We start from the raw sequence: 230,338 nt of genomic DNA on the forward strand, positions 1-230,338 counted from the left end.
AGGTGAAAATACAAGAGCCTTTTGCTACTGATGCCCCCGTCTTGTGTGTATCTTACAGAGTATTTTCATTATATCCCCATCACCTGACAGGGTGCTGGACACAGGGCAGATGCTTACTAGTTTTTGTTGAATAGATAAAATTCCATGTAATTATATCATTGGAAGGGTCAGCAACATTGTCAGGTGTTTTCGGGCAGTGGTCCTCAAACTTTTGTACTTCTGCACTTCACAGATCAGTTTTAAAAAAGTTATCATCAGGAAGAGTGTAACGAAATTTTTTAATTTTTATCCCAACTTTTAATTTTATCCCACAAGAATATTTTTTTTGCAAATAAAACAAATCCCTCCCATCATCCCCAAGGCTAGTGAAGGTCTTTGGGGGATGTTGCACAAGAGGGGCGGGTGTCTATCCCACCCCTGCTTCAGCATCACCCCAGGCCTGTTCCCTGGGACAGCTGAATGCACTTGGAAGTCCCTTTCTTTAGTTTACCCTTCATCTTGTAAACAGCTCCAGACCTCTTCCTTTCCCACCCACAGAATTACCTGCTGGCCTGCCCTCAGTATGATTACTGTCCTGGATCCTTCATTTCCTTTCCTGATCCCAAGTCCCTTCTCTTCAACTGGGTTTCCCTGCTCTCCATGTAGGAAACTTTGCCCTCACCCAGGGCACTTTTGTATTATGGTCTCATGTGATCCTGGCATCAACCTTTTCAGGTAAATAGGATGGGTGATGTCACCTCCATTTTTGAGGGAAGGAAATTGAAAGACTGAAGTGGAAGAATTTACTGAGAGGCTCATGCTTGGGCTTCCCAATGTCCAATTGCTCTTTGCCCTCCTGTGCACTCCATGGCCAAGCTGTCCACATCAGAAGACCTGGGCTTGATTCCATGCTTGTGGTTCACCAGCTCTTTGACCTTAGGTCCCCACGAGACCATTTTCTCATGTATAAAAATAGAAATGATTGTGTCTGCTCTATGGGGTTATGGTTGTTAAATGAAATTAACTTCTTAAATGTAATGATAATTCTTTAACATTGTAATTTAGAATGTGTTGGACCATTAGGAGGGATATTCACACACTGTTTCACTGGATCCTTACAATACTGCCTGAGTTCCTGAGTTTATGAAACTGAGATTCTCCCCTGGTACTAGATGAACAGGGCAAGCTGTTGCTTGCAGAGTCACCCAGGTGGTCAGAAGCAGAATGAGTTCAGAATTCTCTCTCTGGACTTCTGGTCCCGTGTGCATTCTCTTAGACTTCTGCTTCCCAGAATCCAATGAACTTGGGTCCTGTACAATTTAAATAAAGGATTTTCAAATATCATCAAAACAAACATCAAAATCCCTCTTGGCTAAAAATGTCTCTGAGCAGGGGTGGCAAGAGTGAGAAACCCCGAGATTCATGCCCGTCTGACCAGGGAACCCGTACAGCACATCATTCATTCCTTGGTGCTGACTTCTGGTTCTCAGACTGTTGGGTTCTAACAATTTGTGGTTCTTTTAGAGGGAGCATGACTCCCTGAGCGGCTTTTAAAACACTCTCCCTGGGTGGGAGGATGGGTTAGCCTGGTGATGGGTATTGAGGAGGGCACATTCTGCGTGGAGCACTGGGTGTTATGCACAAACAATGAATCATGGAACACTACATTTAAACTAATGATGCAATGTATGGGGATAATATAAGAATAAAAAAAAAAAAAAAAAAACCCACTCTCCCTGCCCTATCAACTAGAAACGTGTGGTCCACCTTCCCTGGGCCTGAACCAAGTGTTTCGCCAAAAGGCCAAGGCAGGTGAGTATTACAGTGAAAGATAGCAAGGGCTTCCTGGCTCCACGCTTTTACCTCTGATTTTAGAGTCTTCCTGTTCAGGTGTTGCCTGCTCTTGTAAAGGGCTCAGATTTCTATCCTGCCGATTGAGAGGAGGCTGCCAAGGGCTCATCTAATTAATATTTGGGCTTGGCATTGCATTTTGTAAGGAGGTAGAAGGGGTTTCCTTTTTCACCTCGAACTTCTTTCTGATCATAGAGGAGAAGGCAGGCATTGTCCTGCAAAATTGCCTTCAGCTCTTGCCAGTCCGGCCCTTTTTTTTTTCCAAAAGTAGCCTTGTTTTGGCCTCCGCTTCTTCATGAGTCCTGAAGCCAACCTCCCTCACCTGCTGTCCCTGGTGCGGTGGGTGCTGTGTGGCACCAGAAGAAGGGGGGGGTGGGGGGTGAAAAGCAGCTGAGTCCATGTGTGAGCGCCCCAGGAGCCAGGAATAATGTGGGATTAGCATGGGTAATGGAACAGAAAGGAACAAATGAGGTGTTTGCAATGGAAAAAGCTTGACAAGGCTTACCTGGGAAGGATAGATCTGTTTCTGCCCCAGGATGCAGACCACTCCTGACTACTTTGCACAAGAATGCAGAAAGTTCTGGAAATCTCACATTATGTGCTGAGTGTGGGAGTTGCTGGCAGGTATTAGCTTGTGAAAAACTGCCAGAGGGCGGATTCAGGTGGCAGATTTTTAATTATGCTTCTGTTCCTCTACCTTAATCCCCCAGAATCGGGAGGGGGTGGGTTGAACAGATCACTGGGAGACTAGAGGGAGTCCGATCCACTGATTAGCTGTGTAACCTGGGGCAACACAACTTTTCAGTGCTTCAGTTTTCTTTTCTGTAAAATGGGGATAACACACTCGCTGGCTGGCTGCGAGGATTAAGAGGAAGAAGATGCAGAAGTACAGACCCCGGTGGCAGGCACACGGTATATTTACTGCTCACTAGATGGTGGTAGCTGTTGGATTTTTACTATGCAGTTCATCCTTTTTTTAAAAAAAGTTTTTAGACGCAGGGTTGTATTTAGAATGTGGAATTAGTATTGCAAGCAGGTTTTTGGTATAGGGGTGGCATGTTTGAGATAACGGGTGGGAACAGATAGCAAGGAGTGCTATTAATACTTCACCGGCACCAAAGTAGCGTTCGTTCCTTTATCTTGGCATAAAAAAGAATGCAGGGAGTGTAGTGAGCACAACGATTCGTCTGGAAGTCGGCATGGTGGTGCTTAGTGTAGTCAGCAAGTTCGCATCTCCCTACTGTGTGCCAGACAAGCGCAGGCGGCTGGGGCCCCAGCAGAGACTAAGACTCCGTCCCTGAGGCTTTTGCCACCTGGCAGGCGAGATACACGCATCAGCAAGCAGTTTTGGTGTGGGCTGCGTGACAGGAAGGGCCGTGCTGTGGGCACAGGGTTGGGAAGCACCGCTGAGGTCCCAGAGCCAGCCCCGTCTGGTCTGCACACTTATCAGGAGGCATCTGATTTCTTGCGTTGATTTGCAGATTGCCAACATCAATTTTGTTTTAATGAGCAGAAACTTAGAAGACTCTGGAAAACATTCACCTGGGCATGCAGAGGCACATACGAGAGCGAGATGGAGTGGCTTTGGTTTGTCTCCTAGCAGAGGGAGGGGACCCCATGTTTCCTGAGTGCCTTCCTATGTGGTAGGAACCTTCTATACTTCTTCCACTGTGTCCTCCTGCTTTTCTAAAAAAAAAAAAAATTGATAAGCCTCAGAGTCCTGCACGTGCCCAGGGTCAGAAGCTGTGACCCCAGAAAATCATCCTGAGTCTAACCAAGGACGAGATGGCATTGCACTGCCCCTTGTCCCCATGCCTTACCCTTACCTGGCTCACGGGTGGCAGGTGGGAACTCGTCCTTCATCGGTTGTATGGAGTGAGAGGAAAGAAAAGGTGTCTTTGGGGGAAGGGAAGGTCTGTCTTGCTGGCATGTGCTGGCCTGGAAGCTAACAGGAGCTGTGTCGGCCCCACCGTCCCGTATCCTCTCTGTCCATCTTCCCCTCTGCGAAAGCTCCTGACTTTCTCGCTCTTGTAATAGTCACTCGCCACTGGCCACTTAGGTTAGGTGAAGATGTGAGCCTCACGGTCATTTGAGGCACAGAGACTTTTATTTTAAACTTTACTGCAAAAGCATCTGTATTTCTTGGGGAACTCCAGATTTCCAATGCGGCCCTTGCTCCCCAGCCTGCTCAGAATCCTCTGAATGAGGAATCAAGTTCTGTTTTGTTGCTGCAGCTGGGAGATGTGTTCTTAATGTCCTGGCAGAGAGTGGAGGGTGTTTGACAACAGAATTCATTTTAGTGCTGGTTACCTTAAAGGCATTTGGTGAGCTGCTGAGGATGAGCAGGAAACTCCCACCCCGCGTTTTGGAGAAATGACATCCGCCAGTGGAGATGGAGGGGGTGGGGGTGATCCAAAGACCCAAGATACATAAATGAAAACTCGGCCCTTCCTCCACGTTCTTAGATGCAGGAATGCAGGAGAGCGTTGTTTACTTAAGACGTTACAGGGACTTTCTGATTTGGGTGCATCAGGCGGAATTGAGTTTCTCTGGGCTGCACCCCTGGGTACCCCATGCCGTACCCAGCACCTTGCCCTCTGCTCTCTTCTCTGGAACCTGGGGGGGGGGGGGCGGGTTCCCTGCAGTGTTTCCCTATCAATGTCTCTGTCTGGGATTTTCTCTTTGAAATTGTCCCCTGAGTGACTGTCAACATTATGTGTTTAACAGAAGGAAACTTCAGTTAAGACCTACCTGTGGCTGTCTTTTTTTTTCTAATGGGCAAATGTAATGTGGAGGGTAAGACCTTGAATAAGTACTGGATCCCAAAAGGCAAAAAATAAAATTTCTAGAACCTATTGTTCAGATATTTTTAGATTTCTCCCTGCTAACTTATACTGGGGGGGAAAAGTCTATAAATTTCATTCTGTATGATCCCTTTCAGCTCTTATATTACTTGCGAGTACACTTGCTAAAGTGTAACCGTCTGAATTGTACATCATATCTTTGTGGTTGAAAAGATAATGAATGATCTATTTCCTGGGCCTCACAGCTAAAATTAGAAGTATATCTCATGTATGTGCTCTTATAGAATCAAATTACAGTCTATCGTTCTTACTAAAAGCTCTTACTTTCCACCCTTATCTCCCTCAAAAATTGTTATCAGGCCCCATGTAACTGAATATTATCTATACTATAAACATGATTAGGCAATAATAATTTAAAAAAAACACTTGTTGCACATTACTTTTTTTTTTTTTTTAAGATTTTATTTATTTATTTGAGAGAGAGAGCGAGCACATGAGACGGGGGGAGGGTCAGAGGGAGAAGCAGACTCCCTGCTGAGCAGGGAGCCTGATGCGGGACTTGATCCCGGGACTCCAGGATCATGACCTGAGCCGAAGGCAGTCGCTTAACCAACTGAGCCACCCAGGCGCCCGCACATTACTTTTTATAAATAATTTGGAAAGTGTAGGCTTCCAGACCTTGCTAGAAGGTTTCAGAAAATGAGGATATTAGAAATCAAATCTTCAATCTCTCTGATTCTAACTCCTCATAAGAAATGGAGGCACTGAGAAGGAGGGACTTTACTCAAGGTCATGTGGCTTGTCAGGGCCTGGCCAAACTAGGACCCAGGACTCTTAACCTCGGGCAGAGCATACCTTCCTGGAGTCTGTGAAGGAGCTGTGGGGGTGGGGGGATGGGTGTCCGGGAAAGATGTTAGACCATCCTTTGAAACAAAGTCATTGGAGCAAAGTCTCCCATGACTTTTAGGGAGTTTGGGTGTTTTTCTGGCTAATAAGCTTATTATGGCAAGGAGGAGCCTCTAGGGTCATCTTTGTGCCCTCAAAAAGGCTGAGTAGTTTTCTTCTCATTTGGGGGTGACTTGGGGTACACAGGGTTAATTGCTGATGCTTTTTTTCCTGTCCTGCCCTATAGTTATATCAACATGCCCTCTTTCCTGTTGCTGGAAGTCCTCTTCATTTTCCTGTTTTCTGGAGGTAAGCATTTTTGGTCAGGGGTAAGGTGTTGAGGGGTTTGGTTTGCTTCACATCATGTCAATTTTAACTTCTAACGGTCTCTCAAATACATCTGCAACTCTCTACTCCATGGCCACCTGCCTAGTGTGAGCCCTATCATCTCATGCTTGGACCACTGCAGTAGTCTCCCGATTGGTCTCCCTGGGTCCACCTGGTTCTGCTCCAGCCCATTGTGCACAGAACAGTCATTTCAAAATGCAAATCTGGGGTGCTGGGCAGCTCAGTTGGCTAGGTGTCTGATTCTTGATTTTGCCTGAGGTCATTTCAGTTTTGTGAGATTGAGCCCCACATTGGGCTCCGCACTCAGTGGGAAATCTGCTGGAGATTCTCTCTCTCCCTCTCCCTCTGCCCTCTGCCCACCCCCAAGCTCTCTCTGAAATAAAAAAATAAATCTTTAAAAAAAAAACCAATGCAAATCTGATCATGCCGGGACCCCTCTCCACCCCTACCCCCTGCCTAGATTTTTTTTTAATTTACTTGAGAGAGAGAGCGTTCGAGAGTGAGCAGCCGGGAGGCTCAGAGGGAGAGGGAGAAGCAGGCTCCCTGCTGAGCAGGGAGCCCAATGTGGGGCTCCATCTCAGGACCTGAGATCATGACCTGAACAGAAGGCAGCTGCTTAACTGCCTGAGCCACCCAGGCGCCCCTTGCCTAAAATTTTTTTTTTTTAAAGATTTTATTTATTTATTTGAGAGAGAGAGAATGAGAGAGCACATGAGAGGGGGGAGGGTCAGAGGGAGAAGCAGGCTCCCCGCTGAGCAGGGAGCCTGATGCGGGACTCGATCCCGGGACTCCAGGATCATGACCCTAGCCGAAGGCAGTCGCTTAACCAACTGAGCCACCCAGGCGCCCTGCCTAAAATTTTTAAATGATACCTCATTGCTCTTAAGAGACCTTGCTTATCAGACCTCAGGCCTCAAAGTGCCCTCTTGGTACTCTCTCTCTCTGCGCCAAAGACGACATTCCTCCAAATCCCGCCCAGCCCCCTTGCTCCCTCCCTGCCTAGGGGTTCTCACAGGTGACCCCTCTGCCTAGATCACCCCCTCACACAATACTGCCACCCCGGTAAACTCCTACTCATCCGTCAGCAGCCAGCACAGCTCCTCCAGGTCCCCCAGGTGAGGTCAGTGCCCTTAATACCTGTAGCCCCAGGCACCTCTGCTATGTAGTACTTGTGTGTGAATTTTTAAAAACTTAGCGTCCATCTTCTGTACCAGATAGAAGCTCCACAAGAAAGAGATCCTACATATTGTGTATTCACCACTGTATAATCTTGGCGCCCAGCACCAGGCCTGGCACACAGAAGTGTTCCAGAAGTGTATAGATGAACGAATAACGGAGAAAATCAACTCTGTTTTTACTCCTCTCCCAAATTCTAGCCTTGTTAAAATGAGGTGGTAGAAAGGAAACAGAGTGTCTTGCAGGTTGCTGTCCCACAAGTAAGAACAAGTGGACAGGGTGTCCGGCCGCCCAAGTCTAGCTCAGGATCCTCTTGTGGTCTGTGAGCCTCCGCTGTGTTGAATCCTGCCGCCACCTGCCTGTTCCCTGGCGCCTGGGGAGATAAGAGAGGCTGGAAGAAGGTGGGTGGTTGCCCCTAGCCCCCCTCTCTAAGCCATGTGGGTAGATGGTGTAACATAGTAGCTTCGTGGTCAGGGGACTGAGGAGCAATGAGATATGTTTGGGGACAAGACCTGAGGGAGGTCCCCGGAGGCTTGGGCACAGCCCAGGTTCTGCTCTAGCTCATTGCAGAACTTCGCCTTCTGTAGCCCTGTCCAGTTTACAGAGCACTTGACCTGACCATTCCTGGGTTGGACGGATGAGGCAGGGGAGGCCCGGTGAGGCTTGTGACTTGCCCAGGGTCGCACAGCTGTTGTCTTCTGACTTCTGGGCTGGCCTCACCACTGGGGGCTCCTCTGAGGGAGGAGAAAGTACAGGAATCATCTGACTAGGCCTCTGCTCTTTTATCTGTAAAGTGAAAGGGTTTGACTAGATTAGTGATTCTCACCCTGCCCACTCCTTAGCCCCACCCAGAGGAGGAACCAACAGTCACACATTCATCAGCTCTCTGTTCTGTAGGGGAAGCTCTGCACCATCCTGAGGTGACCTTGTAGGGGAGCAGAGGGGACGTCACCTAAGGCACAAGGAGGGCTCATCTGAAGCCTGGCACCTGCCGTTAACAGCTGAGCACACGGTATAGAAAGACACATTCGCAGAGTGACATCTTTAGTGAGTGGTTTCTGGTCCCAGCCTTCCCCTCAGGGGGAGGCTGCTGGCCTGTCTCCAGCTGGGGAATTTGCTGGTGAGACTTGTAAAAAGGACCAGTGTTTTTCTGGGGTTTTTTTGTAGGGCTTTGGAGATTCCTTGGCTCCTGGGCCCTTCTTAGTCCTCCATGGGCTTACTCAGGAAACCTTAGTGCTTACGTGCGGTGCACAGAGGGCTGTACTAGGCTTTGAGAGGCTGGCTGGAGATGTTCCTGCCCCGGGAGCTTCTAGAGCAGCTGGGCCGATGGGAGCAGCTCAGCATGATGGGCGGGGGCAGCCGGCCGCACGGGTAGGCAAGACCTTGCTCTGGGAACGCAGTGAAGCAGAGAGCCTCTGTGTTCTGGAAGACCAATTTGCTGAATTATTGAGTGAATTTTTGGGTTTTGAACCATTGCCCAGCCTCTGTCCCAACATGCCATTTTTTATGCGAGTGGAAGGGTCTTTTTCTCCCTGCAAACCCAGTCTGCGGTCTTTATTTGTAGTTTGTCTTGTTTCTACCTCTGGTGGCAAAACCGCAGTGGCAGACGGTCAGATTTTTGTCCCATACTCTTGTCTGCGGGGCTAATGGCTGGTTCAGCATTTTGGCCAAGAACCATCCTCTGTGAGTCGAGATTGAGGGAAGGGCCTATCCGGTGAGCAGAAACCGTCCGCTGGAAGGTTAGGTGGGGAGAACTGGGAGCTACGTTAGTTTGCAGTGGCGAGTAGTGAGTGGAGAGGAGCCAGAGAAGATGGGGCTGGGGCGAGCCCAGGGGTGGCTGACTAAGGGGGTGTGTGTCGCAAGCAAGAGGCATCCCCACCCCAGACCCTGACTTTTTCCTTTGGTTTCTCCCTCCTAATGACTTTCCTGGCAGTCACAGATCCCCTTGGGCCCAACGTACCTGCCTGGCGTGATTCCCCGCCCCCACTCCCCGTTACCCCCTTTCCCAACAGCCCCCCCCCACCTTCCTTCATCTGCCCCCTGCCTGGCCTGCTCCCCTGCTCTGCCCACCTCACTGTATTTCCTCCGTGCTTACCCACCGCCCGTGGATATTTATAAAGCTTCTGCGCATGGACTTCTGCCAGTAGCCATCAATCGAGTGCACTTGGCTTTTCAGAATAGCCTTCCAGGAGGCACCCTCATGGCCTTTAGGACTTCCATCACGATTGGCTCGTGTTCAGCAGTCTGGGGCTTCCTTGGCATGTTACCCCTGCTCTCAAGAGTTTACTTTTTAAACGTACCATCATTACCATTTTACTGGACATCATATAAGAGAATGAAAGATATATTCACGAACTTCCTATCCGAAAACTTCTTAGCCCTTGTTCATATTAATTGCAATGAACAAATTTATCAGCGTTTACTCCTAGCCCTGTCTTTCTGGATATTTGTTATCTCCACCATTCCTCCATCACAAGTAACCCTGAAAGGAGAGTCCTGATGTACCTTTTCCCTTCTCTAAAATTGTTCTTCCTTCGAATCCCTTCCCCAGGTGCCACACCACAGGGGCAAAGGCTGTAAGCTGCTTTATGACTCTTCATTCATTTGGCCAAATTGTTTTCTAAAAGGGCTCTACCAGTTTTCAGGGCCACCACTGGGAAGGTTTTTCTGCTTTGATCTTTCCCCATTTACATTTAAATGAAGAAGCTGGTCATTTAATTTCGCAGTTAAAAGGGTATCTTATTGTTTGGGTTAAAAACATTTTGTCACCTGTTCAGACATTTTCCCTTGTGCTTGTCTGTGAATTGTATGTTTATATCCAAGGTTAATTTTTATGGCAAGGTGCTGCACTCCGGAGGGGCACCCAGTTGTTATGCCTAACCAGGGGCAAAACTCATCAGAATCCCAGGCTCTCTGAATCCGCCTCTATGTATATTTTTAATTTTTTGCTTCAAAATACCCAAATTTAAATACAAAGATACCTGATGAAGCAATTGGAGGGGTTTCTGGTGATTTTTGAGATGCAACGTCCTTAAATTCCTCCACATTCCAGTTTTCCCTTTCACTACCTACTGGTTCTGGTCACATAATGTGGACAAAGACTCCTCCCCTCTCTGCTTTGTGATGACTGCTTTTGGTGTCTTCTCTCCTAGTACGCCAGTCTCATCCTCTTCAGGAAGTCCACGTAAGCAGGGAGACCATTGGGAAGATTTCAGCGGCTAACAAAAGTAAGCCTATGTGTCAGTCAACCTTCTAGACCCCCATGTTGGCCTCTGCCTGACTCCAGAATGTTCCTGCCCCACTCCCATCTTCCTTTCACACTGTGGCCAGGTCATTTTTCCCCAACAGGCCTGACCTAGGTCTCCATCCTGGGTGAAAACCTTGGGTAAATCCTTGTTGCTGAATTTCTGGGTGTTGCTCGGGAGTCCTCTGCTATGTGACCACCATCTCCCCAACCAGCCTCATCTCCCTCCATGTTCCTTCGTCTTCCACCCTTTTCAGCATCCACTCCACCTGCTCAAGCCACCCCAGCCTGTTCCCAGAGACCCTGCGTGTCCCTCCCTCCCTCTCCCGTGAAATCCCCCTCAGTCACTGCCTTCTGGGTGGTGCCTTCTCGCTGGTGCTTCTCTGACTTCCACTCTCCTACATCCTGACGGTGAGGTGGTGGGATGCGGATTCTGTAGCTAGACAGCCTGAGTTTGCTTCCCAGCTTCACCGCTTACTCGTACTTTGGCCTTAGGAAGGTTACTGAATTGCCCTGTGTCCTTCTTCCTCATCTCCCCACTGGGAGTAAAAACCATACATCTATTTAGGGGTGGGGTGGGGAGCTAGGGAGCTGATCGCTAAAGGGTCTAGGGTTTCTTTTTGAGGTGATGGAAAATGTCCTAATATGACTGTGGCAAGGATGGAATGTATCTGTGAATATACTAAAAGCCACTGAATTATATATTTTACTCTATTATTTTTTTTATTTTTTTATTTTATTTTTTTTTTTTGGAGAGAATGCGTGCATGAGTTGGGGAGGGGCAGAGGGAGAGGAAGAGAGAGCATCCCAAGCAGGCTCCACACTCAGAGCAGAGCCCAGCACGGGGCCCGGTCTCAACAGCCCTGAGATCATGACTGGAGCTGAAATCAAGATGTTTAACCGAGCCACCCAGTGCCCCCTGAATTGTATACTTTAAATGGATGAATTCTTTCGTATGTGAATTGTATCTCAATAAACCGGTTAAAAAATTTAAAAATAGCTGTCTATCTTAGGGTGGTTATAAGAATTAGCACATACAAAGTGTCGGAGACAGTGCATGGCATGTAGGGAAGGCACAGTCAGTGCTATCCTCGCTTGAACTCTGGGGTCATGCAGCCTCATGCACCAGGGTATCTGGCTGGATCCTGGACTAGATCGTGGCCCCCAAGGGCTGGGACCAAGGCTCTTCGGTATCCCTCACTGGCCCAGTAGCCTGTCCTCTTAGGGCTCCATTCGCGTTGTTGAGTTAGACTCCTCCAGTATTACAAAGACTTCCACACAAGGGCCTGTTGGTGAGCTTTGTGCCCACTGGGGGGGGGCGGGCGGGGGAGTGTACTTCCTGCTGCAGAGGAGAGCGCCTCTGGCTGGGACCTTCTCCCGTGGTGTTTTCACCCATGTGCTAAGAAGAGCAGCAACCTGATCCACCCCAGGGTTGTTTCTGCCTCCACTCTGCTTCAGGAGGGAGACCCTCTGGGGACCAGAGGGCAGGGAAGCGGGCTGTCACCCACTGTGTTCCGCTCTCCCCTAGTGATGCAGTGCTCGGCAGCAGTGGACGTCCTGTTTCTGATAGACGGATCGCACAGTGTCGGGAAGGGGAGCTTTGAAAGGTCTAAGCACTTTGCCATCATGGTCTGTGACGCTCTGGACATCAACCCTGAGAGGGTGAGTGCAAGTCTTGTCATCTTTGTATTAGGGCATCTTTGGTTGCAAGTGACAGAAATCCAGTTCTAAGCAGAAGAGGACATTTACGGGGCGCCTGGGTGGCCCAGTGGGTTGGGCATCTGCTTGAGTCGCGGTCTCAGGGTCAGAGACTGAGCCCGCCTCGGGGGCTGGGGATTCTCCCTCTCCCTCTGCCCCTTCCCCGGCTCGCGAGTGCCCACACTCTCTCTTTCTCTCTCTCTAAAAAAATAAATAACTCTTTAAAAAAAAAGAAGAGGACATTCACTGGCTCGTGGAACAGGAAGACCAAGGGGGTGGGTCCTGGTTCTAGGCATGGCAGGATCTAAGGGCTCATTCCATCAGTTTTGTGTTCCTTGGTTGGCTTCCTTCCCACGCAGGCTTTCCTTACATGGAAAATTTGCCCCGCACTGCCCCTCAAGCCAGTGATCCCAGTTAAAAGAAAGTGGGTTTCTCTCCCTGAACACGCGGCAGAAGGTCTCAGGGAGGGCTCCCACTGGGCAGGTGTAGGTCACATGACAATCCCTTGACCAATCCCCGTAGTCAGAGGGGAAAGAGGATCTGGCCAAGTGTGAGTCATGGGCTGATCCACGTTCTCGGTTCCCCACTAGGGAGAGGTGTTCATGGAACAGTGGAAAAGGGAAAGCATACTGACAGACAAAAACTCTACCTCGCAAGACCAGAGTCTCAATATGAAGTGCAGCTCCCACCCCGTATGTTCACTTGAGAGGAGCTCCTCCTGCCTGAGTGAATCCAGCCAGTTTCTTCATTTCTTGCTCTTCCTGGCTCTGGAGAGCCGCTCTTAAATAGCAGCAGATTGTGACTCTCGCTGCTGACTGTGGCTCTCGCTGCTAAAAGGGGCTTCTTGGGACAACCCAGTAGAAAAATGGGCAAGGAACACAGTTCCCAGAAATTGAAACACAAATGGCCCTTAGACAGCCTCACCCACTGTAACAGCACAACTCCCACCGAAATACCATTTTCACCTACTGGATTAGCAAAAATCCGGTTTGGTGACTTGCCCCGGTGGCAGATCTGTAGAAATGGGTTTGCACTGATGGTGGGAGTATAACCTGGTGCAACCTCTAGGAAGGGAATCTGGCAGCGTCTGTCCAAATTACAAAGGCCTGGACCCTGTGACTCAAGAATTCCACCCCAAGGAATTTATTCTGCAGATACTCCCACAGATACAAAATACCACACAGTTACTCCTTGCAGAGTTGTTTACGATCGTAAAAGATTTCAGGTAATCCAAACACCCATTCACAGGGGACAGGCGAATTCATTAGGGTGCATTCATAAGGGAAACACGGGGCAGCTGTAGAAAGTGAATGGGGAAGCGCTCTTGGATGGAGGGGCCTCAACCCAGATGAGAATGAAAAGGTGTATGGTAAATGGTATATGTAATGTGTTACTTTTTATGAAAAAGGGCGGTAAAAAGTCTATGTTTGTACTTGGAGAGATCTGTAAAGAGGCTAAGAGCAGTGATCTGCTGTCGAGAGCGAGGCCAGGAACTGAGCAGATGGGGTGCAAATCCAGGAGGAGACTCATCCGTTTTACTTTTTTTTATACTTGATGGATTTTGAACCATGTGAACCTACTCAAAAATCAAAATCTAAGAAGGGTGTTTTGGTCTGAGAAGCCATACTTAACTTGAATTAGAGACTACTTGCAAACAGGTTGCAGAAGGAAGTGGTTTTCTAAGATGACATTCCTGGGTTAATCCCAGAAAAACCTCTAGGACTGAAGAGCAAAAGTGGCTTTTAATGAAAGCCAGATTTTCTCCAGAATGGCAGGTAATTTGAGGAGAGTGAGCACATCGCCCTGGACCGCAGGCCGTCCGGCACGGCCATCCAAAGACACCGTAGCAGAAACCATTCCACCTGGGCTTGAGCCGCCTGGACGTTCCACCTGTGAAGCCATCGCAGGTCCTCCGAGGGCCGGGGCCAAGGACTGCTGAGTCCCCACCTTCTGCACAGGGTCCTGCTTTTCAAGGGAGGTGTTTCCCCCATGAAGTTTCATGAGTTATTTATGGAGAAAGAGCCATAAAGATCGAACGTTTGATGTTGGCACTGAGGTAGTGCGTGTCCTGAAATGGGTGGCCTGGAGGCCCCAGAGGATGGTAGGCTGGGAGAGAAGAGCTGTGTGGATTATTGGTGAACATTTTACAGATGAAGAAACAGGCTCAGAGAGGCTAAGTAACTGCCTGGGGTCACACAGTAAGCGGAGGACACAGCTAAGTGTGGAAGGATTGGGGCTCTAGCCGCTCAGCTCAGGACCTGTTCCATTAGGACCCTTGTCCCTCCCTGTGGGTGGTTCCTGGGTCAGAATGAGGTGACCCTCAGAAGTCACACCCTGTCACATGGCAAATGGATAGCTGGCATGGTGGCACTGTGTGTGTGTGTGTGTGTAAGGGGTGGGTGCTGATGGAACTCAGCGTCTGCCGAGAGGGTAAGAAAACTTCAGGGCTGGTGCAAGTCAACCACAGGTCCCCAGAGTTCAGGGAATTAAAACCCGGTGTTGCCAGACCACATCTAAAATATGGCATTATGTTCCAGAGGCTGATTTTTAGGTTAGAAATTGGCAAACCAGGCGGTACCCACCCCAAGGAGCCAGAACAGTGAGAGCCCTGGAAACTTCCATAGATGAGGGAAGCTGATTATCACGTTCAGGTGAAAGAAGGTGCAGAGTGGCTGTATTTCATTCAGACAGAATCTGGGCATTCAGAGGGCGCTGTTTGGGCTGGACCTGAGAAAAACTTTCTCGCAGCAAGACTCTTTGAGCAAGGGGGTTGGCGGTGCGGTCTGTTTCAGTGAGCGAGTGAGCATGTGGATCTCGAGCCGCTCAGACTTGCTGGGATGCTAGCAAAGGGTGTTTGCAGGAGGGCCGTTGAAGAGGGTTCGATCTGATTTGTGCTTCAGGCTTTCTGCTTTTGCTGCTGCGTTTCTCTGACTCCTTATTCCTCCATGTGCAAGGGATCTGCGCCTTATTTTACTTTCTAAAACTTTAGCTTTCAGGTCGCTGTAAGTTAAGGCTTGTCATGGATGCTTCGTTGTGGAGGTGGATGGAAGGTGTTTGAAGCCTTCCTCCCAGCAATTAAAAGCCGAGAAGTTCGCTTCCTGGCTCTAATGCAGTGATTGCAGCGGAGACCAGAGCGATTATAGAGCGGCGAGCAATCTGGGCAGGCTCGCTCCTGAGCATACAGTAAACCGAAGATAAAAGGCAACTGCTTTGCTCCCAAACCACCAATTACATTAAATGCCTTAACCACTGACTCAAGCTATTTCCATCTTGTTTTGTTTTGATGTTGTAGCCTTCCTGTTTGATTCGAGTAAATACACCCAGCTGCTGCTGGTCTCAAGGGAGTTGTTTTTTAACCAGGTAATCATTCACATGGTTCAATTAAAACACATTCAATGCCGAGTGTCCCTACTCACATTTTCCATCTGCCCAGTTTTCCTATCTGCTTGCTTTTTTAAAAAAGATCTATTATTTATTTATTTGCGAGAGAGAGCGTGCGCACACGCTTGGTAGGGAGAGGCAGAGGGAGAGGAAGAGCGAGTCTCAAGTGTACTCCATGCTGAGCATGTGGCCCGATGCCGGGCTCAATCCCATGACCCTGAGATCACATCCAGAGCCGAAACCCAGGAGTCGGACATGTAACCGACTGCACCACCCAGGCGCCCCCATCCCTACCTGCTTCCATGAGCATCCTTCCAGAATCGCTTCATGCAAACAAAGCAATATGAGGTATATCATGCTATATGCACTGTTCCATCCCTCGCCTTTTCCTCTTCATGTTATCTTGGAAGTCTTTCTTTTTTTTTTTTTTTAAAGATTTTATTTATTTATTTGAGACAGAGAGAATGAGAGACAGAGAGCACGAGAGGGAGGAGGGTCAGAGGGAGAAGCAGACTCCCCGCCGAGCAGGGAGCCCGAAGCGGGACTCGATCCAGGGACTCCAGGATCATGACCTGAGCCGAAGGCAGTCGCTTAACCAACTGAGCCACCCAGGCGCCCTTGGAAGTCTTTCCATATCTAGGTATATAGGTAACCTGGCCTTAATATAGATCTATATTATTTTTTACTAACGTTCCATCATAAGGATTTCCTGAGGATTAATTAACCAATCCCTTACTGACAGACATTTGATATTACAAATACACTGTAGGCTCATAAATCCATTATCTCACACATATGGAAGTATATCTGTAGGATAAATTCCCTATGTAATTGTTACTTTTTATTTTAAGATTATTTATTTATTTGAGAGAGAGAGTGAGAGAGCACGAGCCGGGGGTGGGGGAGAAGAGGGAGAAGCAGACTCCCCACTTAGCAGGGAGCCCGATGCGGGACTCTATCCCAGGACCCCGGAATCATGACCTGAGATGAAGGCAGATGCTGAGCCACCCAGGTGCCCCTGCAATTGTAACTTTCAATAATATCTGACAAAGTGCTCTCCGTGGATGCAGTAACATTTATGTTCTTACCAGAAATGTTTGAGAACTTGCTAGTTTCCCTTGCAAACATTGTATTTAGCTTTTTGCTACATCTCTGTGTGGTACAGTTAAGCATCTTTTCTCATACTAAAGAGACATTTGTATTTCCTGTGTGATCACTTTGCCCATTTTTCTATTGTGTTGTTGGTCTTTTACATGTGAATTCCTAGACACTCTTTACATATTGGGAAAACTAACCCTGTGCCTCTGACTTGAGCTGCAAACAACGTTTCTGTTTGTCTTCATTTTTTTTTTTTAAGATTTTATTTATTTATTTGACAGACACACAGCGAGAGAGGGAACATAAGCAGGGGGGGAGTGGGAGAGGGAGAAGCAGGCTCCCCGCTGAGCAGAGAGCCCGATGTGGGGCTCGATCCCAGGACCCTGGGATCATGACCTGAGCTGAAGGCAGACACTTAACCAACTGAGCCACCCAGGCATCCCAGAACTTTTCTTTATGTAGTCACATTTATCAACCTTTTCCTTTATGGCTTCTGGATTTCAAGGCACAGTAAGGTCTTTTTCCACTTTGAAGTTATGAAGACATTCAAGTTTTCTTCTAGAACTTTCATGGTTACATTCTTACACGTGTAAATCTTGAATCCATTTGTGATTGATCCTCTATTTTGTAGGGGGCTGTTCAGTTGTCCCAGTATCACTTACTGACTGACCATCTTTCCCCCACTAATTGGAGATGCCACCTTGATCACAAGCTGACTTCAAAGGAGATTTCCAAAGGGTTGTTCCTCAGAATCTCCTGAGCTTCTCTACTGCTGTTTTCCAGTGTCCATCTTCCACACACGCACACCTAAGACTTAAATTTCTTTCTACTGAAGATGCTCACCAGCTCCTCCTTAGAACTTCCTGTTAAAGCAAGATCTGCTGGGCTGTTCTCATTGGGAGCAGACGCAGCTGGCCCGGTGGGGCTGAGCGCTTTGATGGTCTCCAAAGCACCAAGCCTGTTCAGGGATCAGCAGTGAAGGAGTTCAAGTAGTAGGTAAAAGGCAGCCTCATTGCTGAAATATGAATCACTTGGCCTATTTGCAATCTTGGCCAGAATTGGGGTTAGTTAAGAGCATAGTAGCAAGAATGCAGTTTCTCCAGGGGTTTTGGAGAGCCAATGATTGGGTACAGGGCGTGGGCCCTCGAGAGGAGGCCTAAATGTGTATAGCCTTTTCTGCTCGAGACAGGCTAGTGTCCTAAGGGCCCAGAAAGTGACTTTATTCAGTTTCCCTTCTCCGGTTTTGGAAGGCGTTGGAGTTTTTCAAATGGCCTCCTGAATGAGGAGGCCAAGTCTGTTTGGAATCACCCGTGGCTCTGACTCCTTCCCCTGCGGAGGCCCTTCAGCTCCAGTGTTGCATGTCCTCCAGTGGGACTCCGGTCAGGAGAGCTGGCCTTTCCCCAGCGTGGCAGGAGCAGGCCTGGAAGGACCGCCCATTCACTTCTGCGGCGCCCTGGGGCTGGGTCGGCAGCATGCTGCTGCAGGCCCGCGCTGGCTAAGAAGGCAAGCCATGTAACTGAGGCTTAGTGAGCGCCGGAGGCACCAAGTCCAACGGCCCGGTTCCCCTTCTCACTAGCCCTGGGCCAGATCCGTGTCCTCTCTGCGTTTTAGTTTCTCCAGCAGCTGCGTGAGAATTGATGGCGCTCTGTGGGTTAAATGAAATAATGAGATTGCTGAAAACAGTGCCTGCACCTGGGAGGCCTTTGGAAGTGTGACCAGAGACCCTGCCCTAGAGATGCTCACAGCCCAGCCGGGAGAGCTGCCAGAATGTGGGCTGAGAAGTTTGAACTGGTGGTTGTCAGTACGGCACATTGGCAGATTCACTGTTTCCTTCCAGATGCTCCTCCTGGCCTTTGGAACCTTCTTTCAGGGACACTGGAGAAAGCCTTGGTACTGGTATTTGTTGAGTGGGCAGGAGGCAGGGTCATTCACCTTTCTCGTCCTTTCTTGTCCCTTAGGAATGTTTGTGACTTGACCTCGCTCTCAGACCCCTGGGCCCTCTGTCTCCTACTGCAGGTCAGAGTGGGAGCACTCCAGTTCAGTTCCGCTCCTCGTCTGGAATTCCGCTTGGATTCGTTTTCATCCCAACAGGAAGTGAAGGCAAAAATCAAGAGGATGGTCTTCAAGTATGTATGATCAGATGCTGCCATGGTTAGGATGAGGCCAGGGGCTCTTAAGATCGCTCCCTAGAAGGGTGTGATTGGCCCGAGGGAGGGCTGTGGTTTGGCTTCCGGAACCCCAGCTGTGCACAGTCTGTAATGAGAATTCCCTTCTCAAGACTGCTCCTTATTATTACATAACAGTGTCCCAGGTGGGAACTTACATGCAAGTTAAGAAAGAAAGTCTGTTTGCTGCTATTGTGTGGAGTTGCCAGTTAACCTGGGACCAAGTGGCTAGTGAAGGTTGAGACCCGTCAAGAGCATGGGGTGGTGGGAAGAACTCTGGCTCTTTCTCCCAGTTCTTTCCCTGGTCACCACTGTGGCTGGGACGGCTCGCCATACTTCTTGTAGCCTCGTTTTTGTCTTCTAGAAAGAGTCCGTGTTCCTCTGTTATTAAGAATGCGTTAAAATTTTCTGAATAGCTATTCATGTTGATTGTCCTCCAGTGTGACTCTGTTCTGGAGAGCTCATGCACATACATGCCCTATAAATTATGTATGTAGTAGGGTCGTAACATTATTCACATCACGAGTCAGCTGATGTGTGTGTATATGCAAATATGCATATGTAAATGTACAAATATTTTGTGTATGTTTTATATACATGTCTATTATATACACACATATCTTTATGTATATGAAAGCGTGTTATATATGCATGCTACACACACGCGTTCACAAACCCACACAGAAGAAGCCTTTCCTTCCACTCTGATCTCTGGATCCTCTGTGGTGTCTGCGGCCCTTTTTGTGCGTGTGCCCAGTGAAGTCCCACTGATGTCCCACTGATGTCCGTGGTCCCAGCCCTTTATAGCCAGCCACCAACTTCAGTTGCAAAGGCCCTAGACTCTGCGGCCCTTTTCCCAGTCACGGGCCTCTGTATGTCTGCCAGTGCCCTCAAGAAGCCCGCACCCCCACACTGGGCACAGCAGGAACTTTGGGGGCCCTATAGGTACCCTATACGTACCCCCAGTGGCTTCATCTCAGGCTATTTATCCCAGCCCAGGGGTGCCCTGAGCAGAATGAGAGGCGAGTCGAATGCAAGAAAGTACAAGGGAGGGCACCTGGGTGGCTCAGTTGGTTAGGTGTCTGCCTTCGGCTCAGGTCATGATCCTGGAGTCCCGGGATCGAATCCCGCATCGGGCTCCCTGCTCGGCGGGGAGTCTGCTTCTCCCCCTGACCCTCCTGCCTCTCATGCTCTCTGTCTCTCATTCTCTCTCTCTCAAATAAATAAATAAAATCTTTAAAAAAAAAAAAGAAAGTACAAGGGAAAAGAGCACATGGAAATGTGTGTTAAAAATGACGTTAGTGTGCACTGGTCTTTCCTAGGTCTTTGGAGCCTTCTACCCTTCCAAGAATGGTTTCCTATCGAGAAACAGTCTTGGGCTCCGATACCCAGAGCAGCCCTTGTTAAAGTGAGATCTTTGGTCAGAAGGTCTGGGTCGGAGTTGCCTAGGGTGTGTGTCAAAAATGCAGGTGCTGTGGTTCCCTCCCAGACCTAATGAATCCCTCTCTGGGCTTAGGATACTTAGATACTAGATACTTAGGATCTGTACTTTTGAAAGGTCTCTGCCACTGCCTCCCTGCCCTATGATTATTATGCACATTAGCCTTTTATTTATTTATTTATTTTTTTAAAAGATTTTTTATTTTATTTATTTGACAGAGAGAGACACAGCAAGAGAGGGAACACAAGCAGGGGGAGTGGGAGAGGGAGAAGCAGGCTTCCCGCCGAGCAGGGAGCCCGATGCGGGACTCGATCCCAGGACCCCGGGATCATGACCTGAGCTGAAGGCAGTCGCTTAACCAACTGAGCCACCCAGGCGCCCTGCACATTAGCCTTTTAAAAGCACCTTATTGACATAATTTAAATACCATAAAGATCACACACTTAATAGGGACAGTTCAGGGATTTTGAGTGTTTTCCAGAGTTATGCAACATTACTGTAATCTAATTTTAGAACATTTTCATCATCCCAACGAGAAACCTTGTAAACAGACATTTCTCCAGAAAAGATACTTAAATGGTCAATAAGCACTTGAAACGATGTTCAGTGTCCTTAGTCATTAAGGAAATGCACATCAAAACTGTAGTGAGCTCCCACTTCACACCCATCAGCAAGGCTAAGATAAATGACAGACAGTAGCAAGTGTCAGCAGGGACATGGAGAAATTGGAACCCTCATGCACCAAATGGTGCAGCAGCTTTGGAAACAGTCTGGCTGGTAAACACACTTACCATATGACCCAACGACTCTATTCCGAATGAAGTGAAAATGTATGCCCCTAGAAAAGCTTGTATACTGATGTTCAGAGTAGCATTGTTTATAAGTGCCAAAAAATGAAAACAACACAAATGGCTAGTGAGTGAATAGATAAACCAAATGTGGTATATCCAAACAATGGAATATTATTCAGCCATAAAAAGGAAGGATGACGTGATTCATGCCCCAACGTGGATCAACCTTGAAAATAGGATGCTCAGTGAAAGAAGCCAGACACAGAAGACCACATGTTGTATGATTTCATTTATATGAAATGTCTGGAATAGGCAAATCTGTGGAGACAGAAGCAGATTAGTCACTCCCAGGGGTGGTGAGGAGGGGGAATAGGGAGTGATTGCTAATGGGTGTAGGGCTTCTTTTGGGGGCAATGAAAATGTTTTGGACTTAGTGGGGATGGTTGCACAACTCTGTGAATATACTAAAAAACCAGGGATGGGTGTCTGGGTGGCTCAGTTGGTTAAGCAACTGCCTTCAGCTCAGGTCATGATCCTGGAGTCCCAGGATTGAGTCCCGCATCGGGCTCCCTGCTCAGCAGGGAGTCTGCTTCTCCCTCTGACCCTCCCCCCTCTCATGCTCTATCTCATTCTCTCTCTCAAATAAATAAATAAAAATCTAAAAAAATAAATAATCAGGGAAAGGGTGAATTTTATGGTATATGAAGTGTATATCATTATTGATATAACATTTTATTACAGAAACATCTTTGTACCCATTATATGCATGTTAACACTGGCAGAAGAAAAAGTAACCTGTTGGTTTAAGTTTAGGACTGAAAGTGAAAAATTGGGTGACTTTGATTCCATCATCTGGCCCCGCTGTCTTCTGAAAACTAAGCAAATTGCAGCAAATTGGTTCAAAAAGGCACTTTATAGATCATCAGTATCTGTTCCAGCCCGTTATTTTATGGAAGAGACTACTGAGGCTGAGAAGGAACAGGTGACTTGGCCAGGACCACAGAGGCGAGGGGCTCATCCAGTAGACCCCACCCAGCTGTCCTTTTCCACCTCTTTCCACCCTCCCCTCCCCTCTCACCCCTTAAAGAGTTGGTTGACCCTCCTCTCAGCTGTGTTGAAAGTCCTAATGAAGGGCTTGAGAGTATTATTCACAACATAGGAAGTCCAGAGACTCAGTAAGAAGGTGCCAGATGAGGACACGGTGGGTGGAGAAAGAAGCCTCTTCATGTGTCTGAACAAGGTCAGCTCTTCTTACCGGGCTGTGCGTGGTTAATGCTCGTGTGTCCTAGGATGACTATAAGAGGTAGCAAACAAGGCAGGGAGGCAGTAACTAATTTTTTGGCCACAGTTGCAGGGTCGCTGAGGACACTAAATATTAAGATGTTGTTATTAATCAGTACAGAGGAATGTTGGCTGAGTGGGAGTGATGACCTCTCCAGGACTCTACCCTTTTTCTGCAGTGAAATTTTAAAGGCTGGACTGATTGGGACAGCTCTACCCAAACCCCCCAATACTTGCCTTTTTAGACCACAGTGATCCCCTGAAAGTGTGTTTTGAGATGGCTAAGGAACCGTCCTGCCAACCCCTTGTCTCTGCTTTGCAAAAAGAAGTTTAAAAAATACTGCAATCAAGTATTGCACCCCGTGATAGCATAAAATCAGATAGAGCATGGCCAGCCAAATCTCTGAAAGACCAGAGCTCCTGGCCAACTGGCTCTGCAGTCTCCCTCAGTCATTTCCCTAATCTCCCAAGAACGCAACTCTGATTTTCTGTGATTGCATTTTTTTTGGACCCCATGCATAGCTTTATCAGAGTTTTACTGTATTTAGATAGCTCTCCAGAAATAGCACCACTTCACCTTAGCACAGAGCCTTTTTCAAGCCACAGGTAACATTCAAAGATAGCTTTTAGAGGAGTTATAATTACAAAGCATTTGTTTTTTAACTTATTATTTCGTGTGGGTTTTTTTTTTTTTTTTGCATAAAGCTGCATTATTTTTCATGTTGATCCTTTTTAATGGTTATATAATAACCCAATGAATTGAACTATCATAGTATATTAAATCATTCTTCTAAAAGGATACATTTACACTGATTCTAAGATTTTTGTCTATTGATTAAAAAAAGAGAGGGAAAAAAACACCTGTAATCAAACCCCTCTACCTACAGTGAGTTTTCTGATGAATTATTTTTCAGAATCTGTTCCGTAGATTACCTGCATCAGACTCCCTGGGGCAGAGGAAGCTGATTTGAAATGTAGACTCTCAGCCTGGTCACACACCCACCACCAATTTGGAGTCTCTGGTGATGGGATCTGAGAATCTCCATTATTCTGCCTCCCAAGAGATTTTTAAACTCATTGGAATTTGAGACTAACTCAAAAGATAAACTTCTTGGAATAGGACCGTTAGTTTATCATGGTAACTATCACTGATGGAGTCCTTACTAGGTACTAGGAGGCACTGGGTGCAGCACTTAATCCTCACTACTGTTACTTTCCCTACTTAACAGGGAAGGAAACTGAGTTTCAGGTTAAGTAACTTCTTTAGTTTACTTGGCTAATAAATTTCAGATCTAATATTTGAGCCCCAATGGCTCTGGAGCCCGTGTTCTTTTTTTTTTTTTTTTAAAGATTTTATTTATTTATCTGAGAGAGAGAATGAGAGAGAGAGAGCATGAGAGGGGGGAGGGGCAGAGGGAGAAGCAGACTCCCCGCTGAGCAGGGAGCCCGATGCGGGACTCGATCCCGGGCCTCCAGGATCATGACCTGAGCCGAAGGCAGTCGCTCAACCAACTGAGCCACCCAGGAGCCCCGAGCCCGTGTTCTTAACCCACTTGAGTGGCAAAATGTTTAGATTCTGGAACCCCACCCCACCCCTGCCAAAAAAGGTCCATGCATTGCAATCACAACTCCCCGAGACAGTAGTCAGTCTGTGAGCCTTTACTTTCAATCTGGTTTAGTCCCGTTCGAGAGGAATTGGAAAAATTTCGGAGAGACTCTGGCCTCAGACCTTCGTTGTCTGGAGTCAGACTGTGAGTTAGAAATGCTCTACAGAGTAAGGACCACAGAGGTGGCAGGGTTTTTCCTCATTTCCCAGAGTTCAGAAGTCTTTAGGGATCTCACCTCGCCTGCAGAGAGTTCCAGTGGGAAAGGCGGGTTAAGGAGCAGAAGTGGAGAAGACAGATAGCACAGGCATTTGTGTGCTGAGTAGTAGGAAGGGCAGACTCCCCACAGGCCAGTACAGTTGGGAGCCTGGGCTTCCATGTCTTTGACATTTGATTTCTCTCTACCCACATCCAGGAGGCTCATAGGGCACACTGCCAGGGGCATGAAGGCCCAGGGAGCTCCATGGTCACTCCTTGGCTTTTGATGAACAGAGAGTGTTGTGACCATTCGGGTAGAATAGTCTGGAGCAGGAGTCAGCAAACTTTTTCAGTGAAGAGCCATCAAGGAAATACTTCAGGCTTTGCCGGCCATGTGGTCTCTGCATAGACAGTACATAATTGAATGGGCATGGCTGTTTCCCAGTGAAATTTTATCTATAACAACTGGCAGTAGACCAGATTTGGCCCACAGGTTGTAATTTGCCAACCCCTGGAGAGAGAAAGACCACTGGCTTTGGAATCGGCCTGTTTAAACTCCAGTTCTGACCTCCACTAGCTGGGTGAGAGGCAGGTGACTTGAATGGCTGTATAATGTTATGGTTAAGAACCTGGGTTCTGGAGGTGGAGGACCCAGGGTTCAAGTCCTGCCTCCACATTCATGAGCTGTGTGACCTTCGATAAGGCCTTTCCCTGAACTCCCCGTATCTCAGAGAGCTATGGTGAGAATTATTGGAGCTTAGCACCTGCACACACACACACCAAAACAAAACAAAAAAAACATGGTCGTGCCTGTCACATGAGAAGTGCTCTGGAAATACTAGCATTTAGTATTACTGTCCCTTGGGCTGGAGTTTCCTCATCTGTTAAATGAGGATATTATTAGCACCTTTTACCATAGTTGGAAGGATTACATTAAGTTACAGGAGTAGGTGAAATATTTGGCATGAAGTGGAAACTCAGTGTGAGTATTATCCTTTAGAAACGGGAAACAGTTTGCCTTTCCAGGAACCTTAGAGGAAGATTTCACACACACACGAGCTTTGGTAAAGGTGGCAGTCTTCTCGGAAGTCAAAATCCTCTTGGTTGTCCTCAGTATCTCATGTGCGACCCAGCAGAGCATGAAGAAGGTTGGGGGTACTTGGTGTGCTCTGTTCCCCTTGGATAAGCCCCTTGCCCAAGCCAGGCTCTGCTCACTAGACCCAGGACTTGGCTGATGGTGTTCCCCAGTGTCTTTGTTCACACCCTTTCCCCTGATTGGGGTGGCCTCTTCCTCTCCTAATCCATGGACCCACCAAGACCCCATGAGACACTTTCCCTGCTGAGGAGCCTGTTCCTTACAGCTCTTCCCCACAGTGAAGCCCTCCTCAGAACTCTCATTCATTGTCATCCTTTGATTGATAATTATTATTTGCTGGTAGGTCTGTTTCTTCAGCTAGACCAATAGTTTGTTGAGGGCTGGGGTCATGTTATGCTTCCTGGTCTCCCTCTCACTATCTTCCCTTTAGAGAGTCCACAGTAAACACCAGTGGGCTGAAAACTGGCTTTCTAATTGATGCAGAAGCTGATATATAGTAGACAAAGAGTCTTTATTCTGGGAGCTATCCACTCTTGTGACGTTTATTAACTTAATGGAGCTCCACAAAGAGAATTGCCCTTAAAGAGCTCACTTAGGACAGAAAGCAGTAAAAGTGAAGAATATTCTGGGCCTGGTCCATAAATCCTTCCAAGCACACTCCTCCTCGCTCTTCCGTCACCTCTCTGCTGAATGGAGAGGTCTTTGAGGACCGAGAGAAAGAGGGAACCACTAAATGAAAGGAGCCTAGAGGGATCTCTGAGGAGCCTCTTGGAGGAGAACAGAGCAGGAGAGATGCCCGGGCAGGAGGGCCACGTCGGGCTTGCATGAGAACGGAGCGTTTTCAGCGTTGCGTTTCAAAACTGTACACACATTCACACGTGAACACACACAGGCATTCACACACATACACAGATTGGCCGTGCCTCCCGTCCCTTGGATGTTTGCACATTAGAAGAATCACCGTAGGGCCCTCTGGGAGGCAGGCATTGCCTTCACTGACGCTCAGTGTGATCTGAGAATAATTGTGCACCCCCAAATCTACAGTCTGTGATTAGCACTTCAGAACGACGATCTAACAGTTTTCTCCGTGTGTATAGTTAATATCCGCCGGGATTCCATCAGCCTCAACGCTGTTTTTCATGTCGGTGTTGCCTCCCACTGAAAGGTTTGGCCTAAAACCCATTGTAGGGAATCGCCATTTTCTGCCCACTTGACTCTCAGAGCCGGCAGTTCTCCCCCACCCACCGCCCCAGGATGTGAGCGTCCTACTGTAAGATTTCATTCCAAGCTCAGCGGACCGTCCCTCTAACGAGGCTGTGGTGAGGTGGGACCGCTGTAACGTCCCCTGATCTGGAAGTCGTCCATCAGTTCAGCCTTGCAGCACCCAACCTGAGCTGGAAAGCGGGCCAGGAAGGCCTGATCGCAGACGTGACCCCCCTCAGGCCCTCCGATCACTCTTACGGATGCACACGGTGTTCTTTAGCTCAGTGACCTGCTCCCCCCGACCCCGCGCCCCCCCCACCCCCCGCCGTAACAAGAAGGGAATGATACAGATAGGGGGAGGCGGGAGGTGGGTGTTAGAGATGCACACAATGAGGGTTGTCAGCCCTGAGCGGTCACCGGAGGCGGGGGTGGGGGGTGGGGGGGTGGGCACGGGAAGACAGTCAAAAGACGTGCCCAGAGAATGACTCTATCACGTAACACAACAGAAGTGTGCGGGGTGAGCCTTCAGTCCACGGGAAAAGTGCATTTCTACTCTCCAGTGTGGTTCAGGGGGTGAGAAAGTGCACGTCCCGTGCTGCAATTGTCACTTGGGGCCCCTGCTGGGAGAGCGCGGCTGTCACGTCTGTGGGTGACTGACGCCCAGCCTTGTTTCCTCCTCCCCTGTGAGCTCAGAGGAGGGCGCACAGACACAGGCCTCGCCCTGGAATACCTTCTGCGCAAGGGGTTCCCCGGGGGCAGAAACGCCTCCGTGCCCCAGATCCTGGTCGTCGCCACTGACGGGCGGTCCCAAGGGCAGGTGGCGCTGCCCGCCGAGCAGCTGAAGGAAAGAGGCGTCACCATATTTGCCGTCGGGGTCCGGTTTCCGAGGTAAGAGCCCGGGTGGCGCTGGGTCGCCCTGCGGACTGTGGAGACTCTTCACAGCCACGGGGCGGGAGGGGATCCGGCCCAACCACCCTGGTGCTTCCCGGGCTCTGTCTTTTCCTCACTCTCTACGTCGGGCCGGAGCGCAGGGAGCTCGAGTCTGAGAGTGCGCGTTGTCTCTAGTCCGAGTACCGGCTTGTCAGCGCCAGAAACCTGACTCAGATTCTCTGGGGCGGAAATGGAAAGCCACGGACTCCTCGGGTGGGGGGTCCCCTGGGGCGAGCAGGAGCCAGGGCCTTGAACGCCGTGAAGACCCTTTCTGTCCTCCGCACGCATCTGCCGTTCCCTCAGCCTGGCCCTCAGAGCGACCTGGAACGTGGCTGCGGGCAGTGCCCAGCTCCACCCCGGAGAGAAAAGACTCCCGTTTGCCGATTCCAGTTGAATAATCCAAGAAAGGCTTCTCATTAGCTTGAGTCACAGACCTGCTCCCGAGGCCAGGAGGCCAGGAGAGCTCCTGTGACGGGCTGCTCTTCTCTCCAGACGCTGGGAGGTGCTCTCCACGGGTCCTCACTGCTCCCAACCTTAAAATTGGAGGTGCCTCTGTGGGCCCCTCGTTGTCGTGGGTATTGAGTGAAATGACTCTGGTCCTGGTACTGTGCCCGCACATAGAAGTCTCTTTATTAACTTGAGTACATTTTCGATTCTCTCAGTCAATAGATATGCCAGATGCTATTCTAAGTTCTCGGGATGCAGAGACAGTACCAGGTGCCTGCCCTTCACGGAGTTTCCATTCTAGGAAAGGAACTAGATGATAGATGAGTGAATAAACAAGTAATGTCCTTTCAGGTGGAAATAAAGTGCAAAAGAGAAAAAGTAAGGAAGGAGGTTAACAGAGTGGTGGGCATTAGCGAGCCCCGCTATTTTAGAGGAGTTGACTTCTGAGCAGAAACTTGAGTGAAAGGAGTAGCAAGCCTTCCAGACAGCAGGGAAAAGAACAGGCTAGGCAGGCGGGTGGCAAGCACAAAGGCCCTGAGGCAGTAGCTAGCTTAGTGTGTCCGCCAGGGAGTGTCTGGAAGGCGCAAACAAGGGGTGGATTACAAGAAATGGGGCAGAAGAGGTAGGTGGGAGTCAGGTCTAGAGACTGTGGGTCAGAGTCAAGACTTGAGAGTTTATTGCGAGTAGATTGGGAAGTCTTTCGATGACTTCGAGCTGGGAAATGACACGTATCAGCTTACTGTTTTACAAGATGACACTGCCTGCCAGGTAGAGAATAGAGGTGGAAGGAGAAGCAATTTTGGGGGACGTGGGGCATCGAGTCAGGCAGTCTTTGGAGCTGCTCACACAAGAGGTAACGGTGGCGTGTAGTGGGGAAGCACTGGGAGCCACTGAGGAATGGTCGGACCAAGGGTCTGTTCTGAAGGCAGAGCCTCAGAGTGGCCTCTGAATGGAATGTGGAAGGAAGAGTCAAGGATTTGGGGTTGAGCCCCACAGGGAAAGGGGGTGTTGTTTCCTGAGATGGGGAGGACTGGGGAAGAATCAGGGAAGCAGAGTTCTGTTTCAGACCCAAGTTTGAGGTGCAGATGGGTCAAAAGCTGAGTCAGCAGCTGGATGTTGGAGTCCGGGGCACAAGAGAGAGGATAGACAGAGACCTTGTACTTGAGGGTGGCATTTATTGCCTGAGGATCGCCTAGGGGGTGAGTGCAGAGAGGGAAGACCCCCACGGACCAGCATGTGCAGTACCAAGGGGACATTCCGGGCCACGTCCTGGTGGTGCTGACGGTCGTCACCACTGTCACCGTGCTGTTGTCTGTTACTGGTGGCGAGACCGCCTTACCATGGGCTCTTTGTGTGTCCTCACACGTGAGGAGATAAACCCGGTGAGAGAGGAGACGAGGGTGTTGCTTCCTGGCTCACCAACCCCCCCCCCCCCGCCACGGTGCTGAATAGACTACCGTGCACATCACAGCTGCCCAGTTTGTTGGTGAGGCTGGAGCCTCCCAGATGGTGGAAATCCGTGGCCAGTTCTGGGCTTTCTTCTCTAGCTGCTATAGGAGCAGTGCTTCTCAGACCGTCTGTGGCGGGGGTCCAGTTTGCCTTGCTTTGTGTGTTAATCCATTGTGGCCTGAGACTTTAGAGAAATACAGTACAAATGAACTACTAGGAAAGTAAAATAAAAAACAAAGACCGGGACGCCTGGGTGGCTCAGTCGGTTAAGCGGCTGCCTTCGGCCCAGGTCATGATCCCAGGGTCCTGGGATCGAGTCCCATATCGGGCTCCTTGCTCAGTAGGGAACCTGCTTCTCCCTCTCTCTCCCTCTGCTTGTGCTCTGTCAAATAAATAAAATCTTAAAAAAAAAAAAAAAAAAAAAACAAAGACCCTGAGCTCAAATGTTGACTATCTGATTCAAGCAAACCGAAAAGGACTCCATCAAGTTGCTGTACAGCTAGGTTCTGAGTGTTCACTCAGTGTCTGTGCTTGTCTGGTTCTGGACGAGGGTGAAACAATATGGCGGCCTACACCAGCCCACACACCACACTTTGAGTGCCCCTCACGTAGAGGACTCGAGAAGCCCTGGGTCAGGAGAGGGGACACTGCTCAGCCACAGGAACCGTCTGAGGAAGCCCATTGGGTTTCCAGGCCCTCCTGACTCCTCTCACCCAACTGCTGGTCAAAGGCCGGGTCACTGTTGACCAGTGGTTCTCAAAGTGTGTTTCCTGGACCAGCGGCATCAGCAAGTGAGAACATGTTGGGAACATACACGATCGGGCCCTACCCCGTTGAATCCAGAACTCTGGGGCGAGGTGCCTCCATCGGCAGTTTTATCTGGCCCTCAGTGATTCTGATGCCCCCCAAAGTTTGACAGCCATTGCTGTGGGCAGGGTGAGGCTCTGTATGGGATCAAACACCTGCCTCTTTCCTCCTGGTCGTATTCATGGAGCCCCTTCCCTGATGGTTCTCAGCTCTGGCTTTTGTGAAAATGTGCTGCTGGGCTGGGAGAGTGGCCCTCTGAACGCGCGCCCCCCCCCCCCCCCCCCCCCGTGCGTGCCAGGTCCTGTCCTCATCCTGGAGGGAAGGTCTGGCTTCCATGGCTTCAGAGGGGAATGGGGAGTTTTACATAAGTGAATTTTAGAGATAAATGAAGTTTCGGCCACAATGCCAAACCTTGGTTGGTTTGGATGAATTTCTGATGGGCAGGATTCCAAACGCATTACTGACTACCCTGTCTTCTCAGAAAGCTTTCTCAGCATCATTTAACGCTTTCTTCACGGCCCAGGTTATCATGCCCCTCGCCATTTCTGTCTTGGGCCCTAAGAGCAGTGCCCTCTGGCTCTCAAAGTGTGCTGGCTCCTTCCTCCACACAGCCTCACGTTGCTGGCCTTTGAGTTCGTACGTCCCCTGTCTCTCATTCTTCAGGATTTTTCTCTGTCACAAGCTGGCCTTGTTTGTTCTTGTCTTGCCACCACGCACAACCACCTTCCTTCATTTCCTTTCTGCTTATACTCTTCTCATCGGCTCTGGGTGACGCGGCCAGACCACTGCATCCGTGAGGACCGTGTCTCCAGTAAAAGCTGCTGGATCTGAGGGGGAGGCTTTCCTCCGAGGGAGTTGGTGAATCTGGCAGGCACATGTTAGGACCCATGCTTGAGCATCCTCGGGGTCTTGCTCTGCTTCACTTCTGGACCATATCTGCAGCCTGGCTGGACTCTGGAGCGGTGGGGTCGTGTTGCTGTCTGCAAGGAGCCCATGGTGCAGGGTGTATGGTGTAGGGTGGGCGGGAGGGCGGGGGGTGGGCACGGAGCGGCTCTCACTTCTCCGCTGGGGCCTGGGGACAGGTGGGAGGAGCTGCACACGCTGGCCAGCGAGCCGAGGGAGCAGCACGTGCTCACGGCCGAGCAGGCAGAGGATGCCACCAACGGTCTGTTAAGTACCCTCAGCAAGGCTGCTGTCTGCACCTTTGCCTCTCCAGGTAAGGCCTTCCAGGCTGGGAAGGAGGGGTCTTGCCCTTGGTGCAAGTGGGGTGGGGACGGTTCCCCGAGGCTGGAGGTCAAGAGGCTCCCCAGGCAGGTGGAAGGCAAGAGGAATGGGGTCTAGCAGCTTGGGCGCCGGGGTGCTCTGCTCTCCCGACCTCTCTGTGTCGGGCCCTGTGGGCTTTCTCAGCTGGGAACCCTGAGCTTGTGTCTGGGGGATAGAGGGGCCCAGGTTTGGGGCCCAGATCTAGGGGTCCCCTGTGCCTCTCCCCTTCTCAGGGGGAAGAGGCATTCAGCTCCCCAACATGGTCAGCTTCAGCTGGGGTGAGGTCTCTGCATTCCTGGTTGTCATCGTCAGGGTCTACCCAGGAGCATGTTATGTAAAAAGAACACACATGTGCAAGGATGTAAAAGCTGTGTGCGGAGGAAATGCTCAGAGCCCGGCCGCCTGGCCAGTGCTGAGCAGGGGCCCTGCCCCGGTGTGCTCTGCCCTGCAAGAGGCAGAGGGTGGCCAGGGTCGAGGGTGATGGAACCATGGCTGGGGGGAGGAGGCATAACCCTGTCTTCTCCATCGGTGTGCCCTGCGGACACAGACTGCAAGGTCCAGCCTCACCCCTGTGAGCGCAAGACGCTAGAGACGGTCAGGGAGCTTGTCGGCAGTGCCCCGTGCTGGAGAGGATCACGGGGGACCGAAGCCGTGCTGGCGGCGCTCTGTCCCTTCTCCAGGTTTGTCCTCGTGGTCTGGGGTCAGAGCCGGGGGGCATGTCTGGGTGGAGATGGAGGCTCACGTGCTGCAGGGAGAACAGCTGTTTGGGGTCTTGGCCACGGAGTGTGACAGGGATCAGACCTGGGAGGGAGACAGGGACAGAGTTGAGGGGTCACAGGGAGGGTCACAGCGACACAGTGGCAGAGTTTTGTAGACACACTGCCCAGGTGCCCGTAGTGAGCGAGGGTGACAGGGTCACAGCTGTTCTGGAAGGCTCATAGATGAGGCAAAGCCAGTCTCTATAGGGCTGTGGTCTGGACTTGGGATGGTGGTCTGGTAATTTGGTTCCTCTGAATAGTAGTTTCCATATTTACGGGGCTGAGCGAGGCAGAAGGCTTAAGGTGTTGGTTGAATTCCAGCTGGGGAGGCCATGGGGGAATGCAGTGCTCATCAGAGCTGAGCTCAGGCATTCTAGAGCACCTGCTGCTCAGTGGTCAGCCATTTTTTCAAAAATTCCTGGACTGTCCCTTGGCCCTTTATCCAGACTTCCTGCAGGACAGCAGGTCAGCAACTGGTGATCCCATCCTCTTGCCTTTCCTGGAGAGCCAGGGGTAACGTTTGAGCCAGCTGCATCTTTGCCCCTTGGCCTGCTCTCGGTGATGAGCTCAGGAGACACAGCAAAGAAATGGATTGGCTGAGAAGCCACGAGCCATCGTGCTGGGCTGATGGGGAGTCCAAAGACTGTCTTGGCAGGGAAGGGCCGTGCCCTGCACATGGGGCAGAGGAAATAGGGCTGTGGCAGAGGCCGCTAGAGGCCCTCTTCAGAACCCAAGCTTCCGAGTGAAAGGAGGCAGTTTGTTTCCGACTGAACGTGTTCCGAGTGCCCGCTCTGAGTCAAGCAGCGTGCAGTGAGGAGACAGGTACAGATGCTTCCCCCAAGAAGCTCAGGGTCCAGAAGGGGCGTTGGACAAGAAGACCAGTGACCACCGTCAGGTGTCTCAGGTGCCAGGATGGGGCCTGTCCTCCCTGGGACATCATGGAGAAGGGGCTGCTTGAACCGTCTTGAAAGATGGGGGAACCCAGTGGCACCAGGCAGAGGCGTTTAGAGTTGGGAGCCCCAGGAGAGGCTGATGGGTAAGGTATACTTCATGGCTTTGTGCTCAGATTCTGGAGTCAGGCTGCTGAACTTCTAATTCCAACAGGGCCACCAATGAGCTGGGACCCTCCCACCACCTCCTTCTACATTTGAAAGGGAGGGCTGTGGAGAGCAAGCAGAGAATTAATAGGTAGTGTGCACTAATAGTCAGGCTTCTGGAATGATGCCTACTTATACTAAGCTCTTCATCAATTCCCTCATTCAAGAAACACTCACTGAGGGCCTCCTCCGTGCCCAGCACGGTCCCAGGTCCTGGGGAATTGGCCTGAATTCCTCAGAAACAAATCTGCCCTCATGAGCTGATACTCCAGGGGCAGGAGGCAGCAGTAAACACAATGAATGCCTAAAACAAACTGTGGGGTAGTGCTAAGGGCAAAAGAGAAGAAGGGAATGAGGGGGGGGGCCGGGGGGGGGGGGGGGGGGTGGTGGTTGGGAGCAGGGTTGCAGTTTTAAATAGAGTGGGCAAGGAAGGCCTTGCACAGAGTCCAGACCTGAGGGAGCCCAGGAGGGAGCCATGTGCACATCCAGGCAAAGTCCTGTGGCCAGTCTCTGCTCCAACAACGCCGATTCCCCGTGCAGGACTGGGAGGGGTCCACAGAGCTTTCTGGGCTAGGACTTGCCGTTTTATGAAGTCACTAGGAGTAGATGTGGAGAGGGAGAAGATTTCTCTTTAATGAGCTGGCAGCTTGGCAAACTCCTGATTGCAGCAACTCCTTGAGTTTTGTAATTGACTTGGCTTTTATCCCCAGTGGATGTTTTGCTCCAGGGAAGACTCTGCCCTAGAGGTGAGCCTCATTAGCCTGCCCCAGTGGTGGGCAGCCTGGGGGAGTCACACAGCCAGAATCCACTTGCCTAATTCCCACTATTTCCTGCCCCCCGCCCCCACCCCTGCATGGTGCTAGCCCTGGAAAGTAACTCAGAATAGAAAGCTCTTCTCACAGTTTATAGAATTTTGAGCACAGATTATTTCCAAATTCTGACATGATAGCCAACTTACATTTTTTAAAACTGTTCCTGGGTAGTTTGAAACATTCCCCGCTCTGTGTGCAGCTAAAAGCTGGGGTAGAAGCAAAGAAAACAAGGTGGTCTTTCTTGACCCCTATCTGCATAGGAATCTTATATTAGCTTTTAGCGTCTCAAATAACCTTCCAGGTTTCCGCATTCCTGTTAAACTTTTGATCTCTACCATTTGCTCCCTTGGGTTATAGCTGGAAGAGAGTGTTCCTAACCCACCCTGCCACCTGCTACAGGACCACCTGCCCAGGTACAGTCTGCCTCTTGGATTCTCTAGCTCTTTCTGGGCCCTGGGACTCAGCTGGCTTCTAAAGGGGCGTTTGCACTCCTGGGGCAGAGGGCGGAGTGGGAACCAGCTCTGGGGCGGAGAGACAGGCATTTCAGGGGCAGAGAAGCATGCCCCTACTGCACTCATTCCTCCTTTGCTCAGTGGTATTTTTCACTAAGAACAGAGTGAAGACTTTGGAATCGCCTTCCCTAACCATTGCCCCTTGCACTGACGAGAGGCAGAGAAGAGCGCGCGCATTGAGCACCAGCTTTGCAGATAGAAAGCCTCACATCCAGCACCAAACTCTGGGCCACTTAAGCCTCAGTTTCCTCCTCTATAAAACAGGGATAATGGTTGTCCCATGCCTGGAATCCCCATTTCCCTGCTCTGTATGATAGGTGGTATCATAAATGGGATCCTAGTGGGAGATTCAGTAGGTAATGCCCACAGAAGTGCTTCATCAGCTACGAAGTCCCAAGCAAACAGGTGGACTTACGAATACCATTAGGCATCATTCAGCCTGTTCCCCAGTGGGCCTCCCTGCTCCTCACCTGGGGGTCCAGTGCATCCCACTGACCCGGGAGCAGAGAAATTACACTCAAGTGTGTTGGCATCAGCCCTTTATGGATTTGCTTCTCCTGATGAGGCAAGGAGCACATCTCCTGGGAGCAGAGCCAGTGGTCCTTCCTACCGTGGGCCTGTGATCTCCTTGGCATCCTGTTTTAAAGTTCCCACATTGCTGGCTTCTGAAACACAGGAGACACTGAAAGTTGGGTTGTTTCTGCTCAGCAGTTCAAGTTTGAGCACCTAAGGCTTTGGAACCACAGTGACCTGGGTCTGAGTCCCAGCTCTACCCCTTCCCGGCTGTACGATCTTCATGTGACTTCTCGTCCTTGAGCTTCAGTTGCCCCGTCCAAAATGCGGGGGCCTGTAGAGGACGCACCTCATCGGGCAGTGAAATGAGATCATGCGTGTGTGGTGCTTAGCACAGTCCCTAGCACAGAAGAGCTGCTCAGTTAAAGGCCGGTGTTGGTGCTGTTATCGAGCCCCCCGGTTGTTTCCATGATACACCAGCGGACAGAACAGCAGGCCTGGGTGCTCAGTGAGCCTCAATAATTTCTGCCTTCAAAAACTTTAATTTCAGTGATGTGACCACCAAGTAGTAGTATATCAACATTTTTATGTACGAAGGACAGAAAATTGCCACTTCCAGTGGTAACCACACTCAGCTACTTAGTAAGCCCTTTGAATGTAAGACACATGAGTTCATGAAGATCCCATCTGTTCTCTGTAACTCTGGGAGGGAGGTCATGTGGTATTATCTGCATCTTAGAGTAACTGATACAGAGCTCAGAGATTGACCAGAAGGGATCACAGATAGGTCACTTCCGATGTGGGCTGTGGTTCCCTGGGTAAAATAGCTCCTTTGAAAGAGACATTGCCCAAGATTTGGACCTCACATCCAAAAACAAATGCTGTCCTCACCTGTTATGGAGTGTTGGCTTCATGCCAGGCTTTGTGCTGAGACTTTCTGTGGATTAGCTCATGCAATCCACCGTGGAACAAGTTCTCATCATCCCTTTTTAGTGGAGGATACTGGGGCTTGCTGCAGCTAATTAAGGTGCCCAAGTGAGTGGAGAAGGCCACATTTGTTGGCTCCAGGAGCCAAAGGCTCCCTCTTTGGCTGTGTTGGCCTGCAGAGGCCATTAAAAACCACCACGGAGAACTTGAGGAATGGCACCTTGCACACCGTTGTGTTCCCGGAGTCTCATGACATCTGTGCGGTCACCGTGATGCTACTGAGATCCTCATCCTTAGCGAGCCCGGGTCCGACACCAGTTCAGTGTCACGGCCACCTCCAGGGCTCCTTGGCAGGCAGGGGTGGTGATGAAGTCATGTCATGCAGTTTCCCGGGGCTGCCATAACAAAGTACTACAGACTGGGGGCTTAAACAACAGAAATTTACTTTCTCACGGTTGTGGGGGCTGAGAGTCCAAGATCAAGGTGTCAGCAGGTTCTGTTTCTTCTGAACCTCTCTGCTCAGCTTGTCGAAGGTCGTCCGCTCCTTGCATCCTCACGTGGCCTGCCTTCTGTGCACCTCACTGGGGTCTCTTGCTCTTCTTACAAGTCAGACTGGATTAGGGCCCCACCTATGACCTCGTTTAGCCTTAATGAACTCTTTAAAGTCCTTCTCTCCAAATGCGGTCACATTCCAAGGTGCTGAGGGTTAGGACTGATACATATGGATTTGGAGGGATGCAGTTCAGATCCTAACAGCCCAGGGGCCATTGGCACATCCCCTGTGAGCCTGTAGTTCACGCAGGGCCTGATAGAGCCCACCACGGCGTGTCCTTTGCACCCACACCCAGGCCCTCCTTTGTGCACCTCACTCGCTTTCCGTCCCCTTTGCCACAGTTGTGTGGCTAGGTCCCTAGTGGTCCTGGGGGAAAGAGGGAGCTGGGCCCTGGTGGGGCGGGGGGGCCTGCCGGACTCAGACCTCTGGCCAAACCCCTTCCTGAGTCTGAGCTGATGTGCTAGGCTGTTAATGGGCATCTCTCTGATAGGCGCTTGTGACTCGCAGCCCTGCCAGAATGGAGGCACGTGTGTTCCAGAAGGACGGGACAGGTACCACTGCCTCTGCCCGCCGGCCTTTGGAGGGGAGGCTAACTGCGGTACGTATGCACGGGACTTCTAAGATGGACCGTTGGGGAGCAGTGGAGCCTGGGCTCCCCCATCCACTTCCCGCCCCGCTAGCTACTAGGTAGAAATGGGCCCTTGAGGTTCAGAGCCACCTACCTCGCCAGCACACCACTGATCTGATGTTGCATGTGAAATAGCCTCTGAGAGTGCCCCGAGAGTAAGTAACTGCAGTGGGTTGGGGTGCCCTGGGTAGGACAGTGGCTCTTGGCTTACTGGCTTTAGAGTGGGTCACTGCTCCACCTCGGAGTGCTGCTGGGCCCAGTTATAGGCTGACCCCAGTCCGACTCTGAGACCTGGTTCTGGGCAGAGTCTCGTCTCCCCTCTCATAGGAAAAGGAGCAAGGGGCCTAAACCCTTTTTTGTTTTAAAGGTATGAGATGAAGCACTGGGTGTTATATGCAAACAATGGATCATGGAACACTACATCAAAAAAATTTTTTTAAAAATTAAAAAAGGTATGAGATGGAGATTATAATAGGGTTTACCCTGTAGGGTTGAGGAGAGTTTTAAGTAAGGTAGATGTAAAGCACTTTGTAACAATGCTTGACACATAGGAGCTTGTTAAACAGTAACTTTTTAATACATATATATATATATATATATATTATAAAAAATTTTTAAGTAATCACCTAAAAAAATCTAGTGCTGGGTCAACTGGAGATGTATATGGGAGAACCAAAACTTGACCCCCTACCTCACAAGCTACACACAAACCCATTTCAGTTGGATCATAGATCTAAATATAAAAGGCAAAGCAGTGAAGCTTCTGGAAGGAAACAAAGGAGCGTATCTTCATGATTTGAGGTAGACACAGATTTCTCCAACAGGACACAAGAAGCGTAAGGGAAGAAAGTTCTAGGTTACATTTTAGTTTTTAAAAAGTGGTCAGATGGAGACCCGGAGGGAGAGCCGGGTCTGGTCCCGTCTAACTCCGTGAGGTGCTCCCCAGCCCCTGCTGCCTCAGTGTCTCTGGCCTGTCTCCCTCCTGGGAGGGAGGTTTCTCCTGCCCGGTAGGGTGGCTGGGCGTCTCGGGTGGGACGGTGACCTGCACGCTCCCGGTGGCCATAGCGTGACCAAGGGCCGCTGTGATCCTGGCAGCCCCCAAGCTGAGCCTGGAGTGCAGGGTCGACGTCCTCTTCCTGCTGGCCAGCTCAGCGGGCACCACCCCGGAGGGCTTCCTGCGGGCCAAGGCCTTCGTGAAGCGGTTTCTGCAGGCGTCGCTGAGCGAGGACTCCCGGGCCCGCGTGGGGGTGGCCTGGTACAGCGGGGAGCTGGCCCTGGCGGTGCCCGTGGGCGAGTACCGGGACGTGCCGGCCCTGCTCGGGAGCCTCGACGGCCTTCCCTTCGGCGGTGGCGCCACCCTGACGGGCCATGCCCTGCGGCAGGCGGCGGACCACGGCTTTGGGAGCGCCGCCAGGACGGGCCGGGACCGTCTGCGCAGAGTGCTGGTCCTGCTCACCGAGTCCCCGTCCCAGGACGAGGTGGCCAGCCCCGCACGTCACGCGAGGGCCCGAGAGCTGCTCCTGCTGGGAGTGGGCACCGAGGCCGTGCGGGCGGAGCTGGAGGAGATCACCGGCAGCCCGAAGCGCGTCCTGGTCCACGCCGGCCCGCAGGACCTGTTCCACCGAATCCCTGAGCTGCGGCGGAAGCTGTGCAGCCGGCCGCGGCCAGGTGAGGTCCCGGCGCTCCGCCGTAGTGGGGTTCCTCTTGTAAGGGGTTAACGGGGTGCATTTGTCAGAATGAATGAGCCCATACTGACACATCATTATTTACTAAGGTCCATATGCCTAGTTCAGAGTTCCTTAGTTTTACTTAGAGACCAAGGATTTTTGGTTTTGTTCCAAGGATTCTCTCTGGGACCCTACATTACAGGTAGTCATCATGTCTTCTTAGGCTCCTCTCGGTTGCCAGATGCTCAGAGATTCCTTGGGCTGGAGTGGCTTTTTATTTATTTTTTCTTTAAGATTTTATTTGACAGCACAAGCAAGGGGAGTGGCAGGCAGAGGGGGAGCAGGGAGGCCGATGCGAGGCTCCATCCCAGGACCCTGGGATCCTGACCTGAGCCAAAGGCAGACACTTAACCGACTGAGCCACCCAGGCGCCCTGGAGCGGCTTTTAAAAACCAGTGAATCCGATCCACTTACTCCATGCCTAAACCTTCTCCCTGGCTCCCCTCTGCCGTGGAATAAAACCCGAACTCCTTCCACTGGCTTCTGAGAGCTCCCTGTGGCTGGTGCCTCAGACTTCTCTACAGCCCCTGCGCAGGGTGGAGGCGGGGGGAGCAGCCACTCAGGCCCCCTCCCTGCCTTCGACGTGCCGCCCAGCCCCCAGCTTACACTTACTCCTCAGAGACCCTGACCCCTTCTCCCGGTCTACTTCGTTGTTGCTCCTGCTGGTCCGTCTCCTGGTACCCTGCTCCCCCCACCCCCACGCCTGCTCACGGTATTTGTGACTCTGTGCTGGTTTCATGGCTGTCTCCCCACAGACCGTCAGCCCAGTGAGGGGAGGCAGGGCCCCACTTTGTCCACTTGGTGTAATTAGCACCTGGATTATAGTGCATGGCGCATGGAAGGTGCTCAGTAATGGGATGGATGAGGGTACAGGCGAAGTTCTGTCACAAAGGGTCCCCAGAGCTCAGTGGCTTACACATGGTAGGCGTTCATTTTTCTCACAGTTCAGAGGCGAGTGGCCTCAGCCCACAGGGTGTCTTGGCTACCTTGTGGTTCCACCTCTAGGTCCGAGGTCACAGTTTCTCAGCCAGCAGGAAGTGGGGAGAAGGGAAGTAGAAGGCAGGTAGCGTCCTTTTGAGGACAGGTTTTGAAACTATACAGTTTCCAACCACATCCCATCAGAACTTAGACACATGGCCACACCTATCTGCCAGGGAGTCTGGGAATGTGGTCTGGCCTGGCATTCACGTGTCCTAATATTTTAGGAGAGGGTGGAGGGTGGCTATTGCAGGGGACAGCCTGGCTGGCCCAACCCAGAGTGGTCCCTCTTGCTGGCCTGGTCCAGAGGAGGGGCTCTGCTGGGCAGAGCCTGCCCCGAGGCTCAGCTGCGGGTGCCCACAGGCTGCCAGGCACAGTCACTGGACCTGCTCTTCGTGTTGGATGCCTCGGCCTCGGTGGGGCCTGAGAACTTCGCCCAGATGCAGAGCTTCGTGAGAAGCCTCACGCTGCAGTTTGACGTGAACCCGGACGTGACACAGGTCGGCCTCGTGGTGTACGGCAGCCAGGTCCAGACGACCTTCGGGCTGGACACCCATCTCACCCATGCCGCGGTGCTGCGGGCCACAAGCCAGGCCCCCTACCTGGGCGGGGTGGGCTCGGCGGGCACAGCCTTGCTGCACGTCTATGACAAAGTGATGACTGTCCAGAGGGGCGCCCGGCCTGGTGTTCCCAAGGCCGTGGTGCTGCTCACAGGCGGGATGGGGGTGGAGGACGCAGCTGTCCCTATCCGGAAGCTGAGGAACAACGGCGTCTCCGCGTTGGTGGTGGGCGTGGGGCCTGTCCTGAGGGAGGCGCTGCGGAGGCTCGCGGGTCCCCGGGACTCCCTGATCCACGTGGCAAGCTACGCAGACCTGAGGTACCAGCAGGATGAGCTCCTCGAGTGGATATGTGCAGGTGAGTGGGGGAGTCCCCGCCCTTCAGTGTCCCCTTCCGGGGGGGGCCGGGGGGGGAGACTCAGCCTGAACCCTCAGGTACAAGTACAGGTACGTTGCAAGGATGGCCAAACTTGAGAATTTTTGCTCCTCGTTTGAACAGAAGGCCTCATTCAGATACTTACAGATTCCCCCAGGAACCTAAGGACCCGGGTTAACACTGACCTGTGTAGTGAACGACAGGGCCAGGAACACCCGCAGCCAGGCCAGCCTGACCCCAAGGCATCCTTTTGCCAGCGACCTCCTTTCTGCCTTTTTAAAAGGGCCTTCGTCACAGTAAACACTGCTGTGTGCACAGCACATTAGAGAGGGAGAGAGTCTCTGTAAGCAGTAGGAGAGCTGGGTGGACGTTGGGTCTCTGGCCTAGCCAAGCAGTGTGGGCCCCCAACCGTGTGCTGACCTCCAACCTGCTGAAGGGCCCACGGAAACACGGACATGTGTGGCCTCACCCCTGTCCTGGGCTTCCTGAGAGGAGGGGGCCTTGGGGCTGACCCCGGCTGGGCCTGCTGGGCACGTTCTCCCCTGTAGAAGCCAAGCGGCCGGTCAGCCTGTGCCAGCCCAGCCCGTGCCTGCACGAGGGTACCTGCGTCCTGCAGAACGGGAGCTACCGCTGCGAGTGCCGGGGCGGCTGGCAGGGCCCCCACTGTGGGAACCGTAAGTGGGGCGCTGGCTCTGCCTGGGGGAGCTGGGGGTGCGGGGCGGAGCCCCAGGGACTCCGCTGAACGCAGGGTCGAGGGCGCGTGCTCAGCGGAAGGCCTCCTTGATGGTTGGGCGGTTCCAGCGCGAGACGTGGTGGGCGCCGCCTGCATCCCGGGCGCCCTTCTAGGTGCAGGGAACATAGCGGTGAACAGACGAGGAGAAGGTCCGCCCTCCCGGAGCTCCCATGCGGGTGCGGGAGACGGGCGGCGAACGAGTACAGCTCGTGGCCTGCCGGCGCTAGGCATCGTGGAGGAAAGTAGCAGCAGCTGGGAGAGGAGGGTCTCCAGGAAGGCCTGGGTTGGGAGCGCGGTGGAGGCGGAGGGCTGGAAGGCAGGACGCGGGCGGGGAGGCGGGGAGGTGGGTAGAGGCTGCTGGAGGCTGGTAGGAGTTCGTCTTTGAGCGTTCCTCTGTGCTCCGTGAAATGGGGGGGACGGCCATCAGCCGAGGGAGGACGGGAGGAGGTGCTGGTGGTTGGAGCAGAGAGGAGTCATGGCCCTGGAGAGACGGGGTCCGAACGGGACAGTCGTGCCGGGCAGCATTAGGGGCCCACTGTGGCTCCTGCTCGTGACGCTCCAGTTAGAGGAGCTGGAGGCCGGGTGCCGCTCGCAGCCTCGGGTCTTCAGCCGCCGGCAGAGCGTGGCTTCCCGAGGCCGGGTGGCGGGCGGGAAGGGCAGGCAGCCAGGGCCTCTGGGCTGGCACTTCTGCTGGGCTGGCGAGCAAGGGAGAGGGGCGCGGGGGCCCACGGGCTGCCCCCTGGTGACAAGAGGGCTCAGCCACTCCTCCTGTCCTCAAGGCCGCTTCTCTCCCAGGGTCCTTGCGAGGAGACGGCCCCGCAGGAGGGCAGCAGCCCGACCCCTCCCAGCGCCCACCCAGGAGGCCTGGGCGCCCCGGGCGCTGAGGGCACGCCTGCCCCCTCCGGTCTCCCGGGGTCCTCCGAGCGGCCACCTCCGGCTCCTGCCGGCCCCGCCCGCGTCCCTCAGCCCCAGAGAGGGGCTGCCCCGACTGCGACCGTCCCGCTTGGGGACAGCCACTACGGCCGCTGCAGAAAAGCCTTGATGTGTAAGGAAATGCTGACTTTGTGTGCCTGGGCGTGCCCCGGTGTCCTCGGTCAGCGCCCCCCGAGGACGGACAAAGGAGCTTGGAGACTTTCGATGGCCCGCTGGAAGCTCACTTTGCCCACAGCAAACGCGAAACAGAACGTCGCCGGGACGGCAGTGCTCAGGAGGCGGCGAGCACTAGTGTCCTTCCGGCCCGCGGAGCCACGGCACTTCGAGACTGAAAAGCCGTGGGCCTTTTCACACGTCTTTTCCCAAAGATGTGCAAGTGCATTTGCTTTCAGCTTGGGAAGGGGCTTGAATGGCATTTGTGACCGGATCTGTGGGTGGCAAAGACTTAGAGTCCAGACTGGAATGTGACCACGAACCAGCCTATGTGGGAGGGGCCGAGCGCGCAGACCGCTCCGGTCTCCAGGGGCCCAGTGACGTTGGCCCGGCTCCTGAGCTACAGTCCCTTGGAGGGGCTTCCTTGAGAGCTTACTTAGGGGGGGCTGGTGGTGGGGTGTTTATTGCTTGCTTTTTCAGTAGGACAAGGAGGAGTGGAATTCTTAACAAAATAACGGCATAGAGACACTTAGAGGGTATTTGGCTTTCTGAAGCATCGATCTTATGCTGTCTAGGTGCTTTTGCTTTTCATGTCTAGTTTTGAAAGGAATGTTTCCAGAAATGATGTTGGTTACTTAACAGGACCCGTGTGGCAGGAAGGCTCAGCTGGGATATATTTCTGGCAAACTAGGTACTCACCCCTGCGGTCTTCAGGAAACACTTCTTCCCCTTGGTTATGTGGTTTGGATTTGGGTTTTCAGTGAAACCTTTGCGAAAGAGCTGTGACCTAAACTTAATGTAAATAACGTAAATGTTTTACCTGCAAATGTTCAAGGCTACTTTGATTTAAAGTCCTGGCAGAGGTCCTCCGAAGGTGGCGTTACACATCACAAAGGAAAGGTCATTTTCACTCCCTTACTACCTTTGCTGTGGTAGGAGGTGATGTCAAAGAACTTGAACCTTCCCGTCTTTAAATTGACAGCAGTTTCATCATTGTATAGTGTAAGCTCTTTGGGTCAGGGCTGATGTTTGGACATCCCATTTGAATTGCTCTGACTATAGAAAAAACACAGAAATGTGGGCTCTGGACTTACACACTGAAGGCTGTTTCTATTTTTAGGCCCCAGCCCTCGAGCCTTTTTTTTTTTTTTTTTAACCTTTTCTATGGAAGGTCCCACTGAATAGTTCAAACCTCTCCGCACCCCAGTAGCAGCAGAGGGAATTCCTTTCTTTTAAAAGAAACTGGCCTTTAATTACACAAGCAATGTATAAATACATTCTCCTTGGAAAAACTAAAACACTGCAGCTAGGTCATCAATCTTTTATTTTCTGAATGATCCTGATTCCAGCCAACTTGCTGGATGCTATAACCCTAATTCTCTTTTCTAGAAAGATACTTATAAGTAATCAGACTCATCTCTTCCTTTTGATGTTTATACAAGTGCTTTTTCTTGTCAGTTTGCATTTCTTGGACCTCCAGGATAATGTTCTAAAAAGTAGTGGTATCTGTTTCTGGACCTGAAAGGATCTTCCATCATCCTATGTTATTTTCTGTGGATTACTTTATCAGGTTAGGAATACTTTATTAGAAGTGTGGAGATGATGTTCACATTTAATCTGTTCATATCATAAATGGCCCATTAGCATATTTTCAGTTGTTGAATCACCTTTGCTTTTTGGATAAACATGATCTGGTCATGATGCACGATTCTTTAAACACTATTGAATTTCACTTGCCAATATTAAGGTTTTTTCATCTTTGTCCAAAAAATGAGATTTGGTTTTTCTTCTGTGATTTGTGTTGGATATTTGGTACCAGAACTACGCTAACTTTATAAAATGGAAAATATATATTCTTCAAACTAAAGGCCTTTTTTTTTCAGTTCTCCTATTTAATTTTGCCTTAGGTTGTCTCTTTATCGTATTAGTCATTTCAATGAGCCAGATTTTGTCCTTTTTTAAATAAAGACATTCACGCATGGAACTTGCTTAGTTACTCCTTAGGCAACCTTCCAAGTATTGGTACGTTTCTTTTCCCCAAGAATTATTTAGGAGTGTGTTTGTTTCACTTCTAGGAGTACGGGTTTCCAGCCACTTATCTGCAGAAACCGATCACAGGTGTTCCTTTGTGTTATCCTGGGAAAATCCTCTTCCAGCCTTACCTCCGCTGCTTGAGTTGAGGGGGCTTAAAGTCTGCTAGGATCGCACCTTGCAGTTCTACTAGTTTTTACTACACATATTTTGAACTTCAGTGTGTAAATAACCAAGATGTTTCCCCCTTAAGGTAGACGTCTACAGGCACCGCCCCAAGCCACTCCATGAACTACAAGAAAACCCCAAAATACAAGTAACGTTTTATTAAAAAAAAAAAAAAAGTCTAATTCACTTGATAAAGGACACCAAGTGTATATGACAAAAGAAATAAATGCCCTGGGATTAGGAAGACAACAGAAATCAAAAGACCTTTAGTTCTCAGGAACCAGTGTTAGAGAATGCTGATTGACTGACAATCCCCAGAAACGAGGCAGGAACGACAGATGAAATGTTTCAATCGGTATTAAAAAAACAAAACAAAACACTGTATCAGAAGAGAAGACACAAAGAACAGCACTGCCAATTTTAGGAGGAGGAGAGCATCAACCCGAACCAGAATTCACCATGTTTTTCTTGGAAGGGGCCTGGACATTAAGCAGAACTTGAACTTTTCCCCTAAAAATGGCCTGGCCACAGGACTGCATCTGTAAACACTTGGTATATCTTTCCTCCTACGGTAATGTAAAAAGTCGGACCTCAAAAAGATACTTTTAAATCTGAAAAAGACACTTTTCGCTGTTCTAAATTACAGGATTTTAAACATTTTTTTTCTATATAATACAGCATCATTTAAAATTTTATTTAAAAGCAATGGATTCAAGCCTGCTTTAGGCTGAAAAGAAGTCCTTAACTTAGTGGGGACAGCACCTCAGCTTGGTCCCAAATATTCTCCCCTGTTACCTGTTTCTCAAAAAGCATGTCATGATGGCTTCACACAGGTGGAAACCACGGAAGACTGATTCGGACCTGCTAATGTTAGAGGGAAGTCGACACGTGGGTGAGAGATGACAGTCAGGAGTTGAGGTCTCCTTGCTCACCAAAGCCACACGACCAGAAGAACAGGGTCCTGCTACCTTGATTTCTTTTCCACCAAAGTCCCACCATCAGATGCTTTTCACTACTTAAAAAGCTTGATAAAGCAGTTGATGAAAACTTCAAAGAAGAAACACAGAATACCCCTAAATACAGCAATGTCTTGTTTCCATCCAGTAGCAATTAGGTCTCCAGAGAAGCCTTCCCTTTGTTGTTATTATTTCCTTTGGCTCTGAAAACAGACCGAGCCTCCTCTTTGCCTGCGCTCTCCACCCAGAGTACCAGAGTCCTTCCTTCTGCTTCTGAGCAGACTCACCTTTTCACAGAGTTGCTGCTTTAACGAAGACTTTAATGAAGCAGGATTGTCACCAAGGTCCGTGATGGCAGGAGAGTCTTTAGATGAAGCTTGTTTCCTAACTTGTTCCTTTCTTCTCCCATTCCTAGAGTGCCATTCAAATACCAGCACCGCCCCCCACCCCCCAAGAAGAGAGTTAGTTATCCTCTGTAGCAACCTCCATCTACACAGAACAAGGTCAGGAGAAATAGTTTTCTGAAGCATAGAAGCATTTCGGAATAGAGATGGCGGTTACGTTTCCACCCGTGGCTATTTACGATGTGGGGCACCTGCCAAGAGGGTTTTGAGGATGTGGCAGAGCAGAGCTCACTGGGGTGATGTGCAGTGTCGGCCACGGAAGTGAGGGAGCAGTAGCTCAGGCTCGTGTGGACTGAGCGGTCAGTCACTCAGAATCTGTCCAGCAGGGCGGGCAGGACAGGAATCGGGAGCAGAGTTTGCCACAAGCAAAGGCTGCCCTAGGCACGTTCTTTACTATGCAGACGAGTAAAAGATTAAGAGCACTTTTCATCTAGCCTCAGGGAGGAGCCCAGTAACGGCCTCTGTCCTCGTTTACACCTTGCCAGGCCTTGACCACCAGTTGGCTGGGGGGCTTTAGGCCAATCCTATCACCTCTCTGAATCGGTTTCTTTCAGAAGGCCTTTAGAATCACTGACTTTTTGACTGGAAAACTGGCCAGCCTGTCTCTGAACTGAGGCGATCGCCCTGGAACCTACGCATAATCGAGTGGCGGACAGTTGCAGGATCAAGTGTCCTCAGGCTGACTGGTCAGAACGCTTGAACCCAGCGCTCGCGCCTTTCTGGTTGGTCAGGGCCAGAGACTGAGCCAAAGGCGGAGCGCAGCCCGAGCCCCTGCGTGAGGGCAGAGCCCCCTCGGAGCCGGTGCCTGAAGCCGGGGAGTGCTACCCCGGGGCAGAGGAGGGGCCCCCCCTTCGCCGTCCCCTGGTGGCCCTGAAGGAGGCTGGGCGTGACCGCTTACCTTCGCTTTCTGGAGGACGGTCCCTTTGCCCGTGACCATGACCGAAAGAGGCCTGTTCTTGAGCGCTGTGGCGGAGTTGACCGGCGTACAGTCTGGGGCAGGGGTGGGGGCGGCAGCTCTGGGCTGAGCGGTAAGAGGAGAGCGAGGCCTGAGCCAAGGGCAGGACGTGTGACCCGCTCCCCCCAGCCCCGCCCCGGGCGGCCCTGCAGGCGACTCCCGCCACTCACCCGGGGGCTCACGTTCTCCAGGTGGGTGGTGTCCACCGTGGTGCCCAGCGTCACGGGCCCGGCCTCCGCCTTCTTCAGGTTGTCCTTCACCTCCACGATGTTGAGCTCGAGGTCCACACGCCTTCTCTCCCCCACCCTGCACTCCTCGTCGATCTCCTTCAGCCTCTGCTCCAGGCTGGCCAGGACTCCCTTGTCTGCAAAGGGAATTAAGCTGGCTGCAGGGAACGGCACCCCCGGCGGGTGTGGACCCCAACTCCGGCTCCCCACACTCAGAGCAGGCTCCGACGTCTGCATCCTGCAAAGGCTGGAGGGCGCTCTGGGGGAAGAGAGCTCTGCCTTCACCAGATGGCATGGTCTGAGGTATTGAACCTTCTGGGAGGTTCTTCGGGGCTCTCGGTTGTTTTGATACCTGCTATTGCTGCAGCAGACCCCCAGGGAGAGAGCAGCTTTATTAATGACCCCTGGAGGATGGCTGTGCTGTTTCTAGCTGCCCCACACAGTCCCCTCAATCCTTCTGGCACTCCGGGCTCCCCTAAGCCGATGGGGAGCGGTGGTCCTCAGCCCTGGCACTTCCTCAGTCCTGTTTCATTCTCCCCCTGGAGTGCTCAGGTTGGTACTCGAGCACCAGAAGAGGATGGCTCAGGACTCTCCAGCGAAGCCACATGGCACCATGGTTTCCCCTGGCAGTGAGTTCTGGGCCAACAGCCACTAAGATGATGTATGCCTTCTTTCCAAACCAAGGGTGAGCAGTCACCTGTCACCCCTGAGGACAAGCAGGCACAGGGGCCGGTGTTTAAGAAAAATTTATGGAGAACAAGCTGAGAAGATGTTATTGATGGTTTTGGAAGTGGAGTCCTAGATCAGTGGTCAGTATCTGTGCTTTGAGAATTACTTTCTTTTGCTCTGTGGCCTTATTAGCTTAGGATCTTCAGGCCTTTTTGCCAGGAGAATAAACTGTAGTGGATGTTTTCTCTTCTCCTGCCCAGAGAATCCACATGGGAGAGAAAGGGCCGGGGCTCCCTGCCCTGCCTCTCTGCCCAGCTCACGCTCCAGGTTTGCAAGGACTGTCGGGGATGAGCCTCTGGTCATGCTCGTGAGCACACGTCCCAGCTCTGCAGTCTGGGCTGGGCCGAAAGGAAACTGAGCCCCCGTCAGGAAGCAGATTAGCGGTTGCCCAGGGATCCGAGGGTGGGGGGAATGGGGAGTGACCGCGAACAAGGATGGGCGGCGAGATGTTCTGAGGGTGACTGGTGCTGATGGCACAGACCGGGGAAGACCCTAAGAACCACGGCGTTGTACACCGTAAATGGGGTGGTTGTACGGGCTGTGACCTGTAGCTCACTAAAGCTGTTCTAGGACAAAGAAAGTGGGTGACTCTGGCGGAGGAAGGTCAGGGGAGCACAATCATGCTCGAAGCTTCCAAGGAATCAACTGGGGTTGTCCCCAAACCTGCTTCCACCACTTGCACTTGTGGGTGCAACTCTGTAATTTACATATTAAATAAGCACTGAGATGGACTCTATGAAAATGAGGTTAAGTGCTTCAGAGGGTCCCCTAAAAGGCAAGTTTCTTCTAGGAGATGGCTGCTGAGTGATGGGGGAAGCATCTGGAAAATCAGCTACATGGACTCTGATTTCTTTGCAAGTGTCTTAAATTTTTGTTCACTTTAACGAAATGAAGACTGGGGATGCTGGACAGGGCGGGGGAGCACCCACCTGCACCACAGATGGACGGGGCGAAGGCTAATGGGCCGCAGGCAGGTGCACAGATCCGGATTCTTCCTGCGGAGAGCCCAAGCCCCCTGCCTGCCCCTCTCTACCTGGGAGGCCCCTCACCTGTGCATTTTAACACGGTCTCTCTGAGCTCCCGTTTCTCTTTCCGGAGTTGAGCCAGGTGCCCCCGGATTTCTTCCTTCTTCTTCTCCAGCCTCTCTTTCTCCTCTGTGTACCGCTTTACCTCGGCTTCTGTCCTATTCTTGCCAAGTTTGATCTCTATGGACCCAGAGAGGAGAAGCCCCAGGTCAGCCAGGCTGGGACACAAGGGCCGTCCCAACGTCCCCGCCAAGGCTCAGACACAACCCGAGGCTCTGGCAGTGGGTTGAGGTGAACACCAGGCCAGCCTGGCAGGGACAGACAAGGAAACTGGGCCCACGCTTTCTCTGCTGTGTGACCTTGGGCAAGTCTCTTCACCTCTCTTCACCTCTATTCCTGCGTCTGAAAGGGAGGGAGCTGGACTAACTTCTCAAAGCCATTTCCAAACCATCAACTCTTATCTAACATAGGCACCTGCTGTGGTCACCCTCAACCTGTCCTTCACAGGTGGGCTGGCCCCAGCCGGGGTGACGGCCGCAGTGTCGGGGCAGCTCGACGGGAAGGAGACTTTCTGCTGTTCAGTCTGGACTTTGACTGTTGTGGTTCTTGGGGAAGGCTCCTGGGGCTCTGGACTCTCCTGCCGCGGCATCTGCTTTGGGAGAAAGCAAACACGGCTCAGCCGGCCCAGGGGCTGCGAAGGCGGGGCCAGCCTACCTGCTGGGGGACGACCTTACCTGCAACTCGGGGTTCTCTGGAGACTCCGCCAGGGGCTCATCTGGGGCAGGGCCCGGGTCTGCAGGGAGAGTCTCGGCTGGGGGGTCCGGGTGGGATGGCGGCGGGGACTGGGCCCGAGCCTGTGCACCACCGGAGCTGAGCAGAAAGGACTTGACAGGTGTGAGGTCCAGGTACACTCGGTCGGGCTGGGACTCGCCTGGGGCCTCTGTCACAGGGGCAGCTTCCTCGGGAGTTTCCACCTGCAGAGAAGAGACAGTCAGGTGGCTTTCACCTTCGCCTCTGCCCGCTGGGCTGTGGAGGGGGCACCAGACCTGCCTCCTGTCCGTGCCCCGCACTGGAGTTCACAGGGACCCCCCCTCCTGGGGAAGCTTCCAGTGGACTGGACTTAAAAGGCCAGGGTTCAAGTCCTGGCTTTTCCATTCAGGAGGTGGGAGACCCAGGACATAATATTTACTCTTCCTGAATCTCATGTCTTGATCTGTAGAGAAGAGACTAGTGCACATCCCTGGGGGACGGTGAGGATTAAATGAGACAATGCACAGAAGCCCTCAGCACGGCACACAGTTCCGTGCCCAGTAAGTGGAACCTGCCGTCACTATGATTGTTCACTATCAGTTTGGGCCTCAAAGGTTAATGGTGTTGCTGTTCCTGATCGCGACTCCTCCCACCCCTCACCCTGCCCGGGGTGGTTCACCAGCTATTTGAGCTAGACAAGTCCCCAAGCCAGGTGCACTGCACACAAGATGGCCTTGTTGCACTAGGTTCCTGCACCCTGCAGGCGACTTGGAATCCACCCGTCTTAGGGACCATCTGCCGATCTCTGGCATCGAGGTTTGGTGAGGGGAGGACGGGACAGCCCAGGTCGCTGCCCAGCCTGGGTCCTCACCACAGCCGTCAGCTCCGATGTCTCCACGTCGTCATACAGCATCTCCTGGTGGTCCTGTCTGGGCAGGCCGTCAATGTAAGTGTTCGGCTCCGAGAACTTTCTCTGCATCAGTCTGGAAGACCCGGCAAGACACAGCGAGAGGCGGATGAGGAACAGGGCGGTGAAAGCCACCAGTCTCCAGGGATTCATGACAATAAGAGGTGCGGCAGGAGCTGCAGGCTGTGCGGGAGACCTGGGCACTGGCATCGACCTCATTTTCAACTTTGTTTAGGGTTATCTCCTCCCTCTCTTCCCAGGCCCTTCTTACTGGAACTCCCAGTCCTGAATTTCTCTTCCAGGAAAACAAACTTCCCTTGCCCCATACCCCTCCTCTCCGGATCCTACTGCCTTCTCGCCCGGATTCCTCCCTTTTAAGACCTCCTTCCAACCACGAAATCCTTTCTTATGTCATCACGATGCACTTGGGCAGCCCAGCCCAGGCACCTCCCTGGTTCTGCACACAGGAAAACGGATCCCACCGCGGCGGCTAGGCCAGCTTCCACGAGAGCTCCCCCCACCACCACCCTAACCCAGGAGCGCTTCTCCCTGAGCCCAGTCCGCTTGCCTGGAAAGCAGAAGTATGGACCCTGCATATTCCAGAGTGGGCTAGGACTCCACGGGGGAGCAGTAAGGAAAGCGGATGGTCAGGAAAGGCACCAACTCTGCCGTAAGGAGTTGGAGAGCGTCCACCAGGACGAAGGTGCTATGCGCCCCCACCACCAGGTCTGGCTCAGCTCCTCGCTGCTCCTGGGCCCGGGGCCTCCCGCTGCCAGGTAGAACTGGGCTGACCCTGGGTTCTCAGCTGCCGCCTGCATGACGGAACAGGCCACGGGAGGCCAGCCTGGGCCCACATCTTGAAGCGTGGCTGGGAATCGGAGGGTGCAATGCAGCAGAGCCCCTTAGCACTCACAGCAGAGAGGTTCTGGCCGCACTGACGATGCAGGAGACCCTGTCGGCATCCACGTAGTCGTAGGTGAATTCTTCCGGGTCTGTCTTGGAGCCTGACTCAGAGAGCAGGAGGCCTAGCCAGTGGCCCATTTCCTCAGAAGACTTGGCCTGGAGGAGGCCGAGAGGGACATGAGCAGAGCTGGAGTGTGCCGTCTGGTGCCCAGCCCTCCTGGCCAGGCCAGCAGCACCCCCACCCCGATGCCCAGGCCTCAGAGAGAGGCGGGGGCCACGCGCCCTCACTGTCACTAGCTTATCTCATCCCTGGGCCTCCAAACATCTCCTGCCCCTGGGGATACCTTGCTGCCCCCTCGCTGATGCTGTGAACGTCTGTCCCAAGTACCAAATGTAATTCACGGACACGTATTTCTAGAAGGCTAATGAGCCCGGAGAGCATGCGTTTGAGGTTGACGCCTCTATTTTATAAACTATCACGTGGCAGTCTATCACCCTAATCCATATATACAAGACCAGATCCCTAGTTCAAATTTATTTTTGTCTACAGTTTCAATAAAGCCAGTCTTAGGATAAAGGGTATCTTAAGTACCTGACACCGAGTCAGCTGGCTCTGATAAATAAGGAAGTAAATCCCGGTGAAGCTGGAGCTGGGACAACGCAGTCTAATCCAGTACATACACTGGGTATCTATTAAAATGCCAACTCTTTCTTGCCTTTTTAATGAGAAAACATTGGGAATTCTATGAAGACTCCAGGTTTACTTTCACGAGGAGAGCTTCTCACTGGCCTGACACCACTCAGCTGTCCTGCCTCATCATTACTCTGTGATCTTCATCAGAGAGGCATCTGACAAAGAGCTGTGAGCGGAGCTCGACACCGAGCTGCTCTCCGTCTCCTGTTCCTTTTCCAGCGGGCGTTTCCATCAGCTTTACGTGGGCACCCTTAGCTCCAGCCACCACCCTCTCTGCCCTGGGCAACTGTGACCGCCTCCTTACTGGTCTCAGCGTGGCCCTTCTTGTGGCCCTCCCATCCCTTCCCCTGCCCAGCAGCTGGAGGAAGCATCTCGCAATCCCAAGCTGAGCAAGCCGCCGTCCCCTGAAACCCTCCAGGGCGCCCCCTCGCTCTGAGGATCAACCCTCCCAGCCTCATCGCACAGCACCCCCAGCCCGTGGGGCTTTTCCACAGTTCACAGCACCCACCCCATGGCTTTCCAGCAGCTGTAACTAAGTCATCCACTGGGTAATTCGTTGAATAACATCTCAGTCTCACACTAGAATCCAAGTTCCATGACTGCGTATCTGTCTTGTTCACCACATTACTGTACTGAGTAGGTATCTGGCACCAGGACAGCTGGGTGGATGAACACAAGCTTGTCCCCGGGCTCCCCTCCGGGAAGCAACTGGAATGCGGAGCTTTGAGCCACCAGAGGGCAGTATTGGAGCACAATTTGGAGGAAGACCCCCAGCGGGGAAAGGACCAGGTGAACGGGGTGAACCAGGGACGGTGCTTCCCTGCGCATGTCAGGAACTCTGGCTCAGGCCTGCCCCTGCTCAGTGCAACGCATTAGGTCACCTCTTATTTTTGTAAATGTAACATCACATCAAACAGAGGGTGGGGAGTGGGAGAAACATCATTGTATCACAAACCTCATTCTTCCCCCAGATAAGCACTAACAATCGTGGTCTCTATGTCCGGGCCCCATCTGGTGATACACAAACCAAATCAAACCCACTGTGAATCCCCAGAAGGTTTTTCAAGCAGCTCAGGGAGTTATAAATACTCCTGCCCTCGGTGCAGGAAGTAGCTCATTGTCCCTTTCCTACAACCCAACCGCTCTGAGGTCAGAAAGGGAATGGAAATTTTTTTTTTTAAATGCAAAGAAGTAAAACGCAAGAGTTAAAAAAAAAAAAAAAAAAAAACCTCAAAAAAAATTCAGGGCTACACTGCCTCTCCGATTGTAGGATGACGGTCTGTGAAGCGCGGCCAACAGCCCGGACCCCCACGCCCGGCCTCCCCCCCACAGGCCGGCAGTACCTCGAGCTTGGCCAGCTCCTCGCCGCGGTGGAGGATGCGGAAGGAGTACAGGTGGTCAGGGCTCGGGTCTGGGACCACCTCACAGCCCACCAGGCTGAGGGGCTGCTGGGCGACCTTGTTCCGGTTCCGGTCCTGGTAGAAATGCAGGTGACTGTCCCTGACAGAGCACCAGCGTGACTTCCACTGGCTGTTCACCAGCACGTTCAGGTAACCTGCAGGAGGGGACAAGGGCGTCCATGGCTGTCACCGCGTCTGGACCTCCTGGAATCTTCCCCAGAATCTCCATTCCCAGACCTGTCACGCTTTGCCCGAGGAGCGCTCTCACCTCAAGGAGGCTGGGGATCTCAGCACCTTCTTTGCCCTGCCTCTGTGTGCGTGGCCAGACCCTTGGAAAGTGGACCGCAGAGCTCTGCTGCGTTTCCGACTAGGTCTGGCCCGAGGGGAGGGAGTCGTGTCGCTGGCCAGAGCAGGCTGGCTGGGTATGTGTGCAGGATGGGGCTCCCTGGCCTCATGCCCCGCCGGAAGCAGCCCTCCCCGCCCTGGTCACTTAGGCCACGTGCAGCCAGGTCCCCAGCCGGGGTCGCCCCACTGCAGGTGCAGTCAGCTCCCCGGCCTCTAGAGCCTTAGCTTCCTCAGCGTCCCTGACACACGGCCTTTCCATCACCCGGTCACTCAGCCTCAGCCTCAGCCTGCAAAGCCCTCCTCCCCTTGGCCGGCTCTCTCTCATCCGCCCAAATGCGGCTAGACTTACTTGACCCTCCCTGGGGCCTGCACGCCCTGCTCGGCCTCCCTTCGGAACCTCCGGATCCCAGAACAGTGAGACCTGCTTCCATGTCAGCTCCCCCAGCAGATACTGAGCTTCTCCAGGGCAGGAACTTGCCACCTTCCCCTCCAGTGCCCAGGGTACGAAGCCATGCGACAGGTCACAGTGCGCGGCCACGTTCCCACCCACCCAGTGCTGAACATACAGCGGGGATCATGAGTTTCCCAGAGCTACACGAACAATAGCACAGAAGAATTCAAGCTCAAGCACTAGGAATTCTGGCTCATCCAGGCAAGAACCCCACTTGCCCATCACAGTTCTCTGGACCGAAGAGAACTCTGGGTCAAGAAAGCAGGGAGTGCAGGTGCCAAGTCCTGGGAAGGAGAGCAACTATGTTCTCTGTCACCCTTCCCCAGCCACAGGGGACAGGAGCACGCTTCTCTGCTGGAGAGGCTTTCAGCAATAATCCAGCCACATCTCGCAGCGACTCACTGAGGCCAGCTCTCTGTGCCAGTGTGCCCCCCGAGGCTGCAGGCAGGGGCCGGCAGAGCTGGGTCACAACCCCGGTGTCCTGGCCAGCGAAGCAAGGGGCTCTAGAAGGCAGGCCCCATCTGCTGACCTCCCATTCCACCCACCTACCCTGCCGGCCTCAAAAACCAGAACTGGACTAGGACTTGGGAAAGGGGCCCAAGGCTGGGACATGGGTTCCACGAGGAGGAGGAAAAGGCCTCAAGGTGGACAGTAGCAGCCTTCGGGCCCCGGGAAGAGCTCTGAGCCATGAGTCCCAGGTTGGGGGCCCGGACAGAGGCTCCCCCCGGGTATTTTCTGGGAAAGGCCTCAGTTTCCTCCAGACAGAAGGAGGGGAGTAGAGATGACCTCTGTGAGCCAAGCGGCACCCAGACACACCCTCTGTACCAGCAACGTGGGCTTCCGTCGTCCCCTTAATGGTTCTCACTGTCCCCATCTCGGAGTCCTAGCTCCTGCCCAGGGTGTGGGGGGGGACGCTACCTCAGCCCGCTCAGCCCCTGCCCGACCTTCAGGGCTCAGATCCAGGAAGCCTCCAGGAAGGAAAGGTGCCAGCCCCGAGTCCATACAGCTGCTGCGGTGACAGCATGTGGCTTCGGGGTCGGAAGCCACCACGGCGCTTGGGCTGTGAGCTCTCAGGACCGTGTTCTCCCTCTGCCTGGTCCCCCTTCCCTCGCGCTGCTTGCCATGCTCCTTCAAGACTGATCAAAGGCACATAACTGTTCAAAGGCCACGGGGAGGACAGCAGTCGGGGACCAGTCACTTGCACAAGGATCGAGCACTGCAGCAAGACCGGGGCCGGTGAGGCGTAGTGAGCCACCCGCAGGGAAGGGGGACAGAAACGGGAGCCGCAGGGCTGCCGGCCCTAGAGATGCTTAAAGCGAGCCCTGAGCCCTCCGCGTGCGCTGTCCCAGCCGCCCTCCCGGTTCTTACTGGATGTCTCGAGGGACCGGTCCGGAGGCTCCAGCGAGGTAGATTTCTTCCTGCCCAGGTTCATTAGGTTGCTCAGTTTGAGGCCAGGAGAGGATTTCTTCTTGACTGTCGAGATGAGAGAAAAATCTGTCAGCATTGCACACGGCCCGCTGACACGCCGCGAGGAAAAGCGGGGACAGCACACCCGTTCCCGCCGCCTCTGCCCCTCCGTGTGCACACACACACGTGCACACATGCGTGCACGCGCGTGCAAACACGTCTGCCCCCCAGACCAGGAGCCACAGTCCAGGGTCAGGTATCCCTAGAAACACACACTCAAGAGAGGGACACCAACTCCATTTTTTAAAAAGATAATTTCTATTTTTTAAAAAAGATACAGGGCGCCTGGGTGGCTCAGTTGGTTAAGCCACTGCCTTCGGCTCAGGTCATGATCCTGGAGTCCCGGGATCGAGTCCCGCGTCGGGCTCCCTGCTCGGCAGGGAGCCCGCTTCTCCCTCTGACCCTCCTCCCTCTCACGCTCTCTGTCTCTCATGCTCTCTGTCTCAAATAAAATCTTTAAAAAAATAAAATAAAATAAAAAATAAATAAAAAAGATACATTTATTTGAGAGAGAGAGAGAGAGACAGCAGAGACAGGAAGGGCAGAGGGAGAGGGAGAATCTCAAGCAGATTTCCCGCTGAGTCTGGAGCCCAATGTGAGGCTCGATCCCACGACCCTGAGATCATGACCTGAGCCAAAATCGAGCTGGATGCTCAACTGACTGAGCCACCAAGCGCCCCACACCAACTCCTCTTATAGACTATGTCAGCACTTGAGAATCTTCACAGAGTGTGCTGGCTCAAAGAGAAGGGGTCTAGGGTCAGCAAACAAGAAGAGATGCGAGACTATTCCACCCCTGGCGATTCATAAAACTTGACCGCGATTTGCTCATCTCTCCCCTTCTCTCGGGTTTATCAGCTGTATTATTTCCAAGCAGTTTATAAGTTGGAGGCATGTTGCAAGCAGCTGTTAACAACCCATTAGGGTTGAGCGAGACAGCCACGTCTGTCTCACAGCCTGGGACACCATCCCCCTCCCAAGCCGAGGCTGAGGGCCACAAGCGCTCGTACCCTCTTTGGCCTCTGGGACCTCAGGGTGGCCATCTACGGAGCTTCCATATTCCGAGGCTGACAGGTACTTCTCCGTTGTATCTAGCTGCGGAAAAGAGGGAGACAAGTGGGTGATCTTGTCTGGGAATGGTTACCTCAGGGATCACAATAAAGGAAACTAAGAGACAGCTTTCGGATGTAGGCTAGGGGTCACCGCAGAGTCCGGGTCACTGATGGCACATCGGCCAGGCTTCCCTCGGGCTCTCTGGGGGACCTGCCTTCACCTTCCCTTTCCCTGCCCCATCCCGGAGATGACCCTCTTCTTTGGGCCTTAGATTGACATCCCAGCTGAAGCTGACCGTGAGGCTGGGAACCATCTGAGCATGAGGAAGGCTTTTAAGAACTGACAGCATCATGAACACATCAGGCTTCAGAGGAAGGCCAGCTTGTCTACACAGGGTCAGACCATGATTTGAGCCCTGGCTGGAGCACCCTCCACCCAGACCAGGTGCCCCACTTATAACCCTCTCTGGGCCCTGCTGTGCATGTGTTTAAATACGGATAATATCCCTGTCTACATCCCCAGGGCTATTAGGGGACTTGTGAGTTTCTAGAAGGGTATGGTGGCTGTTGTTAGAATGTGAAGCACTCAGAACATTCCAACCAAGCTTCTCTCAAAGAACAACTTTGTCCAGACCTCTGAGAAACACGCTGAGGGACTCCCAACCCACGGGACGGGGCTTAGGCGGGGGCTCGAGGACTGCTATACCTCGCCAGGGAACTCCATGAGGGATGACCTGTGACTTCCCGAAGAAGGGAGCACCTCCTCCCCACCTGAGACATCTACGTACCCTCTGCCTTCTTCCCTGCCGGGGCCTGGGAGCCCAGGGTGAGGCACAGTGACACTCTGCTCTGTGCACTCCCAGGCTTCAGGGCGCCTGTTTACAGATACTTGGGACCTGGCATGCGAAGCCAGAGGGGTCAGCCCTCCCCTCTGCCAGCACCTGGCCCCAGGGCTCCATGGAAATGAGCAACAGAACCCTTTGGTTGGAATCAACATGGGGACAGTCTCCCAGCCCCGAAGCTTTACCAGGAGTAAATGAGAAAGAAGAGCCTCATAGCATGAATTTCCCTGCTTAAGAATGGAGGGCACGCTGACCTTGGTTCCAATAAAGCGTCCTGCACCCAAGCAAGAGAATATCAACGTCATCAGTTTTTCTGCCAACCTGAAGCTACTGGCCCTTATCCATGCACTGTACGTTTCTTACTCACTGGGCTGAAGTGCAGAAGCAAAGATCTCAGTCTCATACTTCTAACTTCTACAGAGAAGGTAAGAGAATTGCACTCTCTTCCAGGCAGGACAAAGGCTTACTTTCTGACAGTTCAGGCGCTGGGCATCTGGGCTGTACTGATTTCCCTCGGACGCTCCTTCTGAAGGCAGGCCACTCACCTCCTGGATGACCTGAAGGGAGAGAGAAGCCATACGCACAGGCCCTTCAGGCCTGGACTCACGGCCAGACCGCAGCGGAGCCCCTCACGGTCAGGGGAAGTGGATGGCGGTGAGAGAGAAGGGGATGCACGCTTTCCAAGGAACAGCAACTCTCCCTCCCACCACCAGCACCTGGCCTGGGACTGGGTAGGCTGCAGGGGGGGGAGGCTTGTCCCTTCGGCCCCCTCTCCTGCAGACCCCCATGTGTTCTGGGGGTGAGCGGGGCGGGGGGGCTGCTTTACAGCAAAGCCGAAAGACGGCCAAAGCTGCAGCCCTCAGCTCTGCGAGGCCCCTCCTTGCCCTCATTCGGGGCAGGGATGGCCGTTCAGCTGTGGGTATGATGAAGAACTGCATCAGCTAAGGTCCCCCCCACCGCCCCCAGCTTTTCGGGGGCCATGGAGCTTGCTGTGGAGAGCCTCCCACTGCTCGGGAAACAGGCCTGCCAACTGCCCGGGGCCAAGACTGGCTCTCCAGACTTGCCTGTCGCGGTCCACCCCACCCTCCTCCAGAAGGAGCCTTTTCACTGGCACCCAGGTCAGAGGAAGCTCTGGCCACACTAGACAGAGGGTAACAACCCCGGGCAGACAGACAGACAGACAGACAGACAGACACACACACACACACACACACACACAGCCCATCCAGAGCCCTTTGGACTCAGCAAGAGTACTTTCAAAGACCCTCCTTTTTCAGTCTCTGCTTAGAGCAGTTTATGGAAACAAGGTCAAACGTAGAAAAGCCAAAGAAGCAAAGGAAGACTGGCTATGGGGATGGGGAAACATACAGCAGATCTAACTTCTTAGATGGACTCCAGGTCGGGACCTCGGTCCACATGGTGGACCAAACACGCAACACGGCGCTGTGGGAAGTCTGTCCACTAGCTGCGTGACCCCGTCACCACACCTGTAGGATGGGGCACACCTGTGCGCCGGGGGGGCTGTGAGGACTCATGTGTAAAGGTACCATCCTCATGAGCTGGGGCCTAGATACGCGGACACCCTAGGCGGGGGAAGCACGCAAAGCCTGGAATCCAGGCTTGAGGTCTTCTCCGGGAGAGTCCCGCCCGTGCTTTCCTTTTCTGGGGTCCTTGTCCCATACTGAGCATTTCCCACCCATGGCCATCCACCTGTCCCACCCTGTAGAGCTGGGGCACGGAGGCCAGGGAAGGGAGGTAGGTTTAACGAAACAGATACGTGTAGATGGTGAGAGCCCAGCACACAGGCTCACCAGTCCTACCGAACCGCAAGAGTGTGCAGCCAGCCTCTCGGAGTCAGACCCTGACAGCCAGGCCCTCCTCTGTGCTCCTCTGAGCAGGGAGGAAGAGGACTCTGTGCGGGCCGGCGGAGGCTGGGCCTCCTGAGAGCGTTCTTGTCCTCGAAACCAGCAGCAGGGGTCTCAGGATGAGGGCATGTGAGTCGGGGAGGGAGACTGGGGGTCAGAGGAAGGACAGGTGGGCCTCAGTGGTCAGAGGAACAGGCTGGGAACAGGGAACTGGGAGCAGGAGCATCGTGTGTGTGTGTGTGTGTGTGTGTATGTGTCTGCACGAGCGCGCACCTGCAAGTGTCTGTGTGTACATGCAAGTATTTGTACGTGTGTGCGTACAGCTGCCTGCAGGTGTTTGTGTGTCTGTCTGCAAGTGTGTGTGCAGGTGGGTGCACGCAGGTACGTGTATGTGTGCGCACAGGCGGATGGGGAGAGAGGGCAGATCCAGGGCTGTGACGGAGGAGGGGGCAGCAGGAACCAAGGACGGACGGGACCTCTCTGGCTCTGTCCGGCCTCCCCAGGGGCCCTGCTGGCTTTGGAACTCCCTCGGCAACCAGGGGCCCCTTCTTGGTGCAAACCTTATACCTTCTGGTCAAGCTTTTCTTTAACTCGGGGCACACCGGGCTTCCTCATCCCTGGGGCTGGGCCACGTTCCTGCGGGCAGACCTGACCATCTGCGTGCGTGATGGGAGGACAACAGGACTGCGGCCAGACAGTCGTGGGTTTGAAACCCGATGCTGCCACTCCCTCGCCAGGTGACCTTGACCAGTCACCTCCTCCGTCTGAGCTCTAATCAGCAGCCCTGCAAAATGGTGATACTAACATTGTGCAGCTCCGCCCGGTGTGGTCAGGTGGCTTGCTTGCTCCAAGCGCACGGCGCTTGGTAAGTGCTTTCCCAGCGACCCTGCCGTCTAGCGTCTTTAATAAGGAGGCGGGCGATGCCTCTCCAGCAACCAAAGGGCAAATGAGTCTCAGCTAGAGCCCAAGTCCAGGCATAGTGCCGGGGGCTGTGATCCTCTCGTGAGGACTGACTGCTACCACTTAGAACACAGGAGCCCGGAGAAGTTGAAGGACTAGAGATCCTTTACCCTTGACAACAGTCATCCCTTCTAGAAAAAGCCAGGGCGCCGGAACTGAGGCGCCCCTGGGAGCCCTGCAGGGGAGCAGGCATGTGTCCCTGGCAGCCCGGCGCCGCCCTCACCCTGAGCCACTGCTCCGCTTGGTCCCTGCTCTGCAGGCCTAGCACGATCACATCAGCGTTCATTGGCGTGATCTTCAGCTTGTGCTCCTTCTTCCGCACTTGCTTCTCCTTGTGGATGACACTGCTGCCCAGCAAGTTCACGTCCAGCTGCGGGCTGTGGTCCTTGGAGGATTTGTAGCACTAGAAGGGAAGAGAAACGCTGTGCCGCTCTGCCAGGGCCACCAGGCCTGGCCGGGGTCTGCAGAGACGGGTCAGCGGCACAGCAGGACCCCCCGAGACCCCCCTGTGCGTGTTTCTCGCTTACCACCCTCAGGAAGGGGTGCGGAGGGAACAAAGGCTAAGCTCATTAGCTGCTTAGTTAGGAAGATGAATTGCAGCAAAAAAAAGAAGGGGACCTGCTTTCCCTCCCAGACAAAATACTTGGCCCCTCCCCTGTTTGTCACGGGTCTAAAGGGGGCCCTCACAGGGCTGCGGAACAGGATTCCCAGAAAGAATATCTGCGCAGAGCAGGGCGCGATGTGACCTGGGAAGAAAGCGTGCTCATAATGATTCCAAGGAACTTCAAGTTAGAACATAAAACTGAATTGTAATTTAGAATAACAGGAAATAGGGCTGTGGTCAGAGTAATATCTTCCGTTTCCTTTATGGGTTTTGTCTTCTAATCAGTGATCCAGAATACCGTGACTTCTGAGACAATGCCTCGGATTCCAACACTGCAACAGGTGAATGCAGCGGCCAGAACCGGGGCCGGGGGTGTCCTGACCGGGCAGCAGGCTCTGCCCCAAATGGCCAGAGGTTGGCATGTGAAGAAGAATGAGCCCTCCGACCAGGGGGCAAGATCCCCGGAAACCGCGTCTATGCGGCCGGACTGGGGGCCGGGGGTAGTGATCCCAGCCCCCTTGCAGAGTCCTGTGAAAACCATTAGACTTTCTTAGTGAAGGAGCACATTCACCCCTGCACAAGACATCCTGCACACGATTTCAGGTTAGGGAGGAGAGAAAGCCTCCAGAGAGAAAAGGCTCCAACCGCCTGGTATCAGGGTCCATCTCCCCGACTCCCCCCCGGCCCCAAGAAAGAGAAGACGGGAACACCACAGGAGCCCAACTGACCAGGAGCCTGGTGTCCTTGATGACGCAGAGCTGCTTGGCCCACTGCCCCAGCCACTTCTTACGCCACAGGAAGGCACAGATGCGGGCGTCACGCATCAGCTCGATGCTGGCCTCAGGCGAGGGCCACTGGTACGGCGCCGACTTGCCCTTGCTGTTTTCCTCTTCATCGTAGGACTCGTAGGAGCTGCTCACAGCCTCCCCGTCCTCTGCAGGGAAGACCCACGCGGTCAGGGCCCCGCTGGGTAGGGGAATCTTGGTCCAGGAGGAAGGGCAGCCAGGGCCACAATCCACCCCCCCTCGGCTCTCTGTGCCCTTGAACCACCCTGACAGCCACCAGCCACAGACCTGGGCAGGCCCGGCCCCCAAGCCCCCTCAGTGAAGCTTCTTGGATGCCCTTCCTGGCCACAGACACAAATCACCCAAACCAGGAGTCTCTCCCTTTTCCTGCTCAAATCTGTCATCCCAGGCTCCAGAGAAACCTCTGACAAGACACTGCCCACAGGTGACCGTCCCGCCTGGGGGCCTCCGTGTCCTCACCTGAGGGATTAGGCAGTGGCGGGAGCCTGGCACCCGGGCATTCTAAGGGGCCAGCGGAAGGGCCGCCGTGCGAGCCCGAGCTGGGCACGTGGCAGGCCCCCGACGGTGGGGCCGCCTCTGTCCCTGGTTTTGTCCCCAAAGGAGGGGCTGCAGTTTCTTAGGGTGGGATAAACCACAGCAGGAAATGGCTCTGAGGGGAAGGCGGCTATCCGCCTTGGTCACAGCCCTTTTCCCAACCCACTCCAGCCTCCCCAGACTCCACTCGCCCTCCCTCCCCCTGCACACCTCCCAACACCGACAGCCCCTTGTGCCGGTTTCCGCCTCCGATGCTTCCTCCACCTCCGGCGACCAGCCAACCCCATGCATTTGTTCTGTTCAAGAGGATCCCAAAGCTCACCAAGCACAAACCGTGTTCAGTTCTGCGCACACTCCCCGTGCCTCAGTTTCTGTTCCCTGCCGCCCCCCGCCACCGTACCCTGTGAGAGTCGCTTTGTTCTCCAGGCCCCATTCTGCTATTCAAGCCCAAGCAAAACTAGGTGAAGAAAAAAGTGAATCAGTAAAACCCCAAAAAGCAGAACATGGAGAAAAGAGAACCTCAGGACCTCTGGTCCAAGCCCCCTGGCCCAACACAGGAATCCTGTCTGTGGGAACCTTGCTGCTGCTTCAGCCTCCGCTTGAATTCCCTCTGGATGGGGAGCTCACTACCTCCTGGCCACTGGCTACTTCCTTCTATGGCTGGGAAGTCAGGCCACCATCTACTTCCCTGTAACTTCTACAGACTCGTTCTGTCGTCCTCTGGAGCCAGGGTGAATGTATCTCCTCTAACATCCCCTCCGGTCCCCTTCAGAAAAAAGTCAGCCCATGGGCCCCTAGCCGTCCCTTCTGCGGAAGCCCCTTCTACTTGGTGCACTAGGAAGACAGACCACATTTGACTTAGAATACACAACAGCAGAACAAGGCCACTGCCACGGTTATCCAGCTACAGGGCCAATGAAAATGTGTTTTACTGTGTCTAACAACCAGCTTTCTCTAACAGCTTTCTCTAACAGTGGTACTGCTCCCCTTCTCAGCTTAACAGAAAAGTTGTGCAAGCTCCTAATCTCACACCCACAAAATAAGCAAAGATGGGGAGGAGGGGCGTAGCCAATGGGAGACCGAACTCCCCCGTTGCTGGTAGCAACGGAAATGCACACACGCCTCTCAGAAAACACTCTGGCAGCCTGTTGCTGCCAGAGCCTTAGAAACACCCAAACCCTTTGACCCAATTACCCCAGTCCTGGGAGTCGATCCTAGGAAACCAGAGAAGGGAGGGGGAGGTTACACGCGTCAAGATATTCATTCCAGAGCCATTTACAGTCAGCGGCAGGAGAGCGCGAAAAGTGTGATGCACCCGCTTCGGAGCAGGCCGCGCAACCACCATCCCTGGGACCTCTGAACACTAGTCTGTAGCTCAAAAAATACGATGGTAAGTGACGAGGCACAGTTAAAATTCCACGTGCGGAAGGATTGGTGCCGAGAGGCAACAGGACCAACTCAAGAGAGCTGATCTGATCCGGTGATAGGAGCACGGGGATTTTATTAAAACACGAAAGTCCTCCCTGTCAGTATGGTATAGTCTATACAATAAGGGAAATAAGAAGAACGATGCGGTGGCATTGGGATGCCTCCTTCTGCAACAAAAATTAATAGAGGGAGGTCACAGAGTTTAGCAGGAAGAAGCTGGCCAAATCCCCCCACTGTCTGTGCTTCTGGGGTTGGTCCGTGGAGAATTCTAACACCTGCCCATCCACCTCCAGGGGGCTACGGGGAAGCCGAGAAGAACCAGCAAATCACAGTACCTCAGACTACCTGGAGTAGCTTAGGGGAAGCTTGGGCGAATGTATTGTCATTTTATCATTTATCTCTAAGAGCGATCATAGCAGGGCCATGAATGTAGGACAGACACGTGGCTTCCAGGGGTGACAGGATGAAGAGGAGTGAAAGGCAGGAGGCTCAGGTAATTCCATCCCCTTTCTGCGTCCCTGGGCGGACCGCCCCCCCACCGTGTGCTGCTGGAGGTCTTTGGGAACACAGGGCAGAACCACCGTGCAGCGCCCTGGTCCTTTGCCCGTGCATTCGGATGCCGCTGGAGGGGTCTGTGGAAGGCAGAGTGAGTCTCTCCTTCTGGAAGGGTGATACACGGCGTGCACATGCAGGACCCATGCACAAGGCGGGGAAGAGGTCAGAGGCCACCCTCAGGGCATGCATCCGAGCTCTGAGAGCCCGGCAGCAGGCACAGAATCACTGGCATTCCAGCTCTGGGGACAAGCAGTACCCAAGGTGATCGTGGCGTAAATGACTCCTTCAGGCACCTGCACCCATCTGGGGACTCCAGTGGGGGAAAATCCGCCAGAATGACCTGTGTGAGATCCAGAAGCACAGAGAAAGGCGAGATGGAGAGAGACAAGATGAAGAGAGGGACAGACCCAAGTGCAGAGAGAGACACAGAGCAACCCAGATGTGGCCACATGGCTGCCTGTCCACTGGAAGCATGGGCTTCTCAGGACAGGCCCCAGCCCCATCAAGGACATCTTTTCCCAGCCCCTTCCCCTCCAGAGACGACCATGTAACTACTCGTCGCCAACACAATGTGGGTAAAAGTCACTTCAGGCTGGTACTTTTAAGAAGCACACAGGGGTTCTGTGCTCACTCTCTGCAGAGGATTCTGTGGCCTTACAGGGTGGCCGAGCCCACACTGGAAGGCGCCTCAACTCCCTACTGGACCAGTAATACCCACGCTGTTCGTGAGACAGAGATTCGTGTTGTGTCGCTATACACTGCAAGGGGGGTTATTTGTTCCAGGATCTGCCATGACCCCAGCACGAGACCTCATGGCCGAGTAGCTGACCTCTCGTGCAAGCAGGACCAGCCCTCCCATCTGCACAGGCCACCAGGGCGCTGATTAAACTCTCACTCGGAGAGAGGGGCCTGACCCTTGAGAGCAGTGCGGGGACAGCGCTGAGAAAGCAGGACAAGCACCCAGGCGACTGGTCTCCTGTGGGAAGTCTACAAATCGCTGGTGGCCGACGGCCATTCCGCCTGCCGTGACCTGTCCGTCTCCCTGCTCAAACAGCCCTGGGGGCGTCAAGCAGGAACTAGGGGCAGCCAGCTGATAACGCGGGTGAAGCCCTCCCTCGGTGGCACGTGGGACCAAGTCTCGGGTCGTCCTCGGTCCTCGTCCTGGCAGGAGACGAAAGGCAGCCGACGGCTTCCTACCCACCTTGCCGGCTGCAGTCTGTCCTCACAGTGGCGCCCCAGGCCTGGCTAAAACCAACATGAATTCACGGCCGAGACAAACACTGAGAAGCTCGAGGCCCCTTGTTCACGACAAGATGAAGCGCCTGCCCCAAAAACAGGCCCCCGGGAGCGTCTGGGATGCAGGCCCAGGCTGGCATGGGCCACACCCGGGAGAGCAGGGTCTAAGACGCACGGAGGTACCCGCCGTGGTGACTCACAGCCTCCACCTTCCAGACGCTTCCAGACGCATCCAGACAGCAGCGCCGCACCCTCGGCTTTGGTCTGCAATCACGGCCCTGCCGGTGACTCGGCAACATCCCACACGCTCAGCGGGTTCAAGCCCACAGAGCCAGCCTCTCAGAAAAAAATAACCTCAACCCAAACAGGCCCTCACCTCCCCCACAGTTCCTGCAACCGGAGGCAGTAGGTGAAGCGTGAAGAAAGAGAAGGATCCGACGTGGCTCCTGGGACTGGTCCTCTGTGATCTCTGGTCCTGCTCTTTACAGAGCAGGCAACACCCTCTTCAGCCAAGTTCATTCCTACCACCGAGGCCCCCTGCCTCTTACATCTGCAAGCTGCTTTATGCTTCCAAAGACCTTTCACTTAGCAAGGAAGGAAGCTGATGGAGGTGAGGAGGGCAGAGTGAGAGGATCAGAGTCCAGCTGCCTGGGTGCAAAGGCCACAACACTCTCTTTCTTCCAGAATTTGTGGGGCCTTTCTGCGCTATCGAATCCCTACCCAAGAGCCTTTCTGATCTGACTAGCCCAGGCTGAGCACCACTGGCCGAGGACAGAGGGGTCCAGCGTGAGCCCTGCCCCTGTAGCACCGAATGCCAAAGTTGGGTCAGTCACTAAGTAACCCCCCAATGGCTTACAGTCTTGTCAGAGAGAAGCCAAAGTCCTTCTTGTGGCCTGTGGCTGACTCCTTTGTCCCCACCTCTTGCCTCTCTCCTAGCTCCAGCCCCACTGGCCTCCTCACTGCTCCCAAAGCATGCCGAGCACCCTCCTGCTTCAGGAGCTCTGCGTGTGCTGTGCAGTCTAGAACGTTCTTCCTGCAGGTCTCTGCCCTCCCCCACTGCCCACTTCATTCAGGAATCAGCTCAAGGTCATGCTAGCAGAGAGCCCCTCCCTACCTAAAATAACACCCTCTCCCACCCCAACCCAGCCCCTGTGTTTTCGTTCCTAACACTGTCTCATCCCCTGACATGACCTAGGTTTATTCGTTTTCTGTCTTTCCTCACAGAGTCTAAGGGCTGCGACTCTGGACTCTATCGAGCTCTGCTGAGTTCCTGACTCCTAGAAGCATGCTTGGCATACAGCGTGAGCACAGTTAACTATGAGTCCAATGAAACCCACCCTGGAAAGGGCTCTGGCTCAGCCTGACCACATTCCCCTTGCTTCCAAGTGCCCCTGGGCCAACACACCTCTCCTCCAACACATTTCTGTGCTGAATCCAGCACCATCCATCCGGGTGGGAAGACCGAAAGCCTCAGACACAGTAAAGCAGCTCACCGTGGACCATCCCAAGCCCCTCCTTACAGGCAGCCTCGGTCTGCGGTACGGCTCAGCTCCCCACCAGAGCAGAGGCCCAGGGCTCCATGGCCAGTTCTCGATTCAGGCCACGCTCTCTGCAAACGGCAGCCCAGGCCACCCTCTGCGTCCAGCACCGGCTTCTGTGCAGGCAGTAGTGGTCCCCATCTGAGCCCCAGCCCTGGCCCCGGATGTACCATTGAGGGATGTGTCGTATGGCTCAGCCTCTTCATAGTAACCCTCTGGAGACTCGATCTTTGGGATGGAGAGCTGTTTCCGTTCTGGAATCTGTGGTATGAACAAATAAACATTTTCAGTTGGATTCACTGGGAACAACTTGGAATTAACCCTTTGGGTGGAAGGAGGGGAGCCTAGAAGAAAAAAGAAAAAAATGCCAAGCTGGACTTCAAGCAGGCCGGGAGGGAGACCATGGAATGCCACAGCTCCCACTGGCCGCCACGTCCATTGGTTTGCTTCCAGTGGAGGGCCGTGGTTGTGCTGCTTAACCTCGCCAAGTCTCAGCGTTCTCATCTGCAAGATGAGGTTCAAACCCCCACCACACACACAAAATAGCATTGTGCACATGACGTGGAATGCACCGAAAGGTCCAGATGGTCAGGCTGTAATGGCTTCTAAATAGCGTGTACTTTCTAAAATGACAAGGGGTAGTGAAATGCACATGGAGGGAGATGACCAGGGTTCTAAATCCTAAATTTTTAGCATAGTAAGTTCAATCGTTCGGTCAGCAAATACTGGATGCTCCCGCACCCCAGCTGTGAGGGGCACATCCAGATGTCCAGGAGTCAGCCCTGGGGAAGATTCAACTAGGTAGTGAATCTTCAAGACTCCCCATCAAGTGCATCTTGAGTTGTGTTCTGCTAGATAAGGTCAAAGTTCTGTGGGAACCTGCAGGGTGTGAGGAACATTCACCAGCTAGAGGACACGATCTTTGAGCTGAGTCGCAAAGATGACCCTGAGCTAATGTGCACAATTTGAGATTTAGAAAAAAGAATATATACAGGTATGTGGAAGCATGGAGCATGAAATCCGCTATTCCTCCATTAGACTATGAAACTAATCTTAGGAGTAATAGCAGGGGAGAACAGAAGAAGTTGACTGGTGCATGAGTATTACTATGTACAGGTCATAAATGTGCAAGGATCCATCCACACGAGTCTCTGGCGTCTCCCTGAGTCATGCAACCCCTAAGGAGGGCTAAGGGAATATTAATAACGAGAAAACAGAAACGGCAAAATCTGAAATGCATTCTGACTTCTGGTTTTGGAAAGTCCTTGTGTGGGACATTTGGGGGCCTTCAAAGGAAAGCAGTAGAAAGTGGGGGGTGGGGGGAGGAGATGGAAGGAAGGCAGCCAACGGAGAGACCCTGGGCTCAGATGGACCTCTGGGCCTTGGAGGATTCCTTGCCCTGCTGGCAGGAGAAAGGAAGATCTAGAAACCCCAGCCCCTACAAATGAGTTTATTTGAGGGATCTACGACAGAGAGAGCTCCCCTGGTCTTGGCCCAGGAGATGGTGGGTGAGCAGTCAGCCTGGGCTGGGGTCCTACTGTCCTATCTGGGGGTAGAGCACTAGGGAGTGTTTTCTGAGAGTCTCCTAAGCTTGACACTGTAAAAAAAAAAAACCTATAAATGAAGAGGCGGTGTAGGGCAGTGGTCAGAATCCGATCTCCAGGGCTAGGGTCTGAATCCTGACACTGGCACATCCAAGCTGTGTGACCCTGGGCAACTTACTTGACCTCTCTGAGCCTCAGTTCCTCCACTGCAAAATGGGGAGAGTAGAAATACCTGCCACATGGGGTCACTGTAAGGATTAAACTCTGCCCAGCACTATTATTCAATACATAGGAATTTTTACTAACCTAAAAAATATAAAAGTATTAGTGAAGGGAAAAAGGTCGCCTGCATACATGTTTGGTAGAGGAAGAACAGCTGTATCCTGAGGAGACGGAGGAGACGTTTGGTGTTGCCCAAGCTGAAGCCCAAGCTCAGCCTCATTAAAGAAGACAGTCTCCGCTCTCAAGGCTGCCGGGACAAAACCTAAGCGCTTGAGTCAAGTTAAAGGATAAAACGATTCCCCCCAAATCCAGAAGAGAGTCACATAATTACACAGGTATAATGGTCTGTTCTCAGAAGTCCACGGAGCGAGAACTGCTAATTGCTCAGGGTTAAGAATAAAGGAGCATTATTTTAATTGTCATCGTCATTGTGATGATCCAGGTTGGAGACACTAAGTGAAGAGGCGGAAGAGATGTGACTTCACAACTGGAAAGAAGGTTCTCAAAATCTACAAGAAGGGACAGGGAAGAAAGCCACCCTGCTCAGCAGGATTTGCCAGAGGTCTGCAAACTTTATCTGCAAAGGGCCAATAACACATACTTAAGGGATTTGCAGGCCATTTAGAGTCTCTGATCTCAGCTATTCAACTCCGGGACTGCAGAGCAAAAGCATCCATAGACAATACACAACTGAGAAGTATGGCTCTGTTCCAATAAAACTTTATTTACAAAAGCAGTGGCTGTGGATTTGGCCAGGGGGCTATAGTTTGCAAATTCTGATTTAGAGTAGACATGAGAGCTGAACGAGAGCGGTAGCCCAGATGACCTGAGGCATCTCTGCAGTTATGAGCAATCTGCCCCAATGTGCACTGTGGAACATTCTCGGGACAGGGAGAGCAGATCCGGCCAGCCCTAGCTCCCCAGACTGACCATGGCAAGGTCCTTGTGTGGAGTAAGCCGCTTTCCCCATAGAGCAGCTCACTTAAGCCCAGCGCCAACGCATGTTCGGGCCTCAAAGGGGAGCTGGGGTGGAGATGGCTACACGAGCCAGGAGCAGAAACAATGCCAGCGAACATCTGCTTTCCCTACAGGGACCACAGCATCTGGCTGTGCACACAGCTGCCTGAGTCACTGCTCACGCCCACGAGGTTGCTCCAGAGCCCTGGTCGCCTCTCGCATTGTCTGCTACCCCACTGCCTCGGTAGGGGACAGAAGGGGACCCAAGCCGCCAGAGAGAGAATCAGGGCATCCTAAGCCTGCAACGGAGGCCACCCTCCCGGCCCGGCCACGGGCTCGGAGGACCCCAGGCAGATATCCAGCTTCTGTCTCAGCCCTCAGCAACCCCAGAGCCAGGCCGCAGGTGTGGACAAGCTTCAGGGCACCCTGAGGCTCTGGGGTCAGGGTGGGAAGGGGCTCGGTTTTCTCTGTCTCGGGAAGAGAGGTTACAAGGTCGCTCCAAGCTCACACGGCCCCGCTCGCTCCCTCCCTCCCTCCTGCTTTGATTCTCCTCTGCAGAGCCAGGAGACTGAGCTGTTTCCCAGTCCACCCTGACGCTGCCCCTCAGGGGGCTTGGACTAAAGAGTTATGGCTGTGGCCCCCGGACTTGGCCAGAGGAGGCCTGCGGGAGGGCAGGCGTGTGCATGCCGGAGGGGGAGAACTCTCTCTCTGCGCCTTCCTCACGCCGCCAGTGGGAGTCCCCTAGGGTGGGGGTGGGCACCCCAAACAGGACTGGGAGGGACCCAGAAAGGGCTGCAGTCAGGTCAGCAGCCCTTGTCCTTCTCGGCAGAGAAACCCCACAAGGAAGGACGAGGGCAGTGTCAGCTTGCCTCGTTGGAACCCTCCGGGGCCTGGAGTGCGTCCGCAGGAACACCTGCCTCACGTCTGAAGGTCCCTCTGGGGCGGTGCTATTTTGGGGTGACAGTTCTCTCAACTCCAGCACTGGGGTTCTCTCAGAGGTCAACACAAGCCTCTCCGGGCCCCGAGCGGCCCCCCAGTCATGGCCAACACAAGAAGTTGGTGCTAGGGGAAGGCTGCCGATCACAGGGCCCTTGGGGCTTTCGCATCCATGTCGCAGGGACCCGCAAAGGAGCTGGAAATGCCAGCGCCAGAGTCCCAGCAGCCGCCAGGACAAGGGCGGCCTGATGCTCACTAGGACCTGGTCCCAGCCCCCCGACCGTGTCCGCAAAGTGCAGATTTCCAGAGCAAGTCAGCACCACCCAGGACTCAGTGCCTGTGACCCCGGCCTGGTGGGAGCCTCCCGCAGCAGGTGGTGGCCCAGAAGCTGCTGCCCCAGGTGGGTTATGGTAGGTGGCGATGCTTCTGCTGCCCAAGAGCTGAAGGCCCTGATCAGAATCAGATGCTGAATTCCGGAGAGGAAAGTTCCAGCTCAGAGCAGCCACCTCCCCTCCCCACACCCAGCCAGCAGCACCTGAGACACACCAGAAAAACCATAGCATCACCCACTGGTTAGCGTGGCAGCTACGGGTCTGGCCTGGAGGGGCCACAACCCCTCTCCCCAGTCCTGGGGCTGAAAGTGAGGGGAGCCTGCAACTGGGAGAACAGAACAGATACCTTCACTCTGCTGCAAAGAAGTGCTTCCGGCAGGCAGGCCGCAGAAGGGCCTGGAGACCAAGAACCTGCATTCAGAACTTGGCCCTGCTCCGTTCCAGAGGCGGGCCCTTGGTCGGCTCTTTTAACTGAGCCTCTGGTTCTTAATATGAAAAAGTGACAAATGTCACACCTCTAGACACATGGTGGGGAGGACCACGTTTGTGTGCACCAGGGCGGCTAGCTGCTCGCTGCTCGGGCCTCAGCATAGTGGGGACACCAGGGCTTCAGGCTCAGGCCACCAAGGCTCACCCAGCCTGAGATGAAGCGTCTCTGCCAACTGTCCCCCAGCAGGAGGCCTTCATGCAGTGGGATACTGTGCCAACTGTCCCAGCATTCCCGAACTGCCTACCAGCTGTGAGAGCAGCCCGAGGAGCCCTGCCACCTTCGGGGAGGCATGGACGGAGGGGGCCAGGCTGGGGTCGGGATGCCCTCGACAGGGACCTGAGACCACAGATCTGCCCCTGGATGGCATGCTAGGAGCTGGAGCTGAACCCAGGACTCTGCTGCCCATAGAAACCCTCCGCACTTCTTGACCCCAGGACCCTGCTACCTATAGAGATCCTTCCCATTTCTCGCCTCATACCTCTCAGGAAACCTCCCCGACCAGGTCCTAGACAGGAAAGAACTTGGGTTCAAATTCGGGTTCTGGCGCTTTCTGTGTGTGCAACATTCAGACGCTATAAACCTGCCGATTCGTGGTTTCCTCACCCATTAAATATAAACACGGCTGCCCACCTCCCTGAATGCGGACCGAGCACGCCATGCATAGCCTTCGCCTGTCCAATAAGACCATCTCGGGAGACAGATTCACAGTCTTTTAAACACCAGGAAACAAAGGGCCAGAGACCTTAAATGACTTGCTCAAGGTCAAAGAGCTAGTTCTGACCCCAGATCTGTGGGGTTCCTTAATTCATTCCGTCCACCCATCCACCCATGAACAAATACACGTGTATGGCCTACTGTGTGCAGACACAGGCCACAAAGCAGTAAACGAGAGACACTCTCCCTGTCCTGGGAAGCTTACTTCTAGTCTGGGAGGCAAGTAATACAAAGACTGTTTTGATGGTGGCAAGTGCCATGGAGGGGTCATTGGCCATGGGGCGGACAGTAACTGGGGTAGGGACGGAGGTGTGATGTCTCGTGCGGCAGGTCAAGGAAAGCCTGTCAGTCTGAGAGGTGAGGAGGTGGCAGCCACGGGAGAGCCAGGGTCCAGAAAGCACCAAGTCCCTGAGGCAACACCGACCATGCGGTCCAATCCAGGAACGGGAGGCCAGTGAAGAGCAGGTGCACTGAGTCTGGAGATGCATCTGGGCCAGGCTGTGTAGACCGTATAGGCTGTGGGGCTGGGTTAAGGAACACGGATTTTTCCCCCTAAGTTCAAGGAAAGCCTTTGGCCGGTTTGAAGCAGGAAGTGCAAGGTGATATGATGTACATTTCTAGAAGTTCACTGTGGCCTGAGCTGGTGCCCACAGCTAGACATGGCCCCCCCTCACATGGTGCTGGATAGACCTTGGTAGCCTCCAACACATGGCGGCATTTGATGAAGGCTGCTAACTCCCTGCATCTCTCACTCCCATTAGCCTTAGTATCCTGAGTACTGTGGCCCTGGGCAAAGGATGTCACCTGCAGGTAGGCATCCTTCTGTTCTCTCTCTCCCAGTGCCTTGCCCCATGGCCTGCACACAGTAGGTGCTCAGAAAACGCCAGCTACTTGGGGGACTGACTCCTGTGAAAACAACTGGAAGTTCACAGGGGCCCCAGTCAGGAAATCAGGGGTCTCGGATGAACACTTACAATCTTGGGTGGCGGGAGGTCTGGAAGACTCTTCTGAGGGGCCGAAGAGTGCTGGCCAGGCTCCCCGTTGGTCAGTGGGTTCTGCTCCTCGGCTGCTGTGGGCAGCAAACAAGAGAAAGCTTCAGTGAGGGGTGCCCAGCCTCACAGCAGGGCCCATTATCCCGGAATGTCTGGTCACATGGACCATGAGATCTATTTGAGCAGGTGTTAATTACCCAGGTGGGCGGTCCCAGGGAAAACCCAATGTGGTTTTCCCTCCCAGAATAGGGTGCATGTGGTGCCTCAGCCATGGGCAGATTCCTCAGAAGGAACGGGTTTGGGGTTTCTGGCAGGCTCCGCACCCTCTCTTCCACTTGCCCTGTGCCAAAAATGGCCCAGCCGCGGAGCATTAGCGAGTGGAGAAGCTGCCCTGTGGTCGTTATATTGAGCAGCGCCCAGCACCGACCCTGTGATTCCAGCTCCTTCCATCCCAGTTTCCCCAGAAGGCAAACGACCTTGGGCACAGGGGCAGCTTGCACTGGGTCACTTCTGCTGGGTCCCAGGCTTGGCAGTGGAACGGGAGGTGTCGAAGCCCCACTGGACAACTCGGCCACCAGCCCTCCGTGTGCTTTTTTTTTTTTTTTTTTAAGATTTTATTTATTTATTTGACACACAGAGAGAGACAGCGAGAGAGGGAACACAAGCAGGGGGAGTGGGAGAGGGAGAAGCAGGCTTCCTGCCCAGCAGAGAGCCCGATGTGGGGCTCGATCCCAGGACCCTGGGTTTATGACCCAAGCCGAAGGCAGACGCCCAACGACGGAGCCACCCAGGCGCCCCCCTCCGTGTGCGTTTAAGGAAAAGGCTCCGGAGGCTCTTCTGAGCCTGACCGTTTCAGCCAGCGGCCCAGCCAGCCCCAGGACAGACAGACTCAGATGGATGTGGCCTCGGGGCTTTGGTGGCTGGGATGCTGAAGCAAAGCCTTGAACAGGACCGAGTGCCTTGGAGCACTGCCTCCCCACCTCTTGCTAAGCCTCTGCATTTTGGCCACAGGCTGGGGAGTTTGGAGATGGGGCTTCTAAATCCCTCTCCTCTGCAACTAGGCAGCTCTGCAAACCTCTGGGCCTCCCTGAGGTCCTGCCAGACCCACTCCTGAAGGTTTTCAGAGAAAAGGAGAGCAGAACAGAGCAGAAGAGGAAGACATCATGGAAGACACAGTATGTCCTTCTGATGTAAGGTACAATGTTCTGCCAAGAAAGCACCGTTGAGCAAAACTTTTGAATATTAAGGCAGGTGCTAACATCAGCATTTCCATCCTCTATTACCGCCCCTCCCACCGACACACATAAAATCCAGACTTCTATCAAAAGATATAAAGCTGGGGCGTGGAATCAGCACCATACAACAGCTGTTTCCCTAGAACATCTGACTATGATTTCCTACTCCCGGGATGATGCTGGGGAAAGCGGAGAGACTTTAGGGCCAGATTCCTTATCCACGAAGGGGACATGAGACCTTTAAGAGGCAAGGAGGTGGCTTGATGAAATATCCCAAAATACATCAACCCAAAATACTATCAACCAAAATGTGAGTGCCAGAAATAACTCCACTGGGCTGTCTGGTGCTGGCTGGGAGGAAGGGCGGCGGGGGGGGGGCCCAAAGCTGATGCCTGCTCCTCCCAGAAGCTGGCCGAGCCATCCGCAGGGCTCTCCTGTACCTTTGTCTTGGGACTCCGCATTCTGTTGCTTGTTGACGGTCACTTTGTTCATATAAATGTACTCCTCGTCAGAACCTGCAGAGGGAGGTTGAAAGACAAAGGTTTCACGTGATTCCACGATGGGAAATGGTTTCTAGAGAGAAACAGTGTCCCCCGAGACACTGTCATTAGCCAGGGTTCCAGTAAAAGCATACATTTTGACTTGACTGAAAGAGTCCATTATAGAGTTGACAAATTTCCAAACAGAAATGCCAAGTTGCTGACTGTTAGTTTCCTAACTTGGGGGTGGTGGGGGGGGGAGGGCGAGGGAAAAGATAGGTATAGAAGGATAGCTTCAGGATTAAAAGTCTTAACTGGAAAGGCACCTGCACCTCGAAGATCTGCCCCATATTCCACCAAGCAGATTTCTCTACATTTCCTAGCATTTCACTTAAATTGTAAAGTATTTCTGGCGATTTTATTTATTCATCTGAGAGAGAGAGAGAGAAAACACAAGCAGAGGGCAGGTGCTAACATCAGCATTTCCATCCTCTATTACCACCCCACAGCAGAGGCAGAGGGAGAAGCAGACTCCCCGCTGAGCCGGAAGCCCCACGTGGGGCTTGATTCCAGGACCTGAAGATCACGACCTGAGTCGAAGGCAGATGCTTAACCATCTGAGCCACCCAGGTGCCCCTAAATAAAGAAATCTTAAAAAAAAAAAAAGAAAATAAATTATAAAACATTTCATATCCATCATTCTCACCCTAGTCTGAGTTACTTGCTTGGGCTCATCAGAGTGATGTCTCTGTAAGGTAGGTCACACTGAGGATCTGGAAATTTAGTTCCCATGCCACTGTGGGGGCCTGAGCCCCCCAAATCGTGAGCTCTGGGTTTGGAGGGGTGAGTGTGCTGGGAATTGAAAGTGGAGCCCTGCCTGGCACTTGCTCTACCCTGTAGATTGCACCTTACAGCAGCATAGCCCTTCCCTCTTTTAAAATCTTTTTTTTTTTTTTTTTTTAAGATTTTATTTATTCATTTGACAGAAAGAGAGACAGAGAGAGAGAGAGAGCATGCACAAGCAGGGTTAGGGGCGGAGGGAGAGGGAGAAGCAGACTCAGCCAAAGGCAGACACTTAACTGACTGAGCCACCCACGCGCCCCTAAAATCATTTCTGTGTAGGCTACCTTTCCAGGACCTGTCTGGGCAGAGAAATGTTAGTCTCCCAACACTGCTCAGTTTCTTAAGCCCCAAAGACCGTTTCTTCAGAAGACTGCAGAGGAAGCTCATCCTAATGCTCCTCCTCTTAGAAATCCTCCTGCATTTCTTTTTTTTGCCCCTTAATTTGCACTTCCTAGAAACATGTGGCTCCACTGGTTGGAGACTGTTACCCAGTGAGGGGACCCATTCAAACCCGGGTAAAGGAGGCAGTTCAGTGTCAGGCCTGTGCCACAGACTGCCCAGCCTCCAGCCCAAAGGCCTGCAAAAACAGAGCCCTGAAAACCCACAAGAACACGGGGAGGACACAGCCAGAGGGGTCTTCTGCCCTCAGCCTGCGGGATCACCACCCCAGTGCCCGGCCCTGCCAGGACCCGTCAGCAACATCACCTCATCCTGCAGCAGTTCATGGGAGGGAACTATGAGGTCTAATGTAGTTAGCTACAACTGGTATCCTTCCACTCAGTGAGAGCCAGAGGGGCCGGGTCAGTACCTTCTCCAGAGGAGAACACACAAGAAGAGTGCCCAGCAGGGGCGGGCAGCAAGCTCTGCCATTCATCGTGTAATTCTGAGCAAAACAGCTACCCCACGTGCCTTGTCTGCCTAGCATGGGAAACAACTGTGATGCACATTGCCTGTTTTTACCAAACTCTTAAGTTTCCAAGGGTACAAAACTCAAATATTAAGGAAGTTGAAAAAGTTAACCTGATAACTAACAAAAATTAAAAATGACAGCCTAAACCATGGGGAATGGCTCAAAGGCTCGATAATGGGAAAAGTTGAAAAAAACATCACACATCAACATGCATAACAACAGTCACCTTTAAAAATAGATGGATTACTAGAGAGTGTGTAAATTGGCACAGACATTTTGGAAGAGATTTTGGAGGATAATTTAAGTGTTCATATTCTTTTTTTCTTTTTTCCAAGTGTTCAGCGTCTTTAACCCAGCATTTCCACTGTCAGAAATTTGTCCTAAAGATAAACTTGGAAGAGATTTTGGAGGATAATTTAAGTGTTCATATTCTTTTTTTTTTCTTCAAATGTTCATCGTCTTTAACCCATCATTTCCACCGCCAGAAATTTGTCCTAAAGATAAAGATAAAATTTTGTAAACAAAATTTTGAGGATGTTTATTGTAAGGTTGTGTGAGGTTTTTTTGTTTTTTTGTTTTTTTTAAGATTTTATTTATTTGAGAGAGAAGGACAGAGAGCATGAGTGAGGGGATGGGTCAGAGGGAGAGGGAGAAATAGACTCCCCGCTGAGCAGGGAGCCGGATGTGGGGCTCGATCCCAGGACCCGGAGATCATGACCTGAGCTGAAGGCAGATGCCCAATCAGCTGAGCTATCCAGGTGCCCCGTATAAAGTTTTTTTTTTTTTAATTACAAAACCTAATGCCACTAATCACTGTTTATCCATCCGTGGATACTACCGAACTGTGAAAAATAACAAAGTAGCTCTATGTCCACTATTACAGAGATATCCAAGACTTACAGTTGAATCATGTTTCAGAATAGCAAAAAAAGAAAAAGTAGGGGAACTGTCAGCACATGGAAATGTGCACAGGCAGCAGTTCTAAATGTAAAAATAACGTAAAGCAGAATACAGAGGCAAACCACGACTACATGAAAATATTCAGATGATGCCGATAAAGATCAAAATAGGGACTGAAGGAATGTAAATAGCACAATGTTCATCTTATGTTCATTTATTTTTTTCTTACTGTTGACTAAGCCCACGCTCCTGTAAAAAGGAAAAAGAAAAAGACAAGACATTATTGTCATTGTTTTAACTGTTAGATTCTGGGCAGGTGCTTCCTCCCCAAGATGGCAGCTTGTAAACTGCAGAGAAAATGAGCACCACCAGCCACTTCCCAAGGCTGCGATTCCCACCTTGGGCACTCTGCTGCAGGCCGTGGTTGGTCAGGCTTTGATTCTCAGGGTGCTACTTCAGGACCATCTAGGTTGGTAAGTAAGAGGCTCCCAGAACCGTCTGCAGTCCTGGGAAATGCCCAGTGAATTTGGCCCTATAATGGGAGGCTGCTGAGCTGTCCCGTGCCTGGGAGGCAGGAGCCTTGGGTTGGAGAATTTTCTATCATTCTCTCATTCATTTTCAGAAGTGCACGGAGCACCCGGCACCATGCGAGGTGCTGGGGATACAGCACTGAACGAAATAGAAGACACCGTCTCTACCTTTATCAGCCCAACATTGGTGGGGGAAACAGAGGCCCATGGGATGGTTAACACAAGCATGTGGAGAGTAACAGCACAGGTATGGTTAGAAGGAGAGCTCAGCGTGCTCTGAGTAAGCGTGTGGCTCCTGGGGAATGACCCCTGTGTGCAGGGCGTGGTCTGGATGGCAGTAGGGAGGAGGGACAGGGACCTCTTTGCTACAGTCGGATAGACAGAACATCAGCAGCCTTTCCCATCCGAGGGGCACCCCTCCCCCCGGCCGACACTTTCCCAGAGTCTCTGAGCAGGGCCCTGGGAGACCCATGGTCCTCTCAGGTGAAAACAGGGAACAAATAACAGGCTCCTGAGAAACAAACCTCAAACCCTGCCTTGACCTCACCATCCAGATGAAAGCCAAAGAGAAGAGAAAATCCTCGTTGCGCTCATATAATAAAAGATCAGAAAACCCAAATGGACAATTTGAAAAGGGTAAACACACATACACACACGCTCTCTCTCATACTCTGCCCAAAATGTGTGGGAGTAAACAACAGCTCAGCCAATGTAGACCACAGACTATCTCAAAATGATCAGCCTGCCTCCACCTACAAGTCCCATCAAGCTGAGCTAATTTTCTGGAACACAGACAGGAAGACGGGCCTGGGAGACTGAGAAGGAAGACAAATGCTTTGATTTCAGGGGGGCTTTGGATTCTGTCCTGGGTAGCGCAATTACTGCTGGTGCAGGTGAATCTGGAACGCGGGGTGCTGAGGGGGGTAGAGCGGTGAGGGCCGCCTGCCCACGCCCGAGCCCTGGCTTTGCCACTCACAGCCGTGTGCCTTGAAGAAGCGACTCTCCAAATCCTCCACGCTCTTGTTGAGAAGATGAGGACAACATCTCTCTCGCTGACTTGGGATGGGAACTAGGTGGCATCATCCGCCTCCTACGTTAGGCCCCCTGCCAGGACAGAGGATGTGCACAAAAGCTGTCAGCTGCTGCTTTAAGCACTGTGCTGGCGAAGGGAGCACGGAGAGGACCAGAATGGACACCAGCCTTGAGAACAGGAGGGGCAGCCACGGGTCGCGGTAAGGCTGTGCATGCACTTCCAGTGGTCTGAGTGGTGCACTGTGGGCAATTCACGTTGGGGCGCCTCCTGCAAGCCGCGGACACCGAGGGTGGGGGGAGGGCCTGACTTTATCAGCACAGAACATGCAAAGATCTGGGGTGAAACAAAGCTCATCCTACAGGAAGCTACCCAGCACATGAACCCAAAGAGGGACCCCACCCAGGGGGCCCGGAGAGAGTGATCAGAACCAAGAACCAGGGGTCGGAGCCCATCCCAGGGGTCTTCCAGTTCCCAAGGGAGGTGCTGTCTAGCATTAAACATCCCAAGTCAGAGCACATCCAAACGGTCAGTCGGGGAGTGTGCTTCTTAAAGAGTTGGACTCATCGATCCTGCCTCGGGGTGACTCATCTCTGATTCACCCGCTTGGTCATGTGCATTTCCCACCTAGCCTTCCCACCTCTGATGCGCTGCTGACCAGCCACGGAGCCGGGAGGAGCCTGGGAACCCCAGGGTGGCCGGGAGAACGGCAAAGGCCCCAAATGGGCTCCAGGAAAACGCCTCTCACGCAAGGCTAAGAGAGCCAGCTCGTCCCGCAGAAGACAAGGCTGCCAGGCAGACAGCACATGCCTCAGCGTTAGGACTTCTGTCTCACTCAGAGAATAAAAACTAGTTTCGAAGGGAACAAAGAAAAGGAAAAGCGACCCTGAAACGTAGCACAGTGGGTCCAGGTTGGACGTGAGGGAGAATTTCCTGGCGGCAAGGGCTGCAGATGACCGACTTCCCTCCTCGGGATGCATTTCAGCTGCTCCTGCCGCCAGGCAGAGGGATCGGATGCCCTCCTATGGTCTCTCACTGTCCCAAAATATCACTTCCACTTCTCAGACATCCGACATAAAAATAGACTCAACTAAACTGTCAGGACTTCACAAGAAGGCTTTTTTTAAAAAAGAAAATCTGAGTGTACTGGAAATGGAACCATATGCCCGCAAGAAGGCTTGTGCAAGGACGTTCAAAGCAGCCTTATTACTCGTCACAGCCCAAACCCGTGAACACCACGCATGCATGGTGGGAGAAATCAGAACAATGGTTACCTTGGGGTGAGGGTGGGGGCGGGGAGGAATTTGCTGGGAAGGGGCAAGAAAGAACTTTCTGGAATGATAAAAACGTTCTCTGTCTTGTTTTGGGTGGTAGGTACACAGGTATATACTGCTGTCAAAACTCACTGAATTGAATGCTTAAGATCTACGTACTTGAGTGTATATAAAATCTCCCTCAATAAGGATAGGAAAAAAAAAACCCTATGCACTCAAGAGTTCTGTGAACTCCAAGCTTTAAAACTATGTTTTCCTTTGGGCCACGGGGCAAGTGATTTCAACTCTCCAGACCTCATCTGTAACAACAGCACCAACCTCAGAGGGGTGACTTGAAGATGAAACAAGTTAATACACGTGCAGGTAGGAAATGCTCAATTAAGCGTTGGCTCTTATTCGAACTGTTTACTAGCCCTTCTCTCCTTTGAACGAGTAAGGAAAAGTGCTTCGAACACACTTTAAAACCACACTCAGGGCTGCCGTGCTGAGTGTTCAGAGATGTCTGGGGCTCGCATCCAGGTCACATCACTCCTGCACTACCGTGATGGGATGAGCTGTGTTCCCCTCCCCCACCGCCCAAATTCATCTACGAAGTCCTCGCCCTGGATACCTCAGAATGTGACTCTGGTAGGAGAAAGCGTCATTAAAGAGGTAATCAACATTAAAGGAGGCCACCAGGGTGGGCCCCGATCCAACATGACCGGTATTCTTGTACGAAGAGGAGATTTGGACACGCACACAGAGGGAAGATGGTGTGAAGACCCAGACAGAAGGCAGCCATCTATAGCCAGAGAGGGAGGCCCCTGAAGGAAGCCACCCTGCCCAAAGCCTTGATCTTAGATTTCGGGCCTCCAGAACACTGAGAAAACAAATTTCTATTCTTTAAGCCACCCCGTCGGGGGGACTTTGTTGTGGCAGCCCGAGCGTGACTATCTTTCTGTTCCCATGTGGACCTCTCTGAGGCCCCCGGGCCACACTTACTGCTGCTTTTGGTGTAAAGCCGGAGGAGCTCAGCCAGGCTGCTCTTCTTCACCACAGCTGTGCTGCTTAGGTTCTCCTGGTCGAGAATCTTGAGGAAGTCATCCAGCTCTGTCAACAGCTGCTCCAGGGCTAGAGACAGAAAAGAGAAGAACCCTTTATAGTCGCTGCCTTCCCTCCAAAGGGCCAACTCAGATACACCTCCAGATCCTGCATCACCTCACCACGGGCCCTGCGGTCCTGAGGGGGAGGGAGCGGGGGAAGGCCTGGAAGCACCTGGGGACCCAGCCAAAAGGTGGGATTCCCAGGGAGAGGAAAACAGGCCCTTGGTTTTGAGATGGACAACCTTGGCTGAACCTGCAGGTCTACCATTTGCTAGAGTGACAGTGGCCAGACAGCCCAGTCGAGCCCATCAAGCCATGAGAGTCTGGAGACAGGATTGCTTCCTTGACCGAAAGTCAATCAGGACAGCTCAGGGTCTGGAGAACCTGAACACAGATCAAACCTATAACCATCAAAAGAAATGCTGTGGTTGACCCAATCGTTCATCCTTTCCCCAAGGACAAGGAAACAGAGTCACTCCAAGGTGATTCAACAGTGATTATGCTGCCCCTGCAGAAATATGGACGACCCATCAGAAGCCACGGCTGGGCAAACAGAAAAATAAAACCTTCCTGAGTTTCTTCAGTAAATAAGCCACCTCAACTGAAACTGAGTCCAGCATCACTCCCAAGCTGGCTAAGGGCTCCGGTCCCATGGATTCAAGGTATCAAATTGGCTCCACCGTTGTAGAAGTGCTTGTCAGTTTCTCACTGGAACCACCTTGCAGAGATGCTAGTGCAGAGGACAGCAGGGTAGGTGCAGGGCATTCACCACTGCTGTTGTTGCTGTTTGGGTTTGTTTTGTTTTTTGGGTTTTTTTAAAAGATTTTATTTATTGGGGCGCCTGGGTGGCTCAGTCGTTGGGCGTCTGCCTTTGACTCAGGTTATGATCCCAGAATTCTGGGATCGAGCCCCACATCGGGCTCCCTGCGCAGCGGGAAGCCTGCTTCTCCCTCTCCCACTCCCCCTGCTTCTGTTCCCTCTCTCGCTGTGTCTCTCTGTCAAATAAATAAAATCTTAAAAAAAAAAAGATTTTATTTATTTATTTGAGAGAGGGAGAGCGAGAGACAGAGCACAAGAAGCGGGGAGAGAGAGAAGCAGACTCCCCACTGAGCAGGGAGTCCGACGCAGGGCTCGATCCTAGGACCCTGGGATCATGACCTGAGCCAAAGGCAGACACTTAACCGACTGAGCCACCCAGGCGCCCCTGTTGTTGCTATTTGTAATCTAATCTCTACTAAGAATAGGATGCTGCACTTGCTGATGGGGTCGTCATCTTGGCTCTGCTGCCCACCTGGCTCTCCAGAACATGCTCAGGAATGGCAGCCAGCTCCTTGAGGTTCTATACTGTGCTTTCCAACCCTGGCTGCATGGGGTCACCTGGAGAGCTTTAAAAAAAATCCTGATACCCAAGCCACGCCCTAGATTGATGATATCAGAATCTCTGGGAGTAGAACCCAGGAGTCAGTCAGTAGTTTTTTTTTTTTAAAGATTTATTTATTCGAGAGAGACAGACAGACAGAATAGGGGTAAAGGGAGAGAGAATCCCAAGTAGACTCCACACAGAGTGCGGAGCCCGATGTGGGGCTCGATCTCACCACCCTGAGATCAGGACCTGAGCGGAAACTAAGAGTCGGACGCTTAACCGACTGTGCCACCCAGGCGCCCCAGGAATCAGTAGTTCTTAAGCCTCCTCAGGTGATTCCAGTGTGCAGCCAACACTGAGAACTGTGGGTCTAGATGCAGTGCCAGAGCCACACCTGAGGGCCCTGCTCCCGAAGACAGCAGAGACAAGCAGCCCTGACTTGTCCCGTACCACCTGCTGTGGGAACGCTGAGCAGTCACACAATCTCTCCAAGCTCGTTTCCTCACCCGGGAAGTGGAGAAGGCCATGTAGGCCCTGCCCATTTCACAAAGTTATAAACACAAATGACAAAATCTTATTAGCTCAATGAGAAGACCACATGTGTCCTACACCTTTGGCACCTACACTGTGTTGAATGAATGTTTATGGAATGAATGAATAAATGAATGACTTCATTAGGCACCTGCTAGTTCACAAGTTGAAGAGCTAAGTAAGCATCGTTATGCCCATTTTGTAGACAGGGGTCTGAGGGCCCAGAGAAGGCCCAGAAGGTCCCACGTGGCTCATGGTGGAGAGCTCGCCTGCTGTCTGACTCTTAAGACTGAGCTCCTGGCAACCCCCGTTGGGGTGGATATCTCACTGGATGTCTCCATCCATGTAGGGCATTCTTCCAACATCCCCCAAAAGCCAGCTCCCTAGAATTGAACAAGAGCCCCATATTATCCCCCTAACCCCTTCATTAGAAAAAGAAGCCCTCATGCTCTCCTGGTTCTAAGGGAGAGCCCAGCGGCCTCTTTCTGTTCAAACACCTCCTTGGACCTCATTTTGGTAGTAGCCTTTGAACCCCATTGCTACAAAGTCAAACTCCCTGGAATGAATGTTGCCATTGCTTGTGAGAGAGCTGGAGGAAGGGAAGGGGGTGAGGATTTGCTTGCTTCAGAGGAGGGCAGTGCCAGCCCATGTGACTATCCGATCGAACACAGGGGTCAGCCAGCTCACCCACATGCCTCGCGTCATGAGAGCGCTCTCTTCCTGGCAGGGGTACCCCTGAAAGAAACTCCAGTTTGCCAAAGCCGGAGAAGCAGCAGAGAACCCTCCACTCTCCCTCTCAGGGTCCTGGTAAAGGATGAAGAACGAAGCAAGCTCCACGGAGGTCTAGGTGTCCACCCCTCTGTGGCTTGTCAAAAGCCAAGTGAAGGTAAAATGCAGCGAGCAGCTCAGAGGCTGCATGCGGTCAGTGGTGGCCTGGCTCCCAGGCCTGGAGGCGGGTTGGAAGGTGGCCCTCGTCTCTGCCAGTGATGAGATGGATAGATGGGTGAGTGAGAGCCAAGATGACGCAAGAAGGAAGCCACGTTTGGGCAGTTCTGCCTGGGAAAGGGCCCTGGGCCAACAGCAGAGTCTCTTGCCCTATTCTCAGTATTGGGAAGAGCGGGTTTCCAAGAAGCCAATGGCTTTTGCCTGGTCTACTTAAAACCAGACTCTTAATGGAGTGGGATTTGAAAGGGCACCAGCAAGAGCTCCCAAAGCCCACCAATCAAGACCATGGGACCCCAGGATGTGCTCAGCACTTAGCTGGGCCCTCGGCCTCAACCAACCAGGAAATTAAAATGGAGATCAGGACAGGGTGGTTCTTGCCTTGTGCAAGCTCAGAGGCAGAACAAGACCAGCCCAAGGGAGGAGATTTACAGACCAAGGCAAACCACCAAAAATTCACACCAAAAAGAGTGAGAGGAGATCAGACAAGAATCCTAGGCCTGGAAGGCTTCTGGGAAGAGGTGCAGTAGGGTAAGGCCTTAGGTTGTTTTTGTTTGGTTTTGAGTATTTTTTTGAACAGCTATTCATGACTTTCCTGTTGGCTGCAGGAACTCGACAGGCTAAAAAGCAGTGAGTTTAAAGAAGTGGAAGCAGGGAAAACAAAGGATAAATCTGAGGAAATGACACCGAGCCTTGAACTCGGCTACAGGGGATGTGGAAAAGTGAATGGGCCTTGCAAAGCAGCTAGGATCTCAAGCTGTGCTTTTCCTGACCTTCTGAACCCTTCCAGGCTGTTACTGCTACTTCCGCTTACAAAAAAAAAAAAAGCACGAAAACTCCACTGTCTCTTCAGTTTCACATCCTCAGCTATTCCCCAAAGCTGCCTGATTCCTGGAAAACAGCTTTAGTTTATTTTCAAACAAGCAAATATGTACTGGGCCAAAGGGTAAAGAGTGTCGTGCCTACTTCTGGGGAGACAAAGTTGACCCAGATAGGGTCCCCCAGCCTCTCCAGGAGCTCCATGTCTGGAGACGGGGGCCCAGTGAATACGCAGGGTGAGCAGAGAAGTGATTCAGGAATGTGTCCAAGGATCAGGAAGGTGCCACGAGACAAACTCGGGGCTTATCTGCAAGAGGAATTTATAAGCTGGCCACTGAGGATGAATAGGAGTTTCCTGGGAAGAGGCAGAGGCATTTTAGGAAAAGGGAAAGAGATGTTCAAACAACTCAAGAACTGAAAGCACACGGGGTATTCGAGAAACCATAGGTCTCTCTGTACATCGAGGCACACGGGGCATGGGGGGCAGGCAGATGGCACATGGAGGGGCGGATGGTGGGCTCTAAGGCCAGAACTGTGACATTAGATCAGGCAGGCAGACCATAAAGGCTTGATTTGCTTTGCTGAGTCCATGCTTTATCCCGCAGGACCCCTAGGCAATGCCGTGGGAGGGCCATGCACAAGGTCTTGAACAGCCTGGAGATCGAATAACTCTGCCAACAGTAGGGAGGACAATGGAAGCGGACCAGGGGACCAGGAGGGGAGGCAAGGGCGGGCAAGGGACCATTATTAGTGCAGATGAGAATGACAAGGGTGTGACCTAATCATGGCATCCAGGGACCACGCAGGACGCTGCATCCCACCACTCCCAATTCTCTCAACCACCCTGCAAGCACACGGCATGGGAACGGGCTCTTGAGGCCCATATCCGCAGTTAGTAGTGGCCCTGGGGCTCAAATCCAAGTACGCCCAAGTCCCTCGGCTGGAGCCATTCCCAAGAAGTCAGGGAGGTTTATGTGGATCATGACCTCTGTCTCCTGTTCCACCATGCTTGGCAAAGCAACAGTGGGGGGCTCTAGATGAGTAGAACAGAGGCAAGGGGATAATTCCATGAGATGCAGGGACTTAAGATGCCCTGGGTGACGGAGAACTGCAGAATGCCATCAGACACAGGCCTGTGGCCCTGTGGGAACCGATAGGCCAGGCAGACGGGTGGTGGTAGTGGGGAGCATCAAGAAAGCAGAGACAACCCCCATTCTTCCTCTTAAAACAGCTGTGCTAGGTGAAGGGTAAGCACCAGAGTTGAAGAAACACAGGACCAGGACCCCAAGTCACAAAGCTGGGATGTCCTTTCTGTCCCTCTCTAGCTCTGCATCCAGAGCAGCCCACGACCAGCAGCAATCAGCTTCTGCCTCCTGACATTTCTCCCTGCCAAAGCCAGTTCACGGGCATCTCCATGTGAGCCTGGTCTGTATTCCCGGCTGGGCAGGAGCGCTTCCCGGTCGAGGGTCAGCCTTTGCAGAAATGTCTGGGGCTCTGACAAGGTGCTAAGCGCAGCAGAGACCAGGGATTCTCCTGTGGTCGTACAGGCCACAGCTCCAGACTCTCGGAGATAACAATCAACAAAAGCAATCACAAAAAAGCTCATTTGTGCCAACCCTGGTGACATTTTTCGGCCCTCAGAGCTCGGAGGAATGTGGCCATTTCATTGAGCCTCTGGAAGGCACCCGTCCCATTTCCCTTCCCCCCCCCCCAACACCTCCCCCCTTCTCATTTTGGTCTCTCTCTCGTCCTCCAGCAGAGGGAGGGAAAAATAAGTGTGTTGTTCATTCTGGAAACTGTAGGCCCTTGTGCAGGATTTCCATCCTGGCTCTGTTAAAGTTCAGAGTTGTCTGCTCAGGGTCTGACAAATCATCAATAAGATTCTTGTTCGGGGCTTCTAAGGCCCACGCAGAGCTGGGCAGTTCAACTGCTCGATTCATCGCCCTCGGCCATGGCCAAGCTCTGCCTCCAGATGACCTCCTCCCCCGGTTTTTCTCATCTTGAGGCAGTCTTGTTTTTGGTCACTAGGTTCCCAACCATAAATGTCTTCCCAACATGCCGAAAAAGCTGTTCTTCATGGTTCCCCTGCTGTTTTATGCGCAATTTTTATTTATTCAGCTGCATTTGCTGAAGACCCGTGATTGAACATGATTTTCCTTCCAAACATGAAACTAAACAGACCTCTTCTTTAAGTATAAAGACATGCATCCCGCTCCTTGCCCCAACAGTTCCCAAGATGGAGTCACTGGGCATATTATCCGTGTGAACCCAACTGCTGGGGACCAACCACAGTGAAGAACGTGGGAGAAGTTTCTGTGACGAGCACCAGCACCACGTAGTTGCAACCGAGGGCAGAAAATGCCGAGTCCCTTCCTCCCGATCACAGACGAATCCTCAAGTTCTCAAGAATGAGCTTTTGGAAAACATGCCCCTTTGTTCCACCTAAGAAGGGACACATCAGGCCGAAGTCCCCTTTCTTCATAAGTGCTACGTGCCAAGCCAGCCTTTGCCAAGCACCTGCTGAGTGCCTGGCATGTTAATAAGTGGCTTTTCTTCTTTGTTTTTTTACAGTGGCAACAGACGCATAACATAAACTTTACCATTTTAATGACTTTGAAGTGTTCAAATTAGTGGCAGTAAGTATGCTGACAATGGTATCCTTATGGATTTGCCAGTTCTAGACATTTCACATAGATGGAGTCACGGAATATGTGTTCTTCTGTGGAATGGCTTCTTTCACGGTGCATTAACAATTTCAAGGTTCATTCACCCTGTGGCTTCTAGCAATATTTCATTCCTTCTCCTCCCCTGGCAACCTGCATAGCCTTTGTGGTCTAGTCCTTTTCCTTAACATAAAGCACGTGAGATTTATCTATGCTGTTGCATGGATGAGAAGTTTGCTCTTTTTGATTGCTGTGCAGTATTCCATTGTATGGATGTAGGAAGCCCAAATGTCTCCATGGATCCACATATCTCCTCTGCCAGGTGCTTCTGCAAGCACAGCAGGGTCCTGTGTCCTGACCCCGGTTTGTCATGCTCTGGAAAGCACCTTCCTGCTGACTTGGAAGAGTATGCCTGCATTCAGTACACTTAATACACTTAATGCCCACTCAGGGGCCTGGCTACAAATGGAAAAGCAGTGATTTTCTTCACAATGGCTACACAATGGAATCACCTGGGAAGTTAAAAAAAAAAAAAGAAATTCCTGATGCCTGCGTCCACCCCCCAGAGATCCTGCTGGAATTGCTCTGGGTGTGGTCTGGGCTCCAGGAGCTTTTCAAGCTTCCCAGGAGATTCTAATGTGCAGCCAAGTTTATGAACCACGGAGATAAATAAAGGTGTAATTATTGCTTCATAAAAAGTCTCTTTCCTTTATACATTTTTTTAAAAGATATATTTATTTATTTTTAGAGAGAAAGCGAGAGCACAAGCGCGTGCACACGAGCGTGTGGTGGGGCAGAGGGAGAGAAAGAATCTCAAGCAGACTCTGTGCTGAGCATGGAGCCCAATGCTGGGCTCCATCTCACGACCCTGAGATCATCACCTGAGCCGAAACCAAGAGTTCGATGTTTAAACAACTGAGCCACCCAGGCGCCCCACTTTATACATTTATAAGATTCCTTAAAAAGCAAACCTCCACAGTCCTTTACAGGACTCAATTCTGATTTTACACATAGAACTTTCTAGGGTGATGCCTGTTATGCAGTCAGATACACCTGAAAATCCCTTTTTGCCCCAAAAGTCTTTTCCCTTCTGGAGAGTAAGAATGTGAAAGGCAAGGACCAACATGTCTATATGTTTACACATTGTGGAACTCAGTTCTTTGTCCTGCTTACTTAAACAGTGGAAGTTCTTATCACAGATGATCAGCACCCAAAAGACTCAGAGGCTAGACCCCTCTGGCAGGCTGTCATTGCTGCCTCCTTGGAGCCCAGGAGACTGAGCCAGAAACGCACAAAACTTTCTCCAGTATAAGAAATACTCCAGGAGGTTTGTTTTGTTTTTTTTTAAATCTCCATGTTCAAGAAATGACGAGGAGAGAGTTTTGCTTCATTTACTAGCATTGTGCATGCGCCACCCCTTGCAGGACCTGACCTTCAAGGTCAGCTTGTCATCATTTCTGCAAGATCTGCTTTTTCTCACCTATCTTGGAGTCTCATCACTTAAAACACTTTCCCCACGAAGGGGCCGCCCTCTGCATTCCCAGATGAGTGGTGCGGGCTGAAGAGATGGGACAGATGCTTTGCTGCAGCTTGCACTGCTGGAAAAACAACACGACTTGCTTGCTCACTGGTGACCTCTCAAATGGAACAAACCTCCCCAAGAGCAGAATTCCAACCCCAGCTATGGAGCCAGCTGCAAGCGGAGCTGCTTTGTTAGGGCCCTTCGGAAATTCGCACGGTAATAGCCGAAGACATCAAACTGAGCAGAGCGGGTCAGAGAGGCCCGCGGCCTGCCAAGGGCCACCTCCACTCTGCCTCAAGCTGCCCAGAAGCACCACCTGTCCAGCCAGCCCAGAAGCACAGGGGCCTACTGGCCATTCTCCCACCTTCATCGTTCGCTGTTCGTCCCCTGAATGCGAGTCCTGGGTCTCCAATGAAAATGAAAGCCCTGTGTAGGTAAGGGCTGCCTGATCTGGTTCCCCCGCTGTGCCTAAACAGCGCTTCACTCAAAGTCAGGGCTTCCAGACCCACAGACGCTCAGCCTAATGAAAGCTCCTCCTGAGTTGTTGCCTATAAAAGGGTCTGGGGTGGGGCGCCCGGGTGGCTCAGTCATTAGGCAACTGACTCTTGATTTTGGCTGGGGTCATGATCTCAGGGTCGTGAGCTCGAGCCCCAAGAGGGGCTCCTCGCTCAGCGAAGAGTCTGCTTGAGATTCTCTCTCTCTCCTTCTGTTGTGCCCCTGGCTTGCGCTTGCATGCACATGCTCAAATAAATGTCTTTAAAAAATAAAGTAAAAGAAAATAAAAGGGTCTGGGCTCATTTGTCCGGTAGGTCTGGGCCAAGAGCTCACCAGTCCCCGGCCGTAACTGTGGACCCCCACCTGGGCCAGATGACATCTCTGGAATGACCACCAGAGGCAGCCCCTGGCAGGTGATGGGCTGGGAGCACATAAGGCATCTCCCTCCCGGGTGGCCCTGTGCGGGAAAACTCTCTCAGGGGTGCAGGAAGGAAGGACATGGAGGCAGCTGTGCCCCTTGAGGCCAGGAAGCCCAGAGCACCCCTGTAGGTCAGGAGGCACATGAGGGCAGGGGCAAGACCTGCCAGGTTCTAGCAGCCACCAGGGGCCAGGCCAGACAAAGCAGCTTTGGGGCCTGGGGGGGTGGGGGGGAGAGTCTTTGTTCCCGAGCCCCGTTAGGACATTCCTTAAATGTGATCTGCCAGAAGAGTGGCTTCATTCAGGCTCGGCGGAGGGCAGCCGTGTGGGTGGGGCGCAAAGGTTCAGCTGGGTGGCTCTCTGTGGGGCAGGTTCCACAGCGGGCGCCAGCCACCGCAGTCTCTGAACAAGAGGCTGTCCGGGGTCACTCAAGGTCACGCTGGAAGGTTGGGAAGTACTGTCTGACAGAAAGAGAAGCTGGAAAGTAAGAATGGTCAGCGGTCAGCGGAGAGGTTATGGGGAAGTTTTCATTCTTCCTTCAGAGCCTCCCCTAGTCCTCAAAGCAGAAGAGTGAGTTATTACACAGACAGAAGATGCTGTGGCCGCGGCTGCTACGCTTTCGCTTCACGTGCTATTTGTAGTCGAGAAAAAGGACACAAACTAAACGTGTACAGGAAGAAAAAAAAAAAAAATCACCCTCCATCCCAATTTCCTGTTTCTTTCCGGCATTTGGCAAAAGTAACCAAACACCCGCGGAGCGATGTGCTGGAGGAGGCTGCATCCTGTTCAGGCCTCTGCCTCCCAGGAGGTAAAGTCAGCCCCAGCAACCTAAAATCACCACCAGCCTGACCTTGGACTCAGCTGTCAGGAGGCCGCCTCCCAGCCTGACTGAGGGCCCACCGGCCCACTCAGGCAAGGAGCCTTGCCTTGAACTCCAAGGGAGCTGGGCTGGGGAGCGATGGTCTCCTCGCTCCCCAAGCTTCCGGGACTTTGGGGGCTTCTGGAAAATGGAGTGTCTCACCCCTGCCCTCATGACCCCCGGGGTTCCTGGTCCAGATGCAGCAGTGTCCTTCAGGTCCTTCCTGCCTGTACTGAGTTCCAGAGTCAAAATGCCCAAGTCTTAGCTCCAAATATTGGTTCACTCGGCTTCTCCATATATTGCCTGTGTGGCCTTGGGGAACTTAATTAACTTCTCTGGGCCTCAGTTGTCTCATTTGTAAAATGGAGTTAACAACAGTACCTACTTACTAGGATTTGTGTAAAGACCATACACATAATCCCATCAAGTGTGGATACTAAGTTAAATGTTAGCTGCTAAATAAAACCTAAATTCTTCCTGTAAGATGGATATAGAAAGCCACCTTAAACATATCCCCCCACCACCACCCCATCGACACATGACACACACGTTGTAATTTTAGTAGGGCGCCTTCAAAAAGGTGATTGGAAACATCGCTGTCGGATTTTGCGGGACTACGAAACCATGTCCTCACACAAGGTCAGCAGGGGCTACTGACGTGGGTTAAGCCCCCCCCGGGGAACGACCTTCCTACAAACACACAATGCTGAAAGTGAACAAGTGAAGGTTTTCAGAGCTTCCTAGAGCTGATGAGCCCAGGGCTCAACAAGTTAAACTTGATCCCAGAAACAGAGGGAGAAGAGTCCGTGGCAGGCTGTGGCATGTGAGCTGGCTATGGGGTCCTTCTGCCTCTTTTCCGCCCCCTGCCTATTCTCCAGCCCCTGCCCACCCCCCACCCCCCTCCAGCGGCCTGCCCCCACAGACAACCAGGCAATGTTCCTTTGGGCACAGAGCACAACGCCGAACCATGAGCGGGGTAAACCATGAGCGTGGGCAGAGCCCATCTGCCGCTTTCCTCCTCTTCCCCGGCATCCACCTGCTGTTATTTGCACCCAATGTTCCTTCGGGAAACTCACCCAACCGTGTTCGCGGTTTGGGTGAGACTAGAACCCCCGCCCCTCCTCCACGGGCAGCCACATGACCTCGGACCCAGCCAATCACAGCATTGCATTCCCCAGCCTGTGGGAGGTCTCACGACCAGGGATGAGCCAGTGGACATCAGCCTTGGGACTCTGCCTAGGCCGTGCCGGGCTCCTCCTTCGGGCGCCCCGATCCGTTCCATCAGCCCCAGGCCCCACTGGCCACCTCTAGGAAGTCTGCCTAGTCGAGAGGGAAAACAGGACCTGGAGATTCTGAGGCCAACATTTCAGCCCAGACTCACACTCGCCTTCCCCTGTACCGCTCAGTTATGTGTAGCCAAGACATCCCATTGTTTCATCAAGGAAGACTGAGGGGGGCGGGGGGTCTCCTTTGCCGGCAAAGGGGGAGTAGACTACCCAGCACACGTTTTGAGGCAGGCATCTGGGCCAGCCAGCCTGCAGATCCAATTTCAGTTCATTCTGCGAGGCAGGCATCACCATCGCCATTTCACTGGGGGGAGATCGCACACTGTAAATATCAGGGCTCAGAATCAACAGGTCCTTCTGGCCCCTAGCCTAGAGTTTATTCGATTAATGTGAATCTACTTGACATTGGTAAAGATTTGCTTATTAAAACAGACTGCCCAGAAAGTGAAATGTAAGAACATTCAAATGAAAACAAAGTGTGGGGAAAGGCCCAGAGAAAACAAACCAACCAAGACGTCCAGAAGCCTGAGATCAAATGTCACCAAGGCCCAGGGTGAGGGCAGAGGACCGGCAGGCAGAGGGCAGTGAAGAGAAACCTGTTACAGCCTTCGGAATAAGACACGCGTGGAAACCCAAGGGGGCGCTCCCAAGGCCCGGTGGGGAGAAGAGTAGGGCATGACATCTGGGGACATGGAAAGGGCTGAACGAAGACCATCACTTGGTCTGATGTCCATCACTTCACCTGACAGACTTCAGGCCGCGGAGCCCTCCAGCGCAGCCCTATGGGAGCCTCGCGGGTGGAGGCTGCAACCCCCGGGTCCAGGAGCAACACAGCTGGGAGAGAATACATCTCCCACCGTCCCCGCCTGACTCCCCGGTGCCAGGGGCCAGATCCAGAGGATCAAACAGCTGATAAAATGGGTGTAGTCTGATTAAGCTATGAGAGCGTGAGTGCGCACGAGAAACTGCCTAAAATAGTCCTTAACATTAGGAAGAATGGAAAAGCAAAGTCCCACACCAAGGAGCAATTTTAACAAAGCCAACAGATCTGAATGGCTGTCTAGCTAAAACCACCTGCATCTGCAGAACAGAACATCTCCAATGGACAAGAACGGATCTCACACAGAGAGCTGTACACAATCCCTTTATGTGAAGCCCCTCGACTTGGAATCAGTCCCTTGCAGGGGTTAGGCATCAATAAGGAATGAAAATTATTTTGGTCTATTCAGCATTCCTTCTCCCTTCTTTTGGTAATGGGAGGACCTATTCCATATGGTTCAGATCTGGCTGACCCCCCCCCTTTGCCACAGGAGATGGGGAGGTAGCTGAGGACTGTCCATCCTTCAGGCCACTGTGATGGGTTTAAGCAAGGCCAGAATTTCCCTTAGGATTTGCTCAATGAGCTTCGGGAGCAAGAGGTCTTTCTCTTCTTTGGATTACAAACCATGAGGATGTGTACTTGGAGCAGGACTAGACCCATCCCCTTTCCAGTCTGAGGAGGAAGCCAGAGGGAAACAAAGCTGATAATTAGAGAAAGATACAGAGCCCCACCCACATTGCTAGAGTCCCTAGATCCAGCCATGCCTGAAGCTAACTTTGTACTTGCCAGCTACATGAACCAATAAATTCCCCTTTTCACATAGGCTGGTTTTTAGTCACTGCTGACTAAATAGTCCTTGTTAATATGGAAATGAAGTCTGAACAAACAGTGGCTCCATGTAAACCACCCTTTATAAGGCATACCTCAGTTTCCCAAAGCCATAAAATGGCTCCCTTTGAAAGGTCCAAGCACAGAGCCAATCACAGCGCCAGGTGATTTTCTCAGATGACCCACATGGTGCCCAAACCACCAGAAAAACTGCTGACAATGGCCAACCAACACTGAGGGCATGGCTGTGATGGTCCAGGTAAACCACAGTGGACAGCAGCAGGTGTGGGGATGGATAGTGGGATGGGGGTGTGCTGCCTCCCTGCCAGGAGCCCATCCCCCCATCTCTTTTCTGACTGGTGCTTATGTCCTTGTGCTAGTATCCATGGGCCCACAGTGCCCTCAAGTTGTGGGCATGACACGTTTGCAGGCTTTGCTGCGAACTCAGTGAGTCAAGACCTAGAGCTAAAACAAACAAACAACAACAACAACAATGTAGTAGAAAATACCAAAATGCACTGCATTTAGTAAAGGAGTGAAATCTTTCATACAACCTTTGGTTTAGGTGTGTGAGTATGTGTGTCCTAGGATACAATGTAAGAGACATTTCTTACCAAGGTCACAATAAAAAAGTTTGAAAAACACTACTACAGGCTCATGATCTCTTATCTGAAACCTGCAAAGCCAGAGAGTTTTGAAACTCAGTATATTTCAGATTCCAGAAAAGAAACATGGCACACATGCCCCAGCAAGGCCTGGAGAAACACTCAGGAACAAAACACGTTAATTAATAGTTCTACGGCAAAAGGCACAAATACTCCTACCAAGCGGGCTCAATAGATTTAGAAACGGTCTCACATCATTTTAGACGCCTCCAAATTCATGTGCGCCAACCTCACAGAGAGCCTGGTTTCTGGTTTTCCAAGTTTGGGGACTTGGGAATTGAGGAGAGGTCTCTCAGTTTCCTGTGGACCTTTCTTGGGATTCCCAGGATCTTTCTCCTTCTGTGGCCGCAAAATTGACTTTTAATTGCCCAATTTTTAAGAGAGACTTCATGGATGGTGGCAAACCCACATCAGGCTTTTAATGAATTAGTGCAAAGCTGCAAGGTCTGTGGGCAAAGCTGCTGGGGGCAGATGGGTCTGTTAACCGAATTAACTATGCTTCCGAGGGGGCCTCACTGACTTTCGGTCTAGAATGGTACCACCCAATTCTTCGACCACTAGCCACATGTAGCTACCCAGCATGTGACACGTGGTTCGTCTGAATTGAGAGATGTGCTAACAGTAACCCAGTGCCACTTCCCCCCCTCCAACCAAAAAGAATGTCAAGTATCTCAAGAGTGTGTCTTCTTTAAATATCAATCATATGTTGACATGATGGTATTTTGGATGTATGGAGTTAAAAAAATATTCTGAAAATTAATTTCACCTGTTTTTGTTAAAATTTTTTTTAAATGTAGCTTAAGACTACCTATGTATTTTGCTTTCTCTTTCTATTGGACAGCACTGGTCTGCAACGTCTATCAGAGACTCGGAGCTTATAAAATCATGAAGAAACTCCTCTTCCTGATGCAAACAAAACAGTGTTCAGAGAGAGAGAAAAGAGACTTGGCCAAAGTCACACAATTCGTTTGTGGAAAGCCCAATTTCCTCTATCTGCCCACGGCTTTCCAAACCTACTAGATTGAAGCCGTTCTGTATCCTGAAGAGCAGAGGAAGGAATAAAGGTCTTTTTTTTTTTTTAAGATTATTTATTTATTTGAAAGAGAGAGAATGAGAGAGAGAGCACATGAGAGGGGGTCAGAGGGAGAAGCAGACTCCCTGCTGAGCAGGGAGCCTGATGTGGGACTCGATCCCAGGACCCTGGGATCATGACCTGAGCCGAAGGCAGTCGCTTAACCGACTGAGCCACCCAGGCGCCCCATAAAGGTCTTTCTTTAAGGAGAGTTCCAGGGAGTGGCGGCGAAGGGCTTGGGAAAGGTAGAACCTTCTCCATGTGCCAGCCGTCCTCCAGCAAGGTGAGAAGGCGGGAAGAGAGACGTTCTCTCCTCAGGAAAACAGCCGTGACGGCGATGAAGCCGACGTGGTTATTCGGTGCAGGCCGTACTTTGTTGCCAGGGACAAGGGCCAGTTCTTCATCATAGAAATATTCTAAATGAAACCCCTGAAGCTTTGTTATATAAACAATGTAAAGGTATCACAGAGTTTTGAGTCAGATCATTGTTTTCACTTAACATCTCAGCCAAAATTTGTCAAAAGAAATTGCTGATGTACGATTTCCGACTCGTCCAGTGCATTTCAGTTTTTGAGAACATCTGAAGTTTGCATTTGGCTGTTTATACAAATCTCCCTTCCTCTCCTGAGCCCATCTCAAAAGGACCCCCTCAGCTCCCTTCCTCCCTGTCCCACCTCCCTTCCCTATACCAACTTCTCCAACACTGGGGCCCCAGCCCCAAATGCTCTGGAACGGTCCTTAGCCACTTTTTCTCTGGCAAAACCAACTTCTCTAATGCAACAACCACACACGCCACACTCTCCCCTTGACCTTCAAACCAGGCTTTCAGAGCCCCCAGTCCTGGTCATCACTTCAGCCCACCAATGTGCCCTGCCCTGTCCCACCACCACCCTGTCTCTGTCTACCCATAACAACTGTTCAGAAGTATTTTCTAGGGGCCAGCTGTACATCAAACCTCTTTTCAAGATGTATTGAGCACTTACTCTGCTAGGGCCATGCTAGGCAATGCAGTGGGGAAGGCAAGCAGGCAAATCCCTATTTCTCATTTGAATGTATTCCTTGAAATCATAAAATAAGATTGCATCTTGCAACTGTTTGCATGTAACGCAGAAGCATTTCTTCGATTTCCTTGCCTCAACTGTAGTGTTACCAAATTGAGGATGCTTCTTATAGCCCATGACATCTCCGAATCAGCCTTTTCTCAGTCGGCTCCTCTCCTTCCAACTGTGCTGATTTTTCCATTTCCTCATAGTGAGGAGGCTATTTGCACTATGTTGTTTCTTTGGACAACAGATTACTTACTAATTTTTCCAAGTCCCTTAAAGGCTAAAATTCCACCTGTCTCAAACCTCAAACCAGACTTCTTGAGCACAAGCATCTCATCCTGGGATACATTTTGGGCATCCCCTGGAGCAGGAGCTCACAGGTTTGACTAATGAAGACAGGAAAGGGGGGTGGGGGGCTGGTGAAGTATCCCCTTCTTCCAGCCCACGCTTCCGAAAATCTCCGCCCTTTCCATTCAAAACTGGTCATTGGGACCCCATTCAGAATCTCCAGAACAATCCCAGCTCTGGATCCCAAACTTGGTTCAGGAGTTGCTTACTTAGACATGAAGCTTAATTAGAAAAACCTGGAAATAAAGGCGTTTTGCCTTACCATTGTTCCAAATGTAATTTGGCATAAAGTAAAGCAAAAATACAATGAACTCTAAATTCAGCCACAAGGATTAATAGATGTTATGATGGGTCATTTTCTACTGAAACTTAAATTATGAAGATAGAATTACAGTTAAATAGAGAACACAAAATGCTATTAATAATAAACCAGTAAAAGAGAAAGAATACAAACCAAAAGAGGGAAACTGCTTTTATTAAGAATAAAGTCAGCCAAAAAACTGACCAAGTTTATCACACTGAGCTCTTATAATAAGCCTATAGGGTAGATATAATCATCTCCTAGATGAAGAAACAGACTCAAGGAGGTTAAATAATTTGCCCCAAGTCATTCAACTAGTAAGTTCAGATCTGAATTCAAGTCACTCTGATCCTTCCCCCAATACCTTGGCTGGCCTCCCTCACAATTTCTTCTTTCATGTCCAGAAGTTTTTAAGCAAAAACTTAAAAACAGAAAAAAATCCAGTCACTTAAAAACAGACCCTAGGGCGCCTGGGTGGCTCAGTTGGTTGGGCAGCTGCCTTCGGCTCAGGTCATGATCCTGGAGTCCCGGGATCGAGTCCCGCATCGGGCTCCCTGCTCAGCAGGGAGTCTGCTTCTCCCTCTGACCCTCCCCCCCTCATGCTCTCTCTCAATAAATAAAATCTTAAAAAAAAAAAAATTAAAAATAAATAAAAACAGACCCTAGCAGAGAATGCATAGCTAAGGGGGTATTGTTTGCTTAGATTTATATATGAATACAGAAAACTCTGCTAGCCCACTTCCACCTGATTATTATCAATACAAGTCATTAGTGACCAAATCATATCCTATGAGAACAGTAACACAGTAAAAGAGAAGAATAAAAGACTCAGGAAATACATTTAACTTACAACAGGTACCGAGACCACTATGTTCAAGCCTCTGGTGTGTGACATGGAGTTGTTCAAACACTTGACAAGTTTACCAGTAAATCTCACATGGTAATTATTTTGCTAATGCAATTAAGAATCGGTGGCCACGTTGCAAAATGTTATCAGCTTTACTACTGGTTTTAAATGACTTTTGGATTTAAAAAGACTAAACACCTTTGAAAAGAGTTAGCTAATAGAAAATAATCCACCACTCAAATGTATTTTGTGAGCCCTGTGTGTAAACATGCCTTACACAGCTCATCACAGCGAGGAAATTAAAGGTGGCAGAGAGGGGGCCAAGTGAACATCCGTGGGCCAGCACCATGAAGGGCAGTCACGAGTCATCTGGATACGAATCCACTTTCCTGGTCCCCTGCACAGTGGGTCTACTCAGATGGGGTTCTTGGGGAGAGTTACACCTGTTAATGGAAAGATAAAGGAAGGGGTTGGGCTGGCAAATGATGTTTTGATCAAAGCCTTCTTCTGACTATTAGAAATAAGTTTTAGGGGTGCCTGGGTGGCAGTCAGTTGAGCTTCTGACTCTTGGTTTGGGCTCAGGTCTTGATCTCGGGGTTGTGGGATCGAGCCCCACTCTGGGCTCCGCATTCAGCGCAGAATCTGCTTGAGATTCTCTCTCCCTCTGCCCCTCCTGCTTGTGCACTCTTTCTCTCAAATAAATAAATAAATCTTTAGAAAGAAAGAAAGTTTCAAACAAGTGATCTGCTGGCTTAGTGTAGACCTGGTCAAAGAAACCCAAATAGCCCTTCCCTGCACTGTAATAAGATATCTTATCCATCCTTTCTTTCATTCATTGGAGGTCGGGGGGAAGGTACTACCATGCTCAGGGCAAGGGACAAAGGTGGCCAACTGAAACTGAGAAACTAAGAAAACAACTCATCTCACCAGTCCCTTTTTGGATTTCTTCCTTAGCCCTTACACTCCCATTTCAACTGAGTATACCTTTGCCAAGGACACCAAAAAGGGTCATATATAGGATACTGCCACCTTACTGAGCTAGGAATGAGCAAATGCCACAGAGACAGAGTGTGATGGTTAGTTTTAGGTGTCAACCTGATGGCCACGGGTCTCCATAATCACATGAGCCAATTCCTTATAACAAATCTCTCAAATAAGTGGATGGATGGATGGATGGACGGACAGATGAAGACATATATCTTACTCATTTTACTTCTCTGGAGAACGAGGACTAGTACACAGAGCTTTTGCAAACCAAGGAGATGTCCTGCTCAATTTGAAAGACATTTAGAAAAAGGCAAGAAAAATGTTGTGCTTGGGAATTAAACATTTATCACCATTATCCTGAAACCTAAAACCTCCTCGGTACTTTTCTAACCCAAATTTACTCCAATAAACATAGTTCAGAACTCCACAGATCTAGACAGTCTCTTGTGTGTTCAGGCTCAAAAGTTCTCAGGACTTTGGATCTGCATTTTCTTCTCCAAGCAAAATTTCTACGTCAGTACAATAATTTCTTCCATTTACATATATTCTGTTCCTGTGAAATCATAGGACCGAGTGTCAGGAAATGAATCCAGACTGAAGATGGTAAGCACGTTTCTGTCTGGGAAGGTGTAGAATTCTGTAGCATTACTGTGAGATCTCAACTGATCCCAGTCCAGAAAGATCAATGGGATGATCGAGATTATTCTCAAACTCCTGATACCTGATGTTTAATATAGATGCCTACCCTCGAGGAATTCTGCCAAACGTTCAACTGAAGGCCTAAGGACAGCATTCACTTAAGAAAAGCACTCCCCTCTGACATGGGACATCTGAACACAGAGACTAGGACAGTCCTGGCACAAAGCGTCCGCTAAGTGATGGAACCACTTTGACCTCCATCTGGCAACTAAGAGGTCACATCCTATGGTGAGGTGTTGCCTCAAACCAACTCTGTCATTATGCTTCTCATGCCTGAATTTCTTCCAGCATTCATTTCTTCACCAAATATTTATGGAACAACTTCTTTGTCTTGGACGCTTAGATTCAACCATGAAATAAAATGGGTAACATGGGTACCACCAAATAAAATGGCCCTCTTCGAATATACAGCAACAGGCCTCATTGTAAGTCCTCTTGCTAGAGTGATGCTAGCTTTTCTGCACCTTTTGGATGAACACCAACACAAAATTCCTGGTATTCTTCATGTCCCAGTATTCTGTGCTTCTCCACGTGTGGGTGGATGGCAGAAAAACCCGTTTCTTTTATTACAACAGCTTTTCTCCCCCTTATGATGAAGGGAAGGAGAGCAGACGAGGCTACCTCAAAATATGCCACTTTGGCATATTGATTATTTTGAGTTAAAGTTACCTAAGAAAGAGCAGATGCAAGAAGGACACTCTGACCCTTCTGTCCCCCCAAAAGCAGGAACTAAATCTCCCATGCAAAGGTACCCTCCCTATACCAGGAGGGTAGAAAGCATCCTTATCGCAAGAGATAGGGAATTCAAGGCTGAGAAGGCGGGATAAACAAACTTTGTTACTTCTTGATTAATTTGCTACCCCAAGTCCAGTCCCTTTTGTTTTGTCAAATCCTCACAAGTAATTGTTTCTTTATCTAAAAGGTAGGAAAGCTGCCTGCTTTGGTCACTTCTTTCAGCCTCATATTTCTATGAGCTTCTGTACATATGAAATTAGATTTTTCTCCTATTAATCTGTCTTACGTCAAAAAATTGTCCTCCTCTACCATCCCAGGGTGGTAGAAAGAGTTGGGTTAGCATTCAGTGACTGTACTAACCAGCTGGGTGAACTCAATGAGTTTGATAAGCTCTCTGAACTATAGTTTTCCCACCTACAGAAGTGGGAAGAAATCATACCTCCTTTGCAGAGCTGGTGTGAAGATTCAATGAAAGAACACATGAAAACCACCAGGCACAAAGCATTATTCCACAAATGTTATGATTACCCTGTGTAGTGGGTTTTATAGTGGCCCCCAAGAAGATGTGTCCAAACCCTAAGCCCTGGTTCCTGTGAATGTGACCTTATTTGGAATTGGGTCTTTGCAGATGTAATTAAAGATCTTGCGATGAGATTGTCCTGGATTTAGGGTGGGCTCTAAATCCAATGACTGGCATCCTTCTAAGAGAAAAGAGAAGGAGCTCGGAGATACAGAAACACAGGGAAGGAGGTCGTGTGGAGACAGGGACTAGAGCTAATGCTGTCAGAGCCAAGGGACACCAAGCACCACCAGAAGCTGGAAGAAGCAAGGACGGATTCTCCCCTGGAGTCATCAGAGGGAGCACAGCCCTGCCGACACCTTGATTTGGGGCTTCTGGCCTCCAGAACCGTGAGGGACTAAGCTTCTGTTGCTTTCAGCCACCTTGTTGGTGGTAATTTGTCACAGCAGTCCTAGGGAAACTAAGACAGCCCCGTTCAACTCACGGAACCAGAGCAGAATATTTTTTTTTTTTTTTTAAGATTTTATTTATTTATTTGAGAGAGAGAGAATGAGAGACAGAGAGCATGAGAGGCAGGAGGGTCAGAGGGAGAAGCAGACTCCCTGCAGAGCAGAATATTTAAATACAGCTTTAGGAAGAAAACAAAGAGCCTGTAAGGAACAACAGACTTATAAAAGATTAACCTGGTTGGAAAAAGTCTGGTTTCTCCCCTGGATTAGAAGAATCTGATTAGATTTAAAACCAGACAGGACAAAAACTTCTGAATTCGAAAACATTCATTCTGGCAAGAGAGCCTTCTTATTTGCCATAAATAATTATCAACAGGGGGCGCCTGGGTGGCTCAGTCAGTTAAGCATCTGCCTTCGGCTCAGGTCATGATCCCAGGGTCCTGGGATCGAGCCCCACTTCGGGCTCCCTGCTCGGCGGGGAGTCTGCTTCTCCCTCTCCCTCTGCCCCTCTCCCCACTCATGCTCTCTCTCTCTCGAATAAATAAAGTCTTAAAGAAATAATGATCAATCATTTTCACGAAAAGCTGAGTGGATGGTGGGCCCAGGGCTTCCAGGCGGGAACCAGACAGGTGCAGGTGGGACAGGGCACAGAGCCCACGGCAGAGGAACACCCCCGCCCCGGCTGCCCTCTGCCAGGCTCTGCCCCTCAGGTGGTGACAGTGCCCATGAGCCTCTCTCACACACTGGGAGCTGTCTTGCAGGAGCAGGTTCTAGACACGGGAGCCACCAACTGGGAAAATGGGTTTCTGGGAGCCAGAGTGAGGCAACTCTTGGAACACACGCCAGACACAGAAATTCCAAGCTGCCTCTCCTGGAAGGTCCCTGGAGCCCGCTGGCTTCCCATCCCACGTGCAGCGGCCGGGCCAGCTGTGTACTGCGCCCTGGGCCACCAGCAGCCCCAAGCCCGAGGCACGAGGCTGAGCCCCTGCTCTCATCACATGGGCCTCCAACCAGCATCACTGAGAGCGAGGCACTAGGGGGCTACGTGCCTGACTTAGTTTCACTTCCCTTAGGCCTCCCACAACCTTACAAAGATTTTATCAACCAATACGTAAAGATACTTCACTTTACTAAGGTCACAGAAATAACAGTGGCAGCAGGAAATCAAAGCCCAGATCCTTGGCCTGGCATCCGGTGCTTACCCCCCCTCCCACCCACCCCCCCACCCCCAATCAGGGAGGCCTCCCCTGCTTCGTCCCGATGACTTTTGGCCTCCAGCACTCAGCCTGCTCTCTCGAGACCACTGAACCGACGTGCTGTCCCGCACTGGCCTGTGACAGCAAGGCACTGCACCCACACGACTTGACTTCTTCCTGACGACAGCCCTCGGTGCCCTATATCATTATCCCTAGGTTACAGATGGGGAAACTGAGGTCCCCTAAAGAGAAAGTGCCTTGCTCAAAGCCACACAGCTCTGGGATGCAAAGGAGGATCTGAGCCACAGCCCCCCGCAGAAGCCGGGCCACGCCACTGACTTGCTAACGCAGCCTGTGGGAGCCGCAGCTGTTGCCGTGGGCCTGATTAAGGGTTAGAGAGTGAGACCCGAGCTGCCAACCTGCATTCCGCCCTGTGAGGCCCTCTTCCCTGCTGACGTCTCCTGTGCAGGCCGCTGCGTTGTTACAAACTCAGTCAAGTCACAGCCGCGGGTTTGCCTCTGGGCTCCTGCTGCCCAAGTCGGGAGGGGGGGGTTCGGGGCGGGGGGGGGGAGGTCCTGGCCTCGCCCTTCATGTGGGCAAGACCCTTGGGGCCTGTGTTCATGTCCTAGGGAGGCCACAACCAAATACCATGGACAGAGGGGCTGAGAGCAACAGGAACGGACTCTCTCCCAGTCCTGGAGGCGAGAAGTCTGAAACCACGTGGGGACGGGGCGATGCCCCCTCCCAGATGTCTGGGGAAGAATCCTGCCTTGCCCTTCCCCGGTTTCCGGTGGCCACCAGCAACGCTGGGCCTTCCTGGGCCTCCATCACCTCACTCTCTGCCTCCGTCCTCACAGACATTCTCCCCGCGTGTCTCCGTACTCGTGCGGTCCTCTTCTCATGCGGACAAGTACCCTTATTGGATAAGAGCCCACCTTAATCCCGTAGGACCTCATCTTAACTAGATTACCATCTGCAAAGATCCTATTTCCAAATAAGGTCACCTTCCAGGGATTAGGATTTGAACATATTTTTTAGGGACACAATTCAACCCCAAACAGGGCACATGGCTGCCCACACGAATAAGTCCTCTTCTCTGAGTGCTCACACCTGTGGCCCCAGCACCGAGCAACCCCCCCCCCCATAGCTGCAAGGGGCTGAGCTGACTTACCCGGCTGGCTACAGAGGGGCAGGATGGGGGAGGGGGGTCCCTTTGGGTCCTCCTGCTCACCCTTGGGCCATGGGTTTTATTATCTATGACCCAGACCAAATAAATCAGACTATCTCTTGGGTGAGGCAGGAGGTTCCAATACATGGAGGCTCCCCAGTTGATTCAAATGAGCAGCCAGGATTAAGAACTAGAGTCCTGGAAAGCAAATTAACTAAAGCATCGGTGCGAGAGAGGAGGGAAGTCCTATGGCACCAATGGTTGACACTCCTCTGCAATGTGTTTCTTGGGTTTCCCCGACTCTTCTCCCGACAGTCTTGATTTGTCCAGACTTGTTTGAGGCCTGACTCTCCTTCCCCTGCTTCCTCCCCCCGCCCCCCCACTCCCTAGCCAGTAATGTTCATGAGGAATATTCCATCATGTCAGTCTTGATCATCAACCACTGACTCACAGTGCCAACTTTGGTGGCCAGCACACAGCAGGTGCTCAATACAAGTTTGTTAAATGAATGAGTGAGCGAATGAATGGATGGAGGTACCGTGACGGGCATTTTGGAAAGAAGACAAAGCTACATCAAGAGGGTAAGTGGAATCCTGCCATCGACCCAAGAGTTCATAATCCAGAAGGTGGGATAGACTCACCCAACTCCTCACCCCACAACTCAAGTGACAATGCATTAAGTCTACATGATTTATGGGGCAGAAAGGAGAGTGACAAGTGACTGGGGTAATCAAAGAAGACAGTGTCTGGACTGGGCTTCGGAGGGTCTGGATAAAAGGAGATGGGGCAAAGACGGTGCTGAAGGCAGAAGTGAGAGCTATGGGGGCCGCCAAGAGGGAGAAGCTGGAGCACAAACGTTCAGATGTGACTCCTACGCGGGGAGCCAGGCAGGCCTGAGAGAGCCTTGCCAACCAGGTGAAGACGTGTCACCCTGCTCCCCAGGTGAAACCATCCTGTTGGCACTAGGGAGTCCCGGTGGGTCCTCAGTACACATACTTATTAAGTCACTGTGGCCATTCTGGCAAAGAAAGCTACCAACTTCTCCAAGCCCTGCTTGGCTCTCGGTAACACACCCAGGCAATGTTATACAGAAAATGTGCAGAAGTGTCTAGGCATGTATATTGTTCTCTTCAATTCCCGAGCTAACATACAATCCACCCCTCACCCCACCACCACTCCACTCCTTGTGGAGTCCAGTGAGCACTGGTATTTTGGTGATCCCTGGGCACCAACCTCATAGTGAATATATAGGAGGCGACAAACTCCAAGTCATAAGGTGGCCATCTAGAGGATTCAGGACAGGCTTAAAATTTTAAAAACTAAGACTAAAATTAAAATATAAAATTTAAAATCCTCATGGAGAAACAAATAACATCTAGGGCCCAGTTTGAGGAACATAATCTTTATGTGTGATACAGAAAAGCACCTACAATAGGCTTCCAAGGAAATGGTCCCCATCCCCCACCCCGCTCCAGGCAGAGCTCATGACCCTCACAAAGGCTTTCTAACCAGGTCCATCCAAACCCAGTGACCACAATTAGTGGAAGGGACAATCTGTCTTTGACCATCCTTGATTTTCTGGATGCCGATCTCTATCTTTGGGGCTGAAACTGATGAGAGAGGTAAGCATGTTCCCAGCGGGAATGTCTAATGAGCAGATTCTCAAATTACAGTGAAGGGCCGCAGGTCTCAATTCCCCAGTAGCAAGATGTGTTAGCAAAAAGGGAAGATTCTCAGATACTTGTGAACGACACAACTGAGACAGGACTGGTGGGGCTTCTGTCAAGAGGAAGCACGTGGCCCTGCAGTGGGGAGGACCGTGCAGGGACCTCAGCACCAAAGCACAGAGCGATGAGCAACAGAAGGGAAGTGCAGCCTGTGGACAGGTCACCGCTTTGTGCCCTACAGACGAGCTGAAGGATTTCTGAAAATGTTAACCGAAAGCCAAAACCCAAGCTGAAAGAAGGGGCAAGAGAATATAGCTCAGAGCCAGGCTCCCACTGTAAAGAATATGAAATATAAGCTCTGTCTTTCAAGGCAGTCCAAAAAGCCCCGCAGACAAGGGGAGGCACTTACTCTTATCTGATGGAAGGAAAGATGCCAGTTCTTCGGGAGGGACAAGCCTTTTCCTGATGCTAAGTTGTAAGAGGAACTCCTTACATTTGACAGATCAAGGTTCCTTCAGTGTTTTTTTCACATTAACATTTATCAGCAGGGCCACGCAGGTCAGCGAGGATGGTTAGGGCCACACCATGCCCAGGAACAAGGTCCCAAGGAGCCCACACATCACTTTCTGGCTGAGCCAAAAGGAGAACAGAGTTTTGGGTGACTTCCCATCTCCCCTGTGAACAGGGGTCTTCTTGACAAAAGGCGGGCAGGCAGGACACCCCATCTGTGCCAGGACAGAACATTCTGGGCTGTTTGCAGATGGACATTTGGGGATGGAGACTCGTCTCCGGCCAACTTTACGTTCCCTGCAAACATGCCCCAGAGCACGAATTTCAGGGTGCATTCCATCTCCAAAATGCCGGGGGGGGAAATTACCCTGTGATTTGATCCATCCGTCTCTGGGGGCTGTCTCCACTGCACACCCCTCCCCTCCTTCAGCATGGGCCACCCAATACCATACAGCACTCAGGGGGACAGGATGTGGCCGTGGACAAGAGCTAAATGTGAAAGGCTTGTTTGCAGAGCAGCAAGGAACTGACCAATAAGAAGCCCAGTCCCAGAGCAGATAACAGAAGGCAGAGGCCACACTAGAATGTAACCTCCAGTAAATCACTGTTAATTGCCAGGGAGAGTGGAATGAAGGCTCTGCTTGAACTTGCAAGTTTATTTCAGGTTATTCCAAAGCCTTCCCAGCTCCTTGGCAAGGAGGCAGAGAGGGGCAGAGGGGGTGGGAGAAAGTCTACTCTCCGCCCTTCTCCAACTGTGGGAGAATGTTTTGCAACATCCACGGCAGCCGCTGATGGCTATGGGAATGCACACACACTTAATACAAACGGCAAGTTAACTCCATCTTCCCACCCTTGCAGGCCAGACCCAAGCAGGGCATGTGGGATCCCACATGGGACATGTTACTGCACTCCGTGGAGACAGCAGCGATAAGAAGCTTGAGTCACCAGGAGCGAGATTCCAGCTGCTGCCAGTCGTGGTGTGGCAGATAAGAGCACCCAGAGGCTGCACCTGCCCCCCAGGGGCAGGACAGCTCAGCAACCGATGCCGGGCTTTCCCCACCGGCGCAGGTGGAGCGGGGACAAAATCCTATCTTTCATGAAACTGATCACCGTGGGCAACCATAGATAGGTGTTCCTTGTGATAGCGGTTTCCTTGGCTGGGTCTGATTTTTAACAACTTCTTAGGAAACATTTTCAGTGAAATTTATGAAGAATTTTCAATGGAAAATTTCAGACATACAAAAAGTAGAGAATAGTAAAACGAAGCCCTCTCCCCCACGAACCCACTGCTGAGCATCATCGGTTATACACGTTTTGCCCTTTTATTTCATCTCTGCCTCCTTTTTTGCTGAAGTACTGAAAACACATCCATTTAAAATACAGTAAGTTTAAATACTGCAATAGTCATCAATACCTCCATGTGTCTACCTGATAAACGCTTTACACATGAATTTAATACCAATGACCATACCCAACAAGATGAACATCCCAACCCATATTCTCTGGTTATTTGGGGCACCTCTCGCCCAGATGCAGGATGCAGAGGGTAGTCACAGGAGGAGGTGAAGGACGGTCCTCTTTTGCTGCCACCAAGCAGGGTGACCCTGGGCGAGCTGATCAACCTCCCTGACCCTTAGCCTCCTCACCACTAATAGAAATCAGAGGGCTCAGTTTCTCAAGTTTTACCTAAACTCCAAACACTTCTATCCTTGGGCCTCCAAGAGTCCTGGCAGGTTAGCTAGGAAACTGCCTATAAGTCACTTTAATACTCTCCTTTGAATAGTGTCATATGGATGTGCGTGTAGATCAATTTAAATCCACGCCCCAGGGTGCGGAGCCAATGTTTAAAGTAATCAGATCCCACACCACAGGCTGCTGGTGAGTTGAAAGACTCCAGCCAGAAGTCCACACCCCAGAGGTCGCTACTGCAAGGCTTCAGATAGGTTTGCGGATGCTACGTGATTTCACTGCTGAAATGAGTGGCGTTCAGGATAAACAGAATGGCTGGAAATACTCCCCCAGCACCTGCACCGTGGATGAACGGGATGGGAGGACTTGGTAAACACAGCAGCCTCTCTTTCAGAGTCACACCCTGGGCCCAGGAGAAAATGCAGCACAGTGCTCACCGCGTTACCAGAAGATTCTGTCGCCCCACCCGCTATGGTAGCTAAACGCTGCCGCTGGCATTCTCTTGCACCTGCCTTCAGTGACGCCGGAACACCAGGGAGCTGCGGCGGCACCCTCAGGCCCAGGAAGACACTGTAAGACTGTTCTGGTATCTGCTTGCTCACAGATGTCTGGGGTGCAGCTGAATTCAGTCAGAGACTTGCTTTCACTTTAGCATACAAGGGGGGTGGTGTGGGGAAGAGGCCTGTGGCCACTTCTAAATCTCACCATTGGGAGCCGCCACGTTTGCAAGAGCGCCCTTGGTGTGGCCATCTTCCCACTTCTAAACTTCTACTTGCATTATTTCCCTCCCTCTGGAATTCCCTCTTTGTTCCCCCTTCTCGATAAACCCTTTCCATCTGTGAAAACCCGGCTCAGGTCCTGCTTCCTCCAAACAGCCTTCTCTAGCCATAAGGACTTAGGTGGCAGCAGGGGGATAATTGAACTCATCTTTGCATTTCCCAGGACCATGAAACAGATTTTGGAATATATTCGGAATATCCAGGAATACTGGGAGTAGTCCTGTGACAGACTAGTGTCTGCTGGGCCTCCCACAGGGCCCCAGGGACAGGACATTCTAAGTGGCTGGCTCTGTTTCTCTCATCTCTCCCCATTTGCCACTGGGCAGAGCAGCTAAAATCATGCTGAGAACGTCTCTCACTCTGGTTGTCAACACACTCAATTCTCAAAGAAGAAAGCCAGGTGGGCTTGTGCTGAGGAAGAGAAGGGGAGGAAAAGGGCAAGAATTTGGCCACCATCTTGGAAAGAAGCGATTCAGCTGAGTGGGGAACAGGCGGATCATGGGATAAAAGGGCTTCTGGTGTGGGTAGTTGTAAATGCTGATTCTGAAGAAAGACCAGCAGGGCAAGACCCTTCATCAATCAGGGAAAAACAAACCAAAAAAAGAGGATTTACCAAGGTCAGTATTTGGGCCACGGAAAATTCCCTGTGTTTACTTAATTTTTTTTTTTTTTTAAACAGCACAAGAGCAGAGGGAAGATGATTTTTTGGGGGGTGGCAACCTTTTATAGGTCATAAACCTAGTGAATTAAATAAGATTCCAGCATGAGAGTAATATTGGTGAGTTCTATACTTTATCAGGGGAAAAAAAGATAAAATGGAATGCCTCCCCCGCCCCCCAAGAACCACTACATCAACTTCTCCCCCAGTAAGTCACATTCTGTAGAGAAACAACAAAGGTTCTTGCCTTTAATGTGGATGAAATAGCAAAATTTTTGATTAATTTGTTCCAAACTGAAGTTTCTTCTTGGGCTTAAGGAGTGATGAAGAATCTAAGAGCTGTTTTATGGAGAATCTCAGGACAGCTGGAAAGTTTAACCCCCAGAATGACCACTGGTCTTCTCCCTCAGTCCCTGGACAGTCACGTGGACAGGCTCCAGAGCCTCCTGGTAAGCCCCTCCTCCCAGCCCAGAAGCCTCGGGCACCATTTTTCATTCCATTGGGTTCCCAGATTTTCCCTCTGTAAACACCAAGCCCAGCCCTAGGCCTACTTGCCATTGTTTGTCCCAGAATTTATGGCTCAGATAAGGGAAGCTGCACAGGGCTGGGTGGGGTGGGAGGGGCAGGGGTTGCCACAAGTGAAATAACCCAGTATTTTCTTTTGCTTTATTCTCCGTATCTCAATGTCCAGAACAGGCCGAGGGTGACCAGCTCCGGAAGGTTTCGTGATGCCAAATACCTTCTCAATGACTACTTTGGTGCATTTTCTTCTATTTTTATTAATTTAAACTTTTACTGGGAAAATGGCATGCATGCACATGGTAAAAACATACCTATGTGTGGACCTATGTATCAATCAATCAAACAGCAGTACAAACAGGCAATGAAAAGTTTCCCTCCCATCTCAGAACCCCCAGCGTTAGCCTCCTCCTCCCTGGCCACTACTGTCAAAGGATGGTGTAGACTTCCAGGAATTTCTTGCGCATAATATTCTATGTAAAAATGTAGAGGAAAATACAGATAAATCTCTTATACAAGTAAGCTCACACTACATATAGCATTCTGAGCCTTGTTATTTTCACTTGTCCCTTGGAGATAACACTTTGGGCAACATACGGATGTGCCACGTTCCTTTTCACGGCTACATGGTGTTCTACCGAATGGATGCAATGTATGTTTAAAAATAGATCTTGTTTATAAAACGCAACATAGTCATTATTCTGCAAAACTGCATTACAGGAAAGGCATAACGCCTCTCATTAACTCTCCCTCCCCCACCTTTTACACTTTCAATGCTAGCTCTTCAAAGTCCCCCTGCCCCACAGGCCGCCCCAAAATGACAACACCGGGACATTCGCTAGGGGGTCAACAGAGACAATCAGAAACTGGAAAGGTCAAGGCCAGTCCTCCAGAGCTCTGCCTCCACTCCCCGGTCTCCCTCTTGGAAGTCTCCAGGCCTTGGTCACCAGGTTATCTGCCAACGGGCCCCACGGCCAAGTAGTAAGATCACCTGGCCCCTTCTCTGCTGGTAAGATCAACAAGACCTGGGTCCACAATAGAGACGCTGTCCGGGATCCAAGACCACACCTGCCTAGCACTGTAGAAGACTCGAAAAGTGGCAGCACGTGGTGTCCAAGAGTAACAGGACACAGTCCCCTCGATGGAAACCATCGCACACAAACACCACATGCCCTCTTGCTCGCCTCTCCTGTTGCCTCCGCATCCCAGGCTCGCGAGGACATTCTGTTGCTTACTTCGCAGACCTTAACACGCCCTCCCCTAAGTCTCCCAGGCAACATGACCCTACACATCCCAGCTAAAGTTACAGACTTGAAACGGCTGCACACTATCGCTGGATTTTTCTGAAACTTGGTCATTCAAGCAGAGAGGGAAAAAGTGTTTCTGGAAACTCTCTCCATGAGACGAGAGCACAGCTGGCTAACCCTGTGGCACGAAGAGCAATGCCGGGGGCAAAGAGGACCGACAGCCAGGACAGCGGGCTCATTCGAGGAGCCGCAGATGTGCATGCTTCCCTAGAGGGTCTTCTCAGCTACCCAGCTGAGCAAGAGAGAATCCTAGTGGGTTTCGGAAGACCCTCTGCGAGGCTCCCCTTCCCCAGCCCTGGCCTCAAAATAAAGGCAGGATGCTGGAAGTCGTGGCTTTGGGGAGGCCATTCTCACTGCCTTGGGAGCAGCAGGGTTTGCTCCAGATTTGTTCCCCAGATTTGTCTTTAGCTGCTCAGCATTTACACAGGAGCTGCCAGAGTCCTGAACTCACCCCCTCACTGGATGATTCTAGAAGGAAAAAAAAAAAAAAAATCATGCAGCTGTTTCAGCTTCTCTATCCTTGGAAAGACCTTCCAAATTTTGGTTGGAAGGGGCCCAGGGCTGACGCTGCATCCTGAAGAAACTCTTTCCTAGACAGATTTTAAAGAACTAGGTCTGTGGGACAGGGGGGCTGAGTAGGGGCGTGTGGTGGCGAGAGAGGCTTGGGGGGAGGCAGGTGGGTTGAAATCCCTCAGACCCAAGGTGTGGCAGGTGGGAACGGGAACATGCCTCACCGCTGGGGTGAGAAGGGAGTTTGTCACGAGACCAGACATTACTCTGTCTTGTGTGATCTCAGGTTCACTAGAGTCTCCGAGCTGACCTAGTCGTGTCAGGCGTTTCTGGAGGCTGTGGTCTCATCCTCTAGAACAGGAGTCAACAGACTGAACCACTGGCCAAATTCAGCCCACCACCTGTATGGCTCTTGAGCTAAGGACGACTTTTACATTTAAAAAAAAAATTTTTTTTTATTATGTTATGTTAATCACCATACATCATTAGTTTTTGATGTAGTGTTCCATGATTCATTGTTTGCGTATAACAGCCAGTGCTCCATGCAGAACGTGCCCTCTTTAATACCCATCACCAGGCTAACCCATCCCCCCATCCCCCTCCCCTCTAGAACCCTCAGTTTGTTTCTCAGAGTCCACAGTCTCTCATGGTTCGTCTCCCCCTCCAATTTCCCCCACTTCATTTTTCCCTTCCTACTACCCTTCTTTTTTTAACATATAATGTATTATTTGTTTCAAGGGTACAGATCTGTGATTCATCAGTCTTATACAACTCATAGCGCTCACCATAGCACATACGCTCCCCAATGTCTTTTTAAGTGGTTGAAAGAAAACCCAAAGAATGACGTTTCATGGCATGTGAAAATGATAGGAAATTCAAATTTCAGTGTCCATAAAGTTTTATTGGGACACAGCCACGCCCACTGGTTTACATACCATCTATGGCTGCTTACACACTACAGGAGCAGAGTTGAGTCCTTGCCACACAGACCATATGCCACAAACCCTAAAATATTTACTAACTGCTCTTTCCAGAAAAGTTTTCTGACCCCTATCCTAGAGCAGACTGATAGGCAAAAGTGAGAATATTATGTAGCTACTACAATAACAAGAGAAAACACACACATCTACAAATTTTCTATTGACAAAATTCAATATAATAATAATCCAGTGTAATATTTTATAATAAAAATCAATGAGAATGAACACTTTTTTTTTTAGAGGGGAATAACATTTTGCTTAATTGGGATTCAAAGTTAGTGTTCCCTGTCATCTAATTACTTGCAAATGTTCATCTGTAAAAACCATTCTGAGCTTGAAAGCCACTGGCCCGTACAAAAAGAGACGTGACTTCAATTTTCTGATTTCATATTTCAGTCCCATAAGAGTTTAATTGGGGACAAATATAAAAATTTTAAATTGGAATTGGGACAACAAACTATTATATATGGCCAAGTGTATGGCTCCTCCCACGCCCCTAAAAAAGTCATCCCCTTAAAGGAATCACACACACTAAACTGAGAGATGGTGAGATCTTCCAGAGGCAGGATCATGTTTGTTCGTTGTGTGTAAGCACTCTGACTTGTGAAATAAACCATCTTATAAAGAGCATCAGCTGTGAACCTGGCCTTGTGCTCAGATCTGGTGGAGTGGGATAGGGAGGGTGAGTGCGAGGCAAAGCCGTGTGAAAGGTTATCCACACTTAAGGACTTTCAACTTAGAGAAGAGACAGAATCAATAACAGAATCTGATACTGACATTGTTGCCATGGTGGCACCTGACTAGCATCTAAGGAGTCTTCACTGGATCCCATAAATGTGAATTTCTTTTAATGCATGGTAGAGACTCTTCAGTTTCTCTTACTCAGAACTGAAGAGCCTCTATGATCATTGCTCCTCTTGGAAGAGGATTACAGCAAATTACCTAACTCAAAAACCACAAAGAAGAGCATTTTGAAACAATCACATGGGCTAAGACAACACTGCACATTCAGACCTGATAGCACAGTTGCTGAACTCCTTAGAGCCAGAACTGTCGACACTCAATTAGAAACACACACAACTTCAATTCTATCCAAGGGATAGACATAGTGAGGCCTTAAGAATAGAGAAGCATGGGAAGAATAAAAGACCACCCAGAAAGAATCAGCCAAAGACTGAGAAACCAGTGGAGCTTTTAGGCCTCCCCAGAAGTCACCACCCACGAAGCCAGGAGCCAGGAGCAGTGGGAAGGAGATGGTGGAGAAACCCCAGGGGACTGGGCTTGGCACATCCTTCACCTGCTTTCCCAACACAGAGAAGGCAAAGGGCCACATAATACTTTGTTGTCTCAAATCCAGTTGAAAACCTGGTGTTTTCAAATACCACTAGGGGGCCTTATACAAGTCAAGGTCATAACACACAGATAAAACATGTCCTTTGGCCTGCAGTTTACTAATTCCCACTTACCCCCCTCCTTCCTACCCCCAGACTTTCCAAGTCAAAAAACACCTCCGAACAACCAAACATGAAATGCTGGGAACCTCATCTTAACTAACACATTAGTTTAGCAGATGGAATATTTTTACCAGGTTATCTGAAAAACCTAGCAGAGATACTCCTTTTCTAAGACTCTTCAAAGAGGTCCCCAGGGCAAGGATCAAATGGGGCACAAAGCACAATCTGTAAACTAGATTACCCTGGGTGAAGTCCAACCAAGGACAATGACATGCTTTTCAGAAAGAAGCCATCACTATGCCCATCAAGGTGTGGTGGATAGGAAAGACACAAGCATCTCCGGACTGTCTGCTCTATCAGACACTGTAACATACACCGTAGATATTAATCAAGAAAATACAACTCTACATCCGTGGTCAATGCTGTCTCCAAAACCAACGTGTTGGCAAAGTAACAGTTAATGGAGAGAATGGTTACTGGTTTTCCCCAGTGTGATGGTGGAACTACTCAATAATTATTGAGCTCCCATACTCTTTTAGATACAAAAATGAATAAGATGCATTTCTGCCCTCAAATGCCTTAATTTCAATTCTGCAAGATAGCAATGAACCAGGGGCTGGGAAAACACAGAGAAAGGAGCCTAAGAGGCTTACATGAACAGCGGGATGGAATACGGAAAAGGTTGGGACACATACTAAAATCAGAGCCCTTTCCAGGGGAAGCTGAGAAGCTTTCTATGAATAAATATTAAAAATGTTGTCACTGTCTTCATTATATCCCTTGAGCCCAGGAGATTCGGGATGTAAATGAATACCTTCTAATACAATGGACTACAATTTCTGCATGAGAAACAGTCTCTCTCCACAAAGCACTGTTGTCTTGCTTTTCCTGCAAAAGTACCCTCTTTCAGATCGTCAGAGAATCTCTGCTTCTAAGATGATGCCTGAAATTAAATTAGTCCCCAAAGACCAAAGCTAAGGGCCTGGAAGAGAAGTAATGGCCCCATTTTCCAGCTTCCCTAGACCCTACAATTCAAGAAATCCCCAAAAAGGACCCATGAAGGAAGAAGTTTGGTCTCTAGGCCTACAGGGCTGTTCTGGCCACTACGGAAGACCAAGAACACATCACTGGTCCTAGGGGCCCCAGACACACCAACCTTGAAGATGCACCTGACCCTGTCATGTCCTGGGCCAAGACACACACCGGATGTTGGACTATACCAGCCAGACCAGCTCCTCCGCAGCGATGACGTCTGCAAAACCACAATCTTCAAAACCTGGTTACACCAACCCAGCCTAAATACCCTATTTTCCCACAATAAAAAGTAAGCAACAATCACCCACCTACCCAGTGGAATACTTAAAATTTTACCAAGAGTTTCCCATAAAACAAATGTCTTTGGGGGAGACAGAGGGAAGGAGGAAGAGATAGACATTTTCTCCTTTAGTGGGAGTTTTGAAATATCGAGGCAACTTTGCCTGCATTTTTATTGCCATTTCTAGGCCAAATCCTTTTGAGACTTCTTGTTCCTCATGGGTTTACCCCACATTCCTACAAGACAACACTTCCAAGGGCAGTCACATCATGCTCTCTTAATCCCATAACCCCCAAACCCCAAGTGTTTGATGAAGTCTGAGGAAGTGAAAGTTAAGTAGGTCTCTTCCTTGAGTAAATCGGTTCCCTTGCCTTACAACTCCCTGGAGGGTGGAAATCAGCCAAGGTCAGGAGAGTGAGTCTGCCTGGGAAGAGATGATGATTTCATTGGTTGAGACTTTATGAGGCTTTGTATGTTTTATGTGGCAAATACTTTTGCTATCCTTTTGCAACTGAACAAAACAAAACAAAACAAAACAAAACTCCATCCCTGGCAGGGATCTTGAGTCACACAATCTGGGAAGAGAATGCAGCCAAAGTCTAACCCCACTTCCCCACTTGTCTGGGTTCTCAATGGCAAGTCAGTGCTGGGGGATGACCAAAGTTATGTTCAAGAGGCTTCCATTCCAAAACGTGGGACGCTCCTCTGAGGGCTCACTGATCTTGGTCATTCTACTGTGAGGGAGCAGACACTGGCTGCTGGAAGACCATAGGTGGAATTTCCTACCACATTGCCTTGGACAGTCTCTCTACTGACAGGCACCCGAAAGCACCTGACCCAGAACTTTTTGAAAGCCAACCCTGTCTGTCTTTTTTCTGTCTCAGGGTTGTCTGTCTCAAAGACTTGGTTTCTTCAGATCTACAATAGGGATGAAAAACTCTACTTATCCTCATAGAATTATAAGGTTAAAGAAGAATAAATGAAAAACTCTACTTATCCTCATAGAATTTTAAGGTTAAAGAAGATAATTCAGGTAATGTGTTTGTTAGAGGGTATGGCAGTGAGAACTAACTCTTCTTTACCACAAGCTTCTGGATGGCAGGAACAATGTTGGATTTGATTTATACCATCTCTAAGTCTGCACTATATAGAGATAAGAGTTTAATAAATGCTTGTGATGCGTGGGTTTTTAAAAAATTAAGAGGTAACAGGTCACAAAACTTCAAAAATTAAAGCAGTGTGGCAATGTTATATGAATGGACAAAAAGATCAATGAAAAAGACTAGAGTATATAGAATAGGACCTAGTATATATAGTGGTTTATGATAAAGACATCTAGAAGGAAGGACTGAAAAACACTGTTGAAATACACATTTAAACCCTAGTCATACCTTCTGAAGAACTTCAGATTGTTCAAAAACTTAAAACATGAAAAATAAGATCACAAAAGCACTAGACGAAAACATAGCTGGTGGGAATGTAAAATGATGCAGTTGCTTTGGAAAACAGTCTGGCAGGTCTTCAAATGATTAAACATCAAGTTACCACATGACCCAGAAATTCTACTCTGAAGTATATACCCAAGAGAAACAAAAACCTATGTCCACACAAAAATGTGTATACAAATGTTTATAGTGGCATTATTCATAATAGCCAGAGAGTAGAAACAACACAAATGTCCATCAACAGATGGATGGATGAACAAGGTGTGTTATATCTGTACCTAAACATACAATGAGATATTATTTGGCCATAAAAAGGAATAAAGTACTTATACTATATGACAACTCAGAACCTTGAGAGCATTATGCCAAGTGAAAGGAGCTAATCACAGGAGTCTACATATTATGTGATTCCATTGGGAACAGGGAAGTCCAGAAGACAGAAATCTAGAGAGACAGAAAGTAGACTAGTTTAGTGTTTGCTTGGGGCTGGGGGGAGGGGAGGTGCAGGCAGAGAATGAAGGGTAACAGAAAGGATACAGGGTTTCTTTTTGAGGTGATGAAAAGTTCTAAAATTAACTGTGGTGATAGTTGCACATATCTGTGAATATACTAAAAACCACTGAACTGTCCACTTTAAATGGTGAATTGTATAGTATGTGAATTGTATCTCAATAAAGCCATTTTTCAGAAAAAGGAAAAAGATTTTTTGAAGTATAATTTTAGAGAGAGACTAAGTATTAAAAAAAAAAAAAAGCCCTAGAGCCATAAAAGAGAAACATTTGACCACACACATACAAAAACTGTACTTTGGAAAAGTAAACATAAAAGCAATTCAAAAGACAAACTGGAGGGGAGAGGGATGGTGGTGGTGGGGATTTGCAACTCATAACCAAAGGGTTAATTTCCTTAACATATAAAAAGACCAACAACCCAATAGAAAAATAGATAATGCATATGAACAGAGTGCATGTACCCACACATGGCTTTTAAACATATGAAAAGATGTTCAACTTCATGTATAGTAAAAAAGAGCAACCTTGCAGAAACACCTATGCTCATTCTGATGGGCCAAGATAACAAAGTGTAATAAACATACTGTGTTTATGAGGGTGGAGGGAAACAGATCCTCTGACACTTTGCTAATAAGGGTGAAAAGGACACAACTTCTAGAAGGACATTTTGGCAACATCTAATCAAACCATAAATGCACATGCCCCTTCAACCCCTTCTTCTACTTCTGGAGATTTTATGCTGCAGAAATCCTTCATGTGTCTGAAATAAGCTCCATGCAAGGAAATTCATGGTGGCATGGTTTGTTACAGCAAAGGACTAAGAGAAACGTGATGCTCAACAATTAAGCCATCTCCACATACAGGAACTACTGAGCAGGACAGAAAATGCAGCAGATCTATCAGGAATGAGCTCCAAGAAACATCCTGAACTTAAAGAAGAAGGGTACTGGTGAGTGTGTTCCACCTGGGGAAAGGGGGACATTATATACACACGTGGCTGCTTATATGTGGACTCGTTTTGAAGGCTACTTGATAAACTGGGTTTTTGCTTTTTTGGTTTTTTTTTTTGGCTTTTGCTTTTTAAAACTTTATACCCCTGGGGCTGGAAAGGAGGAGAGGGAAAGGAACAGGAGGGAGGAGAGAGGAAGAAGGAAGGGAAGGAAGGGAAGGGAGAAAGGGAGGGCAGGACAGGAGAGAGGGAGGAAAAGGGCAGAATGATTGCAGAGGAATAAAAATATTTGGATGAATATATCCTTGACCGATATTATCATCGAGGGTAGAATTCCAGGGATTTTCACATTCCAGGTTATAAATTTCTGCCACAGATGCATATTTTGTAATAAGCAGGTGTGGCTTTTGCCATAAAAAATACATGTAAAACCGCTACACTGAACTCCTTCCAGAGAGAAATAGAAACGTGTCGCTGTTGTCTGCACTGTTCTAAATGATGTGAAGTATCTCCACTGGAAAAACAAAAATAACAAGGAGAGAGAAAAACAGAGTTTGCCCAGTTGAGCCATGCCAGCTTAGAAGTTTGACCTTTTACCTCTGTCCTAGGAAGTCAACAGAGACACAACCAGAGAGGGAGATTGGACGCAGGACGTGGTGGGAGGGGGGCTTGCGGATGCCCAGCCTGAGGCGGGCGGCACAGGGACACCTGCTCCCGGCTGCAGCCTTGGGCTCTACCTGCCTTCCCAGCTCATCTTCTCTTTTTCTCCATCTCAAATGGACTGAGGCCAGGAGTCGGGGTTCAGGTCCCGGCTCAGCCCCTCATCTCCCTTAGCCTAGTACTCTCACCTCTTCAACAACAGCGGGTATGATAACATGCTCTGCCCGAGAAGCATGAGCCCCTCCCAAACCCTGGGACCCCAGAATGACCGTAGAGGGTTTTGCAAATGCATCAAGACGAAGGGCCATTGCGCTATCGGTCAACTTCTTGAAGATGGTATTTGAAAGGTGGAATCATTCACCCTGCTAATTCGAGGCCTGTCCCGGCGGCCATGAATCCCATCCTTTTCTCAGCTTCTTGCTGCCTTCAGCCCGACTCTACGGCTGTTAGAGGGCCTTCCTTGCCGAATCAATGGTGTCTTGTCTATGGTCTTGACCCAGCTCCAAGTGATGAACCAACTTCACTGGGAGCGTCTGCTGAGAGCTCTTTGAGAAGGGCCATTGTTCCCCTTGCACTTGTCCAAAGCCTCCATTTAGGGACGGCTGTGACTGTGGACGCAGGACATTCATCACTGGGAACATTTGCCAGCAAATGAGAGACAGCTGTTGGGCATGAATGGCGTGTGGCTGAATGTTGCCTGCAGTGAGATTTATTTTCCAAGTGAGAACACCCTAACTTATCTTTTCTTCCAAATGGTGAGAAATGGGGAAAATGTTCACCTTCCCCTTGCCATGTCTGAGTCCACACTCATCCCCTAAAAACACGGCGTGCAAAGCCGCATGGGCATGCACAGCAAACAAGGCCTCCCGTGCACCAGTTAGGCACCCAGCTCCGGGCCCACGGGCAGAAGTGCCCGGATGGCCAGGGACCGCACCCCGCCTCTCGACCCTCCACGTGCCCACGGCAGCGCTGGGTAGAGACTCCGCAGAGACTTGTGAAAGCTCAAGGCCTGGTACCCAAGGCAGAGAGGAAACTGGACAGAAACTCCTGGGAATTGGCAGAAACAAAGTGAGTGCCCGCCTGAGTGCCAAACATCCCACAGCGCACCTCAGGAGCTATCAAACTAGCGGTGGGGACAAGACAGGAGGAGGAGGGACGAGAGACCCACGTGTGTCAGCCCAGGGAAGTGCTGACTGGGTCCCACATGGAGTATGAACAGCTGGGGCCAGATGTGATCAATGGACGCTGGCTTCCAGGATGAGGGGGCGGTGGATGGAGGCGGATGTGACAGGGAAGGGTGGAGGGAGAAAGAGGGCATGTTCCCTGTCATAAGGAACAGCATGAGCAAAGGCCTGGCTGGGCTAGCAGGGAATGTGCTAGGGAGGCAGAACACCTGGAACCCCAGCACACAGAAAAGCTCCCTTTCAGGGAAGTCTCTCTTTATCAGGCTAGGGCTCTCCTAGAGACAGCCGAGCATCAGCTAGGAGCAACGTCAGGGAATCCTCCTCCCCACACCCCAAGGAGTACACCAAGATGGCTGGACTGCAGCCCGTAGACTCACACCCCCCGGAACATCAGATTAAACATGGCTTCATGTCTAGGATGGAGATCATGTCTAGCTCGATCAGGCTGGGTTTGGATCCCACCACATTGGCTGTGAACTTGTGTTTGGCCCACCTCTGGCCTCAGTGTCTGGCTTCAATTTCCTCCATCCACAGAAAAAGGATAATAATATTTACTGCTGGATGCCTGCCTCCCCACCCCCACGCCCAGTCCTGATTCTGCAGGCCTGGAAGAAGATGAAAGTGTCTGATGGAAAAGCTTTGGGAAGCCTTTTATTAACATTCTCAGCTCAGTCTAGCTCAGGGGAACAAGTCCTTGCATTCCAGGGGACTTCTCCCCCAGGAAGCAATGCCAAGAATGTCACCGAAAGATTCTAAGAGGCTTTTCCAATCAGAACCCTCCCAGGTCTTTGGCCACCCCCGGGAGGCTACAGGTGCCTGGTGAAGGGTGAGAGCCAGTTCTGCAAGTTCTCACCACCATCCCTCTGGAGTCTTTAGGGATTGAGCGAGATGGGAGAATAAATGCCCAGAGAGGGACGCTGCTACCCAGGCTGGGGACACAGACACAGTCAGATGCGGGCAGCGAGGCTGGCCCTTGGCTCAGAACTGAAAACCCACCTTCTGGGAGAAACAATTTCCTGCTCAGGAGCTGTGTGACAGTGACATCCAAAGGCTCCAGCCCTCAGTGGCCCCAAGAAGAAAAGGGCTGTCACAACGCTTCTGACACAACTCACTGGATATTTGTACAGGTAAAAAATAGAACCTACATTGAAATAAAAAGTAAAAGGTAGTAGTAGTAGTATTTTTAGTGATCATTCTTGATTCTTGATGATCCACTTAATATGAAGCAGACAGCAGCTGCGGAGCAGGGAAGATGAAGAAAGTCAGGGTTGGTGGGGGGGGCTCTCCCCCAAACAGAGGTGGTGCAGGAAGTCAGGAGAGGGAAGACAAGTACATCCCAAGCAGCCCAGCCCTCACCAGGCAGCAGCTGCCAGGAGACTGGGGCTTCCTTGGGCCCAGGGGGACCCCACAGCCAGGCTGGGGAGTAGCAGCTTGGGATGAGTCAGCTAAAGACACCCAGCAGCAAGAGGTCTCTGAGCAGATGTTCTCATGGGGCTGCCACTGGTATCCAGGCCATGTGGGCACTAGTCCGCAGATGCAGGCGGCTTACTATCCTCCCCATCTTGGGGCAGGCACCCTGGCATGGAAGGATCCACCAGCCTGACCAAATCTCTTCCTGAGACTTCACTTCAGTCAACCATGATCCTGTATCTGACTGCTCACTTTATCAGCCAAACTCAAACACGATTCCACCCAACCCTGGGTTCCCATGACCGACAGACCCGTGAAGACCCCTGGGTTGAAAACTGGAACAAACTGCTTGGAAAGCACCATGGACTTCCCTTCATCTGCCATGCAATTCCCAACCCAACACTGAAATAATCACCTTTTATACACGTTGAGTGCTTTCCAGCTTTCAAAACACTCGTACGCACAGCTTTCCACTGATCCTCCCAACAAGCTGGGCCTGTGAGTAGAGCAGTGACTATTCTAGATGGGGATGGCTGGGGAGACAGAGGACTCACGAAGCACAGTGTTCTCATACTGATAGGTTCAGAAACAGGAAACAGCCCTTCACGAATCCGCTTCCCCTCCCCACGAAGACTTAAAGGCGGTATTATTGGAAGCAAAGGTTTTAGGCATCAGAAATAAACATGGCGGATCCATGGCAAATTCAATGTCTTGTTGCACCACCACCTACCACCAATCACTAGCCCTGGGGCTCTGACTGTATGTGGCACCTACTGAAAAGTAAAAGATTTCATTCAATCCTTACAAACCTCCCAGGAAATGGGTAATGAGCCCCTTGGTGAAGGAACACTCAGAAATAGCAAGTCATTGCCCAAGGTCACAGGAATCCAAGCTGGATACGAACCAGTTCTGCACAAACGTTGTGATTTTCAACCTGGTATCCGCTACAGTCTGAACAGTGAGGGAGGAAAGTATTGAGTGCCTCTTGAAGAAGCAATTCGGAGACATGGAGTGGTTCAGAAGTCCTTCCCTGGTTTTGTCTGGTGGGAAAGATGATGGTCCCACATCATTCAGGGATCTCAGGCCATTGTCCTACACCTGCCACCCATGAGCTGTGGGTCTGTGGGCTTACTCCATGCCCAATCCTACCCTCAGAACCCCCTTCAGTAAAGTGTGGGAAAACTGCAATAGGTCTGTACCACCTCAACCTCTTCAGAAAAGTATGAAGGAGAATATTCTTTTGGGATACACTTGGGTTTTTCCTGTGGACAACAGACTGTTTAGAATCCAAAGTAGTCTGCAAGGTGGTAACCAACCCATCTGGAAGAGGCAGTGGTCACCTGGCTGGGTGCTTGGGAAGCAAAATCTCCCCACGTGTAAAGTGCTCTGAGAATAAGACCCAACCTCCCGGGCACAGCCCGGCTCTCCTACCACATCTCTCTCCACCCTCCCTATTGCTGACCAAGCTCTGCCCCTGCCCCTACCCTGCTACGCCCACCCCATTCTAGCACACGATGGCTTCACCTTTGCAGCACTTGCTGGTCCCTGGACCTGGAACTCCCAACCCTGATTCTCCACTCAGCAGGCTCCTCCTCTTCATTAATGTCTCAACTCCAATGTCATCTCCTCAGACAAACTCTTCCTGAGCACCTGGCTAATATGGGGACCGCTCCCCCTCTCCCCTGGAATTACTTTCATGACATTCTGTGTTTTTCGTGTTACATACAACTATCTGAAATTGTCCTTTTTTTAGAACTTTATTTGCTGGGACGCCTGGGTGGCTCACTTGGTTAAGCGTCTGCCTTCGGCTCTGGTCATGATCACAGGGTCCTGGGATCAAGTCCCGCATCAGGCTCCTTGTTCAGCAGGGAGCCTGCTTCTCCCTCTGCCTACCCCTCCCCCTGCTTGTGCACTCAATCTCTCTCTCTCTCTGGCAAATAAAGAAATAAAATCTTTAAAAAAAACAAACAAACTGTATTTGCTTACTTGTGGTCTGCCTTCCTCTTCTAGAATGGAAGCTCCATTAGGACAGATTGCATTAATAGTGCACCCAGCTTGATCTCAACACCAAGATAAGACCGGATACATACAGAAGCTCAAGAAAATACCAATTTCGTAAACACTTGGAAATTCTCCCATGCCAAGGGACTAATTAAGGATGTGAGCAAGTTCATGGCAAAATCGCAAATCCTTTGAACTGGAAAGGACCCTGGAAGTGACACTTGAACTTCACAGAAATTAAGATCTTTATTGTTCTATCACTCAGGTGTTAACATTCCAGTGGACCCAGGAATTGGGAACACAGGGCCAGAGACGTGGGGCAGAAAATGAACATTGTCAGCAAACGACAGGTGGGATAAAGAACAGCCAGAAGAAAGAGGTCCCTAAGTGACTCCACTGCACGAGAAAGAACAGTGGGGAAACTGTCAAACCAGCAGAATCAACCTCAGGGTTTTTTTCCGTTTTCGGAAAGCATTTAGTTCCTGGCTTTACCAATGGATTTGCTGCCCACCTGCTGAGCCACTGGGGATGGGGGGGAAGAATTCACTTTTCTGCCCACGCTGATAAGACCCTGGGGCAGCTCCAGGTCCTGCCTCCTGGCCCAGGAGCTTCCCAGCGCATACCACCGCGCAAAGCAAAAGCAGGTGGTGCTCTCCCTGGTCCAAAGGGCTCTTTACCACCTAAACCCTTGAATCTCAAAAAGACAAACTCCACAAAACTATGATCTTAAGTAAAATAGAGATAGAACAAACAATGTCAGGGGCCAACTCCGTCCAGATCAAACAGACCCGGGGTCAGGGGAGGTAGTTCATCTTCTCAGGATGCACCTATTTGGAGTGAGTATTCCCATCTCCTGAGTGGAGAGGAACAAAAATGAACTGCTGCACAGAGTCTAATAACTTCATTTCCTGTCAGGTCCTGGCAAAATCCAATTCCAAAGCATTCTACTCAATCTGATAAACCTGTGGCCGTAAGCTCTTGGCCATGACCCACACTCGGCAGTGGGGACCCAAAGAGGACTCAGGTGCTCAGAGTAGCTGCAGACAACTGAAAAGTACTCAACTCTTAGAAGCCAGCTCTATCGACCCACACACTCCAAGGGTGGGTTACAAGCATCCCCACCCCCCCACCCCCACCCCCTGCCGCCGCCGCCCATGACAATGGCAGATTGCTAATCACCACTACAGCTCTGACAATAGGTAAGCTTTGGAGTCCAATGTAAGGGTGGTCTGTTATAACAACCTCAGGGGCAAAGGGTCTTGAAGAGCCCAGCAATGAATAAGGAAAATGACCTCCCCGTTGACTCCACCCCATGGGGTGGGTAAGGGCGGGGAGAAGCTCCTGTCCCCTCTTCCCAGCACACTGTGTGAGCTTCTGCTGTTGCCCCTCTTATGGCACATTCTGCTTCAAGTCAGATCTGTAGGCTTCTGGTATCCACAACACACCATAAGCAAACTCTTACAAATTCCCTTTCGTCCCTATATCCCATTCCTCGCTCCCCAAGATGAACTTTCTAATAGGTACCATTTTGTGTGCATGTGTTCCTGCTTCATGTGGACCACTGTAGGAATTTAATGGCTGTAAATGCTATTGTCAGATGTCCTATTCTGCTTCTTACCTTTCACTCAGCACTAGGTCTTCAAGGTCTGTCTATGGTGCTGGATGGACAGCTAACCCACTGCTTCTGCTGCTGGGTGATTCACTTGGATGGGTGTCCACCATCATCGTTCACCTGTCCACTCTCCCCAGAGACACCAAGGCTGCTTCCCATTCTCGACCACCACAAAGAATGCTGCAAAGATCATCTTCGGACCCATCCTGTGCGGACCCGTGCAGAAATTTCCAAATGTTCTGAGAATACTAGGGAGCCTGCAGCCTCTCTCTCTCTCTCCCGTCAGTCTTCCAGGTGGTCATTTTGGTTGGTTTGTCCCTGCTGACGAAAGGAGCCCCACACTTCTTCAGATGCTCGTTAGCTTTGGGGAGGCTCCTTCACTTGTAATCTCCCGTTCATATCCTTTACTCATCTTTATTTCTATTGCAATTTCTGCCTTGTTCTGGTTGATGTGCAGGAATTCCTTGTCTGTTCTAAATGTTAATCCTTGGAGGGTTTTGGATACTGTAAAGCTCTCTCTCCTTTTCGCCAACTGCATTAACTTTGTCCAGGATGTCCACTAGTGATAAGAAGCCCTTAACTTCCATATAATCAAACTCTGAGAAAACTTGAGGATGGCAACCATGTCTCAATCCCACAATGCCAGTTTTTGAACACTCATAATACACACCCATGGGTTAGGTGCTGTGGACACAAAGAGGAATAATGGCATTGACCCTTACAGAGTTTGCAGCCTCCTGGGAATACAGACTTTCCATCAACTATAACGTGGACACAGTGACCATGGCCAGGGAGGGTTGTGTCAGGTGCAGTGAGGGGTTAAAGGCTTCAGGGGGTCCAGGCTGAGTCAGCCTTGACAAATAAGCTTGGCAGGCAGCCCCAAGGAGAGGACATCCAGGCCAATAGAACGGCACATGCACAAGCCGAGTGTGCAAAACCACAAGGAATCCAGTATGGCTGGGACATAGAGCAAAGTGAGGAATGACTACAGAGGCTTGAACAAACAGGAAACAGCCATGCAGAGAAGGAGCTCAGATTTTCTCCAGGGCAATACAGGGGATAACACCGCTCGCTCGCTCGCTCGCTCACTCGCTCTCCCTCCCCACAGCCACTGGCAAGGTACCTTAGACGCCATCTGCACTCAAAGAAGAGGGCCTGGTTTGGGGGCCTTAAGAAATCTGGGCTCACCTTAGCTACAGTGGCAATGTACTGAAATCTCAGAGAAACCCAAAGACAGAATATTCTAGAAAGAAAAGGGTTTGTGAGCATCCAAGTTAAACTACCAAGGCGGATACGAGACATCCACTGGACAGGTCTGGGTTGTCCTGAATGAAATGAGGCCCTCCCTTCCTGGCCTCCGTTGGAAGCTGTTCCTGCTGCCCCTGCCTTGATGAAAGTTCTCAGCCACAAAATTCCCCAACTGCCAAGAGTGCTTGCGCCGGAAATGCACCAAATAAAGTCATCGGTGACACAGCGGAATCTTACCCAAGACCCCACCAGGATCCCCGCCAGCCAGCTGTTTCCTCTTGAATCTAAACCATTTTCACAGTCAGTGAGGGTAAATTTTTTAAGGGGGAAAAAAGCCATTCGTAGAGAATCTTTTGTTACAAGCTATGTGACTGCCCGTATTTTTTCCAGCCAGGGAAGGAATCTATACGCACGAACACACGGCCGCCAGGTACGAAGGCACAGAGAAGGGCTGTGCGCAGTGCAGTGAGGGGTTAAAGGCTTCAGGGGGGTCAAGGTGTCAAGGCTGAGTGAGCCTTGACAAATAGGCTTGGAGTCTGGAAGTCACTCCACCCCAACAGAGCAGTCTCCTGGCACTCTTACTTTCTCTCTCCCGGCTGCCTCGGCCTCCCCAGGGCAGACAAATAAATCTTGTTGTTAGACAGCACTTGTACCCTTGGAGGGCATTAACAGCTTTAGGAAGTTCGAAGAAAATGGGGCCAATTGTCACCTGACACCCCCTCTCCTCTGACACGAGTACACACACACACACACACACATCCCACTCACGTCTGATGTTTGTGAAGAGAAGGCTCTCACCAGCCTCTTCCCAGTTCACCACGGCCCTGCCAGCCACACAGGTTTAGGGCTGCAAGAATGCCAGGAGGGAAGGAAGACAGACCCCCAGATCAGGGTCCCTGCATCCCTCCAACCCACCACAGGCGTTTTCCAGCACAATCCCCGACCCCCTTCCCCCAAGTCAGCTGCCCTGTGGGCATCAGGAGTCGGGGCCGAGCTGGAGAACTGAGGCTGAGAGTGACCAGAGGCCCCGACTCTCGCTGCCGGTCCGCGCTTACGTCAACAACATCCGTGGGCCTCCCTGCAAACCTGGGCGCACCGCGGCCCTCCCGTTGGGGTCAGAGAAGCCAAAACCCCCACACTAAAAGATGCACCAGGGAACTCCAGTCCCGAAGTCTCTTCGGGTCCAAGCGGAGGGCTGGAGGGCGAGGGCAGGGGAGGGAGTCGTGCTTCAGAAGGATTTGATCTCAAAAGCAGCCGCAGACTGAATTCCCCCTCTGAGAACAAAACGGGCCTTCCCCGGCCTTCCCTGGCCTTCCCCACTCTCGGGGGAACCAGTGCGTGGCGGGCCCAGAGCGACACCTGGACCCCATAACTCTCAGAGGTCTGCTCCCAGCCCGAACAGTTTCCAGTGACACACACCCAGCCTCCAGCACATGGGCGGGAGATGGACGCCTGCCCACTGAGAAGCCAGGAGGTCAATGGGAAAAAATTATTTTCGTCAGTGTTGAGCCCTCATGTTTGGAACTTTTATCCAAACTGCGGCACTGTTCTCATGCTCCCCCTGTGTGGACGCCAGGCCCTCCTCTGATGCTCACTGCCAGGGAGCTTGGGGGGGCGGTGGGAGGAGCCCCCACCCCTCGGAGGTTAGCAGGTCCCAGGGCCGTTTAAGGACCCGCACAGGGAGGCCAGGAATGCTCTTTCCTGGGAATGCGAGCCACCGTGGCACTAACCTGCACTGGGCCCGATGGGATGGCTGGCCAGGTCCCGGGGTGAGCCAGTGGCGTGGACCATGAGGCTTGGAGAAGGCGGCCTTCTTTGCATTAGGCCATCTGGAACGACACTTTCTAGGGCCTGAGGAAACACCAGGGGCTATGCTGAACAGAGTTTCACTCTGGCCGCCTCTGCCAGGAGGGAATGAGATGCTCTTTGGCTGAGAGCAAGCCCCACTTTCCCCACCCCGACTCTGAGGTCATCAGCTCCCCCTGGGGAAGCTTAGGATTCTAGCCATGGCTACTAGAAATAAAGCCCCACAGAACTAGAGACCTGGGGCCCAGGGGTGGGGGTGGGGGGTCGGTCTTTCTGGGTCTTTCTGGCCTCAGGTTCTCAGAGGGAATCCCTTTTCTAAACTCAAGACTCAGGAGACCTGAACAATGGATGTGGCAGGGAAAAAAAAAAAGAGAGAGAGAGTGGCAGAAAGTCAAGAGGGGAGAATGAGGGAATGAAAGGAGAGCATGGAGGGAGGCGGAGAGAGAGAGAGGGAGGGAGGGAGGGAGGGAGGGAGGACGCCACCTTCACAGGAGCAGGAATGAGCTTTGAGCCTCCTGTGTGGTGCCCGAGAGGGGGCCTGGAGCACCTCACACTCACACTTGCCTGTGACGGTTCTGTCATCAACCCAACTCACTCTGCCACAGGCTCACTTCTAGGGCATCTGGGATGCTGTGAACTTGAACCAGAGATGGGCTTCCACCATCCCCAAGGGGACACGAGCCTCCCCCGGCTCAAGGACCTGCAGCGGCTGCTCTCTCAGGAGATCCCCAAGAGCTCTGGACACCAGGAGCGGTCACGGTCCAACTATGCTGTGGCCGTGCAGACCCCTGTATGAGGCCATCCCACACCAGGGTGCTCAGCCACCGTCCCAGCGGTATCGACTGCAGGGACCCCATGTCTAAAACACGCTAAAAGGCACACAATCCAACTCGACCCTGACCATCATGGACCAGCCGCACTGCACTGGGCATTCGAGCAGCAAGTGTGTGAGGTCGTTTGACACTCACCACTTCAGCCCAAGATCTGCCACATCCCCAGCCTTTATTTCCTTCCACTTGTCTAGAGGCGAGGCCGCAAAAGGCCAGACAATGCAAAGGGCGGTGGGGTGGTGACCATCTCAAGCTCATAAGGAGCCTGGGATTGTCACCAAGAATATCTACCCCTTGTGGACCCAAGACCACAACGATGAAGAGGCGCTGTCCCAAGCAAACACACCACCCAATAGGTCCCAGCCCCAACATCAGGAGTACCAAGCACCCTAGCAGAGTTCCTTCCAAAAGGACCCATATTTGAATTTTAGTAAATCAGCTCAATATGTTCCAGGACTGTGGGTATTAAATAAAAGAAGTCAGTGAAACCTCCAAACAATAAGCTCATTCAACACAATCTCTTTCTCTCCCCCCATCTGGGGACCTGAATACAGTCAGCATGAATAAATCCTGTTGTGTAAAAACTGGGGGAGAAAAAAAGGGGGTGGAGGATGGAAGGAAATGGCAGGGTTCCCACTTGCTGGTCTAACAGGGAGGCTAAGATCATCCCCACAACCCACAAGGATGCCAGCGTGCCGGGGTAGTCCCCGGTGATGGTGGCAGCAACTGCGGTCCAGGTAAGGAAGTATCTAGAATTCCCCCACCCAGGCATTCCCAGCTTCGCCTCTGCAGCCTGTCCATTCTGGAACTTGAACTAGCAGCGGACCATTGGGCTGCCCCAAACCTCGCCTTTCCTAGGTGGACCCACGATAAGCTAGGCCTGACCCTGCATCAGGGATGTTTCACTTTGAATACATACAAAACAGATTTCCTACCTCTTTCCCTCCCCCTGCAGCACCCCCCGACAAAGTCGAGACGATTAGAACTAAGGACTGCCCCAGCAATTCTTCCTGAATACCCTAAGAACAGGTGAACAGACCTGCCTTTGTGAGCGACTAGTGGCTCTGTGCATGACCACTGGCTTAGATAGATTCGTAAGAAGAGTTGCGTGCGGGAAACTCTATGTAATTCATGGTTGAACGTGATCTAGGCCCAGATTTTTCTCATGGATGGAAGTTCTACAGCCTTTCAACACGCTGTATTTAAGAACGATGGGAAGACACAGGATCAGCTCCCCAGGTTATAGATCCAGACACAACTCGCCTGAGGAATAAGCCAATTCAACACGGGTTTTGATTAAGCAAACAAACAGAAACCACCAAGATCTTCAGATTCCATCAGGACCACCAGAGTGCTCCTCTTCTCATAGAATCCCACATCCCATCTCCTGCCATGGTGCCTAGGAGACTTCCCCTGTCTGGAACCAAGAGGACCGATCCCTTACATCATATGGAACTAGGTGCACTATTTTGCTAAATCATGCCTCAAAATCATTCCTAGCTAGCAGAGACAAGCAGGACTTCCAAAAACAAAAAGTCAGCCAGGAAGGAATTACGGGGCAGATTTGGGTACTCAATTCCAATTCAACAACTTTATTGGTGAGGGGGAAAAAAAAAAAAAGACTTGCAGGAAGGCGGCCAGATTCAATACATTAGATCCATGTGTGCAGCCTCGGAGTTCCCAGGGTGGGAGCCCGGAACTAATGCTTCGCTATTCCATGACCCTCCTGGGCTCATCTGCTGTCTGAGTTTAGGAGAATGGTTTTTCCTTCTCTCTAAATAGAGGGTGAGCTTCCACCCTCACACTGTTTGGGCCTAATGGAAAAAGTCTCTTGCACTTAGGATGCTGTCAAGGAGTCCATCTTTTTGTTTTCTACCCAAATTCTTCACTCCCTTCTGCTGTACCTCTAGATCGCTGAAGAAAGGAAAACACAGAGACCTCAGATTCTGCTTACAACCTGTGATGGCCAATGGGACACTCAATCGCCACAGCACCCCAAACTGCTAGGGTTTTATTTATTTTTAAAATTTTGTTTATTTTAGAGAGAGAGAGAGAATGTGTGCACAACCAGTGTTGGGGGGTGGGGAGAGGAACAGAGCAAGAGGGACAAGCAGACTCCCCGCTGAGTGAGGGGCCTGCCGTGGGACTCTGAGATCACGACCTGAGCTGAAATCAGGAGTCAGACACTTAACCAACTGAGCCACCCAGTCGCCCCACAAGGGTTTGTTTTAAAGTCAGCTTGCTGGAGGTATAATTTACACACAGGGAAGAAAAATGCCCTGCACACTATACACTTCTGAGTTTTCACAAAAAAACCTGGAACTATGGAACCACTACCACTATCAAGATCTGAGCCGTAAAGATTTCTATCATTCCCCAAACTTGCCACATGCCCCTTTGTGGTCAACCCCTTCCCTCAGCCCTGGCAACAATGGCCTGGTTTGCTTTCCCCCTAGTTTTGCCTTTTCCAGAAAGTCGCATAAATGGAATCATGCAGTGTGGAAGATTTCTGAGGCTGGCTTCTTCCACTTAGCACATGGGGGATGTATCTTAGGTACAAACTGTTGGTTTTTAAGCTTGGGACTTTTACTTTCTTGCCAAGGACATGAAATGATTGGCTCTAGCTCATCTTTGCTATGGAGGAACCAAATTCTTGATTTCGGGCCTTTTAAATAAAGCAGAGGCCTGGGAACAGGGTGACCTCCCCTCTCCATCCACAGAACTACAGGATTTCCTGGGACTTGGGGCTTTCAGGGGCAAAATCAGGAAAGTCCCAGACAAACCGGGAGAGTTGGTCACTCTCCTTGGGACAGCCACATCCGAGGGCAGGGCTGCACATCTGCCCCGCTCAGATGCCTCTGTGAGCAGCAGGTTGCTCGCTCTGAGCTAACAGCTGACTGTCCTCCCTCGGTTTCATAGCAAGCAGGCCAGTATGCAAGCTGTTGCAGCTGAGCCCCTGCACAGAGCTCACACTCCAACAGGCCTGCAGCTGTCTTTGAAGTCCCCGGGAGGGGCTCAAAAAAGTGAGAAAAGCACTCAGGGGTGTGTTGAGAAAACAGCAGAGCAGGGCTCCCGTGGGTGTCGGCTCCCACCCCAGGCCTCCCCGGTATCGGACTGCACAGAGACATGGGACATGAAGGTGCTCTGGGCTCATTCTGCTTTCGCTCCAGTCCGATGCTGGCTCCTACTTTTCTATACATTCTATACATTCTCCTCGCCCTTCCTCCCCCAGTGGGGTTTTTCATTTGGAGACTAACTAGGGAGAAGGGGAGAGCCAAGAAATAGAAAATGAGTATAAACAGCTTGAAGTTCTTGTTAGAATTTAAGGGTTTCTCCTAGATAAACTTACCGAGACATCAGAGAAAAGTCAGGCAAGGCCATGATATGAGGCTTGAGAATGAGCAATTCCGTGCCCACCTCCTTTCCAGCTGACTCGAGAGAAATGCACAGATGTTCTCTCTCGGAGAGGCTAGTTTACCTGGGAACAGGCTGAGCTTCCCCAACTCAGAGCTCCCAACAGCTTGGAAAAGCATGTGATGGGCACAGCTGGTGCCCACATTAACAGAGGATTCCCCCCTCAATACACACACAAGAAGGCGGGAAATGCTGGGGTCACAACCATGTCCTAGAGGCCTCAGGCTAGCTGTTCTCCTGGACCCATTCAACACTGCCCCTTCTCAAAGTATCTGCCAGTAACTCTTACCATTTATTCCACCAAGCGGCCTGTGAGACAGGTTAGTGATCATTATCCTCACTTGTACAGATGAGGAAACAAGGCCCAGAGAGATTAAGTGACTTGCCCAAGGTCGCACAGCAAGTTAGTGGCAAAGGCCAGATTAGAACCCCGAGCCCCAGAGCGCCCAGGCCAGCGCCCAGCTCCACAAGATCCCTCAGCCATGGGTCCAGAGCAGGGGCAGAGCCAGGTCTGCGCCCTCGGGAGCCCTGGAGGCCAGGTCAGCTGCTGCAGAGAGCACAGGCAGGCTCATACTCACAAGCAGAAACCTGCAGGATCCTTCTCTGTACCACCAGACAGCAACACCCCTGTGCTGGAACAGACAGAAATAAGGCTCAAGTCGGGAAAGCCAAGGGCCACCGCCGTGGGCTTCTGTCTCCACTCATGGGATGTGGCTTTGAGATTTTGCTCCATTTCCCTTTAGGAACCAGGTCTGCTCTTGAGAGCCAGAGCATCAGACGATATGTGCTGCCAATGCCCGGAATCATTCATTCCCTCATGCCCCAGTTATGCCCCAGGGACCTAGGTGCTGGCAGTGTACCAGGGGCTGAGGGGGAGGGGCGCCGGGAGGAGAAAGACAAGATTTCAGGCTAGAAGGCATTCAGTGTGACAGAGGAGACAGACATCTAAGACAAGGTGACATTCATTCACCTATGATATACCAGGCGTGGATGAGGTTATACCTCAAGTAGTGCAGGAACACAGACGGAATCAGGGGAGGCTTCACGGAAGAGGAGGCATGTGGACTAGGCCCCGAAGATTGAGGAGCGTTTCACTGAGCAGCTAGTCCCTTCCTGGCTAAAGGGACACGGAGAAGGAAGTGGTCTGAAATTGCTTTGAGTACTTCTTTCTAAATAAACCCTTGCTGTTAGTAGAACAGGAATTCTACCCTTTAGAAACTCAGTTCTCAGGGATATTGCATCCTGTGTGACTTTGAGTTGTTGCTTCATCTCTTTAGACCTCAGTTGACCCGTCTGTCAAACGGGAGTGAATAATTCTGTGTTTCGGAGGGTGGCTCTGGCCTTCCCTAACAATCTTTGGAGATGCGTTCACACACAAGTCCTTGAGGAACAAATTCCTCACATGGCCAATGGCAGTCTCTCTCCCACTGTCTGTGACTCTCGGCTCTCGCCAGGAAATTGATTTTATTTATAAGAATCACAACCCTAAGCTGACCTTCGTTGGGCTATCCATATTCCCTCCCTCATTTCCCTCTCCTCAAGACATCCTCCTCCAAAGATTCCTCAGTGACCACAGAGCAACGAGCGTTGAAGAGTGCTTGGTAAGTCAGGATAGACCAACACTGGAGGCTGTTTTCTAGATGGGGAAACTGAGGCCTGGAGAGCTCGGCGACTTGTCCAAGGAAACCGAAGGCACAGGTCTCCCCATTCCCAAGCCACCACTTTCGTCCTCACGCCATGACTGCTCTGCTTCCTGCTTCGGCCGGGGCCTGGGCAGACGTGCCATCCTCCCTCAGCTTGGGGAAAGTCTCCCATCTCTGAATGACAGAAGTCTTTGGAGAAACATTTCCCATCATTAAAGGGATTTGCAAGAAAACTGGCACAGCTTCCTACGCTTTGAAGCTTGTTGGCCCCTCCTGGCCCTTTAATTGTACTTGGCTCCAGCCCAGTTCCCAGAGCTCCTACCCCTTCAGAAGAGGGGAAGGGCCCACGGCAGAATTCCCGCCACCACCCAGCCTGGCCCTTCAGCACCAAAGGGGACCCCTCAGTATTTCGGTTTCAGACCATTCCACTGCCAACGCATCAAGGACTCCCACACTAAGAGCTTCAAAGTCAAAAAGGCTCTAGGTCAAGTCCAACCATGAGCAAACCCTGAGCTTGGGATTGGGCAGCATCCCTTTTGAGATGGTTTTGGAAGCAGTGTTCCCACAGCCTTTAAAGCCTAGGACAGCTTCAGGAGAATCACATTCGATTTCTGCAGGTACCACAGATTAGGTTAAAGCACATCACGGGAGTGTGGAGGGGGTAGCAGTCTTACTCCCCGCTTGCTTTTAATTTTCCAGGTGAAGAAGGTGGATATGTAACTGCGTATCTTTTCTCAGGGGTTCTCAATTTTGGCTGCACATCAGAACACCTGAATACCTAAGCCCCAACCCTAAACCAACTGAGTCAGAAGGTCCTGAGTGGGGCCTACGTATCCCTGTTTGTTTTCAAGTCCCCTGATGGTTCCCATATGTGGCTAAGGTTAAGAACCACTGCCTGAGGTACAGTTTCAATAGGGAAAAACCTGAGCTCCTAAGCATGGAAAACACAAGATCCAGATGATTCCTCTGAAATGAGTATTATCAATCCGCCCACCTCTCTTAGTTGGTGTTTCTTTTTCAAACCTTCCCTGACCACAGATCGCAGCACTCCCAGTTTAGGCTTTCAAGAATTTTTACTGGCTTGACTCTTCCCAGCTCATCTCTACCCTGCAGTACCTTAGAACAAAGTGCCCTCTCCCGGGAATGGAGTGATCTGACTCAGAAGCAAGCAAACAAAAACAGAAAAAGAAGGATGACACCTTCAACCAATTACTGTGATCCAACTTAAAGCGCATAGCTCAACCATGACTGCTCAGATCCAAGTGTGATGCAAATTCAGGAAGCTTCCGCGGGGGGACGGTCCAAGTGCAATCCACAGATAGTAGGTCAGTCCCATTTGGCCCTAGACACACTCACCAGCTGGAAGAGCAGTAGGAACCAGAATCCTTGACCACATGGTGTGAGTTCAGCCAATGGGCACGGTGATCCAAGGGTGCTCTTATGAGAGTCATAAATATGTAAACATCCAAGGATGGGAACCTTTTCAAGGGCCCCTGTAGATGCTGGCACCGCTTACACAACACGGAAGATTCACATACAAGAAACAGCTCCGCCATCACTTTTTATGAGAACTCTTATAAAAACTCCATCTCACTCGGAAGACACTCCTACATAGTCTCTCCCCACCCCTACCCCTAGCTTTTGCTTGAGAGCGCCATGGCTATCTAACAGAATGACTTCGATGGGATGGGGGAAAAGTTGGAAATGTTTCTACGTTAGACAGAGGGTGCTATTCCAACCACTCTTTAGCTCCAGACCTCTCTTTACATCCTACAAAACAATGGAAAATCAGCTGAGCCTAAAAATGACAGGCTCGCATTGGAGGATACACAATATGTATCACAGGCTAGGGAACATGGAAAACAATTTCTCCTATATCAACTGCTTTATAAGACTTACAAATTAAAAAAAAAAAATTTTTTTTTTTTTTTGAGAATCTGGACACAATGAGGCATTCTACCTATTTGGGAGAGCTCAAAATTGGGAATTTAGAAACACAGAATGGGGTATTTCAGTAACAAAATTTAAAAGTGTCACAAATGAGAATTCTTCTTCGTAATTTTTATATGTTCTAAAAGCCCAGGTAAATCTTGCTTTTTCGTTTTACTCTGTTGTTAAAAAGATACCTAGTCATTCCATAATGATTTAATCTTACTTTAAAAACAAAGACACCTTCGACCTCTGATGAGCAAGAGAAGACTACGGATGCCAGTTAGAGCTGCCCTGGTTAATCTCAGACCGGGCCCACCTGCTTCATTTTGCACAGACCAACTTTTCAATTCAATGAGAGTTCAAAACACAAGTCATCGGTTTCTCAAAAGAATGGGGACTTCTAAGTTCCTGGGGTGGGGGTGGGGGGATCCCTAAATTCCTCAGCTGAAAGGTATAGTTAGTAAACATTAGTATTCACTCCCTCTCCAAACAGGAAAAGATGAGTTCGATTAGCTTCTGCAATCCAGATAATTCTCAACTGTATCCACTTATCACTCTGATTTACTGCAAAATGATGAGGCAGATACATGTGTTACCGAAAACATAAACACTCTGAAATGGAAACTAAGTTTCCTTCAGTTGGCAAAAATCCCTTGATGCTCCAGGGTGGGAGGATTTTAAACTCCCAAGATAAAAAGATAACTAAAAAGACTTTCTCAGGTCAAGGGCCAAGTCAAAAGCTATTAATACAAAAAGCTTCTGATAATAATGGGCATTTAGAAAGAAGACCCCCAATGTTGTAATTTGCCCTAACTTGGATAAATATGCGGATTTGAGAAAGCAGCTTGTACCCTGGACCTTCAAACCCGAGCCAGCAACTCCCTCACTTCCCAATTCAGAAAAGGCACACCCTGAGTTAAGAGGGACCTCAGAGGCCACCCGCTTCCAGCTAAAGTCCTGAATTCCCTGCGAGAGTCCCTCCCAAAGGGCGAGGGGCAGGCAGAGTGGGAGAGGGAGCAGCAAACTGCCATTTTACAAAGAGAGGGGCTGTGGCTTCCTCAAGTGTCCTGAGACCACATAAGGGAGCATTCAGTCATCCCAGCACAAAACTGACATGATCTCAGCAGAATCTGGGACGAAAAAAAACCCACCCGGTTAGAAATGAGAGAGGTGCTCCAGGGAGGGTTCACAGAAAGAAACCAAAGATTGCCAAGTAATTTAACACTGTCCCCCCGCAGTCGGCTTCCCGAGCCGTTGGCAAAGACCCTCTCCTTCTGCATGAAGTGCTGCCTAAAATGTAAATCTTTCACCCTCACCTGCAACCAGGTGACCCAGATGAGAAAAAGCAGTGGGAAAAATCAACAGACACGACTAGTTTAGGGAACTCAAGCCAGTCCCAGAAGAAGGTTCCTTTATGTCAGTCTTAGAAACGAGAAACCACTGGGAATGAGATTCCTTGGGAATCTGAGCATTCTCCTTTATTACCCTCTCCCAGGGGAAAATAAATATAGAAACAGTATTTCCTCTCGCAGGTTTGGCAGGGACGAGTCCAGGGCAAGGGAGCGCAAGAGACTTTCCCAAATGAGATGGGGGTAGGGGGCGTCCGCAGCGCCCCGCTTAAGGGGCAGCTCTTTAAACTCTCTTTCCAAAAGATCTTTAAACCTTGGCTTCTAGACTCCGGCACCGGGGTTCCGAGCACCGGCTCGCTGCGGGCACGACACGGGCTCGTCCGCCCACCAGGGTTTGGCCAAGATCCCCGCCCTCGGCCAAATCTAAAACTTGCCCAGCGGCGCACGGAGCTGAGCCTCCGCGCGCTCCACCTGCCGGGCATCCCGTTCGGCCCCCCAGCCCTCCACTTCGCCCGACCCCTGTCTGGGGATGGAGAAGCGAAGGGCTCGGAGAGAGACGGTTACCGGAGCGGCCGGAGGACTGGAGCAGCCCACCCCGGCGGGAGCGGAGCTGCGCGACCCGCCCCCACGCCCCCCCCACCCCAAGCTCAGGCTCTGTCCCGGGGTCCGCGGGCAGCCCTCCACTCCGGCGGGCGCCCGGGCCAGACGACCAACGACTTGCTCCTTTGCCCCCAAGCAGCGCACCGCGGCTCCGAACTCACTCAGGGCCTCCCTGGCTCCCGCATCTTTTCGGGGCAGCCGGGGCGGCCGGCGCTTGAGAGGTGGGTCGCCAAGCGCACCGTCTCTCCTCTAACAGGTGGGAAGCCTCGCCACGCCGACCCCCGCCCTCTGCGCCCGGGAGGCTCCCAGGGACCGGGCCGCGGCCGCCACCTCGGAGCCCCCTCGTCGGGCCCGCGGCGCCGTCGTCGCCCGGGTCTTCGGCCCAGGTCCAGGCTGGGCGGGCGCCGCCGGGGCTGCTCACCTGAGTCCCCGCGGGACGCGAAGCGCCAGCGCTGCCGCCCCCCGCCGGCCCCAGCCCTCCCAGGCGGCGCGGTGCGGCCGGAGGGCGCCGTGCGTGCGCGCCGCGCCGGGACCCGCGCCCTCACCTTTGTACCGCTCCATCGGGGCCGCGGCGTGCGCTCCCGGCCGCTCGGCTCCGGCGCTGCGCTGCGCTCTCGGCGCTCGGCTCTGCGCCCGGGCCGCCGCGCTGGCCCCTCCCCGTGAGGTCACGCTCGCCGCCCGACCTCCTGGCGCGCCGGCCGCGCCCGGGGCTCTCGGACCCCCTCCCCGCCCGGCGCGCCGCCCCCGCGGGGGAAACTCCTCCGCCGAGCCCCACGGCGCCCAGCTCCGTGCGCGGCCCGGGCCCGGCCCCCCGCCCGCAGCCGCTGGCGGTTCCTTCCCCCTCGTCCGGGGCCCGGGGGCGGCGGGAGGGCGCGAGACTCGGCTGGGCCCGAACCCTGGGGGAGGTTCTGGCGAGGGGCCGGCTCGGGCGGGCCTGCAAGAGCAGTTCTTCCAACCGCGGGGCAGCAAACCCACTGCGCGGAGGAGGAGACTGAGGTCGAAGCCGGGAGGCAGAGGCGTGCCTAGAGCGCCTGGCTCTTGGCCCCCGGGCCAGCGCGCTAATGCCTTGGCTTCCTCCAGAGGCGACCGGGGGATGAGGGTGGGGACACCCGAGCCCTGCCCCCGCTCCTTGGGAATCGCTCCAACCCCCGTAGCACTCGCTCCGGGCAGCCACCACGCCCCCGGTCGCAACACACACATTAGGGCGTCTGAAAATGTCTACTTGCTGCCTTCTACGGGGACCCAGGCGCCCTGGGAGCCGTTGTTCTAGGATCTCGTGAGGACTCGAATTCCTAGAGTCGTCCGGACAAGTCCAGGAGCACCTGACCGCCCCGGAGGGGTGGCATCTGCTCCCTAGGAGCTCCTCACTCGTGGCTCTAAGTCCACCCCGCGCCACAGCCACCTAGCGCCCCACTTCTGACCTTTACCTTTTGCCATCTGTCCCTCCAGTCTCTCAACCTCATCCGCCCCCAAAGGAGATCCATGTTTTCCTTTAAACTTCTTGATTTTCACTTCAAAATCTCAGTCATGGTTCGTGCAGGATGCCTGGCTTTTTCAGCACGTCTCCCCCACTTTCTTGCAGGAACATTAAAAGAAGATTTGTTGTTGCGGTTTTCTAAGAGATTTCTTCATTCTTCTCGGAACAGCAGAGTTAGCTCTGATTTTTGGAGACCTTCTGCCCTGGCGGTCTTAGAAATATTTTCCTTAGTTGTGTTAGCTGCTAACATCCAGGGAGCCCTCCCTACAAGCGGGGCATGGCGCTTAGGGCTGTTGCACGCTCTGCCTTTCATTTTCCCAGTAATCCTGTGATGCAGGGATTATTATTATTTCTATCATGTAGTTGAAGAAACTAAAGTTTACAGAGACTAGACAACTTGCCCAAAGTCACACAGCTAAAAAACAACAACAAAGCAAAAACAAAAACAGAGCAGGCTTTAAACCCAGGTCTGCTGCTTCCAGACGTTTGTTCGAAAAGCTTTCCTGACACTCATGGGCCAGGCTGTTACCAGCTCGTGAGCACACAGACAGGTGAACAAGGTCAACACAGTCGGGTGGGTGCTCTGATAAAGGCACAAGAGACTCTGGGACCCCCCGTGGAGGGTGCCCAACCAGCCCAGAGAAGCCTTGTAAATCCTCGGAGGAGGAGATGGCTGAGCGAGTCTTAAGAGATGAGTTGGAGCTAGTGAGGGGACAGGAGAGGCGGCGTGAGTGCAGCCTTCCAGGCAGAAAGGACAGCGGGGACAAAGCCACTTCAGGATCACAATCCTCTGTCACCAAAGCCACAAAGGCAAAGCCAGGAGTGGAAAACAGTGAGGCTGGGGAGGTGGGCGCAAGCCTACCTGAGGACCCAAAAGAGGTTTGGTAATCTGAAAACCAAACGACAGGCAGCCCCGAACAGTGACAGTGCCCTGGGTCCCCCAGGGGCTGAGTGGGAGGCGGAGTGCAAAAGGCAGTTGCACCGAGTGGGGAGAAGTCACTGGGGCGATAGAAACCTGGCTGAGGTGGAGAGGACCGAGGGCAGAAATATACAGGAAGCGTGATGCTAGGGCTCTGTGCCTGAGCACAGAGTGTGAGGGGAAGGAAGAGCCGAGATGGACCAGGGTTTCCTGGTGAGTGGAGAATGTCATCTCTCCTGCGCTCGGTCAGCCCTCAGATACTACCGAGGCCCTGTTAGGAGCCAGGGGCTGCCAGGCACTGCACAGAGCCTGAACAAAGTGGGCAAGGGACTCTCAAGGGACAGCTGTTGGGACTGGGGGTGGAAGGACACCAGCAGGACAAAAGATGAGTGTCCCTAAGTTGGACGCAGAAATAGCAAGCTGGGGTATTGGGGTAGAAAAGCAGCCAAGGGCCCATGGTGCCTCCAGGGGAGTTAGAGCCCCGGGTCTGAGTCCTCAACTTCATCCATTATTTTACTTAATTCTCTCAGCCACTCTTCCAGGTGGGCTGGGCTCTTGGGGATTCAAGAAATAGAAAAAGTGGAGGTTGAGGCAGGAATGCGGACATTACAGGGAATCATAGGACGGGTAGTATGCTCAGCGGGCCTCCCGCAAGCTGGACGGGGAACCAGGTCAGGATGGAGGGTGCTCTTGCCTTTTTGTGTTTTCTTTTTCCCTCTCTCCCCTCCTCCCTCCCCTTCCTCCTCTTGCAAATGTCCCTACATGGTGTCTACAGACTGGTGTCAGTGGGTCCCTGGTTTCCTTTCTAATGCTCAGGGAGAATCTGATGGTGTGGCTCTCACTTCTGAAACCAGCCTCAAGCCCAAGTCTGGTAGCCAGCCACTCTTGGCCAGATTCCATCTCTAACAGTCAGCAGAGGCCGGCAAAGGAGGTTTCAGGTCCAGCCCCACTCAGCAGGGGCTTTGTTGGACGTGACCCTCTCAGAGGGGCTGAGGGCCAGGCTGGCTCTGACTGAGGTCACTAAGAACAAAAGGCAGGGATTAAACTATCCCCATCCTACAAATGAAGACACAAGTTAGGGGCCCGGCCCCAGTCACAAAGCCAAGTAAGCTCTCTTCTGGAACCAGGACCCAAAAATCCAGTTTCCCCATTCCAAACCCTGTGCTTTGTCACACCCCTCAGTCTTTGCCAGGGCTCTAACCGGACAGGGCTCTACCCCGCGGGTCCTCTGGTGGACATTTGTGCAGGCACTTGCCCTCGACCGGCCGGCTCTCTGCAGGCTGGGGGGGCATCTTAGTTCCTCCATCAGGCAGGCCTCCTCTCCCCTCCCCCCTCTCGGCTCCAGCCCTATAATTACCTCTTCTGAAGTCCACTCTAGTTTATCGACGGAGACTTGGCAAATCCCAAAGTCTCTAGACAAACACAAATTAATCAGAGATGCATGCAGAGTGAATTTAAAGTGGGAATTCACTGCCATTTCCAAGAACAAAACCAAAATACTACTTAAAACCATCAATAGAAATCTCAGGCACTACTTCTCTCCAAAACCTGGGTGCAGCTTTAGCCGCCTTGCAGCTTCCACGCATGTGCCACTCACATGCATACCCTCATTCATTGAGTTTCTGGCCTCTAGGTCAGAAGATCTGGTTTCCAACTCGTTCTCAACCCTCTAGGTGCTATAACTGACCCCAGCCCAGACCCGCAGGATCTGAGATGGACTGATGCAGACAGTCCTGAGACCAAACTGACTGCCCCCACCCCGGAGTCTAGGTGGTGGGCGTTCCTACCGAGCTCAACTGGGGTGTGGAGGGGGTGCATAGGGCCCTCTGAGTGGGTGGCTGAAGGTATCGGGGCCACACAACCGAACAGCAGAAAGTTTTGTGCTCTGGCAATTCCTCAACACATTCTCAGCAGCAGAGAGGTTTCTTCAACCACAAGGGGGCTTCTCCAGCTGACGCAGTGAGGAGGGGTGAAGGCTTGCTTTACAGAATTTATCCTGTTTAATTCTCACAGTGATCCAGGCAGATACTTTTGTCCCCCCTTTGACACATGGAGACCTTAAGTAATTGCCCAAGGTCACCGCCGGGCAAGGCCCAAGCCAGTCGAATTGAAGTGACATCTCTAACCCGACTTCCCCACCCAGGCTCTTTCATAATCAGGTCTGGTCACATGCCATCCCAGTCGCTATCCTTTACTTCATCCCTAGCCACTCTTCAAAAGTCAGCTCAAAGGCACCCCCTCTGAGGACAGCCCCCTCCCCCGTCAGCCTCCACATCCTCCCCCCTTCACCACCAGTGTAGTCCTGCCCTGGCTGTCTGCCCCGACTCGTACCATAGACCTCGGTGTGGTATCGTGTTGATCCTCTGTCCCAGAGCTTGATATAGCACCCCCCACACAGGAGGTGCTCCATCATGCATGTTAAATGAATTAATGAATGGCTTTTCCATTTTTTCCCTCTTGGGGTTTCTGTGTAAAGGAAACACACAGACACACAGACACACATACAATGTCTTCTCTGGTTCAGACTGATGAAACAAATAATTACCAAAGGGCATATCGGATGTGGATGGATGTAGGCTGGGATGAAGCAGGAGGAAGGTACCATTTGAACCAAGCCTTGAAGGGATGAATTATTTTCTGTTGTTGCAATAAAATACACATAAAATTGATCATTTTAACCCTTTTTAAGTGTACAGTTCAGTGGCCTTCAGTACATGCATGTTACGCAACCATCACCACCACCATCTCCAGAACATTTTCATCATTCCAATCTGAAACTGTCCCCATTAAATGATAGATCTCCATCCCTACCACCCCCTGGTAACCACTATTCTCCTTTCTGTCTCTATGGATTTGACTATTTGACTATTCCTGCCCCGACTTGTACCATAGACCTCGGTGTGGTATCGTGTTGATCCTCTGTAGGATATTCCATATATTCCATATATTCCAGATGGAATTATATACAATATGTGTCCTTTGGCTTATTTCACTTAGTGTAATGTCCAAGATTCATTCATGTTGTAGCATGTATCAGAATGCCATTCCTTAAGGCCAAATGATATTTCACTGTATGTATATATCGCATTTTGTTTATCCATTCATCTGTCAATGGACATTTGGGTTGTTTCTATCTTTTGGCTGCTGGGAATAATGCTGTTATGAGCATTGATATAGAAATATCTGTTCAGGGCGCCTGGGTGTCTCAGTTGGTTAAGCGACTGCCTTCGGCTCAGGTCATGATCCTGGAGTCCCGGGATAGAGTCCCACGTCGGGCTCCCTGCTCGGCGGGGAGTCTGCTTCTCCCTCTGACCCTCCTCCCTCTCATGCTCTCTGTCTCTCATTCTCTCTCGTGCAAATAAAAAAAAAAAAAAAGAAAGAAATATCTGTTCAGGTCTCTGAGCTTTCAACTCCTTTGAGTATATAGCTAGGAGTATAATTGCTGAGTGTTTAACTTTTTGAGGAGCCACCATCCTGTTTTCCACAGTCACCACACTGGTTTACTTTCCCACCAGCAATGCCCGAGGGCTCCAGTTTCTCCACATTCTCTCCAACACTTAATATTTCCCATTTTTTATTTCCATCTTAGTGGGGTTCTTTCCTTCTTTCAGACTCTGAAGTCAATATGGCATAAAGTTAACATTTCTTAAATCTGAGTGGTTGCTGCATGAGTGTGTTTGATATTCTAGAGTGAGGACCACTGGTGGGGGTCCAGTCCTCTCAGAGTGTTACACTTGAGGAAACAGAGGTCTGGCATCTCGAAGGTAGAAGTGTTTGTTAAATACCCAGGTGACTGAGCCTCGCAGCCAGCATGTTTGAAATACTCCAGAACAACAACAACAACAACAACAACAACAACAACAACAAAAATATTTGGCTTCCACTCTGGAAAACTGTATGGAGGTTCCTCAAAAAGTTGAAAATAGAGCTACCATATGATCCAGCAATTGCACTACTGGGTATTTACCCCAAAGATACAAAAGTAGGGATCCGAAGGGCTACGTGCACCCCGATGTTTATAGCAGCAATGTCCACAATAGCCAAACTGTGGAAAGAGCCAAGATGTCCATCGACAGATGAATGGATAAAGAAGATGTGGTATATATATACAATGGAATATTATGCAGCCATCAAAAGTAATGAGATCTTGCCATTTGCAATGACGTGGATGGAACTGGAGGGTATTATGTTGAGCGAAATAAGTCAAACAGAGAAAGACATGTATTATATGATCTCACTGATATGAGGAATTCTTAATCGCAGGAAACAAACAGTGTTATTGGAGTTGGGGGTGGGGTGGGAGGGATGGGGTGACTGGGTGATAGACACTGGGGAGGGTATGTGCTCTGGTAAGCGCTGTGAATTGTGCAAGACTGTTGAATCTCAGATCTGTACCTCTGAAACAAATAATGCAATATATGTTAAGAAAAAAAGAAGAAGAAGAAGGTAGCGGGAGGGGAAGAATGAAGCGGGGGAAATTGGAGGGTTAGACGAACCATGAGAGACGATGGACTCTGAAAAATAAACAGGGTTCTAGAGGGGAGGGAGGTGGAAGGATGGGTTAGCCTGGTGGTGGGTATTGAGGAGGGCACGTTCTGCATGGAGCACTGGGTGTTATGCACAAACAATGAATCATGGAACACTTCATCTAAAACTAATGATGTAATGTATGGGGATTAACATAAGAATAAAAAAAATATTTAATTGAAAAAATATATATATTTAGCTTCAAGAAAGAAAGCAAAGACTGACAGGAAGGGGAGTAGTTAGATGGAGCAGAGGAGAGCAAGGAGGCCAGGGGATGGGGCTCCTGGGCGACCCTCTGAGTTGGGCTCTGCGCAGAGCCTACAGCAGGTGACAATAGGGAAAAGAAACATGGGCACCACTGTCACCCTTCCTAGTATCTTCACCTGCACACCTCCCCTGGCCCAGCCGGCACAGCCAACGGTTATGGGTCTACAAACAGGGGTGAGTATGATCGCTTTTAGCTGCACCTCTAGAAAAATTTCAACTTAGAGAAACACTCCTAGGCTATTCTGGTCAATATTCCTCTAATGATTTAGTTCATGTGAAGGGGCTATTTATTCTTTTTTTTTTTTTTTTAGTGTTCCATGATTCATTGTTTGTGCATAACACCCAGTGCTCCATGCAGAATGTGCCCTCCTCAATACCCACCACCAGGCTAACCCATCCCCCCCACCCCCCTCCCCTCTAGAACCCTCAGTTTGTTTTTCAGAGTCCATCGTCTCTCATGGTTCATCTACCCCTCCGATTTCCCCCGCTTGGGGCTATTTATTCTTATACATTTCCTTAAAATACTCCTACGAGGTAGAGTAAATGAAAGGTGACTTTCTAAAGACCTACATAATTGAAGATCAAAGAGTCCAAGAATGTCAGTTTGTGGAGTAGTGGACGTAGGATGCCTCATTTCATACAGGGAGGACAGCGATTCCAGGAATGAGTATGCTTGTCCAGGCCACACTGTGGGTCAAGGGCTCACAGCCCAGGGTCCAAGGCCCCTCCGGGTTCCCCTCCTGTGGCCTGAGTGTCCTGTCCCCTCTTTGGTTCCTAGGACCACAGATGGGCAGGGCTGCTGGGTTTCCTAACTCTGGGTACGAAGGTTGTGCTCTCTTCCTAAAGCTCTGTGGTGCTAGCTAGTTTCCCCCTTTTCTCTCCCACAGTAGATAAGCCCACCAGCTGCTTCTCCTGCTCCTGCCACCCTCCAGATGTTGACGTGCCCCCTCCCCCCACTGCTGCTCTCCAGGAGGGACCAAGGATTGGCTCCTTCATCCCGTTTATCACTTTCCCCCAAAATCACACAGCTTAGTTAACCCGTAGGGGTCTCCAATTCTCTGTTGGGGCTTCTCTCCGGTAAGTTGGGGGTGGAAGGATCAAAAGGACAAGTTCCCCAGTCATCTTCCCACCTAGAGGTTCTGTAACTCAGGAGACACATGTATACATGTTTTGTCTTTTTCTTTCCCCATTTCCCTTTTGTCTTTGCCTAACACATTTCCCGGCCCACTTCCAGGCCCTTTGCCTCCCCTTTCCTGCCATGATTCCGAATCCAACAATGTAGACTCTTTCAGAGCTGTATGGAAACTTGGAATCAATAGGGAATCCAACTGTGTGACCTGATGTTAAGGATGCAGTAGCCCAGAGAGATGCCAGTGCCTGCCCAAGGATACCAGCAGCGGGTGCTTGGCATCAGGGCTCAAACACAGTCGGTGTCCATCTGCTTTCCTCGGGGCTCAGCTGCCCGTTCTCCCTGGGGAGTCCAACCCCGGGTCATCCCGAGCAAGTCACACAGCGCCACTGCAGTTTGCCAGAATTCTGGTGTCTGGGCAGTTGCCAGGGTCTTGACCTTGGATTCCCTTCCTTGATTGTCTTTGCTGACTTTTCTTGTGATTGCACAGATCACCACTTCCCAGATGAGGCTCAGGCAAAAATGCAGCTGGACCGGAACCTGCAGGCCCACAGGTTCCTCGGAGTCCCCAGACAAGACCTTAGGAATTGTTCATCCATGCCTGGAAGCAGAGAGCTCTTCCCGCTTTTCCCCTTCCAGAATGCCCTTCCCCAACCCCCTCAGCAGAGTCCCGGCTGGTCCTTCCAGACCCAGCTCAGCGGGCTTCCTCCTCCAGCAAGGCTTCCCAACATGTCCTGAAAGTATTGAAGGATTGAAAGAATTCTCAAAATCCTTAACACTTTCCCCTAAGATCACTTCTCATTCCATGACAGAAAAGAATGACGATCCTTTCAGGTCTTCTCTCTCCAAACAGGCTCTAGGATCCTGTGAGCAGGAACTCAGGAAAGGTCCCTTGGTGGCCAGTCAGCATTGGCAAACCGCAGGTGTCTGGATTTAGGGGTTTGTCGTGGGTCTGTGGACCCCGCTGCAGGCTGGCAGCCCCTCACACTGAGTCACCAGCTTCTAGCAGTGGCCGCTTCCCCAGCGGGGTGGGCTCCCGGAGGCTCTCGTGGCTGCCCGGGGGGCCACACCAGCGGGAGCAGCTCAGCCTCAGTCCTCCTCCATCCAGCATGGCCAGGCCCCCGCAAACTCTCATTCTGGGTTTCGGACCACCATGGCCCCCTGGCTGCCATGCCTGGCTGCTATTTCTTCCAGCTCTTTTGTGCACACTTCTTGGGTCCCTTTCAAGTGGTTGGATGGATGGAGTGGGATTTTATGTCTTCTCCCCCAGAGTCATTGATTGGGGGGAAAAGGGTGCAAGTGGGAAGACATTATTTAGGGATTGGCCCAATCTTGCAGAAACAAGATTTTTAAAAAACGAAATACAGTTGACCTACGAGGTTATAGGAGCTTCAGGTGTACAACATAATGACTGGACAAGTCTATGCATTGCTCAATGCTCCCCACGGTGAGAGTGGTCACATCAACATTATTACAATATTATGAACTCTCTTCAAAACAAGGTTTTCTTAGTATCAAAGGAAAAATGAGGCTCCTGCCCGAACAGCCTCTGTGGCCAGTGGGAATGAATTGGAAGGCCATCTGGAAGGCATGGGGTGCATCTCTGTAACCCTAATCTGAGATGCTTCCCCGATAGGCCCCGTGTGCTATTTCTAGCTCACCAATCTGCTTCCCCTTAGAGGCACAGCAGGGTTGTTGTTTTTTTCCTTCCAAGGGCCAATTTAGTTCAAACCCCTCAGTTTCAAGGCTGGGAACGGAGGTGCTGAGAGATGGAATGGTCCAGGGCCACGTGAGGAGGTAGTGGCAGGACTGGGGTGGGACTCTAGGTCTCCAGACTCACAGTCCACGGCTCTTCCTGCAGCAACCACTGTGTTAAGGAGAAACGCAAGGTCTCAGCCGTTTCCTCCACGATGGGAGGCGTTACTGCATCTGGCCAAGACCCCAATCCCGTTCTGCTCAAAAACAGCCTTTCTAGAGCCTCAAACACTGGGCTCCTCACTATAAGGACGGCCTGGCACATAGTAAGTGTTTGCAAGTATTCGTGAAAAATGGAGGCATTCTCCACAGGAGTGACTGTATCCCCAAGAGAACAAAAGTTGGTTCTTCAGGGAGAGTAAAAAAACCTTAAACACATACAGAGAGAATATAAACAGATACAAAACGTGTCTGTGGCATTAAAATTTCACGGAGGACTAAGATCCTGGCCACCAATTACAAAGTGCAGGGGGTGAGGGGAGTCGCCCACACCACCCAGTAATTCTCGGACACCAGCGGGGTGTCCTACAGTTCATCTCAATTTTGACAATATCTGGAGATGATAGCGTCAGGTTAAGGGTTCAGTCCTACAAGCCTGCCCCGAGCCCCGTTCCCTCTTCAGATGCCAATCCCAAGTTCAGGCTGTCTGTCCCTGTGCTTCTGACTGATCAGCTCCAGGTTGGCAGTTCCAAAGACCTCCTTAGGCTTGATTAATTTGCTAGAGCAGCTCACAAAATTTAGGGATACGTTTTACTTACTAGATTACCAGTTTATCATAAAAGGATGTAGGGGCGCCTGGGTGGCTCAGTCGGTTAAGCGACTGCCTTCGGCTCAGGTCATGATCCTGGAGTCCCGGGATCGAGTCCCGCATCGGGCTCCCTGCTCGGCAGGGAGTCTGCTTCTCCCTCTGACCCTCCTCCCTCTCATGCTCTCTCTATCTCATTCTCTCTCTCTCAAATAAATAAATAAAATCTTAAAAAAAAAATTTAAAAAAAATAAAAAAATAAAATAAAAGGATGTAACTCAGGAACAGCTATCTGGGAGAGATGCACAGGGCAAGGTTTGCGAAAGGGGCATGGAAGCTCCAGGTACGCCACTCTCCCCCAGTCTCCACGTCTCCACGTCTCCATGTCTTCATCAACCGGAAGCTCAGCGAGACCTCTCCTTTTTTGGATTTTTCTGGATGCCTCATGACGTAGGCAAGGTTGATTAAATCATTAGTCGCTGGTGATCCAGTCAACCTCCAGCCCTTCTTCCCTCCCCAGAGTCTGGGAGGGTGGGACTGAAAGCTCCAGGCTGCCAATCGCAGGTTGGTTCCCCTGGCAACCAGCCCCCATCCTCAGGTGCTTTTCAAAAGTCCCCGCAGTTAACAGGAAGTCAGGTGTGGTTGAAAGGAGCATGTATGGATCAGCACATCTTGATCATTCTTACCACTTAGGAAATTCCAAGGGTTTTCGTCAGGAGATTGGTGCCAGAAACAGGACTCGGACCAAAGATCTATTTCTTATTATGAATCATGATATCACCAGGAGCAATTAGGACAAAATGTCTAAAAAGGCTCCTGGAGGGTGGCGGTAATAAAAACAGAAACACTGGAATATGGGCTCTGGCTGGACTCTCCCCTGCACCCTTGTCTAGCTGGGTGACTTTGGGCTGCTTACTTAACCTTTCTGGACCCCAGTTTCCTCTCAGTCAAATGGGAATACAAATCATATTCACCTCAAACAGAGCTACCAGCTGTTTCTGCAATCACTCAACATGCAGAAGAGTACTAGTCGGTGCCAAGGATTGGAACTGGTGTTATGATTTCAACCACCCAGCCATCCACCCACTCCCCCACTCAGGGCTCCACCCTCCACTGAGCATGGTACCAGGTGCTTTGTCGGATAATAAAGTGCACAAAGCCCTTCAGGGTCCTCAAAGGGGAAACCAGAAACTCCATCATTACTGGCAAAAGAGCCTAATCTACCGTTACACAAAAAAATTCAACTGAATAATTTAAAAGATTAAATTGGCTTTATCGAACAATTCATGAATTGGGCAGCATCCCATCTAGCAAACAGAAAGGAGATCTGTTGAGCTGTAGAAAAGGAAAGGTTTTAAAGCAGAGAGGGAGTGAAAAAAGGAAATTATTAGCAAAGAATGTATTGTTTTAGGCAAGGTTGCCCTCCTAAGGGGAAAAGAAGGGGTCTATCAGTAAATTTCCTAGTGCTGACCAGGAAATTCCATGTTGATTGGTTAAAGGTTACATTCCTGGGGACGGGGGTGGTGGTGTTGAAACTGCAGTTAGGTTAGGTATTAAGTCTTGATTTGCTGACGTGGGACCTTAACGTCAGTGACTCCATTTTGGGTCTGTGGTTTTCTTTCACACGACTTAGCCAATGCTAATCAAACTCTAACATGTATAGGGCTCACCTGGGGGTCTTGTTAACACTCATATTCTGATTCAGTAAGTCTGGGGGGGGCCAGAGATTCTGCATTTCTCTCTTTTCTCTCTTTAAAATTTAAACATTTATTTATTTGTTTGTTTTCCAGCCTTCTGCATTTCTGCCCAGCTCCCAGGTGATGCCGACGACACGAGCCCAGGACCACAAATCCACAAATGGAGGAGGCAAGAATTAAAGAAGCTGTTCTCTCCTTTCCCATGGTTAGCCAGCCTGAACAAGTGGTATTTCCCTCTCTCTGCTGCTGGCTGCACATTACTTTGCCATCTTATGGGGCCCACAATAATATGTGTAGAAGATTTCACGCTGGTAAATTCTGGAACAAAATCATCAAGGCGAGTTCATCCTGTAACCTGGGGTCACGGCCGGCCGGTCTCTGAGTATTTTGAACACTGTGTTACCATGGGTTCGCTTCAGTGCTCCTGCTGGATCACAGAGTTATATTTGTTTTTCTTTCATGATCAAAATACTTAAGGGGGAGGGAAGGGAAAAGACAAAGGAGGGAAGGAGAGAGAAGAGAATAATTAATGCAGCTTCTCAACATCTTTTTGGAAACAGCCTCAGGTAGCTGCGATTTCTTCTGGCAGAGACAACTGAGAAAATGAAAATGGGAATCCTTTATAGTTCTAGCAGCGCAGAACTTTTGAAACCAGGCCACTACGATCATACGGTGTCTGGGGATCTCATCCTGTCACTCGCTTAGAATTTTAAGTGTAATTCAACTGTGGTTTCTGGAAAGTCCCAGAGCAGAAGGGATCATGGCGTGGGGTTTGGAGCCAAGCACAGGCAGGTCCTAGATGGCAAGGAACAACAGTCTTTTATTATTAATTATTAGTATTATTATCAATGCATTTGAGGAGCCGTTTTCTCAGAAAAAGAATAACCTGTTAACACATAAAGATGTGGCAACTTGGACCTTCCAGAGAACGAAGTTGCAAGCGTGTTTGACTTGTGGATCGAGGGCTGTGGACAGCATTCAAATTCTACCACACATGATTATTATTGCTTAATTCACACCATAACTGGGCACACCAAAGTCGTGAGTACTTAGAATCCCTGGTCCAGCCCACCGGTGGGCCTCCTCTAGGGTTGCTGTAAAGGTGGGACTGCTTGGGAAGCTCTGAGAAACGTTTTCCTTAGCAGGGTCATGTCTTGATGCAAACAAGTTCTAGGGGCGCCTGACTGGCTCAGTCAGTAGAGCCATGTGATTCTTGATCTCGGGGTCATGGGTTCAAGTCCCACGTTGGGCGTGGAGCTTGCTTAAAAACAAAACAAAACAAAACAAAACATGTGCTGCAGGCTGGAGAATGGATGTGTCCAGATTGGAGTCCCAGCACCATCATTTATGACGGGCACCACTGGGCATGGTTCTTCACGTTGTAAGGATGCTGTAGGATGAAGCACACAAAAAACTGAACATAATATCTGGCATTGAGGGAGTGCTCAAAAAACGGTAGTGGGTGCATTCAGAAGTGCTCAGTTCTTGGGGGCAGTGGTGAAGGAGCAGGTGGAAGAAAGAGCTAAGAACTTAGAAATCTGTTTTTCTCCCAATGTCTTCCTCCGTACACACAGAACCAAATTCAACACCCCTCCCCCTAAGCCATATACATACATCCACCTGCCTAAGCTTCTTGCCCATTCCCTACCAGGGATGAAGCCCACTCGGCCACATCTGTCAGAGCTCTGGACATGCACTGCCCTTGCTCCCGGTTTCATCTTGGCCAGTCTCCCACCCTTCTGCCTCTCCAGCTGACACTTGGCTGAATCTTGCTCTTCTCGGCTCTCCTTCAAATCGATTGCATCTTTCTCCACTGCATAAAATAAACTTTACTTACAGCTCTCCAAATGAATTGCCCTTCTTTGTCATTGGATGGGTTTTTAATTGTTTTGTGAATTGTATCTTATTGATATGTCATAATTTTTATAACCATCCTTCCATGAAGGGGTGTTTGGGTGATTTCTAGATTTCAATATTCTAAGTAGAACACCTAAAACATCCTTATATGATTATCTTTCTTCCTTTTTAAAAAAGTTTTATTGAGGTATAACTGACATACCATATAAGTCACCCATTTAAAGTGTAGAGTATAGTGGTTTTTAAAATAGTAACAGAGTTGTGCAACCACCACCACAATTAATCTTAGAACATCTTCATCAGGGATGCCTGGGTGGTTCAGTTGGTTAAGCGTCGGCCTTCGGCTCAGGTCATGATCCCAGGGTCCTGGGATTGAGTCTCACATGGGGCTCCTTGCTCAATGGGGAGCCTGCTACTCTCTCTGCCTGTCACTCCCCCTGCTTGTGCTGTCTCTCTCTCTCTCTCTCTCTCTGACAAATAAATAAAATCTTAAAAAAAGAAAAAAAACTTCATCACTCTATGAAAGAACCCTCATACCCATTAGCAGTCACCCTATTCTCCCCCCATGTTCCCAGCTTTGGGCAACCACCAAACTATTTTCTGACTCAATAGATTTGCCTGTTCTAGAAATGTCATATAATACAATATTCCTAAAGACCATCCCATTCCATGGTCTTTTGTGTCTGGCTTCTTTCACTTAGCATAATGTTTTCAAGTTCACCCACATGGTAGCAGATACCAGTACTTCATTCCTTTATGTTGCTAAATAATACTCCATTGTATGGATATATCACATTTTTTTTATCTATTCATCAGCTGATGGACATTTGAGTTGTTTCCATTTTTGGTCTATTACGAATAATGCCACTACAAACATTTATGTCCAAGTTTTCATGCGGATGCATGTTTTCATTTCTGTTGGGTCCACTGCATAGTGTTGCCCTTAATCAGGTGTTGTTTTCGGTAGCTTAACTCTCGTTCCTAAGCTGAATTCACCATCTTCCTCCCCTCCCCAAATCTGCTCCTTCTCCAAAGTACATTACTGGTTCGGCCACCGACGGTGTTGCACAATCCAGAAACTTACCAGTCATCCTTTGCACCGGCCTCAGCTCCCCATCCTGCATCCCACTGCGGCCCAAGCCCAGTGCTAGCAGCTCAAAGAGAAGCTTTCCCCAGAGGAGGCTTTGCTGACATTCTAGAATCAACTGGGAATTAATCAGAAGTAATTCTTCACACACTTATAGCCTCCATTACATTTGTGGGATTATTAGATCAATGTCTGTTTGCTCACAATTGTATCTCAAGCGCTTAGCACAGTGCCGACTTTCTAGCAAAGCTATCAGCCTCTTAAGATTGAATGTGGATCACATTTCTTTTATAACAACTCCCAGATCCCAATACAAAAGTATTGTCATTGAAAATGTGTTGGCTTGGGCGCCTGGGTGGCTCAGTTGGTTAAGCGACTGCCTTCGGCTCAGGTCATGATCCTGGAGTCCCTGGATCGAGTCCCGCATCGGGCTCCCTGCTCGGCGGGGAGCCTGCTTCTCCCTCTCCCGCTCCCCCTGCTTGTGTTCCCTCTCTCGCTGTGTCTTTCTCTGTCAAATAAATAAATAAAATCTTAAAAAAAAAAAAGAAAGAAAGAAAATGTGTTGGCTTAAACTGCTTTTCTGTCTTTTGGGGGAATTTTTAAAATTTAAGGTATAATTTACATATAGCAAAATTCACCCTTTTGGGTGTACAGTTCTGTAAGGATTGATTGATCGGTTGATTGATTGATTGATTTAAAGTAGGTTCTACGGTGTACAGTTCTGTAAGGATTGATTGATTGGTTGATTGATTGATTGATTTAAAGTAGGCTCCACACCCAATGTGGGGCTTGAGCTCACAACCCTGAGACTAGGAGTCGCATGCTGTACCGACTGAGCCAGCCAGGTGCCCCCAGTTCTATAAGTTTTGACAAATGTCTACAGTCAGGTAATCACCGCCACAGTTAAGATGCAGAACATTTCACCACTCCCCAAATTTCCATGTGCCCCTTTGTAGTCAACCCTCCCCCTCCCCTGTCTCCTAGAAGCCTCTGATTTGTGTTTTTTGTCCCTATAGTTTCACCTTTTCCAGAATATCTTACAAATCTAATCAAACGTTATGTAACTTTTTGATTCTGACTCTTCTTTCACTTCGCACAGTGCATTTGCGCTTCACCAATGCTGTTGCGATAGATTATTCCTTTTTTATTGCTGAGTACTATTCCACTGTGTGGATGAATCCTAGTTTATCCATCCCCCCAGTTAAAGAACATTTCGGATGTTTGGCAATTTGAATAAAGTCAGTATAAATATTTATGTACAAGTTTTTATGTGAACCAAGGTTTTTGGTTTTACTTGGACAAATACCTAGTGATGGGGTTCGGGGTCATATGACAGTGGCATGTTTAACTTCATAAGAAACTGTCAAACTATTTTCCAAAGTGGTTGCAGCATTTTGCATCCTTGCCAGCAGCATGTGAGGATCCTGGTTGCTCTGCATCCTCACCAGTGCTTGGTACGTGGGAATTCTCACCGAGTCTGGAGTCCAGTCCTTTATCACGTAGGTGATTTGCAAGTATTTTTTTCCCAACTGAGGCTTGTTATTTCATTCTCTTTAAGATACCTTTTGAAAAGCAGAAGTTCTTAATTTTGATTAAGACCAGTTTATTACTTTTTAACATTTTATGGATCATGCTTTTGGTGTTGTCTCTAAGAACTTTTTGCCTAAGTCATGATCATGAAAATTTTCTCCTAGAAATTGTATACGTTTAGGGTCTACATTTAGGTCTTTGGTCTCTTTTAATTTCTTTTTTATCTTGTGAACTTTTCATCTGCTTTGGGGCCCAAATCTAATCTATGGTTTACTCATCTGCGTTGCTGTCCAGCCTTTCAGCTTGTTGAAGGCAGGGACGGTGTCTTCTCTGGGTCGGCAGGGGCGTGATCCTGAGAGGGAGTGCTCCTTCAGCTGTTTGCCCCGCCCCTCATATGACCCACCCTAGTCCTGCCCCTGATTGGTTTCACGTTCATATTTTCCACAACCCAAGCATTACGTTTCTCCCTTTAGATATTGAATAGTTACTGAAATTTTAAAATGAGATATTAGCATGGCTTTAGGGTTGCTTTTCCATTGAGAATTACGGGAAATTAGCACAACTAGTAAAATCATTTCTAGTCACTCAACAAGCCCTGACTGTGGCCAGCCACTTGACCACCTCCCGGTGGCCCAGACCTCCAGGAAGTTATTTCATCCTATGTGACCTTCCTATAACAGTGTTTATCACTTTACCCAGAAACCAGGGATACAGTGTTGTACGACCAGCCAAAGTGCTCTGATGGGAGGTTTTTAAAACCTGAAATACATTCGGGTGGAAAGTAACAATGGTTATGGAAATAATGTGTGAGCCCAACAGTGGAAGGATAAGGGCCAAGCTCCCAGGGCCACTTCTCACTCGTTCCCCTCTCTTGTCCCACTCATTGTACTTTTCCCCCCGAATGTGAGTTTTCATGTAACATCTGCTTTCAGGCTACACGGGGAGGAGGGAAGGAAGCTTCTCCATTCAAGGATCCCAGATTGAAATTTACTCTCAGAGTTCTAGAGTCCAAAAGTCCCAAATCAAGGTGTGGGTAGGGCCGTGCACCCACTAAAGAGGATTCCTTCCTCTTCCAGCTTCTGGTGGCTCCTGGCGTTCCTGGGGCTTATGGCCACATAAGTAGGATCTCTGCCCCTGTCCTCACATGGGCTTCTTTGCATGTATCTCTGTCGTCGTCGTTGTCTTCTTTTTAAAAATGTATTTATTTGAGAGTGAGAGAGTGAGCATGAGCAGGGGGAGGGGCAGAGGGAGATGGAGAAGCAGACTCCTCATGACTTAGGCAAAAAGTTCTTAGAGACGACAACCTCCCAGGAACCTGGGGTCATGACCTGAGCTGAAGGCAGATGCTTAACCAACTGAGCAACCCAGGTGCCCCTCTGTGTCTTCTTTTTGGTCTCTTGTAAGGACCCTCATCATTAGATTTAGGGCCCACCCGAAACTAGAATGATCTCGTCTCCAGATCCTTGCCTTCATTATATCTGCAAAGACCCTTATTCCAAATAAAGGCATATTCTGAGGTTCTGCGTGGACATATCCTTTGGGGGTTCACTATTTCAACCCACTATCAATGCTTTATACATTGGGGTTCAAAAATAAAAACAACTAGGGGGTTGCCTGTCTGGCTCAGTTGGTAGAGCATGCAACTCTTGATCTCAGGGTCCTGAGTTCAAGCCCCACATTGGGTGTAGAGATTACTTAAAGTAAATAAATAAAAACAACTGCTTTCACGTAAAAGAAGCATTTGTCATCACGAGTCCTGGCTTCCTGGTTCTTACTCCCGCTCCAGCCAGTTACCTAATTTCCTTGGAAGGACTGTCTCAGTAGAACACTTAAGACTGGAGTTCTTTTCACTTATCCTGCTAGCTAGCACACAATAGGCTGAAGAAATAGCACACTGGGGAAAAAAAGTAAGTCATCTGATAACAAAAACAGGATTTCTAGGCCATTTTTTCAACATTTAGAGGTTTCTTACAGTTGTGGGCAGAGAAAGGGAAAGTAGATGCCAGTGGATTGTGAGCCTGACTAGTTCTCTCTCATCTCAGGCTTCTCTCTTTCAATGGAGACAATCTCCTTAATCTTCTTGAAAATGAGGCAACATTTGAGCGGATTCTGATTTCATCTGCTCAGAGACCTGGGCTCCAGGGGTGCTGAAGGACGGTGCTGGTGACTCTGTAGGAGGCCACTGGGGACCCTGGGCCTCCCTGCAAGGGCAGACTTCCAGGCCTTGTCTGACTGCTGGTTCCATGAATTAGGGTGACAAGGAGTGACCAGGCCTGGTGATAGATGCTTGGGTTAGTCACAGACCAGCTCTGCTCTTGACCTGAGACTAGGCCATGCAGGGCAGGTGTAGGGCAGAATCCCAAACTTGGTGTATCATCAGAATCCCATGGAGATTTCCCAGTTTTGTTTAAAGATACAGCTTCTCAGCTCCCACCCTAGAACTACCGAATGAGAATCTCCTTATGGACTGAAACATGAACTTTATAGTTAGACCTGGGCCCAACCTTCTTGGCTGCTCCCACAGGGAGCTGAGGGAGCCTGGACCAAATCAGGCAACCTCTAATTTGCGTCACCACGGTCACCCCTCACCCATAGTGCTGGAAGGGATCATTGGTAATGTGTACAGAAGTGCACATTTGGTGGAAGCCATTTGATTAATGATGAATAAATATTAGCAATTTATGGTGAATTGTCTGAAACACCTTGTTTTTATGTGAAGGACAGAGGTAATGGTTCTATTCAAACAAAAACAAAAACAAAAAACCCCAGGAGAATCCAGCTGATTTTTGCTCCTATCTGATGGGAGGTGATCGCCAAGAACATTTTCTAGCTTTCATTACGAGAGGTGTATTCCAACACAAAAGCAGGAACGCAAGGACCTACTTTTTCTGTGCCAACCATGTGTCCAGTTTAGAACAAAGTGTTGATATTCCTGGCCAGGCCCCACCTTGCCGAGAGAGGCTGGTATTATTTGTCTCTGCAAAGATGGTCCTTTTGGCAAATCGTTAGAAAACCACGCACTAACGTGGAGGCCCTGGAGAGCTCTGACAGCCTTCGGGGGCGATGTGGCTTTTGGATGCGAAGGGTTAGAAGCAGAAGAAGTGAAACGATCTACACCAAGTACTCAGCCCAGTGCCTGGTGTTCCAGATGTTTGCAGCTGCCACTGTCCACCCTCTCCTTATCATCTGGACTCCTGTACCTTGAGTCAGATTCCCAAACTCTGTGTCTGGAAGCCGCCCGAGGCTCTGCCCTGCCTCCAGGCCCTTTGGGCTATTCTGGGAAGTCCCACCACTAAAGCATGCTAAGGGCAAAGCAGCAACTGCTTCTGCTTTGGAGAGGTTTTTCCCAAGCCAACTTTTCTTTTTATCTGAGGGGAAGGGCTGAGTTAAGACACACAGCCGCAGGGGGACAGCACAAATAAATATGGAAAAACCTCTCTAGGGGCGGCCATTGTACTTAGTACAATGGCAATGGAGGGGCCCAGAGAGCATTTTTATCCAGTTGAGATTAGAAAGTAAACTAATTATGGACATATTATCCCCTCCTCCAGAGCCCTGACTCGCTACAGCCCACCCCTGAGGGCTATAGGAGTGGAAGGGGGAAGACTAACCTTTTGGCAGAGTCCTGGCCTACTGCAGGAGCGGTGGGGGCGGGGGGGGGAGGGGAGGAAATTTAGGGTGTGGAGGCAGGTTCTCAAGCGTGGAGTTGGGATTCCCAGAAGTTTTGGGCACTAGTCCTCTGACCTCCCCGGGCTTTCTCCAGCGCCAAGTCCCCACCCTTCCCAGGGCTTTCCGGCCAACAATGAGTGAGTCCAACAGGGCAGGGCTGGTGACACACCCAGGCAGGGCTGGCCTTGCGGAGAGGAGGAACCCCCTTCCCTCGTTGGGCAGGAGGGGCTGAGTAGGACTGGTGGCTTTCTGGAGCCGAGGAAATGTGCCCAAATACTGTAAGGACTGGCAGCTCAGCCTTTGCTGCCTTGGTTGTTTTGAAGTAATACAGTCAGAAAGATCTTTCTGGAAGCAAAGCCATCTTTCATGAAAAAGAGTCTCAGTTCTTCCGCAGGTGCTGTTTCTAAAGCATTCCTCATGTAGCTTAGGGAAATCCTCCTGACCCAGGAAGCACTGGGGCCCAACAGCTTCGAAAACCCTTGGGAGGAGCTGAGCCCCGAGCTGACACCTTGGGATGCTTCTATTTTGAGCAGTCTGCCACCCTGGCTGGCCACAGTGCCCGTGGGGGCAACCGAGCCCTTCTCTGCATGACACTTGCCTACATGCTGAACTTGAAACTGGGGAGTTGGGGGCTGCTGGTGGAGGGGTAATGTAAAGAGCTGTAAGGAATAAACCACATGATACACCTAGCTCAGGGCTGGGCACATATAGCTCCTTATTACATGGCAGCGACTTTTTTTTTTTTAATAAAAGATTATGCTTGACTGTTCATCTTGTATGATGCCAGGCCCTGTTCTACAGGAAGCTCACAATAACCCTTTGAGGTCGCTATTATTACTCCTCTTTTATAGAAATGAAAATTAAGGCTTAGAGAAGTTAAGCAAATCGTTAGTCATTACCCAGCTAATTATTGGTGGACCTGGAACCCCAAGCCCAGCCAGTTTGACTCCATAGCCAGCACTCAGCTGCTGTGTGATACTTTCTGATATTACTATTCACTGGCCCATCTTCAGAGGATTTCAATCCTAGAGTATTATTGGACAAAGAGCGGGCTGTTATTAAAGCATATTAAAGAAGTTGTGGGCTTGGTTTCATGCTGCAGTATTTATAAAAGACTGGGGGAGAAAAAGCCCAGAACAAAAACTAAAATTCTTGAATGGTGAAACTATTTAGAGTAGTACCAAGAAACCCTCATTGCCCCATACCACTTATCAATGTAATGCTTTCCTGTGTCTGAGCACTCCACCTTGCTTCCTTCAGCCTAAGCACCCTAGAATGTAGCCAGAACTCAGGTAGTCACTCCTCATTTACTGATAAGGAGACTGAGGCTCAGAGAATATGGGGTTCTTCAAGTCTGAGTGGCTGATTACTCTTCATAAAGATCACTGATGTTTCTTGAGCAATTACTATGTCCTGGGTACTGTGCGGTGCTCAATATGAATTAAAATGTAGCAACAGTCCTTTGAAGGGTCTTAGTATTTTGTTCATTTTGCAGTAGAACAAGTTGAGGCCTAGGGAGGCGAAATAACTGGCCTAAGACCCAGAGCTAGTGAGTACCCCCCAAGCTTGCTCATAATAGCACCTTAGCAGCTGTGATGGGGCTCACCGCCTAGTGAAGGGCACTGGCCAGTCTCACATGGAGAACCTCCTCTCTGCAGCGCACCCCAGGAGACTGGGAATGTGGGAGAGGCCGTCCTTGCCTTTGGAAGGTCATGGAGACACAGAGGAGAACAGGATGGGATTTCAAGTTAGGCCTCAGTAATCCCAGTTTTACAGCTTACTGGTTGATGATCAGGCATATTTCATAGGCGCTGAGCTTTGGTTTCTTCACCTGTATAGCAGAGCTACAGTGACCTGTCTTGGAGGGCTGCCCTGAGAAATACGGTTCACATAAAGCCTGGCACTCAGTAGAGACGGCACCACAGTTCACCGTTCTGCAAAGCTAGCAGTCCTAGGCAACGTTTGAAAAGTGTCCCACGTGATGTTCAACCATAAGCATGCAAAGAATTTCCTGGGGCAGGTTGGGCTGGGCTCATCAAGGCAGGCTCTTAGAGAGGGTGTGAACTCAGGCTTGTCTTTGATTCAGGACAAACGGAGCCCATGGGAAATTCACATGGGTAACTCCCAAGAGCTATGGATGACTGCTTTCAAATAGTGTTGCCATTACCTCCTGTCCCTGGGGCCAGATCCTCCGGCTCTCCAGCTCCTTGAAGAATTGGACATTGTACGGGAGAAATGCCATGCCAAAGCTGCAGAGGTGGGAGAGGGCATGGTATGTTCAGGAAACTCGCAGTGGTTTGGAAGAGCTGGAGGGCAAGATTCAAAGGTGGGGCATTGTGGGAGGGACAGCAGTGGACGAGGCGAGGGCCACGGGCTGTGAACTTGGCTATGTGCGAGGGCTAACCATTGGAGTTAACACAGGGGGTCAGCTTTCAATGAAATGGTGATCATAGTGGCAAAAGCCACAGAGAGCTCAAGAGAGGGCTGAAGGTAAACGCTGACTGTGGTCATCAGAGCCCAGAGTGGTGATGCCGGCGCAGGTGGGGACAGAAGTGAATAGAACACAGGCCTCTAGCTGGGCCTCCTGACCTGTTTTCTACACTAGTAAACTAAAGTGCCAACTGTCTGGAGCACAATCTCAGTTTCTGGCTTTGTGATGAGGGTCCACATGAATGCTAGTGTGACTGGCCCCTGGACAGGTGTTATGGATTGCATGTTTGTGTCCCCTGGCCCCCCAAATTTATCTGTTGAAATCCTAATCCCCAGTGGGATGGCATTAGGAGGCAAGGACTTTGGTAATTAGATCATGAGGGTGGAGCCCTCATGATGGGATTAGCATCCTTAGAAGAAGAGACAGAAGAGCTTGCTGCCTCTCTGCCACGTGAGGACACAACCAGAAGACAGCTATCTACAAACCTAAGCACATTCTCCCCACACACCAGATCTGCCATCACCTTGACATTGGACTGCGCAGCCTCCAGGACTGTAAGAAATGAATGTTTGCCGTTCCAGCCACCCAGTCCATGGAAGTCTGTTAATAGCAGCCTGAATTGACTTAGACAACAGGCTTGACAGACACGCAGTAGAATGGCTATGGTCTCGAGTCTAAATACATCCTTGTATTTTCCAGCAGGCCCAAAATTGTGGCAATGAGAATAACGTGTAAATCAAAATCTAGAAGACTTTCTCACTTAAAGTCTGATAACGCAGGGGAGGTCAAAACTCTGAAAGACGTATTTCTACCACTATACTGCAGTTTCTTAGTAAGTAGCCTGCACTCACGGTGGTTCAGAAGCTCTGGCCTCAAACGTCAACTCCCCCTTCTTGTCAAGATGATGAGACTGTCACTGCTCTGAGTCACAAAACCACACACCAGGTAGATCAGCACAGCCCAGTAGCTCCTTTTAAATATTTTCCCTTTAGGGCCGCCTGGGTAGATCAGTGGGTTGGGCATCCGACAATTGATTTCGGCTCAGGTCGTGATCTCAGAGCTGTGAGCCGGGAGTCTGCTTGAGATTCTCTCTCCCTCCCCCCTCCCCACACCTGCTCACACACTCTCCCTCTAAAAAATACTTATTTTCACTTTAGTCAACTTGGTCAATTTGGCCTGGATTACTGGACAAACAGTCCTGGAATATACCGTTGCAATTTGTTGTATTTCCCCTTCTCAACAGCCTTCCTGTGTGCTAAAAATGCATTCCTAAGGCTCTGGTTTGATTCTGGTTTTGTGTTGGTCATCGAAAGTCGGGCTGGTACTTCTTGAAATGGGACAGACCTTTAAAAGGTGCAGGGGGGGCGCCTGGGTGGCTCAGATGGTTGAGCGTCTGCCTTCGGCTCAGGTCATGATCCCAGGATCCTGGGATCGAGTCCCACATTGGGCTCCCTGCTCCTTGGGAGCCTGCTTCTCCCTCTGCTTCTCTCTCTCTCTGTCTCTCATGAATAAATAAATAAAATCTTTAAAATAAATAAATAAATAAAAATAAAAGGTGCAGGGGAGCGAGCAAGGAAACACGACGCGGAGGCGTTTGTCAACAGAATAAAGCACACACTTTATTCACTGAGTGGCGAGTGTACAGCAACGCAGAGGACAGGGTGGGGAGCGGCGGGTGCTGCCTGCAACAGGAGCGCGGAGCAGGTCGGGACCGTCAGGCACGGCAACGCGGGGCCAGCGGCCGCCCCTGCCTCTGCACACTGGTCCGTGGTCTGTGGGGCGCAGACCGACACCCACTCACTTTCACGGGGGACAGGACACATCTTGTACACAGCGGTTCTTCCAAATACTCACACTCATATGTCTGAAAGGGGAGGGAAGGAAGAACTGACTGGACGTCTTCTGACGCTTGCAAGAAAATTCCACTAAACTGAACTTAAAACGAAAGGACTCCAAGAGATTTGGATTGTCAGCAACTCACAGATGCCACGCACATTTATTACTGGACGGGTCTGTACACAGAACCCAAAAGGAACATCAAGATTGTGGACAACTGTTTTCTCTTCCATGGCGTAAGGAAAGACAGGCATATACAATCATTAAGTGGCTCACCACCTTGCTGAATGGTAGTGGGTACAGTATTGTCTTCCGCTACCTTTGGTGAATGGGCTCCGAAAGTGACTCGTGGGATCTTCACTCTTGAGAGAGACACTTTTGGGAAGAATTTTATTTCATGATAACAATTGCCAGTCCATTACACCAACCATCAGAAAATGTTGCATTTGTTTAATTTTGCTGTGTTTACATATACTGTTTAGAAATTTCTTTCAGCTGAAACGGACCACTTCCCCCTTTCCTTTGGAGTCTGCCATAAATTAAACTCACCCAAATAAAAACACAAAAGTCCATATGCAGGGCATATCAATCACCATCTCCTCATGGCTTCCTGAGCAGCAAATGGAAAGAGTGATTTTGTCTTTTTTTTTAAAACCAAAGTAAAAGTTTCTTTCATTATATATTTGCCTAATTTCCTTAATGTACATTATCACTATAAGGTGGTGTCACAGCAAATCTCAAGCCTGAAATAATCTCTTTTTTCTGAAGAGAACATTCTTCAAAAGGGAGTACTAATGAGTGAGTTGTAGGGTTTACTCACAAACACTTGGTTTGTCAAAAGAAAATAATTTTAAAGATCAAGTCAGGTCAAGGCTGGCCTAGGAAGTGTAGATTAAACAGTGACCAGTAATACAGAAGAGGTGATTTGTAACAACTGAGCTTGCCTCAGACGACATGGGGGCGGGGGGTGTTACATAGAGTTCACTTCCTTCCACCATCTTTCCTGACAGTCAGAGAGAGGGCTCGCCTGCCCCTTCAATGCACAGAACACGAACACCAAGCTTTTTGAAAGAATTTTTAGAAAGACCTACCTAGTCAAAAGTGGTTAATTCCATTTTTTTTTTAACTTGCAAAAGCATATATATTGTATATAATCATCTGAGAAGCAATTCTTTAGAAAAAGGTGTTTGCTTTAAAGTGTAAAGAAATTAGGGGAAAGTTTTATAAACATTTCCAGCAAGACTTCTCGAAGTAGAGTTGACGGCCATCACCGGATTGAGAGGATGAGAGTGGCAGAGGGAATGTGCACCGTATGACCCATTAACCCTGGCTTTTCTGTTGGAGGTTTCAGAGAACAGGCAGTTTATCTTTAGTTACCAAAGAAGTCACATTAAGGACATTTCATAACTAACGCAAACCGAAATATAGATGCATGGTTGGCCCTCCAAGTTCTCAAATGCTCTTTAGGTCTCATCTTAAACCACACGGGAAGAATAAATGGTATCCTGGCTCTTCTGGGAGAAACTTTAAAGGAAGCACCGACTTTCACGTTGTCAGAGGCCTCTTTCGCTTCGTGCAGGTGTTGTGTGTTTAAAGAATCGCAAATAAGCCCAGTGCTCAAAAATATAGCCCTTGGGGTATGGACCAGGAAAGTTTGCCATGTGTAGAAGTCCTCCCCTAGAGTGAATAATCCTGTGCCTTGGACTGCATTAACAACTGGAATTTTTATGTGCAGTGCAGAGTGGGGTTCAAGCAGAGAACCCCGATCTCCTGCACAGTGGCCTGGACATTTTGAGGACAAGCATGCTGAGTCCAGTTTAAAGAAAAAAAAATGGATAGGCCATCGTAGCCATATATTAGATTTGGCAGTTGGGAGAACCAGGTTGCCCCATGGCCCATCCCTCCAGCTGGAGCCTTCTGCTGGGAGTGGAGCCGGGGAACCCAGTCCACATTATGGTTTCCCACGACCCCTCCCCAGAGCATAGCACCGTGCTGCTTGCTACAGGAGGCTACTGACATTTTCCGGTAATGCATTTTTTTTTTTTTTTTTTGCACGGTATAGTTTTAAACAAGCTAATAAACTTGATATGGAAAGAAGCTTCCCATCACCCACCCCCAAGTTGGATGCAGAACTGAATTCAAAAGAGATGAGAAAAGTAGAGTTTCGCCGGTGGGAGCAGGTTTTGGGTTCAGATCTTTAACTATCATTGCAATTTTTCTCACACTGACGTTTGCTCGGCATGTGCATGGATCGTAACTCATTAACCAACGACAACACTGAGGGTCCTTTATGATCCCCGTAATGAACAAATTCTCTCCACCAGCCTAGCACTGGGACCCATCTGGCCATCCTCGTTGTTGATGACTGGGAATGCACCATGGTCCCCACTCCTCACACTTTGCCAGAGCAAAGCAAGGACTAGGATACGCAGGCATTATACTGAGGCTGCCGCTGCCAGAGAGATCAGAGCGAAGACGGAACAGCAGAAATACTGAATTAAAGCAAGAGGCCACTGAAGGCACCGAACTGCAAGCTGCAATCTGGGGGCTTCAGCCCGAGGAGGAGCTGGTCGTCTCACGTCTGCTCCATCAGGATCATTTGCAAAATATGTTAGTAATAATCCTGTGCCTTGGACTGCATTAACAACTGGAATTTTTATGTGCTAATAGCTTTCGTTAGATGTGAACACACATCCACACACACACATCCACGCGTGCACACGTGCGTGCACACATGCATGCTCGTATTTGTGAGAACGGTCCTCAAACATCCAGTGTGCAGCACTGGAAGGACAGGCCATTTCCAAGCCCTTCGGGAAGAGCACAGGAGAGGCACAAAGCCCTCAGAGAGCCCATCATATCAGCCGGGTGACAGAGTGGGTCCCAAGTTAGAGATCTGCAGCAGAGGCTCCAGAACGATTTTTACTTGCTTTTTACCATGGAGATTGGCTACTAACGAATTCGAGTACGTGGTGGCAGCAGGAAGCATTTCTGAGCTTTAATTAGAAGCGGCATATGAAGAGAATTCACACGATTTCCCTCTGGCTTTAAAACAGAGTTTAAATTCCTAGGCAGAGCCCCCAAAGCACAAGAATAAATGTGAAAACCACCCCTGTGTGGAGCTGGATGGAGATACCCTCCCTCGTCCACCTCACCGCTCATTGGGGTCACGGCCAGAGGCGTCCGGGAATCACGATGGGGTCTCCCACGCGAGTTTCGGTGAAATCCTAGGCTCCCCTTCCAATCTGGTGTTGCTGAATTTTCGGACTCCGGTGTGACACTCCAGCGTCCATGTACAGCCTGATCTGACGTCTGGGCTCTTCACGTGCTGCTGACCTGAGAACCTGAATCACGGGGGATGCCGGCTCCTGACACGGACACCCTTCCACGAAGGATGCCGTCGGGTGCGGTGTGGCCTCAACCCTGACCTCGGAGTCATGCGCACGTGTGCAAACGTCCCTCAGAAGCTGCAGCACCGCGGGACAAACATTCAAGCAGAGGTGAAATGTAAAAGAACATGCGGACTCCCCAAACTACGCTGGGTGCGTTCACTTACACACACTTACACACGCACACCGTGAAGTCAACAGAGCTAGGCAAGAAGGAAAGCTGAAAAGGCCAAATTAAACCAATCTGAGGCAATATACCCTGGAGTTGCAGAGATTTCCAAGAGCAAAGCGTGCCTTTCCTTAGGCTACTACTGAAAAGACCTCAAAAAAAAAAAAAAAAAAATCCAAAATCCATGTGGGCTTGATCAGATTCAGAGGACACTGGATGAGAAGCAGAGGATGCAGGGTAGAAGAACTTGCATTGGCGGGACACAGAATTTTTCTTTTTCTTTCTCTTTCTTTTCCTCCCTTCCTTTTTTTTTTTTTTTGCCAAGAGTGCTGTGGCCCTGGGACAAAAATCATCCAAAAGCACACAAATGGAGATCATTTCTCCCTTTCCTTTCTTTGCAGTGGGGGCCTGCAGTGGTGGGGAGGCAGAATGAAGCGTACAATTTACCGCAGAAAAAGGATTAAGGGAGATACTCCTTTCATTCCTTTTCCCTCTCTCTCTCTTTTTTTTTAAGTAATAGCTAAGTAATTTGCCAACCAGGTCCTAGCAAAGAGTAGAGAAAAAGGAGCTTGTTAAAAATGACCTTGGCTGCTATTCAGCCCACTCACTCAGAGCTGCTCAGTTCCCTGACTCTGACTTCTATCCTGCTGGGGCCCAGGCCGGGCTTCATGGGGCCAGTGAGGACAGGGGTGTGCAAAGTGGCGCGACCACATGGATATGTCCCTCAGGCTCTTCCTTCTTAGCCACGGTGCTACATAATAAATATATTCCTACTTTGGAATGATTACAACTGCTTTTTTCCACGTGGCATCCTAAGGGCACTTACTGGCTCCTACCCATACAGTCAGCACTCTGGTTAGACAAGAAAGGAAATGAAAGAAGTAGCTCCTGTTGTACATAGGGTGATGTCAAAAGGTCACATGTGAACACTACTGTCGAGTGTGGGGACACAGAAATTTCAACCCCGTTACTTCTTGGCAAGTGTTGCCAGTGGTTGGCCCAATATTTGGCTTATGGGTGTTTTAATCAGGTTTCCCGTTTTGTTGTTGCTGAGGGACAGTAGTTTGCAAATTCTCCAATCAAGTTTGGGCCTTAACACAACATCCTATGTGTCGCCGCCACATCAGTCTTTTTCCTAACTGCTGTCTACACAGCGGGGTATGTGGGGGGCGGGCTTAGAAGAGTTTCGCTTTCTTCTTCATGTCGTTGCGTCTCCAAAGAGGTAACTTGTCAAATTCCTGTATGGACATTCCAAAGATTTCCCGAAACACTTCTGGGGCTAAGTGGCGCTGTGGGTGGGAGAAAGAATAGTGGTCAGTCCTGATGGCCACGTGGATGGCCTTGAGACTTGTTCTTGAGTCTACAAGCGATCATTTTGAAGAGCAAGGCAGAATGATGGCAGAGGAGTTTACCTCTGAGGCTGGTTAGCAGGCACTGGACCAACTGGCTCCTTACCTGCTTGGCCCAGGTGAGGCACCCTCCCCAGCAGACAAAAGAGCTGGCAGAGTATTAATGATCATTGTCATATGCTCTATGGTGATAGGACATAGGAAGGTGAGTCGTTATGCTGGAGGCAACTCCACTTCAGGTCCTTGGGATGTTGAGAAGATGCAGGGAAAATGGACCATAGCACTAAGAAAGCCAGACAGAGACTTCCAGAGTGGAATCTGGGGAGCCCTGGGGCTTCCTCCTAGCTCAGCAGCAGCAGTTCTGCTGGACACCTGGTCTACCAGGAGAATGGATTCCATCTGTCGTCCCTCCTAAAAAGTTCCCTTAGGATAGCAGAGCCTTTATTCTCTGTGCCAGACTGACTTCACATACAAAGGTATTGCCTTTTGTCAGGGAAAAGTAATGATTCTTTATAAGACTGGCAGCCAGAGTTTTTCTTAATTAAAATCACTCAAGTGGAAAAGTATGATCAGCCTTGTGTGTCTAAGGAGGTCTTGGGCATGTACACCCAGATAACCCTTCAGCAAGCAATGCGGAAAGAGCCAAGAGGGAAACTTGTCCAGGGCAAACCTTGTTACTGAGCACGTCCTTCCCTCTCTCAACGAGCTCAACCCAGGTGCTGGGATATCTGAAAAGGGATGGGATTACATTCTACAACACCAGCCATAATTACGGCAACATCAGGCTTCCGCAGAAGATGACTAAATCATACCGTGTCTCCTGGCTCATCTTCTGGGTTTCACCACACATTTAGGCTGCTCTCGTAAGTGTATATTATTTGGGTTTTCAATCCCGAGTTATCTTAGTTCTATCTACCATGAGAGGTTGATTCTTTTCTTTTTCTTTTTGCCTTCATTGAAACATTTCTTAGGGGAAAGTTGGGGGAAATGCACAGGTATCTGCGGTTGGGACTGGTCAGTTAGTTTACCTCCAGCCTGGTTCTGTCCACATCTCTTAGGATTTTGTTGCGCCCTCTGTTGGTCACCATCAGCATTTCATATGGAAATATCTGAGAAGCAAAGAGAAACACCTCTTCTAGAACACTGCTGTCCATTTTATCAACAAGCAGATTCTCCCTACAATCTAGTACTCCCAAGACAGAGCTTCTAAGACATTATAATTACGGTATCTGAGTGATGGGTGTTCCTCATATATCCCGTGGACAGGGACCAGTTCTTGCATGTTTTCTCAACTCATCATGTCTCACGTAGCCCTGTGGCTTTGTTGAGTGAAAGAATACAAACTTATTATGTCTCGGGGGTAAAGGTAAAAATTAGAAGTGAAATGATAGGAACACAGTTTATATGGCGAGGGGACCTCTGCAGGGTTCAACAATCTTGTTCCACGACTGGCTCATGATTTCACGGAACCAGGCTGACCCAGAAGCAGTGTTCTGGTGGAGGACAGCCTGGCTACGTCTTGCTTAGAGCACACTGTAACACCAGGTATCTCTCTACTGAGTGCTCAGCACGTGGCAGGAGCAATGAATTCATTCTTACACACCCTGCTTCTCATGGTCTCATTTCAGTAGAGATGCTTTGCGATTTTTTACAATTTATTAAGTTCAATTAATGAAGTAAGCCCCATTTATGGTCACTAGGGAGTACAGCCTTGGACACCTCTGGAGTTTCAGGATGGTCTGGAGCTTGGGTAACCAACCATCCCAGTTTGCCCAGGACTGAGGAGGTTCCGGAATGCTAGACTTCCAGTGCTAACACTGGGAAAGTCCTGGGCAAATGGGATGTCTTGGTCACTCTTATCTCGAGTGGTTGGCAGCTACCCCACTTAGCACTGGGCATGCCTCGTGGTGCTCATGGCAGGGGCCAAATGAGTACTAAGCTCATAGGAGAGGTGTGCTGGTCCTTCACTACGAACACACAGTACCACACCCTGTGAAGACTTAAACCTGTTGACTCAGTGTGACAAAACCAGTGAATGTCCAGGTACTTTGTGACACAGCTTGTCTAATGTATCAGCCTGGAAGCAAGTAGGCCTCAACACTGAAAATGGTGGAAAGAGAGAAAGCCAAATCTTTTCAGGATTATGCCCGGTTTGCTGTCCCCATGTGAGAGCAGAGAATAGCTACACTTGCCTTTGGTTCCAACATGTTGGGCATGGACACCCCTCGATCCATTCTCGTCCCAGACATGTGGCCATCTGGGAGAGTCTGCAACAGAAAAGCTGGTTTAAGGAGGAACACACGACAGCACCTGGAGCTGTGGGGACAACTCTGTGGCCTCCCAAAATTCCCTGTTTGGGTCTCAAATCCTCACTGTTTTGTAGATGTGTCTTTTTTTTTTTAATTTAAAGATTTTATTTATTTATTTTGAGAGAGGGAGAGAATGAGAGAGCACATGAGAGGGGGGAGGGTCAGAGGGAGAAGCAGACTCCCTGCCGAGCAGGGAGCCCGATGCGGGACTCAATCCAGGGACTCCAGGATCATGACCTGAGCCGAAGGCAGTCGCTTAACCAACTGAGCCACCCAGGTGCCCTAGATGTGTCATCTTAATCACCATACATTTTTCAAAATGAGATCCTTGCTGCACAAAAGCAGGAATACTGGGAATACTGTTCATCATCAAGTTGGGGACAGATCCTGGCTTACTAACTATTGACTAATTCCTAATTTAGGATCCATGCATGAAAGCATACGGTCTATCAAAAAAGTGCCACGTCAGTGATTGTGTTATTTCACTCTTCGTTTTCTTTGCATTTTTTCCCCTTTTCTCATTCTCCACCATCATTTTATAAGGTTTAGGGTCCAGGAAAAAGGGAATGGTACCAGAGCAGCTCTTTCCTATTGGCCAAGACAGTGGGACCACAGGAAGGAGGGGAGGACCAAAAGTACCAAGCGGTTATGACTAAAAGGCAAAACTGTATTTGAGCAGGCCCTTGATGCTGGTCTACTCCCACCCCAGAGAGGACTCTCCGAGGCCAGAGCAAGAGCCCCCCCCGACACCTAGCCTGGTTCATGCCACATCCCCAAGGCCTACAGAGCCAGCTTGATGTTGGCACCAGGCATGCCTGATCCTCATGGCTCCTCCTATCTATGGACTAATGAACCAGACAGATCAACCCAAATAAGGATCTTCTCAACAGAAACCCTTCCGTGGAGCAGCAACCCGTGTCTGCATTGGACAATGGTTGTTTTACTGGTGTGGCCAACTTGAGAGACACAGTGTTCCATACCTGGTAGTCTAGAAAGGAAAGAAAAAGAAAATATCAGAAGGGAAAGCTCATAGAAAAACATGGACATATTAATATACCATATCCTATTGCAATTCCCCAGACATTCTCCAACGCACCACGTTCCTCTCTCTGCGGGGGTCTCTGTACACACCAACTCCCTGCCCCCCTGAAGCCAGGGAAGGCCTGCTCCAGTTGCTGTGATCAGTTAAAATACCCTTTCCTCACGAACGCTCTCCCCGACACTCTGAAGGTATTTCTGCCTTCTCTGATTCCACCATGCATTGTTGGAAGCTTCTCTCCCCTCACCCCCAAACCGTCCCTGTCTCTCACTCAGTCATGTGCATTTTTAACAGCCTGGCTACGTCTTGCTTAGAGCACACTGTAACACCAGGTATCTCTCTACTGAGTGCTCAGCACGTGGCAGGAGCAATGAATTCATTCTTACACACCCTGCTTCTCATGGTCTCATTTCAGTAGAGATGCTTTGCGATTTTTTACAATTTATTAAGTTCAATTAATTAACATATTAGTTTCAGAAGCAGAAGTCAGTGATTCATTAGTCTTACGTAACACCCAGGGCTCATTATATCCCGTGCCCTCCTTAATGTCCATCACCCACTTACCCCATCCCCCCACTGCCCTCCCCTCCAGCAACCCTCAGTTTGTTTCCTATGATTAAGAATCTCTTAGGGTTTGTCTCCCTCTCTGATTTCATCTTATTTTTTCCTCCCTTCCCCTATGATCCTCTGTTTTGTTTCTTAAGTTCCACATATCAGTGAGATCATATGATAATTGTCTTTCTCTGACTGACTTATTTCGCTTAGCATAATACCCTCTAGTTCCATCCATATCGTTGCAAATGGCAAGATTTCATTTTTTTTGATGGCCGGGTACTATTTCATTATACAATACATTATACACATTTTCTTTATCCATTCATCTGTCAATGGACATCTGGGCTCTTTCCATAGTCTGGCTATTGTGGACATTGCTGCTATAAATGTTGTGGTGCAGGTGCCCTTTAGGATCACTACATTTGTATCTTTGGGGTAAATACCTAGTAGTGCAATTGCTGGGTAATAGGGTAGCTCTATTTTCAACTTTTGAGGAACTTCCATACTGTTTTCCAGAGGGCTGCACCAGCTTGCATTCCCACCAACAGTGTTAAGAGGGTTCCCCTTTCTCCACAACCTCACCAACATCTGTTATTTCCTGACTTGTTAAATTTTAGCCATTCAGACTGGTGTGAGGTGGTATCTCATTGTGGTTTTGATTTGGATTTCCCTGATGCTGAGTGATGTTGAACATTTTTTCATGTGTCTGTTGGCCATTTGTATGTCTTCTTTGAAGAAATGTCTGTTGTGTCTTCTGCTTATTTCTTGATTGGATTATTTGTTCCCTGGGTGTTGAGTTTGATAAGTTCTTTATAGATTTTGGATACTAGCCCTTTATCTGATATGTCATTTGCAAGTATCTTCTCCCATTCTGTCAGTTATCTTCTGGTTTTGTTGACTGTTTCCTTTGCTGTGCAAAAGCCTTTTATCTTGATAAAAGTCCCAATAGTTCGTTTTTGCCTTTGTTTCCCTTGCCTCATGAGATGTGTCTAGCAGGAAGGTGCTGTGGCTGAGGTCACAGAGGTTGCTGACTGTGTTCTCCTCTAGGATTGTGATGGATTCCTGTCTCACATTTAGGTCTTTCATCCATTTTGAGTCTATTTTTGTGTGTGGTGTAAGGAAATGGTCCAGTTTCATTCTTCTGCATGTGGCTGTCCAATTTTCCCAACACTATTTGTTGAAGAGACTTTTTCCATTGGATATTCTTTCCTGCTTTGTCGAAGATTAGTTGACCATAGTTCTTAGAGTTGAGGATCCATTTCTGGGTTGTCTGTTCTGTTCCATTGATCTATGTGTCTGTTTTTGTGCCAGTACATACTGTCTTGATGATTACAGTTTTGTAATAGAGCTTGAAGTCTGGAATTATGATGCCACCAGTTTTGATTTTCTTTTTCAACATTCCTTTGGCTATTCAGGGTCTTTTCTGGTTCCACACAAATTTTAGGATTATTTGTTCCAGCTCTGTGAAAAAAGTTGATGGTATTTGATGGGGGTTGCATTGAATGTATAGATTGCTCTAGGTAGCACAGACATCTTAACAATATTTGTTCTTCCAATCCATGAGTATGGAATGTTTTTCCATTTGTGTCTTCCTCAGTATCTTTCATGAGTGTTCTATAGTTTTCTGAGTATGGATCCTTTGTCTCTTTGGTTAGGTTTATTCCTAGGTATCTTACGGTTTTTGGTGCAATTGTAAATGGGATCGACTCCCTTAATTTCTCTTTCTTCTGTCTCATTGTTAGTGTATAGAAATGAAACTGATTTCTGTGCATTGATTTTATATCCTGAGACTTTGCTGAATTCCTGTATGAGTTCTAGCAATTTGGGGGTGGAGTCTTTGGGTTTTCCACATACAATGTCATGTCATCTGCAAAGAGTGAGAGTTTGACTTCTCTGCTGACGTGGATGCCTTTTATTTATTTTTGTTATTGTTGTCTGATTGCTGAGGCTAGGACTTCTAGTACTATGTTGAACAACAGTGGTGAGAATGGACATCCCTGCTGTGTTCCTGACCTTAGGGGAAAAGCTCTCAGTTTTTCCCCATTGGGAATGATACTCACTGTGGGTTTTTCATTGATGGCTTTTATGATATTGAGGTATATTCCCTCTATCCCTACACTGTGAAGAGTTTTAATCAAGAAAGGGGATGCTATACTTTGTCAAATGCTTTTTCTGCATCTATTGAGAGGATCATATGGTTTTTGTCGTTTCTTTTATTAATGTAATGTATCACACTAATTGATTTGTGGATGTTGAACCACCCTTGCACCCCAGGAATAAATCCCACTGGGTCATTGTGAATAATCCTATTGGCTAGTTGGATCCTATTGGCTAGTATCTTGGTGATAATTTTTGCATCCATGTTCATTAGGAATATTGGTCTATCATCTTCCTTTTTTGGCAGGATCTTTGTCTGGTTTGGGGATCAAGGTGATGCTGGCCTCACAGAAGGAGTTTGGAAGTTTTCCCTTCCTTTCTATTTTTTCCAAACAGCTTCAGAAGAATAGGTATTAATTCTTCTTTAAATGTTTGGTAGAATTCTCCTGGGAAGCCATCTGGTCCTGGACTCTTGTTTGTTGGGAGATTTTTGATTACTGCTTCAATTTCCTTGCTGGTCACAGGTCTGTTCAGGTCTTCTATTTCTTCCTGGTTCAGTTTTGGTAGTTTATACATCTCTAAGAATGCACCCATTTCTTCCAGATTGCCTAATTTGTCGGCATGTAGTTGCTAATATGTTCTCATAATTGTTTGTATTTCTTCAGTGTTGGTTGTGATCTCTCCTCTTCCATTCATGATTTTATTTTTTGGGGTCCTTTCTCTTCTCTTTTTGATAAGTCTGGCCAGGGCTTTATCAATCTTATTAATTCTTTCGAAGAACCAGCTCCTAGTTTCGTTTATCTATTCTACTGTTCTTTTAGTTTCTATTTCATTGAATTCTGCTCTAAATCTTTATTAATTCTCTTCTCCTGCTGGATTTAGGTTTTATTTGCTGTTCTTTCTCCAGCTCCTTTAGGTGTAAGTTTAGGCTGTATATTTGAGCCCTTGAGAAAGGCTTGTATTCCTATATACTTCCCTCTAAGGACTGCCTTTGCTGCATCCCAAAGGTTTTGAACAGTTGTGTTTTCATTTTCATTTGATTCCATGAATTTTTTTAATTCTTTAATTTCCTGGTTGACCCATTCATTCTTTAGTAGGATGCCCTTTAACCTCCATGTATTTGAGTTCTTTCCAAATTTCATCTTGTGATTGAGTTCAAGTTTTCAAAGCATTGTGGTCTGAAAATATGCAGGGAATGATCCCAATCTTTTTTTTTTTTTTACTTTTTTATTGTTATGTTAATCACCATACATTACATCATTAGTTTTTGATGTAGTGTTCCATGATTCATTGTTTGTGCATAACACCCAGTGCTCCATGCAGAATGTGCCCTCTTTAATACCCATCACCAGGCTAACCCATCTTCCCACCCCTCTCCCCTCTAGAACCCTCAGTTTGTTTTTCAGAGCCCATCGTCTCTCACGGTTTGTCTCCCCCTCTGATTCCACCCCCCTTCATTCTTTCCCTCTTACTATCTTTTTCTTTTTTTTTTTCTTAACATATATTGCATTATTTGTTTCAGAGATACAGATCTGTGATTCAGCAGTCCTGCACAATTCACAGTGCTCACCATAGCACATACCCTCCCCAATGTCTATCACCCAGCCACCCCATCCCTCCCACCCCACCCCCTACTCCAGCAACCCTCAGTTTGTTTCCTGAGATTAAGGATTCCTCATATCAGTGAGGTCATATGATACACGTCTTTCTCTGACTGACTTATTTCGCTCAGCATAACACCTTCCAGTTTGATCCCAATCTTTTGGTACCAGCTAAGACCTGACTTGTGACCCAGTATGTGATCTATTCTGGAGAACGTTCCATGTGCACTCAAAAACAATGTGTATTCTGTTGCTTTAGGATGGAATGCTCTGAATAGATCTGTGAAATCCATCTGGTACAGTGTGTCATTCAAAGCCCTTGTTTCCTTGTTGATCTTCTGCTTAGATGATCTGTCCATTGCAGTGAGTGGGGTGTTAAAATCCCCTATTATTATTGTATTATTATCAATGTGTTTCTTTAATTGTGTTATTAGTTGGTTTATATAATTGGCTGCTCCCATTTTAGGGGCATACATATTTACAACTGTTAGATCTTCTTATTGGATAGATTCTTTAGGATATAGTGTCCTTCCTCATCTTTTATTATAGTTTTTGGTTTAACATCTAATTTGTTTGATATAAGGATTACTACGCCAGCTTTCTTTTGATGTCGATTAGCATGATAAATGGTTTTCCACCCCCTCACTTTCAATCTGGAGGTGTCTTTGGGTTTAAAATGAGTCTTTTGCAGACAGCATATTGAAGGGTCTTGCTCTTTTTCCAGTCTGATACACTGTGTCTTTTGATTGGGGCATTTAGCCCTTTGATATTCAGTGTAACTATTAAAAGATATGAATTTAGTGCCATTGTATTATCTGTAAAGTCACTGTTTCTGTATATTGTCTCGCTAGTTTCTGGTCTATGTTACTTTTGGGCTCTCTCTTCACTTAAAGGATCCTCTTTAATATTTCTTGCAGGGCTGGTTCAGTGATCACAGATTCTTTTAGTTTCTGTTTGTTCTGGAAGCTTTTTATCTCTCCTATTTTGAATGACAAGCGTTGCTGGATAAAGTATTCTCAGCTGCATATTTTTCTCATTTAGCACCCCGAATATATCATGCCAGTCCTTTCTGGGTGCCAGGTCTCTGTGGATAGGTCTTCTACCAGTCTAATGTTTCTACCCTTGTAGGTTATGGACCCACTGTCCCGAGCTGCTTTCAGGATTTTCTTTGTCTCTGAGATTTGCAAGTTTCACTATTGTATGTCAAGGTGTTAACCTATTTTTATTGATTTTGAGGGAGTTCTCTGTGCTTCCTGAACTTGAATGCCTGCTTCCTTCCCCAGATTAGGGAAGTTCTCTGCTATAATTTGCTTCAATATACATTCTGCCCCCCTCTCTCCTTCCTCTTCTAAGATCCCAATTTTCTAATATTGTTTCGCTTTATGGTATCACTTATCTCTCAAATTCTCCCCTCATGATCCAGTAGCTGTTTATCTCTTTTTTCTCAGCTTTTTTATTCTCCATCATTTTGTCTTCTATATCACTAATTCTCTCTTCTGCCTCATTTATCCTAGCTGTTAGAACCTCCATTTTTTATTGCATATCATTGATAGCCTTTTTGATTTCAACTTGATTAGATTTTAGTTCTTTTATTTCTCCAGAAAGGGATTCTCTAGTGTCTTCTATGCTTTTTTCAAGCCCAGCTAATATCTTTATAATCATTATTCTGAACTCTAGTTCTGACATCTTACTTATATCCATACTGATTAGGTCACTGGTGGTCAGTGTTGCCTCTTGTTCTCTTCTCTGAGGTGAGTTTTTCCGTCTTGTCATTCTTGCAGAAAGTGGTCACTTTTCTATTTGTAGAGTTGCAGATATTTTCTTAGCTCGCAGGTGTTCAGAGTGATTTGATAGCTATCTAGCTGAATTCCTGGGACCCAACAAAACTAAGGTCTCCTACTTCTGCACCATCTTGGACTATCTCCTGCTTTGCGATTTTAATGCATGCTCCACTAGCTCACAGAGGCTAGCTGTGATCTGGCTTTCGGATGTCAGACAGCATGAACCCAGCCAATGTAGATATGACTGCACAGTCTCATCTCAATCTCAGCCAGTCAGTCCGCAGCCCAGGCACACGGGCCTTACCTCGCACTCCCCCACTGACATCCCCGTAGCTGTTGTACTGAGCAAAGTCTGTAGAAACAGGCTGAAATGAGAAAGAACACATCATTAGACAATCTATTCCAGAGTGATGGTTTTGGAGACATGTGAAAAGGAAGAAAGGATTTACAAAATCCTCAGAATTTCTTCCCAAGCTGAATTCCTGGACCTTCATTATTTGTCTTCTACTATTGTGAAACCTCTTTGTCTTTTGCAGTGCACCCAATGACAGCAGGTGCTGGGTAAGCAAGTTATCTTTTGCCAATAAATAAAAATACACTTTTCCATGCAGCTAGCCATGCAATTGCATTTGTTCTACGGTTTTTGGGGAGGGTGATAGCCATAAATGTTCCCGATCTTTTTACAGCAGAGATGAGGGCTCAAGTCATTACTTGTAGCTTGAGTGTGGAAATGTTTGCCACACAATTAATTAATGTAGCCTTCCCACAAGCTGATACAGGCTATTCTTTCATCTAAAGTCAATTTCTCTTTCTCTCAATAGAAATATTTTATTTTGCCTGTAACTCAAAGTGACTCGCCAGATCAGGGGAATTACAATTTTCATTATATTCTAATACTGAGATCATATTATCAGACATATTCAGACAGTATATTAGCACTTCAACCAGGACTGAAGAGGGAATCAACTCAGGAACAATTCATTGAGAAATCTTACCCGATGAAGCCCATTTTTTCCATAGCCTGGGAGAGATGAGGTTTTAGATGATAGAACATGTGAAGCTGAATGAGAAAAGGTAAAAAAAGGAAATCAGAAGTCCAATTCTTAATAGCTTTTTTTTTTTTTTAAAGTAAACTCTACCCCCAACGTGGGGCCCAAACTCATGACCCCAAGATCAAGAGTCGCATGCTCTACCAACTGAGCCAGCCAGGTGCCCCCAGAAGCCCAATTCTCTAATGAAACTGGCAATGCATCTTCCACCTTACTGAATAGAAGATACATAGAAAAATAGAAAAAAAAATAACCCAAAAAATATTGGGCTCGAATGTTCATGAAAGGCCACCACATTTGGGTGATGCAGTCAGTGAGTGGAGAAGGGAGAGGTGCTTGGCACTTCTTTACCTCCAAATCCTCAATACAACCCTAACAGCACTATTATATTATTTCCATTTTACAGGAGAAGGAATAGGGGCTAACAGAAGTTAAGTACCTTGTCCAAGGTCACTCACCTTATAAATAGCTAAGCAATGATTGGAAGCCAGGGCCATGTGGATGCATAAGCTCATGCTCCAATTGGTATAGTGGCAATAACTGACCTGAAAGCCAACCATGTATGTTGTCATGCTCTCCTGGCTCACCACAGTAGAGTTCCTGAGAGGCATGGGATAGGACATCCCATTAATCAACAGCATGACATCACATAAACTGCGGAGCTTTGGGGGAAGCAGACCTGGGCTTCGATTCTGGCTCCACAGCTTAACACCTTGGCCTGGTATTTCATCTTTGTAAGTCTTTGTTTCTTGACTCATGTAGATACTGTACTATATATTCTTAGAGACCAGAACTACAGGATCAGAAGGAACTCTAAAGATTAGTAAACCACCAATCCGAGATCGATGCCAATGAGGCATCAAGGAGAGGTCGCAGGGCATTCCAGTTCAGCATGTGGGCTCTATGGTCATAATGCTTCAACTCCTGAATCCTAGTTTTGCTAGTTATTAATAATGTGACATTGGGTAAGTTACTTAAACTTCCTATACCTGTCTCCTGATCTACAAAATGGGAATAATAATATCACCTACTTCATTGGCATGTTGTGGAAATAAATGGAACAATGTCTAGCAGAAGTGCTTGCATGTAGTAAACCCTAAAATCATCCAAGGACTCCCCCATCTCCAACATGAAGAAAATATACATTTAAGGAAGAACTATGGCATCTTCATAAGCTAAGTTGACAGGCAGTATGTTTCTCATACTTCTGCTCATGTAGAACACTCTGTAGGTTCCACCAGAAATGGCCCCGCCTCTCCTGGAACAGTCCAGACGGGCTCCCAGCAGGCCAGTGGCTGGCTCTTGGCCGGGAGAATGTGGTGGGTCTGCTGCTCACCTGAGTTGATGGGAGAATCATAGCGACTGGCTGTCAGGGACGACCTCTCCCGGCTCTCCTTCTCCATCTCCTCTTTCAATATCAACTGCCCCAGGCCTGAGTTGAGCTATCACAAAGAGAAGAAAGATGAGAGTGAAGCCCACAATTATCATCAGAATGGCAGTTTCTGTTTTAGAAGGTCCTGCAAAAAGTTCCTGACCGTGGAGTGGCTTGAACGCATTTGGTGCCAGAGCCTGGTGGTTCCTCAAGGGATAGGCCAGGTTTTGGACCTTGAACCCCTCTCAGCCAAGCATGGGCCAAGCTCCATGTCAGAAAAATGTTCTCCCTCCTTTGCCCTCCCGGGACGTGCCGGCAGGTGACCACAGGAGGCATGTGTGACTGTGTAGAGATTTTTGATGTGCAAAGGGGAGTTTGGGGATAGTATCCTTTAAAAAGAAATTAGATTGATTTGTTTAAAAACAAGAAGAACACATGCTCATTGCACAGATTTTAGAAAATCTAGAAGGAAAGAAGACTAACCCGTAATCCACCCCTCAGAGATAACCACCATTTACATTTTGATTTATATCCATCCAGCATTTTTCTCTGCACATATCATACAAAAGTGGGATCATGCTATAAATGCAACTTTGTATCCTCTCCCTCCATATAACTAGTATCATGTGCATTTCCCATATGATTACGTAGCTTTGGAAAATGTCATGTGAAGGGATTCATCAGTCCCTTATTGGTGGGAGAGTATATAATGTCCTGGCTCCCTCTACCCCAGGCTATAATGGACTATCCTTCTTTTGGTCTGGATGCTGTGACGGGGGTGGGGTGGGGTGGGTATAATGAGGACGTCTTGGTGGCAGTCCATTTTATCCCCTCCATCCTAGCTCAGATAGACACACAAGGTCCTACAAGTCCTGAGGAAAGCCTTGGAGAAATAATCCCAAGGGAATTCCTTCAGCAGACCCTGCACGAGGGAAGGCAGGTGTCGCACCACGTGGGTGAAGAGCTTGGCTCCACCTGGCCCTTTTGAACATGCGCTGCACACATATACCCCACGCGGTCTGGCTCTCCTCGCAGAAGCTCGAACATTCCATATCCCTCTGACCTCCAGCTTCCAGGCCATCTCTTCTGGAACCCACTAAGTACTCAGTACCCTGCTTTCGGGTCACTAGAGGCCTGTCTTCTCTCGCCTACTGGATTTCCAGCCCTTCGAGGGCTGGGATGGCCTTTCATTCACTTGGTGGCTTGCCCATGGTATCCATCCAAAAAATCCAGATCTAGGGAACTGAACTGAAGACTGCAGCAAAGTAGTTTAAGGACAAACCTTCATTAATTGCTCTTCTTGCAGCTGACGGCGCCTCAGAAGCTCCTCCTCATCTTCCTCTCTGCCGCTAGATCTGCGTCTCATGTCGGCTCCTAATTCCACAGCAAAGACAACTTCTCACGTTAGCCCCACGGCAAGGGGATCTTACAGGACTAGTCCACCTGTGCTCAACTTGGCTGGCTGGCAAAATCAGCAGTGGTCTTCAACATTCGTGAACACCGCGAGGCAAAAAGAGCCTACCACCAATTCAGCCCTACTGGTGGGTTTTGGGTTTCAGGCCAATTCAATGTGGGATCCAGTAAGTCATGAATTTTGGCCTCCTAACAACTGACCTGCTCAATTAGGACTCCGTGAGCTGTTATGATTGGGTCTAAGTCATCCCACGGGCCACTGGCCAGAGCCCTCTGTATTATCGGGGAGGGGTGTCTAGGGTTATTCTTTGGATGTCCCTGAGGTTAGCTTTCAAACAGGGAGGAACCCAAATTCATGTACATGACCATTGAACAGGTAAGACAGTCACTCCCTTGTGACACGTTTTGCAATCTTCTAGTTTTCTCTTTTTCTGAATATTTAGACTTGTCCTCATAACAGTCACCCTATCTTCTGCCCTTAATTGGTTAAGAAGCATGCTTTTATTTTTATTTTAAGAGATGAGTCTCTAATGTTTCTTTCCCTCAGTCCTTTGAAAAAATGGTCACAAAAGAGTTTTATACTGAAGGGTCAATGAATAGTGTTAAGACCCTTAAAAAGTGAGTTGTTTTAGTCCAATCTAGCAGATCGTTTATAGTTTTTAAGCTTCTGGGAAAAGGGGAGTCAGGGAGTGAAAGGGAGGAATCTGTCTGAATGGTTGTAAAATTAAGATAATTATTGTTTTCCTAAATTGCTTGGATTAATCTGGCTGTGGGAGGAAACAGGAAAGCTTGCTAATCTAATCAAAATAAACTTGAACTAATGGTCTCAGTTTTTATCATTTTGATTAATGGGCCAGAATTTTTCTTCATTTTGGAACCCAAAAAGCTTTAAACCATTTAGTGATGATGATTTTAACAACAAAGTATTAATTCTACCTTTCCCCTAAATTTAGCTGTTTATGCCCCCCTGAAGCAGCAAGACTGAACTAGGAACCCCAAAGGCTCCAGGAACTGCCCGTGGGGCATAGTATGGCCGAGAAAAGCTGATGATTGATTCTTGGTTCCTAAAATCATAAATGTCACTGTGAATGCTCTCTCTTTAATCTCCACTAATAAAAACTAAAAGACACAAGTTTACAAGAATCAGATAAATCTTAAGGCAACACAATAGAGTACTTGCAAATCATAAACCCAGGGAAGTAGATTTTCCTTCAAGTATTTGGATAAACATAGATTGCTTTAAAATCCACTTACATTGTTTGTAGAAGTTATTCCAGAAAATAACTTGAGAAAAAGCATGATGAAGAAAATGTGGAAATTTGGAAAATTGAAGGCCTTTTTTAAAAGGTTGTCAACAGAAATGTGATGAGATAGTTATATCTTTGTAAAGCTGACTCACTCAATTTTCAGTATTAGCTTCTGAATTTGCTAATATGACTTTTTAGGCCAAATGATTTCACAACTGACAAAACAGTAAAAACACAGACACAGTCCTAAAGCAAAGATCTGTGGTTCAAAGCAAAGAATGAAACAGCTCAAATGTGACATTTTAGCACAGACTTCATGGAAATGATAGATGGAAAATCAAATAGCTTTACACGAGTAGTATTTCAGAGCATCTGTGACTCTGTGTCAGCCCTTCTTAGTGATGGAGAACGTGATCTCGCAAGAAAGGTGCAAGGGCTTCTATGTTAAGACTGGTTGTTAAGAGAATTGTCATTACAACCCCGAAGTAGTATAAAACAAGTTTAACTGAAAGAAGTCACGCCTCTGTGGACACTCAGTAAATCTGCCCACCAGACTCTAATTAGACAGAACAATGTTCTTGGCAGGAGGCTCTGGTTCAACTGTTTCAAGAGTTACTGATTTTGCAGTAATAACTCCTGAGAGTCCATGCTAACCATCCGTTTTAGACCAGTTCTGTCTGCCTCTGAGTGGGTTGGTTAGAGCAAGGCTCTGGTGATTGGGTTTTTGTAATTTTGAAGCATTTTGCACACAAGTGTCTACTCCCTCAGTGCTTTTCTCTGCCTCTCGTCATATTTTCTTAAAAGTCTTTACAATAGGACACATTTTCTTGCATATTTGGAAAGCATTTCATTTTGCAACCTCCTACCAATTTGTCCATGGGGCTTAGCTGTAGTAGTTGCATACCTACGGCAGCAAGTGAGGGGGGACCGGGCCAGTGGTCCGTCTCAATCTTTGGTATCTCGCTGGGGTCTGGAGCCTGGGCTGCTGGGAACTTGGAAAACTTGATGATATCTTCTGAAGACTTGCTCTGGGCTGCCAAGGCAGCTGCATCTAGGTGGGAATCAGGGGGAGCTTAGCTATCCGTCTGCAAGGCCATGGTGGTACAACCCACTTACACAGTTTTCTTGTTTTTTGGCAAAAATTTCAACTCCAGAAAGCTGTTTATGACCAGTATCAATTGCCCAGCCACTCAGTGGTGCCTAGAGACAACTCCTTTTCTTTATGTTCTGCAGGAAGCAAAACTTCATTCGATATCTGAAATGCCTTGTTCCAGAGCTGGGCTGTCCAATACTAGCTCTCGCAACACATGGCTACTTATTTCAATTAATTAAATTAAATGAAACCAACAAATGAGTAAAATTAAACTTCCATCCCTTGGTTGCACTAGCTACATTTTAAGTGCTCAGTAGCTACCTGTGATTTATGGCTACCATACTGGAAGCACCAAGGTAGACCATTTCCATCATCAGAGAAAGTTCCATCAGATAACACTCTTCAAGAGTAATTAGAAATTTGAATTAGCAATTTGAAATTAAAGAACTAAGTTAAAAACATGACATTGTCATTTGACTATAGTTGTTAGTCAGGAGAGGGCTGGCTTTGTCTCTTTGTGTATTTGTGTTTGTTCATTTTAGCCATCATCTGTCCAGTTCATTCTAATCCTTACATATTATATATGTGTCTTGAGTCCTAGGAGATATGGCAATGGGAAAATCCGCACTCAGCTTGTAGGAATTCAACATGACGCCTTATATATGCAAAACACTCCTTGTTTTCCTCAAGGGTCTGCACATACAAGTGAGTCATCCAACTTTAAAAACAACAAAAGCCAGACTAGCAAGGACCTTAGTTCACAGGGCTCTTGATGGCTCTGCTTAGAGGAGTTCCTGGCTTAGAGTTCCAAATCTAATCACAGAGCTGGAACAAAACAAACCAGGTTTAATGGTCAGACCCTGATTCTGGCTAATTTGGCAGACTGGCCTGGGATGTAACTAAACATTTCAAAATAGAGTTAGAACGCTTTAAATAAAACTCTCCCCGCTTCCTGGGCTCACATATTTTAAAATCTGGAAATAATTTTTTTGAAACCTCAGCTCGAATTCCCCATTCTTGTAGTAACCTTCTGGGTCTCGGTTTCCTGAAGCGACTTGACCAAGGTCACCCTATAGACTCATAAGGGGTGAAGTCTTGGCCAAGCATGGAGTAGTGTTTCTCGGACTCTTTAACCTCATGAGAAAAAAATTAAACATTCAGCCTGGAAAACACTCCAAAGGACATCTTCTTCTTAAAGAAGGACAACATGGGTTAGCATATGAAAGACGGAGATGTTCTGCATTACAAAAAAAAGAAAAGTGTGACTTTATTTAAATCTAGCATTTTCCAAATGCTTCGGGGGCCCAGACACCCGTTTTTGGCATGCCATCTTGTTCTATCCCATGGAACTGCTCTTTTGCACAATGTCCTTCGGGAAGGCACTCTGACTGAGATACTCTTAATGATGACAAAGAAAGAGTCAAGTCAGAGAGCATTTCAGGAAAAAAAAAAAGCCAGTCTCTTTCAAATAAATAAGCTAACACGATCTACTCTCTTTAAATCTTAATTATTTGATTACTTTTGCTTAGAGAGGCAGGGCCTTAGAGATTTTAGTAATAAAAACAGTTTCTACATTGATAAACCAAACTCTTGGAGTCTCACTCCTAAATTTAGAGAAAAAAAAAAGCATGACTTCAAGCAGTACTTACGCATTAGAATTGGTGAAGTCAGTAAACATTCACATGTTAATGAGTGGGTGAGAAGACATTAAACCATAAAAAAACAAACAAAAACAATGTTAACAAACTTAAAAAAAAGCAAGCACATGGTGTAAAATCTTCAAAAAGAAAAAAAAAGAAAAGAAAAAAAATCACAGTTCTAGAACCATTACAATACGGACATTGTCTTTCTTCCCCCTAGAATATTGGCCTAAATTTTTTTCCTTGTGCATTTTCCACTGTCTTTGCTTTTGATGTCATCCTAATCCTTAAGGACTCATTAATGGCAACTAGATTTTTTAAAAGCAGCCTTCAAATTTCCAGGCACATTTTGTGTACGATTTTCTGAAATCACCTGAAGACCAGTATTGGCTTTCTATCCATTCACAAAGATTTACAGCACCTAATTTACAGAGACCTAAAAATGGTGGAGGGTAATGTGATTTACCTATGGTAATGTGATTTCCTGGGTTTAAAAATTCTTTATTTCCAGAAAAGGAAGACACAATTATAAATCCATGTTAGTGATTTTAGTTTGCAGGGATTTCAGAGACAAGCTGGCCTAACTCACTGGTTGTTGCCTATGAGAAAATTGAGGGACAGAGTAATTGTGTCCATGATATCATAGAACCATCGAGGGAAAGGCCAGGACTTGGGAGTGTGTCCTGTCCATTCCACCCTGAGGCACAGACATCTGCATGCCCATAAGAAACTGGGGAATTGGACAGTCGAGTTGATGTAGGCTTAGCCCAGTTAATTTTTCTAGGTAGCTGGCCTTCACGAATTTAATTAAACTAATTAGAAGCTCATCCCAATTATTATAGAGGCTGGTTAAATTATTTGATGCTAAAAAAAAAAAGGTGTTTGTGAATTCCTGGGAGCTTCCTAACCAAGCTAAGCGTTCTCTTTCTAGGAAAACCAATCTCACAATAATTTCATCTTAGGAACCCATAAAGGCATAATACGCTGGGCGCCCCCCTTTGATTCTCAAAAGCAGCAGCAGAAAAGCCTTTCAGAGGACAGCAAAAAGTTCGGCGGGCGCCGCTACTTAAAAGCTATGCGGAGGAAAGCGGGTTTTACCATGCTGTTTGTAGATGGGTGGTTTTCGGTAAATGTTGATCCCTTGATCTGTGGAAATGAAAAGCAAAGGTGTGTGATTATGGGAACCGGTTCAGCGATGGGAAAAACAGATCAACCGAGAGGCAAACCAAACTGAAGACTCTTGAATAAAAACAACCCGGAAGGTTAACTTTTGTATTACAAAGATCGAAGTTACGGGAAGAAGTTCCAGGAATGAGTGAATTACTACAGACAAGTGATATGGAATCCTTTGTAATACATTTTAGGATATATAGAGATGTAACTAATTCATGAGCCATTTATTGCAAATACGTACTTCACTAAAAGTGTGATTAAAACAGGAAGAAATGGAAGCAGTGGAAGGACGGGATCTAGTGGTGAGGAAGACATAACCAGTTTGGGGAAGGTCCCCAAATTGCTACTGTCTAGAAATTGAGCTCGCAGTAGATACCAGGGGCTCAATTTCTTTTCAACTAATGAGTGGAACAGTGGAACGCAATGTAATATAATTAAGAGTAGTCTTTTAAAACATAGAAACAGTTTTTATGTGCAAGGCTTGTCTGACGTGCTGACAGAATGTTTGAGAGGATCCTAACTTGTATAGGTCAAATTTATTAAAAAAAAAAAAAAGAAAGGAAGGAAAAGAGATGCTGAATGTTACTCATTTATTTATACAGGACCCCATTTGATAATGCTACAGTTTTGCTTTGACTGCAAATACTCAGGAAATTTCAAAAGGTCTGCTTCCCCCGAATCTTGGGCACCGTATCTTGGTGGGGACATTCTTCACGCAAAAAGGTTGCAAATGTACAACACTGATTTTCAAGGTTCAGTGAAGCTTTATTTGAAAAGGCAGTTCTATCTTAGCGGTATGAATCTCACTGAACTTTCCTATTTTATTAGGTAAGTTTGGAATACAAAAGAAAAAAAACTATTACAGATTCCAAATATGTGTCCTAATAATAGGTAATTTATTAAACCACTTTCAGGAGCTTAAAAGAAACAAAACAATGTACTTCCAATGGAAAAAAAAAATATCGTGACCTCTGATAGCCAATCTTGCCCTTAAAAACTGAGTTGACCTAAACATTAAAATATTGATGGGTTCTGAGTTTTCCAGTTCTTGATGGCAAATTACTATTTGTACCGTGACAGCAAATGCTTATGACTTCAGCAAAGCTTACAGCACCAAGCCTAAATTGCAAGATATCTTTGTGGGCTAAGAAGGTAGTCAGTTGGTTATACATTGCAGAAGGACCAACCAATTGATCCAATTTTATACTTCTCTGAAAAGTCCATAGAAAGAATCTCCACACTGGAGACAAACAGGAAAAAAATAAAAGTACTCTTGAGAGATGCTGTGGTTCATTCTCAAGGATGAGAAGATAAGTAGATTGTCATTGTGATAATTAGTCAATGACACCAAACCACAGAGTGATAACTTCAAAGGGCACTCATATACAGGTAAAATCAAAATCTTTATAAAAACAAAACAAAGCAACTCAACCCTCCTTCCTTCACTCTCTGCTTCCCACCCCCCTTCAAAAATTTTGAGAAAACTTAAACCTTCCATACAATCCTTGGCATTTCACATCCCAAACTTCTGAAAGGCCCTCTGGGTCAGATCGTGCAATTTAGGGTTTGTCGACTGTGTGCATCCCGATGAAGAAAGCGTGAGGAATGAGACGAGACAGGTAACAGGGCTACATTCTACACCGTGACAGGACACCCAGACAAAGACCGTGTCAGCTCCTACCTGGAACATGGAAATGTTTAGGGGCCTGGGCATAGGTTGGAGTGAGAGGACGACTGTCTGGCCGGTAAGGGAGAGGGGAGTTCCGGCCGCTGGACGGCTCATTGCCTCCAATGAGAAGAATGGAGAAAACAAAATAAGAGAAGGGACAGCAATAAAGAAAACAAAGCAAGCATAATAAAAGTTCAAAACAAACCGGAAGGAGGTACATCCAAAAGGGGAAACAAAAGAAACAAACTCAATTTATCAACTTGGCTCACAAGGTGATATAAGGTTTAGTTTTCCGCAGGAGAGCCTCGAGTTTGCGTGGAACTGGGTTAAAAGCAGCTAGCGGTAGGAGGAGTCATTCCAATGGCATGCGGTTGAAGGCTGTGAGCGGGCAGCAAACTGATTAGATGGAAAGTACATTAAGAGTCACGGAAGGTCACTTGCTAATGATTCAGGGTCAGTTGTCAGACATTAAATCCCAAGCATGTGAAGGGGCGGGATATGCAAGCCCAAGTAACAGTCACTTTCGGGCACGATGGCAGAGGCTGGAGTAGATTTCTCTAAATGGAAGGCTATGTCTGGGAGCCTGTGAGATCACCTAGTCCCTCCCCTTAGCAATGCAAAGTGCCTGCACTTGAAGCAAATGCTCTGCTTCCTCACTGTGCAATATACCCCATACAGTCAGGCCCTTTCTCCCAGGGACTTTGGGACCTCTCTCCACCTGCCTCTTCCAAGGCTCCACTGAGGCTCCACGCAGTCCAACAATTCCATCTGTGAAACAAATCCGGACATCTACCATGGCTGTGCACTGAGCTATGACTGAGGACAGGGAGATGAATGAGATGTCATCCCTGCCCGTGAGGGGGGTGGGTCTCAGAAGCTACCTAAGGAGACAGACTATGATATGGACATGCTTGCTCAGGCGAGAATGCCATCAATTCTTTCAGAGAGCTAAGATGTTAGACTGAGCAGGGCATCAAGGAGTAAATATACCAGGTGGGGGGGTGGGCCGAGGTGTGAGCAGGCCTAGACTCTAGAGGGCTTGCACGTCCTGAGGAATGAAGGGCCATGGTGTGTAGGAACAACAGTCCTGGCCACCGTGGCTGGACAGCACGGTGTTCTTGGAGGAGAGAACAGGGAAGGGGCCAGAGAAGCTAGCTGGCACTTGGCCTTGAGTGTGGCCAAGGCCAATGTCACTCCCTTCCAACCAGGATGAACTGAGGCCTGTGTTGGGCTGTCAGAGATCAGCTATTGCCCTGAAGTATCCTCCTACCTCATGTCTGAGAAAACATCTGCCCCAAGAATACACCAGAAGGTGTAGGGGACTATCAAAAGTTAATGAACTAAAGTGCGCCTGCTTTTGTTCCTGAGTCATAAGACTTTTTTATATATTCCGGGTACAAGTCCCTTATCAGATAGATAGATGACTTGCAAACACTTCCTCTCATTCCGTGGGTCGTCTTTCGCATCTTGACAGTGCCCTTTGATGCACAAAAGTTGTAAGTTTTCATAAAGTGTAATTTATCTATCAATTAATGCTAACAATATGAAATAAATCATAGATCTTCAAAGAACAGAGCACGAGTTGATTTCTTCAAGTAAGCCAAGCTGTTCTAAATCCGGCCCACAAAGTATAAAAGATATCAATTGCTGAAGTTTCAAAATAACACGCTTACTACAGTTTTAATTTCTCAATATGTGTATTTTTAGGTTAACCAGAGCACGCATCTATACTGAATGGGCAGCAAGATCTTCCAAATGAGATCTGAATTTGTTTCTGGCTTCAGTTTAGATTCCAGGTTTTTGGTTATCGTGTTCTGAAGCTTTTCTCTTTTTTCCCCTCAAGAGTCAGTTTCACGTCTAGCTTCCAATACATTATTATGTAGACTTTACTATTTAAATCAGATATTAGCCTCTAAAAATTATGATGCTTTGCCCCAAGCTGCCGATCTATTAAAAGGTTAATTTTTTTAAAAAAGTTATTTCATTTATTATCACTCTTCTAATGAGAAATAACTAGTTCACATCTCAAAAAAACGAAAAGACACAGGTAGAGGCAAGCAGGGGAAGGAAGAATGTGGTTTACATGTAGAAGTAAATCTTGTTTTAAATCTAAGGCTGAATTAGAACTAGGTCTCTTTCATCTTTCTGTGCTCAGCATAGTGCCTGGCCAAGACCAGGTGCCTTATAAATGTCTGCAAATCAATGACTGAAAATAGCCTACTTGTGAATTCTTGAGCTATTAATGGCCGAATTTAGTAAGCACCACTGCAGGATTAACCTTCACCTTGCTCTTGAATAAAGGCAGACAGATGCTAGTATTGAGCAACAGGGTCACAATGGCATCTCCTTTTCAGCACTTTTCCACTAGATCCTCAATAACCCCAATTTAACTATTTCACTTCAGAGGAATGCTTTACTCCTGTAAACATCAGAACTTATTCACAAGAGTAATCCATAATTGAAAAACAGAATACTTCTTGTGAACTATTCTCAAAATTGAAGGTCTAGAAAGACAGCTTTCTCGCCTTATTTGAGATTGTCTTTCGAAAACTCTTTCTGCATATGCCGAGCACTGGATGCTCCTGCTTCTGAACCACACTGCCCTCCGCCCTTCAACTCTACCCTTCCTGCGTGCATAGAAGAACATCAGACATCTCAGGGAAATGTTCTCACATTTGGTGACAATATCTAATTGGATGAAACTCCATTAAATTTGTTTTGATGATGATTAGCCAGTGGCATGCACACACAAAAATATCTGCATAGATGGGAGGCAAAGGTTTAAGGTTATTAGAATTAGCATTTGTCCAAGTATTAAAAATCTATCATGGAGATGCTCTCCTGGCAAGTGGCAGTAGGAGCCCATCATTTCTCAGATATTGGTGATGATTCTTAAAGGCTGGGGAGTGACTGTCTGAATTCCCGATGGGCGAATTCTGGCTGAATGCTGTTTCTTGTTGGGCATAGTTCTTTATTTGGCTGCCTATTTCGGCAACCATTGATCTTTCTAGTTGCTTTAAAAAAAAAAAACAAAAAGCCTCACTACTATGTTCAAGTCCTTATAAACAGATTTAATACTAGAATCAATTAAAACCTCCTACAAAACATTTTAAAGCACTAGGCAAAGAGAGACTCAACAACGCACCCATCTAAGGGATTCTGCTCAATATGATTTCCACACATCACAATGGCTCACTGGGAACAAGGTCTCAGAGTACTGTTGCTAGTTACCAAATTCTTAGCCCTTGAAATACCAAAGGCATTAAACATTTTTGGCATTTTTTTTTTTTAAGTAGGCTCCGTGTCCAGTGTGGAGCCCAACACGGGGTTTGAACTCACGACCCTGAGATCCAGATCTGAGCTAAAATTAAGAGTTGGACACTTAACCAACTGAGCCACCCAGGTGCTCCCATTTTTTGGCATTTTAAAAGAAAAAGCAAAATTCTCAAGATGAGTCCTTTTTCCTTTTTCTAACTTAAACACCCTATCTTGAAGTGGTAGAACTTTAACTCCATTCTAGAAGGAAATAACTGAGGAGGGCCCTAAGACATTATTTTTACACTTAGTGCATTACCTAGGCAAAGTAATATATATGGTGTCAGATGAAAGATCATATACGGAAGATCTTACCATCATCATTATCATCATCAGCTTGGAAATGTAGATACTGTTTACAGATAATAGTGTATATGTCATAGAATATTGTATCTATCACATTCATAGCCATTTTGTTCCTTAAATAAGTCCTTCCTTGTATTGGTTGACGCTCAGTTGTTAGTGATCTTAGCTACTGTGCTGAGAAGCCACCGTGTATGTACATTTCTTAGCCTTCGTTTTTAGCTCTTTCCCTATCAGCTTCCTAAGCCGATTTTTCAGTCATGGGAGATCAATCAATTGCAGGATTCTTACTGTGCTTAATATATTCAAACGCTCTGTCCTTGCTTTCAATCTTCTTTCTGGTACCCCGAGAGCCCAAGTGACAAATCCCAAGACAAGTAAATCAAAATGGCGGAGCATGTGTACCAGCAGGGGGGCACCTGCTGGAGCGTTGCCTGGTTTTCTGGATTCTAAGTGCTTACATTCCAAAATATAAATGAATATTTTGAGGGGACCTTAAAGTTGGCAGCATCTAAAATTTCATGACAGAGTTTCAGGATTGCTGGTTCTTGTCTCAAGTTTCAATAAGCATTATGGTTTTCTTCAGCAAGTGTCAATTATTTGCATCAGAGCAAATCATTTCTACGGCAGAACAGCAAAGATTCCTTTCAAAGAGACTTAATATATGTAGCCCTCCTGGTCACAAATCTGATTTATATGTCGTGGACACGGAACATAATGTCTAACAGTATTTCAAAGGGGAGGGAAGAGAAACTCAGCAAACATAGCACAGACAAAGCCCAGAACAGAGTGAAAAGCTTTTCAAATCTAAGCACGCACTTGTCCACATGGCCCAACGACATACCAGCACTGAATGAGGCTGCAGGGGAGTTCAGGGAACAGAAATAAAGACACAGCAGGAAACAGAATGGACATTACAGAACGTGGATGGAGAAGCCAGCAGAATAGAGAGACAGCCCGTGAATGGCATCTTAGCTTTATACGCATGCAGCATCCTCAGCTCCATGAACGCCGGGGCCTGGGCCCATGCGTCAGAAAAAGACCGGGATGTGGACTTAGGAAGTGGAGGGCAGGAGGGCTGCACTTCTGGTTGCCGGAGTGGCAAGGGGGCCCCCTGCTTCTAGCTACACATTCCTGAAAAGGACCTACAACCCGCCCTGGCATCCTCAGGCTGCCTGGCTTTCATTTGTTTTAAGAATAACGGCCCCAAGATTGTAAGACAAGCTCCACGATAAAAAGTGAATGTTTAAATGAAGAGCCATGGTGGACTTAGCTCCACTTTGAAGATGCCTTAGATGGTGTTTCTCCAATGGCCATAAATGCCCCCCGTGTTGAAATTTCCAAGTGCTGGAGAGGACTTCCATGGAAACAGACACATGTTTTTCAGAATAACTAAGAAGTAATTCCTTGAAGAATCAGCTTTCACTTATTCAACTATATTAGGCTTTTAAAGCAGTATCTTTAATTCTCCATGATTTATTCCATAGTTTAGCAACAAGCGCATCTGATTTTAAAACTAAGCATATACCGTTATGTACATTACATTTTGTATCTGATGTATGCAAACTATTTTATAGGAACGAACTATAGGCACATGGGAGAGAGATCATTAGATGTTTTTTACGTGTGGGCTCAGGGTCAAGCTAATCCCTCTTGGCCTAATGCTCTCTACAATTTAAAACCACAATATTTGTGTCAAAAAGTTCAAATTCAGTCTGAAGACAGAAAACGATGTACTTCTGACCCATGAATGACGTGGGTTTGAATGGCATGGGTCCACTTACACGTGGGCATTTTTTGGTAAACGGTATAGTACTGTAAATATACTTTCCTCTTGATTTTCTTAATAGCATTTTTCTTTTCTCTAGCTTACTTTATTGTAAAATACAATCTATAATACATATAACATACAAAATATGTGTTAATTGGCTGTTTATGTTATCAGTAAGGGTTAACAGTAGGCTATTAGTAGTTAAGTTTTTAGAGAGTCAAAATTCATACAAAGATTTTTCCACCGCACAGAGGATTGGTGCCCCTAATCCCCACATTGTTCAAGGGTCAACTGTATATCTACATTTTTAATAAGGCACCATTTGGGCACACAAATGTACGTAATTTTTGTTACTATTTGGTATTCCTATTGAAAAGGAAAAATTTAAATGACTGAAAGCAGCTGTCTGTCTTAGCCTTAACAAGAATGCAATTTTCTAGCTAAACAGAGATGGAAAAGAAGTTTGCTTTCAAAATTATCCTTCATGTATATTTACACTGAAACACACAAGGGGATGGGAGGCCTGGGGTCTGGTCCTGGTGCAGCGCTCCCTAGGTGTGAGCCCTTGGCCAGGGCCCCTTAACCAGAGAATGGAATGAGATGATGTAATGAAAAGTGCTTTAAGGACACCGTGCCCAGGGGGAGAATGTCACGGACAAGGTGAGCTGAGTGCTTACTACACACCAGGGCACTTGACCTCATGTACCCCTAATGACCTAGGAGAGGTTCTACAGATGAGGGAGGCAAGTGACACTCAAAAGGTTAAGTCAATAATCCAAGGTTCTACAGCTAGCACAGGACAAAGATAATATTTTAAACCTAGGACTCCAGTGTCCATTTGGGCATTCCAACTCTCCATAAAGCTCCTCACAGACAGAAGGTTTTGTGAGTCTTGATATTTCATGATGTGTTATTTGTACAAACTGTGTATAACTTTACAGGGCATGTGACATTTTTCTCCCTACAAAAAGCATCTCTTCGGAAAGATGAAACATGTAATATCCAAACAAGGCAGCTTATATTTTTGAATTAAAAACCTATTGGGCGCCTGGGTGGCTCAGTTGGTTAAGCGACTGCCTTCAGCTCAGGTCATGATCCTGGAGTCCCGGGATCGAGTCCCGCATCGGGCTCCCTGCTCGGCAGGGAGTCTGCTTCTCCCTCTGACCCTCCCCCCTCTCATGTGCTCTCTCTCATTCTCTCTCTCTCAAATAAATAAAAAAATAAAATAAAATAAAATAAATAAATAAATAAAAATAAAAACCTATTTTCTCTTGCATATTAGAAGCAAACAAATCTTAGTTGGGCCACGGGCTTCTATATTAAAGTCTCTTTAAAATACATCTCTGAAGCTCTTAAATAATTTCTCACAGTTTTAGAAACATTCTCTAAAGCCCCCCCCATACTAAATAGCAATAATAATTGTAAGTAATCTGTCAAGAATTTTAGAAAGTGCGGCTCCAACTGAAAAAGACTGTGATCTCTTTGCCAATGTCAAATAATGTGTGTCTTCAATAAGCATGTCAGCAACATTATTTTTACAGCATAGAAAATGCTAAAGTAGCACACATAAAAATAACGGCATGCTGATTAAGTGCAGTACATCTATATTTTTGGACTCAGTTGCTGGAAATCCAAGTGAGCAGTAAGAAAATTACTTGGGTAGACTGCAAATGAAAGCTCAGTCAACTAGAACAACATTTTGGCTACTCAATAGCAGTGCTCAGGATGTGAGCACTTGGATCACAGGGCAGAATCTGTTAGGTCTGTCTCAAGTCCAATAACAGTATCTGTGCTTGCCTGCCACTCCCCTCCTTCATCTACTGTCATTGGTTAATTTGGTTCAAGTCAAGACTACGGAACAAGTCAGCATGCTTCTGGGAGCTCATACATATTTTAAATTATGGCCCCTTTGACACCCCTTCGGGGCTCTTGGATCCCCCAACACATGGAGGGGAACAGGAGCCCCGGTTGAGGACTGCTACAGAAGCGTGATAGACAACGTGGAAAAACAATGGGGATGCCATAAAGGGAATGGGCAGGGATGTGGGGCAGAAACAGAAAACAGAAGGCAAAGCTCTTCTTCTGCATCATGCAGAAATCAGGACCAGTCAAAAGAGGATGGATTACCCTAAGGGTTGCCTCGAGGAGAGAAATTTAAGTTACATTGCCACAGATCTTTCTGTACTATCCAAATGTTTTAATATCATTAAGTGGTTAAGTGGCTTATCACCATTAAGACAAGTTTCGCATATTTGTTGCTAAATGCTGGTATGATTTGCTGAGCCACATCACATACCAATACCCCAACTATATATTATATTTTGCTTTTGACACACAGAAAAACAAAATGATAATATATGGTTTTTTTTCCTAAGCGGTGGGTAATAAATCTAATGGTCTTAAACATACTTCCTGTTTTTTCATCTAGAGCCCTTAGAAATGACGTATTTCTCCTGTGGAGAGATGCCACGCCAGTTCTAAGACGCTGGGTGTGGTCACGACACACGCAGGCATGCGGAGAGGTTGAAAGCTGGGAGCTAACTCTCGGAGATCCACGTTATTAGCCTTCCCAGGGTGCTAATAAATCTCCACTCTGCGGGATGCTGCCTGAAGAAGCCTGCCTCCTTACCTTTGATATGGGGAATGAAGTGGTGTCGGAAGGGGGAGTTGGGGCGGGAGTCGCTGTGGGCGGAGCTGAGGCTGCTGGTGCGCAGGTGGGACAACGTTTGCACACCAGGAGACAGCAGCTCTGTGCGGCAAGGAGTCAGGGGCGGGGCCGGGTGGAAACAGAAAAGAAGAGCAGAAATTAACACAGGAGCAGGGACAACATCATCATTCCAAGGGGGGCGGAAAACAAAGAACGTTAATCAGGAGTCTGAAAAAGGAAGAAGGCAAAAGGGTTAAGAACGCACCTGCTGAGGGCGAGGCTAAGTGGGGAGAATTTGCAAACAGGTACGGGTTGGTACAGAGTCGCTCTCTGAGAATAAATGGCTTTATGAGAAGGAATGGCCACCAGGACATTCTCTGTCAGGATAACACTGGCTACTGCTGACCCAGTACTGGGCACATCATTTAGACTCAGAAATAGCTGTTTTTAAAAAGCACCTGACAAAACAGAACCCTTGAAACATGTTAAAAAAAAAAAAAAGATAACATTTTAAGAATCGAAAAGAAGTACTTCTATGTAAGGGTCATATTCTTTTTTTTTTTAAGCTGCCAACTTCTCCCACTAGCGGTTTAATTTTATTTGCCTTTGTAGAAGGAAAACCTGTTTGTGTTCCCTGGGTGGTGACGAGCTGCTTAGGATCCTGAGAACTGCGTGGTGGCAGGAAGGGGGGGGGGGGACGGAAGCTTCGTTATCTTGGAAGGAAAATGGACCATTAAAACTAAACCCAGACATGGGCAACATGTACCATCACCTGGCATCTAGAACCCGCCGAGTGGATAATCAGAGGTTTTCTATACTGACCACAGCCCTGCTGTCAGAACCCCACCGGCTTCACCTGACAAGGGTAGATCTTGAAAAAAATAATTATAAGCCCTAATAACTGGCATCATGCACGCCCATAATATATTGTGAAAAGGAGGAGGAGCACTTAGAATGGGGAATGTTCTAAAGGCTGCTGGCTTTGGGACCATGACTGGAACAGACGAAAACTTTCAGTGCTCAACAGCGACATGATCTTTCAGGGAAATAATGTCCCTGGCTGGCCACCCCTTCACTATTCAGGGGCCCATGGAACAACGATTTCCCTGTAGCCCCACGTCATTCTGACAAGGTCATGGCCATGGCCTCTGTGACCTCAGCACATGCCTACAGGGAGGGGTGGCCGCGTACAGGATTTCTTGTCTCCCACACAGACAAGGGCTTAAGTCCAGACCCAGGTCCAGAGCATGAATTAAATGAACGTAGTTGCACATGAAAAAAAAAAAAAGAAAAGAATCCATTTCTTGAAAAACCCTCATTTTACATAACTCAACAAATACTATTTATGACCTAGCGAAAATTATACATTATTGAAGACTCATATAGTAAAAAATCAATCTTCTATATGCATTAAATCTATGGCTTTAAGGAACAGATTGCAGCCTTTTTATATTCCGTTCATTTCCTCTGGTTCTATTTTATCAAATAAGTTAGCACATGAATGAGTTTGTGCCTGTGCGGAAGCACAACGCTTAAAAGGAAGTCTTCCTAGACGTTCGCTGCCACCGGAGTTGTTTAGAAGGCCAGAGTCTCCCTCTGGGAATCTACTTCTCAGGGAGCCCTGGATCCGTGCTGGGATCTCCATTCTTCTATTCCACACATGAGACACCCACTAATAGTGATAGGGACTACGCTGTGCACAGATGAAGGTCACCTGAAGTCCACTACTGTTTGATATTGCCTAACGTTTTTCTGTTTTCCAAGTCTGGTTCAAAATCTAAGGGCTGGAATGGATCTGAAAAGTTATCAAACACAACCCCGAGGTTGCATATAATACTTCCTTCTAGAAGGTGCTTAACCAAGCATGTTTAGTGACACCCTGTGCCTGGTTCGGGGAAACATGGCAAACCCACCAACGAATGACTAATGCTGTGGATTTTAGATGATGCTGATGTGCCTAAAAGGCCCATCAAAGTATTTTCTTTGGAGATCTTCATTTTTAGTCTCAAAGTGATGAGATTTTCTTCAAGTCTAAAAAAAGGAAAAAAAAAATCTCCCTGGCTTCCCGTTGTTCACTGTCAAGATGTAATTATTTAATAAATCATAATGAATATAATCATAAAATAACACAAATTATAGTTGGATATAAGTTTTCTTTTTTTTTTTCCCCTGGGAAAAGGGGAGATCTATTTGGCAGCTGGATTTTTTTTTTTTTTGGCAGCTGGATTTTTAATACACTATCAGTGGTAGGGGAAAAAAAAAAAATCACACTGCAATACAGACTATTATACAGAGTGAATCTCAGGGACAGGCACCCTTACCAGGTCTGTGAAAATGCTGGGGAGAGCGAGATGTGGTCGGAGTGTAGCTGTGACGGCTATAGACGGGGGAGCTGATGGAGCCCTGGCTGGTGGATCGATGGATCACCCGGTCCCGAGAGTCCTGGTAGCCCTGGAAAGGACGTGCGAGAACGCGGGAGCATAAGACACACACTCAGGCTATCATTGGGTCCAAGTGACAGCCAGTTCTACAAAGGTTGCCTGGGAACTGTCATGCTGACCTGTTCATGTATACATTTTAGGGCCATATCCTTCAATACATATGCAAAGGAGCATTCTGTGGTTAATGCATTTTGTTCGAAACCCGTAGTTCTTGCATTTACCCAAATTTTAAGATGTAAAATGGTAAACTCCCGTGTCGATAGAGCTCTGGGAAAAAGAGGATACCCCAATGGCCACATTGATATGGTGCTTTTCAGTTTTACGAAGTATATTCATCGTTTCACCCGATTTGCATAATAACAAAGGTAGAACACAGGGTATAGACCTCTCGTCTCCACAAATGCAGGATGTTTCAGAGCAGGTAAGAGACAGTGCGTAGGTGTGTAGCTCATACAGGCAGAGCCTGCTTCAGAGCCAGCCTCCCGGCTCTAATCGTACCCTTTGTTCTGGCTGCCAACCTACACTGTCCATCACACTGACCTGGTGACATCTTAAGTTGATTTTCCTGCAGAACAAGCTGGTGGTGGGCTTAAACCCAGGAAGTTCTACTTCCTCCTTTGAGAAACATATCCCAAGGAAAAAATAAAGAGTGATCTCCAAATGGGAAAATTTGCTCAAAGGTATTTATAATACCGCCATTTATAAGGATAAAACTTCCTCAACAAATTGGGGAATAATGAAGAAAATTATGTGTATCCATTCAGTGGAATATAATACCACCACTGGTATGCCCACTATGTCCAAAACCAGAAAAGAGCCGGTTAGGTATGAAGTACAAAAAAAAAATCATACTCACACCAACACAACATAAAACTGCTCAGACAATGAAAAGGATAGAAAGGAATGTTCTACATTTTAGGAATTAGTTGTCTTACGAAGTTTCTGCTGCTACAACAGAAATACAAGTTTGAAAGACTGTATGGAAAATGCCTAAGTTAAAACCTCAGTAACCATGGCTGTGTGCCATTTGTTGAGAGCAAATGGCAAGGAAACCTTGGTTTGATCCCAGTCGCCTAGAACAATAAATTAAAAACAATGAAACAAAAAGTCCCCAAACAACGTGCTTCAACTTTGCAACTGGACAATAATAGAAGTTAATGCTTCATAACTTCTGTTGTGATTAGAATACTAACAGAAATTAATTTTTCACAGCCCTCAGTCATAAACCATCAGAATACTACAGTTTTTACTATGTTAAATCATAATGGTTATCTAAGACCAATCCAGTTTTACATAGAGTATCCAGAAAGTTGCTTGAAGATAAGACTTACTGATTTTATTTTTTATTCATTTTAACGCTTTTAAGATTTTATTTTTATTTGTTTATTAGAGAGAGAGGGAGAGAGAATCTGAAGCAGACTCTACGCTGAACACAGAGCCCGACGCGGGGCTTGATCTCACAACTGTGAGATCATGACCTGACCCAAAATCAGGAGTCCGATGCTTAACTGACTGAGCCACCCAGACACCCCTTATTTATTATTTTTATTATTATTTTTTTAGATGGGGATAGACTTAACACCTGAGGAGTTCGTTCACTGGATACATAAGGAAATACAAAAAAGTAAGAAGCATGCTAAACATACAATCTCTTGGTTATAGTTATCTGAAGTAGCTTAAATGACAGAAAGTGCTGGGTCAGACCTTGGTGCTGGACCACACTCAGATTTGGGTCAGCCAGAGCTTAGGTCACTAGCCTCTAAGCCACACCCCCCCACACACCCCCACTCCCCCTCTGCCAAGGGAAAAAATAAGGACAGACAATGGAAAGTACTTCTAAGGCCTCTGGTCACCAAGTAGGCAGTCGGGTGTAGGGGTGGGGCAAAACCGAGGAACTACAGACACCAGGAGGGAGAGTGTGAAGGAGCTTTTGATTTTCTAGATCAGTATCAGCTTCCGGAAGAACCCTTACTAAAATGCGTTGTGAGAATAACTAATCTGGAGGCTATGTCTTTGGTTTTGAATGCTGCAGAGTGGAAGAGTATGTATGGATTGACAGGGGACCCGTGGTTCACTACGGAATGATCACTGATGGCTCTAAGTGATCCACATAGGAGTTATTCTCAAGGGAACAGCGGGCCTGGTGGACTGGATAAAAGCCATTGTGAGATATCTTTACCCTGAGAAGGGGGACAAGACTACTGATTCGAGACTAAAAGGAGTGTCCTCCCCTGAAGATGGCTCTGCTTACAGAATACTCTCTGACCACTGTAGGCCATTTCAGATAATCCAGTACGTTGGGATTCAGATCAATTCAATAGGAATGAGGGGAGAGAGCCCCTCCCCCAGTAGGACAGGTGGCCTCACTTCCTGCAAACCCTTACCAGGCACTTAGAGGCACAGGCTCAGATTACTATATGGCTGTTTTTATCCCCAGTCTCATTGGAAAAAAACATTGACTACTGTGTCTTAGAGTCATCTCACATGTAAGGAGTCCTACATTCATCATAATTTTGCGTGCAGTTTTTTTTTTTGTTGCTGTTGTTTTGTTAAATGTCCTTCTTTAAAAACTCCTGTCTAGGAAAAGTCCAAGTCACTCCCAAATCCCACCCATTATAATGTTCAACAATGGCACTTACTTCTGCTGATGGAGTAGGAGACAAAGTCCTTGGAGACTAGAAGAATAAAAGAGAATTACAAGTCACAGTGGATATTGATTTGTTATCAGTTTAATTAGTTTATCAGAAGCCCCTGGAAATAGTATGCTGCATCCACATGCCCGCTCCCGTTGCCCATCCCCGTCTTCTGATTCGGTAAGTTGAAAGTGGGGCTCAGGCAGAAACATGACAACCAAGCTCCTGGGAGCCTGGCGCATGTCCTGGCCTAGGAACCGTGGGTTTTGAGAAATACGCTGTCATACTTTAGATGTTTAACTTAGACAAACTGGAACTATTTTTCCCTCTATGCTCAAACTATGCTCAGTTTACTACTATGAGTCACGGTGTCTACTGAAACACAGAATTTTATAAACATGGTTGTTGACTCAATTATCATCAGGGCAGTCACATAAAATCATTTGCTGCCTGACACAGGCCGGTGATGACCAGGTCTGTGGCATCCTGCCCTGGTGGGCTTGCCAACATCTCTACATTCACCTTCTGGCTTCCATCCTTCAGGGCACAAAGGCTTCCTTGGGGTCAATGAACAGATCAAACCCTCTCTCACCACAGGGCCTTTGCATTTGCTGTGCCCTCTGGCAGCAGTGCCTTTCACTCAGACACCTGCCGGGCTTTCTCCTCTTCTTCGGTGAGGTCTCCACTCACACGTGGTACACACAGTGCCTTCTGTGACCCTCCTATCTGAAGCAGCAACCCAGCCCCACAGGCTTTCTCCTTACTCTGCTTCATTTTTCCACTAGCACTATGCCCTGTAGAAGTGCATTATGTATCTGCTTATGGTCTGTCTCCCCCTTTCCACTGCAAGCTCCATGAGGGCAAGAACTCTGCTTCTTTACAGCTAAGTATTCCCAGGGACTAGAGCAGCTCCTGACACGTATGAGGTGCCCAACAAATATTTCCTAAATGAATGAATGAAATGTTTACAATTAAAATGCAAAAAGTGCTCAAATAGAAATGAAATGCAAACAAAGCATCCTGAAGGACACGGTGGATTTCTCAGCATCCCAGTTTGCCCCTCACCCCAAGGTCACAAGAAGCCGCTGGACTCTCTCGCACTGCAGATTCCTCAAGCCCCCTGGTCTCAGGGCAGCTGCGGACTATCTCTGGGGTAGGGGGTGGGGGGGATCTGGGTGAACACAGGCTCCTTGAAGGCAGGAGCCAGGCCTGACCCTGCTGACAGCCTCCGGATCCACCCTACTCATACTTTCTGAAGGCACAAATGGGGACACAGGACGTCAAGTTTATTCCTCCAGCGTTTCTAAATTGGCAATCTAGGGATTCTTTGGAAAAATAAGTTAATAAGTAAAGGAATAAATAATCAAATGGTGTGTCAAGTTTTCTAAGTTGCAAGATTCATGTGTTGGGGAAGAGATGGGGAACATGTCTGATTTCTGATCTGGGGGCATCCTTCCATCAGATTCCGTGATCCAAGAAACCCACAGGTCATCATTCCGGGTTATGACGGTAATGATGCTGAGCATTTCTGTGCCAGGGACTGTTCTAATCTAAATATTTCACTTAATCCTCACAGAAAACCTCTGAGGTGGATATTACTCTCTTGAGTTTACAGATAAGGAGACTGAAATACGTACTTTTCCCAAAGTTGTATGGTTAGTAAATATGAGTCTGACTCCAAACCCTGAAATGTTCAAAGCCTAAACTCTCGAGCGCTTGATGCTTTACTGCTCAAAACGGAGCCCCTGGGAAACAGACACCTACCCCCAAACCCAAAACACCATAAAACAACTCACCTCCCCCTTGCTTGTATGACTTAAATATTAGCAAATTCTCGTGCACTTGTTCCAGGCCCAGGCGCTGTGCACCCTGTTCAGGAACTGTCCTTTTTCCTTTATTCCCTATGCAACTCTCCAGGCAGGGCCCCGTGGCAACTCCACAACCCAGGATCAACCCGCCTTTGAACGGCTGCAGATGCAGTTGCATGCATACGACCACTAGGGGGCACTACATGAAAATGGATATCACTTCCTGTCCAATGGGCTATTTCAATGCAGAGCTATGCTCTGGCATAAAACCCAAATTGAAAAATGAGTAAATAAAAAGAACAACATATATTACAATTATGAATACATATAAGTATAATTATAAAACATATCAAATGTACATGTATTATTGAGAACAAATTGAACAGAATCACCATGTTTTCATGGCTTTTCTTCATCTAAGATCTCAAAGCCCTGTGTGGATGTGTTAGGTAGCGTACAGTCTGTTTTAACCTTGGACTGAACAGCTAGTTACAGTCCAGTACTCGGGTAACATCTCTCTGACTGGACTCAAATCAGTCTGTAGAGGACTCTAATTTTAAAAATAAAAGGGGAAAAATTTAGAGTGAGTTCAACAGGCCAGAGGAAAGAGACCAGAGCCCACGCCACCCAGGTAGGGAACCCCCAACCCTGGAAAGGGATAGGGAGGACCCCAAGGGGCTGAGAGGCTATGCTCCAGCCTCCGGACCATTAATGTTGGGGGAGCATTAATAAGCCCCAAGAGCCCCAAGAGCACAGGGAGTGACCACAAAAGCAGCCGTCATTTGCCGAACATTTACCAGGAGTCTGACTCTCTAACTGCTTTAATAGATTAGCTTATACAGCTTTGCTTTAATAGATAATAAATGATCTAGATATTCTATAGATATTAACCTTTAACAGATGGTTTATTTAATCCTTACTAACATCCTGTGAGGTAGATTCTGTCATCCTGTGATACAGATGAAGAAAACAGGGTCAGAATGGTTGCCACATGGCCAAAGTCATACAAGCAGCACGTGGAGTCCCCAGGTCGAGCCCAGGTAATTCGATTCCAGAACCCTAGCTCACATCACTGTGCCACACCGTGGTCTTGATCTCTCTGCTGATTCTGTCCTTGCACATTCTATCGTAAGATGCTGCACACAGCAGCTGTCCTAATTGAGGGTATATGTTCTCTTCCTCATGATCCCCATGACTATACTTCAGCCAGTCCCTCACTCCCTCTGCCCAGCTCACAGAATCTCCCCTGACAACTTTGACTTCCTTCCCAGTATATCCACTCTGCTATCCCACCACCTGGTACCAGCACTCATTCATGCTTCCCCGTTGTTTTCTCTGGTTGCTCTTTTCTCCCACCCCTCTGTAACCTCCCGAGGCCAGGGATGGTGTGATAGGTTTCTGATACCTCAAAGCACCTGTCATGGAAGCCTGCAAATAGAAGGGAATCAAAAGGACCCTCTGACTTATTTTGATTCCAATCAGCCATGCTTATACATGTGATGAAAGAGAAGTTGTTGTATAATGCACAGCTTCTAGAACGTATTACCTCTCCCAGGCTCTGCCTCTCCTGTTTGTCATCATAGCCTGAAGTGTAGAAAGGCTCATAGGTAATAAGATCTGGACGTTCAATATCATAAATTGCCTTGACCTTGGGAATGGCTGCTAAATCCTTATAATCCAGGATTTCGTTGTCCACTTTTGCCTGGCAAGGTTAAACAGAAAGCAAAATTACTCTCATTAGTCTCATCTCTTTGGGGAACTATTTTTAGTACATTTCATGTTCTGCTTGAAAGGTGAAGACCTTAAAAAGAAACAAAAACCAAAACATTTTGCTCAGTTTTAAAACCAAAAGCATTTTGCTTTAGGAAGTTGCCTATTTATACCATGTATTAATCAAGTTGTTTTTTAAAAAAAAGTCATCAAAAACTTAGGAAAAAGTCTGTGTAGAATAAACCAAGTAGAAAAGCCTGTAAACCTTCAGGATAATTTTCCTACATTTATTACAGAGATGGAGAAGCTCAAACAGATGGTCAAAAAGAAGAACTGCATATTTGGTAAATTAAATATTTAAATATCTTTGTGGTAGAATTTAAGAATACTCAGTATCAGCATTATGAAATGTATAATTAATCCCCATGTATCTATATCCAAGTTAGCCACAGCAATTTTTAAAGTCCTTCATGGTATTCCTGCATTTTATAGGTCATTGACATCGATGGTCACATTTGTGTATAAATGTAATTACCCAAAGGAAAACATGATTGAGAAGGCTGATCTTCAACAATGAAAACTGGATCTCATAAAGAAATAGAAATAATTTCGAATTAGTCTATTTAGGATTACCCACCCCACATGACAGTCTGCTACTTTACCTGTCCCGGAAGGGTCTTTTCCGGAAATAAATACTTACATAGATAGTATGACCTGGGGAACCAGGGATACTGGAGCCTGGTCTAGAATAAATGCTTTCAGAGGAAGTCCTGGTAGGCTGTAAAATAAACAGTGCCTTGTAAGATTTCAGACCATGGCTTCAGAATCAAGACTGGCCTGAGTCCTTAGCATTTACTAAAAACTAAGCTGGTTAAAAAAAGATTTGTGACTTTTCTGAGTAAGGGAAAATATAACCTAGACAGAAAGGTAAAGGAGAACCAGCTGTGCAATCAGCCTTGAAAATGCATTTGGGGACTTTTCACCTTCTCCTCCTTGTCCCCTCCAAGACCTTCTTGCTCTGCCTTCATGCACATTTCCCTCCACCTCTGTTGCCACAATCCCAGCCCCAGTCTCCAGCTCCGCTCATCTGGACTATTGCAATGACCTTGCCTGAGGGTTTCCTACTTCTATTCTTGCCCTCTTCAAATCCACGTGATGCCCAGTGACCAGAGAGATTTTTTTTTTTTAAAGATTTTACTTATTTATTTGAGAGAGAGTGAGAGAGCATGAGTGGGGGAGGAACAGAGGGAGAGGGACAAGCAGAGTCTGCACTGAGTGCAGAGCCCGACGCAGGGCTCGATCCCAGGACCCTGAGATCATGACCTGAACCAAAATCAAGAGTCAGACCCCTACCCAACTGAGCCACCCAGGTGCCTCCACAGAGATTTTTTAAGAACAGAATTTGGTCACTACTCTGCTTCTGGCTTCAGCGACCACTTCATATCACAACTCCCAGCGCCTCAGGGTTTTGATCCGGCTCTCCTCTCCCACCCTCTCAGTTCCCACCATCATTCATGGAACATGGCGCACGTCCCTGCTTCAGGGTTCTTATCCTCGCTGTTCCCTCTGCCTGAAATGCTCCAGTCCTCGATTTTACTTGATTTTTTTTTCTTCCTCCAGTTTTGGCTTTAAATATCATGTCCTCAAAGAAGCCCTTCCTGACCTTTCAATCCAGAATGGCTACCCTTATTTTCTGTCCAAGTCATTCTTAGTTTTCCTTCATGAATAAAATTTATAATTCCATGTGTATTGGGTTTTTTGTTTTTTTGCTTTTTTTTGCATCCTATCTCCCTCATTAACTTCAGTTACCATCTCTGCCCTCACAGGATTTATTTTTTCACCACTGTGTATGCCCGCTGTTTTCCACAGGTATGTAGAAGGCATAAATCTTTGTTCAGGGAATGAGCTAGGATTTATTATTTGTAAACACTCAGTTTGTGGATACCTGGCTCGTGTTAATTACGAGACGTGAGCCTAACCACACAGAGAGTCACTGCAGTAAGGTTAGCAGTCAGCCGCTGGGAAAGATAAAAGAAACTGGACTTTATAATATATGCTTAGAGGACCCTGAGAGTGAGTGGTGGTGGGAGCAGTGGGAGGGTTAATTGCCTCCCACTCTGCCTGGCACATTCTGGAAAGCTCTGTCAAGAAAACCAAAGGCCTAATCTTGAAAGACTTGCTCCCCTCTGTACAGATACTTCTTGGAGAGGAGAATGTGTAGTTCTAGGTTAGGAATTGGATCTTTCCTCTTCAGTACTTTTTCTACTGATATTTGGCATCTTGATTGTGACTATAACAGAGACAAAGAACCTCCTAAAAATCAGGATGTTGCATCACTATGTATTCACATGTGAAAATACTGAGAGCGAACCCACCTGACCAATTCAAGTCAGACAGCAATTAGACTCACTCTAACAGGGAATTCACTGGAATTCAATGTATGGTTCTTGTGTCTTTGAGATACCAGGGGGGAGGGGGCTGGAGAAGTCACACTGTGCACAGTGGAGGGGTGGCAGGCTCGTCGCTTCTGGTCCCCCTCCCCAACACCTGCCACATACAAGTACTTTCTTCCTAGACTTAAATTTCCAATCACGTGCGTATCTCAGTATGAGAAAATTCTAAATTCTGAGTCGACTGGGAAAGGAAGGATTCACATAATGATGCTACTCAAAAAGTCCAATTCCTTGATTTGTGTCCCAATCAAAATACAGAAGTGACACAACCAAAGTGTGGTCCTCCTTTAAAAAGAGACGCCACCTGCTAATAAAATGGAGCCAGTATGCCTCTCCGTGGGGTAACGATTAACTACAGGTAGTCCTTCGGCCTCAAGTGGCCAGGAGCGAATACGTGCCAACCCAGGATCAAAATGCAACCTGGTAAGTAACAACACAAGAATATGAGTGGCAGCTAACGCTGGTCATCTGTTTACTATGCAGCCCAAGCTCTTAGCCCCTGCACTAGACTCTCCTCCATATTGTAAGGTACACATGACCATTCCTCTCTCATCAACATAGCTATGGGACAGATGAGGTGAAAATAGGAGAAAAAATTTGAGATCAACTAGCAGGAGGGAATGTTCTTGGCTCCACGAGAAGCCTGCAGTGGCTCCGTGTTGGGGTGGGGTAGGAGAGGGGCGGATGCAAGATAGACGTCTTCGGGTACTGGTGTTGCTATGACAAAGCCCTGTTCGCATTAACAAGCAGCTAGGACGTTGTGTGAAGAGCCAGAGAACACACTGAGCCTTGGGGTCTCTCCCATGTCCCTCATCCTATTTTCGCCCAATACAGGTCAGAGATACTTTCTGCCTTCCCTGTAACGATGCGCCTGGGGATGCCTCTGAAGTAGTCTGGTCCCTTGTGTGCTATGCACGCAGATCGGAATGCAGCTGCCGAGCCACGTGAACACATGCCCGGGATGGGGTCTGTAACACTCTCTTCCAGGGCTGAGGAACTAGACGGAAGGAAAAGGTCCCTGGGCTGAACCAGCCTGTTTCCATTCAGGCTCTCTCTACCTTCTTTCTTCACCACATGGGAGGATCTGTGAGTTCTGCAGGCTTCCTCTGAAGTATTCAGCTGGTTCATGTACAGCATGACTATGGCAGAGCTAACGTCGTTAAGAGTTATCGGACAATCTGAAATCTTGTCAAGTCCCGTTTCGTTCTTCAAGGTGTTCAAATCTGAACCATCTCCATTTTGCATATACCGGCCCCAGGTTATCTGATTCTAGAATAAATATTTTGCATTTTTGTAGTCAGACTGTGTTCAAAGTCAAATCAGCTGGTCACAAATCTGACGGTGCTCTGGCTCTCGTGTAGAAACCAGTCTGCCGTGAGCATCTTCAGACCATTCAGCACCGGAAATGCTCAAGATTATCTCTTGGAGATTCAGAAGTTGCTCTTTGCTTCACTGCATTTACTGTGGCTTGCTTTTGCTTCATTCCGATCTCCTTACTTAAAATCTACTTCCATAGGCATCTTGCTTATGGGTTGAGTTACATCCTTGCTTAGTTTCTTACAATGGCCCTTCTTTGTCCTGTTTTCCTGTCTAAAATGAAATAATGGGATAAAACACACGACTCTGTGTAGTAAAATAGAGGGGGGTTAGAAGGCTGGATTTGGAGTCAAGTGATTTAAGTTCAAATCCTGGCTCTCCTAGTTGTGTGACATTCTATGAGTTTTTCTTTTTCTTTCCTTTCTCGTTTTCTCTCTCTCTTTTTCTTTTGACTTCCTTGAGTTTCAACTTCTCATTTCTAGAATGGAGCAAAGGGTACTAACACCTAGTTCATAGGGACAAAGGAAACAACACCTATAAAGCTTCAAGTACCTTGCCTCGAACAGGGTGCGTACCCATTTTCAGCATTCTCCAGACATCGGACCTTGGACTGGATTTCTTCATCTTTTAACCTCACACAGTGAAGGAGACTACGGTCTCTATTTTGCTCTTCATGACAGAAGAGTCCTTTCAAATGTGAGCTCCATGGACGAGATGTCTGTAGAGCTCTCTGCACTTGTGTGCCTTCCCATAAGAACTCAGATACGTGAGGTCATTTATCACAGTCCACGGGGCAGCAGTCAGATTGCCTAATGCCCTTCCCCTTTTCGAGAGCTCTATGGAGTGATTGTGTATCCGCCCGAGATGGTGACTTCCTGTGCAGGTCTTAGCTTTACTGATTTATGCCCTTCCCATGCCGGATGGCAAAGACCTTGCACAGGCCTCTCTTATCTCCCGGAAGGGTTCCTCGTGCGCTGCCTCTTCACCCATGCTCAAGCTCAAACAGCGCACACGGATCGCTTGCTTTTCTGCCACAATCCCAAGGGCTCCCAAAGTGTATGTGCTCAACCGGCGGAGGTTAGAGGTCCCTCCTTCACGAAGATAATAAGATTACTTTTTAAAACTCAACTATCAGTTTGGGTATTTTAATCTTAAATATTTGGAATTTTACGTTTCAATTCGAAATATCTAGAATTCTAAAAATGTTGAATTTTAAATGAACAACTTTACTATTAAAAGAAATCCTTTTGTTCTTCCGGCTGTATCTCCCCTCCCCCCATTAATAAACTGGCCGAGGGTCTCTGATGGCCAAGACGCTTCAAAAGGCACACAGCTGTCTTCCAATATAGCAGCTCAAATCCACTCCAGTTGAAACTCATTTAACCTGAAAAGCAACAACTCACTGCCGTGCCTTCCCTCTTTCAAATCCCACTGACTGTTTCTTCTTTACATGAACTTAACTCTGGTGTCACCCTGCTGGGCTAGAACAAAGTTTTACAGATGATCCACATTTCCACAGATGATCCTTACATGCAATTATTTAACCTACATTACTATTTCAACTCATTCTCCTATCTGACCCAGGAGTTACTGAGTTCAATAACCCAATGGGTCAGCAGCCTTTGTGAGCCTCTATGAGAGTTATGATGGACAAAATTACTCTCTTGCTTATACAGCTGACCCTTGAGCAATGCCAAGATTAGGAGCATTGACCCACTGTGCAGTGGGAAAGCCAAATATAACTTTTGACTCCCCCCAAAACTTAATTACCAATACCCTACAGTTGAACTGGAAGCCTTACTGATAATAACAGTTGGATAACACATATTTTGTATGTTATATGTATTACACACTACATTCTTAAAAGAAAGTAAGTTAGAGAAAAGAAATGTAATTAAGAAAATCCTAAGGAAGAGAAAATATATTTATAGTACTGCAGTGTATTTATGAAAAAAAAAAAAAAAGTGTATGAGTTGGACCCACCAGTTCAAACCCATGCTGTTCAAGGGTCAACTGTACTATAAATGAAGATAATTTCTAGTATTTATCCTCAAAGGTATGCCCACTTCCACAGAGAAAGGAAACAGGATCTGTTATTAAAACAGATGCAATTTACTTATTTTCCTCGAAACACCTTTTCCCTCACGCCTTGTGGAAAAACCCAACTTGAAAGCACAGCTGGAAAATTCAGTTCTATTTTTTAGTGCCATTTTTGGCAAAAAAAAAAAAGAAAAAAAAAAGGCAGGGTGAGGGTGGAGAAGGCACAGTAGATACAGAAAGGATTATAGACTGGCTGTGATCTCTCAAAGTATTTTGCTAATACAATTAGGCAAAGAATCTAATCCTTATTTTGGCGACAGGAGGAAAGGGAGCTTCACGAAGAACCTTCTATTGCATGCGGTTGTCCTCGCTCACTCTCTCATCGAGGGGTCCCTGTGACCTACATTTACTTCCCCAGCACACGTTCATGTACCCACCTTTGATTTCAAAAAGGTTTTTTATTTTTCTCAAAAGAAAAGAAAAAATCAGCAAGGAGAAGTCTCACTGAAGACAAGTAGTTTGTTTCAAGAAGGAAGAGAAAAAATGGCATTTGATACCTTACAGTAGCCGCTTGAAAATACAGGTCTCTTTGTTTTCTGCATGAAATCTTTTGAAAAGTCCTCTACCTTACAGCTGAGCTTTCCTCTATGCCCTGACTTGGTCCATCTGTCCTCCCATTCAGAAGGCACAGTCACAAAGTGAGAATTACACTGAAGACATCTTTTTATGCTTCCACATAGCACTCATCCTTCTTCAGATACTATTAAAACACTTACCAGAGCTCTGCCTGGTGAATAAGCAGAGAAAGAACATTTTCCATTTACTTTCATTATGGGCCACCGTGCACATGGGGTCCCTTCTTGGCCGGAGAGCACTCTGCTGCCCCCGCCCTCCCCCCCTCAGCAGAGGCAGGGGTATGACAACTACCCATCTAATTTGCATTCCTCCAAAGCCACGCTCTACAAAGGGAGAGAAACTGCAAGCAACTGGCAACCAGATGGGAAAGAGCTGATGAACCCCCAGGAGACAACTGCCCATATAAGGCGATTGGCACCTTATAGGAAGTGCTGCTGGGATTGACAGTACCTGCCTTGGGTTTTTGTTGAAGTTCACTAGACAAGGTGGTGATAATAGCTGGAGAAGAAGGAATACTTTTACAATCTGCATACATCGCATGTTCACTGCTAAGCCAAGAAAGGGTGAAATTAATTCCTTTGGAGCAAGGGCTTTTATGTTTCAGAGGAAGCAGGAGGGGCTCACCGGCACACCGTCCCTTCTCTGGAGAGTTTCACAAATGCCATTGGCCTTTACTATGGCTAAGAGCCTCAATGTCTTTCCAGTATAAATATTAACCCCTATACATCCTAATGAATCATAAAAACACACCAAAAAGAATAAAATATTCAAATAAAATGAAAGCCTAGAATAAACCATATGTATTGTAGTGGTGTTAATAAAACAATAACATTATCTCCTTGTTCGAGACATATATAAAACCTCTAATTAGCTCCTAAAAAATATACACACGGTGTATGTTTGGCATATTATAGGTTTGCAAATGCATACGTTATAATAGTGAATGTTAGTTTCAAAAGAAAAAAAATCTCATGCCCATTTTGTATGGCAGTCCGTTCATGCTTTAGTCTCCAAAGGCACATGAGAGAAGCTCCTTTTTAGAATATAGCAAGTGATCCACTGTGGATTATAAAAACTTGGTCCTGGGAATATCATCTGCTTTGTCTATGATGAATTGTAGCAGAAATTACAGATGTTCAGTACTGAGTTTTACCTCCAGACACTATTCATATAAAACTTTTCCAAGCAAGTAAAACTGAGTATGTTTTTCTTAGATAATTCTACTTCATCATTTTCTTTTACCTGTATCTCAGCCTGAGGAAAAAAGGAGCAAACTGCAGAATATAAATAATAAACGACCTTCCTCCTATCAATTTCCTCCATGACAAAACCAGGGCTTACTTCTGGGGCACAGAGGGCTGAATGTTCCTGCAAGGAGTACAGTTGGTTTACCTAATAACTAAAAGGGTTTGATATTATCTGGTGAAATGAGCGGCTGGTGTAAGGCGTCTAAAAGATCAACATATCTGTGTGACTTGAGAATTGCCTTGGCGGTTCCAGGCTTCTTAAAAGTTCTGGTGAGCTATTCCTCAATGGCCAATGCGTGAAGGGAGACCTTGTCAAATGGCCTGTTTCTCTGCCAGGTCCCAAGCTGTTTACAACTTTCTGTGATGGAGCTGAAGCTGACTTCATTGATATCTACAGCTAGATAATGGGAATCAGATGTCCCTTTTGAACCAGAATAGGAAGAGAGTGGTTATTAAAAACAGAGCTCTCTCTCCTCTAACCCACCACTACCTAAGAGGCTCCCCATCTTTTAAACTTAAGGGTCTGGACCAAACCAAAGAATCTCACACTTGATGACGGTATTTTTGTTTAAGTCATGAAAATGCATCAGTTGGTTATAGCCTCAGGCTAACAAAAGAGAACACTATTTGAGTTATAAAGTATACTTTTGGAAAAAGGACCCCAAAATTATGAAAAAGCAACTTCTTGCCAAATAGAGGTCCTAATTCTGAGCAACACTCATTTGCAGCGGGGACCATCTTCGGCTGTTCCCCTGGATTCATGAGACTGTAACTTCACTGCATGTGAAAACTCCGTCACTGGAGCTGAATGAGCTTTAGGACAGAATGAAGATCATAATGACAAATACACGTTGGGAGTGTAACCCATATCGTGGACCAACACAACGCACCCAAGGCCTGGAATCAGCAATTAAGCCTTGCTGCTGATGCCTGGGGAGCGCCGTGGGCTGACCTCATCCTACAGATGAAGAACCTTAGGGGGTTGACGTCTATAAATGTATATACCTCTAACTCTCTTCCAAACCATTTAAAGAAAGAAGGTAAAGTTTTAATAAAAGTACACTCAGCAACTGTCGTCAGCCTCGGCGCTGTCCTAGCAGGCACAGATAAAAGGTGTACACACAGAGCCCAGACTAAAGTGTTATGTTGTAATCTTGAATTGTGAGCAGGGCTAAAAAAATGGGTTTCCTCTGGGCCGAGACAGGGCTGTGGAAAGTTATCAACGGATTCTCAGAGACCCCTGAATAAGATCAAGTATGCTCCAGGAGCACCATCTCCTGCTTCATTGCTCCTCTTCATTGCTGGCTGAGCCCTCTCCTGGCTTCTGGACAGTCCCACAGGTCATGCTGCTTGCTCTCTTTCTCAAACACATCAGACTTAGCCAGTATGCAGTGCTCCCCTCCTGTCTTCCTAAGTTTCCCTGTGGTGTAGTGGAAAGAGCACGAGTTACGAACTCAGCGACCTGGCTTCCAATCTTCACTCCTCCGCTTACCGGTGGGCTAACTCTGGGGAAATTACTTAACTCTGATGGGTCTCAGTCTCTCCACCTGTAAAATGGGAGCAAGGACAGCTACCTCACAGGGATTCTTAGGGAGAGCACGTGACAGGATATTTAAATTCCCTGGCCTCTGCAAAGTAGGTGCCTGGTCCCTCTCAGTTCCTTTCTCACTTCCCTATTGCTTTCTTGAGCCGAACTACTCCCTCCCCAAGCACTGGGTTCCCCTGGCTCTGTGCTGCTCCTTGCCAGCCCCACCCCTTTCTTGTCATCTACACGTGTGCTCGTCTCAACCAACCTCCACAATTCAACTCAAAGTCCACTTTCCCCAGGAAGTGCCCTTGAGATCCTTTCTCTCACCTGATGTTCCCAGATCTATGATATGTTTCTACACCATTTTACAAATTATTTATCTATTATTTATCTGTCTTCCCTGCTAGTCTAGGTCTAGAGCATCCAGCCTAGCACTCACTGTACCTGGGTGCCTGGCAATATTTGTTTAACGAACAAATGTGTAAATACAGGACCAAAAGGGGAGCTTCTAATGTGCTCACTTGAACGATGGTAACGCTTTAGCCAGTACTCTCAATGAAAACGATACTCAGAAAACAGCCAGAATCAGAACGTGAGAGGCACTCTGTGGGGTGAGAAAAAGCATCTGCCTCTGCAGAAGCCAGAAGTTATGTGGGAAAAGCAGCACAGAGAGAACAAGCGACAGAAGCCTGGGGCCAGGACAGCGGCTGGAAGCCTCAGCCTAGACACAGCGCCAACCTGCAGAGACGGAGACCGTCCTGTGCGTCGAACCAGACTTTTGGGATAAAAGAAATCGGATGAAGAACGATGCGTGTTTGACAGCTGCCATAAAACATGAGAAAAGGGAAGAATGAACAAAGAAATATCTTCAGTTTAGAAACGCTATACAAAAAAAACCCACCAAAACCTTTGGGAAAATGAATTTGAGAGTAACTGTCAAGGGGCATCGCTTTAAAGTTGTGTGTGTATGTGGTTGAGGGCCCATGTGTAAAAGCATATTTACTGGTCTTCAAGTTACAGTTTATTTACCTACATTCTAACACCCCATGATTCCCTTCCATTTATTTCAGCTTAGACATTTTTATATATGAAGAGTAAGAAGCCAGTGAAGCCACTGAGAGATGTCCTTAAGAATCTATCATTATAAATGGCCTGTGAGTTCTTAAATACCAAGAATGTGGATTACTCAGTGGGGTTGCACAAAGATTCTTAAAACATTTTCATTTTGCTATGGTAACTGCACTGATGTGATACCCTGTGAAAGGCTTGGAAATCTTGGCTCAATGTCTATGATCTGTAGACACACCCTTAAGACAGAACAACATTTATTCCCTTATTCAAAAACCGATTCCCCTTTAAACCCCACCAACGTCAGCATATATCCCACTCAGGGCACACTGGAACCTCTTCCCCTCTGGTGTGCATCCTACACACTACTGGGCTTCCCAAAGGTGAGCAAGCTGAGGGTTGGCCTGACCTCCCAAGTGGTTGAATGTTGGCTTTAGGAGAAAAGTTTTGGAATTTTCTGGAAAACTTTACTAAAGGAAGAAAAACTAACAGCTCTTCTTGGCCAGAAAGAGTAGAAGTATTTCACTAGTTGTTTTCACAAGTTTATCCAGATAGTTCTATTAAGATGCAATCAAGAGTGGTTTTTTTTTTCTTTCTTTTTTAAATATCATTTTAGACACACTATCTGCAAACTCAAGCAATCCTTACAGAGAAAAGGCACACATTCCACGCAGTCTGGTCTCATTAGCATTCTTCTCCTCATCTCCCAAAAGACTTCATCAGGGATGAAGTGAAAATGATTATTCAAAAAACTGATAGCAACACTGTAGAGACAGTATAAACCACTAGCTACTTGGGTGGTTTCTGGGCAGCATCCCCAAGCTATGCTATGAATTTTACATTCTTATGATAAAAGTGACAACTGCTATCTTTAATGTTCTAGGATTTTATAAAGATAACCCATTTCCAAAGCATCCATAGTTCCTCAAAAATCTCAGACTCTGGTGCCCAACATGGGTGACAGTTCCAGTGTGCACCTGCCTGGCGGATGGACTTGAGGGTTATACACACATGCTCAAGCTGAAACTGTTATTCTGAAATGGAGACCAAAACCATCCTGATATTGGTGGACAAATTCCTTTTCAGTTTGTTTTATTTTTACTCCATTATTCTGAGAAATAGGCGTTTTTTTTCTTTCCCATAAGAGTATGATGCCAATGGGGTTACAATGCACAGCTGCTTATACCTACTGATGGCAGTTTAAGAAGATCTGATATCACACTCTAGAGTTTGGCTTCCAAAATAAATTCAGGCCATTCTTTTCCCTGAGATGCCAAGTGGAACACAGTCAAACTATAGTTTTTCCAAGGATACCACTAAGTCAGCTAACCCGAGAGACTGGGATCGTGTGGACTGGGATCCGGTGTGATTATTGCTCAGAAAATATTTCACAGTCCAAGGGAAAAACTAGGGGCATCTGAATAGGATACAGATTATGATACTGACTTATAAGCGTGTACCGCTCTTTGCTTCTGAAACACACAAAATAGTGTCATCTGGAGGTGTTGTCAGGACTGAATAAGACCGGAGAAGGTTTTAGAAGTGAGAGGTGAAGAGGGTCTATCCTTTTACCCAAATGCTTAATGTTCAAGGACAGTTACTGAAACATTTTGATGTTACCTAAGAGTTAAGTTACCAGGATGCTTATTCACATTGACACTTCTGGGCTCATCATTGTTTTCCCTAAAGGTTTTATCTGACAAACCATCAGCTTCTGGAGACAGAGGCTACTCAGTGAATTTGGACTTAAGAGGTGAGTAAAATGTACCATGGATGCAGAGTTTGGGTCGGGGTGGTACATTATGGACTAAGTACAAAAACGTCTGGTGAGGTCACCAGATGTTGGACCTAGAACTTGATGAATCATTTTTTCCCATCTGTGTGGTTTGACTGTTCCCTTGAATGCTTTCCTATGAACCTGCTAGTGAAGCAAGGCTTACTTTCTCCAACACAAGCATTGGAAGCACTAACCACAATCGGTTTAACATTCGAGGGAAGGGAACCTCCTTCCCTGGCCAAATGGGCTTTCAACTTGATCTGCTCTTAAGAAAAAAAAGAAAGTCATGAAAAAGTAATTTCCCCAAAACTCCAGCCCTGAGAATTAGTGGCGAGGGCACAGCCAGCCAGCAAATGCACCTGGCATCACAGCTCTGTTTCCTTACCCGCAGCTTTTCCTCAGTCTTGGTAGATTGCTTACAGTCGGGATGCCAAACGGTGGAACCTGGAAAGACACAATACCCACAAAGAGTTAAAGGAAATGGAAAGAAGCCAGAACTTCTGAGAACATTTCATATCCTTCTCTCTCTATCAGGGGGGAGTGTTAGAGCCCAAGTGAATTATGGGCCCAAGTGAATTATGACAGCTCTAATCTCCAGGTGAGTTTTCCTCATTCAGTCTGAGCTTGCTCTAGAAAGGTCACAATTCTAGACCACAGATACCACTAACGGGCGCAAGAGTGTTGTGACGCAAGAGATGTTTAGTTCTTGACTGAGTGTTGTTGCTGTTGTTTTGGACCATATTATCCTTTAAAAGTCATGTCTGTGTGCTTACTATAGGCTGTATTTAATTTAAATAGAAGGCATAAACCATGTTTACAGAACATCAAAACAACCAAGCAATTTATATAAGGGAAATAGAGTCAAACCCAATAGTCTATATCCAGAAGCAAAACTCACTGAATTTTTTGTTGATCCAATTACACACAGTCATCTACAAAGATATGGAAAACCAAGCCAACTAGTAGAAAGGTCGAAAGTTATGTTACAAATGCAGAAGTTTTCTTTAACTGTTAGCCTTTTAATTAACAAAACAAAACAAAAAATCTCCACTCTCAAATGAGTGAAATTACTACTTAAGTGTCATTTTCTGTCCCTGAGTCAATGCCTCACCTTCTCTGAATATGAAGCCCTTCCCTGGAATGGTGCCCGCATCACAGAACTAAGCAAAACACTTAAATCCCACAGAAAGCTCTTGTAAGAATCCAAGCCCACTGATATGATTTTGTATGCCTAGATATATATGTCATTTATACAGTTGTGGGTCAGACCTGTATGTAAGTCCTATGTTCACATAAGGACACGTTCAAATATGGTTATGGGCAGAAGAACCGAAGGAGCACTAGATAAGACTTTAGCAAATAAAGTTACTAAGTTGAAAGCAGCAAGTAAGTGATATAAATTTAATAAGTCTCGGTATGAACATCAGACTTCCCACACATCACTGTTAAATCTTTATCTCTTCAAGCAACCATCTGTGTGTACTTAAAAAGTCACCAAATTAAAGTAACTCTTGAATTATTTTATACTACTGAGCTAAAATAGCTAAAATAATATTCATGACAAGGATAATACCTTTTATATCAGAATAATACTTTAATCCCTATTTAACAATCCTTCCTATCTTGCTTCACCCAGAGCCAAAAAAAAGAAAAAAAGAAAAAAAAAGGGAAAATGGAACAAACAAACCAGACAGACACATACTCTTTTCAGCGTTAGCATTTACTCTGAGGCTGGCTACAAAGCACAGGAAATCCTCTTAATGTGGAGAGCCAAGGGTCAGGGGTGGGCCCAGGAGCAGCATTCGCTGCGAAGGTTCGAGTGGGAGCCCTTGGCCAGATCACGGGGTTTGCACGCAGTGTCACACTGTTCTCCAGAGGTCAGACACACAAGGACTGCGACTCGGGGAGAGTACCAGATGCTGAGGAAGATGAACTACTCATTCTTCAAGGATGTGTCGAGAGGGCAGGCAAAGAGCGCCAAGGCCCAACTCCAGAAGACATTTACAACAATCCCCGGAATTCTGAGGATAGCCCTTCTTAACGGATAGGTGTTTATTTGTAGTATGAATGCGCTGTTATTTGCGCACAGCTTGAAATCACTCTCTATTCAGGTTCCAGAACCATGTGAACGTGCAGAGCTGCACCCAGAGCCTTTGAGTCTCAGTTCCTAGCGGACGCGGTGTTGACACGCGCCCTTGTGTCTGGTTTTGAGTGCTATGATCGACACACTAAAATCTAAAACAAAGCCTGGAGACCAAATAGAGAATAAATCCGCTCCATGCTGAAAATGCAAAGTGACACCTGCCTATGGCTACGGAGATTCACAGCCTGCCCTCGGAGAAATGTGTCATATAAAGTCCACATGAGACCATGGGTTTGGGGGCCTGTCATTTCCCTTTATTGGGCCCTTTAAAATTCAGTGACTTTTTTCATCAGAATTTTCCAGAGTGATCATGAAAACTAAGGGATATTTGGGTTGTCATTTTCTCATATAGCTAGCATTTTTCAGAGAAGAGTAGATAAGGCTTTGCTTTAATATTCAAGAATCATTTCCGTAGACTTTTTTTCGTTGTATAAAAACTAAACAGAGAGCAAAGCAAACCATTCATTAAAATACACATAGTGTTAAGTGCAGAGAGACAAAGAAACGAATGCAAAGGCAGATGAGACCTGGTTATTACCAAACTGAATGAGCACCAGCTCCCGGGGTTCTCGCTAATTTTACTGATAAGCCCTTGTCGATTTAATGACTCTTTCTCCAGCTAAAAATAGTAAAATGTTTGTGCAGATGGTGTTGTTTGGAAGAGAATCCTCCCCTAAGCTTCTTGCTGAGAAATTTCAGCATTTTAGGGGAGATAAAAACTAGTCATGGTTACACACTGAGAAAATTTCTCAAAATGATTTTCAATTAGAAAAAATCTGGGGGCACCTGAGTGGCTCAGTCAGTTAAGCATCCAGCTCTTGATTTCGGCTTAGGTCATGATCTCAGCATTGTGAGATCGAGCCCCCAGTTGGGCATGGAGCCTGCTTAAGATTCTCTCCCTCTGCCCCTCCCCCCACCACCCCCCAAAATATGATGGCCCTCTGGTAATGAATACTTCTTCGCCACCAAAAACTTCTCCATTTCTCTTTCAGGGACTCTGGGTATGTTCTCTCTCACTCTCTCGCTGCCTCTCTTTCAATATGAGAGCAACATCATCTTAATGGGATGAAATACATCTATGATGCAATTCACCAACTATGAGGTTTTCTTCTTCCTGAAATCCTACATAAGAGCAGGTTGGAGGCATTAAAAAATCCTTCTCGCAGGATAGTGAAAGGAGCAAAGACAAAGCAGCATCTAGAAATGCTTTTTCTCTTTTGTCTTGTTTCCCAGACCTCCTGGGGAAGGTTGGGAGGAAGTGTTGCTAATTTTCACTCTTGCCTCACCTCCATAGGACCAAACATCAAATCCTATTCGTTAATTCCAGAAGCAACACATTCCTTTGTTAAACACACTCAGGGGCTCACGGCTGGCATGTCAACTGCTTGGCTGATTAATACTAACTGATGAGGTAACTTCCGGCCACATTCATTTTGGATCTGGGAAGCTTTGTAGCTAATGAAATGCCTCCTTCTCTGAAAACAAACAAACAGACAAACAAAGCAAGGTTTTCTTTCCCCAGGCGGAAAGAACTTACTGAATTCTTGAGTCCATCTTACCTTGAAGATACATTTCCTCTCCTTCTGTGAACATCTGATTGCATCTGCTGCATCGTGCACAGCTGGGGTGGTAATGTTTGTCACCTGCCTGCAAGAGAAGAGGTAGGGACTACTTAGTTTATACCTTGTCACAGCTCCCAGCCTCTTTTCTGGACATGGGGATTTGGAGGCAAAGAGAAACAGCTGAGGCAGGAAAAATAATTGTCCCATTGACCTAACCTCCTATACCAACAGCCCTGGAAGCGGAAGCTGACCCCATGAGAACTGGAAGGGGCTCAAAGACCAGCTACTGATGCCTGGATGATAGGGCGGCCTCGCTTCTTGGGGTTTCTGGCGTCCATCTCTCTCTTGGCCTGGTCGCTCTTGGATGGATGCTAGTTACACACCATGTGCCTGAGATGAGTCCACTCCATCTCCAAAAAACCCCACCCCCAAAACATTAACATCCAAATTGATGTGGAGACTCATACTGGTTTGTACTAAAGTAATAAAAAGAAAGGATTCTCATATTTAGCAGGCTCTTGTTTTCTTAGCTAAACTGTCTAAAAATAATAAAATCTATCTAGCTTACATCAAGACGGGAAAAGCCGTAGTAAAGGACATAATCCACAGCTTTCATCTTAGGAGGACCCCAAATTCTCTTCTATGTTGCTTATAACAGTCTTTTGCCAGTGTCTTATGTTGTTTTCTGAAGACGGCATTTTACTGAGGTGGCCCTGCATTATTCATGAGCATTTCACATTCCTAAATATGACAGATGTCACCACAGCAGGTGTTGACTTCCCCTAAGCAAAATGTCACTGGACACAGGATAATTCTCTAGACAGGTGCCAAGTCACATTAGAGTCATGCTCCAAATGTACGCCTGACAAAATGAGATCTTTTCGTTTATAGCTTAGCAAAAAATCTTCACCACCTAAAAATTATCAAATATACTCTGCAATGAAATCATTTTATTAACCAAGTGTGAAATAGTTCTTTTGCATGAACCACGTGCAAGGCAGTGCTGAGAGCCCAGAGTTAGAAGTAGCTGCCCCCTGTGCTTGCATGAAATCTCAACAGGAAATCAGAGGTCAGGTAGTGATTCCTTTCTCACACCCTCCAGTAGAAACTACAAAAGCCACTTAGCAACCAGAGTGGGAGATGGTGGTTGGTTACTCAAGACAATCAAGTGGAAAAAAATTTACTTCAAAATAGAAGCCAGGAATGAAATCTGTTGAATGGTGCCGATCAGAAAACTCTAGAAGCGGTGCTCTTGTTTTGGTTCACACACTATTATTCAATTATTTTTTTTCCAGGGGATGAAGGAAGCATAGGGAATGTCACACAAAGTAGCTCCTTCCCTTAGGCCATCCAGAGCCAAATGTGAGTGAAAGGAGAAAGAGAAAAGTCACAGTAAGTTCTAAACCACTGTAGTTCAGCTGGGATGCTAATGCTGAGAGTTCCCAGCCAGTTAGGACAATTCTGGATTCTCAAGGAAAATGTAAGTGAAAGAATTAAGGCACCTTGACAGGAAGTTTGTGTAGTCTACAGTGAAAAGCACACTCCTCAGTAACCTGGGAGAAGGAAGATAGATCTTCAAACTGATACAGTGTATCTGTCGTATTTAGTGGTGCAATATTAGGCGCATTCTCAACAAAGATAGCACCAAGACAATGACTTACACGTTCACCAAAGTGTTTCTACATTGTTTTAGTCCTAGCCAATGTGATAAGGCAAGAAGAAATAAAAATGCAGGTCACTAATGAAAGAGTTCAAATAGCTAGATAAAAAATAAACACACAAAACCCCATAGCTTTCTCACTGACTAGCAATACAAATTCAGTCAGTGTAATGGGAAAACAGGACTCCATTTCTAATAGCAACAAACAAACCCTTCAATGCAAGATCTACATAAAGAAAACTATAGAATTTAACCGATGGACATAAAAGGCTAACAGACATATAATATTTCTGGATGAGGAAACTAAATATTTAAAGATGTCAATTTATCTAAAATGAACCTATTAATGCAATGCATTCTCAGTCACAATACTCATAGGGGTTTCATCTACAGATCTTGACAACCTGATTCTGTAAGTTCATATGGAAGAAAAAAATGCACAAAATAGGGGCACCTGGGTGGCTCAGACGTTAAGCATTTGCCTTCGGCTCAGGTCATGATCCCAGTGTCATGTGGTCGAGCCCTGCATCGGGCTCCCTGCTCCGCGGGAAGCCTGCTTCTCCCTCTCCCACTCCCCCTGCTTGTGTTCCTGCTCTCACTATCTCTCTCTGTCAAATAAATAAATAAAATCTTTTTTTAAAAAATGCACAAAATAAAAGACTTTTTTTTTTTTTTTTTTAAAAAGAGCATCAACGAAGGGGGATTTTCCATTCCTGACATAACAAGTTATTCTAAGGGGCGCCTGGGTGCCTCAGTCCTTGAGTTTCTGCCTTCAGCTCAGATCATGATCTCAGGCTCCTGGGATCAAGCCCCGCATAAGGCTCTCTGCCCAGCGGGAAGCCAGCTTCTCCCTCTCCCATTCCCCCTGCTTGTGTTCCCTCTCTCATTGTGTCTGGCAAATAAATAAATAAAATCTTTGAAAAAGAAGTTATCCTAAGGCTCAAATAATTAAAGTTCTTCAATACTGGTCCAGGAATAGAAAATAAATCCGTGAAACAGATAACTCAGAAAAGCCAGTTGCACAGCTCTACACAAGATAATTTAGTCTACGATAAAGGTGGCATTCCCAATGAGTTGCAAAATGGATTATTCCACTAATGGTGAGAACAATGGATTCTCCACTTAGAGAGAGGTAAAACTAGATTCTTAATTCTTAACCTACAAAAAAAGAATTCTAGAGAGTTACAGAGCTAAATATAGAAACAAAAATGTAGAAATATTAGATGAATACATAGGAGATAATTTAGTGTACTTGGGGGTAGGAATGTTTTCCTAAACAAGGCAAAATCTAGAAACAATAAAGACAAATAATGACTGTGCACACACATAAAAGTGTCTAGACGTAAAAAAGTTAAAGGAAGAGTAGCAGAGAAAAAATACTTGCCATGCATGTCATACAAAAGACTATTATCCAGAATATATAAAGAGTATCTCTAATAAAAAATAAGTAGGAACATGGGCAAAAAGCAATTTCCAGAGGACATGTAGAAGACCCCCAAAATAAAGAATTAGCTCAACTCCACCAGGAATCAGGGAAACCCAATTTAGAAAAAAAAATGTTTTTCTTCACCAAACTGGCAAAGAGAAGACTGATGTAAGGAAAAAGGCATTCTCACACACTGTTGGTGAGCAAAATTCTTTTCGGAAGGCAGCTTTGGCAATATTTATTCAAATTTAATATGCACATACTCTGATGCATGATACCACTGCTAGAAAGCTATCTTACAGAAACTCTCAAAGCTGTGCTTAAGAGTGTACGTATTAAGGATCTTCAACATTATTTATAACAGCAAAGAACAACAGAAAGCAACCTAAATAACCTAAATAAGAAAGTAGTTAAATAAAATATTGAATCATATGTAGCCATTAAAGGAATGAAATAAACTTACATGGAAAGAGTTTAAATTAATGCTGCCAAGAGAAAAAATCATGCAGAAAAACAACGCCTATAATGTAGTCCCATAGTACTAGCTGACAGTGTGGAGACACTGAGGTAAGTCTGACTGGATTCAAATCCAGTTTCAGCATGATGCAGTCTTGTGAAGGTGGCAGGCTCTCTGAACATACAGCACTCCCCTGCTGTAACTACCTCACAGGACGTGATTAGGGTGAGTGATCATATGATTTTTTTTTTCAAAGATTTTATTCCTTTATTCATAAGAGACACAGAGAGAGAGAGAGGCAGAGGGAGAAGCAGGCTCCTCACTGAGCAGGGAGCCCGATGTGGGGCTCGATCCCAGGACCCTGGGATCATGACCTGAGCCGAAGGCAGATGCTTAACCATCTGAGCCACCCAGGCGCCCCAATCATATGATATTTTGAAAATGGTACAGCACACTACTACATATAGTAATAATAGAAACAATAACAATAATTAACAGTAATCCTCTGAACAGAGGTGGTCCCAGTGCCATTCACAAAGAGAAGGCTTGTTGGCGCAGGTTGGGATGCTGGTAAAAGGCCCCCTCGGTGCCCATTCTTTCCCAAGGACAGGCACAGGAGAGTAACTGTTACACGAACTCACATACAAGGCGGATGGAAGATATGCCAAGGCCCCAGGTGGCAGGGCTGTGGTGTATAAACCATTAGCAAAAACACTGCTAAGAAACAATACCAGCATGACGCCCGGGACATCAGTCGGGACCCATGCACTCGCTCATCTCAGAATGCTGAACATGTCAAGTAATTCAGGGAGCCAGAATCAAAGTCCATTTCGCAGCCATTCAATAGTCTGTTTTTGTAGCAGTGCGGGCCTGGGGGACCACACGTGGCCAGGGGCTCAAGGACAAGGGAACCTCTGTTTTGCATGTGAGAGCCACCTCCTCTCTTTCGTTTCTTCTTACGCTGGTACCCATGACAGTTCACAGTCAAGCCCTATGCACAGGGCCAGGAAAAGGGATCAGAGCTGAACAGACGTGGGTTCATATGCAAACCAACCCCCAACATGGACATAGCTGATCAAAATCATTTACACTGGAGTCATTTATAGAAGAAGGAAAAGTATTTCAGATCATGAGCAAAATGGAAGACTAGACAATAAACATACAGTTCATTGTGGAGAGGAGGTTATTGATTACAAACTTTTAAAGCACAGTGTGGGCTTTGTTGTGACAGGTGACTTCGTAAGTGACAGTGACTAGGTACCTGGTCCCAAGCCCACACCCTGCCACTCTAGCTGTTCCTGGGCCTGTGGGGCCAGATGCGCTGCTGGGGCTCCCCAGAGCTCCACAATCACTGTTCTCCACCCATCTTTCTACCCTGCTATGTAAAAAAATTACAACTTATTTTCTTCTTTTTCGCATATTCAAAATGCACATGTTAAAAGTCTACATTCTGGCTGGCATTACACTCTATGGAAAGTAAACAATTTGCTCATTTAGCTGAGTTTTATAAAGCACCTGCCTACACATTCAAAGTGCAAAAAATGGCTTGCCTTTAATAATGCTGATTATGTCAGACTTCTGTGGTAATTATTACTATTTGGTTAATCTCTAAATTGGAGTAGGAACTTTAGCATACAGACTAGAATACCATCTGGAGTAATACCATTTACTATAAGGCAGGATTTAGTTTAATGCACCATTTTTTTTTTTAAATCCACTCTCTAGCAGAGCAGATAATTCTGAACTCCTTGCGGATGAGGGGGTCCCCTGGGAAAGGACCACCATATTTGCAACCAAGAGACTGGGTGCCATTCCTTAATGTATTACCCATGAGACCCCAATGATGTCACTACTTAACCTCTCCAAGCCCCCAGGCCCCTCATCTGTAAAAAGTGAAGGGCTGGACTAGACAATTTCAAGTCCCATTCAGCTGTAAAATTCTATGAATCTGTGTGAAATCCCATACCTCTACAAGCTCACACAGCAGTGATAACTGAAAAGCAATTTGGGCAGAGAAAGGAAATTCTTGATAGCAGGGAATGACTCTATAGTGCCTTATACTGAGGAGGATTTCTGGATGCCCTAAGCCCTGTACCGACTCTAACAGCCCACTGGGAGTAGCAAAAGAGAACTGCAATTACAGAACCCATCCTTGGTCAGATAATCTGCTTGCCTGATAATCTGCTTAGCTCCTGGATGACCAACTGTGCTTTTTAGTTTTTCTTTACCCTCTTTCTCTTGCCCAACTCCTAACACGAGCCCAGGAAATGTGGAAGGTGGCCCTTGAGGTCAACCTTTAGCCATTTATAACTAATGTGCTACCTACTTCCAAAAAAAAAAGACTTGCAGATTCTTATCAGAGAAGGTCATGATCTATAAACAACTGGACAAAAACCTTAGAGGAAAAGAAAATATCAGGATTCTAAACTCAGGCCAACTTGTTGTGATCCGAGTTTCTCAGCAGATGAGGACAAAAGGGAAAACAGTCCATTAAAAGTCTCACTGTGTGGAACAATGGCCATATACAATTGTCACTGGAGAGGCAAGGTTTCCTATTCTAAATTAATAACAGTCATTGTAGGCTGAACTTCCACAGGGTCAGGCTCGGTGCCAGGCGTTTTATCAAAGACTGTAAGTGCCTGGCCTCACAACATTCCTATGATGTAGGTGCTATTTTACAGTCTTAGACTGCAAGCAAAGAAACTAACACTCAAAGTGGACAATTTACTCAGAGCCCCCAGTGCTTCCAAAAAGTAGAGCCAGACCTACCCTCCAAAAGCACCCAAACAATTCTCATAGAGGGACCTTGGCTCTGAAATGGCAAATTACCTTCCATACTAACTTTCCTGATGGTTGGCAACGTTGAAGTAGTTATTTCTCATATAGACCCTTGAGAAAAGCCAAGGGTGTAACCCTGAAAGATAACTGAATGTAGTCATTTCCATATGGGGAAGTTAAACTCTCAAGGTCTAGGTTGCAGTTTTTTGTTTTGTTTTTTTTAAGTTCTAACTTGATTCAGAGATGATTTGCTTAGAATACCCAAAGGAATAAACAAATTGCTTTCCTGTCCCCAAGACTCTTGCAAACGCAGCTCTGGTTGATGGTGACTTTAGATGAAGGACATGCAAACACTTGGAGGTAAGTGTGTTGGCCTAGATCAGGACTTTTCTAACGTTACTGCGCATAAGCGATACCCAAGATTCTTTCAAAAATGGGTTCATTGGCCTTAAGGTGGGGCCCAGAAATCAGCTTCTTTGTTTTATAAGCACTGAAATGAGTACAATTCATGATGAAATGAGTACATTCATCATGAACTAGGGAAACACCAGGCTGGGTGGTTTCCAAACCCTAAACCTGATAGTAGACAAGGAGGCCAAAGAGAGTAACAAGGATCTGTTGCTTACACGGTAGGTGCATGGGTGGAAGGGAGAGGCAGAATCACGTAAGTTCCCTGTTTTACTCCTGCAGAAAGGCAGTGTGGGGGCTGACTCAGCCTTCTTTATGTTTGCTGTTTTTTTTCCTTAAAGCAGGAAAGCTTCCAATGGGACTGGACTGGCTTGATCTCAAGTTGAACACTCACCTGTTCCAGGACCAGTTTTGTTTTTTTTTTTCTCTAATGCAGGATGCTGAACAGGCAGGATAATGAGGGTGTGCCTTGGCCCAAAGTCTGTATCCTGGGCAAAGGTGAGTAAATCCGTTTGCCCAGGCAGCGTTCATGAAGCCCAGAGGGCTCTACGCAAGTCTGTACAAAGCCAACCTGCACAGATGAGAACATCCTTCAGCCAGACAGCCTTAACCACCCAACCCCAGCTGCAACCTCTGCTCCAAACATGCGTGCTGTGTCGGGGGGTGGTGGCAGCTCATCTTCCCCAGTGAAGATGCACAAAACAGAGCAGAGAGAAATACACCACTGCCTTCCAATGATCTGGTTCCCTTTGACCAGCTGCTCAAGATATAAAAGAGCATCAACTCCCTTCTATTTTATAAAAATATTCATTTATGAGAGAGGGAGAGGGAGGGAGAGAGAAAGAGTGTTGGAGGAGGTGGAGAGGGAGAGAGAGAATCCTCAAGCAGACTCCCCGTTGAGCATGGAGCCTGATGCAGCACTCGATCCCAGGACCTTGAGATCATGACCTGAGTCAAAATTGAGAGTAGGCTGCTTAACTGACTCAGCCACCCAGGTGCCTCTCAACTGCCTTCTTTTAATGAGAGGTAAAGAATGGAAAAAGTGGCGACATCCCAGTGTAAATGCATATTATATTTTTGCAGTTGGTTATTGCTTTCTGATCTCCTTCCAAGGAATTAAGTGCAAAAATTTTAAAGCAGTCTTTACAATTTAATAGTGCTAGATAAATGTTATCTGTAAATGTGTGCATTCCTACAGGACCTAACCAGTCTCTTTAAAAATTGATCTATAGATTCAGTGCAATCTCTACCCAAATTCCAGCTGGATTATTTGTAGGGATTGAAAAGCTGATCCTAAAATGTATGTGGCAACACAAAGGACCTAGGAAAGTCAAAAAACTTTTTAAAAGAATAGGATAAAGTCAGAGGACTTACACTATCCGATTTCAAAATTTTCTATAAAGCTAGAAGTTATCAAGACAGCATGGACTGGCTTTGGGATAGACATATAGGTCAATGGAATAGAAGAGAGAAGTCCAAAATAACCCCCACATTCATGATTAATTGATTTTAAGTAAAGTGCCAAGGCAATTTGATAGGGAGGAGATAGTCTTTTCCAACAAATGATGATGGGACAGTTAGATATACATATTCAATCAAACCCCTACCTCACACCATGAGGTGTGTTAAGTTCACATAAAATGAACTTAAAATGGATCATGGACCTAATAAAAGCTAAAACTATAAAACTTCTAGACAAGAACATCAAAGAAAATCTTTGTGATTTTGGTTTAATATTTCTTATTCTACAAAAACATAATTCATAAAAGAAAAAAGACTGATAAATTGGATGTCATCAAAATTAAAATCTTTTTCTCTTCAAAAGATATTATTAAGGGGCGCCTGGGTGGCTCAGTTGGTTAAGCGACTGCCTTCGGCTCAGGTCATGATCCTGGAGTCCCTGGATCGAGTCCCGCATCGGGCTCCCTGCTCAGCAGGGAGTCTGCTTCTCCCTCTGACCCTCCCCCCTCTCATGTGCTCTATGTCTCTCTCATTCTCTCTGTCTCAAATAAATAAATAAAATCTTAAAAAAAAAAAGATATTATTAAGAAAATAGAAAGATGAGCCACAGACTGGAAGAAATTTCTGCAAATCATATGTCTAAAAAAGGTCTAGTATCCAGAATATATAAAAACCAACTAAAATTCAAAATAAGAGGCCAAGCAACTCAGTTGAAAAAAAGCGGGCACAAGATTGAAGTAAACACTTCACAAAAGAAGATATACGCATGCTGAAAAAACACATGAAAATATTTTAAACACCCTTAAGTCATAAGGGAAATAAAATGAAAACCACAATGAAATACCATTACACACTAGCTACAGAGGCTATAATTAAAAAGACAGACCATACCAAGTGTTGAGGAGGATGTGGAGAAAGTAATACACTCATCCATTGCTGGTGAGAATGTAAAATGGTATAGCTAGTTTGGAAACCTCTGGCAGTTTCTCAAAAAGTTAAACATAAATAAACCATGTGACCCAGCACTACTACTCCTAGGTTTCGAGCTAAAAGACATGGTAACATACGTCCATACAAAGAGAGAGAAAGGGAAAGGGAAAGGGAAAGGGAAAGGGAAAGGGGAAGGGAAGAAAAAAAAAGAAGAGTGAGATCGGGGGCAGGAGACCTGACTGGGAAGACAGGAGGAACTTTTCTATTCACTATCCACAGTGACACATCAGGGCATACATAACACTCATTCCTTTGGAGGGTGGGGAGTCCAGATTCTTTTGGAAAGTTGTTGAAAAATATGGATTCTTTTTCCAGAATAAAATGTACCTTTATATATAGAAAGCTAGATATACACATATAATATTGTATTGTTAGCAATTATCTGCAGATTTGAACATTTATGAAAGGATTAAAAAAATAGTTTGCTAATCTAATAATTATTTCTCTGTCTTCAGAGGAAGTACCATTCTTTTTTGTACAAGAAGAGGAACCAGACTACCGGGAGATTAAGTAACTTGCCCAGGACCACACGAGAAGTTGCACTGAAAATCTGGACAACCACATTCACCTTAGTGTAGCTACTGGGACTCTTCCAGGCTGGTTCTTTTTTTTTTTTTTTTTTTTTTTTA

At 48.4% G+C, this 230,338-nt stretch overlaps 3 protein-coding genes across 27 annotated transcripts in view; 1 reads left to right on the plus strand and 2 right to left on the minus strand.

Annotated features, from left to right (window-relative positions):
• Window positions 1-5,497: 5,497 nt before the first annotated feature.
• On the plus strand, window positions 5,498-42,698 carry VWA2 (von Willebrand factor A domain containing 2). Its single transcript, XM_035029534.1, has 13 exons — window positions 5,498-5,828; window positions 10,196-10,270; window positions 11,816-11,949; window positions 18,481-18,590; window positions 26,937-27,131; window positions 30,959-31,092; window positions 31,687-31,819; window positions 34,164-34,219; window positions 36,802-36,909; window positions 38,035-38,607; window positions 40,008-40,559; window positions 41,126-41,251; window positions 42,106-42,698. The coding sequence occupies exons 1-13, from the start codon at window positions 5,777-5,779 to the stop codon at window positions 42,192-42,194; spliced, it is 2,337 nt and encodes a 778-aa protein (XP_034885425.1). The 5' UTR covers window positions 5,498-5,776; the 3' UTR covers window positions 42,195-42,698.
• Window positions 42,699-44,217: 1,519 nt separating this feature from the next.
• Window positions 44,218-138,951, minus strand: AFAP1L2 (actin filament associated protein 1 like 2). Of its 5 annotated transcripts, none has more exons than XM_035029522.1 (19): window positions 138,805-138,951; window positions 81,598-81,726; window positions 75,091-75,165; window positions 73,398-73,492; window positions 67,399-67,489; window positions 61,860-62,065; window positions 60,751-60,930; window positions 58,170-58,259; window positions 56,819-56,903; window positions 55,710-55,814; window positions 53,489-53,700; window positions 51,462-51,607; window positions 50,513-50,624; window positions 49,626-49,865; window positions 49,366-49,543; window positions 48,916-49,071; window positions 47,081-47,274; window positions 46,854-46,976; window positions 44,218-45,962 (listed from the first exon to the last, which is right to left on the minus strand). In XM_035029522.1, exons 1-19 carry the CDS (start codon window positions 138,818-138,820, stop codon window positions 45,936-45,938), a joined length of 2,460 nt encoding a protein of 819 aa, XP_034885413.1. In that variant the 5' UTR covers window positions 138,821-138,951; the 3' UTR covers window positions 44,218-45,935. The 5 variants fall into 5 exon arrangements, with proteins under 5 accessions (XP_034885413.1, XP_034885411.1, XP_034885397.1 ...); XM_035029520.1 differs by lacking the exon at window positions 138,805-138,951 and adding an exon at window positions 133,314-133,367 and having other exon boundaries at window positions 49,366-49,540; XM_035029506.1 differs by lacking the exon at window positions 138,805-138,951 and adding an exon at window positions 133,314-133,367.
• Window positions 138,952-162,942: 23,991 nt separating this feature from the next.
• ABLIM1 (actin binding LIM protein 1) overlaps window positions 162,943-230,338 on the minus strand; it is a 293,183-nt gene continuing 225,787 nt past the window's right edge. For 6 of the 21 annotated variants that reach the window (XM_035029578.1, XM_035029630.1, XM_035029567.1 and 3 more), the window contains 18 exons: window positions 220,527-220,614; window positions 217,210-217,268; window positions 205,459-205,536; window positions 204,595-204,750; window positions 201,247-201,282; window positions 198,488-198,617; window positions 196,149-196,268; window positions 188,143-188,247; window positions 186,387-186,434; window positions 183,460-183,606; window positions 181,178-181,269; window positions 179,860-179,965; window positions 178,470-178,534; window positions 177,779-177,839; window positions 171,382-171,389; window positions 170,285-170,359; window positions 169,121-169,201; window positions 167,552-168,032 (listed from right to left, as the gene is read on the minus strand). In XM_035029578.1, the coding sequence (XP_034885469.1) occupies window positions 167,919-168,032; window positions 169,121-169,201; window positions 170,285-170,359; window positions 171,382-171,389; window positions 177,779-177,839; window positions 178,470-178,534; window positions 179,860-179,965; window positions 181,178-181,269; window positions 183,460-183,606; window positions 186,387-186,434; window positions 188,143-188,247; window positions 196,149-196,268; window positions 198,488-198,617; window positions 201,247-201,282; window positions 204,595-204,750; window positions 205,459-205,536; window positions 217,210-217,268; window positions 220,527-220,614 (1,569 nt within the window). In that variant the 3' untranslated portion in view covers window positions 167,552-167,918. Of the gene's footprint in view, window positions 168,033-169,120; window positions 169,202-170,284; window positions 170,360-171,381; window positions 171,390-177,778; window positions 177,840-178,469; window positions 178,535-179,859; window positions 179,966-181,177; window positions 181,270-183,459; window positions 183,607-186,386; window positions 186,435-188,142; window positions 188,248-196,148; window positions 196,269-198,487; window positions 198,618-201,246; window positions 201,283-204,594; window positions 204,751-205,458; window positions 205,537-214,717; window positions 214,802-217,209; window positions 217,269-220,526; window positions 220,615-230,338 lie in introns of all 21 variants that reach the window. The other 15 variants (XM_035029618.1, XM_035029679.1, XM_035029664.1 and 12 more) reach the window with 12 other exon arrangements.

This window comes from Mirounga leonina, unplaced genomic scaffold, assembly GCF_011800145.1.
Source record: "Mirounga leonina isolate KUSES-001 unplaced genomic scaffold, KU_Mleo_1.0 Mir_114, whole genome shotgun sequence".
In the NCBI taxonomy this organism is placed as follows: domain Eukaryota; kingdom Metazoa; phylum Chordata; class Mammalia; order Carnivora; family Phocidae; genus Mirounga; species Mirounga leonina.

Bases quoted from the DNA above. Each gene is read 5' to 3' on its own strand.
- AFAP1L2 (XM_035029522.1), bottom strand. The intron at 75,166-81,597 runs GTAAGTGTGGCC...CTCCCTCTGCAG, and splicing joins GCTTTACACCAAAAGCAGCA to GTTCTGACGAGGAGTACATT. The intron at 47,275-48,915 runs GTGAGGGGCCTC...TTCCCTTTGCAG, and splicing joins GACCGTGTTAAAATGCACAG to ACAAGGGAGTCCTGGCCAGC.
- VWA2 (XM_035029534.1), top strand. From the start codon at position 5,777: ATGCCCTCTTTCCTGTTGCTGGAAGTCCTCTTCATTTTCCTGTTTTCT. The intron at 5,829-10,195 runs GTAAGCATTTTT...CTTCTCTCCTAG, and splicing joins CATTTTCCTGTTTTCTGGAG to TACGCCAGTCTCATCCTCTT. The intron at 18,591-26,936 runs GTATGTATGATC...CTGTGAGCTCAG, and splicing joins ATCAAGAGGATGGTCTTCAA to AGGAGGGCGCACAGACACAG.